This window comes from Phacochoerus africanus, chromosome 12 (assembly GCF_016906955.1).
Source record: "Phacochoerus africanus isolate WHEZ1 chromosome 12, ROS_Pafr_v1, whole genome shotgun sequence".
NCBI classification, from domain to species: Eukaryota; Metazoa; Chordata; class Mammalia; order Artiodactyla; family Suidae; genus Phacochoerus; species Phacochoerus africanus.
This window is the reverse complement of record NC_062555.1, coordinates 25,174,491-25,434,179: the sequence shown is the minus strand read 5'-3', so window position 1 is coordinate 25,434,179 and position 259,689 is coordinate 25,174,491. Positions and strand designations below refer to the sequence as shown.

Sequence of the window (259,689 nt, the reverse complement as noted above, 5' to 3'; positions counted from 1 at the left end):
TCAAGTAGGTTAGCCAGTGACTTCAAATAGCCTTAGGAGGCAGGATGTTCCCAGCTGGGCTGTTGTAGGATGAGTTTTCACTGCAAAGAAATGAAAAGGTAGGCATTCCCGTCATGGCGCAGTGGTTAACGAATCCAACTAGGAACGATGAGGTTGCGGGTTCCATCCCTGGCCTTGCTCAGTGGGTTAAGAATCTGGCATTGCCGTGAGCTGTGGTGTAGGTCTCAGACCTGGCTCGGATCCCGCATTGCTGTGGCTCTGGCATAGGCCAGTGGCTACAGCTCCGATTAGACCCCTGGCCGAGGGAGCAGCCCAAGAAATGGCAAAAAAGACAAAAAAAAAAGAAATGAAAAGGTATCAGTTGGAGGGGGAGGAAGGAGTGGGAAGGACGGGGAATTTGGGCTGAGTAAAACAAACTATGACCTTTAGGAGTTCCTGTCTTGGCTCAGCAAAACAAATCTGACTAGCATCCATCAGGACGAAGGTTCAATTCTTGGCCTTGAGCAGTGGGTTAAGGATCTGGTGTTGCTTTGAGCTGTGTTGTAGGTCGAAGATGCGGTTTGGATCTGGTGTTGTGGTGTAGGCCAGCAGCTACAGCTCCGATTCGACCCCTAGCCTGGGAACCTCCATATGCCAAGGGCGTGACCCTAAAAAAAAAAAAGACAAAAGGCAAAATAAATAAATAAAATAAACAGTAGTTAAAAACTTAAGGGGAAGAAATGCTTTGATAGTAAGGGACCTTGGGCAGTTATCCTGTGGTTTTGAAGTTTGAGTTTTTATTGGTAGTGGTGTAGCGTAGTAGGGTTTTTTCTAATTTTATTTTAGAGTGTAGCTGATTCACAGTGTTGCATCAATTTCTGCTGTACAGCAGAGTGACCCAGATGCACCCATTACCTATTTATATATATACACACACACACATTCCTTTTCTTTTGTGTGCGTGTGTGTGTTTTTTTGTTTTTGTTTTTCCTTTTAGGGCCGCACCCATGGCGTATGGAGGTTCCGGGGCTAGGGATGTAATCAGAGCAATGCCAGATCCTTAACCCCCCTGAGCAAGGTCAGGGATCGAACCCAAAACCTCATGGTTCCTAATTGGATTCGTTTCCACTGTGCCATGTTCCTTTTCTCATACCATCTTCCATGATGCTCTCTCCCCAAGAGACTGGACATAATTCCCCATGCTGTATGGAAGGACCCCACTGCTTAGCCACTCCAAATGTAATAGTTTGCACCTACCAACCCCAAACTCCCTGTCCATCCCACTTTCCCCCTTAATGCACAGGTTCTGGACTCTGGCTGCTGGAGGGTTAAATCTTCACTTTCCTACTTCCTGTGTGTTCAGGACATCACTGTCTTTTAGTCACAACATAATAAATCAATTATGTATATTCCTGTGTAATTATCCCCAAATTAAGCAAATTAAAACAACATATATTTATTGCTTGATAGTTACTGTGAGTCAGGAATCTATGAAGGGCTTAACTGGGTCCTCCGATTCAGAATTTCTCTTTTTATCTTTCTTTTTGCATTTTTAGGGCCACACCTCTGTGACCTACACCACAGCTCATGGCAACACCCGATCCTTAACCCACTGAGTGAGACCAGGGATCAAACCCACATCCTTGTGGATACTAATCAGTTTATTACCCCTGAGCCATGATGGGAACATCTGTCTAATAATTTGGATTCCGTTCAAGGGTTGTTGGACTGAGGCCTCCCTCAGTATCTTGCCATTTGCTTCATCAAAAAGAGAGACATTCTGCTAGCACGATCAAAATCACGATCTTTTGTAACCCAATGTATAATACATTTTTCTGTTCCTTGTTCCTGGAAGGTAACCTCTAAATCCTTGGAATTTCCTGAGTTATAGGAGTGTCTTGTTAATCAGAGTGGGACCCCCAACCGGAGTTAGTGCGACAAGTGACTCAGGATGGAAAGTCTGGGGAGAGAACGGGTTTAGAGTCTGAGTTCAGCCACATCCTGTAGCCAGTGATGAAACCAACCCATTGTATTTCATGAAAGGCCGATAAAAACTTGGGAAACTGAAGCTCAGTGATCTTCCTGCCTGGTGAACACACTGATCAGCCCAGAGGCTGATGTGTCCTGATTCTACAGGGAAAGGACCTGAAAACTCTGCCTTTTGGGATCCTCTCCACATTTGCTCTGTGTGTCTCTTCATTTTCCTGGTTCTACTTTGTATCCTTTACAAGAAAACTGGAGTTGTAAGTATAGAACTTTCCTAGAGTTCTGTGAATTGTTCTAATGAGTTGTTGCACCTGAGGAGGTAGTTAGAATTCGTGGATCTGCAGCCAGTTGCTCAAAGGCGCCAGTGGCTCGGGGATGCCCAAACTTGCAGCCAGCTTCTGAAGGGCAGGCAGTCTTGCTGGCATCCGTGCCCTTAAATCTGTAGAGTCTGCTCTCATCCCAGGTGGTTAGTGTCAGATTGCATCGCAGTGTTGCCCCTAATCCTGAAATAACCTCCCATCCCCTTTGCTGTCTTCTGTTGGTTAGAAGAACTCTCGAGGAGTTCCCATCGTGGCGCAGTGGAAACGAATCTGACTAGGAACCATGCGATCACCGGTTCCATCCCTGGCCTTGCTCAGTGGGTTAAGGAGCCGGCGTTGAGCTGTGGTGTAGCTTGTAGACGCGGCTCGGACCCCGCGTTGCTATGACTGGGGTGTATGCCGACGGCTACAGCTCCAATTAGACCCCTAGCTTGGGAACTTTCTTATGCCACGAATGCAGCCCTAAAAAGGCAAAAAAATAATAATAATAATCATAATAATTCTTGAGGTTCAGCCCACACTGAAGGGAGAGGAGTGCACACAGGTGGGGACACCAGGAGGCCGAGAACCTTGGCAGCCTTGTCAGAAGTTCTGGATCACCGTCAGTAGCCCCCAGAGTAAGGTGACGTGTCTGAGAACATTTTGGTTGATTAGATGCACATGACCTCATGGATTATGAAATTTTAATGCTGGCAGTCACCTTAGGTGTGGTCGTCTCTAGTTCAACCCTTTTGTTTTACAGATGAGACAAGTCAGGCTTAATGTGCGTAGATGTCTTCCTTGAAAGCATTCAAGGAGCCAGTGTCAAGGTCAGGACAAGAACTCAATGCTCCGGAGTTCCCGTTGTGGCTGAACAGTAACAAACCAACTAATATCCATGAAGATGCTGGTTCGATCCCTGACCTCACTCAGTGGGTTAAGGATCTGGTGTTGCCATGAGCTGTGGTGTAGTTCGCAGATGCTGCTTGGATCCTGTGTGGCTGTGGCCGTGGTGTAGGCCAACAGCTACAGCTCCGATTCGACCCCTAGCCTGGAAACTTCTATATGCCGCGGGTATGGCTCTAAAAAGACCAAAAAAAAAAAAAAATCTTTTCCCATTACCGTGCCAACTAAATTTTTTGATCTAGCTAATAAGCAAATCAAAACTGCGATAGTTACATTCATTAAAGTACATTTGTCAGGCTTATGGACTCCTTAGCAGAAACAGAAAATCTCCAAGGATGAGAAAATTCAGGTAGGAACAAAGATTTTGGAAAGCAAAGATTTTAACTGGCAGAAAATTGTAAAAGCTCTTTGTTTCCAATACACGATGCACTGATTTTTTTTCAATTGGAAAATCAAATTAAGAAGGAAGCACAGCATTTCAGAGATTAGAAAAGAGAGTGTAGTGTGAAAAAAGAATTGTGCTTCAGACTAATAGTTCATGAAGTATTAGTAATCTTCTCTAGACTGGTCCATACATGAATTCAGCTTCTTGTTTAGTGTTCTGATTAGTGGCAGGGCTGTTCTAGAACCAGGACTGAATGAATGTTGCCCAGTTCACAATAAACTAGCAGAGACAAGCTGAAGTGGTTTGACCTCAAATAAGATGGGCAGGGGAAAAAAAGTGCTATTAGGACAGCGGGAAGGAGCTAACTGTGGCTTCTCTGATTGGTTTACAAAATCGTTTCAATTGTGACCTCTGAGGAGGTTGCCAGGAAACAGCAGACTTTGGCATTGTGGGGGCTGCAAGGAGTGGGCAGGAAGCAGCTGGCCTGCTTCATTTTTAGCCAAGGCGGCAGGCAGCTGGCAAAGTCAAGTTCAACTTCAGTGATTCAGGACTAACAGGGGCTGTGGCTTTCCAAGGCATTTGGGGACGAAAAGGCGTCTTACAGCAGAGTGTGGTCAAGTCACATCACTGACCACAAACAATGTCACTGATGCTATAATCGTCACCAAGAAGACCGCTCCCTTCAACGAGAAATTCCATACAGATACTCTCAGGAGTGTTCCCTCTCTTACTTTTGTTCCCTTCAGACAAGGTTGCTGAGGGTCCTCAGACACGCGGGGACATTTTTGCCCTCATGCCATGCCCTCTTCCATCTAAATCTTCCTCATTTTTCTGGACCAGATAAGTCTGCTCCACCTTGGGGAACCTTCTCACATTCCTGCACATTATCATTTAACTAAAGCCTAGCCCTGTGCAATGCCTTTATAAATATTAATTCAAAGCTTTAGGAGGTAGGTACTGTTGTCACTGCCAAAGGAGGGCTCCGAGACAGAAGCATTTAGAACAGGAAAGATTACTCGCAAAGAATGTGGGAGAGCCAGACTTTAGAAGGCCTGGCTCCGCAAACCCAAACACAGGGATTTAAAGGGATAAAACCTATAACATTACCAAGGTTACATATATCTGTTCACCACAGAAAAGCAACAAGTTTCAGAGTTCCCTTTGTGGCTCAGGGGTTAACGAACCCAACTAGGAACCATGAGGATGAGGGTTCGATCCCTGGCCTCGCTCAGTGGGTTAAGGATCCGGTGTCGCTGTGAGCTGTGGTGTAGTTTGAAGACTCGGCTTGGATCCTGCCTTGCTGTGGCTGCGGGGTGGGCTGGCAGCTGTAGCTCCGATTTGACCCCTAGCCTGGGAACCTCCATGTGCTGCAGGTGTGGCCCTAAAAAGACCAAAAAAAAAAAAAAAGAAAGAAAGAAAAAGAAATGCAACGTTTCTCGCATGATTATCATATCCTCGAAAGTTATGGTGTATCTTCAAACAACAACGGGACAAAAGTAGAGATAAAAATTGTTATTTTAGGAGTTCCCGTCGTGGCGCAGTGGTTAACGAATCCGACTAGGAACCATGAGGTTGCGGGTTCGGTCCCTGCCCTTGCTCAGTGGGTTAACGATCCCGGCGTTGCCGTGAGCTGTGGTGTAGGTTGCAGACGCGGCTCGGGGCCCGTGTTGCTGTGGCTCTGCCGTAGGTCGGTGGCTACAGCTCCGATTCGACCCCTAGCCTGGGAACCTCCATATGCCGCAGGAGCGGCCCAAGAAATAGCAACAACAACAACAACAAAAGACAAAAAAAAATTGTTATTTTAAGGGGGCTTATGGGAAATATTAAAGATTTTATATTTGGGGGGCCAGACTCAGACCTCGTTTGGGTGAATCTCAGGTTCACAGTGGGTTTTGCTCCTCTGACCAGGGAACCTAAACTACATGATTGTGCTGAAAACAAGGCAAAGTGTCAGTTTTTGCTTCTACATTGTTCCCTCCCACCCCCGCACCTTGGCTCACGACAGATCAGGAAATGGAGGCCAGGAGATTTTATGTCATTCGCTTTGGGCTGTAGGGCTGGCAGATGATGGAGCTGGATTTGACACAGGGGGCCAGGCTCCACCACGGGAATATTCCATTCTTTAGGTACTTCCTTTCTCAGGAAGTTCCTAGCTACTTCCTGCCTGTCCATTCATGCATTAATGATGCATTAAGTGATGTTATTGCATCTATGCTATTATTTCATTGTGCACGTGTGATTGTCTTAGTTCCCCACTGGCCCGAAGGACACATACGAGCTGGGTCTTTGTTGTGCAGCCACACAGTTGCTGTTCCATAAATATTCACGAATGGGATAGACCTCCGGGTCCATTTCCACTTGTACAAGTTCATTAGGCATCAAACCTTACTCATCCTCGAGGTGAGTGAAGTATATGCAGCATTATTTTGAACAGAAGCAAAATGTTGAAAATTAAGATTTCTATTAAGGGAGTTCCCATTGCAGCTTAGCGGAAATGAATCTGACTAGCATCCATGAGGATGCAGGTTTGATCCCTGGCCTCACTCAGTGGGTTAAGGATCTGGTGTTGCCCTGAGCTGTGGTCGTAGACGTGGTTTGGATCCCATGTTGCTGTGGCTGTGGTGTAGGCCGGCAGCTACAGCTTCGATTCAACCTCAACCCTTTGCCTGGGAACCTCCGTGTGCCTCGAAAGACAAAAAAAAAAAAAAAAAAAAGATTTCTATTAGGATCCAGAGAAACCTGCTGGAGGCCTGGGGAATGTCAGAACTTAGGTTATTTTTCTTCTCATTTCCATTGAAACACTTCCCAGGCCTTCTGAAATGTCACTGAAGGTCAAAATTTGAGGTGGCAGCAAAAAGATGCTGCCATCGAAGGAGAGGGTTCCAGCCAGGTCCCATGGCTGTGACTGAGGAAAAAATGGCTTAATCTTCCTAGGCCTTTATTTTCTATAACACAAGTTCAAGAATCCATCAGTATAATAACCTCTCCAAAGAGCTGAGGTGAGAAATGTCAGAAGTAAGCTTTTTGAATGAAAGAGATTCGCAATGATAAATTTCTGTTAAAAAGCCTTCAGTACATTTAACAGGCTAGAAAAAGAACCATCTTTTTTTTCCAGTGAAAAATAATGTTTTTAGCATTATGGAGAGCGGATTGCCAGTTAGGCGTTCACTACTTGTGGGTTATTTTGTATTCTTACTTTTTTTGTTTTTTAGGGCTGCACCTACAGCATAGAAGCTCCTAGGCTAGGGGTTAAATCGAGATACAGCTGCCACTCTACACCATAGCCACACCAACGCCAGATCTGAGCTGTGTCTGCGATCTACACCACAGCTCATGGCAATGCCAGATCCTTAGCCAGGGATCGAACCTGCATCCTCATGGATAATAACGGGTTCGTTACCGCTGAGCCACAGTGGGAACTCCCTCAAGGGTTATTTTTAATATATATGTATGTCTTTTTAGGGCCACACACACAGCATATGGAGGGTCCCAGGCTAAGGGTCTAATTGGAGCTATAGCTGCTGGCCTAGGCCACAGCCACAGCCACGTGGGATGTGAGCCTCATCTGTGACCTACACCACAGCTCACAGCAATGCCGGCTCCTTAACCCACTGATCGAGGCCACGGATGGAACCTGCATCCTCATGGATGCTAGCCAGATTCGTTTCCACTGAGCCACGACGGGAACCCCTATACTACATTTTTAAACTCTTGTGATAAATGGTTTCTGTTACAAATCCTGGCATAGCCTCATACAAATGAAGTATCTCCAACAGTATCACCTTCATCTCTGTAGCTTAACAACAAGAAAAGAAAAAAAAAAACCTTCCTCTAAGTATTTACATAGTGCATAGTATTCGTTCCTCTGCCAAATGTTGGCTTTGAAATGCATACTTTGGATGTCATTCTTTTGACGTGGAGAATTTCTTAATGTTAGTGTAACATACCAGGATATTGGACTCCTTTCCCACTTGGGTAATTTTTTTCTCCAGTCAGTAGAAATCCTTTTTTAGAAGTAAAGAAAACCACACGGATGGTTCAATTTCTCTCTGAACATATTACAACAGAATGGTAACTAAAAAAATTTTTTGGAATAAGCCAGGTTCTAAACAACACACAAGAAAATGAGTGAGAAGAAAACTAAAACTAGTTACCGTGCAAAGACGACTTCCCTAAGGGAACCACAGCAACAAGACATCATCCTGTTTGAGGGTCAGTCCAGAGATGTAGCATTGTCAGCTCATGAAAGATTTTGTTCTAAGCTTAGGCAGTTATTGATTTTTAAAATTATTATTATTATTGTTATTTGCTTTTTTAGACCTGCACCTGTGGCATATGGAGATTCCCAGGCTAGGGGCTGAATTGGAGCTGCAGCTGCTGGCTTACACCACAGCCAGTGTTGCAGGAACCTGAGCCACGTCTGCGACTTACACCATGGCTCACAGCAACCCTGGATCCTTGGCCCACTGAGCGAGGCCAGGGATCGAACCCGCACACAAAATGCTTTTGTGTTTGTAAATAAGGACTTTTCCCAGAATTTATACACATTATGTAGCCTCTCTCCCGTAGTCAGCCCAGCAGCAATTCTATGACTGTGGATTTTTTGCTGTGTGAGCTAGGGTGCATTGTCTGGGCTACATTTGGTGTTCTGTGACCTTTGTTTGAAAAGTCTGTCTCTCATTGGTGTCCTGGAACTAGCTATAGGGTATGAATCTGAAATGTTTAATATATGAAATTTAAGGCCTTACAGAAATTCATACTCCCCCCGCCCCCGATTTGGATATATGGTCACCGAATCCTTGAGTGGTCTGTGCTTTGTAATCATGAACTCTGGTCGTGACCATTTCAGTCTAAGAACAGCTCCATCCTCCCCAGGCTGTAATGATGGGCCTGGTCCGGGAAGCCCGCAATTGGAACCAAGAATTGGGTGGAAGGCAAGAATCTACACAGGTAGGACAAGGGTTAAGGAATATGCTGTTGCCAGAGGTCAAGAATGGGTCAGGAGAAGTTCCTGCTGTGGTGCAGCGGAAACGAATCCAACTAGGAACCACGAGGTTGTGGATTCAATCCCCGGCCTGGCTCAGTGGGTTAAGGATCCGACATGGCTGTGAGCTGTGGTATAGGTCGCAGACTCGGTTCAGATCTGATGTGGCTGTTGCTGTGGTGTAGGCCAGCAACTGTAGCTCTGATTGGCCCCCTCGCCTGGGAAACTCCATGCGCTGCGGGCATGGTCCTAAAACAACAACAACAAAAATGGATGGGTCTGGAATCTGACAGGGGGCAAATCCCACATTAAGGAGCAGGCAAAAAGTCCCCAATCCAAGCACACTGGGAAGTCAAGTTCAAAGGTCAGGGCTCAACATGGAGGTGATAAGAACCTCTTTATGGGGCAAATCAGAAATCTAGGAATATGTGGGCATACGCTTGAAAGTCACCTGTCACTGGGATTATACTTGGTCAGAGTGAGGATCAGATTCTTGGTAAGGTCTGCTGCCCTAATTAGACAACGGTTTGAGAATGTCATGCTTCCTCCTAGTTGACCATCTAAGGGAAAACTGTATGGAGACACACATAATACTTGGCAATTATAGGGCATTCCTGCCAGAAACACCAATTAATTCATTCCTTTAAACTTCCATTGGAGAAAAAACAATTTCCTTCTTAAAAGATAAAGGGCGGTTATGCTTATAAATTCCCACTCTGCAGTTTGAGCAACTGAAGGGGCAAATTTCAAAACAGCTTTTCCTGTCTGGCCATCAGAAATGAACCACCCCACCTCTCCCCCCAATAGCGAGGTCCTGTTTTATCATCTCCCTGCTCTTCCTCTGTAGGTAAGAGCAGAAGAGCGTCAATCTTTTTGATTGGGCAAAGGTCAGGGGGTTACAATAGAGAATCATGTTCACTGAATAACAAGAATAGAACAAAATATTAATTTCTTCATGCAGGATGGGTGACCATAGATGAAATGCCCTGTAACCCACGACCAGGCCACTGAGTCATCTGGTTTGAAATGACAGCCTACTCTTAAAGTAAATCACACCGGGGTGAAAGGAGACCAGAAAAGAAGAAATACCGACCTTCTAATTTATAAACCTTTTCATTTGCTTTAGCTTAGGCTCATTTTATTTTTAGGAAGTGTAATTTTTCCCCTTGATCCAATCAAGCAGGAATTTCTTTTCTTACATTTTTGGCAAGACTTGAATGTAATAACCTTATTCTAGGAGACTTCCTGATTGTCTTTGAAATGGGGGGAGGAAGCATATGAGAATTTTTAAAAAACCCAATGGTTGGAAAAAAAACTTTTAGAGGTCATTTAACTCAACTCTCTTGAGTAGCAGCTTCACTTGAAACCTGAACTATTTCAGGAAATTGAATTCCTTTTCTTAAAGACTCTTAGGGAAGAACTTATAATCATTTGAGGCACTTAGGCAAGTACTTAAGGATTGGATTTCTTTTAAATTCATCTGAGTGTTTCTTGCTTCGGTAAAGGATTAAACCCAGCGGTAATCTGTAGAGCCCTTTTGGTTTTAAATGATTCAGTAAGGAAATTAATTCTTAAAGGGGCAGCTACAAGTTGTATTGCTTTACTGAAATTTTCATTTGGAAATCATCTTAATATTAGAGTACACTTTAAAAACCAGAACTAGGGCATTCATACAAACATGCATGGCAGGTGGAGACCAGGATACTGAGATACAGAGGGCTCTGGTAACACCATCAGATAAACTTGTTTTTACAACAAAGATGATGCTTTCATTCTGGGTAAAGATTAATCTACACAGTGGTTTTTGCTGATGGAAAATGAATTCCTAGAAGACCTTTGAGCTTCTCATCTGCTCCTTGTGATCAGAATCTTTTTTTCTTTTTTTTTTCTTTTTTTTTTTTGGCTTTTTAGGGCTGCACCCATGGCATATGGAGGTTCTGAGGCTAGGGGTCGAATCAGAGCTGTAGCTCCTGGCCACAGCCACAGCCGTATGGGATTTGAGACGCATCTGCAACCTATACCACAGCTCAGGGCAATGCTGGATCCTTAACCCACTGAGTGAGGCCAGGGATCAAACCTGCATCCTCATGGATACTAGTCAGATTCATTTCCTCTGAGCCACGACAGGAACTCCAGAATCTTAGATTCTGGCCGTGATGAGTGAGTATACGCAGTTGCTTGGAATAAATTTATATTCCAGGGGTTTTTTTCAGGATAAAGGTCAACAACTGACTTTGAAAAAATAAAACAACATAAAAAGGAAAGCAAATTGCGCCTAAAAATGATCGTACAGCAACTGCCTGTATTTGGGATGGTTTCATAGTGTGCTTAGGTTGTGATTGATCTTGTAGAGAGCAGTGAGTGACGCTTGAAGTCCGATCTTAATTGCCTGCTCAGGAATTGAACCTGGGCATCCCGGGTGAAAACCAGGAGACCCAGCCACTAGACCAGCTAGAGACTAGAAGTGGAATTTCCCCAAATCTTTTCCCCTTAGGGAAAAAAAAAATTTTAGGAGACCAAATGAAGCTGTAAAAACAGGTGCAAAGTTTATTATTAGAGGTGCAGCACAACCTGTGGGAGAGAGAGCACGCAGAGAGGTTGTTTATTTCAGACAGAAGCGAGGCATTAATACACACCCAAAAGGCGAGTGCGGGTGTGGGCGTCCTCCTGAATAGGAACACACCAGAGAGGGGATTTTAATCACTTATATGGGGCAGTTCTTCCGGGTCTTTGTTTTCCTTTGGCCAATTGTCTTGTTTTATTTCTCACAAGGACCCAGGGTGCCCTCCCTGATTATTTGTGTGCGTCTTTTAGCCAAGATGGATTTCAGCATGTCTATGGGGAAATTGTCAATGCTTATCATACGGTAGCACCCCCTCCTTTTTCGACCCCAAGGGTCTTTCTGTGCATGTGTAGTTGGGGAGGTCTCCTTGACCTCAGGAGTGATCAATGTGGTCATCTATTGGTTTGTTTTGTTTGCTTTTTAGGGCCATGCTCTCGGCGTATGGATGTTCCCAGGCTAGGGGTTGAATAGGAGCTACAGCCACCGGCCTACGCCACAGCCACAACCGCATGGGACCCAAGTCAAGGCTTCGACCTACACCACAGCCACAGCAATGGTGGATCCTTAACCCACTGAGCGTCCAAGACCAGGAATCGAACCCGCATCCTCGTGGATCCTAGTCGGGGTCATGAACCGCTGAGCCACAACGGGAACTCCCATCTTATGTTTTCATTCCGGCAGAGCTCAGCTCCTGCCATGAACTTTCTCCCTGACGTGTCAAAGAGAAGCAAGGCCCAATTGACTCAGCCTAAAAAGTCCCGGCTGTTTTCAGCCCAAGGGCTCATCTACCTCCTACCTCATAACTTCCTTTTCATGCTCTTATCTTTTACTTCGTTTCAGTATCCACCCGAAAAAGATGGCATGAGGAGGCGTTCTGCAAAGTGAGAACATGCTCATTATTTACTTTTGGAATCTGTCTCTTGCAGAAGGCGATTTGATTCCTTTTTAGGCTTCGGAAGCAATTGCTACCCATTATCTATTTACATCTTGACATTTTGGCTTTTGCTTGACCGGTATCATTTTGCGCTTTATGAGTCAAAAAGTTCAAAAATAGATTTGCTGAAATGTCTCTCTCCTTTGTGTCTTGGACTCTCCTGCCTTCCACATTATTGGAGGCAAAAAAAAAAAAAAAGCATGGTTATTATTATCTTTTTAGGGCCACACCCATGACACATGGAGGTTCCCAGGCTAGGGGTCTAATTGGAGCTGTGGCCGCCGGTCTACACCACAGCCACAGCAACGCCAGATCCAAGCCGCGTCTGCCACCTACACCACAGCTCACAGCAATGCTGGATCCTTAACCCATTGAGCGAGGCCAGGGATTGAACCCACACCCTCATGATTCCTGGTCAGATTCATTTCCGCTGAGCCACAATGGGAACTACAAAAGCATGATTATTATTGTTGTCTAAGTTAAGAATAATATCAGACAGACTTTCCAGTCACTATGTCTCACATACTTTTTTTTCTTTTTTCTTTTTACGGCCACGGTTGGCTTTGGAATACTTCAGGATTCTCTTTCCTTAGTAAAAATGCAAAAATGATATTCCTATAATCCTTCTTGCAAGAACTAACTTAGACTAAAAAAACCAAACCTGCCTTTGCAAACAAGAAAAGATTTAAATCCAAATGGCTCACCATGAAGAACCGCTTATCAGCTGTGGGAAAAGTTATGTAACAGCCCAGAATATTAGTGGTTGTGAGTTCATACATTAACCATGAATATCAGTGAATTTGTCTCTTTAGTCATACCTGAGATGTTGGAAGAGATAGTTTGACAAAGGCAGGCCTTGAATAACCCAAAGCAGGAGCCCAGGACACAGCATTTTACCTCCTTATCTCGAACTCAGGCTTCAACAGTCAAGTTCAAGGGACATTTGACTCAGAATTCATGGCCTTGATTTGGTGTCCTCCTTCTGTTCTGTCTTGGGTTATCCGCTTATATTTATGCAAAAACGCTTTGACTCCAACGTCCTAAAAAGATTATTCTATTCTTTTTCTCATATCACCGGATATGAGCAACCTCATGATTCCTAGTCGGATTCGTTAACAACTGAGCCATGACGGGAACTCCTACATTTTCTTTTTTATATTATCTTCCATCATATTCTGCCACAAGAGACTGGATATATTTCCCTGTGCTGTACAGTAGGACCTCATTGTCATTGCCTTTTTTTTTTGTCTTTTTTTTAGAGCCACACCTGCAGCACATGGAGGTTGACTAAACGATGGGAATAATGCTCTCTAATGATTGAGCCATTTAAAAAAAGGACAAGGAAACATAATCTTTGTGAATCAAGTGCTACTTTGTTTATTGTTTGATAATAACATATACTGCTATGTTTCTGGAGAAGACTTAGAGAATGTGCTAGGGAAAAGGAATAGTTTTCCGGTCATTAAGTACTGGATCTTGATCATTTTCCTGCAATAGTAATGAATCCTATCCCGTGGTATTTCCAGAGGGAAGATGATAAAGAGAGCTTTTTTTTTTTTTTTTGTCTTTTTGCCATTTCTTGGGCTGCTCCTGCAGCATATGGAGGTACCCAGGCTAGGGGTCTAATCGGAGCTGTAGTCACCGGCCTACGCCAGAGCCACAGCAATGCGGGATCCGAGCCAGGTCTGAGACCTACACCACAGCTGACGGCAACACTGGATCCTTAACCCACCGAGCAAGGCCAGGGATTGAACCCGCAACCTCTTGGTTCCTAGTCAGATCCGTCAACCACTGAGCCACAACAGGAACTCCGAGAGAGCTCTTTTCTTGATTGAGGGCATCAGAGGCCAGGCTGAGAACCCTGGTGAAGATGAGAGGAAGAAATAAGCTTTATAGGAACTAGTGATAAGCCAGGGTCCAGTAAGGTGCTTTGTGTGCATGTAAAGCATTTCAAGTCCTACTTCGTTTTTCTTGCTCCATCTGACCTCCAGGAATCAACTGAGGTGTAATTTTCTGGTACAGCCACCAGGTGGCTTTTAATTCCTTTGGGTGTGCACGGGCCAAATTGAGCTGCCGGTTGGGCTGGCCTGGGTGGGGCATCAGTAACCCTATCGAGGTATCTTTCCTCTGCCAGTAGGAACCTGTTACTGTGCCCATCTGCTCCTCCTTGTTCTGCAGTAACGCCTGCCAGAGGGAAGGCTCTTTTCCGCTGGACACTGGATTCTAACCTGTTTCTACTCCTTCAAATTCTTTTTTTTATCGTTGATACGGCGTCTACATAGACTTTTTTTTTTTTTGTCTTTTTGCCTTTTCTAGGGCTGCTCCCTCAGCATATGGAGGTTCCCAGGCTAGGGGTTGAATCGGAGCTGTAGCCTCCGGCCTACGCCAGAGCCACAGCAACTCAGGATCTGAGCCATGTCTGTGACCTACACCACAGCTCATGGCAACGCCAGATCCCTAACCCACTGACCAAGGCCAGGGACTGAACCCACAACCTCATGGTTCCTAGTTGGATTCGTTAACCACTGATCCACGACGGGAACTCCTACATAGACTTTATATAACAAATGTTTATCTAATATTTGGTGGGGTTTTTTTTTTTTTTTGGTGGTTGTTTTTTCTTTTTAGGGCCTCACCTGCGGTATAGTATTGATCCCAGGCTAGGGGTCAAATCAGAGCCTACGCCACTACCACAACCACACCAGATCCGAGCTGCGTCTGCAACCTACACCACAGCTCATGGCAATGCCGGATCCTTAACCCACTGAGTGAGGCCAGGGATCGAACCCGCATCCTCATGGATACTAGTTGGGTTTGTTACTAATGAACCACAATGGCAACTCCTGGTGTTCTGCTTTTAATTAAATGTTATCAGAATTAGCAGAGTCTTGCAGCAGCATGGATGGAACTAGAGAATCTCATACTGAGTGAAATGAGCCAGAAAGACAAATACCATAAGATATCACTTATAACTGGAATCTAATATCCAGCACAAATGAACATCTCCTCAGAAAAGAAAATCATGGACTTGGAGAAAAGACTTGTGGATGCCTGATGGGAGAGGGAGGGAGTGGGAGGGATTGGGAGCTTAGGGTTATCAGACACAACTTAGAATAGATTTACAAGGAGATCCTGCTGAGTAGCATTGAGAACTATGTCTAGATATTCATGTTGCAACAGAACAAAGGATGGGGGAAAAAATGTAATTGTAATGTATACATGTAAGAATAAACTGATTCCTTTGCTGTACAGTGGGAAAATAAAAGAAAAAAGAAAAAAAAAAGAAATAGGTGGTGTAAAACATAAAAAAAAAAGAATTAGTAGAGTCTACATACATATATTTTCTTTTCTTTTATTTGGCCTCAACCACAGCATGCAGAGGTTCTCTGGCCAGGGATCAAACCCTAACCACAGTAGTAATATGAGCCACAGCGGTGACAATGCAGAGTCCTTAATGGCTAGGCCACCAGGAAACTCCCACATACCTACATTTTAGAAAGTTAAATAATATTTCCATGTGTTTCACATGTTTCCATTATAACACAGATACCATTATAAGAGTTTTGATCCAAACTAGAAGTAAAGGATGAAAGAATGATTTTACAATTTCTGTTACATATTTCTGGGTTGCTTCACAGGAAAAAACAAAACAAAAAACTTTTTTTTTTTTCTGTTTCCACTTTTCCTAAAGCTTCTAACTCCTAGTGCAAAATAAGTTGCTGGTATCTTGAGAAGTTAAAACATGCTTCCTTGTCTAACTTTCTTCATGTACCACTTGCCACCTTCTCCATTGAACTGACTGTGAACTTGTTCCTTCTGAAACAGTAGGTAGGATGGGAACTTACATGTGTTTCAGCAGATGTATATCAAAAGTTTTGGGGAGTTCCCATCATGGCACGGCAGAAACAAATCAGACTAGGAATCATGAGGTTTCAGGTTCGATCCCTGGCCTCGCTCAGTGGGTTAAGGATCCAGTGTTGCTGAGTTGTGGTGTAGGTCACAGACATGGCTCAGATCCTGCATTGCTGTGGCTCTGGTCTAAGCCGGTAGCTGTAGCTCCCTAGCCTGGGAACCTCCACATGCTGCAGGTGCGGCTCTAAAAAGACAAAACAAAACAAAACAAAAATTGGCGGGGGGTGGGGGGGGAGTGTTCAGACCCCATTCAAATGATAGAATCATTTCAAAAGTTTCAGGTTTGGAGTTCCAGTTGTGGCTCAACGGTAATATACCCAACTAGTATCCATGAGGTTGTGGGTTCGATCCCTGACCTCCTCAGTGGGTTATGGATTCAGCATTGTCAGTGAGCTGTGCTGTAGGCTGCAGACACGGCTTGGATCTGTGTTGCTGTGGCTGTGGGGTAGGCTGGCAGCTGCAGCTCTGATTCCACCCTTAGCCTGAGCATTTCCATATGCCGCAGGTGCGGCCCTAAAAAGACCAAAAGAAAAGAAAAGAAAGAAAGAAAAGAAAATCCCACAGAGGGATCTCCATTCAGTCCCATGGCAAACCCCTCCCAGGAGCAGGGAGTGAGCCTGTGGTGGACACAGGGACAGAAGAAGGCCTTTCAGGTGAAAGTCCCATGGGGCAGAAGGAGATACAGGTCAGTGAATGGATGCCTTCAGGGTTGCTGGCAGGTTGCTACATGGCTGAGGACCAGAGAGGATGAGTCATCTCAGGAAACGTAATACCTGCATGGAGGTGGGACAGAAGGTCACACTGTGCATACTGGTTTGAGAGTTAACTTATTAGCATTGATCCCCAGGGATTTGAGCAAATCATTTACCTCTGTTTTTTTCTGGAAAACCAACATGGAAAATCTCCTGTAATCACGAGATGTGATTGAGGGTCATTGACCCCAAGGAAATTGTGCTGACCTTTCTTCTCTGTGGCCCATCACTCTTCAGCTACCAAGCCCCCATGTGGGTCGGGATTGCATAGCAGAAAGAGTAGGATTTGGAAACAAGCAGACCTGAGTTGGTTTTCTTCTTTTCATTTTTTCTGGCTGCACTGGTGACATACGGAAATTCCCGGGCTAGGGGTCAAATCGTAGTTGCAGCTGCCCGCCTACACCACAGCCACAGCAGTGCCAGACTTGAGCCATATCTGTGACCTACACCACAGCTCACACTCAACACCAGATCCTTAACCCACTGAGCAAGGCCAGGGATTGAACCCACAAGAGACAGCGTGGTGTTCTTAACCCACTGAGCCACAATGGGAACTCCATTGGGTTTTGATGACAGCTCCACTTACCTGGCTCACATTACTGTATTTTTTGAGTGGTTGGGTTTTTCCCCCATAAAATGGAGCTCTAAAAACTACTTCACCAACTTGTTGTAAGAATGTGATAAAATAATATCATAAAAATGCTTTGGAGTTCCTGTCGTGGCGCAGTGGTTAACGAATCCGACTAGGAACCAAGAGGTTGCGGGTTCGGTCCCTGCCCTTGCTCAGTGGGTTAACGATCCGGCGTTGCCATGAGCTGTGGTGTAGGTCACAGATGCAGCTCGGATCCCGTGTTGCTGTGGCTCTGGCGTAGGCCGGTGGCTACAGCTCCAATTGGACCCCTAGCCTGGGAACCTCCATATGCCGCGGGAGCGGCCCAAGAAATAGCAAAAAGACAAAAAAAAAAAAAAAGGAATTCCTGTTGTGGCTCAGTGGGTTAAGAACATGACATAGTGTCCGTGAGTATGCAGATTCGATCCCTGACCTTGCTCAGTGGGTTAAGGATCTGGCTTTGTTGCCAGCTACAGTGTAGGTCATAGACATGGCTTGGACCCCATGTGGCTGTGACTGTGCCTGTGCCTGTGGCATAGCTGGCAGCTGCAGCTCCAATTTGACCTCTAGCCCAGAAACTTTCATATGTCACAGGTGTGGACTTTAATTAAAAAAACGAAATTTTGGGTACTAGATTTCTTTCTTTCTTTTTTTTCTTTTCTTTTTCTTTTTCTTTCTTTTTTTTTTTTAGGGCAGCACCCTCAGCATATGGAGGTTCCCAGGCTAGGGGTCAAATCGGAGCTACAGCTGCCGGCCACAGCCACAGCCACAGCCACAGCAACATGGGATCCGAGCCTTGTCTGCAACCTACACCACAGCTCATGGCAATGCTAGATCCTTAACCCATTGAACAAGGCCAAGGATTGAACCCACAACCTCATGGTTCCTAGTCAGATTTGTTTCAGCTATGCCATGACAGGAACTCCCAGATTTCATTTTTATTTCCACATAATTGAGTGGTTCCCTCTACCACTGGGACCTAGTAGTTTTGCTGGAGGCTCAGAAAATACATACTTTTTGCTCTTATTGTTCTTTGTTTGCAGGTAAGGATAAGACAAAATCTTGCATCTTCCCACCTAGGGAAGTAAGCTCCATGTCGGTTCTAGTAGATTGCGAACATCCAGCCCTGGATACATTAACCACACTGAATTCCACTGGGCATGAGAAAGTGGGCAAAGGCCAGGGAGATGATGTGACCAGCACAGGCAAAGCCACCAATGGGGTCCAGGGGGGCGTGTGCTATTTTAAGAACTGCTGGTACCCTCTGGGACTTTTTTCTGTACCCCCCCATTCCTTTCTACAAATAACAATTGCCATCCACAACTTAGTATCATTTGACAAAGAGCAATGGGATATAGGCCATAAAGCATGATATTAATAATGACGTGCATCTTTATAAGTTGTGTACATATGTGTGTGTGTACAAAGGTAGGTAGATAGATGTTCATGTAGATGTTGGCTCAAGAACTACACAAATTATATATTTCACTTCATACTTGACTCTTCCTCCCAATGACCCTCAGATCTTTTTTTTTTTTTTTAAGGGCCACACCCACAGCATATGAAGGTTCCCAGGCTAGGGGTCTAATTGGAGCTACAGCTGCCAGCCTACACCACAGCCACAGCCACACCAGATCTGAGCCATGTCTCTGATCTGCGACCTACACCACAGCTCACCGGATGTGAGCCGGATCCTTAACCCACTGAGTGAGGCCAGGGATGAATCCGACTCATGGTTCCTACTCGGATTCATTTCCCCTGTGCCACGACGGGAACTCCTGGACCCTCTGATCTTAAACTTTGATGTGCTCTGCGGCTCTTCTGTCTGTGTTCACGTCACATCCAAAAGGGGCCAATTAGCCATGCAGCATTTCTATCCCTTTCTCATTCACACTATCAGCCTAGGTTAAGCTCTCTTTGCCTGCATTTTTCCCAAAGAGGAGCTTGCTATCAGGACTCAGGTGCAGGGAGCGGGAGTAAGGGGGAAGGGAGGGAGAGCTAGAGAAGGAGGAAAAGCCAGCATCAGGGTGCATGAGCCAGGGTCCAGATTGCTTTGAGCAATGGCGAGATGATTCCACTGGAACTTTTTTTTTTAATGCATCCGTGGCATGCAGAAGTTCCCAGGCCAGCGTTTGAACACACACCGCAGCAGCAAACCTGTGCCATAGCAGTGACAATGCCAGATCCTTAACCTGCTGAACCACCAGGGAACTCTGCCACTGCAACCTTTTAAGAAGGATGAAGCATACCTCCCAGAACAGTCCACCTAAAGGACAGAAGGCAGACATTCAATGCCTCACTGTCCCATTAGTGGAGGAGGATTCTTCACTTCTATGTTGTCCTCACCTGGGGCCTCTCAGAGCCTGGGAGAAAGCCTGGGACTGTCCCCTGAAATCACAGGTGGGCTGAGGGATGGGAGGTGGGCATCGTGGTGTCTGGTTTTCTGGGCATTTGGGATAACTTCCTAATTAGTCTTCCTACCTCTGCGCCTCTGCCTCCAACCCACCTTACCTTTGTGTCCATTAATCTTCAAGGACAGCTCTTATCATTACCTCTCTGCTTGAAAATCGTCAATGTCTCTTTACGATATCCTGGAGGAAAGATAAGCTTCTTGGGATAGAGGTCCAGATCCCTGGGAGCCGACTGCAAACACTTCAACCTCACAAGAAATCAGGCGCCAGCAATGTTATCAGCTGTTCCTCGAATGCCTCTGATAGTCCCAGCTCTCACCTTTGGCCATGCTCTGCCCTCTGCCTGGAGAGCTTCTTCTTCTCCTTCTCCATGGTTTAAAATCCTGGAGTTCCTTTTGTGGCTCAGGGGGTTAAGAGCCCAACATAGTATCCATGAGGATGTGAGTTGATCCCTGGATTCCATCAGTGGGTTAAGGACACAGTGTTGCCATGAACTGTGGTGTAGATCGCAAATGTGGCATGGCTGTGGCTGTGGTACAGGCCCGCAGCTGCAGCTCTGATTCAACCCCTAGCCTGGGAACTTCCATATGCTGCAGGTGTGGCCCTACCAAAAAAAAAAAAAAAAAATCAACAAACAAAAATCCTATCCACCTGCAAGAGAAAGTTCAGATGTCACGGTATTAGTTTTCTATTGCTGTGTAACAAGTTACCATGAACTTAGTGGTTGAAACCAATAGACATTTATCACCTTCCAGCCCCCTAGGTCAGACCTTGAGCAGGTGGCCTTGGGTTCTCTGCTCAGGTCCCACAAGATGGACACCAAGGTGTCAGCTGGTGTGGACGTTGACCTGGAGGCTCCGGGCTAGAATCTGTTTTTCAGCTCATCCAGGTTGTTGGCTGAATTCTTTCTGTTTCTTAATTTGTAGAAAGTAGAAAGTAATTCCTTGTTCTTGCCGGCTCTTGGCTGGGTTTGCTCCCAGCAGCTAGAGGGCGCTGTCGGCTCCATCCACGTGGCGCCCTCAACTCAGCCGCAGAGAACCTCCCTTGAGTCAAACTCCCCTTACATTTTAAGATTTCTTCTAGGGGGTTCTTTGTGATTAGGCTGGGCCCACCTGGGTAAGCTCCCTTTGGCCAAATAAGGTAACATAATCATGGGAATAATGGTGCATCATATTCACAGGGTATGTCCACACTCAGGGCAGATGAGGTTATGTAAGGATGGGGTCACTGCGAGTCATTCTTAGAATCCTGCCCACCATAGCACCTCTTCCAGAAGGCTTTTCTGATCCTCTTTTTTTTTTTTTTTTTTTTAAATAGCCACACCCTAAGCTTATGGAAGTTCCCAGGCCATCGACTGAATCCCACAGCTTGGACTGACTTGGACTTATGCTGTAGCCACGGCAACGCAGAATCCTTTAGCACACTGTGCAGGGAGGGGGATTGAACCTGAGACCCTGCAGCGTCCAAGCCACCAAGCCACCGCTCCAGTCAGAGTCTTAGCCCACTGTGCTGCAGTGGGAACTCCTTCTAGCACCTTCTTTTTTTAATTTTAATTTTTATTTTTGTGTCTTTTTAGGGCTACACCTGTGGCATGTGAAGGTTCCCAGGCTAGGGGTTGAACTGGAGCTGTAGCTGCGGGCCTACACCACACAGCCACGGCAACGCCAGATCCAAGCAGGATTGAGCAGCAGCTGCAACCTACACCACAGCTCACAGCAATGCTGGATCCCCAACCCACTGAGCAAAGCCAGGGATTAAACCTGCATCCTCATGGATACTAGTCGGGTTCATGAACCACTGAGCCATGACCGGAACTCCTCAAGCACCTTCTAATGAGAGCAACCTCCTTGCTCTGAGGCTCTCAGCTCCTTGGGATAGTGAGTTCCTGGTGTCCTGTAGTTTCTGTGACCTCTTCTCTCTTCTCAGAGAGTAAGAGCCCTTGGCCTTACTTACCTCCCAATTGCCTGTCCTAGTCTTGGTCCCTCAAAGTCTCTGAATTACTTCTGTGCCAGAATATATTTTAGTATTGTACTATATTTAAATACCGAAAGACACATAAAGGACACCATCTTAAAAATGGTAAAAAAAAAAAAAAAAAGTACAAAGCCATGAAATAAAGTTCTATAGAAAAGCAGGTTCTTGAGTATAATTTGTACAAGTCTCCAAGACCTTTTTAGTTATGTCTCCTTGGTGGGTTAAGTATGGAATAGCTCTCTTTGTTCCTTTTACTGCTATTTCCTTAAATTCGGTCATGTTTTCATTAGGTATTAATTTTCTTTTTACATGTAGAAAGCTGTAGGTCTTATAAAGGGCATGTAGTTGGAATTATAAAATCTTCTCTAAGAGTCTGTCTTTTATTTGGCGTGTGTTATCATTTACATTTATCATAATTACCAATATAGGACTTGCTACTGCTACCTAATTTTGTGTTTTCTTTTTTCCATGGATTTTATTATCTTTTTTTCCTCTTTTCTGCTTTCTATTGCACTGATAAATTTTTCTTTATTCTTATTATAATTCTGGGTGTGATATTTTTATGATTACCTTAATTTTTAATGTGAATACCTAGTTTTTTTCTGATAAAGTTTGAAGTTAATTGATATTTATACCCTCTTCTTCTTCCTCTTCTTTTTTTTTTTTCTTTTTTACAGCCACACTTGCAGCATATGGAAGTTCCTGGGTTAGGGGTCAAATTAGAGCTGTAGCTGTGGCCTAGGCCACAACTCACAGCAATGCTAGATCCTTAACTCGCTGAGGGAGGCCAGGGATTGAACCCACATCCTCATGAATACTAGTCAGGTTCTTAAACTGCCGAGCCACAACAGGAACTCCTAATAATTTAAGTGATACTATGGTTGGGCATATGACCCTTTAAAAAAAAAATTTCACATAAAAAGAAATTTCCAATATATTTTTTAAAAGAACATCAGATACTCAGAAGATGAGTATACAGTTTCACCTCTAAGTCGTGTGACAAATTTGGTGCCTATGATAATTACGAAAAAGCTTCACTTAGAAAGTGAAGGAAACTTGGGCACTTGGGCATGTGATAAAAAAACGTATTCAGACGTGCAAAACAATCCTGTCAGAACTTAAATCTAACTCCTTTACAGAGTTTATAGTTACATAAAAATGTGTTATTTTTAATTCAATGAATATTTATATTTGCAAGTGTTTTATTACATTATAACTTATGTGTTAACTCCATTTCTATAAGTTGATGGAAACTTTGGAGTTCCCAGGTTGCTGCAGGGGAAATGAATCCAACTAGGAACCACGAGGTTGTGGTTCAATCCCTGGCCTTGCTCAGTAGGTTAAGGATCTGGCGTTGCCGTGAGCTGTGGTGTAGGTCACAAACGTGGCTTGGATCCCACATTGCTGTGGCTGTGGTGTAGACCAGCAGCAACAGCTCCGATTCGACCCCTAGCCTGGGAACCTCCCTTTGCCGCAGGTGTGGCCCTAAAAAGACAAAAAAAGGAAAGAAAGAAACTATATAATCGTATGCCCTTCACAAAGTGTCTGCACATCTCTAGCAGGATTTCCCTAGGCTTTTCAGCCTCTGGAGGCACTCACGCTGTGATAGGATAATAAATCAGTTATTCCCTGGGGCCCTCTTGCAAACCACCAAGTCCTACACATCCTGACGTGCCTCCAGCCTCTGTGGGTTCACTCCTCAGTCCCAGATTATCTTGGTATGTAGTGCTGCTACTGCAAACATCTGTCTTTGCAGCTACAGCACCCACACCCAGAGGCTCTGCCTGCTCTCTCTGTAGCCCCTCTGTGTGGACAGCACCTGTGCTCTGAGGGTCACTGCATGGGCATCTGGATGACCTCCTCCCCAACCATCAAATTTTTTTTTTTTTTTTGTCTCTTTAGGACCGCACTCGCAGCATATAGAGGTTCCCAGGCTAGGGGTCAAATCAGAGCTACAGCTGCCAGCCTACACCACAGCCACAGCAATGCCAGATCTGAGCTGTGTCTGTGACCTACACCACAGCTCATGGCAATGCCGGATCCTTAACCCACAGAGCAAGGTCAGGGATCGAACCTGCGTCATCATGGATACTAGTCAGATTTGTTTCCGCTGAGCCACGACGGGAACTCCCCAGCCGCTGGTTCTAGAGTTGAGTCAGTCATGACCTAAGTCTCATGCTTCTTTGTGAGTTGTCACTTCACCTGCAGGGTAATGTCTGATCTCCAAGGCAAGCCCATGAAGTAGGAAGAACAGGCATGATCATCATCAATTAAAGACAAAACTGGGGAGTTCCCTGGTGGCCTGGCAGTTAAGGACCTGGTGTTGTTACTGCAGTGCCTTTGGTCCCTGCTGTGGTGCAGGTTTGATCCCTGGCCCAGGAATTTCCACATGCTGCAGGTGTAGCTGAAAATAATAATAATAATAATAATAAAGACAAAACTGAAGCTTGGAAAGAGTCAAAAGGGCTTTGAGAAAACTTAAACCTGTGAAGGGACAACTGGAATCAAAGACTGAGGTAAGACTTGAGAGCTACTTTCTTTGGGGCATGAAGGACCTGAGGAGAGGATCGAAAATCTGGGGCCCTGAGCTGGGAGACCTGGCCCTAGGCAGAGATATTCAAATTATAGAGGGTTTGCTTTATATAATCAACACCATCAGGCAGTGGTCAGGGGTGTGGAAGGTCTGACTTTGATACTGTTTAGAAATACAAGTAGCTCAGGAATTTCCACTGTGGCTCAGCAGTAAAGAACCTGACTAGTATCCGTGAAGATGTGGGTTCCACCCCTGGCCTGGCTTAGTGGGTCAAGGATCTAGCATTCCCTCGAGGTTTGGTGTAGGTTGCAGATGTGGCTTGGGTGGCATAGGTTGGTAGTTGAAGCTCCGATTCGACCCCTAGCCTGAGGACTTCCATATGCCACACCTGCAGCCCTGAAAAGCAAAAAAAAAAAAAAAAAAAAGTTGCTCCCTATTGAACACTTTTACCCTACAAATAAAATAACATAACATAGCATAAAATAAAATAATAAAATACAAATGAACTTATCTATGAAACAGAAACAGACTCATGGACGTAGAAAACAGACTTGTAGTTGCCAAGGGGAAGGTGGTTGGAGGAGAGATGGACTGGGAGACTGGGGTTAGCACATGCGAACCAGTATATACAGGATGGATAACAACAAAGTCCTATTTCTTTTTTTTTAAAGCAGAGTTTAGGCTTTGTTCTTTTTTTTTTTTTTGGCTTTTTAGGGCTGCACCTGTGGCATATGGAGGTTCCTAGGCGAGGGGCTGACGGCCTACACCACAGTCACAGAAACTCCAGATACTCAATCCACTGGGCAAGGACAGGCATCGAACCTTCGTCCTCCTGGATGCTAGACAGATTCGTTAACCACTGAGCCACGACAGGAACTCCACAAGGTCCTATCGTATAGCACAGGGAACTACATCCAATCTCCTGGGATAAACCATAATGGAAAAGAATATGAAAAAGTGTCTGTTTATATATACACCTGAATCGCTTTGCTGTACAGCAGGAAAATCAACACAGCATTGTAAATCAACTATACCTCAATAAAATAAAATTTTTAAAAAAAGTGATTCTTGGAGTTCCTGCTGTGGCCCAGCGGGTTAAGGATCCAGCATAGCCACACCTGCAGCGTAGGTCACAGCTGCGGCCTGGATTCGACCCCTGGCCTGGGAACTTCCATGAGCCATGGTGCAGCCAAAAAGAAAAAAAAAAAATTGGTTCCTATTATTACTGTTCATGGATTTTTTTCCTGATTGAATCATGAAAGACTGTGGTTCATGATTCATCTTGTTTTCAAAAGAGCTGCCTTTACAGATCTCAGAGGAGATGTATACATTAGCCCACCACCCGCAGATCATGCAGGCAGAACATGCACCCTAGAAAAGCACCTTTTTCTGTGCCACTATCAGTGGGAAAATTGGGCTACTCTTTCCTTCCCCAGCCGGGCTGGAGTAGAACACTCTGGGTACCAGGATACAGAGGAGAGGTCCAGCCTTTTAAGACTAAGTGAGAATTCTTTGGGACTGGGCTCTGCTGTGAAATCCAGACTGACCTGCATTAACATGGGCTCACTGCGGAGTTCCCACTGTGGCGCGGCAGCAACGAATCTGACAAGGAGCCATGAGGTTGTGGGTTCCATCCCTGGCCTCGCTCAGTGGGTTAAGGATCTGGTGTTACCCATGAGCTGTGGTGCAGGTTGCAGACGTGGCTTGGATCCCACATTGCTGTGGCTGTGGTATAGGCTGACAGCTGTAACTCCAATTCAGCCCCTAGCCTGGGCACCTCCATATGCTGCAGGTGTGGCCTTAAACAGAAAAAAAAAAAAAAAAAAAGTTCATTGGATCCAGCAAGTTGTTAGAAAAACTCTTTTTTTTGCTCTTGAATTCGCATGTGCTGTTTCATTTCCGTAGGGTTTTCTGACTTCTTTGTCTATGGCAGTTTGCCTGGCAACCTGAGCCCGCCCTGCCCACAGTCTGGCCCCCTGCCACGTACCTTTAGATTACTATCTCAGTTAACAACTCCTATCTGCACCTACCACCCTCTCCCAGACGCACCTGTTTAATCACACCTGACCAGCCAGCCCTGCAGAGTCTCCCGCAGAACCTCTCGCCCAGATGGCTCCACCTGCCAAGAGTTCGTCTCTTGGAGCCTCCACAAGTACAGGCCCTCTTGACTGGGTAGTTCTTGGCTGGCACCTGTGAGAAGCTGGAAGAATTCTGGACATTAGGCTTATCTGAACTCCTAATCTGAAGTATTAGAGCTTGCCTCCCATCACCCCGAAGGGATTTTGGTCTAAGATAAGAACTGAGGATGCGTAATGGGCTGAGTGAGGTTAAGATCAAGGTTAGATGAAGCTGGGTTTGATGCTGCTTGTGCAATACAACGCTTTATTTGTCTCCTAAGGAAGACTTTCTGCTTGCAAGGCTTCTATTTTCTTTTTTTCTTTTTAGGGCTGCACCTGCTCCAGGCTAGGGGTCTAATCGGAGCTGCAGCTACCAGTCTACACCACAGCCACAGCCACACCAAATCTGAGCCGCCTCTGCGACCTACACCACAGCTCACGGCAACACCGGATCCTTAACCCACTGAGCGAGGCCAGGGATTGAACCCGAAACCTCATGGATCCTAGTCGGGTTCGTTAACCTCTGAGCCATAAAGGGACCTCCCTCTTTTTTGACTTTTGATTCTGTATGTTCCCCTATCTTTGGGGTTTGAGTTTTTTTAAATCGAAATATGGTTTATTTGCAACATTGTTAGTTTCAGGTGCGCGGCACAGTGATTCAGTTATATACATATAACTGAATATATATATATTCCTTTTTAGATTATTTTTCCTTCGAGCTTATTACAGGTATTGAGTATAGTTTCCTGTACTATACAGTAAATCCTTTCGGTTTTCTATTTTATATACAAAAGTGTGTATATTTTACGTCCAAACTTCTAATTTATCCTCCCCCCCGCCCTTTTCCCTTTGTTTTCTATGTTTGTGGGACTCTGGAATTTCTTTTTGGATTTTTCAAGTTAACTGAAAAACACATTCCGTGATGACAACATGTAGAACATGCGATTTGTTCCTTGAGGCAATTCATTTAGCAGTGGAGTGTGGGCCTTGGCTGTAGGCAGAGCCAGATTTGACCAGCACCTGTACTGTTTGTGGGCTGTGTGACTTGGGGTAAGACCCCCCTGCTCCAGCCACTCTGGCTTTCCTTTTGCTCATCCAACATGCCAGGCCCATGTCTCTCTCAGGGTCTCTGCATGTGCTGGTCCCTCTGCCTGGACCCTCTTCTTCCAGAGCTTCTGAGGATAGACTCTTCTCATTCAGATCTCAGTTCAAATACCGTCTCTTCAGACAGAACTTTCCTGGCCCCCATTTCTGAAAAATCTCCCTCACTGCAGGCAATGGTACATCATCTTATTTTAATTTCTTTGTACCGTTTGTCCTATTTCATCGTTTGTCATCAGCATCCTCTGTTAGAACAAAAACTTTTAGGGAGCAGAGTAGGACCTTATCTGTCTTTCTTACCACTATATTCCTAGAGCTTAGAATTGTACCTGCACATACATAGTACATTCTTTTTTTTTTTCCCCACTTTTTAGGGCCGAACCTGCAACATATGGAGGTTCCCAGGCTAGGTGTCTAATTGGAGCTACAGCTGCCGGCCTACACCACAGCCACAAAAACACCAGATCTGAGCCTCGACTGTGACCTATACCACAGTTCACGGCAACACCGGACCCTTAACCCACTGAGTGTAGCCAGGGATCGAACCCGAAACCTCGTGGTTCCTAGTCATATTCGTTTCTGCTGCACCACAATGGGAACTCTCCATAGTACATTCTTAGTAAAGAGTTTTTTCTTTTATTTTTTTTGGCCACCTTGCAGCACAGGGACTTCCCTGGCCAGGGATCAGATCCAAGCCGAGGCTGCGACCTTTGCCGCAACTGGGGCAATGCTGGCTGACTCCTTTAACCCACTGTGATGGGCTGGGGATTGAACCCGCATCCAGGTGCTGCAGAGACGCCAATGATCCTGTTGCACCGCAGCAGAAACTCCAGTAAAGGCTTATTGAATGAATCCATCTCTAAGCCTTAGTGCCTACACCACAGTCGCAGCAATGCCAGATCCAAGATGCATCTGTGAACTACACCACAGCTCATGGCAACACTGGATCCTTAACCCACTGAGCAAGGCCAGGGATAGAACCTGCATCTTTATGGATACTAGTCAGGTTTGTAACTTGCTGGGCCACATTGGGAACTCCCTCCTTTCCCTTTCTTATTTTATCTTCCATCATGGTCTACCCCAAGATACTGGATGTAGTTCCCGTGCTATACAGTAGGAACTCATTGCTTAAAAAGATCATTCTTGGGCGTTTCCGTCGTGGCTCAGTGGTTAGTGAATCCGACTAGGAACCATGATGGTTGCAGGTTCCATCCCTGGCCTTGCTCAGCGGGTTGTAGACGCAGCTCGAATCCCAAGTTGCTGTGGCTCTGGCGTAGACAGCTCCGATTCGACCCTTAACCTGGGAACCACCATATGCCACAGGAGTGGCCCAAGAAAATGGCAAAAAGACAAAAAAAAAAAAAAAAGATCATTCTTATTGCTCATAGAGCAGGAGCAGCAAACTTCCCTTTTATAGGACCAGCTAGTAAACATTTCAGGCTTTGCAGCCCATACAGTCTCTACCACAACTACTCAGCTCAGTTGTTATAATGAGAAAGCAGCTGACAATATGTAAACAAATATGTGACCATGTCCAATAACACTTTCCTTACGGGCACTGAAACTTGAATTTCAAATCATTTTCACGGGTCACAAAATCTTCTTTCTGATTCCATCCCCACCATTAAAAAAATGTAGGAGTTCCCATCTTGGCTCAGTGGAAACGAATCTGACTACATCCATGAGGACGCAGGTTCGATCCCTGGCCTCGCTCAGTGGGTTAAGGATCCGGCATTGAGGTGAGCTGTGCTGTAGGCTGCAGATGCGGCTCGGATCCCATGTTGCTGTTGCTGTGGCTGTGGTGTAGGCCATCAGCTACAATTCCAATTCAACCCCTATCTTGGGACCTCCATATGCCTTGGGATTTTTAATGTAAAAACTGGGTTCTCTGGTGGCTTAGTGGGTTAAGGATGGGGTGTTGTCACTGCTGTGCGTCGGGTTTGATCCCTGGCCCGGGAACTTCCATGTGCTTTGGGTGTGGCCAAAAAAAATTTTTTAATAAAAAATAAAAGAGGAGTTTCCAGAGTTCCTGTGGTGGCTCAGTGGTAAGGAACCCTACAAGCATACATGAGGACACAGGTTCGATCCCTGGCCTCTCCCAGTGGGTTAAGAATACAGTGTTACCCTGAGCTGTGGTGTAGGCTGGAACCCATGTGAATGTGGCTGTGGTGTAGGCTGGCAGGTGCAGCTCTCATGCTACCCCTAGCCTGGGAACTTCCATATGCCCAGGGTTCAGCCCTATAAAGACTAGAAAAAAGAAAAAAGAAGAGTTCCCACTGTGGCTCAGTGGTAACCAACCTGACTAATATCCATGAGAATTCAGGTTTGATCCCTGGCCTCGCTCAGTGGGTTAAGGATCTAGTGTTGCCTCAAACTTCAGCATAGGTGGCAGACGTGGCTCGGATCTGGCGTTGCTGTGGCTGTGGTGTAGTCTGGCAGCTGCAGCTCTCATTCGACCCCTAGCCTGGGAACCACCATATGCTGCAGACGGGGCCCTAAAAAAAAAAAAAAAAGAAAAAAGAAATGTAAAAACGGTTTTGCTCATAGACAATCCAAAAACAGGTGGAAGGCAGATTTGGCCTGTTTGACAACTCTTAGGGTGGAGAAGGAATTTCAGGGATCAAAAGGCTGGAGGACACGCCTGAGGCTATTGCAGAATTGGAAACAAAACCTCTCTGTACTTAACAAAGAGAAAAGAGCCCACACTAAACATTAAGTACCATCAATTCTACATTTATTGAATACCTGCAATGCCCTCGGCACAATGTTAGAGCTGAAGACACAGAAATATGTGAATAAATAAACAGCTTTTGTCAGAGCCTAGTCTGGGACATGGATATGTTTTTTTCTATATCAGATGGCAGGTACCATAATAAATGAATTACATATACATATGGCTATGGAATGCAGATGAGATATTGATGAGTTCTGTTTGAGAAACATCAAAGCTGCCTTCCAAGAATGACATTGAGGAGTTCCCATCGTGGCGCAGTGGTTAACGAATCCGACTAGGAACCATGAGGTTGTGGGTTCGGTCCCTGCCCTTGCTCAATGGGTTAACGATCCGGCGTTGCCATGAGCTGTGGTGTAGGTTGCAGACACGGCTCGGATCCCGAGTTGCTGTGGCTCTGGCGTAGGCTGGTGGCTACAGCTCCGATTAGACCCCTAGCCTGGGAACCTCCATATGCTGAGGGAGCAGCCCAAGAAATGGCAAAATACAAAAAAAAAAAAGAAAAAAAGAATGACATTGAGGTAGGCATTTAAAAGAGGAGGAGAGGGCGTTCCCTGGTGGCTTAGTGATGAGGATTTCGGAGTTTTCAGAGTTTTCACCGCTGCAGTCCAGGTTCAATCCCGGGTCTGGGGACTGAAATCCCACATCCAGCAGCTGCATGCCCTTGACCAAAAAAGGAGAAGAAAAAAAAAAGTACAGCAAGCGGGGAGATATTCAAGGCACAGAGAAAAGTGTGGATGCAGGCAAGTTGGCTTGAAACTCAAAACTTCCACCCCACCTGTCCTTTGGTTACTGCTACTTTGGGGGATGCGCGAGAGAGAACCAAGCAAACATACAGGTGCAGAGACCTGAAACATGGAGTATGAGAGGTTTCAAGAGGGAGGAAAAGGGGTGGCACGTGAAATGGTCCCATGCCATGCAAACCGTGGCTCTATCTGCCGCCTCCCTTACCATGCCAGGCCCTTTTGCTGTTTCTTTAAGACGACATGCCTGCTCCTGCCTCAGGCTCTTTGCGCTTGCTATTCCTGCTGCCTAGAGCTTCTTTCCCTCCGTCTTTTCCTCCCTGAGTCCTTCTCTGGCTGCTGTCGCTAAAACAGACATCCCTCTCTTTGGGATGTTTCTAGTTACTCTTTTTACCCCCAGAGCATTTTTGTAACCTCATTCATATATTGTCTAAATATAAGCAAGCATCATGAAGGCAGAGTCTTTGTTTTGTTGGTGGTTGTATCTCTGGAGGCTACAGCAGTGCCTGGCAAAATGTAGGCGCCTAAAGTATTAGTGAAATGAGTCAACAGAAGAGAGGGAAGGAGAGGAAGAATGCAGGGCAGGCTCTGATGGGCTGGAGCGGGAGGAGATGAGATTGCAGGAATGCAGGTCCCAGAAAAGCCCCTCTTTTAAGTAACTAAGATGGGCGTTCCTCTTTTGATCGGGGTAGGGGGGCACACGGCTTGGAACACCTGCAGAAATGGTAAAGAAACAGACGTGGGGAGGAAGTTGGGAACTCAAACATCTGAACTCAGGCCAAACAGGTAGTTAATTGAACTGTGCCTGGGGGCGAGGTAAGATCCAAGAAGACAGCTTCTCCCCCACCCAGCAGGTGGTGATTTTTTTTTTAATTTTTAATTTTAATTTTTAATAGTTGATTTACAGTGTTGGGTTGATTTCGGCTATACAGCAAAGGGACCCAGTCATACATTATATACATTCTTTTTTTCATATTATCTTCTATCGCATTCTGTCACAAGTGTTTGGAAATTGTCCTTGTGCAGCAGAGCAGCCCTCACTGCTTATCCATTCTAAATGCAATAGCTTGCATCTCCTAACCCCAAACTCCCCCTCCATCCCATTCCCTTCCCATTCCCCTGGGCAACCACAAGTCTGCTCTCTCTGTGAGTCTGTCTCTGTTCTGTAGATAGGTTCATCTGTGCCATACTTTAGATTCCACATATAAGTGATCTCATATGGTATTTGTCTTTCTCTTTCAGATATACTTCACTTCGTATGTGAATCTCCAGTTGGATCCATGTTGTTGCAAATGATTTAACTTTCCTGGAGTCGAGTACAGAATTCTAGAGTCGGAAGGGAGAACCACGGAGAGGCTCCTGACAATAAGCAGCTGAGCGCAGGAATGGCGAATGCTGTGGAAGTTGGAAGGGGGAAAACAAGGCACTTGAGAGCACTGGGTGATGCCACAGATTTGCAGGGATGAGACTGAAGCATAGACAAGGTTTCTTTGGTTTCATGCTTCTGTGATTAAAGAAAAAAAAGAAAGAAAGAAAGGAAAGAAAACAAAACCAAACCCTCAAGAGAAACCTAGCTGCTCTTTGGCAGCAGGGAGTTCTCAATTGGCTGGAAGTGAGTTTCGGGACAAATTGCCAGCTGCTGTCCCCTTTGCCTTCCTCTCCTCGCAAGAAACAGGTAGTAAAAAAATAGACCTGGAACATCTTATTCTGATTCCTTTTTTTTTTTTTTTAACTTCTGTTATTGTTTTAGTCATAAGCCAGGGCTGCCAATGCTCATTGGGAACATAATTTACTATTTCATGACCAGAGAGAGGTGTTTTTTCATTGTTTAGAATGGGAGGTTTAGTGCCCAACAGGCAGAATTCTCTTTCTGGATGACCTTGGCACATGGTATCTTATGCTGCTTCTGCGATTCCTTTGCGTGCAAGAAAATAATAAAAATCAGTGGAATATGAGATAGATTTTTGGTGTTATATGGTCCCTTTATGCGCTGCAGGTTGCCTGAAGGGAGTCTTGCATTCCACAGATGTGCTAAATTCCAGGATTAGGGAGTTCCTATCCTGGCGCAGCGGAAATGAATCTGACTAGGAGCCATGAAGTTGCAGATTCGATCCCTGGCTTCGATCAGTGTGTTAAGGATTCGGGGTTGCTGTGAGCTGTGGCGTAGGTCACAGACACAGCTCAGATCTGGCGTTGCTGTGGCTGTGGTGTAGGCCGGTGGCTATAGCTCCGATTGGACTCCTAGCCTGGGAACCTCCATATGTTGCAGGTGTGACCCTTAAAAGGACAAAAAGACAAAAAGACAAAAAAAAAAAAAAAGAAAATTCCAGGATTAGTGTTTCTCTTATTTTTATTAATATCGTCAAATTTCAAAAAAAAAAACCAAAATAAAATAAAATAGTAAAATGCAAAAAAAAAAAAAAATTCAGATACAAATGAACACTAAAAAAAAAAAAAAAAATCTCAAATTTAACATGATCCCCTCTTCCCTGCAACGAGATCTGCTCGGGGTCTTCTCTGTCTCCATTGGTAGCAACATCCATCCTTCAGGCAGAAACCTTGGATTTAGCCTTGAATTTTTTCCCTCTCATATTCCACATCTAACCTGTTAGGAAATTCTGTGGGTTTGGCCTTCAAAATACACCCCACATCTGACCACTTTTCATCACACCCACCCTGACTGCCCAAGCCACTTTCATCTTTTGCTTGGATTATTGCAAGTTCTCCCTACAGCTTCTCTGTTAATTTTCAGTCTGTCTCACAGCAGTGTGAGTGAGTCCATTGACACAGAAATCAGATCACGGTTCTCATCTGTTCAGTCTTTCTGTGGCTCCCCATTTCACTCAGAGTACAAGCCAACATCCTTATACTGAGGGAGTTCCCACTGTGGCTCAGTGGGTTAAGTACCTGATGTGGTGTTGGTGAGGAGGCAGGTTTGATTCCAGGCCTCGCTCAGTGGGTTAAGGATCTGGTGTTGCTGCAGGCTGCAGAGGTCACAGATGCCACTTGGATCTGGCATTGCTGTGGCTGTGGCGTAGGCCTCAGCTACAGCTCTGATTCAACTCTTAGTCTGGGAACTTCCATATGCCACAAGTGCGGCCATAAAAAGAAAACTAAAAGAAAACCCAAAGTCTATATAATGGCCTGCAAGGCTATACCTTGTCCGGCCCCTTCTATCCATCTACCTCATATGCTGCTACTCTGTCCCTCCAGCCATCCTGGCCTCCTTGACTTTCCTGGAAATGCCTAGTAGGCTCCCACCTCAAGGTCTTAGTGCTGCTATTCCCTTTGCCTGGAAGCCTTCATGAAGGCTGCAGCTCATGCCTTCATCAAGTCTGTGCTCACACATCATCTTAGTGAGATCTTTCTTGACTTACCGGTTTAAAATTGCACCTGTGTTGGAGCTCCCATCGTGGGGCAGCAGAAACGAATCGGACTAGGAACCGTGAGGTTGTAGGTTCGATCTCTGGCCTTGCTCAGTGGGTTAAGGATCCCGTGTTGCCATGAGCTGTGGTGTAGGCTGGCAGCCTCAGCTCTGTTTGGACCCCTAGCCTGGGAACCTCCATATGTGGCAGGTGCGGCCCTAAAACGCAAAAAAAAAAAAAAAAATTGCACCTGTGTGCCTCATCTCTTTAACACCTTCAATTTTTTTTCTTATAACTATATTTGGTATTTTATGTAAATATTAATTATTAATATACTCAGCTATTGATTTTATTGTCCATCCAATTTCTCTCTCTCTCTTTTTTTTTTTAATGGCTGAACCTGTGGCATATGGATTTAACTCCTTAAACTTAAAAAAAGTATTTATTCAAAATTAGATATTTGGAGGTTTTTTGTTTTTTTTTGTCTTTTCTCGGGCTGCACCCCCCACCCCCCCCGCCCCCGCATATGGAGGTTCCCAGGCTAGGGGTCCAATCAGCTGTAGCCACTAGCCTACACTAGATCCGAGCCACAGCAACGCTAGAATCGAGCACGTCTGTGACCTACACCACAGCTCATGGCAACGCCGGATCCTTAACTCACTGATCAAGGCCAGGGATCAAACCCGCAACCTCATGGTTCCTAGTCGGATTTGTTAACCACTGAGCCATGACAGGAATTCCAGATTTTTGGAGAACTTTTAATTTCAATCGAATTAGCTGTAGTTTAATATTTTCAAAGCCGCCAGTTGGTACAATAGGACGAGAGTTTGATGGAAATCCTGGCGAGGGATTAAGAAAGAATTGTCCAGAGTTCCCTTCGGGGCTCAGCGGTTACTGAAACCAACTAGGCTCAATGAGGATGCAGGTTTGATCCCTAGCCTTGCTCAGTGGATTAAGGATCTGGCGTTACCCTGAGCTGTGGTGTAGGTCGCAGCCGCGACTGACATCCCGCTTTGCGGTGGCTGTGGGTGGACCAGCAGCTGGAGCTCCCATTCGACCCCTAACCTGGGAACTTCCATATGCCCTAAAAAAAAAAAAAGGAATTGTCCATCCTTGAGGCTAGATAAATCCACGTGGTTTACTCCACTTAATTTTTGGAATCACAGAGAAAACTGATTCTGAGCTCGTTCACCGGGACAGTTTTACCAAAGCTTCCTGGAGTTAGGTTTCCGGGAACCTGCCTCCCAGGAAGAAGACAGTGCCTGAACCAGCTCGGCCACTCTTTCCAAAGAGCCACTGCAATTCTCCTAGGCCTTCCGCTGGGATCCCTGCAAGGGGAGCGTGGTGTCTACCCCTATCGGAGACAGACTGTCCTGAGGATATAACAAGCACCCTGCGGAGGGAAATCCAGGACTTTGTTGAGCAGCAGCAAAGAATCGCCTTGGGAAGCTGCTTTCCACATTTACAACCTTTTTGGGTTTTAGTTATTTCCTTATTTTTGTTGTGGTAAAACAGACAAAATTTACCATGTGAGTCATTTTTAAGCGTTCGTGATTTTTTTTTTTTTTCAGTTAACGAAAGTCACATGAATTCTACATCAATTTGGGCGATGACAACGAGAGGAAAGGCGACAGCGCGAGGACTCCTCCGCAGGGGAACTCTCGGAATGCCCTGTGGGCTGTGATGGCCCCGTCGAACTCCATCTTGCTGGGACCGGGCAGTCCTCGGGCCTCTGGGACATCGCCGCTCCACCGCGCGGCCCGGTCCTCCCACGAGGTCAGCCCGGGGGCACCGCCGCGGGGAGGACCCGTCCAGGGGCCAAATCTCAGCTCAGGGTTCCGCTCCCCCGGCCCAGTTCGAAACTGCGGGGAGGCGACGGCCGAGCCGGGAGCTCCTCCTGTGTCTTTCATTATTCAGGCTTCCCCGGGGGCCGCCTCCAGGTTCCCGGCCCCGCTGGCAGGCGCGCGCTCCGGTCGCTCCGCCGCGCGCCCCCGGCCACGCATCATCCGAAGGCAAAGAAAGGAAAGGTGGCCCCGCCCCCGCCGCCCCGGGCGCGCGCCCGCCCCGGGCCCGCGCAGGCGCGCGCTGCTCCGTCCCCGCGGCCTCCCCTCCCCCAGCCCGCCCCGCGCGCCGCGGGCGGGGCCCCGCGCGGGGGGCGGAGCCGGCGCGGGCTCGGCGGGGGCCAGGCCCGGGGATTAGTTGGTTTCGGAGCAGAGGAGGGAGCCCCGGCCTTCGCGAGCGCTGAGGAGACAAAGCCGCGTCCGGGGAGCCCGGCCGGGGGTGGGCCCGGGGCTCGGTGGCTCGCCAGACCGCGGGGAGAGCTCAGCAGACCCGCGCGCCGCCCCGCCACCCGCTGCCGCCTTGCAACAGGTCCGCCGCCTCCCGGGCGGCCTCCCTCAGCGCTCCCCTCCCCCGCACCGCGCGACCCCCGGGGCGCCTCCGCTCGGCTCCGGGCCGCGGTCTGGCCACCCGCTTCGATGCGGTTCGGGTCCAAAATGATGCCGGTAAGCGGGCAGATGGGTAGGGGCCGGGCCGGAAGTGTGCGGGATCGCGGGTGGGGGTCTAGTGCGCGTCTTCGTGCGGGTCTCGAGCGGAGCTCGGGGGCCTGAGTCCGCGTCGCTGGGGGTCTGGGCGTTGCGAACCTCTGGGGAGCGGCCGCGGCTCCATCCTCCCGGCTCCTCACCCCAAGCTCCCGCGCCGAGAGACCCTTACCGAGGGGGAGGGGGTCCCAGCAACTGCTCCAGAGCTACTCAAACTTTTCCTTTTCTCTCTGGCTGGGTCCTGACTTTTTGCAGCTCTTGAAGGTCAAGAACGGGGAACCCGGGAATCTCGTTTTTTGGTTTATATTTAAAACACCCACAAGAAACACTTTAAGTTGGAGTGAAGTATGCATATTGAAAAGCGTACCCTTGCTTTATTTTTAGTCGAATTTCAGTCTCTATATCTGTGATGGCAGCCAAGCCGCTCTCTTTCTGGAAACTGGCTTTTTAATAAATGCAACCGCAAAGTTTTTGATCGCACGCAGTAAGACGTACTTGCCTGGCTCCCTCTGTTTCCCACAACTTGTTTAGCGAGACCTCTGAGAAGATGAGTGTGTTCTTTCTAGACTCCTCAGGCTCTTGACGTGGCCATGAGGCCACAGGTGAACAGCAGGTTTGAGACCTTTGAAATGCCCCTTCAACGGTCGCAGAATCTGGAGGATTTGCAGTGGTTCATGCAGACTTCAGTACAGAGGTTCCTTGAGGAAGTTGTACTTACACCTCTCTCCTGGAAGCGGGATCTTCGTGCAGTCGTCCGATGTTTTCGTAAGGCTTCATTTGTTGAGACAAAGAAACAACTTTTCTTTTACGTTTATACAATCTGTGCAGTGAGTGACCGCAAATTTGGTGTGTATGCCATCATGCATTCTGTCCCCTGGCCCCCAGCTTGTGTTGTGGGAGGGCGTCCTAAACTTTCACAAACAGGACACAATTGATTGGAATTGGTAATAGAGCTGAGATGGTTTGGGATATTTTGTCCTTCCAGGATTCGGGGAATTTGAAAGTGTGGGTAGCATTCTGCATCCTCTTTTATTTTAATGCCTGATCATGAAGTTAGGTTTGTGATGTGAGTGCCCAATGTTAAAATACAGACCATGGATCAGGGGGAGGGAATTCGCTGTTAAATTTTTTTATTCCTTGGATTTCACTGCCTTAAAATAACCTTTGCAGGTTGTCTGTGACTTTTTCCTAAAATAGAAGCAAGTCTCCGGGTGTTAGTTGTTGTAACATGATTTCTTCCTTAAAGAGCAATTGTATAAGCTGTTTCTTTGAATTGTGTTAATGCTAATGAAAGTTTTCCTTCTCCCAACGACAGACGAGATCATCACAATTTACCAAAAAAAGCTGTGCAGCTCTGTAGACGGTATTTAATTTAGCAGCATAGCTCTTCTGATTACCTTTCCTAACATCGGTAGACTTTTATTGTGACTCAGTGTGGTTATTTGGTCATCACCTACCTCCATGTTTTCTTTTTTTAGTGATTTGTCCCTCAGTTCACCACCTGTATAATGGGAACAAAAATAGTACCTAGCTCTTGGGGTGGTTGTGAGGATTAGAGTTACTGTTTATGAAGTAGTTAGTACCTAACTGCTTTGCTTGGAATAGTTGCTAGATAAGAGCTTCTCCTAAATTTGCCATATTGGTTATACTGGAGGTTCTTATACTTGCAACACTTAAAAATATGAAGCAAGTGTTCATTTAGCAACCTCGTGTTATATGTATCTTTATCCTGTAATATTCTGAGTACTTGAAAATAAGACTGTGTTCTTCAGTATATTTTCCTCTTTAAAATATGGCTTTTTATTCTGACATCAAGTGATTTTATTACCTTGAAAAATTCGGAGTTCCAATTGTGGCGCAGCAGAAACAAATCCCTGGCCTCACTCAGTGGGTTAAGGATTCTGCATTGCCGTGAGCCATGGTGTAGGTCGCAGACTCAGCTTGGATCAGATATTCCTGTAGCTGTGGTGTAGGCCAGCAGCTGTAGCTCTGATTGGACCCCTAGCCTGGGAACCTCCATATACTGCGGGTGCAGCCATAAAAAGCAAGAAAAAAAAGAAAGAAAAATTCTAACCAGTTTATCAGGAAAAGCATTATTATGTCTAATACAGAAAAATGGATAGTCTTGATGTAGACAGTTGCCTTGATAGGCTTTCTTGTTGTTGGGGTAAAATGTACATAGCAGAAAAATGACCATTTTAACCATTTAAAAATGGTGAAATGGTTAAAAGTGTACAGTTCTGTGACATGAAGAGTACATTTTCTAGATCTGCTTTTAAAGGCATGCTAAAGAGAATTTGCTGTTTAGACTGCAGTATGTTAAACGTGCAAATGAATTGTACTTGTGTGTTTTCTCACCAAATGGTAGCGAATCAAGCGATTTCCTTTCGTGTGGGACATGAAGTGATAATTGGACCCAAAACCAGAGGGGATGATGCATTTTAGTGGGCTAACTAAAAATAAGTAGACAAGTGCTGAGAATCACAGTAGCGGTAATGATAGGGTACTGCAGAAATGGGGGTGATAATTACACTCATTTTCAGATACCTGCCATAGTTAGTATGTCTGGTTTTGTGATGTTTCCACATCTCAGTGAGGAGAGACTGATTAATCTTTCATACTTGACACCTTACTTTTCTTCATTAAAGAAAGGGTCATTTTCAGTTTGACAGTATGGTTTTTTTTTTACTGAGGCGCTCTCATAATTTGCTTATCAAAGAAATCATTGAAAGCAAAATTTCGCAGCTATTTAGAATTATATTAGAATTATATCAGATATCTTTCTCTCTCTTTCTCTCTCTTTTTTTTTGGACGTGCCTGTAGCATTTGGAAATTCCCGGGTCTGGGATTGAATCCACTGCACAGCAGTGACAAGGCTGGATCCTTAACCCGTTAGGCCACCGGGGAACTCTCTCAGATATCTTTTTTTCATAGCTTTCATTTTGTATTATATTCAAGGAAAAATATTTTTTATGAAGGAACTTAGCTAACTTTCAAAGCATTCACTGTTCTTTTTAGATGCAGTTTCATAAAAATTTCTGTTTGTACCTGCTGCTGAAATTTAAATTAAAAAACCCTACACACAAAACCACACACAGTATTTTGCGGTGCTGCATGGAAGGCCAGAGGACTTGAATTTGCCTGTCTCAGTGGTAGATGTCATATATTTGGTATTTATGTCCAGCTATGCTGGAAATGATCTGTATCTGTGCCATCCAGTATAATAGCCACCAGCCACCTGCAGCTTCTGCATTTGTTTTTTTTTTGTTTGTTGTTTTTTGTCTTTTTAGAGCTGCACCCTCAGCATATGGAGGTTTCCAGGCTAGGAGTTGAATCAGAGCTGTATCTACTGGCCTACACCACAGCCACAGCAACGCCAGATCTGAGCCACATCTGCGACCTACACCCCAGCTCACGGCAGCCAGGGATCGAACCCGCAACCTCATGGTTCCTAGTTGGATTTGTTTCCGCTGCGCCGCAATGGAAACTCCTGAAATTGTGTTTTGAAGTTGCAAACCTTTCAAGTGATAGCACTGGAACATAATCTATATATGATTATACCATGTCCTGAGTAGTTATTAAGTAGTAACGTAGTGAGTTAGCTTAGGTTTTCTTCCACAATAAAGTTTGAGGTAGGTTTCCTACAGCATTGTAATTCTCCAAGGCTGTCAAACAAATCATCTATTTAAAAAAATGTGTAAAATATCTCACATTTCATGTGCTGCAGTGAAGTTTGTTGCCTTGTGACTTCTGCTACACTAATTAAAAGTTGAAAAGGCATTTGACAGTTTCTGTATTTTTACCTGTTTCAGAGAAACTGGATTTAGACCTTGTAAAGAAAAGCAGCCAAGAAGTGCACCTGCTTTATATTAAAATAATTAACTTAGAACTCATTTGTCTGGGGTGGATACAGAGGTCATTTATTTTCACATTGCTTCCAAAACTGTCCCCTCTCCTCCCCCTGCACACAAAACAAAACCTTTCTTTTTTGGAGCTTTTAAGGAATACTGCAAAGCTTTATCTCTTGGTAATCTCCCACAGTGTGTGAGACTCCGTAGAAAGTCTTTCTAATGCTACCTCAAACACTGAGCCATTCTAGCAGCTGCTGTGAGATCCAGCCTCTCTCCAGCTCAGCTAGGTGACTGTGTACTAGGACATGCTGATATGATTTGCGGTCATGTATTGTAAGCCTCTCACCAGGCTTCTCTATTAACAAGTACAGCCAAGAAGAGCGGGATCTAAGAATTCAGGAATCTGGAATGTTCTTTTCAGCTCATGCCACTTAGTCAAGGCAAACATTATTTAAATGCTTTTTTTTTTTTTTCTTTTTGATGGCGTGCTAGGTACTGAACAGAACATTTGTCGTTAATCAGATGTCATTGAAAAAAGCAAGCACAGGGCGTTCCCATTATGGCTCAGTGGTAATGAACCCGACTAGGATCCATGAGGACTCGGGTTCGATCCCCGGCTCCATTCAGTGGGTTAAGGGTCCGGCATTGCTGTGAGCTGTGATGTAGGTCGAAGACTTGGCTTGGATTCTGCATTGCTGTGGCTGCTGCTCCGATTTGACCCCTAGCCTGGGGTGCCACGGGTTTGGCCCTGAAAAGACCAAAAAAAAAAAAAAAAGCAAGCACAGATGACAGACCCCGTCTGAGAGGCATACTTAGGCTGGAGTGGTAGGTGTGACGGTGAAGTCTTACACCTTGTTGGGGAGAGCCGGGAAGTCTTAGGAGGTCCTTGAGGAGCCTGAGCATTAAGGAGACAGTGATTCTGAAAGCAGGGCATGGTGTCTTATCAAAAGAAAACTCTCTTATCAAAGAAAGGCAAATTCTCAATGTAGTTTTAGATCATGTGCAGGAAAAGAAGCTTCACAGACTCAGCTACCATGGCCATTTTTAGCTTTTTTTCTACATAAAATTTCTCTGAAAACAAATAATTTATTTGGTAAATGGAACCAGATTTTCATTGAAGATGTTCACGGGGGCATGAAATTCTGACCTTTGACTCTTTTTTTTTCTCTTTTCCTTTTGTCTTTTTTGTGCTGCACCTGTGGCCTGTGGAAGTTCCCAGACCAGGGGTGGCAGCTGCAGCTGCCAGCCTACACCAGAGCCACATCAACACCAGATCTGAGCTGTGTCTGCCACCTGTGCCGAAGCTTGAGGCAATGCCGGATCCTTAACCCACTGAGCAAGGCCAGGTATCGAACCCTCATCCTCATGGATACTAGTTGGGTTCTTCACCCGCTGAGCCACAATCGGAACTCCCTGAACTTTGACTCTCGAGGTGCGTACTTAATAATAGTTTTTCTAGAAACAGATTTATAACTTAGTACTATTTATTTAAATTTCAAGCATTTCAACTAGAAATCCCTAAGGCACAAGTTTAGAAAAGTTGTGGAAACTATAATGAATAAACTTATACGATACCAGTGGTAACAATAAAAAACAGTTAAGGCGGAATGAACGATTCCTCCGGAAACCAGCGCTCTCATTTCCCGCCCGGGATGGTGAGGGGGCTTCTCCTGGAACCCCTGGTGTGTCCAGCACCTGCCCCTGCCCTGTGGTTAGGCTGCTTATCCCATCTAATCCTGTTGTGACTCTGGGAAATGAACCCCCCCGCCCCCATTCAGTAGGTAAGAAATTTGCAGCTCAGAGGGTTTTGGTAATTTTTTACGTGGGGTCACCAGGTCCCCCTGTGAAGAAATCTCTAGACTGTTTTTAATTCTTGGCAGGACAGTGGTTATGATGTTCGTTTGGCTAATGCTAACCTCAAATACTGCTTTTCGGAGCCTAGCTATAATTACTTTTGACGTAGCGAAAGGAAAACAGAAGGATCTTCCCATGTTTCCATGCAAACTGGACAAGGAGGTTGGTAAATGGTTCTTGTATCAAGTTTCGACTGACGTGGCGGCGCCCTCATCCTGTGCCAAGTTAAACATCTCAGCGATCCTTATTTTTTCCTAACTCTTACACTTCCTTAGGGATCTCAGCTCCTCCACATCAGCAGGGAAAGAGAAGGGGTGGGGGGATAATTACCTTTCTTCCCCTTCTTTTTTTTTGTTTTTGTTTTTAAATGATTACCTTTTGTATGGGCGTATTGGATACACTTTCTTTAAATAGGGCGTGAAAGTGATAAGGTGGGAAAGAAAATGTGTGTGGGGGGGGCAGGCGTGTTGAACGTGGAGGGCAGGGGACGTGTAGCACCTGCTGTGCTATTGCCATGGTCATCAGGCAGGCACTTCCGGTGGCATGAGGTGCCGCGGTGACTTGGACAGAGGCCCACTGCGGGTGGCACCGAGATGGGGACAAAATGACGTCATCTCCACTTCCTGCTCCCGGGTCGGCTTGATGGTAAGGAACAGTGATTCAGTTTAATCCCGTGAATTTATTGGACGTACTCTCGGGAGTGACGTGGGATGAAATCACATTAAATCACTGCTCTCCATGCTTCCTCATTAACCTGCTGATTATTTTTGCGTGGCCTTCTGGGGACAACATCTGTTCACCAGATATGTAGAGAACAGCCACTGTATTCCAGGCACCGTTCTAAGAAAACGTGACAGTTTCCAGGGAGCTTACCTTTCAGGAAGCTCAGTGTGGGGGGTTTGGGGATGGATAGGGAACGTGAAAAAGCAAAACAGGAGAGTTACACGTAAGATTTAAATAGCATCGTGTGGGAGTTCCCAATGTGGCTCAGCAGTACTGAACGAGTGTCCATGAGGACCCAGGTTTGATCCCTGGTTAAGGGTCTGACGTTGCCGCGAGCTGTGGTGTGGGTCAAAGGCATGGCTTGGATCCTGCGTTGCTGTGGCTGTGGTGTAGGTCGGCAGCTGAAGCTCCAATTTGACTCCTAGCCTGGGAACCTCTGTATGCTGCCCATGAGGCCCTAAAAATAAAAAAATTAAATCAGTGATAGTCTTCATTTTATTGACAGAGATACAAAGCAGCCAGTCACCTAGGAAGTTCACATCAGAGCTGACTTGAATTCTAGAAAGGGTCTCCTCATGCCAGTGTTTTCCTGCACCACAACTGCTGGCTAGTTTTGTGATGTGCAGGTCATTTTTTGGCAATTTGAGGATCTCCTGGGAAGGGAACCTGTTTTGGATAATACTTTTATTTATCTATTTTTTATTAATGATTTTTATTTTTTTCCATTGTAGCTGGTTTATAGTATTCTGTTGATTTGGGATAATGTTTATATTTTGAAGGTGGACAGGAGCCTTCTCTGGGAGGGTTGGCTTGCTGCTTTCAGTAGTGGGGAGCCCTGGACGCTCTCCTGCTTTCTTTCTGTTCTTCCATTTTCTCCTCTGTCACCCACTGTGTCACAGACCCCACCTCTCTAACCCTTGCTGCCAAGGGCTGCACCCCTGGCACATGGAGGTTCCCAGGCTTAGGGTCAAATTGGAGCTGTAGCCGGCAGCCTGCACCACAGCCACAGCAATGCAGGATCTGAGCTGCATCTGCAATCTACACCACAGCTCACGGCAATGCCAGATCCTTGAACTACTGAGCTGGGCCAGGAATTGAACCCACATCCTCATGGACACCAGTCGGGTTCTTTACTGCTGAGCCACAACGGGAACTCCTGCTGCTCCTCTCTGCTCTACCCCTCTCTCACCTGGGCTGGATGAGGATCTTCTCTTTATTTACCTTCTTTTATTTTTATTTTTTGTCGTTTTGTCTTTTTAGGGCCACACCCATGGCATATGGAGGTTCCCAGCATAAGAGTCTAATCGGAGCTGTAGCTGCCAGCCTACACCATAGCCACAGCAACGCCAGGTCTGTGCCTCGACTGCGACCTACACCACAGCTCAAGGCCACGCCACCGGATCCTTGACCCACTGAGTGAGGCCAGGGATTGAACCTGCAACCTCATGGTTTCTAGTCGGATTCGTTTCTGCTTCGCCACAGTGGGAACTTCTCCTTATTTACCTTCTTACCTTTATGGTCCATCAGTTCATCAGCACACTTCCTGATACAGGAATCTGCCTGTTCCCTCCAGAACTCCTCAAGATTGACTTGTATGCCTTAGAGCATGTGATAAAAACTCCTTAGCTAGATACTAAGTTTCTTTATTGTTTAGCCCAGTGGATTTCAGAGGTCTTGCCTGAAGATACACTTTCCTTCCAGGATATCTAGCCTCTCAGTGGGGTGTGAAAGTGATGGAAAGGCTGAGACCACAGCACCCTGGTCAGCCCTTGAAACCTCGAGGCGCAGGTGGAGGAGGAGTAACAGGTGTGGGTGCAGAGTTTCTCCCCACTGCTCGGCTGGCTTCTGTCAGCCTTGCCGAGCAGTTTGGGAAGATCGGCTCACCACCTGTACCTGCTCCCAAGGGACCCTGCCTCTTCAGGACCGTTGGTGGGGCCTGATGTCCCGTTTTCCTCTTGCTTAAAGTAAGTTGCACCCCGTTCTATATCGCTGCCCACAACCTGCTCTGGGCCGTCTGACTTTGCCAGAACTTCGTGCGTCAGACCAGTCGTATGCATTGCAAGTTTCTACGGCTCATCTGTGGCTCTTGGATTGAGAGTGACCTGTCCCTTCTGTGTGTCCTGCCCCCTTCCTGTGGCAGCAGGATGGCAGTGAGGACGGCTTGCTGGGTTTTCTGACGCCTCCGTGCCTTGATGTGTGATGTTTGTCTGCCTGCGTGGCCCTCTTCCCGCGTGTCTTCCGCATCCTGCAGTTGTCAGAGCCTCGGTTGTACTGAAAAGGATTGGCTTTTTTCTGTTCTCCCTGGGTGTCACCTGAACCTCCAACTGGAAAGCCCTCCGTTGTGTCATATGTTTGCTGTGACCCTGCCTCGCTCTGTGCGCTGCTTGAGGGAGTGGCGGGTCCTTTCGCCTTTGTGATTGTAACACCCATCAAGCACGTGCTTATCACACTGTGGGCATTAACAAATGTTGTTTGGGTGAATGAATGTTCTTCCTTTTGATTTTCCTCGGTGAGGGTAGTTCTTGTCCGTTTACGTTTCTGTCCATTACTGGGTCTTAAGCTTTCCCCAGAGATTTTCACCAAGTGAAATCTTTGGAAGTGGAGGACCCCTTCCACAGCCAAGTGCAAGGTGGAAAGGAAAGGACTAGAAATCGTGGGTTGGTTGTAGTCATGATCTCGTGGATGGATCTTAAAAGCACATTGCTCGGCGAAGAAAAGCAAAAGGTAGAATCAAATACGTACCAGGACCTTTGTGTAAAATAAGACAGGTGCATAAGAGAGCAGTGCTTGGTGTAGAAGAGAGCACAGCAACATCGGAACTTAGAGCATGGTTGAGGCAGGGATGGAGAGTTAACTAGTGAATTTGTTTCGATTTCGTTCTTTGTTGTTTGTTAGGACAGACCTTGAAAGCAGAGTAGCCTAAACCGCGTTGCTTTGGTGGCTGTTTTGGAACTTGACATCTTTCTACATCAGGCTTCAGGCATAGTTGAAAAGGAGAGAGCGTTACACGGTGTGTTCACGTGTTAAGTGCTTCTTACGCCTGATGACAGGAACATACTCCGTCCTGTCCTAGTGTCCTGTTCACTTCCTCATCCCCTGGGGAACTCTGAGTCTCGACTGCAGTATCAGTTGAGTTGAACAGATAGGTCCCCCAGATTTGCTATGTGGAAGATACTGAGACAGCACTTGCGGGGGTGGGAGGCAGGGAAAAAAACCTGGGAGGAAGCCTTTAAGGACTGAAACCTCTGTCCTAAAGGACTTTATAGACCAGTAGGGCAGATAAGACAGGGATCCGCACAGCTCTGGTGTGCGTGGCTGTTAGAGAAGCAAAGAGAAAGTTTACTTCCGCCTGGAGGTATGTATGTGTGGGAGGGAGGGAGAGGGTTGGAGGCAGTTTTATGGCTTCGAATTATTCTAGAAGGATAGCATTGACCTTGACACTAAGGAACAGGGCAGAGGAGACAGGGAGAGGAGTGAGGAAGGGTGTTGGGTTTTCGAGCTTTCTCATTTGGTGATATGCGGCTATGACGGTGGAGCAGATAATTTAAAGGGTTCTGGCCTTCATAGTTCTTATAATTGAAGAGAAATTCCTTGACATTCAAAATATGCAAAGATAAATACCATTGTGTATGAATTGGATTTTTTAAAGTGTAATTGATGTACAACATTATGTAAGTTATAGGTATAAAAGGTTGGTATAAAAATGTCACCAGGTTAACCAAAGGCATTAAAGCTAATAGTGACTATACAGGTTTTTGTTGTTGTTGTGGTGGTTGTCTTTTTACGGCTGCACCTGCGACATCTGGAGGTCCCCAGGCTAGGTCGGGGTCGAATGGGAGCTGTAGCTGCTAGCCTACACACAGCCACAGCTAAACGCAGGATGCGAGCCGTGTCTGCGACCTCCATCCACCACAGCTCACGGCAATGCCAGATCCTTAACCCACTGAGCAAGGCCAGGGATTGAACCTGTGTCCTCATGGATGCCAGTCAGATTTGTTTCCGCTGAGCCACGACAGGAACACCTACTATACAGGTTAATGTGCATTGCTGTTATCTATTAGTGAAACAGCTAATGCTGTTTGCTGTTTATAGCCAGTTACCCAGAAACCTAGCTTCATGTTACATTCCTGCTTATAACCCCTAATGCAGTGGTTCTCAAACTTTAATGGGATCACTAAAACCACTCCAAGGTATTCTGATTCAAGAGGTCTAGGTAGGGGCCTGTTTCTGACAAGTTCCTGCTGATAGGCTTGGTCTGGGAGCCATGCTTTGAGAACTGCTCTAGTGACTTTTGCCTTATTCAGCCTGCATCCCTTATTCTTTTTTTTTTTTCTTTTTTTTTTTGACGTGCCTGTGGCACACAGACATTCCCAGGCCAGGAATTGAAACCTCGCCACAGCAGTGACAATGCAGGATCTTTCACCCACGGAGCTACAAGGGAACGTCCCACATCCCTCATACTTGACCTGCAAGGCCCCGCACCAGCCTGCCTCTGTTTACCTCTCTGCCCTCATTCACGCAGGTCTGCTTTCATGATACACTGGCCTTCTTTCCGGTCGTGGAACAGACCCAGCCCCCTCCCATCTCAGGGGTCTGAGTGGGCGAGGGGGCGGCTCCTACAGCCTCAGCTCAGATGCCCACCCCCAGACGCCTGCCCCAACCATGCCTTGCCGCCTCCTCTCCGCACCTGCATCACTCTCTGTCACGTCGCGTTATATGCCACGTGCATTAGTCCTTGCTCAGGCTCTTCTCACCCCAGAGAGCGCAGGCTTTCCCGTCTCTGTATTCCCAGTGTGACTTGGATGTTGCGTGAATCCCGGTGGACGAGTGAATGACAGGTATGGACGTCAGCAAGGAGCTGGGGTTGAGAGGAAGCAGAACCAGGAATGTCTTTGGAGTGACTGATGTTGGCAGGATGACTCTCTATGTCTCGGGGGAGGTGACTCTTCTTTGTTTATGTGTATGAGTGGGGAAGAAGTCAGATGTCTTAAGACCAGCTGTTTTTCAGTGTGTCATGAAGTTTTCCCCCCAATTAAAGTAACCACTTCGTTTTTGCTGTATCATTTTCACCAGAGTGGTAATTATCTCAGGAAATGATTGTGTGCTCTAGATGGTACTCGCTAAATGGCTACAGTATTCCAGTGCAATGAACTTTTTTTTTTTTTTTTTTGAGCCACACTCACGGCATATGGAGTTTCCCAGGCTAGTGGTCCAATCAGAGCTACAGCTGCCAGCCTACATCGCAGCTCACAACACCACCAGATCCTTAACCCATTGAGCAGGGCAGGGATCGAACCCACATGCTCATGGATCCTGGTCGGGTTCGTTAACCACTGAGCCACGAGGGGAACTCTGTGATGAACTTTTGTAACACTGCTCTTCAGACTGATATTGAGACTAATGTCTACTCACTTGCAATAGTGACCCAAAAAAGAGCTTCGGATGTGAAAATAGTCCATTGAATATGATTTTATGATTTTTCTTTAAATAAAACTCGAATGATTGCTATAAACTGATGGACTGATATTTAAAATAGTCTATGATTAAAAAAAAAACCAAAAACCAAACAGTGCATTTAGGGAGGTCCCATTGTGGCTCAGCAGTTATGAACCTGAGTAGTATCTACGAGGATGCGGGTTCAATCCCTAGCCTCGCTCAGTGGGTTAAGGATCTGGCATTGCTGTGGGCTGTGGTGTAGGTCACAGCTGTAGCTCTGATTTGGCCCGGGAACTTCCATATGCTGCAGGTGTGGCCCTAAAAAGCAACAACAAAAAAAAACCCCAAAACAAAATAGGGCCTTTAGGGAGGTTGGGGGAGAGAAAAATTAGGAGTTTGGAATTAATATATACGTGCTATTATATATAAAATAGGTAAACAATAAGGACCTATTGTATAATGCAGGGAATGATACTCAATACCGTGCAATAACCTATAGTGGAAAAGAATCTGAGAAAGAATATATATATAAATATATGCATCAGTGAATCACTTTGCTGTACCCTTGAAACTAACACCCCATTGTAAATTAACTAAACTTCAATTAAAATTTTTTAAAAAGTACATTTAGTGTAGAGGTTGTACCCTCAGGGTAGACGTAGGTTTAAATATCATTGGTCTGTAATAGAACATTAGTTGATGTAACTCATGGTAATTGATGAAGATTTTACAAAGCACTCTAATGGCCTTAAGAGTAACCTCAAGGTGGGGGCGACAGCTCAGAAGTCATAGTGGGCCTCTGTGAGCAGTGGTCCTCCAACAGCTGTCACGAGGTTGGACCCATCATCGGGCAGGCTGCAGTGTCCCTTTGAGGGAAAGGACTCAAAGACACAGTGACCAGGCTGCTCCTGAGGGAGGCTTCACAGAGGCCTCTGTTGGATTGCACACTCAGATGCCTGGGAGAGAGCCAGGGCAGTGCAGGCAGGGTTCCTGCCTACCCGCTTCAGGAGAACGGCAGCCCAGCCCAGCCCAGCCTGCAGCTCGGGTGCAGCATGTCCAAGTCAGGGAGCCGAGCTCCCCAACCAGGGTTCCCGGTCCACAGTCCCCACCAGCACAGTGACCTCTGCAGCAGACAGCCAGGTCTCTGAGGAGCTGGAGGCCAAAAACCCTGGAAGATTGGAACAATCTGCATTTCATTTCCAACCCCCTCTCAGGATTATAGGCCATAGAGAGATTGAAAGAAGCTTTCGTTGTTGTATTTCTTGATTTTTTTTTTTTTAGGACTGCACCTGCGGCATATGGAAGTTCCCAGGCTAGGGGTCGAATTGGAGCTGCAGCTGCCGGCCTGCACCACAGCCACAGCCACAGCAACGCTAGATCCGAGCCAAGTCTGCGACCTACACACAGCTCATGGCCACACCCACTGAGCGAGGCCAGGAATCAAACCCGCTTCCTCAGGGACACCACGTTGGGTTCTTAACACACTGAGCCACAATGGGAACTCCTGGGCAGCTTTTTTTTTTATTTTGTATTTCCTCTTGGGAGAGTCTTCCAGATTTTACTCTGACATAATTCCTCTTTGAAATGAGTCATTCTTGTATTAGTAACAGAACATTATCGTTATGGCAAATATTTGTCCCGTGAAAATGAGACTCTTAAAAATAAATCTGTGATCTATTATTCTTCTCAAGTGAAAATTGTGACTTTGGATTTTTGGAAGAAGTCTTCCTTCAGACATGACTTGGGTGTGAATTACTGGGCAGAGTGTCTGGAGATCGCCTGGCCAGCTTCATGGAGTGTTTGATTTTTCCTGGAGTCCTCTTTTTCCTTAGATCAGTCACTTTAAGAAAATCAAATTTACTATTTTTAGTGAAATATTATCACATTCTTTTTTCACAGTTTATGTTATGTGCACTTCTTTGTTCCTTTTTTTTTTTTTCTTTTTCTTTTTAGGGCCACACCCAGGGCATATGGAGGGTCCCAGGCTAGGAGATGATCAAATTGGAGCTACAGCTGCCAACCTACACCACAGCCACAGTGACGCAGGATCCAAGCTGTGCCTGTGACCTACACCACAGCTCATGGCAACATTGGATCCTTAACCCAGTGAGCAAGGCCAGGGGTCGAACCCACATCCTCATGGATACTACTTCAGTTCATTTCCACTGAGCCACGACAGAAACACCTGTATATTTAGTTTTCCATCTTCCTATTTACAGACCTAAGACTGTAGTGAAAATCTTCAGACATTTAGAGTTTTTCTTCATTCCAGGTATTTCTCTAGGGATACATTCCCAGAAGTGAGGTCGCGAGGTATATATAAATCTGTGCGTTTTGATCCATGATTCATTTTACTCTCCACATGGGACTTTCAGCAGTTTTTCCTGTCACCACTATGTCTTTGAATGAATCACTCTCCCACAATCTCATCTCTGTTGGATCTTGGGTTTTCATTGAAGACTAATTTAATTGTTTAGTGATGCCTCATTGTTTTATTTTACATTTATTTCCCCCATATTTTACTGTTTGTATTGCCCTGTGATCTGGCCGGTACAGTCTCTGCTCTTAAGCGGACTTGAGATTTGACTCATTGTTTATTGATTAATCTTGTCTCCTTGTGGCTGATACAATGAAAACATGAAGTTCTTGCTTTACAAGTTGGAATGAAGTTAACCGTTTGATGTCTTGTCCCTGAGAAGGGCTGGCCTGGTGTTAAAGGAAGAAAAACCTCTGTGGCATCCAAGCTAGACGTGGGGAGCATTTTCAGATGCCCTCTCTATCTAGTGTCCCCATAGTCACAGGTGCAGCTGTAAAGGCTGGGGGTGGGGGGCTTGGCTGCTCATTGCTGCCCTCTTTATGGTGGGAGGAATGTCACAAGTTCCCAGGAACACGTGTAGCTTGAGTCAGTGAGACTAAAAGTTCCCAGGAACACACTTGTAGCTTGAGTTAGTGAGACAGCGTTTCGCGCAGCAGCAGCCCAGGGGATTTAATTTCGTGGAATTCCACTTTCTTTGCTTCTGTGTGGGAAGGAAGCTAAGGAAATGATCTTTATTTTCTTGAGAATATGGTGGGGTTTTTTTTTTGTTTGTTTGTTTGTTTGTTTTTTGGTGTTTTTGTCTTTTTCAGGGCTGCACCCATGGCATATGGAGGTTCCCAGGCTAGGGGTCCAATCAGAGCTGCAGCTCCCGGCCCTTGCCACAGCTCACGGCAATGTGGGATCCTTAACCCGCTCCCTGAGTGAGGCCAGGGATCGAACCCACAACCTCATGGTTCCTAGTCGGGTTCGTTAAGCCCTGAGCCACAACGGGAACGCTGAAAAGATGGTGTTTTTAAAAAAATCTAAAGTCTTGAGAAAAGGTGGCATTTCGGAAGTAATTCTGATGATTTTATTATTTCTCTATGCGTTCCAGTAATTCGTGCCTCTTTGCTGAAACCTCAGTCTACCTCCAATCGCATTCATCTTTCTTGTTTCTGAATTTCTCTTTTACCCACATCCTTACTCCTGTAATTCAATACTAAATGGCTCAGTGATTTTTTTTCATGAGTAAATTTTTATTTCCCCAAGAGATTTTTATATGCCTCGCATTGTAACTATGTAGTGGGCATTTTTAATTGTGATATAATTCACACACCATAAAATTCACCCTGGATAAAGTGTTTTTTTTTTCTTTTTTTTAGCATATTCGCAAGGGTATCACCCCTAATTCGAGAACATTATCATTACCCCAGAGAGAGGCACTCCATCCTCCAGAGTCATTTCCTACTTCCCTGCCCCCCAGCCCTTAGTTACCATTAATCTACATATTGTTTCTATGGATTTGAATATTCTGGATGTTTCTTTTTGTGTCTGAGTCTGTCAGTTAGCAGTGTTCTCAAGGTTCACCGCTTTGTAGTGGGCATCCGAACTCTATTCCTGTTATGGCTGAGTCGTGTCCCATTCTAATGCACTGGGTATTATGCAAGGTACATTTCTGGACTGCTTGTTTCTGGTGGTCCCTGACTACCTTTGAGGCAGCCTGGTAACCCCAGAAAAGCATTGTCAGGCCTTACACATCTCACAGCTGGGACCTAGGGAGAAAAATGGTATTTACCTATTAATTTCATCGATTCCTTAAAAAACAAACACCTTTATTATCCAAGTGATGTTTAATCATTCTAGAAATTTTAAGCATAGATAAACTCCCCCAAATTCATTTTATGATCTTACCATCAAGGCATAGCCACTGTTAATTTGGTGAATTTAATTCCAGGCTTTTGTTTTGTTTTGCATGTGTTGCATGTATGTACACACATACTGTATTTCTGTATAATAGGATATGATGAATACTGTTTTGTAACAATACACAACTGGCATATTTTTGAAATTTTGCTATTTGTGCTTTTTCCTTCTAAAATGTTTTGGCATCAGATGCGGAAAACATCCAAGTTAGAACAATTTTTTTTTTTTTAATCATTAAAGATCATGAATTCTTGGCCAAGATTGTTGTTTCCTGAAGGACTTAGAGTAGGCTAAAATTTCTTTTTTTTTAGTAATTTTCAACATGCTGATAAAACTGCTTCATCTAAGTGAAATTAAAAACAGCTTCATCTTGTTTTTATTTTTTTAGGGAATTAAGTTAAACTTTGAAGAGTTCTTTCAGCTTTTGGAGCACAGTACATTTATGAAACAAAGCTAAAAGCAATATAAAGAAAATGCGGGCCTGCTTTCTCTCAGATTAACAGGGTAGGTGTGTTTCACCAGCCCTTTCTTTTGATGCTTTTTTTCTTTTTTGTTCCTCTTCCAACTAAAGTAAGAAGAAAAGAATTGATGTTCATTGAGAAAATGCCTGTCTCACGTCCATAAAATTTGGAACAGTTATAAACTATCACGCTAAAGCCCATCATTGTGGGCAGATTATAATCGAAAGATTTTAAATGATGGAGTTGCCGTCGTGGTGCAGTGGAAATGAATCCGACTAGGAACCATGAGGTTGCAGGTTCAATCCCTGGCCTCGCTCATTGGGTTAAGGATCCGGCGTTGCCGTGAGCTGTGGTGTAGGTCACAGACTTGGCTCGGATCCTGCGTTGCTGTGGCTGTGGTGTAGGCCGGTGGCTACAGCTCCAATTAGACCCCAAGGCCTGATGCCTGGCCTTGTGCAGTGGGTTAAGGATCTGGCGTTGTCGTGAGCTGTGGCCTTGGCCCGCAGCTGTAGCTCCAATTTGACCCCTTGCCTGAGAACCTCCATATGCCGCGGGTGCAGCCCTAAAAAGACAAATAAATGCATAAATAAATGCAGCTGATATTTAACCTTTCTAACTTGGGGACGTACTTAATGTCATAAATTTGAGGATGGGTGAAATGAGTTGTGAAGGTTGATTTCAAATGCAGTGGTGCCTTTTTGTTCTCATTGTGATTTTCTAGCATGTAAGGTGTTAATAGCCACCAGTGGCAGCTGGGATCAGTGGGTGGTCCCCCTCCCCCACCCCTTCCGAGGTGTGGACCGGAAGGCAGTGGCCCTTGGTTGCACATGAACTGCCATATAGTCTTGGCTCAGAGCCACCTCCTTCAGCTCTAGTGTCACATTGTTCGTCCAGTGAAGATGTCATCAAACTTGGAGTTCCCTGTGGGGCAGTGGCTTAAGGACCTGGCATTGTCACTGTAGCAGCCCCGGGTTGCTGCTGTGGCATGGCTTCCATCTGTGGCTCAGGAATTTTGACCTGCCACGGATGTGGCTTAAAAAAAAAAAAAATCATGAAACTTCATAAATGCTCTTTTTTTTTTTGTCTTTTTTGCTATTTCTTGGGCCGCTCCTGCGGCATATGGAGGTTCCCAGGCTAGGGGTTGAATCGGAGCTTTAGCCACCGGCCTACGCCAGAGCCACAGCAACGCGGGATCCGAGCCGCGTCTGCAACCTACACCACAGCTCACGGCAATGCCGGATCGTTAACCCACTGAGCAAGGGCAGGGACCGAACCCGCAACCTCATGGTTCCTAATCGGATTCGTTAACCACTGCGCCACGATGGGAACTCCATAAATGCTCTTTTTTAACTTAAAAAGTAAAATCATCACTACAGCAAGGGAAGTAAGGCTGGGACTGTGGCGGTTCGGCCAAGCCGGGTGGAGCTTCTCCAGGCAAGACCGCTACTGGCCAGGGAGTGCTGGTCTAGGGAACAGGTAGTGACTGGAGATACAGATCCAGCATCATCAACACCACTTCCCCTCTCAATGGGATCATTCCATCCATGAAAACGTTCCCTAGAGGAGCTCCCGTCGTGGCACAGTGATTAACGAATCCGACTAGAAACGATGAAGTTGCGGGTTCAATCCCTGGCCTTGTTCAGTGGGTTAAGGATCTGGCGTTGCCTTGAGCTGTGGTGTAGGTTGCAGACACGGCTTGGATCCCGCATTGCTGTGGCTGTGGCATAGGCCAGTGGCTACAGCTCCAATTAGACCCCTGGCCTGGTAACCTCCATATGCCGTGGTAGTGGCCCTAGAAAAGGCAAAAAGACAAAGAAGAAAAAAAAGAAAGAAAATGTTCCCTAGAAAACTCCATATTGAAAGAAAAGAGAAAGTACTCCTGTCGCTCTGTCTTCTTTCATCCGTGGCTCCACTTTTCTCTGTCTTTCGTTCAGAGTCTCCACATGCTTCCCTCAGGTTCTCAGCCTGTTCCTTCCCCAGACAGCGCCTGTCAGGGCAACGGGCAGCCTCCATCGAGCCGAGCCACTATCTTGAAGTATCCGATTCAGTGGTTTGTAGTGTCTCTACAAAGCATCTGTCCATCGCCACTATTTCTAGAGCCTTCTCGCTGCGGAAGAGAAGCCCTGTACTTGATGGCAGTCGCTCCCCCAGCCCCTGGCAGTCGCTCCCCCAGCCCCTGGCAGCCACTCATCTAGTTTCTGTCTCTAATGAGTGGCCTCCGGTGGCCTCTGAGATTAAAATGCAAATTCCTTGCTCTGGCCTTTGAACAATGGTTCTCAGCTGGTGGTTTCCAGACCAGCGGGATCAGCGTCACAGGCAGCTTGTTAGAAATGCAGAATCTCAGTCCCCATCTCAGACCTGCTGAATCTGAGACTCAGGGTGAGGCCTAGCTGTCTGTGATCAGCACACTCTGTCCACACCAGTGGGTGATGTGATCAGCACCCTCTGTCTACACTGGTAGATGGTGGTCAGCCACCCTCTGTCTACACCAGTGGACAGTGTGATCAGCACCCTCTGTCCACACCAGTAGACGGTGATCAGCCACCCTCTGTCTATACAAGTGGATGATGTTATCAGCACTCTCTGTCTACACCAGTGGGTGGTGTGATCAGCACCCTCTGTCTACACCAGTGGGTGGTGTGATCAGAACCCTCTGTCTACACCAGTGGGTGGTGTGATCAGAACCCTCTGTCTACACCAGTGGATGGTGTGATCAGCACCCTCTGTCTACACCAGTGGATGGTGTGATCAGAACCCTCTGTCTACACCAGTGGTTGGTGTGATCAGCACCCTCTCTCCACACTAGTGGACAGTGTAATCAGCCACTCTCTGTCTACACCAGTGGACAGTGATCAGCACCCTCTGTCTACACCACTGGATACTTTGAGGACCGGTGGCCTCTAAGATCTTGCATCATCCGGCTTCTTTGAGTTAATCTCCTGCAGTCCTTTCCTCTTGGTCCCTCTCCAGTGACCTTCCTCCTCCACAACCTTCACATTTGCTGGCCCTCGGCTTGGGATATTCTTTGCCTAGATCGTGTCCTCTCATTCCATTAATTGTTTTCATTTAATTTTTTTTGGCTGTGTCCATGGCATGTGAAAAGTTCCCGGGCCAGGGACCGAATCTGCACCCCAGCAGTGATCTGAGCCCCTGTAGTGACAATGGCAGATCCTTAACCTGCTACGTAAGGGAAATCCCTCTCATTCTGTTTAGCTGGTTGTCCAAGAGCCCGTTCTAACTGAAGTGGAACAGGACCTTGTGGTCCTTCCCCACCCCGTTCCCTGCCTGCTTTTTGTCTGTAAAAATAATAATAATAATAATTAGTCAAAGGATAAGTTTAATTAGAGAAATGGGAAAATGCAGAAGCAAAGGAAAACAGTCACTCCAGACAAATTAATAATAGTTTAGTCATTAAGCAAAGTCAAGGGCTTTTAGTTCCTTTTCAAGGGCTATAGATAATATTCTGAGCCACATCATCCTATGAACTGTTTTATAGATACTGAAACTCACCAGGTGGTAGAAGTTAACTCTGTGATGACCAGACTGTGTCCATGATAAGCGGCCACAGTTCCGAGAACTGGCCTCAAAGAATTGGGAACAAACTGACCCAGAACTGAAGACGAACCGTATGTAAAATAATCAAGATGATGCTGGTCAGACCACCGCATGACCAATTTCAAGATGACTGTCAGAGCTGGCTGTGCTGTTTCTGCATATAGCCCCCTGTCTCTCTGCCTACAAAAGCTCGTGGACTTCCTTTCGTGGCTCAGCAGTTAATGAACCTGACTGGCATCCATGAGGGCTTGGGTTCGATCCCTGGCCTTGCTCAGTGGGTTGGGGATCTGGCGTTGCCGTGAGCTGTGGTGTAGGTTGCAGATACAGCTTGGATCCAGTGTTGCTATGGCTGTGGTGTAGGTCACACACAGGGTTTGGATCCCGCATTGCTGTGGCTGTGGTGTAGGCCGGCAACTGCAGTTCTGATTGAACCCCTAGCCTGGGTACCTTCATGTGCTGCGGGTGTGGCTCTAAAAAGACAAAAAAGAAAAAAGCTCTTCTCTTGCCCACTGATTGTCGTTGGGGAAGGGGAGAACAGGCCCTCGAATAGGAGTGTGCCGTTCCCCCCCCCCAGTTGCTGGCCTCTGACATAAAGCAAATTTTCCTTTCTGCCAGGCTTGCCTCTTGATTGGCTTTAGGGTGGTGAGCAGCTGGCCCCCACTTTCAGTGACATAACCATATGGAGGTTGCGCTTGTTGAGTTTGAGGATGGAGAGGAGGAGCATCTTTTGCTGGCCTGTCCCCACCTTGCTCTGTGCGCCAGGAGGCTGACTTCTGTCAACCACGTCAGTGGCCTCCCTTGCCGTCTGACTTCCAGTTGGGTTTGTCCAGTGGGGAGGTGTTAGGATGGTGTGAGACAGAGGGAGCCTGCCTGAAGTACTTATTCCTCTGCCCCTCTCTCTTTTGAATTTTGCACCTTGTGCTATATTAACTATTTAGTAAAGCTGTTTGTTTTTTTGGTTTTCTGTTTTTTTTTTTTTTTAAGGGCCACATCTGTGGCATATGGAGGTTCCCAGGCTAAGGGTATAATTGGTGCTACAACTGCTGGCCTGTGCCATAGCCACAGCAACGCAGGATCCAAGCTGAGTCTGTGACCTACACCACGGCCCACGGCAATGCCGGATCCTTAACCCATTAAGGGAAGCCAGGGATCGAACCCGCAACCTCATGGTTCCTAGTTGGATTTGTTTCCACTGCATCATGGCAGGAACTCCTAAAGATTCTTCTTTTTATTTTTTATTTTTTTTTTTAATTTTGGCAGCTGCACCCTTAGCAGCATATGGAGGTTCCCAGGCAAGGGGTTGAATCGGAGCTGTAGCCACCAGCCTACACCACAGCCACAGCAACACCAGATCCGAGCCACGTCTGCGACCTACACCATAGCTCATGGCAACACCAGATCCCCAACCCACTGGTCAGGGCCAGGGATCGAACCGTGTCCTGATGGATCCTAGTCGGGTTTGTAACCCACTGAGCCACAATGGGAATGCCAAGATTATTTCTACATTGAGGCATAAACTGTAAACTAGATGGCTCATAAATCTCACATGGATGAACAGCCTGTTGAAACAGGAGTAGGATGATGGCATAGCATGACACAAGCTGAAGAAGTGGGGAGAGCGCTCATTCCTATCGCGTGTGTAGGTGGCTGTGCTCTGTACTGTCTGCTCTGCCGTTGATACCGGAGGGGACACTCCTGTGAAACTACATCAGAGGTAAATCTGTCAAATGCAGTAACAGCTGCAGGAGTCTTTCATTCAAGAACGCATTTACTGTGTACTTGCTACGGGACAGGCACGGTGCAAGGTGCTCAGGATTCCACATCGAACAGATAAAATCCTGGACTTCATAGAGCTTATGTTCTAGCAGGGAAGACAGATAATAGAAGCAAGTTAAAGAAATATAATATGTGGCATGTTGGTGACTGTGCCAAGGAGAGAAATAAAGCAGGGCAGTGTGTCAGTGCACAGGTGTGTGTGTGTGCACGCGTGTGTCTGTGTGCAGTGCACAGGTGTGTGTATGTGCGTGTGTGTCTGTGTCTGTGTGTATGCGGTGGGCTTTGGGGCAGGGGTTGGCACACCAGGAGGAATCCTTGTCAGGGAAGGTCATCAAGAAGACATGACCGCAGGTGTGACCTGGACCCAGGTATTTGAGGGCGTTCACCCCCTGTCTTGTCCTTGGAATGTCCTTAGAATGTGCTCTGCCTCCTGTCCCTGAGCTGGAAGCTGCCTAAGGATGCAGCCTAGAGACTGAACCCAGTTCTATGCAAAGTTGGGCAGCATTCTGGTGGGGTGGGTGGTTGGGGGGCGGGGATCCACTTGTCCTGTCCCTCCCCCCACCTTCCCCTGGAGAGACAACCTCATAAGCAAGCTCCCTTGCTTACTGGTTTGCTACCTGCCACTGTGGGGCAGGCTGCCTTTTGCTTCTGTCTCTCCCTGCCCTCCTGGCCTGGCACGTTTCAGGTGTCACCTGGGAAGCTCTGAGGAAGTAGTGATCCAACAGAACCTCCCCAACAGCATTGCAAATGCAAGTGCCCAGGAGAACACCAGCAGAGGGGGTGAGGGCTGGGGAGGGAATGGGGACAGGCTGGTGCGGGCAGATCCCAGGTCAGCTCATCCAGACAAAACTCCCGCCTGCTGCTGCCGCTCCCACCATCACAAGACAGAGCACTCCAGTTTTCCTTCTGAATTTCCTGCCATCCACCGAATTGATCAGCTCCCACCCACGCCTTTGCACCGCCCCCTCCACCCTCGTTTAGTCACCAGATCCCTTCTGTGGACTCTGCCCTTGTCCTCTTTACCCTCCCTTAATGCAGGTCCCGAATGGCCAACTTCCAGCTTGTAGGCTCTTATAAAGATGTCTGCTCCTGCTCCGACACCCAGTAAACACCCAAACTAAGTGGTAGCTCTTAGAGAACTTAAGAACTCTTGTTTTAAAGATGAGGAGGCTGAGAGGTGACATTACTTCCCTAATAATTATTAACAAGCTAATATAATTATTAGCTGGGGTGAGAATCCAGCTCTCCAGCCTGGGAATACGTAGTAGGTCGCAGCAGGTCGCATGGCAGGCCCACCTGCCAGTGCTCCCTTGGCACAGTTGGAAAAGTCACTCCAGGGCTGTCTTCACGCCTGATGGCAGGAATGGGGTAAACGACGCTCTACTCAAGCATTTACCACTCATGCAAGGGTTAATCCTGTGGGTTTGGAGAGGAAAGTAGTCTTTTTTTTTTTTTTTTGGTCTTTTAGGGCCACATCTGTGGTGTATGGAGGTTCCCAGGCCAGGGGTTGAATCAGAGCTGCAGCTGCCAGCCTACACCACAGCCACAGCAACCCACTGAGTGAGTGAGGCCAGAGATTGAGCCTGCGTCCTCATGGATGCTAGTCAGATTCGTTTCTGCTGAACCACAGCAGGAACTCCCGGGAAAAGTAATCTTAGAACGCTTCTCTCATCGATCTTATTTGTAATTGTACTTTGAAGTGAACGAAGCTCTTGTTTTCTAGAAAGCAAAAGGCTGGATCTCTATCGAAGTTTGGTTCCTGTGGTTAAATAGAGCATTTCCCAATATTCTTCTGCTCTAAGGAACAGCTTAAAGAACAGAACAGAATGGCATCCTGGCCCTCTCATTTTAGTAGTCAGGTGGATCACTTCCCTGAGTTGTCATTTGATTTATAAAGAGAAAATCTTGTCTGCTGTGCTTATCTGAGAGTTGATGTAAGTTTCTGAGAAAATATGTGTGAAAGCTTTTTAAAAGATGATGTGTATACCAGGTAAGGTGCTGTTATCTTATGTAATTGCCTTTTAACGGTTGGTATAGGATGTGCTTTGTGTATCTATACTGCAGATTAAATATGCCTGTTATTGAATAAGTACTTCTGAGTCTCATATTTACAGTGAAAACAATGACTATGTTTGAAATGTTAAACTTCAAAAAAGGTTTCGCCCTGCTGTATAGCCCTGGGAACTATGTCTACTCACTTATGATGGAGCCTGATAATGTGAGAGAAAAGAATGTATACATGTATGTGCAACTGGGTCACCTTGCTGTACAGTCGAAAACCAACAGAACACTGCAAAACAGCTATAATGGAAAAAAATAAAAATCATTATATAAAAAAAGAGACAAAACAAAACAAAAAAAGGTTTTCGTATGTGTAGGGAGTATAGAGGAGGAATACTAGTTATTGGGTTTTTTTTTAAAGTTTTATTGAAGTATAGTTGATTTACGATGTGATAATTTCTGATGTACAAAAAGAGTGCTTCAGTTGTGCATGGACACACATCCATTCTCTTTCAGATGCTTTTCCCCCATAGGTGATCACAGAATGTTAGGTGAGCTCTCAGTGCTAGACAGCAGGTCCTAGGAGGAGTACTATTTAATACCGAAATGTAAATTTCTTGTCTCCCTCATTAACAGTGCTGTGTATGTATCCAGAGCAGCAACAGGGGTGGAAACCTGTGTTCATTTTGTGCAACAGTTTTAAAGTGCTGCCTTGCTGGCTAAGTTGAGGGCTGGAACTATGTATCCTTATGTAGCACAGTTTATCAGAATGTCTTGAAGGAGGCAACTTGAAAGCCTCTGAGGTCCTCCTGGGAAACTGTAGGGATTTTTTTGGGTTTTTTTTTGCTTTCTTCTTTTGAGGGCAGCACCCTCGGCACATGGAGGTTCCCAGGCTAGGGGTCTTATTGGAGCTGTAGCTACCCGCCTACACCACAGCCACAGCAACAACGCAGGATCCGGGCCGCATCTGCAACCTACAGCACAGCTCTTGGCAACACCGGATCCCTAACCACAGAGCCAGGCCAGGGATGGAACCCACAACCTCATGGTTACTAGTTGGATTCACTTACGCTGCGCCACCGCGGGCACTCCCAAGTGGCTGAGGGCGGGGGTCCTGACTTGCATCACCGTCCACAGTGTGTTTGTTGCTTCATTCAGTGTCTTCACTACAAGGAATCGACAATGGTTTGTTGGGAAGTTTTTGGTTTATTTAATAGTTATGAAAACTTGAATTCTTAGTAGCCGTGTTTTGAAGACACAGTGTCTGTTTTTACAGGGAGGAAGAGCGTTGATGAGTCCAGCTCTATCTACATCGCCTGCTGGCCTTAGTGTTTATATACAAGGTCCCACTGCTTTAGCGTAACAGCCATTCTTTCCTGCTTACACCTTGTTGCTAAAGACTTATCTTTGAAGTAGGTATTTAATCTGATGAAAACATCTTAGGTTTCAACTACAGGTTTTTGAACAGGTGGCCTATGCACATGGTATAAATGCTAGATAAATATTAGGTCTCCCTCCAAGTTCTGTCCCCTGTGTTCCATCCCCACCTTCAGAAGCAATACATATTTTGTTCTTGTGTATTCTTCCCCAAGAGCCTTTGCAGGAGTAGATATGTGTGTGTGTGTGTGTTTGAGAGAGAGAGAGAGAGAGAGAGAGAGCAATCCTGTGATTGTCCTTGTGGAATTGATGGGAAGATGGATTTGTAGTCTGGGTCTGGCACATCATGCTAAGAACTATATCAGTATTTGCTAAATAAATAACATAAAGGTCCAAGGAAGATTTAATTGGACCTTTCGCGACCCTGGTCTATGCTCCCGGGATCCCCAGGGCTCCTGCAGGCGAGGCAGGTGGATCGGGAGTGGGGGCCGTTGGCAGAGCTTCAAGTCCCTCCCCACCTCCAGCCAGGGGGCAGCCGGCCGCTCCTGTTACACGTTTGCACTGAGACTGAGACCGTCTGGGGAGAGGAGTCTGAAGTGAGCAAGAAGGGAACAGCCCCGGTGTAGACAGAACTGATAGAGCTGTTGTGTTTCTCCTTGTGTCTCCAGATGTTTCTCACCGTGTACCTCAGCAACAATGAGCAGCACTTCACGGAAGTCCCAGTTACCCCGGAAACCATCTGCAGAGATGTGGTGGATCTGTGCAAAGAACCCGGCGAGAGTGACTGCCACCTGGCCGAAGTCTGGTGTGGCTCCGGTACGCGGTTCTTGTTACTACTGGGTTTAGACGGGGTAAACCAGAAGAACTGCACACTAGGGCGTCCATCAGAGACACCGCTCCTGGTCCAGTTTTGTTGGGACCCTAGTATTTTCGTTTTCTGACACTGCCGAACAAAAGGTCAAAGGGGAGGCAGCTGATAGACCAGAAACTCCTGGCGTGTTATGGTAAAACGTATGGTGCTCCAGGGTGTTTTTTGTTTGTTTACTTTTTATTTTTAATTTTTTTTGAGGGGGGGAAGGTCTGAGGTAGCCTTTTTATTTATTTATTTATAAAATGATCATTATTTTTTCCATTATAGCTGGTCCTCAGTGTTCTGTCAGTTCTCTACTGTCAGCAAGGTGACCCAGTCACACATACATATATGCATTCTTTTTCTCGCATTATCTTCCGTCAAGCTCCATCACAAGTGACTAGACAGAGTTCCCAGTGCTATACAGCAGGATCTCATTGCTTTTCCATTACGAAGACAATAGTTTGCATCTATTAACCCCAAATTCCTGGTCCATCCTACTCCCTCCCCCTCCCCCTCGGCAACCACAAGTCTGTTCTCCAAGTTCGTGAGTTTCTTTTTTATGGAAAGATTCATTTGCGCCATATGGGACATTCCAGGTATAAATGATATCATATGGTATTTGTCTTTCTGTTTCTGACTTATTTCACCTAGTATGAGAGTCTCTAGTTCCATTCATGTGGCTGCAAATGGCATTATTTTGTTCTTTTTTATGGCTGAGTAGTATTCCACTGTGTATATGCACCACATCTTCTGGTCAGTTCATCCATTGAATCCATTCATCTTTCGATGGGCATTGAGGTTGTTTCCATGTCTTGGCTGTTGTGAATAGTGCTGCCATGAACACACGGGTGCAGGAGCCTTTTTCAAGGAAAATTTTGTGCAGATATATGGCCAAGAGTGAGATTGCTGGGTCCTATGGTAGTTCTGCAAGAATGGTTTTTTTGTATGGTTAGGCTTCACTTAATTAGAAATATGAGGTGTCCTGATTGTTTTGCCCTCTTTGAGTTTCTATAGGTTTTTAGGGAATGCTCTTTGGTGTCACATTATTACTGTGGTGGCAGGAGGTGGTGGCGAAAGCACAGGCATTATTTTAAGCCTTGAAACAATCCCATACTTTGTCCTTTGGAGCTCAGAAAGGGGACAGCCTGGTTTCTTTGGGGCCCCTTAGGAGTTTGTGGCCCGGGGAGTAATTTTTCCTGACTTCTGCCACGTTTGCATAGCCTTTTTCTTCCCTGGGGATGCAGTGTCCCAGCTCAAGTTTCCCACTGTGTTAACTGCTTTCACACCATTCATGGGATCCCACTGTGGGCCGAGCACCCACTGCTCCCCAGGCGAGCCCTCTTACTCACCGTCCATCCACTTTCCTGCAGCTCAGTGTTCAGGAAGCTCTTCCACACACTCCCGAGTTGCTTTCTTATAGGCGTGAGATTAGACCATTCACATAAAGAAACCCAAGTGACCTTTTTTATTTTTTAATTTTAATTTTTATATTATTCAATGAACTTATTACATTTATAGTTGTACAGTGATCATCACAACCAAATTTTATAGCATTTCCATCCCAAACTCTCAGTGCATCCCCCACCCCCAAACTGTCTCCTTTGGAAAGCATAAGTTTTTCAAAGTCTGTGAGTCAGTATCTGTTCTGCAAAGAAGTACACTGTGTCATTTTTTTAGATTCCACATGTAAGTGATGGTATTTGATGTTGGTGTCTCATTGTCTGGCTGGTTTCGCAGCATGATAATTTCTAGATCCATCCATATTGCTAAAAATGCCATTATTTCATTCTTTTTAATGGCTGAGTAGTATTCCATTGTGTGTATATATATGTACTACATTTTCTTTTTTTTTTTTTTGTCTTTTTGTTGTTGTTGTTGCTATTTCTTGGGCCGCTCCCACGGCACATGGAGGTTCCCAGGCTAGGGGTTGAATCGGAGCTGTAGCCACCGGCCTACGCCAGAGCCACAGCAACTCGGGATCCGAGCCGCGTCTGCAACCTACACCACAGCTCACGGCAACGCCGGATCGTTAACCCACTGAGCAAGGGCAGGGACCGAACCCGCAACCTCATGGTTCCTAGTCGGATTCGTTAACCACTGCGCCACGACGGGAACTCCTGTACCACATTTTCTTGATCCACTCCTCTGTCGATGGACATTTAGGTTGTTTCCTTGTCTTGGCTATTGCAAATAGTGCTGCAGTGAACATCGGAGTACATGTGTCTTTGCAAGTCATGGTTTTCTCTGGATAGATGCCCAGGAGTGGGATTGCTGGGTCAAATGGTAGTTCTATGTTTAGTTTTCTGAGGACTCTCCATACTGTTTTTCCACAGGGGTTGCACCAATTTACAGTCCCACCAACAGTGTCTTAGGGTTCCTTTTTCTCCACACCCTCTCCAGCACTTATTGTTTGTAGACGTTTTGAAGATGGCCATTCTGGCGGGTGTAAGGTGGTACCTCATCATGGTTTTGATTTGCATTTCTCTAGTGATGAGTGATGTTGAACATCTTTTCATGTGTCTTTTGGCCATCTGTATGTCTTCTTTGGAGAATTGTCTGTTTCGATCTTCTGCTTAAAGGATTTTCTTTCTTCTAATGTTTAATTTAAGAAAGAGATAAATCCTGCACATGTTCTTTTTTTGTTAAAGAGGAAGTAATAGAGATAGGAAGGACGTCATTTCCCCCAAGCCCATCCTATGTCACCTGATGTATAATGGCTTTTTCTCTCTCTCTCTCTTTTTTTTAATTTTTGCTTTTTATGGCCACATCCACAGCATATGAAGGTTCCCAGGCTAGGGGTCGAATCAGAGCTGTAGCCACCGGCCCACGCCACAGCCACAGCAACACGGGATCCTAGACATGTCTGTGACCTACACCACAGCTCACGGCAACGCCGGATCCTCAACCCACTGAGCGAGGCCAGGGATCGAACCTGTGTCCTCCTCATGGATGCAAGTCGGGTTTGTTAACCACTGAGCCACGAAGGGAACTCCCCAAGGTTCACACATTTTAAATTTAATGTATATCACCAGATTTCCCTCAATAAGGCTGTGTAAGTTCACACTTTGACCAGTTATTGCTAAAGGCATCATAACAAATGATAAAATAGTATTTTAATTTTTGTTCAGCTGATAGATGAAGTTGCCCATTTTTTCATTTGTCTATTTGAATTTTTTCATTAGTCTATTTCATTTGGCCATTTGAATTTCCATTAAAAAATGTTTCTTTATAGCCTTTGCTCATATTTCTTTTGGCCTTTGCCTTTTTCCTTCTTGATTTGTAGGTGTTTAAAAAATATTCTAACACTCAGGTCTGTTTTTGTGTTATTGAAAAACTTCTTTCTTTACTCCAAAGCTATACATATATTCTCCTTTTATTTTGTACTATCAAATTTTAAAGCTTTTTCTTTCCTTCCCTTCCTCATTAATTTTTTTGACTAGTGTGAGTTAGGAATCTAATATTTTTTTCCCCAAGTGGATAGTGAAATTTTTTTTGTGTCTTATCAAACAGTTGGTTTCTTTGTCATCGATGTAAAGCATCACTTCGTATTCTTGTTATGTCTCAGATGAAGCTATGTTTCTATACGTTTGGTCAGTTTCTTTTACTTTTTTCTTCTAGTTTATGATAGGACCAAAGAGTTTCAATTACTAAAGTGTTAAAATAGGTTGGGTACCTGTAAAGGCAAGTGCTTATTTCATTGTTCTCCTGTACTATTCTAGTGCATTTTCTTTTTCAGATATGTCTGAAATTACCTTGAAAGGTTCCATGAGAAATTCTTTTGGGATTTTGACTCATGGCAGTGAATTCATAATTAATTTGAGGGTCGTTTGTATGGTGTTGGGATTATGAGCGAGGTCTTGGGTATCAAATCTTGTGTCTTTCATTTACTGGCTTTATAACTTCAGGCAGGATATTTAATCTCTGTGACTCTCAAGTGTTTTCCCTGTAGACCTGGGAGAATAATTGAATCTATTGCATAGGGTTGGGTGAGGATCTCAGGAGCTGATACGTGAACGGGGCTTAGCATAGTCCCTGGCACATTTAGTATTAGCTCTCAGTGAGCAAGAGCTATTATGTTTTCAGCTCCCTCTTTTTGGCTATAAATTGTCCAAGATGCCCCATTTTTAAAACAGTAAATATGTTACTTCCATGTTGTTAGCTTCAGCTCTGATCTTTTTTTTTTTTTTTTTGTCTTTTTGCCATTTCTTGGGCCTCTCCAGCGCCATATGGAGGTTCCCAGGCTAGGGGTCGAATCAGAGCTGTAGCCACCGGCCTATGCCAGAGCCACAGCAAGGCAGGATCCGAGCCGCGTCTGCAACCTACACCACAGCTCACGGCAACGCCGGATCCTTAACCCACTGAGCAGGGGCAGGGACCGAACCCGCAACCTCATGGTTCCTAGTCGGATTCGTTAACCACTGCGCCACGATGGGAACTCCTCAGCTGTGATCTTGATGATGTCTTTCCTTCTGGTAATTTTGGGCTCCATTTTGTTAGCGTCTCAAGTTTCCCATTTCCTTTAACTGACGAACCTCTGAAAATAAGTACCTTGGGAGTTCCCGCTATGGCACAGCAGGTTAGGGATCCGGCATTGTCTCTCTGGGTTGTTGCTGAGGCGAAGGTTTGATTCCTGGCCCGGCACAGTGGGATAAGGACCTGGCATTGCCAGCTGTGGCATAGGTGAGATTTGATCCCTGGCTGGGGAACTTCCCTATGCCATGGGTGTGGCCAAAAAAAAAATAAAAGGGAAAAAGTAGGTTTTCTTTGCTGTCTCCATTTCCTTACTCCCCACTCATTGGTTTGCTGAGAGACCATTTCTTGGATTTCTCTTGTGTGCTAGGAGCTGTGCTTGATTGTGAGGAGTAATAGAGAGATGAACGTTTCCTGCCTTCGAGTAAAAGCAGGGATCAGGAGACACTCATCATACCGTGTGATGACCGCAGTCATAATAGATAAATGGATGTGCTCCCTCTGCAGAAGCAGAAAACGGTACTGGGGAAGTGCCCGTTGTGGCTCAGTGGTTAACAAACCTGACTAGTAGCCATGAGGACGCAGGTTCAATCCCTGGCCCTGCTCAGTGGGTTAAGGATCTGGTGTTGCCGTGAGCTGGGGTGTAGGTCACAGATGTGGTTCAGATCGGGCATTGCTGTGGCTGTGGTGTAGATCGGCATTTGCAGCTCTGAGTCAACCCCTAGCCTGGGAACTTCCATGTGCTATGGGTGCAGCACTAAAAAGACAAAAAGATGAAAAAAAAAAAAAAAGAAAAAGGAAAGGGTGCTGGGGGGCAGTTCTCGGTGCTAGCTGTGCTTCGTCTGAAGTCACATAGGCACAGATGCCAGGATGAGGGGATGCGTGTGGTTGGAGCGTGGTGTGAATAGGGGACCTTGAGAACCTTTGACACTTGTGTTGGCCGAAGACTCATTGTTTGTCATCAAAGGCCATTAGGACCTCAGCTCCTAGACCTTGGAAGAAGGTCTGTGCCTTTTCAAGAAGAGCTCGCCCACCGTGGCCTGGAAGCTACTCTATTTCCTTGAATTCCCTCTTGCTCCTGGAACCTGGGGGTTTTCATTTCTTTTGAAGTACTGTGTGTGTGTGTGTGTGTGTGTGTGTGTGTGTGTGTGTGTGTGTGTGTGTGTGTGGTTTCTGGTGAGGAGGTGGAGGATCTGCTTGGAATTTTTCACACGGCGGTGGGGGGGTATTATCTATGCAGCTCTGGGTGTTTCCTTGGTGTTTGGTGCTGGGGGTCTGTCTTAGATTTCTGTGGTTTAGACAAGAGGGGTGACTGTCCTCTCAGCATGTGGTGTTGCTGTAAATAGACCAGGTTGTACTTTGTTGCCACTGAGCAGATCAAGTTCAGGGGTTGGTTCACAGAATTGGCTGCTCCACCCTTGGCTGCTCCACTCTCTGCCCCGTGTTGTTTATTTAAGGTACTCGAATGGGGTCTTTGATGACTGACAAGTGCATTGAGTTTCCTTAGGCTATTTCAACTTTCTTATATTAAAAATCCTATTGAATTACCAAAGTGCAGTTGCATTCTCAAACAGTATATTTTGGTTTTTTTTAATACTTTAAAAAATTACTTAATGAATTTTATTACATTTATAGTTGTACAATGATCATCACAACCCAATTTTACAGCCTTTCCATCCCAAACCCCCAGTGCATCCCCCACCCCCCCAACCTACCTCCTTTGGAAAGCATAAGTTTTTCAAAGTCTATGAGTCAGTATCTGTTCTGCAAGGAAGTTCATTGTGTCCTCTTTTTAGATTCCACATGTCAGTGGTAGCATTTGATGTTGGTGTCTCATTGTCTGACTGATTTCGCAGCATGATAATTTCTAGATCCATCCATATTGCTAAAAATGCCATTATTTCATTCCTTGTAATGGCTGAGTCATATTCCATTGTGTATATATATGTACCACATCTTCTTGATCCACTCCTCCGTCGATGGACATTTAGGTTGTTTCCTTGTCTTGGCTATTGCAAATAGTGCTGCAGTGAACATTGGAGTACATGTATCTTTTCGAGTCGTGTTTTTCCCTGGATAGATGCCCAGGAGTGGGATTGCTGGATCAAATGGGAGTTCTATGTTTAGTTTTCTGAGGAATCTCCATCCTCTCAAACAGTATATTTGGTTTTTGTATCCAGATTCCTTGAGATTGGAAGATTATTTTTTAAAAGAAGATTTTTTTAAAAAAAGGAAAAAAAGGAGTTCCCGTCGTGGTGCAGTGGTTAATGAATCCGACTAGGAACCATGAGGTTGCGGGTTCGATCCCTGCCCTTGCTCAGTGGGTTAACGATCCGGCGTTGCCGTGAGCTGTGGTGTAGGTTGCAGACGCGGCTCGGATCCCGCGTTGCTGTGGCTCTGGCGTAGGCCGGTGGCTACAGCTCCGATTCAACCCCTAGCCTGGGAACCTCCATATATCGCAGGAACGGCCCAAGAAATAGCAAAAAAAAATAAATAAATAAAAATTAAAAAAGGAAAAAAAGAAGTTGGTTTTTATTTTTTCATTTGTATACTTAGAGGATCATAGGACTGTTAGAGTTGGGAGGGATCCTGAAGATCCTGTGGTGTAGGTTAGAGCTTCATGGCCTGCCTTTGGCCAGTGAGGAGCTGTGGAATTATTATTTGTCTTTTTACAGCTGCACCCACGGAACATGGATGTTCCTAGGCTAGGGGTCAAATTGGAGCTGTAGCTGCTGACCTACACCACAGCCACAGCAACGCCAGATCCTTAACCCACTGAGCAAGGCCAGGGATCAAACCGCATCTTAATGGATACTAGTCAGATTCATTTCCGCTGATCCACGATGGAACCTCCAAGATCCAGTCCTCTGCCCGGGTTTAACCTTGATTATGTGTGTGTGGAAAAATTGGTGATTCTCCAGTTTTCTAAGGATCCTTTTAACCAAAAGAAAAAAAAATCTAATATGCTAATTATTTCCTGCATCATCATGCAGAATTTGCAGGAAATGTGGACAGAAAATATGTTCAGCTTTCTTTTACCTGCAGATAACATTTGTTCGTTTCTTTTAGAACGTCCAGTGGCTGATAACGAGCGGATGTTTGACGTCTTGCAGCGGTTTGGGAGTCAGAGGAGTGAAGTTCGCTTCTTCCTTCGCCACGAGCGCCCCCCTGGCCGGGATGTGGGTAGGTAGCATCCTATGAATCATAACAAGGATTTGAACTTGTATTTCATGCTCGGGGGTAGGTGGGGGAGAGGTGGCCCATGGTCAGGAGCCAGGTGATTTGAGGAGTGAATGAGAGGTAGGGAAGTGAGAACGGTGAGGATGGCTAGACTGCTCTCCTAAGCCCTGACCGGCGGGATGGGGAGGAAAGGGTGTGGTTCTGAGTGTTTTGTTTCAAGATGGGAGACAGGTATTTTTCCCTATTTTTTTTTGCCTTTTTTAGGGCCGTACCCACAGCATATGGAGATTCCCAGGCCAGGGGTCCAATCAGAGCTGAAGCTGCCAGCCTACACCACAGCCATAGCCATGCCAGATCCGAGCCACACCAGCGACCTACACCATAGGTCATGGCAACGCTGGATCCTTGATCCACTGAGCGAGGCCAGGGATTGAACCCACGTCCTCATGGGAACTAGCAGGGTTTGTTTCCGATGTGCCACAATGGAAACTCCCATTTTTTTCCTTTCTTAAAAATTTTTTATTAGAGCGTTGATTTACGCTGTACAGTTTCTGCTGTACAGCACAGTGACCCAGTCACACAGGCATATGCATTTCCTTTCTTATATTTTCCGTCATGTTCTATCCCAAGAGACTGGACGTAGTTCCCTGTGCTGTACAGCAGGACCTCACTGCTAATCCATCGCAAATGTAACAGTTTGCACCTACCAACCCCAGACTCGATGGGAGGCAGTTTTTAATGCAGGTGGGGATGGAGTCCATAGAGCAGAAGGTTGAACTACAGAGAGGAGAGGGTGCTCCACAGGCAAGTCCCCAGAGAAGGTGTCCCCTCCAGGTGCTGGAGAGCTTCGCGTGGCAGAGTAGGGGGTCTCTGGATGGCAGGGAAATCACATGCTCCCTATGGGAGCACTGGGTGCAGGGCTTCTCGTGAAAACATTGGTTTTCTCTGAGAGGGGAGGCAGAATCATCTGGAAATGACAGCGGAGATGGGCAGCAGCTGGAGCTGTGGTGGAGAACGGGAGAGGGGACCTGCCAGGGGAGCCAGGTGGCTGGGGGCCCGTGCAGAAGCAAGACCAGGAGAACTCAGGTGACATGTCTCCAGTGGCGCTCAGTCGCCCAGAGGGTGGTAAGAGGAGAAGAAGCTGGATGGACCCAAGGATGGGCTTTGACCAGACCAGTTCAGGGGACAGTCGGTGGGACACAGACGAAGAGGATGTTGGGAAGCCGGCTGGGGAAGAAGTGAAGACAGAGGGGCAGCAGGAAAAGCGAGGACCAGGGAGGGAGCTGCTGGCTTCAGTTAATGCACAGGGGTCCAGAGAGGAAATGATGCTCAAAACTAGCATGTTGGGATTTAAGATTTCCGGGGTACTGAGCACTTCTGGGTGGCACGGTCCCTCACTGGGCCATGAAATCAGCCTGAATTCAAGAGGAGGCAGGAAGCCAGGGCTCTGAGAGGTTAACTTTTTGATGGTGAGGTCATCCAGAATGATGGCAGGACACGGGGCAGAGAGAATGGGGGAGTCGGGTGGTCACATCTCTGGCAACTGAGGGTTGTGACCAGTTTGTTTATTTTTTATTTTTTGTCTTTTTAGGGCCACACCCACAGCATATGGAGGTTCCCAGGCTAGGGGTCCAATCGGAGTTGTAGCTGCCGGCCTACGCCAGACCCAAGCCTCGACTGTGACCTACGCCACAGCTCACGGCAATGCCGGATCCTTAACCCACTGAACAAGGCCAGGCATCGAACTCGCATCCTCATGGTTTCTAGTCGGGTTCGTTAACCGCTGAGCCATGACGGGAACTCCTGTGTGACCAGTTTATAGATGACAGTGAGGAAAGGGTAGAAGCTGATTAACCTGTGAACTTGGGCTGGAAGCAGCATTGGACAGTGGGGACACAACCGTCCCTTGACCGTAGGACGTGGGAAGAAAGATTTTCAGCTCTGAGACCTGTGGGTCCACTTTGTTCTCAGTGGGAAACCACTGATTGGAGCAGGATTACTAGGTGTTTCTAAAAATGTTGGAATCTGTGGAGTTCCTGTCATGGCTTAGTGGTTAACACACCCGACTAGTTACCATGAGGTTGTGGGTTCGATCCCTGGCCTCGCTCAGTGGATTAAGGATCTTTTAAAATGGAAAGTGAAGGAGTGCCCTGGTGGCCCAGTGAGTTAAGGATCTGGTGCTGTCATTGCTGTGGCTCTGGTTACAGCAGTGGTGCACGTTTGATCCCTGGTCTGGGAACTGCTGCAGGCCGTGGCACAGCCCAGAGAGGAGAGTTGAGGGAGTGTGACTTCGGTGTGAAACTCTTGGGTGTAAGAATGTTGGTAACACAGGTCGTAGAATTTCAGTTTTATTCTTTTTTTGGCTTTTTAGGGCTGCACCCATGGCACGTGGAGGTTCCTGAGCTAGGGATCCAGTCGGAGCTGCAGCTGCTGGCCTACACCACAGCCACAGCAACACGGGATCGGAGCCATGTCTACAACCTACACCACAGCTCATGGCAACGCCAGATCCTTAACCCACAGAGTGAGGCCAGGGATTGAACCCACAACCTCATGGTTCCTAGCTGGATTCGTTTCTTCTGTGCCATGACAGGAACTCCCAGTTTTATTCCTTTAGTACAAATTGTAGGTACCCAACAATTATTGGAGTGTGGGAGACCCCAGGCTTGACTTAGTCTGGCCTCTTTCACTCTACAGATGAGAAAGGCTGATACTTAGGAGTTAAATGACTTGTCAGAGGCCACACACCTAAAGGCAGAGCCAGGCGTGGAACTTGAGTCACCTCAGCCAGGCTAGCTCACAGGCCTTTCAGCATCACTGGTGTCTGTAATTTTATTTGAAATAAGCAGGTATTTTTTTCCCCCAAGCTGCCTCTTTTTGGTAGTTTTAAGTCGGCATCTGCATCTTATTTTTATTTTGTTCTTTATTTACATTATTGCTCATATCTTCTTTTCATGAATTCATTGAATTTTACCTGTTCATCTAGGGGTTCAAATATCTCCCTCTGTCACGCTGGGTAAATTATTAACTAGCCTCTCAGTGGTGCCATATGCAGTTTCAGTGTGTAATGTGAGAAAAATAATCTGAAGATAAAGACGCTGTTTTCACATTGTTGCAAAACACCAGTGCCACATAGTGTCTAAATTGGGGTAAAACAGGATTGCTGCTCAGTGTCAACCTTTGTGGTGTAGACTTGGACAGTATCCACTAGCAGACTGTTTGCATGTTCAGAATATACATGATATTGTTTTATTGATTTGTTTTTCTGTCTTTTTTTTTTTTTTGGCCGGGGGCTTCACCCATGACATAAGGAAGTTCCCAGGCCACGGGTCCAATCGGAGCTGCAGCTGCCTGTCTACACCACAGCCACAGCAACGCCAGATCCGAGCCACGTCTGCGATCTACACCACTGCTCACAGCAACGCCGGATCCCTAACCCACGGAGCGAGGCCAGGGATCAAACCCCAGTCCTCATGGATACTAGTCGGGTTTGTTGCCGCTGAGCCATGACGGAAACTCCCGAACTCCTGTATTTTCTTCCTTTTTCCTCCTTTGGCATCTGACTTATCCAGCTTTTCTAGGAAATGGTTAGCGTGTAACATTTTCTAGTGCTGACTCTTCCCTGTTCCAAGCAAGGTTTTCCAGAACAGGCTGAATCATGAGACTGTAACTTCATTGCTACTATGAGCAAATATTTTATTTTCAACTTAAAATAGCAGAGCGCAGTAACAACAGAGCTCAGAAATGAACTGGGACTGAAAATATCAGTCAACTCTAGTGTTAATGCATACTTTCTGAATTTTGTGCTTAGGGGTTGGACCAAGGTCTCAGGATCCAAGTTTAAAAAGAAATGGTGTGAAAGTTCCGGGTGAGCATCGGAGAAAGGAGAATGGCGTAAGTGATCCTTGTTCCCCGTGCTGTGTATGTGCCGCTCGGATGTATGTTTTTTTAACCTTTGAACTTCATTCACTGTTATTTTTTATTCAGTAGGTCATTAAGGATGGTTCCTCCCCCCCCCCTTTTGTCTTTTTGCCTTTTCTAGGGCTGCTTCCCGCAGCATATGGAGGTTCCCAGGCTAGGGGTCCAATTGGAGCTGTAGCCACCCGTCTACACCACAGCCACAGCAACACCGGATATGAGCCTCCGCTTACAACAGTGCTGGATCCTTAGCCCGCTGAGCAAGGCCAGGGATTGAACCTGTGTCTTCACAGAGACTATGTCAGATTCTTAACCCACTCAGCCACATGGGAACTCCTTTTTAAAAAAAAACAACTTTTTTTTTGTCTTTTTAGGGCTGTACCCACGGCACATGGAGTTTCCCAGGCTAGGGGTCCAGTCGGAGCCGTAGCCCGCCTACACCACAGCCACAGCAACGCCGGATCCTTAACCCACTGAGCAAGGCCAGGGATCAAACCTGCAACCTCATGGTTCCTAGTAGGATTCGTTAACCACTGAGCCATGATGGGCACTCCGACTCTTTTTATCTGAATTTGCTCAGCATGATTACTTTGAGATTCATCCATTTCCTTGTGTGTTTTACTGCTGAGAGGTGTCTTGTTGTCTGGTTATACCACGACTTATCCCTTCCTCTAATGATGGACATTTGGGTTGTTTCCATTTTATTCCAAATCAAGCTGCAGTGGATATTTGATCACATGTCATTGTATGGACATATGTTTTTATTTCTCTTAGGAGTGGAATGGTTGAGTCATATGGTAGCTGTATGTTAACTTTTTAAGAAGCTGCCAGACTGTTTTCCAAAGTGATAGTTTTATTTTACATTCCCCATCCGAGAGTTCTGGTTTTTCCACATTCTTGCCTACATTCAGTATGGATGGTCCTTTTAATTTTGGCTATTTAATAGGCATGTAGCAGTATTCCATTGTGGGTTTTTTTAATTATTAAAGGATAGTTGATTTATAATGTGCCAATTTCTGCTGTACAGCAAAATGACTCCATATGATTATATATGTATATATGTATTTTCTTGAAAATTTTAAAAAAATCATTTGTATCATTTATATTGTGGTTTTAACTTGTTATTTCTTTAATGGCTAAGAATGTTGGGCATCTATCATCATGTGCTTATTTGACATTTGTCTGTCATCTTTGGTGAAGTATCTGTTGGACTCTTTTGCTTATTTTTTTCTTTATTGGATTGTTTGCTTTATTATTATTGAGTTTAAGAGAGGTTTTTGGTTTGTTTTTTAATAGGGCTACTCCCATGGCCTATGGAAGTTCCCAGGCTAGGGGTCAAATCGGAGCTTTAGCTGCCGGCCTACACCACAGCCATAGCCGCTTGGGATCCGAGCCCCTTCTGTGACCTACACCACAGCTCACGACAATGACAGATCCCTGACCCGCTGAGCGAGGCCAGGGATCAAACCTGCGTCCTTATGGTTACTAGTTGGATTTGTTTCTGCTGCGCCACAGCAAGAACTCCTAAGAGTTCTTTGAATAGTCTGGCTCTATCCAAGTTTTTTTATGAGCTAGATGATTTGCAAATATTTTTTCCAGTCTATGACTTGTTCTTAATTTTAATAAGGATCATTGATCAGCTTAGAAGTGCTTTAGTTTTAGGTTTTACATCTAAGTCTATGATCCGTTTTGAGTTAATATTTGCCTGAGGTGTGAGAAGGTTCCTTTTGTTTTTTGTAGGTGGATATCCAGTTGTACAAGCAGCATTTCTTGGAAAGACTCTTCTTTCTCCACTCACTTGCTTTTTTTCTAAGATCAGCTACCCCCATATCAATGTTGGGTTAAGGATCTGGCGTTGTCTCTGGCAGCATGGGTTAAATCCCTTGCCTGGGAATTTCCGTATGCCACTGGTATGGCTAAAAAAAATTTTTTTTCAATTTCTAGTTGTTGCTAATGTATAGCAATACAACTGATTTTTGCATGTTGATCTTTTTCTTGCCTTCTTGCTAAATCACTTACCAGTTTTAGGAGCTTTTTTGTAGATTCTGTAGAATTTTCTCCATAGATGATTATGTTGTCTTTGAGTAGGAAAAGAAACGTCTTCCCTTCCAACATAGGTATAATTTCTTTCTTTCTTTTTTTTTAGGACTGCATCTGAGGCATATGGAGGTTCCCAGGTGAGGGGTTGAATGGCAGCTACAGCTGCCAGCCTATACCACAGCCACAGCAACGTGGAATCCGAGCCACATCTGCGACTTACACCACAGCTCACGGCAACACCGAATTCTTAACCCACTGAGCGAGGCCAGGGATCGAACTTGTGTCCTCATGGAGTAGGTTTTACATCTTAGTAAGTCAATGTGAAGGTATTAGTATTATGGAAGAAAAATGGCTGAATAATTTTGTCTTGATTGCTTCAAGTAATACTAATAAATAGACCTTTGAGGGAGGAATTTCTGTGATTGTTTGATGGTAATGTTTGCAATTTTTTAAAACAGGTTCATAGTCCTAGGATGGATCTGACTCTTGCTGAACTTCAGGAAATGGCCTCTCGCCAACAGCAACAGATTGAGGCCCAGCAACAAATGCTGGCCACTAAGGTAATGTGTTTCTTTTTTTCTTTTTTTTATGATTTTTTATTTTTTTCCATTACAGCTGGTTTACAGTGTTTGTCAGTTTTCTACTGTACAGCAACGTGACCCAGTCACACATACATATATACATTCTTTTTCTCACATTATCAGGCTCCATCCTAAGTGACTAGATATAGTTCCCAGGGCTACACAGCAGGATCTCATTGCTTAGCCATTCCAAAGGCAATAGTCTGCATCTATGTTTCTTTTTTCTTTTTCTTTTTGGTCTTTTCAGGGCTGCACCCATGGCATATGGAGCTTTCCAGGTGAGGGGTTGAATCGGAGCTGTAGCTGCCGGCCTGAACCACAGCCACAGCAGCTTGGGGTCCAAGCTGCATCTGCGACCTACACCACAGCTCATGGCAACGCTGAATCCTTAACCCACTGAGCGAGGCCAAGGATCAGACCTCCGTTTTCATGGATGCTAATCAGATTTGTTTCTGCTGAGCCACGATGGGAACTCCTATTACTCAGTTTTAGTTAAAAGCTTCGTTTTTTTTTTTTTTTTTTTAAAGAAAATTTTGCATTTTATTTTGTATTAAAAGGAAATCCATGCACAGGAAATTCACAGATTCAGAATCCATTTCTTACATAAAAAAATTTTAACTGTAATTTTACAGGATGATTGTTGAAACTGGCTACTGAAGAAGCACTGAACATGACTTTTTAAAAATTTCATCATTTACCTTGCTTTGGATAACAGTTAAAAAAGAAGTATCCTGAGCTTGATGAAATTTCTCTAAAATCTCTTTGTCCATTCCCTTTTTTTTTTTTTTTTTTGTCTTTTTGCCATTTCTTGGGCCGCTCTCAAGGCATATGGAGGTTCCCAGGCTAGGGGTTGAATCAGAGCTGTAGCTGCTGGCCTACGCCAGAGCCACAGCAATGCGGGATCCGAGCCGCATCTGCAACCTACACCACAGCTCACGGCAACGCCGGATCGTTAACCCACTGAGCAAGGCCAGGGATCGAACCCGAAACCTCATGGTTCCTAGTCGGATTCGGTAACCACTGTGCCACGACGGGAACTCCTTAAATCTCTCAGATAACTTTTTTTTTTTTTGGCTGCACCTGTGACATGCAGAAGTTCCTGACCCAAGGATTGAACTCATGCCACAGTAATGGCAACACCAGATCTGACCACTAGGCCACCAGGGAACTCCTGTCCATCCCTATTTTACTCCTGAAACTGACTTCTATACAATGGAGTGTTAGAGCAAAACCCAGTAATAATTCAGAGATCCTTTTTCTCATGCAACTTGCATTATCATCAGACCAACCTAAATATATAAGATTTGTGTTCAAAAATGTGTGTGTTGGAGGTAAAAGAGGGGATGAAAAGTCTTCAAATTTGAAAGAATCCTACAGTGAAAATCTATACACCCATTACCTACGTTCTTCAGTTAACATCTGTGTAGTTAAAAGTTTTGAGGCAATAGGAAAAAATTTAAGTTGTATAACGCAGTTTTCTGAAGACATCGGGTAGTTCTGTAGCTCTTTTCTAAGGGTCCTGAGTGTGCACCGTTTAAGGTGCTATTCACAGAGATTTCCACTTCACGTTGCAGGGAACCCTCACCGTCACCCTATGAGGACATGAGATCATCTCATTTTATAGCTGAAGACACTCGCTTGTGTCCTCAGTAAGGTTATGTGATTTGCCTGAAGTCTTGTAGCTAATAAGTGGCAGCACTTGAGTTTGAATCCAAAATTGACTTTAAAGCTTATCATTTAACAGCTTTCTTTCTTTCTTTTTTTTTTTTGTCTTTTTGCCATTTCTTGGGCCGCTCCCACGGCATATGGAGGTTCCCAGGCTAGGGGTTGAATCGGAGCTGTAGCCACCAGCCTACACCACAGCCACAGCAACACAGGATCCGAGCCGCGTCTGCAACCTACACCACAGCTCACGGCAACGCCGGATCCTTAACCCACTGAGCAAGGGCAGGGATCGAACCCGCAACCTCATGGTTCCTGGTCGGATTTGTTAACCACTGAGCCACAACGGGAACTCCTTAACAGCTTTCTTTTATTGCCTCCCATGTCTCCATGAGCGCCTTCTTAAAATTACAACCACAGTTCATGAAAACTAGTTCCAGGATCACTGCTTGCTTGCTGCACAAGAACCACTTGGATTAAAAATGCTGATTCCAGGAGTTTCCATAGCTCAGCAGAAACAAAACTGAGTAGCATCCATGAGGATGCAGATTCAATCCCTGGTCTCACTCAGTGGGTTAAAGATCCGACGTTGCCATGAACTGCAGTGTAGGTCACAGACGTGTCTTGGATCTGTCATGGCTATGGCTGTGGCTGTGGTGTAGGCCAGCGGCTACATCTCCAGTTCAACCCATAGCCTGGGAACCTCCATAAGCCACCGATGTGGCCCTAAAAAGACAAAAAATACACACACACACAAACACACACACACACACATATTGATTCCAGAGTCCCATTGTGGTTCAGCAGGTTAAGGACCCAACATAGTCTCCCTGAGGATGCAGGTTTGATCCCTGGCCTCGCTCAGTGGGTTAAGGATCTGGTGTTGCCGTGAGGTGCAGGTCACAGATGTGGCTCAGATCCCGAGTTGCTGTGGCTGTGACTTGGGCCGGCAGCTACAGCTCCATTTTGACCCCTAGCCCGGGAACTTCCATATGCTGTAGGTGCAGTCATAAAAAGAAAAAAAAATACTGATTCCTGGATCTTACTCTCCAAGAGATAGATTCAGGGTTGGGCCTGGGAGTGTCTGAGTTTTATGACCCCAGGTGGTTCTGATGGCCGTGTGTAGGACAGATGAGGAGACCAGAGCCCTGCAACCAGTGCACCTCGGTCTGGGCATCTCAGGGTTAGTGGGTCTGCCTGATCAAAATGACATGTCTGATGATGGCTTATATCTTTAGGAGCAGCGCTTAAAGTTTTTGAAACAGCAAGATCAGCGTCAACAGCAGCAGGCCGCTGAGCAGGAGAAGCTAAAGCGACTCAAAGAAATAGCTGAGAATCAGGAAGCTAAGCTAAAAAAAGTGAGAGCACTGAAAGGCCACGTGGAACAAAAGAGGCTGAGCAACGGGAAACTTGGTGAGCTGCCAGTCGTTTACTTCAGTTCGAAATGCTCAGTGCTGCACGTGCAGCTGTCTGGGTGTAAGCACACACGCTTGTGTGGGGCATTTATGTAAATGTGTAGTCAGTGAGGAGAATAACATGAGACTTGCATGTAGATTGCTTTTTTGTGTTTCGTCTTTTTAGGGCTGCACCCATTCGCAGGCTAGGGGTTGAATCAAAGCTGTAGCTGCAGACCTACACCACAGCTCACAGCAATGCCAGATCCATAACCCACTGAAAGCAAGACCAGGGATCGAACCAGCATCCTCATGGATACTAGTCGGGTTCATTAACTACTGAGCCCCAACAGCAACTCCTAGATCACTTTTAAAAGCATTTTTTGGGGGAAATTTTGATGCTGCTGGTTCCCCTGAATTTAATTCAGCTGTTGAGTATTTTAAACAAGAGTTCCGTGTTCCCTTTTAAAAATACAGTAGTAGTAGTTTTGTTCTCCTTCTAAATGTTTTTGATGGAAAATTTGATGAAGGCAAGGATTTTTATTCATGTAATAGATATGTCTATTACAGTTCCATTTTCATTAAAATTTTAGTGATTTGACTTAGAGATTTCTCTGCTGATTTCAGTTACTTATAAAAGAAATAGATTGGGGAGTTCCCTTCGTGGCTCATTAGTTAACTAACTTGACTAGGATCTGTGACAACTTGGTTTGGATCCCGGGCCTCGCTCAGTGGGTTAACGATCCGGCGTTGCCGTGAGCTGTGGTGTAGGTCACAGATGAGGCTCGGATCCTGTGTTGCTGTGGCTGTGGTGTAGGCTGGTGGCTACAGCTCCGATTAGACCCCTAGCCTGGAAACCTCTGTATGCCATGAGTATGGCCCTAAAATAGCAAAAAAAAAAAAAAAAAAAAGAAGAAGAAGAAGAAGAGAAAAAGAAATAGGTTGGTTCTAGGATATTTCTGAAATTTTTCTGGACTTTTTGTGAGAGAGGTTATGGTCCAGCATGGTTGCCTGGGAAGTGGTCCATTCTCATTTTTCTTTTCAACCATTGTTGCTTTTCTCGTTCTTACTTTAGTGGAGGAAATTGAGCAGATGAATAGTTTGTTCCAGCAAAAGCAGAGGGAGCTCGTTTTGGCCGTGTCCAAAGTGGAAGAACTCACAAGACAGCTAGAGATGCTCAAGAATGGCAGGATTGACGGTCACCATGACAACCAGTCCGCGGTGGCTGAGCTCGATCGGCTGTACAAGGAGCTTCAGGTAAATCGCTGCGACCTGGGGCATTCGGTGGCACCTCCACATAATGGGCAGGCGGGGCCTGGATTTCGGCTTCTTTTCCTTCAAGCAGGAAGAGGGAGGAAGACCTAAACCCCGCGGAATCCAGAATAAACTTTATAGAACCTCAAACAGGAAATCTGAGGCGTTCCTTAGGACCACAGTGGGTGGTCCAACCCTTAAATTTAAACCATGAAGGGAGAAGCGTGAAGGGACCTTTACATTTTTAGAAATTATGTAATAGTGGACCGTGTGATTATCCTTTTGAGAAATTTTTCTTCCTCCTCCTTGACTACCTTCTAAACCCCCCCCCCCCCCCCCCCCCCGCTTCATTTTATTCAGTTAAGAAACAAGCTGAACCAGGAGCAGAATGCCAAGCTGCAACAACAGAGGGAGTGTTTGAATAAGCGCAATTCAGAAGTGGCGGTCATGGACAAGCGTGTTAATGAACTCAGGGACCGGCTGTGGAAGAAGAAGGCGGCGCTGCAGCAGAAAGAGAACCTTCCAGTAAGTGCGCTGTTGGCAGGACGGGGGCGGGGGGGATGACCCACCCCGTGCGGTCCGTCCTGGCGGCGCATCCTGGGGAAGGAGCCGGGCCTGTGGCTGCTCCGAGAGAACCCGCGGTTCCCGGCCTTGTAACATCATCGCCTGCGCAGCTCCGCTCTTCATTTGGATCCTTGTAAAAACGTGCGACGCGCGTTCCTTGGGGGCGGTTCCGTGGGGGGACGTTTCTGGCTGGATCCTGAAAGTGCCGATTTTAGACATTCCCATTTAGGGACATGTCACGGATTCCCGCACGACATGTAACCCTCCAGCCCTGTGCTTTCTCCTAAGGTTTCGTCTGATGGACACCTGCCCCCGGCGGGGGCGTCGGCGCCGAGTCGCGTGGCCGCCGTCGGGCCCTACATCCAGTCGTCCACCATGCCCCGGCTGCCTTCGCGGCCCGAGCTGCTGGTGAAGCCAGCCCTGCCCGACGGGCCCGGGGCCCCCCAGGCTTCCGAGGGGCCCATGAAAGTCCAGACACTGCCCAACATGAGATCTGGGGCCGCTTCGCAAGTGAAAGGTAAGACTATTCATGTCCAGGTCCTTCCAGGGCTCAGCTGCTGCCTCACACACTAGGCTCTGCCCCCAAGGGTGCGTCCTAAAAACGGTATCTTTCTCCCCCACCCCCACCTTCTGGTGAGATCCTAACAATCTCCTTGTGTTCTTTAGGGCTAAGAAACTTACCATTTCTTAACCCCAAGTAATATTGTTCTGTTCAGGACACAAAACAAAACATACTATTTTTGAAAACATTTTGATTGTTTTGAATTGCTTAAAAAAAAAATCCTTCTTGTTATTAAGGAAATTTTGATCTGATATTAATAGCTGGAGGCTTTTCTTGTTATGTAAAAATGCCGGCTGTGTGTGTTGTGGCATCCTCTTTACAGAAAGTGAGGTGGTGGGTCCTTTCTGCTGAGGATGGCTGTTTCCTGTTTGTATGTGCTTCTGCCTGTGAATTCACCTGCTGAGAACTATTATTATTTTCTTGTTATTTTTTTTCTGGATGTTATTTTTTTTATGTAGCTTTTTTTTAAATTACTCCGTTACAGTTGTAGTTGTACAGCGATCATTACAACCAAATTTTATAGCATTTCCAACCCAAAGCCCCAGCACATCCCCCCACCTCCCAACCTGTCTCATGATCATTTTTAGAAGGAAGGTAAACATATTGGGAGATAAAACTGAGAGTCATGGAGGCACCTGCTGTAGTGATCTCTGCATTCTGTGTGTTGTCCTCCGATGCTTGGGGAGGAGGGAAATGCAAGCCAGAGTTTTATTATAGGGTGAGCTGCAGGAAAAGCAGGGCAAAAACATTCTGTAATGACTCTTATCATTCAGAGCCCTGGAGGAAAAAATAATAGCCAGGATTGTCTCTTTTTTCGAACCACTGTCATGTGCAAGTAATAGCTAACTTCAAAATTATTTATTATTTTGCTGTTATTACCACGGTGAAGCAGTAGTGCCACACAGTCTGGGTTTTATCGTTGAAAGAATTCCTTTCTGTTTTGTTTCTATAAGAAACAGTAAAAACTCTGACTTGGGAACTTAAATACCAGCGTAGGAAAAAACCTGAATACTTTGATTTCTGTTGATGGTGATTCCTTTGAGTGAGCGGGAGCACTCTTAAATTACAGATTACAGATGTAAAAATCTATTATTTTCAAAGTAAGTCGACTGGGATTGTTGTGAATCTGAAATTTAAACCTGTTTCTAGAGATTAAACTTCTTAGCAGCAGAGTGAACCAGTACGCAACTCTTCTCAAATGCGGGGTTACCTGTGGCTGCTCTTCTTCATTCTAGGCTCTAAAATCCACCTGCTTGGCCCTGATTGGACGCCTCCAAATGCAGATCTTTTCTCGAGCCAGTCCTCTGCTTCTGCACCTAAAAGCTCTGGGAATGCTCCAGACCAAGGTGAGGTTTTCTTATGCTGCTCCTGGGCCTTCAATTCTGGCCAGCTAAACAGTCTGTATCTTCTTTTTTAGATAGATTATTTTTTATCGTGTTAAACCAAGGGGCTGTGTTTCTTTCCAGAACACCTTCCATTAGCCAGGAAATTAAGGTGGTAGCATTGTCATGTTGAGTTATTCTTGAATCAGCTTAATTTCAAAATAGGAAAGCATTGGAGTTCCCTTCGTGGCTCAGCAGAAACAAATCTGACTAGTATCCATGAGGTTGCAGGTTCGATCCCTGGCCTCACTCAGGGGGTTAAGGATCCATCATCGCCGTGAGCTGTGGTGTAGGTCGAGGACGTGGTTTGGATCTGGCGTTGCTGTGACTATGGCGTAGGCCAGTGGCTACAGTTCCCATTCGACCCCTAGCCTGGGAGCCTCCATTTGCTGGAGGTGTGGCACTAAGAAGACCAAAAAAGGAAAAAAAAAAAAAAGGAAACCGTTTAGTGTGTACTGGTTTTCAAAAAGATTGAGGAGAGAGAAACATGCGTGAATAAGAAATTTTATTACAAGTTTGATTTTCAGTGTGACTTTTTCTTTTTCCTTTTCTCTGCCTTCAGCTGATGATGGGGAGGTTCCACTGAGGGAGAAGGAGAAGAAAGTGCGTCCCTTTTCGATGTTTGACACAGTGGACCAGTCTGCTGCCCCACCCGCCTTTGGTACCCTGAGGAAGAACCAGAGCAGTGAGGATATCTTGAGAGATGCTCAGGTGCTTAAGGATATCCCAGTTTTAAGATTTAATGGTGACTCTATATGCATTTCTTTTAGAAGAGAGAAAGTATTGTGTGAGGGAGAGGAAGAAAACCAAATATATCTGGAAGATGAGAACATAGAAGAACATTCTCTTGTTTTCAGTTCTGTTGCCTGAGTATATTTGTTTTCTTTCTTTCTTTTTTTTTTTTATGGCTGCACCCACGCCATTTGGAGGTTTCCAGGCTAGGGATCGAATCAGAGCTGTAGCCACCGGCCTACACCACAGCTACAGCAACGCGGGATCCGAGCTGAGTCTGCAACCGACGCCACAGCTCATGGTAACGCCAGATCCCTGACCCACTGAGTGAGGCCAGGGATGGAACCCACAACCTCATCGTTCCTAGTCGGATTCGTTTCCGCTGCGCCACGACGGGAACTCCGCTTGAGTATGTTTGTGATCTCATTATATCGGAGAATAACCGACATACTTGCTTCTGGGTCATATTTTGTGGGATTCTCTAAAAAAATATGAATGCCTTGGAGAACATCATATTTGTACTTACCTTGTTTCTTCAGAATTTGGAGCTGAAGTTATGTGCAGCAAGATGATGGTGAATTGTCTGTAACTGTTAGGACCCCAGTCTTTGACAACCAAGCTATGGCTGGGTGCTCCATGTTAGGAGTTTTGTGTTTTGTGGGTTTTTTTTTTTTTTTTTTAAACCCCATGGCCCTGATGGCATGAAGTTCCGATGAGTGGGAATGGTTTTCAGTTGTTTTTGTCAGCCGTGAGTATGTCACGTGGTGGCGGTTACAAGTTTCCCAGTGGGCCCTTACATGTGCCCAGATAGGATGGAGCAAGACGGAGGAAATCACACGGGGAGGGAAGTGTATTGCATTATGGAAGGCCCTTTTACAAATAGGATTAAATTCAGAGTCACACCTTTTTAAAATTTATTTTATTTTTGCCTTTTAGGGGTGCGCCTGCAGCATATGGAGGTTCCCAGACTAGGGGTAGAATCAGAACGACAGCTACCGGCCTACACCACAGCAATGTGGGATCCAAGCGGGATCGAGCCACATCTGTGACCTACACCGCAGCTCACAGCAACACTGGATCTCCAACCCACTGTGAGCAAGGCCAGGGATCGAACCCGTGTCCTTATGGATACTAGCTGGATTCGTTTCTGCCGCGCCACAATGGGAACTCCCGGTTAAACCTTTTTAATGATTTTAAAACGTAGGGCTGGTCTTTTCGGTCTGTACTTGACATTAGGGAGAGTCAGATTGTCTTGAACGTCTGTGTACCCAGTTATACAGTGTTCTAACTCGCTTTGTGTGTGTGTCTGTGTGTTTACAGGCCGCAAATAAAAATGTGGCTAAAGTACCACCTCCTGTTCCGTCAAAACCAAAACAGATTAATTTGCCTTATTTTGGACAAACGAATCAGTCTCCGTCAGACATCAAGCCAGATGGAACTGCTCCGCAGTTGGCGACAGCAGTTGCGTCCATGGGAAATAAACCCAAACCGGCAGGGCAGCAGCAGAGGGTCCTGCTGGCCCCTGGCGGACCTTCGATTGGCCAAGCGGACCAGGCCCACCCTCCAGGTTCTAAGCAAGAAAGTCCTCCTGCTGCCGCCGTGCGGCCCTTCACGCCTCAGCCGTCCAAGGACACGCTCCTCCCGCCTTTCAGGAAACCCCAGACGGTGGCCGCCAGCTCCATATACTCCATGTACACGCAGCATCAGGCGCCTGGGAAAAACTTCCAGCAGGCCGTGCAGAGCGCCCTGACCAAGTCCCACGCCCGGGGGCCGCACTTTCCCAGCGGTAAGATTCTCCAACTCAGAGTTCCCGTCGTGGCGCAGTGGTTAATGAATCCAACTAGGAACCATGAGGTTGCGGGTTCGGTCCCTGCCCTTGCTCAGTGGGTTAACGATCCGGCGTTGCCGTGAGCTGTGGTGTAGGTTGCAGACGCGGCTCGGATCCCGTGTTGCTGTGGCTCTGGCGTAGGCTGGTGGCTACAGCTCCGATTCGACCCCTAGCCTGGGAACCTCCATATGCTGCAGGAGCGGCCCAAGAAATAGCAAAAAAAAAAAAAGACAAAAAAAAATTTCTCCAATTCCTTTTCGCCCGCATGGATGAGTTTCCGTCCTGCCAGCAGATAAGCAGGGTGACTTGTACCTGTGTCGACCGATGCTGTTGTTCTAAGAGTTGGGCTCAGTTCTGGCTCCTGTTCTTCTTTGGGAGTTTGAACGAGTCGATGCTGAATGTCAGCTACGGCAGGTGACTGGTGAATAAAATGAAATGTAAGCCTTGTGAAATAAATACGAAATGGGAAATAAATGTGAAGTAATCAAAGGGATGAAACAGGTGAATAAAACCGGTAGTAAGGACATAACCTTCAACATGGAATAACCCGTGTGCATGTGTTTCCTGCTCGTGGGAAAAAGTGGGGAAAAGTGCCTGCAGGTCATCACTGTGCGGGAGGCTGTGTCTTTGCTGCACAAGTTCCCCAGCCAGGGATTGAACCTGGACCACAGCAGTGACAAAGCCAGATCCTTAATCTGCTGAGCTACTAGGGGAACTCCTGTGGCTTTTTTTTGTTTGTTTTTTTTGAAGTTCCCTACTGTATTTTAAGTTGTTCTAATGAGAACACAGCTCCTAGATTACTTGTGTTAAATATACACAATCTGGCAATTTGTTGGGTTCTTTCTAAGAGTCATAAGTTTGTGGAACAGACTCAATTCACTATGTTTTAATTGATTGAAGATGGCTTTCTCGTTGTGAAATACGCATGTAGTGGTGCCCAAAAGGTCATGAAAGTTAACTCCGCAGCAAAGAATTGGTACATATGCTACATCTTACTCTTGCCTTTTCATGAGTCTCTGGTAAAAACAGCTAACACAATCATTTGGGAATTAAATAATTATGATCTAATTAGAATGTCTGAGGGGGAATAGTTTTGGTCGGTATAAGTGGTCATTAATAGTTTTGTATTTTTCTCACACTCATATTTCATATGATTTCTCACAGTGATTTACTTTTGAAAGTATGAGAGATGGGATGGTGTTTGTTTTGTTTTTAACCTGGACGCATGAAAAAAATCAACAGTTTTCGTTGATGCTAAATTCTTTTCATATTTTGACGTTTTAAATTTGGGGGTTGTGGTCAGTGATTTCTTATAATTTTTTTTTTGTGTGTGTGTCTTTTTAGGGCCGCACCAGCAGCATATGGAGGTTCCCAAACTAGGGGTCACATCTGAGCTACAGCTGCCAGCCTACACCACAGCCACGGCAATGCCAGATCCAGCCGCATTTGCGACCTACACCACAGCTTTTGGCAACGCCAGATCCCTGACCCACTGAGTGCGGCATCCTCATGGATGCTAATCAGATTCGTTTTCGCTGAGCCACGACAGGAACGCCTATATTTTAACATTTTAAATTCGGGGGGCTGTGGTCAGTGATTTCTTACAGTCATAACTTCTTTATTAAGGAAAGTAAAATAATGACATAAAATAATGGTGCCTGTTTACAATCAGTGAGGGTTTTGAGTCTGTAATAAATTTATTATGCAACGATGGAAACCTCGCTTTGCTGTTTGTGATTTTAAAAAATTAGTTGTATTGAAGGGTATTATATAACAGCAATGGAATTAAGAGAGGCTTTCATCATTGTTAGCTCTGTCTGTTGTTTGCTAGTTTTGTTTAATTAATACTCATCAAGGCTTTTTTTCCCCTTCCAATTCCAATTAGTATATGGCAAGCCTGTGATTGCTGCCGCCCAGAACCAGCAGCCACTCCCAGAGAACATTTATTCCAATAACCAGGGCAAACCTGGCAGCCCGGAGCCCGAAATAGACCCCATTTCTTCCGTTCAGGAGACCCATGAAAACGAAAGAATTCCTCGGCCCCTCAGCCCAACCAAACTGCTGCCTTTCTTATCTAATCCTTACCGCAACCAGAGTGACGCTGACTTGGAAGCCCTGCGAAAGAAGCTGTCTAATGCCCCACGGCCCCTAAAGAAACGCAGCTCTATCACAGAGCCAGAGGGTCCCAATGGGCCCAACATCCAGAAACTTCTGTACCAGAGGACCACCCTTGCCGCCATGGAGACCATCTCCGTCCCAGCGTACCCATCCAAGGCCCCCTCTGCGACTGCCAGCCCTGAAAGCCCGGGGGAGATCCAGAATCCCTACTTACACGTGGAGCCGGAGAAGGAGCTGGTCGCTCTAGCCACGGAGCCGGGGGCCCCCGAGGGAGGCGGGGGCGCCAGCACAGAGGGCAGCGACGCGCCAGCCCCTCCGCCGGGCCTCGAGTACGTGCCCGAAGGGCTCCCGGACAGCAGCCCCAGTTTCCAGGACAGCGTGGAAGATCCGAACCCAGAGGCCCCCCCTCTGCTCGAAGTGTACCTGGAGGAGTACCCCCCGTACCCGCCCCCGCCGTACCCGTCTGCGGAGCCCGAAGGCCCCGGGGAAGACTCGGGCAGCTTGAGGCCGCCTGAGATCACGGGCCAGGGGTCCCTGCCTCCTGTAAGTAGTGCGGTGGCTCGTGGTGGTGGCAGAAGCTCTTTGTCTTGTCACAGCCTTGTAGGTAGTTGACAGTCACTACTCAGCGAAGCACCAGCGAGCACTCAGAGCCATTTGCGAAAGACGGCTTGTGTTTAAACTGCCTGTCGGAGTTCCCGTCGTGGCGCAGTGGTTAAGGAATCCGACCAGGAACCATGAGGTTGCGGGTTCGGTCCCTGCCACTTGCTCAGTGGGTTAAGGATCCGGCGTTGCCGTGAGCTGTGGTGTAGGTTGCAGACGCGGCTCGGATCCCGCGTTGCTGTGGCTCTGGCGTAGGCCAGTGGCTACAGCTCCAATTCAACCCCCTAGCCTGGGAACCTCCATATGCTGTGGGAGCGGCCCAAGAAATAGCAACAACAACAACAACAACAACAAAAAAAAAACTGCTTGTCATAGCGAATTTCACAGTTCCCTTGGCAGAGTGGATCTGATCAATGTCATCAGGAGTTCCCATCGTGACTCAGCAGTTAACAAATCCGAACTAGGAACCATGAGGTTGTGGGGTCGATCCCTGGCCTCGGTCAGTGGCTTAAGGATCCAGCATTGCCGTGAGCTGTGGTGTAGGTCACAGATGCAGCTTGGATCCTGCTTTGCTGTGGCTGTGGTGTAGGCTGGCAGCTGTAGCTCCAATTCCACCCCTAGCCTGGGAACCTCCATATGCTGCAGGTGTGGCCCTAAAAAGGCAACACACACACACACACAAAGTTATCAAAATGCAGTATATTCAGTATGCAAAACATTTTTTTCTTTCTAGGAGGAAACCTTTTGTGAAGGACACAGAGTTTTGCTCTTCAACCTGTAAATACCCTGTTTGTTGTTTCTTCTTTAGCTGATGTCACCCACTGGGGACACAACATTCAACAGAGAATGAATGAAAAGACCTCACTGGGTTTCCCCCCCCCCCCCCCGCCCCCGCTTAAGAGCTGCACCTGCTGCATATTGAGGTTCCCAGGCTAGGGGTCGAATCAGAGCTGCAGCTGCCAGCCGAAACCACAGCCACAGCAACACCAGATCCGAGCCACATCTGCGACCTACACCACAGCTCATGGCAACATGGGATCCTTAACCTACCGAGTGAGGCCAGGAATCGAACCGGTGTCCTCATGGATATTAGTCGGGTTTGTTACTGCTGAGCCACCACGGGAACTCCAGACTAAAAATCTTTATTGTTCACCTTAATAATATGCCCTGAGGAGGTGTTGTGTTGTGAAATTTGAAAGAGGCCGGATTACTCGGATTTGAATTCAGCTCTGATGTGTATTGCCGGTGTGCCTCAATTTCCTTATCTGTAAAATGGGAGCATAGGAGTTTCCTGAGGAACGAGTGATAATTATTCCATAAAGGTTAGCTATCACAGTGCTGGGTTTGTGCTCTTGTCCCGTTTAATCCTGTGGGATTTGTTCTACTATATCAGGTACAGACCAGTCTTGGCTAATTTTGATCCTTGACACAAAACCAGGCTACTTACTGATTACAGATTTTTCTACTCATAGCGTGGGGTTACCCTGATGTAGTTTCACTAGGTCTTAAAGAGTTAAGTTCTTCCCACTTTATATGGGTAGATTCACTAAGCTATGTGTTATGATTTATATACCTTTTTGTTTTTGTTTTTTTTGTTTGTTTGTTTTTTGTCTTTTTGCTATTTCTTGGGCCGCTCCCTCGGCATATGGAGGTTCCCAGGCTAGGGGTCGAATCGGAGCTGCAGCCCCCGGCCTACGCCAGAGCCACAGCAATGCAGGATCCGAGCCGCGTCTGCAACCTACACCACAGCTCATGGCAACGCCGGATCGTTAACCCCCTGAGCAAGCGCAGGGATCGAACCCGCAACCTCATGGTTCCTAGTCGGATTCGTTAACCACTGCGCCACGACGGGAACTCCACCTTTTTGAATAATGTTATATACTTTAATAAACTGTGCTAAATGTATATTTTTAAAATTCCTTTTACTAGTAACTAAGCTATTCTTTTTCCCTTTATTGTTTTTTGTTTTTTGGGTGTTTTTGTTTTTTGTTTTTTTGGGTTTGTTTTGTTTTTTTCAGTCTCTTTTGCTTAGACCCGGATCCTTCATTTTCTGTGCATTTCTTCCCCAGGGCAAGAGGACAAACTTGCGGAAAACGGGTTCAGAGCGGATTGCTCATGGAATGAGGGTGAAATTCAACCCCCTTGCTTTACTTCTGGATTCTTCTTTGGAGGGAGAATTTGACCTCGTACAGAGAATTATTTATGAGGTATGATTGAATTAGTACATTTCTCAAATATGACCTGGCATTTTGTTTTAAAGCTCTCATCAGAATCCTGCTTTAGAGAAATTATACTTCTAAATTGTTCTCTTGGAGTTCCCGTTGTGGCTCAGCGGTTAACAAACCCGACTAGCATCCACGAGGACGTGGGTTTGATCCCTGGCCTCACTCAGCGGGTTAAGGATCCAGCGTTGCTGTGAGCTGTGGTGTAGGTCACAGAGGCGGCTCAGATCCTGTGTTGCTGTGGCTGTGGTGTAGGCTGGCAGCTATAGCTCCTAGTTGACCCCTAGCCTGGAAACCTCCATGTGTCACGGGTGCAGCCCTTGAAAAGACAAAAAGGCAAAAAAATAATAGGTAAATACATGAATGAATAGTTTTCTTTTTGGGGAGGGGGTGGTTGAGAGGAACTTTTGAGCAGGCTTTGCCGTGGACGTTCTGTTTTCACTAGGAGTACTTTTCTGTCTCCTTTAAAAATTGCTCCTGTGTGGATGGGTCCTCCACAGTGTTGCAGTGCAGATGTGCTCCCTGCTTTTCAGAAGCCTGCCATTTAAGATATTTTTAGTTGACCTTCTTTCCTCTCCATGGCAAATGCGACTTGCTCCTTAGACACTAATTTGTGGTGGGACGTTGGAGGGTAAATAAACAAAAAATGACTGTAAGCCTACAGTTTCTGGGACTTTTCCAATTTTTCAAAACACCTTTTTATAGTGAGTGCCTACTTAATGTCTGTCTCATTTCTAGAACTGTTCCGGGTATCCTTTTCTTGGCTTCTGTAGGTCTTAATTATGACTGAAAAAATACAAGAGTTGGAGTTCCCATTGTGGTTCAGCGGGTTAAGAACCTGACTAGTATCCATGAGAATGAGAGTTCAATCCCTGGCCTCGCTCCATGGGTTAGGGTTCCAGCATTGTCATGAGCTGCGGTGTAGGTCGCAGATGCAGATCAGATCTGGCATTGCTCTGACTGTGGTATAGACCGGCAGCTGCAGCTCCAGTTCGACCCCTAGTCTGGGAACCTCTTTTTGGCCGCAGGTGCAGCCCTAAAAAAAAAAAAAAAGTGTTTTTTTGTTTTCTTGATGCTAAGGAGTCCTTGATTCATTGACCGTTAAGGTGACAGACAAGAAATGTGAGCGACGGCCATCTTTCTGATTGACATTATAGGTTGATGACCCAAGCCTGCCCAACGACGAGGGCATCACAGCTCTGCACAACGCAGTGTGTGCAGGTCACACGGAAATTGTGAAATTCCTGGTGCAGTTTGGTGTCAATGTCAATGCTGCCGACAGTGACGGATGGTAAGATCTTCCTTGAAACGCCGCTCAAGCCTCAGTCGTATCTGCTGTGTCGGCCAAGAATGAGCCGCGTGGTGGGTACTGTTGGAAGGCGAAGACGGGTGTCTGCCCTCGGGCCGCCTGCCATCTAGAAAGGGAGACACGGTTGCCACTTAGGGAATTCACGTGTCCTCACATAACCGTCCTCTCACTCCTGTTCTGGAAGCACACGAGATGCTTTGGCTTTCCGTAATAAACGTTAGAAGGGGTACCCAGTTCACGGGCGTGTTTCAGCACATTTGAGAAAGGCGGATTTAATCAGGGTCCCCTACTCCCGGAAACTTCTGTGTGTTTCTAAAAAGGGATTGTAATTGGCTACCTTTCCCAAATATTTTTGACCATGACATCCATTTTCCATGGAGCATTTTTTCTTGAATGATTTTTATTTTTTTCCATTACAGCTGGTGAACAGCGTTCTGGCAGTTTCCTACTGTAGAGCAAGGGGACCCAGTCACGCATATGTATTTACATTCTTTTTCTCACGTTATCATGCTCCGTCATGAGTGACTGGATAGAGCCATGGAGCATTTTCTGGAATTGCTGTGTGCCTAAAACCCAGAGATATTCTTGTAAATGATGAATATTACTGTTCATGGGATAATGTATTATTATTAACTAAGAATAATAAAAGTCCAAATAAGATACCGTGGAGTTCCTGTTGTGGGGCAGCAGGAATGAATCCAACTAGGATCCATGAGGATGTGGGTTCCATCCCTGGCCTCACTCAGTGGGTCAGTGATCCAGCATTGCTGTGAACTGTGGTGTAGGTCACAGACGTGGCTGGGACCCTTTGTTTCTGTGACTGTGGTGTAGGCTGACAGCTCCAGCTCCAATTCAGCTCCTAGCCTGGGAATTTCCATATGCTGTGTGGCCCTAAAAGGCCAAAAAAAAAAAAGATACTGTCAGTGTTGATAACTGTAATTGAATGGATAATAAATTTTATATTTTATTTTTTGAAAAAATACAGTTTTAAATTATGATATGCTTTTTTGGGAAAAATACCAAAAATTTATTTCTTTCTATACAAGAGAAATTTACCTTGTAATTACACTATATTTATTCACGTATTTTAATTGTATAGCCTCTTTTCTCTCAGTAAGGACATAATTATAATAACAAATTTGCATGCATACACATGTAAGTTGCAGACACCCATATGCATAGATTCAGAAAAGCCTCATCTTCTACCATATAGCTCTGACTCATTAATTGTGACTGTCTCCTTGCTGGACATATAGATTGTTTTCCAATTTTTAATTCATTTGCTATAAATAATGCTTGGAGAAGCATTTTGGTTACAATTAAAAAAAGTTGTAGGAGTTCCCATCATGGCTCAGTGTTTAACGAGTCCAACTGGTAACCATGAGGTTGCGGGTTCGATCCCTGGCCTCGCTCAGTGGGTTAGGGATCCGGCATTGCCGTGAGTGCAGATGTGGCTCGGATCCCAAGTTGCTGTGGCTATGGTGTGTGCCAGCAGTCGTAGCTCCAATTTGACCCCTAGCTTGGGAACTTCCATATGCTGCAGGTGCAGCCCTAAAAAAAAAAAAAGTTATTATAAAATATGATAAAATATTGGCTCTAGGATTACCATCGGGCCTCAGCAGGTTAAGAACCGAGCTAGTATCCATGAGGATGTAGGTTTGACCCCTGGCCTCTCTCCGTGAGTTAAGGAGCTGGTGTTGCTGTGAGCTGTGGTATAGGTCACAGCTGCAGCTCCACATTCATCCCTTGGCCTGGGAACTTCCAACTGTTACAGGTGTGGTCATAAAACATATATCTCTGTTCCCTGTGCTGTCCATCACATCCTGGTAGCTTACATATTTTATCCACAGTGGCTCGTACCTCCTAGTCCCTGACTCCTGCTGTTTTCTGACTCACTTCATTCTCCCTCCTGGTTACTACTAGTTTGTCCTCTGTATCTATAAGTCTGTTTCTGTTTTGTTATGTTCATTCATTTGTTTTTTTTTTCTCAGTTTCCACATACAAGTGATCACATACAATATTCGTCTTTTTTATGCCTAACGTTTTAGGTTTAACTTCGTAAGTACAGCAGATTCTTAAATGTGTCACAATGTGTTTGTTTCCCTAATATTGGGAGTTCCAGTTATGTATAATTTTTCATTATTAAAAAAGCCATGCTTGAAAGTCTGCGTAGGAGTTCCCGTCATGGCGCAGCAGAAGTGAATCCAGCTAGTAACCATGAGGTGGTGGGTTCCATCCCTGGCCTCACTCAGTGGGTTAAGGATCTGGTGTTGCCTGGCCTCACTCTGTGGTGTAGGCAGAGACGCGGCTCAGATCCCGTGTGGCTATGGCATAGACCAGCAGCTGTAGCTCTGATTTGGCCCCTAGCCTGGGAACCTCCATGTGCTGCAGATACGTCCCTAAAAAGCAAAAAAAGAAAAAAGAAAAAATCTGTAGTAATAAATGAAACTATTAATGATAGTGTTCTGAGATGGAGGGTGGGGAATACAATATATATTTTTTTTATTAAAGACCCAAGGGAATGAAATGATGAGGGGAGGGAAGAAAAGAGTTAAAGGAACAAATCTCATGTGTTTTAGGGCCTGATTAACCCTCTCAATCCCATCTTCTGAGTTGGGGCAGTGGTCCTGGCTCTCATCCTTTGCTGTGAGTCTGGAGTCATTGGTGATACATTCTAAAATCTTTGAGATGCTGGAGAAGGTTCTCGGTCCTGGTCGTGAGACGTTCCTGCTGACCATGGCTAACATAGATTGACATATGTATTTTACAGTCATTTTTCTAGTCTGAATTGAATTTGAATTTTTTTCCAATTGAGGTTTAATTGAGATTTTTTTAAATGTTGGCTAAAAGTAGTTCTTTATGTGCAGCTTTTAAATCCTTCAAAATTGGTGTTGATAAAGGGATATTGAAAAACATATTTTGAATGAAGGCCTGTTTTATTTAAAGCCTTAGGTCCTCCACTCTGGCAGAAACAATTATGCTGGGTCCTCCAGAATGTAGAACTAAATACATTTTATCCTGCTTTAGATGATTATACAACTTTCACATCCTTTCCCTCATTTCTTTGATTTCTTTTGCCTTCTGCATTGCCCTAGCCCCGACTTTTTCTTTTGTGGCTATAAGTCTCCAGTGGGCTCAAGTGTCTCTGTTTAACTGAGTTGTTAAAAAAAAACAAAAACCAAGAATGCATAAGAGGTTTTCAGAAGAAAGGGCTCGGTAGGCACCGGCCTCGAGAACTTTCTTTACAGACATTCTGTCCCAGCAGGTGCCGTTCAGTTTAGGAACGCATCTCTCACCACGCTGTGTCCTCCTGCACAGGACCCCGCTGCATTGCGCTGCCTCCTGTAACAACGTCCAGGTGTGCAAGTTTTTGGTGGAGTCAGGAGCCGCTGTGTTCGCCATGACCTACAGTGACATGCAGACAGCCGCGGATAAGTGCGAAGAAATGGAGGAAGGCTACACCCAGTGCTCTCAGTTTCTCTATGGTATGGAACGGTTTGATTTACATGTATTGATTATTGCATTAATTGCCCCTGGGTCTGTCCAGGGTACAACTGGAGAAATGTCTTTCTTACTTGGGAAAGCCTTTTTGTGTTGTACATAGTCCTGGGCATTGAAAATAGGGCAGCCTGGGTCACACACGTGAATGCCGCCTCTGTGTGTGCGCCTAGAAACAGCTATTGTCAGGGACGTCTTCAACCACAAAAGACAATGACATGGTATTGAAGCTGGCAGTATCAGTGGCTTTTGACCATCAAAAGCTCCTCTAGTAAGGCTTCAGTACTTAGTGAGTGATGCTGTAATTTTGCACATAAGTAAACAGCTCCGCCCCTTCTAAGATGACCCAGAGGAGTGCAGCTTTGGAATAAGAAGCCAACTGATGCAGGTTTTCTTGCGAAATCAAACTTGGCATGAAGTCACAGAAAAGGCAGCACATGCTTTCGAGCTGATTCTTCTCAGCTCTTTGGTTCTCTTGGTTTTGAATCTCTGATTTTAATGGATAACATCCGCTCTGTACCTAGAGAAAAATGGACGGGAGGTTTCGGATGGATGGATATTGGGTGGTATTGTTATTGACAAGGAGAAAAATTGTAACGTGCCAAGTCTTAGGAGGTGAGGTGCATGTTTCTTTTTAGTCTGGCTTGAGAAAAATTGAGAAGGGGAAGAGACAGAGACCAATGAGCGGGTCCCCAGGACCCCAGACCACTCAAGGCTCAGACACGGAACGATGCCTGAGATTAAACTTAGGTCTTCTCCATTTGACTGTTTCTGTGTCTCACGAAGCCTGTGTTCAGGCTCTAGGAGAGAAGGGAGGGGCTCAGAGGAAGACTCACAGGCTGCAAGTGCTTTTCCTCATCTCTCAGCTCTTCTTACTGTTGATGTTTATGGTCACTTACTGCTCATGTTCTGATCTCTAGGTCAAGGAATAATTTTGATATATGAACATATTTTGAAATCAGTGATACATTAAAATGCATTTTGTTATATTAAACATATCAGCAATTCAGCTTTGTTTAAGTATGGAATGTGATTTTTATTTTTTTCTTAAGTTTTTTATTATAGTTGATTTACAATGTTCTGTCAATTTCTGCTCTACAGCAAAGTGACCCAGCCATATAGATACAGATATATATTCTTTTTCTCACATTATCCTCCATCATATTCCATCACAAGTGATTGGATATAGTTCCCTGTGCTGTACAGCAGGATCTCATGGCTTATCCACTCCAAATGCAATAGTTTACATCTACTCACCCCAAACTCCCAGTCCATCCCACTCCCTCCTCTTCCCCCTTGGCAACCACAAGTCTGTTCTCCAAGTGCATGAGTTTGTTTCTTTTCTGTAGACAGGTTCATTTGTGCCATATATTAGATTCCAGATAAAAGCGATATCATAAAAAAAGCGATATCATATGGTATTTGTCTTTCTCGTTCTGACTGACTTCACTTAGTATGACAGTCTCTCATTCCATCCATGTTGCTGCAGATGGCATTATTTTTTCTTTTTTATGGCTGAGTAGTATTCCATTGTGTATATGTACTATATCTTTTTTTTTTTTTTTTCTTTTAGGGCCACACTTGTGGCATCTGGAGGTTCCCAGGCTAGGAGTCAAATTGGAGCTGTAGCCGCCAGCCACAGCCACAGCCACAACATTGACGTGATCTGTGCCGCATCTGTGACCTACACCACAGCTCACGGCAGCACCAGATCCTTAACTCACTGTGCCTGGCCAGGGATTGAACCTGCATCCTCACGGATGCTAGTCAGATGTGTTTCTGCTGAGATGCGACAGGAACTTCCTCCTTTCATTTTCGAGCATCTTTCTAGAAATGGAATTGCCAGGTCACGGGGATGCAGGTCAAGCAGAGTTCCTTTTGCTCCATTTTCCCTTTGACCCTTAGTAGATGTGGAATCCTATCTCCTTGTGGCTTTCATCTGCATTTCCCAAATTACTAGTGAGATGGAGCATGTTTTTAGGATCCCTCAGAATTTTTTTAAAACAGCGATTTTTTTTTTTGTCTTTTTAGGGCCGCACCTGCAGCATATGCAGGTTCCCAGGCTGAGTCTAATCAGAGCTACAGCTGCCGGCCTACACCACAGCCACAGCAACTTGAGATCTGAGCCTTGACTGCGACCCACACCATAGCCCACAGCAACGCTGAATCTTTAACCCACTGAGCAAGGCCAGGGATTGAACCCACAACCTCTTGGTTAAATAGTTGGATTCGTTCCCACTGCATCACAATGGGAACTCCTAAAACAGTAATTCTTACCTCTTGGTTTAGTTAATAGCAGAATAACGATTTCCATGCTTTCTGTGGACGCCCATGCCACATGATAGATATAATAATGACTCCCATACCTCATGATTTCTTGGAAATGAGACTCAGGTTGGTATTTTGGGTACACCATTCCCATCCCAAGCAGGTAATGACTAGCCAGCTTTAACACTTTGCGGAATTGCAGTTCTATCAAGTCTTACTGTCGTTGTGATCCTCATTGTCATGCTTTGCATGTGTTACTTAAACAGGAAAATTGGAAATTCACTCATCCCCAGTAATGGAAACCTGACCCTTTCGATTGGCAGAGCCTCCTTTTGGAAAAGAACGATTTAATTTCTTGTTTAATTTTTGCTCAGTGTGCATGAGGTAGCATATGCTACCGTTGTATTCATTGCTACAGGAAAAATAAGTTCATAATTAATAATTTAGGCTTGTGTAAATTGAACAGCCTGACTTTTCAAAAGCAAGCAGGTATTTTCTTGGCATTTCTCAAAAGATGAAAGTAATAATGAACTGACTGCTCAGGACATTGTTGTCTGATTCCTTCTCCTCTTTCCCTACAATGCCTGCCTGTTAATGCTTCTTACTCCTCGTTAGCGTTGCCCCCCAGGATAGGAAGGGATAAACGGAAAAAGGTAAAACCTAAAGTTGTAGTTATTTGCATTTCTGTTACTAACTGGGGTGGAAAATGGACATTTGGGTTTTTTTTTTCCCCTCTCCAATTTGTAGATTTCAGTATCTTATAGCTTGCTGATTCTCATTATTATAGAATTGACTATATGTAGGCTTTTATATCATGTCTAATATACCTGGTCATACTTCTGCATTCTAACATTTTATATATTTTTTTGGCTTTATTTTCCCCATTTGGAACTTGATAGAGACCACTTCAGTAGGCACTACTGATCTTTTTTATCCGTCTGCTCTTAAGTTTTAGGTAAAGAACAAAAATGTCTCCTAGTCATTACACCTAGTGGGTGGGCTGAAATTTGGCAGATGGAGCATTCACTTTTTTAATGTCCTAGACTTGAGCAGTTCTTTTTCTTTTCTTCTTCTTCTTCTTCTTTTTTTTTTTTTTAAGTCCTGGGTTTGTAACAGTGTGTGTATTCCAGTGTATTCCAACTAGTTGTAAGATCTGAGTAAGACTAATTTTGAAAGCGTCCGTATCAGGTGTTGGTTAGTTTCGAGATGCTAGTGGAGGTTAACTTGTCTTTTTCATGTTCCCTCTATGCTGCTGGCCTTCCTCTCCCCCCTCAGGCCCCAGGAAGTTTATTTATGGAAGGATCAGTGTAGCAGCTCTGCCATTCTGAGGTGTCCCCGCTCCTTCTCCTTTGGCCTGGTGGGGCTGTATGTCCTCACCGCGGTGTCCTCGCGTTACATGGCCTGAACTGTGTCTTGCATGGTTTTAGGCGTTCAGGAGAAAATGGGCATAATGAATAAAGGCGTCATTTATGCACTTTGGGACTATGAGCCTCAGAACGATGACGAGCTGCCCATGAAGGAAGGGGACTGCATGACAATCGTCCGCCGGGAGGACGAAGATGAGATCGAGTGGTGGTGGGCCCGCCTGAACGATAAGGAGGGATACGTTCCCCGAAACTTGTTGGGGGTAAGTGAGCCTTTTTTTTTTTTTTTTTTTTTTTGCTTTTCAGGGCTGCACCTCCAGCATATGGAAGTTCCCAGGCCAGGGGTTGAATTGGCTACAGCCGCCCACCTACACCACAGCCACAGCAACGTGGGATCCAGGCGGGATTGAGCCGCATCTACAACTTACACAACAGCTCACAGCAATGCCGGATCCTTAATCCACTGAGCTAGGCCAGGGATTGAACCCACATCCTCATGGATACTAGTTGGGTTGAACCACGAAGGGAACTCCAATTGAACCATGTTTTTAATGGGTCAGAGAGGGAGGACCTTTGAGGAAACTGCCGGCATTATGGAGACAGTGCAGCCTGCTGCATTTTGTTAGTGAAACATGGGAGTTAAACTTTTTTTTTTTTTTTTTGTCTTTTTGCTATTTCCTGGGCCACTCCCGTGGCATATGGAGGTTCCCAGGCTAGGGGTCGAATCGGAGCTGTAGCCATCAGCCTACACCAGAGCCACAGCAATGTCAGATCTGAGCGGCATCTGTGACCTACACCACAGCTCACAGTAACGCCGGATCCTTAACCCACTGAGCAAGGGCAGGGACTGAACCCGCAACCTCATGGTTCCTAGTCGGATTCGTTAACCACTGCACCACGACGGGAACTCCGAGTTAACCTTTCGATAGTCTTAAATTGAGGCTTAAAGCCACATTGTCAGTGATTCCTATTAGGATTGGCCTCACATTTACGTTTGTCAGCCCCTGGAGATCAGGGGTCCTGCCTACATTAATAAATAAAATGAACATAATTGTATCCTGTGATGGGCATTGAACTTACGACATTTGAAATAAATTTTGGATTTGTTTGAATCAGAATTTGCAAATTTGCTAGAGAGCTCGATTAAGCATTAGAGTTAAGATTCTTTGTTCTTTCCTATTGTTTAGATTTTTTTTCCCTTGGGCCACGCCCACAGCACGGGAAAGTTCCCAAGCCAGGGATTGAACCCGTACCGCAGCAGCCACCCCAGCGGCTGCAGTGACAGCGCTGGATCCTTAAACCGCTGCGCCACAAGAGAACCCCCTTACTGTTGGATTTATGTTTCATAACAACCAAGAAAACGAACAAATCACATGAGCACATATAAACCAATAATAAGTCTATATTATTATGAAGGGACCGCCGTCATGAGGTGGACTTTCTCTGGAAAGGAAATGGCATAAAGTTGAGTTTTTAGTCAGAGGCTCAGATACAAGTTTAGAAAATCGTATTGGCCCAGTCTCTTTCCTCACAGAGAAAAATCATCCTTGATAGAACATGAGTCCATCACAGCTTTCCAGTTCCGGCTGGACGTCTGCCTTGCTTTCAGTAACCTTTCCCCCTTTGTCTGGAGAGAGGACGAAGAGGAGGAGGGGTTTTGTTTAGTTTGCCAGTTGAATTACTAGCTTGACTTGCTCTCGGCTTCCAGAACGCTCTCCTTCCCAGCTCTTGTTTTGGAAAACACAAAACCACAAAATCCTCCAGCAAGAAAGGGCTGCTTATCCTTCCTCAAATCTGGAGACTTTGAGTCTGTGGCGTTTTGTGGTCCCGTGACACAATGTGACATCTGATGTGAATAAAGTTAAAGAGACTTTTTAACCCCTGTCTTCTCCCTTGGAACGGACGCTCCCAACGCTGCGGTTTACAGTCTTGCAAATCGCCTTTAGTCCTTCGTAGTCCTTGTGAGACTTGACTCACAGGCCAGTAGCTTGTGCAGCTGGTCCCCGTTGAGGGACCCCTGGGATCTTTGACGGTTCTTGGCCCAAGAGTCCTGACCTGTGACTCTCTGGACAGCTTTGGGTGCCTCATGTGGCAGAGAGTCCTTTCTTCGGTTTAATTTCTTTCTGTGACATCAACACCCACCCCCACCCCTCATATGTCTCGAAACTTTGTTCTATTCCCAAGATTTGCAGTATTAAATATTTTAAAATTTCTCTTTACAGCTATACCCACGAATTAAACCAAGGCAAAGGAGCTTGGCCTGAAACTCTGCAGAATTTTAGTTAATAAAGAATTCATCTCTTTTCCCACTAAGAAAAAAATAACATGATCGTTTATGGCATGAATTTCACCGGACTGACTTTAGTGACAAAGTAACTTGAAAACGATGAAGAACGAACGGGCCCTGGAAGCAAAGGAAGGTTTGGAGAAGCCACTCAGCGGAGCCCCTGAGCGGGCAGAGCGCTTCAGGAAGCTGCTCACCAGCCGGGGACCCACTCTCTGAAAGATACAGTGACAGTCCTGTCCTCGGCAAGACACAGGACCACTTATTGGGCTCCTGGGAGACCAGCTTCACGTCCTGCCTAAGGTGGCATTTTTCTTGGAGTTCCTGTTGTGGCTCAGCGGTAACGAACCCGACTTGCACCCATGAGGATTCAAGTTCAATCCCTGGCCTCGCTCAGTGGGTTAAGGAACCAGCATTGCCATGAGCTGTGGTGTAGGTCACAGATGCCGCTCAGATCTGACGTTGCTGTGGCTCTGGTGTAGGCCGGCAGCTGTAACTCCAATTCAACCCCTAGCCTGGGAACCTCCATATGCCGCGGGAGTGGCCCTGAAAAGACCCAAAATAAAACAAAACAAAAAAAAGTGGCGTTTTTCATCAGGTGCCCCTGTGCCTGACCTCCCACCAGAAGGACCAGTGCCATCATGGTGCCATCTCCCGTGCCCCCCAGCACCAGCAGGCCCTCAGGGGACTCTCCTGGAGACTCGAAGGTGCCACACACTGTGTATCGTCCGTGAAGAACTGTTTGTTGGTTGTCAGTGAGCAATACTTTGTGATACGAGTTCTTGTAGCTTCATATATTTGAAATGTTGAAACCACACTACACTACAGATCATTAGATTTAGAATCCTGTTTTTAGGCTGAAATTTGAATCTCTATTTATTGTCTTTTGTATCTCAGAAATTAGAGACTTGATACAGACTTACCTATGATATTTGTCAAAATCCTAGCTGACTTTAAAACAATTATAATAAAATTCACCTTTTTGACTCGAAGCTTTTTACTGGCTTTAGTTTTTTATTTCATTGACTTTTTAGTTTAAGGTGCTTGAGGGGTTCCCTGGCGGCACTGTGGGTTAAGGATTTGGTGTTGACACTACTGTGGCACAGGTTCGATCCCTGGCGTAGGAACTTCCACATGCTGCGGGCATGGCTGAAAAATAATAATAATAAAGTTCCTAAGCCATTGCAATATAGTACTCTGCTGAAAAATAATAAGATTTCTTTACCAGCTGTGTGATTAAATATAAATAGAAGAAGTATTTGCTCAGTTTTGTAATTTGCCAGTTTTATGGTCGTCTTTGATATAGAATTAAAACTTTTGCATTTTTTTAATTTTTTAGCTTTTTTAGGGCTACACTTGCGGCATATGGAGGTTCCCAGACTAGGGGTCCAAGCGGAGCTGTAGCTGCTGGTCTACACCACAGCCACAGCAACGTGAGATCTGAGCCGCATCTGCAACCTACACCACAGCTCACGGCAACGCCAGATCCTCAACCCACTGAGCGAGGCCAGGGATGGAACCCGCATCCTCATCCTAGTCGGATTTGTTTCTGCTGCACCACGATGGGAACTCCTGCTTGAAGAAAGATCTCGAAGATAGGGACCAGCTGATAGGCTGGCTGTGGTTTACAGCAGAGATTGCAGAGGGCTTAAAATATTTCATTTTTAGCAGTTTTATTGAAGTGTAGTTGATTCACAATGTTGCAATCGTTTCTTTCTTTCTCTTTTTTTTGGCTCCTTTCTTAGGGCCACACGTGCAGCATATGGAGGTTCCCAGGCTAGGGGTCAAATTGGAGCTACAGCTGCCAGCCTACACCACAACCACAGCCACACAGGATCCAAGCCGCCTCTGTGACCTACACCGCAGCTCACAGCAATGCCAGATCCTTCACCCACTGAGCAAGGCCAGGGATCAAACCCACATCCTCATGGATCCACGTCAGGTTCGTTAGCAGCTGAGCCGCGAAGGGAACTCTGTGATCATTTCTGCTGTGCAGAAAAGTGATTCAGTTTATAGAGATTCTTTTTCATCTTCTTTTCTATTATGGTTAATGATGGGCTATTGACTATAGTTCCCTGTGCTCTACGGTAAATCCTTGTGGTTTATCCATCCTGTATATACTATATATATACTGTATATCCATCCTGTATATATTTGCGTCTGCTAATCCCAAACTCCCCATCCATCTCTCCCCCACCCCTCTTGGCAACCTCAAGTCTGTTCTCGATGTTTGTGTGTCTCTTTCTGTTTCACAGAGGTGTTTGTTTGTGGCATGTTTGAGATTCCACATGTCGATGATATCAGATGGTGTTTGTCTTTCTCTGACTTCACTTAGTAGGATCATCTCTTGGTCCATCCATGTGGCTGAAAATTGGGGAGGGTGTTTGTCACAGAGGGGAGTAGTGAGGGTTTAGATAAGGGTGACTTCCACGCTCAGAAGTTTTGGGGCATTTAATTTTATCATCTCTTTTTCCCCCTGTAAAATCTCTCTTCTCTTAAATCTTTTGTGAATTTGCGGCTTTAGAAAACGGAGTTCCCTTTGTGGCTCAGCAGTTAACGAACACAGCTAGGATCCATGAGGACAGGGGTTCGATCCCTGGCCTGGCTCAGTGGGTTAAGGACCCAGCGTTGCCGTGAGCTGTGGTGTAGGTCGAAGATTCGGCTCAGATCCTCCGTTGCTGTGGCTGTGGTGTAGGATGGCAGCTGTAGCTCTGATTTGACCCCTAACCTGGGAACTTCATATGCTGTGGGTGTGGCTATAAAAACCCAATAAAATAAATTTTGTATAAGCATATACCATATATTTTCAAATCTTTCTTTCTTCCTTCCCTTCCTTCCTTCCTTCCTTTTTTTAGGGGTGCTTCTGCAGCCTATGGAAGTTCCTCCCAGGCTAGAAATCCCAGAATCGGAGCTGCAGTCCCTGGCCTCCACCACAGTCACAGCAACGTGGGACCTGAGCCGTGTCTGCGACCTATGCCATAGCTCACGGGCAATGCCGGATCCTTAACCCACTGAGTGAGGCCAGGTATCGAGCCTGCATTCTCATGGATACTAGTCGGGTTCGTAACCTGCTGAGCACCAACGGGAACTCCCTAGCATTATTTCTTATCCTGTGACTTAACGTGAGCTTGCAAACAGCCCGCAGGTCAGAGCACCCATCCCAGGGAGGCGTGGTGCGGCCTCAGGGAGTGGGAGGGCCAATCTTTCTCTTCCCAGGTCTCCCTCTCAGGGCTTTCAGCCACCTTAGTCCTAACCCAGCTCTGCCAGATGGAGATCACCCACACTGGGCAGTGGGCACATTCCACATCTGCCCCCTTCTCTGCACCCCCAGACGCTCTGCACGCAGGAAAACTTACACTCCTGTGAGTTGAATTTGGGAAATTCACCTCCCTCTCTTTTCAGGAAATAATAGCTGTGGTTTGTTTATGTCTGTCAAGCCCTCTTCCATCTTTCCTGGCTAAGATGCCTCAAGGACCCTTGGCTGTCTTCCTGGCTCCCTCCTGCTCCCTCCACCTAGGTGACAAGCAAGTGGCAGGCAAAGCATGGACATGAAGAGACCAAGAAGTAGCAACGTTGGAGCTGATTTTACGGTCAGTTATCAGGGCTTCGGAATTGGGTTTTTAAAATACCATATGATATCACTTGTATGTGGAATTTAACCTATGGCACAAATGAACCTGTCTACAGAACAGACAGACTCTCAGACTTGGGGTTGCCAAGGGGGAGGGAAAGAGGGAAGAGGAGGGAGAAGGGTGGATGGGGAGTTCGGGGTTGGTAGACGCAAAATATTCCATTAGAATGGATGAGCAATGAGGTCCTGCTGTGCAGCACTTGGAACTGTATCCAGTCACTTGTGATGGAACATGATGAGAAAAAGAATGGATATACTGGGTCACTTTACTGTACAGCAGAAATTGAGAAAACATTGTAAATCAACTGTAGGGAGTTCCCGTTGTGGCTCAGTGGAAACGAATCTGACTGGCATCCATGAGGATGCAGGTTCAATCCCTGGCCCTGCTCAGTGGGTGAAGGATCTGGCGTTGCCCTGAGCTGTGGTGTAGGTGGCAGACGCGGCTCAGATCCCAAGTTGCTATGGCTGTGGTGTAGGCAGGCAGCTATAGCTCTGATTCGACCTCTAGCCTGGGAACCTCCATATGCCACAGGTGTGGCCCTAAACAAAAAGATGATTTAAAAAATAATAGAAAATTTTAAAACGAAGAATTGGGTTTTTAAAAGGTTTCCTGGTTCCACATTGAAATGTAGGTTGGCTGCCCTTTCCTCTCAGTCTGGGCTTTTCCACAGGGAGGTGCACGCCTTCTAGAGCAGACTGACTGGGGTGGGTGCGCTCCCCGCGAGCCCCCCCCTCCTGCCCCCAGGAAGGACAGCACCCATGTGCGATTGCCTGGGCGACTCTTTATTGAACAGTACATGTGGAAGAAAATAAGGCAACAAGGCAGTATCTTTTTAATGTGGCTAGCATTTCCCCAAGGTGCAGCCAGGAAGGAGTCAAGCTCGCGTCCCTTCTCCAGGGTGCGGTGCTTCTGCAGGGCATCCCCCCACCCCATCCATGCGCGATGCTTGATGCTTGCGGTGACATTCAGGAAGTTTGGAGGCAGCTGTGCTGTCTTCCATCGCAGTGGGCTTGCTGGGTCACAGCTTCAGCTGAGCGAGAGTGAATCCCTTCAGTCTTCATGACAATGTCTACGACTGGATATGCTCAAGGGCCTGTGAACACGTCACTGTTCACCAAGCCGTTTTCTATAGTCTGTCTCTCATGTAACGCAAATGACAGAGCTGTGCTTCCTGCCTGGTGTCTTCCGATGCCTTCGCGATGCAAAATATTTTTCCATCTTACTCAAAGGAAATGGTCATCCCTGCACCGCTGTTGGGTGGGCACCACAGCTGCATTTTTAAACGTGAAGTAGCTTTAAATATTGCCAGCAGGGACCCCGGATCCTTTGAGATCAACTGCATGTTACAGTAAGCTCGGCTGCTAAGTATCTCGCTGCCTTTCTTCCTGATGTGATATTGCAATGAACAGGAAAGTGTCTCAAAGTACAAAGTGTGTGCTATGTACAGACCAAAGGTTTTCCCTAATTTGATTGAGGTTAACTAATCGACTCATTGCATTTAGTGTGATATGCAAATCTTTTACTTTGATATCTAGGAGGTCTGCGTTCTCACATAGACAGTATCATTTTCAGTGCTAATCGGTTTAAGTGAATGTTCCCATCATTTCATGATCCAGATAAAAAATTTCTCTGTGGAGGTTTAGTCCTTGGTGGGTTTTCTTTCATGAGACGTCTTCAGGCAGGTTAGTCATAACTTCAAAGTACCGAGAAACACAGCCACTGGGAGGGAGGAAAAGACAGGTCAGTTCAGTGGCCCCCCCCCCTTTTTTTTTTTTTTTGGTTTTTAGGGCTGCTCCCGCAGCATATGGAGGTTCCCAGGCTAGGGGTCTCATCGGAGCTGTAGCTGCCAGCCTACACCACAGCCACAGCAACACAGGATCCAAGCCACGTCTGCCACCTACACCACAGCTCACAGCAACGTCAGATCCCCAACCCACTGAGCGAGGCCAGGGATCGAACCGGCAACCTCATGGTTCCTCGTCAGATTCATTTCCTCTGAGCCACAACGGGAACTCCCTTTTTAAAACTGAAAAGCTGTTTAAGCCCCTGTGGGTCATCGCCTTGACAGGTGTATCAGAAAAGCTGACCAAGGGTGAAGATATCAGTGTACTACTAACTCGCATTTTTTCAGCCTGATTTGTGGAGTGTTGCTTTTCACAGGACAAGAAAAGCTGTTACTTGAATCAGGTGGTCATGAGTCATATTACAGGGTTGATTGAAATACATGAAACATGCAGCAGACAACATGAATTAGCATTTCCTTATCTCTGCCTCAGAGGGTCACAGCAGAGGTTGGTTAGGGGTGCAGAGGCTCCTTGAACTCAGGTTTTCAACTTTGGGTCTTTTTATTTTTTTTGGATGAGTCTGGCATGGGGAAGTCCCCAGACCAGGGATCAAACCCATGTCACAGCAGTGACCTGAGCCACGGCAGTGACAACACCAGGTCCTTAACCCACTGAGCCATCAGGGAACTCCCTCAACCTTGGTTTATACAGAAGTAATCTGGGAACTTTAAGTCCGACTCTGACTGGATTGGTCTGGGATGGGCGTGGACATCAAGACTTTGCAAAGCTCCCCAGGTATGTAATCTGCAGTCCAGCTGAGAATCACTGCAGACTGAAAGGGAGATCTGGCTGTTGCAGCCTTAGCAAAACAAAAAACAAAAAAACACAACAGAGCGTGGGGAACTCCAGGAACCTGTGACAGGCGAGGCTCAGAAAACAGGGGCAGCCAGCGGATGAGATGTTTCTCAGAGGAAATGGGGAGGGGGGTCTGCGTAGCTTGGCCAGACAGACCGATGGAAGCTGGGGAGGAATCAGACTGCAGGCCCAGGGGAGGGATATTTCCTAGGCTACCAGAGTTTTAAGCAAGTTAGTGCTCTAGGGAACCAGCGAACATGTATCTGCATTTGGCTATTGTTGCTTTAAAATGCCTAAGACCAGCGGGAACCTACTTCAACATAATAAAGGCCATATATGACAAACCCACAGCAAACATCATTCTCAGTGGTGAGAAGCTGAAAGAATTCCTGCTGAGATCAGGAACAAGACAAGGATGTCCACTCTCACCACTACTCTTCAACATAGTTCTGGAAGTCCTAGCCACAGCAATCAGCCACCATACACAAAAATAAACTCCAAATGGATTAAAGACCTAGATATAAGACCAGACACTATAAAACTCTTAGAGGAAAACATAGGCCAAACACTCTCTGACGTAAACGACAGCAACATCTTCTCAGATCCACCTCTCAGAGTATTGACAATAAAAATAAAAATAAACAAATGGGACCTAATCAAACTTAAAAGTTTCTGCACAGCAAAGGAAACCCTAAACAACACAAAAAGACAACCCACAGAATGGGAGAGTCTTTGCAAGTGAATCAGCTGACAAGGGATTCATCTCCAGAATTTACAAACACCTTCTGCAGCTCCATACCAGAAAAACAAACAACCCCATCCAAAAATGGGCAGAAGATCTAAACAGACAGTTCTCCAAAGAAGACATACAGACGGCCAAAAAACACATGAAAAGATTTCAACATCACTCATTAGAGAAATGCAGATCAAAACCACTCTGAGGTACCACCTTATACCAGCCAGAATGGCCATCATCAAAAAGTCTATAAACAATAAGTGCTGGAGAGGGTGTGGAGAAAAAGGAGCCCTAGTACACTGTTGGTGGGATTGTACATTGGTGCAACTGCTGTGGAAAACAGTATGGAGAGTCCTCAGAAAACTCAAAATGGAACTACCATTTGATCCAGCAATCCCACTCCTGGGCATCTATCCAGGGAAAAACACGACTCGAAAAGATACATGTACTCTGATGTTCACTGCAGCACTATTTGCAATAGCCAAGACAAGGAAACAACCTAAATGTCCATCGACAAAGGAGTGGATCAAGAAGATGTGGTACATATATGCAGTGGAATATTACTCAGCCATTAAAATGAACGAAATACCAGCGTTTTTAGCAATATGGATGGACCTAGAAATTATCATGCTAAGCGAAATCAGCCATACAATGAGACACCAACATCACATGCTTTCACTGACATGTGGAATCTGAAAAAAAGACAGACTGAATTTCTTTGCAGAACGGATGCTGACTCACAGACATTGAAAAACATATGGTCTCTGGAGGAGACAGTTTGGGGGGTAGGGGGATGTGCTTGGGCTGTGGGATGGAAATCCTGTGAAATTGGACTGTAATGATCATTATACACTACAGATGTGATAAATTCATTTGAGTAATAAAAAAATAGAAAACAAATAAAATGCCTAAGACCAAGAGTTCCCACTGTGGCTTAGCAGGTTACAAGCCCAACTAGTACCCATGAAGATGCTGGTTCGATCCCCGGCCCTGCTCTGTGAGTTAAGGATTCAGCATTGCTGTGACCTGCAGTGTAGGCTGCAGACGCAGTTTGGATTCCATGTTGCTGTGGCTGTGCGGTAGGCCAGCAGCTGCAGCTCCAATTCAAACCCTAGCCTGGGAACTTCCCTATGCTCCAGGTGCAGCCCTTAAAAAAAAAAAAAAAAAAAAAAGAAAGAAAGAAAGAAAGAAAAAGGGAATAAATAAAACAAAATGCTCAAGACCCGAATGAAACAGCTATGCAGTTGCTGGCTTCCTCCAGAGTTCTCATTTTAAGGAAAGGAGGTGTCAGTCCCCCTGCCTGTCCTTCTACGGCTCTGCCCCTCTCCCCCTGCCAGGGGACTTGCTTGTTCCTGGTCCTGGCCACCAGGCCCAGCCCTCTGCAGCCTGTGCTGCTCTAAGCTCAGTTGCCCATGGACAGAGGAAATGCAGGCTAGGCTAGAGCCAAGGGAGGATGAAAGCACACCCTAGCTGGCTTCTTCCTGTGACTCGAGGGGATGTTCTGTTGGATGACAAGGGAACATTTCAGGCTGTGCATCTGTGGAATTGGTGCACCAACTGAATTTGGACCGATGATCATTTCAAGAGGTGGGCAGCGCTGGGGTGCCAGACACACGAGCACAGCTATCATACAGGGCAAGCTTATTCACTGATGTTATTTATTTATTTATTTTTTGTCTTATGTCTTTTTAGGGCTGTACCCCTGGCATATGGAGATTCCCAGGCTAGGGGTCCAATCAGAGCTGTAGCCGCCAGCCTACACCACAGCCAGATCTGAGCCACCTCTGCGACCTAGACCACAGGTCACGGAAATGCCGGATCCTTAACCCACTGAGCAAGCCCAAGGATCGAACCTGCAACCTCATTGTTCCTAGTCAGATTCGTTTCCACTGAGCCACAACGGGAACTCCTTCACTAATGCTATTTTATTTCAAAGGCGGAAGAAGTAGAGAAAAGTAATTTGCTCAGAAAGTATAAGAAGATCGGTTCTAAGACTGACAGGTACTTCCCAAAACCCACTTGAATATCATCCAAAGGTTTCTTTGCATAAGCGCCTTCTCGCATGTGTACTGACCAGCAGGTCATTTTTCTAAGAGGGATCCTGCAGCTACCCCTTCTTATTTTAAGCTTGCGTTCTTCTCAAGGCAAAGCTCACGGGAGGAGGGACCAGGTGTGTTTTCTTGGACTCAAGAATCAGTAGATAACTGGGAACCTGCCAACAGCATGAGAGCCTGCCCCGCCCCAGACCAAAAGCCACACGTCTCTTTTCCCCGAGGAACAGCCTTCTCCCGCTCGTCCCCTAGGAGTGGGGGCTGGGAAGCTGCGGACTTACAGAGATAAGGTCCAGCTCGATTGTTCCAGTATTCTCGGGATCCAGCTGCTTAAATATCCCTGTGGAGGAAGAGGGGGATGTCAGTGAGAGCTGAACAGAGATCCCATTATCCTCTTCCCCATCTGGCAGCCAGTTTCACTGAATGTCACCAGCTAATATTTCTTCCCTCCATCCCAGAGTAAAGAAGGATTTTCACTCTCAACCGGACAGACACATCTCTGGCTCCGGTGGTGTCACCATGGGGAAAGGCAAGCTGCTTTACTCCTGAGACACCTGAAACGGGTCTTTTCCCAAATGAGCACTTACTGAATAGTGTTTCTAGTCGAACCAAACACCGAACAAAATTGTCAAAATCGATGATGAGCTGGTCATCTGCAAACCGAGCGACGATGACTTGGTGGAGCTGACAGGGCAGCTTGAAACCTGCAGTTCAACAAACAAGCCAACCCATGGCCAAACGTTAGACTGCACCCCAGGGCTCTGCTCATGGGCTGATGGGACAGCTTTTTTTTTTTTTTTTTTTTGGTGTTTTTGTCTTTTCTAGGGCCACACCCGTGGCATGTGGAAGTTCCCAGGCTAGGGGGTCTAATTGGAGCTGAAGTTGCCGGCCTACACCACAGCCACACCACCACCAGATCCAAGCTGCATTTGCGACCTACACCAGAGCCTTAACCCACTGAGTCCCTTTTATTGACATCACGGTCTGCTAGGGACTCCGCACAGGCTGGAGCTGGACATCCTGCTTTCCCTGCGCCCAAGACAAGGAGCCGGGGTGGGGGTGGGGTGGCAGGAACTGACATTGCCTGTGAGCCACCCGGTCAGAGGGAGACAATTCAAGAAGGCTTAGGGGACAGGGGTGTCCTCAAGGCCACTCCATTTTACCAATTAGTCTTGGCTGTTTTTTTATTTCTTATTTTTTATTGATTTACATTGTTCCTGCAATTTCTGCTGTACAGCAAAGTGATCCAGTCGTACATATATGTACATTCTCTCTCTTTTGTCTTTTCATATTATTTCCCATCATGTTCTGACCCAAGAGACTGGACACAGTTCCCTGTGCTGTACAGTAGGACCCCATTGTTTATCCATTCCAAATGCAATACTTTGTATCTATGTTGCCTTTCTTTTTTTTGGCAGCATGTGGTAGTTCCTGGCTCAGGGACTGAACCCGAGCCACGGAAGCATCCTGAGCCACAGCAGTGACAATAGAGTTCCTAACTGCTAAGCCACTAGGGAACTCCATTAATTAGTCCTTTTTTTTTAGGGTGACACTCATAGCATATGGAGGTTCCCAGGCAAGGGGTCGAATCGGAGCTACAGCTGCTGGCCTACACCAGAGCCACAGCAACATGGGATCTAAGCCGCATCTGTGACCTACACCACAGCTCATGGCCACGCCAGATCCTTAACCCACTGAGGGAGGCCAGGGATTGAACCTGCGTCCTCATGGATGCGAGTCAGATTTGTTTCTGCTGAGCCATGATAGGAGCTCCAAGGGAACTCCATTAATTAGTTTTTAAAAGGCGAATGAAGAGGATGTGTTTGAACCAGCACCTGCTTTATTTCATGGTTTACCAAATTTTTACATCGCAGAGAATAAGTTTTCACATATTCTATAGGTATTGAAAGAAAGGAAATACAATTAGGGAGTGTTACCTGCTTCCTCTAATGCTTTCCGCATCTCATAGGAGTTCATGGTGCCCGACCTGTCCACATCAATTTCCCGGTAAATTTTCTGGAATGTACAGCATAGTTAGAAAACTGTGACCCCAAAGGTGGTGAGCTCTGTGCCATGTACTAAGCAGAGCTGAAATCGTTCCAGCTCCGTGCCTCTAGTTTGGCCTTGGAAGCATCACCATGTTTCTGCCCTAAATGGTCCTTTGCCTCTGCGAGCTGGTTTATAAACATGCCCATCAAACCACCTGGGCAACTACATGAGCCCCTGTTCTTGTCCTTTTTATCTTTTTGCTTGTTAGGGCCACACCCACGGCTTAAGGAAGTTCGCAGGCTAGGGGTCTAATCTGAGCTACAGCTCCCAGCCTCAGTCACAGCCACAGCAACACCAGATCTGAGCTGTGTCTATGACCTACACCACAGCTCACGACAATGCCGGATCCTTAACCCACTGATCAAGGCCAGGGATCGAACCCGCATCCTCACGGATACTAGTTGGGTTTGTTACCGCTGAGCCTCAACAGGAACCCCCCCACCCCCACCATTCTTGTCTTCTGTCGTTTTTGTACTTAGCTGTCAAAAATCCAAACTACAAGGAGTGACAACAGCCTTTTCAGCAAACTCCATGGTGGCTTTCAGATGACCCCATTCCAGTCAACAAGGCAGGGAGCAGACAGCCTAACTTGCAAAATCTTTGTTTTTTCTCATTATTTATTTATTCATCTATTTTTGTCTTTTTAGGGCTGCACTGTGGCATATGGAGGTTCCCAAGCTAAGGGTCCAATCGGAGCTATAGCCGCCGGCCTACACCGCAGCCACAGCCATGTGGGATCCGAGCAGCATCTGCGACCTACACCACAGCTCATGGGAACACCAGATCCTTAACTCACTAAGTGAGGCCAGGGATCGAACCCACGTCCTCATGGATGCTAGTTGGGTTCGCTAACTGCTGAGCCACGACGGGAACAACAGTCTTTGCTCTTTCTGTTCACATGTGCCCAGCCCTGTCTTGACTCATTCAGATTGGAGCTGCATCGTAGGTCCAGCCCCCTTCCCTTGAAAAGGTCCCTCCACCATTTATCCTGAAGAGTCGCTGCCTCTGAACCGGGTTCCGCACACAGACCCGCCACCCCTGCCATCCGGCTCTCCTGGGCTCTTACCTGGTATTTTTGAATCTTCGTCCAAAGGATGTAGAACTCCTTCAGACCCAGCTTGCCACTCCCGTCCGACTGCCTTCGGTTAAGGAAAGCTCCCGGAGGGCTGGGTTCCTGTGGGCCGTGTCACCTGGCCTGTCCTCTCCACCTGGAGCTGGTGGCCACAGCTTATTCACCAGGGGCTCTTGCCGAAAGACCCTTTTCCCACTCCTCATGCTGGCTGAGCCTCCATCTGAGGGCGGCGGGATGGGCGGATAGAGACCTGCTGCCCTCCCTGCCCCCGCTCTGCCTGCTGGTCTGGGGGTGCTGGGCTGAAGGCTCCAAGTCCTGCTGAAAATGAGCTGTCGGAGATCTGGAGGCTCCAGGTGGCTTCTAATGGCCAGGCCCGTGGCTCTTTGGGCAGTATTTTTTTTTAGGGCCACATGCATGGCATATGGAAGTTCCCAGGCTAGGGGTCAAATCGGAGCTGCAGCTGCCAGCCTACACCACAGCCACAGCAATGAAGGATCCGAGCCTGCGACCTATGCCACAGCTCATGGCAATGCCAGATCCTCCACCCACTGAGCGAGGACAGGGATGGAACCTGCATCCTCAGAGATGCTATGTTTGGTTCTTAATCCACTGAACCACAACAGGACCTCCGAGTATTCTTATTTCCTTTTTTTTTTTTTGTATTTTGTATTTTTTGTCCTTATAGGGCCGCACCCACAGCATATAGAGGTTCCCAGGATAGGGGTTTAATCGGAGCTGTTGCTACAGGCCTACACTAGCGCCACAGCAACGCCAGATCCAAGCCGTGTCTGCGACCAACACCACAGCTCACGGCAACGCCAGATCCTAAACCCACTGAGCAAGGCCAGGGATCAAACCTGCAACCTCATGGTTCCTAATCGAATTTGTTTCCGCTGTGCCATGACAGGAATTCCCCATGAGTATTCTTGTTTATAAGAGGCCTCTTATAGGGGGAACTACACAGCAGGTGCCAGGAGCCTGGGCACAGAGGGAGGAGGGTACTCTTGGAGGGTGGGCCCCAGTCTTAGGAATCGGGAAGGAATGCCTGACCAGGGCAAACATTCCCATCAGAGTACCATGCTTTGGGAGCACTTCCCAGGAAACAAATTCAAGCTGCCCCGGGGAGGGATGGTGGGCGGGCTGTGGGGATTCCCAGCAGGAGCCCTGGACCAGCCTGGCTCCCTGTGCTCAGCCTGGGGGTGGGGAGGTTGCAGCATCTCATGTTCCCTCATCTGAAGTGGCTCCACATTCTCTGGCCAGGGAGGCCAGCACTGAAAGCTGACAGCGCTAACTTGAGCCAGCGGGGATGGCTGGCCGACCTGAAGCAGGGAAGGCATGTGTTTGAGTCTTCTTCAAACCCCTCCAGCCTGCTCTCCTCAACACGTTAAAGGATACGTCCAGCATGTCAACCATGATCTTGCAGGTTTCGATGCTGAAGCCGTCTGACTTGATATCTTGGCCTGGGAGACAAAATAAGGGTGATGGGAACATCGAGAGCAGCCCTGTCCAACACAGCATTCCAGGATGATGGGATGTCCTGGGCCTGTGTCCTCGGAAATGGGAGCCGCTTAAATGATCTCAAAGAGCCACATGAGGCTGGTGGCCGCCAAACTGGGACAGTGCAGAGGATGCGTTACCTTTGCCTGTATAGTGGCCATTAGGTATGTATGTACTTATTTATTTAAAGTTCCCAGGCCAGGGATCGAACCCGTACCACAGCTGCAACTGCAGCCGCAGCAGTAACAACACTGGATCCTTAACCCAACAAGCCGCCAGGGAACTCCGATGCATACTTTTCATTTCTTTTTCTTTTTTTCCAATGTATACTTTTAAAATCAATAACTAGAAGATGACAAAAGATTGGAACTTTAAGCAATCACAGGAGGCAGAGTCACCTGTGACAAATGAGAGGCCCCGTGTGTTCATTGCAGGCCAGGCCCTGTGAGAAAAAGAGGTTTACATAACTGTCCGTCTGCAGGCACTTAGGGTGCCTCTGTGTCCCCAGCCAGGTAACAACCCTGAGGGCCAGAGGCTGTCCGGAGCCACCATGCTCTCCAGGGTGTGTCCTGCCTAGTGGGGAGTCAGCAGGTGATATGAGTCTGTTCTCAGAGCCTTCATGGGAGCCCATCCTTGTGAAAAGATGGCCTAACCTGTCTCAACGCTGCTGTTCTGGGCACTGACCCCCCTCTCGTGCGTGGGGCCCCGGACAGAAGGCAGGCGTCACCAGGCATGGATGAGGGGGAGGGTACCAAGCTCTGAGGCTCGGGTGAGGCCACTGCAGCGCCTCCCACCAGGAGCAGCTGCACCCAATTGTGGCCTGTCCCCCCCCCCCACCACCTCTGCACAGAAACAACAGGGCTCAGTGTTCTGGGCTCAAAGCGGCCCTGTGACCTCCTTGTGCCTGGCAGCCTCGAGGATAAACACCATCTCTTGTCACCCCCAGATTGGAGGAAGGAGGCGGGGGACTGGGCTGGCCCTGGGGAAGCCCTGGGCTGGCCTGGCCGTGCTGGCCCTTCGACCCCCTGGCTGGAGCTCTGTGAATCACAGAAGCTCAAATGCAGCGTTTGTTCAGAGCCCTCGGAACAGGAGCTGGACATCTGTGATTCCTGTGGGCCGCGATGCATTCACATTCCCTGGAGTGGGAGACCCTCCTGGCATGGACCCATCTTTGGCTCCAAGAGGAAGATCTACTTTTATCTCTTGGGCCAGAGGCTGTCACTGAAGCCCCTGGGACTCCTGGGGATGAGCCACAGACCGGCCGTTCAGACCTGACCACACGTGTGCACGTTTATCATCCGGGTTAGAGCTCTCTGGTTTTTTTTTAGGACCGCACCTGCAGATCTGAGCCGTGTCTGCGACCTACACCACAGCTCACGGCAACAACGGATCCTTAACCCACTGAGCAAGGCCAGGGATTGAACCCGAAACTTCATGGTTCCTAGTCGGATTCGTTAACCACTGAGCCACGACGGGAACTCCAGGAGATGAGGCTTTTTAATGCCACCCCCTTCATGTGCGAGGACGATGGGCCACTTTCCATTCTGGCTCGGCAGTGAGATGCTGTCACTGTCGATGGTTCCCCTCTAAACACAGCCAGGGACTCAGGGGTGGGGTGTGCCTTCCGGCTCCCGTGATCTCGGCTGACCCATCTTTCTTACCAAGGAATCATCCTAACAGGCACTGCTTATGGAGCCCAGGCTTTGGGTCAGGCAATTGCTACATGTTATCTCACTTAAGACATTCAACCACTCTTAAGAGGAAGGTAAACAAACGGTAGGTAATAATAGGCTATTTTGCAGATAAGGAAACAAGCATCAGAGAGGTTATCTAACTTGGTTTAGATCAGAGCTCCTAAACAGTGGCAACCTGGATGTGACCTTTGACCTCCACACTCCAGAAACCTTTGTCCCTTTTTTTAAAAAAAATCACATCACATAGAACCTCTTCCATCCAGTTCTTTGGTGGCGATGGTACTGATGTAGGAGTGATGAAATAATGGTTCAGCCATACAGCCACGACGTGGGAGGGGATGCAGCCCGTGTCCCCTCAGGTCACGGGAGAAGGAGCAGGGTCAGGGCTTTGCAAGAAGGGGAGACTTACGCTTTGCTAGAACTCTTCTCAGGATCGTCTGCAACTCAAAGGCAGAAATCTCTGCATCCTGTGGACAAGCAAGCAGAGCTTAGTGGCTCCCTGAAGGGTGTCTGCTCCGGGCAAGCCCTGGTCTGGGTGGGGGTCTATGGATGTGCATTTCTAACAAGCCCCTCGACCAACCGACCCCACTTTGAGTAGTATTGCCACCAAGTTCTGGATGGTTTTTAAAATTTTTTTTTTAATTATAGTTGATTTACAATGTTGTTGTATTAAAGTATAGTTGATTTACAGGAGTTCCCGTTGTGGCGCAGTGGTTAACGAATCCGACTAGGAACCATGAGGTTGCGGGTTCGGTCCCTGCCCTTGCTCAGTGGGTTAACGATCCGGCGTTGCCGTGAGCTGTGGTGTAGGTTGCAGACGAGGCTCGGATCCTGCCTTGCTGTGGCTCTGGCGTAGGCCAGTGGCTACAGCTCCAATTGGACCCCTAGCCTGGGAACCTCCATGTGCCGAGGGAGCGGCCCAAAGAAATAGCAAAAAGACAAAAAAAAAAAAAGTATAGTTGATTTACAATGGATCATGTTTTATTTTTTTTTAATTTCCTTTTTTTTTGCTTTTTAGGGCCACACCCTCGACATATGGAGGTTCCCAGGCTAGGGGTCAAATAGGAGCTACAGCTGCCGGCCTCCACCACAGCCACAGCATCGCCAGATTGGAGCTGCATCTTCGGCCTACACCACAGCTCACGGCAACACCGGATTCTTAACCCCCTGATCGAGGCCAGAATTGAACCCCTGTCCTCATGGATACTAGGCAGGTTTGTTACTGCTGAGCCACAACGGAAACTCCTAGATCATGTTTTAACCTACAGTGTGCTCCAGACGGAGTTTAGTCATCATTTCTTTGCTTCAGAGACTGTAAAGAATAAATACTCCACTCTACCCCGTCTGTGGTCTTTTGACTTAGTTCTCTACAGCCGTCCTCCCAACCCAGCACGCCTTCCTCACCCTTTAAAACCCAGCTCCGGCTTCCAGTAAAGCTGGTTAGACACTGCTTCACGGGCTGGCCCAGCACCTTCTCAGTGGCCCGTCCTGCCAGGGCCCCTCAGAGGTGGTGCCAGGGCCTCTGGTCACTTGCACATATTGTGTAACCGAGGGACAGCCCTATTATTTACGATCAAGATTGACTGTAGTCCTTTGTGTCTTCTTGGAGTGGGGGTGTGTGTGGGTGTGTGGTGTGTGTGTGTGTGTGTGAGACAGAGAGAGAGACAGAGATGGAGAGAGAGGGAGATAGATTCAATCAATGGGGAAACCCATCCCTCTGACGTCCCCTGCCCTTGAAGCTGGGAGGAGGAGGGGAGGGGAGGCAGGTGGAGGGGCTGGGGAGGGTCTGCTCAGCTCTCCAATGAGAGGCCCAGGTGGGCCCCCTGGTGGGCACTGGCCAGAGCTGGAGGCCTCCCCTGAACAGAGGAGAATGACTTTCGTGGGAGCTGTTGGAAGAAAGCCTGTAACTTTGCAGCAGATGGAAGCCTCAACGGCTGAGGGATTTTGCTGAAGAACAGGGAAGTCTGTTTGCATCCTTGAGATGTAAAATCCTGCATCTCCCCAAATGTTTTTGTGGACATCAAGGAGAAGGGGCCGTGTTCCAGGTCTTAGCTGCAGTGGAACAGAGCAAAGCAAATAGTCACAGTCAGTGGTTGCAAATAATGACATTTAGAAGGGATAAGCAAGGGTCCTGCTGTACAGCACAGGGCACTAGACCCAGTCACTTGTGATGGAACATGATGGAAGATAATAGGAGAAGAATGTATGTGTGTGTGTGTGTGTGTGTGTGTGTGTGTCTGACTGGGTCACTTTGTTGTACAGCAGAAATTGACAGAATGCTATCAATCAACTATAATAAAAAATTTTTTAAAAAAAGGAAAAAAACAAACAAAACAAAACAGCCACACAGTGAGGCCCAGGGTCCCGTGGCAGGAGGAACACAGCCCAGAGCTGACCACGAAAGCAGAAACCCCTGGCCGTAAGCAGAGGTCCTGGGGAGGCTGTGGGCGAAGGATCTGAGTGCACATCCCAGCGACCTTTGCAATTCCTTTTGGCTTTGGTTCGGTTTGTTTCCTCTCCCTCGTTAAATACAAGTCTCCTCGAGGACACAGTGGGTCTTTCCCTTGGCCTCACACAGGGCGCATAACCCAGAGAAGTGGCGACCACTTACCTCTCCTGCCAGCTGGGCAAACAGCCTCCTGAATCCATCATCGATGTCGTCCTCGCTGGCATCATTCTGGAAGACAAGGCCCAGAAGTGAGACGCAGTGGATCCACAGGCACCTGCTCTCCCTGCTGGGGTGGCTTCCGTTCCCCTCACAGTTCTGTGTGTGTGTGTGTGTGAGCTCCCCCTCTCTGGCTTGAATTCTCAGGTTACCAGGACTGAGACAAAGGACAGAGTGAGGAATGAATAAAAGAATTTTTCAGAGTTCCTGCCGTGGTGCAGTGGTTAACGAATCCAACTAGGAACCATGAGGTTGCAGGTTCGATCCCTGCCCTTGCTCAGTGGGTTCAGGATCTGGCGTTGCAGTGAGCTGTGGTGTAGGTTGCAGACACAGCTCAGATCCTATGTTGCTGTGGCTGTGGTGTGGGCCGGTGGCTACAGCTCCGATTTGACCCTTATCCTGGGAACCTCCATATGCCGCAGGAAGTGGCCCTAGAAAAGGCAAAAGGACAAAAAAAAAAAAATTTCTTTCCAGCCAAAACACTTGAGAGGGAATGCAAACTATGTGGGAAGAAGGTGCACCCTAATTGCTCACATAATTCTCCACCATTCCACCCAAGCGGCCTCTCGTGATCAAATGTTTCAGGGACTCGGACGTGCAGGCTAGCTGGCGTGTTCTGGAAGGACTCCGACCGTGGTGACAGAGCACAGCCACGAGGCCCTTGGGCATCGTTCAGCATCTCGCTGAGCATGCGTGAGGCAGCTGAGGAGGAACCCTCCTGCTGGGACAGTGGGAAGGGCACTCCTTCCTTTACACATGCTTCCCTTCGCTGACCTTGAACTTGCCATGGCTGGGTCTCATCTGAAATTCTTGAGTTCAAGCCCTTCAGGAGGGACCACTGCGTCACACCTCTCAGAACTCAAGGACCAGGAGAAATCGCGTCATCCAGCGCGTTCGTTTTATCAGCGAGAAAACTGAGGTCATAAAAAGGGGAGGGACGAGACCTCACACGGATCAGGGCACCCCTCGTGCACATGGGCCACCTCCAAGGGACCGCCAGAGCCCCACTGGAGGCACTCTCGGACCCTAGCCAGGACGGCACCCCTAGTTTCAAGCTGTGCTCATGAAGTCCTAGGGGACTCCTAAGCCCTTCGAGTTGCTTTCCGCGCCTCGGGTCCTGGGGTGTTCAGGGCGGAGTCAGGGGACGTCAGGCAGTTCCAAGTACCTCTTCCAGGTCAGCCTCGATTTCATCGTCCACGACTCTGGAAAAGAAGGAGATCGTGTTACTGGAAGGGCAGCGAGGAAGAAAGGGAGGAATCACTGCTAAAATGGACCTGCGGGATCTCGCTCGTGGTGCCATGGGTTAAGGATCAGGCGTTGTCCCTGCTGTGACTCTGGTCACAACTGTGGCTGGGGTTTGATCTCTGGCCTGGGATTTTTTTTTTTTTTTTTTGGCCTTTTAGGGCCGCACCTGTGGCATATGGAGGTTCCCAGGCTAGGGGTCCAATCGGAGCTGCAGCTGCCGGCCGACACCACAGTCTCGGCAACACCGGATCCTTAACCCACTGAGCAAGACCAGGGATCGAACCTGCGTCCTCATGGATACTAGTCAGGTTTGTTAACCACTGAGCCATGACGGGAACTCTTGGCCTGGGCATTTTTGTATGTCACGGGGTGTGGCCAAAAAAAAAAAGTAGCCACACCGTTAAACCTGGCACAGAGGTGGACAGAGGGGGTTCCTCTGCATCCAAGTTTCTGTGATAACACTTTCCCCAGAGCAGAAGTTAAGGCAGAAATGATTCAAAGAAGTGTCACAGTCAAAAGAACTTGGAGAGTCCCCGAACTGTGGTGCTCCAGACAACTCACGGGGTCCTGGCCTTGAGAAACAGCTCTTAGGTTCCCTCTGAGATGCTCTCTGCCCTCGTAAATCTCACACCAGGAACATGCAGTGTACACCCCGCCTACCTGTTCTGCTGGGCATTGGAGGAGGCAGGTGGTGGGGAAGCCTGTGTGCATTTTTTTTATTTTTAAATTTTCTTTATTTTTAGGGCTGCACCTGCGGCATGTAGACGTTCCCAGGCTAGGGGTCAAATTGGAGCTACAGCTGCCGGCCTACACTACAGCCACAGCAATGTGGGATCTGAGCCGTGTCTGTGACCTACACCACAGCTCACGGCGATGCCGGATTCTTAACCCACTGAGCAAGGTCAGGGATTGAACCCACATCCTCAAGGGTACTAGTCGGGTCTGTAACCCGCTGAGCCACAACGGCAACTCCCGCGTGTGTGTGATTTCAATGGAAGCTGGCACAGTGGTCAGTTAACCCCATGCATGTCCCGTGTGCAGGCCTGGGTCCTTCTGCTCCCCAGTGGGGAAGGAAAGCTTAGGAGGGGTCTTCTCAGACATTCTGGAATCTCAGACCTGAAGTCCCATCTGCAGTGCAGATGCCTCACGGAAGCAAGAAAGGATGAGGGGACTTCTTAGAGAGGGTAGTGGGCATCAGGATGAATATCCTAGGACAAGGAGGGCAGACACCTTTGTAGGCGGGGCTGCCCTGTGGGGGCAGGGAGCCCTCTGGCGAGCGGGGAAGTTGGGGGCTTGAGGGTTCCCTGGGACAAGGCTGTGGTTGGCAGGGAAGCCGAGGAAGGAGGCTGACACAGGATCGTGTCACTCCAATGCCACCGGGTCCTGACCCCATTTCCTCGTCAGTGAGGACCGAGGCTGAACACACCCGGCTTCCTCTGAGGATCCTAAGAGCTGAGGGCAAGGCCCTTCATCGTGACAAGCTTGAGCGAAAGAGGAGAGCCGGTCAGAGGTGGGAGAGCTGCAGCGACGTGGCAGTGATGCTACTGGTTCGCAGAGGCTGGGTGCTCACCTTGCTAGCAGCCCGGTTTTCTCCAGGGAATTCTGCCTCTGCCCACACTGCCCTGGAGCACAGCCATCCCTGCGCCACCCTCCCACTGCCCTCTGCCCTCTCAAGGCAGCTGATAGAGCCTGTTGGCTGTACTCTGCTGGGTCTATGGATCCAAGCACGTGGCACAGGGTCCGAGGTGGCACAGGGTCCAAGGGGACACAGAAGCTGCCTCGGCCCCTGCTGCCCACACCCTGGCCCTCCAGCACATCCATGGTCCCTGCTCTACCCTGTCCCATTGCCCAGCCTCCCATCCGTTCTAGAGAGGTCCATGGCCTTCCAGTAAATCTCCTTCTGTGTAAGGTGCCCAAGGCTGATTATGCCTCATGCTGTTAAGTGCCCAGCTGTAGAGACATGGCTGAGGCAGCACCCCAAGTGGCAGAAGCCACAGTGAATTGAGCTCATAATGATGTGGGGTGAGCCAAAAAGGGTCCCCAAACAGCTGGGATCCAGTGGGATCCGGTGAGGAAGGGGGTCAGCTGGAGACCTGGTAATGCGGAGAGACTCTGGAAACACCTGAGGGGCCACTGAGATGGTCGCTTACACCTGGGCTCCGCCAGGCAGGCTGGGAAGCAAGGATTTGGCCAGCACTGTGCTAAACAGCAGGCCGGGGTCCATAAATGGTCTAACACGTGTCATTAAAATGAAAACAGGAGTTCCCGTCGTGGCGCAGTGGTTAACGAATCCGACTAGGAACCATGAGGTTGCGGGTTCGGTCCCTGCCCTTGCTCAGTGGGTTAACGATCCGGCGTTGCTGTGAGCTGTGGTGTAGGTTGCAGACGCGGCTCGGATCCCGAGTTGCTGTGGCTCTGGCGTAGGCCAATGGCTACAGCTCCGATTGGTCCCCTAGCCTGGGAACCTCCATATGCCGAGGGAGCGGCCCAAAGAAATAGCAGAAAGACAAAAAAAAAAAAAAGAAAAAAGAAAACAACAACTTGATCATTCAGAGGCATGACTGTGAAATTAGACTCTGCAATTTGTTCTACAACCACTCCCCCTCCTTTTTTTGTTTTGTTTTTTGGGGGGCCACACCTGTGACACATAGAGGTTCCCAGGCTAGAGATCAAATCAGAGCTGCAGCTGCCGGCCTACACCACAGCCACAGCAACACGGGATCCAAGCTGTGTCTCAACCTACACCACAGCTCACGGCAACGCCGAATCCCCAACCCACTGAGCAAGGATGCAGGGCCCAACCTGCATCCTCATGGATCCTAGTCAGGTTTGTGCTGGCTGAGCCACGATGGGAACTCCACAGAGAACGGCCTCTTTCTGACCCAAGAGATGCCGAGTGGCTGTTTTCTTTGCTTCCCTGCAGGCAGCACTGATGTCCTTCCACACCTGACATCCCCACGCTAACCCCCAAAGCAGATCAGCTTTTTTGGAAAAAGAACCTGCCCTTCTGGGGGGTGAGGCGCTCCAGGTAGGTCCGGGAGGGACCAGCGGGCGGACAGGACCAGGGGTTGGAGGGCTAGGGGGCGGGCGGGACGACAACCTACTGGTAGTCGGCCTTCTTTTCGGAAAAGACGCGGATGCAGAAGTCCCCGTCCTTGTTGGGCTCGAAGGTGGAGGGCACCAGGATGTACTCGCCCGGCGGCAGCTTGAAGCGGTTCAGCACTTCCCGCAGGTTGATGAAGGTGTCCGACCGCTCCCTCGCTCTGTGCGTCAGGAAGAAGTTCTTGCTGAGGTGGATGTTGGTCTGTCCGGTCAACTGGTGAGGAGACAGGAGCAGGTGAGAGTGGGGGGCGGGGGGAGGGCTCCTTCCCACCCATCGGGGGAAGGCGATGGATGGCGACACGTCTGGGTCACCTTAGATAAGGAGCAAACGTCCTACCCAGAACAGGAACTCAGAGGCGCGCACGACAGGGGGCCCATGTTCGTGCACGTCTGCAGACGCCCTCCCCGCCCCCCACAACTCGGGGACATTATGACATTATTGTGCGCGTGGCAGGGATCCACCCCGTTCTGTGTGGGGGAGACACCCAAACAGGAGCTAACAGGACCAGGGCGAGGAGGGAGCCCAGCTTCCAAACCTGGGCTAGCAGTGTGACCATGGCATCCACGGAGCCATCCAAGGGGCCTCCAACTGCCCCTTGTGTTGACTCGGAAAACTAGCCTTTATTATTATTATTATTATTTTTGTCTTTTGTCTTTTTAGGGCTGCACCCGCAGCACATGGAGGTTCCCAGGCTAGGAGTCAAATCGGAGCTACAGCTGCCGGCCGACACCACAGACACAGCAATGCCAGATCTGAGCCACGTCTGCGACCTACACCCCAGCTCACGGCAACACCCGATCCTTAACCCACTGAACGAGGCCAGGGATCGAACCCACAACCTCATGCTTCCTAGTCGAATTTGTTTCTGCTGTGCCACAATGGCAACTCCTATTGTTATTATTATTATTTAGGGCCTCAGGTTCGACACATGGAGTCGGGATTGAATCAGAGCTGCAGCTGCTGGCCTACACCGCAGCCAGAGTAACTCGGGATCTGAGCCACATCTGGGACCTACACCACAGCTCACGGCGATGCTGGATCCTGAACCCACCAATCAAGGCTAGGGATCAAACCCACATCCTCATGGGTACTAGTAGGGTTCATATCCTGCTGAGCCACAAAGGGAACTGCCAAAAAACTGGTCTTTAATGACACACATGGCTACTGTGCGTCTCACGAGGTCAGCTACCCTCCCCACCCCTGGGCCTACTAAGTGCTTTTACGTAATCCAGTGCATCCCAACCGCCTGGCGGGGTGGGCGGTTGACCAGTTTTATGGAGGAAGACATTGAAAGCGAGAAGGCATGGGGGATTGCCCAAGCTCGCCCAGCCTGCTCACAGCAGAGCTGGAAACTGGTCCAGGCATCCTTCTTGGCTCCTGCATCTCATGATTCCACCTGCGGGGGTCATTGTTTCCCTTCAGGTCAGTTTTAAGGGCGCTACAGGACCCTGGGAAGAGCCTGTGGCAGCCCCCAGAACAAGGATCCTCCACTGGGAAGCAGGTGTTTGAGGCCCAGGGGCACTGCCCAAGACCCCTCGCCCTGATCTCAGGCCCCAGGACCTTGAGCGACCTCACCAGAGCCCAGAGGGGGTCGGGACTCATCCTTCATGGCCACCAGCAAGACCCCCGCGCCAGCAGTGTAAGCCTTTCCCTTGTGGGTGACCCTGAGCCCCCAGGGATGGGGGCTGCCACACGACAGACGTACCTCCTCCGGAACCTGCAAAGAAGGGAGAACACACTTAACTCAGACTCTGGAAAAGCTCCACAGAGACACGCCGCCGCTGAGACTGTCTCCTCTTCCACACTCCCTTTGGCTACTGCTTTGGCAATTATTAACTAAGTCAACAGTTAACTATTTTCCAAGGAACTCGAAGCATTCCTACCTTTAAAAAATTCTTGTGACCCTAGCAATAACGTGGAGGAGCCCTTAGCAGCATTCCTAGTTTACAGAGCATAGAATCCAGGTGTGGGGCTCTGAGGTGACTTGTCTAAGACACCTGTAGCAAAGCCCACACCCCGCTTCCTCCCCAGGGAAAGCAAGGCAAGGCAGGTGCACTGTGGGCTGGGAGCCAGCAGGTGTTGGTTCTAGGAGTCTGTTGGCCACAACCACCTGCATTTCCCCGGGGAAGCCACTTCCCCTCTCTGGCCTGTTTCCTTGTCCCTAAAATGGGACCAAATGATCACTCAGGTCCTACCCTGCTCGAAAGCCCATGGCTGGATTTCCAAGCCGGTGAGGGGGTGGGGGGTGGGGGCGGGCTGTGTGTCACAATTCGGTCTGCATTTTTCTTGCAACTATTTTGTTCCAGATCCAACGTCCTCGGCACCTATTTCAGAGACGGAGGCGCCTGGTATTCCGTACGTTGTTAGAAATGGTGGTGTTTGCCCACCTCCACCTGTTGTGAGCAGGTGGATGAGTGTCCGTCCCATAAGTGGCAGCCACACTGCCCTGACACTTGAGCACACAGAGCCTTCTCCCCGATGCTCTCTGACCCCTACGTGGTGCGCCAGGAGCCTGCCCGCCCTGCGTGACTTCTCCTTCTCCTGCGTGGCCAGGCTATGGCTTTGCTTTTCCTTGCCGGGCCAGAGCCCCATCTGCAGGTCTGCCTGTGGGGCTGGCCTTCCTCTCGGGGCTGAGAGGAGCCAAGGAGGAAGGGAGGGCAGAGCTGCACCCGAGGGCGCCCCCACCTCGTAGATGCCAAAGCCGATGGTGTGCATGTCCTCGCCCATCTTCCTCTGCCGCCGCCGGTGCTTCTGGATGAGGCCCACCAGGAAGGTGCAGCCACTCTCCCCGTCCTCCTGGTCCTCGTCCTCCTCCTCCAGCTTGATCAGGTACTGAGGGTTCATCCAGAAAGTATCTGCAGCGAGAGGGGCCAGGGTCACTCACCCAGGACACAGGAGCCAGCGTGACCAGGCAGGTGTATGTGGGGAAGGAGGTGGCCTGGGTCCCAGGGGTTGGGGGCCGCCAGGGGGAGGATGAAGGCGGCAGCGTGGGGCGGTATGATGGGAGGTGACGGGGCAGAGGAACCAGAGGTCAGGGTTGGGTAGCAGTGAGCTGGTCTGAATGCCACGGGAACCCAAATCAGAAACTCCCCTCTGCCCCCTGCACGTCTCCCTCGCTCGCCCTCAGGCTGGCTGGGCTGGAGGGGCATCTCTCAGCACAGAACAGGGGCTCCGAGCTGAGGCCCCGATCTCCTTTGGCTCAACTGTGATATCTCCCCCACAGTCCCTTCCTCCATCAGCCTCCAAGGTGAATGTCAGAGATGTGCTGGTGGCCTGGCTGGGGAGACCACACCCCTCAATGCACCCAGGGGCAGGAGCATCCTGGGTGCACTCTCAGCCCCTTGTTCTGTGTCCCCATCCCCTGGGCCTGTCTCTTTGCCCAGTTCCATGGTGTCCCCCCCTCCTCACGTTCAAAACCTGTTTATAGCAAGGAGCCGGGATTCATTCATATTCAAGGATAATTTTCTTTTTTTTTTTTTGTCTTTTGCCATTTCTTGGGCCACTCTCGCAGCATATGGAGGTTCCCAGGCTAGGGGTCTAATCAGAGCTGTAGCCACTGGTCTACACCAGAGCCACAGCAATGCAGGATCCAAGCCGCATCTCCAACCTACGCCACAGCTCATGGCAATGCTGGATCCTTAACCCACTGAGCGAGGCCAGGGATCGAACCCACAACCTCATGGTTCCTAGTCTGATTCGTTAACCACTGAGCCACAACAGGAACGCCAAGGATAATTAGTATGATCGTCTTCCCTTACCTAGAGGGCTAACATTCTAACTGTGGAAATAAAGGCATCATCTAGTGCAGGGGTTGGTGAACCATGGCTCTGTGGGCTGCCAGGTGCCTATTTTTGCACATAAAGTTTTATTAGAACACAGCCATGAACATTCACTTAAGTATGGCTGTCTTCAGCTACAGCAGCCAGTGAATAGTTGCCATAGAGACCGAATGGCCCACAGAGCCTAATGTGTCTACTACCTGGCCCTTAAGAGAGAGTCTGTGGTCCCCTGATCTAGCAGGAAGGAGAAAGAGGCAGAGGACTGGCCAGACGTCTGAACTTGCTTGATGGTGGTTGCACACTTGAGGTGAAGGATTAGAAGCACCCAAGCCAGCAGAACCGATCAGCGAGTCTGGGCTGACTACATGCTCTGGGGCCCACGTGTGCCACTTAGAGCCTTGGTTTCCTCATCTGTAACAGCGAATCAACGCGTGGCCACGACGTGCCACTGTAGCCTCTAAAGACTGACTCCACAGTCAGACTGCCTGGGTTCAAATCCCAGGTTCGGCTAAGGCTGTGTGGCCTTGGACAAGTCACGTCACCTCTCCAAGCCTCTGCCCCCTCATCTTCAAGATGGAGATGATAAAGCACCTGCCTCGGAAGTCTGTTGGGAAGATTATCTGGAGTAATTAATACCTCACTTAGCACAGTCCCTCACGCCCAATGTATGCACCGTAATTGGCAGCTGTCATCACAATTAGACACTTTCTGAGGGGGAGGGGCACTGGAGGCCGGGGCCGTCAGGGCAGAAGAGTCAGGGGATCAACCAAGGATAAACCAGACGAGGAATTCTCACTCCCAACTGAGCGGGGCCCCCAGGGACACTGGCTGAGTGAACTGGACACAAAAGGGCTGCCAGGCAACTGGAGCCTGGATGTTGCAGAGGCTCCATCCAAGGCGAGGTCCCCCTGCCCGGCGAGGCTGCTGGTAAAGCTGCCCATGGGTACAAAGTGGGCTTAGTGCTGCCTTTGGGTGGGGCTGCAGCGTCGGGGAATCTAGGGCCTGGAGGGGGCAGAACCAGCGCATCTTGGGTTCTGCCCGAGTGGGGAAGCGAGTGGGTGTGACAGGAAAGGCGCTGAGGAGGGAGAGAAAGGGGTCTCGATGGAGACTTGGGGAGAAGAGGCGGCAGAGCCGGGGCGTAGGATCGGCCAGGCAGGGAGGCAGCTGATCAGCGTGGGGCCGGGGTCCTCACTTGGGTAGTTCCTACAGCCGCCCGCGGTGGAGCCCCGCCGCCAGTTCCCGTCCATCTTGGTGAGTTTCCACTTCTTGTACGAGTCACTGGTGAGTGTGTCGGGGGTCAGGTTGCAGATCTCCAGGCGCGAATAGTGCCTCAGGAAGTCGCTGAAAGACATCCTGGCAAAGGCAAGGATGCAGGTTAGCAGAGGACACACTGATAAGCCCAGGCCACCCGCCCAAGGCCTGGACTAGGAGCGGGTCGAGGCCAGGGCACAGCACCTTGGGGCCTCAGGGCCACCAGATCCGCCATCGGAAGGCCTGGTTCTAGTCCTGGCGATGCCGCCTTCCAGCTGGCGGACCTTGGCCACGTTACCTAAGCTTCTCTGAAACTCAGAACCCTCAGCTGTAAAAACATGAGCCATACATATCAAATGAGAGAGAAGATGGACACGCATTGGGTAAAATACAAGCAGGTGGCCCCACTGTGGCACAGACGCACCTGCGTGGGTCTATCTCTGCCTGTTCCTTGAAGCCTTGGAATGAATCTCTAGGAACTGGGTGGGAGAAAGGCCCAGCCTGCCCCTCTTCTCTCTTGGGGTCTGAACAGGACTGCAGACATTCTCACCTTCCCTGACAGGCTGCTCAGCTTTAAGACTCTGTGTTGTTGAGATGGATACATCAAAGAGGTTTAAGAATTTTGTTTTCAGTTCAGCGTCTTATAGTGAACTTGAAACAACAAAACCAGGATCCCACGGCCCTGTGCCCTCAGCACGATAACCCCACTCATGTTCTAGTGAAGATCAACGGGGCAGACACGCCTCTTTCCCTGAAGCCTCTCAGACTCTTACCAGAATTCTCCATCTTCATGCCGTCTGGTCAGGCTTTCCCTCACCTCTGGGTCGACAGTGTTCCAGTTTGGGCAGCTGGAAAACCAAGGGAAGGGAGAGGCATTAGAAACCAGTGTAGGGGGAGTTCCTGTCGTGGCTCAGCGGTTAACGAACCCGACTAGCATCCATGAGGATGCAGGTTCAATCCCTGCCCTCGCTCAATGGGTTAAGGATCCGGCATTGCCATGAGCCATGGTGAAGGTTGCAGATGCGGCTCAGATCCCGCATTGCTGTGGCTGTGGGGTAGGCTGGCAGCTGCAGCTCCGATTAGACCCCTAGCCTGGGAACCTCCATATGCCACAGGTGCGGCCCTAAAAAGACAAAAAGAAGAGAAAGAAAAAGAAAGTAGTTTAAGGCAAGGACCTCTCCCCAAGATGCCCCAATGCTGAGGATGGAGACACACTCTCGCCTGAGGGCCCAGACCCCAGGAAGTGAGAGAAGTGCCACACGTGGCTAAGAGATGCAGGGGAGCACGGTGGGAAGGGACATGGTCCTGGAAGCTCGTGGCAAGGAAGAGCCAGAAAATGAACACAACCCATCAGAGGGACATGAGACGGGCCTGGCAACTCTTTTAAGAGGTGACTGGAAATCCGATGGTGGCCATTCCTCTGGGCCTCTGCAGGTGACCGGGGGCCCTGGCAGAGCTGCCTGGGAATCGGCCACGGAGGAGGTGGGGACCTGGAGGCGCTGTGGAGAGGATGGGTGACAGGAGCACAGGAAAACCATGAGAGGGGCTCACGGCTGGTCCCCCCGCCCCAGAGAGCGGAAGGTCTGACCAGGAACCCCGAACATCAACGGAAGGACTTCTCTCTGGTCTTAGGCACCGAGTTTACACCCTCGGAACAGAACAAGTCCTCGAAGGTCCAGAGTAAGGTGACTCCAAGCAAGGGAAGGGCTGAGCCATGAGGTGATGAAAGGAAGAGCATCCCAGGAGCCCGGCCTTGAAAGGTACCAAAGCGGCTGGGATGCACTGGTTAAAAGCTTAGAGGGGCCACCAGCCCTACGGCTCCCACGTGGTGCTCTCTGGGCTTCATTCGCAGCCTGGCCACCGTGCCCTCTCTCCTGGGCTCCCCAGAGTGTCCTGGCAGAGCGCCCCCAGCCAGCCCCTCGTCCCCGCCTCCTCACTTGTCGTTCCACTGCCCGGTCCACTCCACCTCTCCCCAGGGATTCCGGATGCGGATCAGCTTCTGCAGGCTTCCTCTGCTTTCAACCTGAAGGAGGGGGGGGGGTAAAGAGAGGACAGAGATGCTGAGTTCAAGCCAGGCCTGCAGGTTCTCCAGCCCAAAGCCCCTTCTCCATGAGCTGGGGGCGGGTGTCGAGTTCATGTTTGCGGGGGGGGGGGGAGGTTTACAAAAGGGAGACATGCTTGACCCCCAGACCCTCGACGCTGCCCAGCTCTGGGGGCTCCCAGGATCTGGCCCTTGGAGGACCAGGGCTCCTTAACCTCTGTCGGTGAGCCTGAGGCACGAAGGCACCTGTTCTAGACGTCACGTCATCTCTGAACCTCCGTTTAACTGACGATAAAAGGGATGTGCTTTTGTCCCAGGAGCTCTGTTAAAGGAACACTGCTGATAACAAGCAAATGCAGTGCATGAATCTTGACAGAATCCTCGGGTGGGAGCTAGAAAGGGCATTTGGGAGCAGCTGAAAAAACGTTAATATGGATTCTATATTGGATCACAGTTTTGAATCAATGCTTATTTCTTCAGCATGAAAATAGCACTGGGATTATGTAACAGAGTGTTCTTAATGGGTGGGAAGTAACTGCTGAAGTGTCTGGAAGGAAGTATCACGACATCTGTGATTTACTTTCAAATGGCTCAGAAAAGAAGGGCGCACATAGACAAAACAGACGTGGAAAATCTTAAGCACTGTGGTCTTATTTGGGGGCCACGCTCATGGCATGTGAGCATTCCCTGCCCAGGGATTGAACCCGTGCCACAGCAATGACCCAAGTCACTGTAATAACTATGCCGGATCCTTAAGCTGCTGCACCGTAAGAGAACTCCATTAACCACTGTTGAATCTAGAGAAATAGCACGTGGATGTTTATTATACACTTCTTTCAACTTTCTGAAGACGTGAAAACTTTCAGTATAAAAAGATCTAGGTGGGAGGTTGAATTAAAAAAAAGATTTAAAGTAAAAAAACAAAGAACACTGGGCAGGTGAGAAGATCTGGGGTCTAGTCTGGGTTTTGTAATTAACAGTGAAGGCGGTTACTTAAGAGTATTTATAGTAATAATAATAACAGCCACAGCAAGCTGATCATACACAACATGTCAGGTACAGTCTGAGCACGTTATCTGTATTAACTTGTTTGAATTACTGCCAACAACCTTACAGTGGATATGTTACCCTTTCTAATTTAAATCTGAGGAATCTAGGAGGCAGAAGAGAGGTTAAATAACTGCCCAGGCCACACAGCCGGCAAGAGGCAGAGTCAGATTTGAAGACCATTGTTGAAGCGAAAAACCTAACACTGTAAATCAACTATGGAGCAATTTTTTTTTTTTTTTTGCTTTTTAGGGCCACACCTGCGGCATAGGGAGGTTCCCAGGCTAGGGGTTGAGTCGGAGCTGCAGCTGCTGGCCTACACCACAGCCACAGCAACGCCAGATCCTTAACCCACTGAGCGAGGCCAGGGATTGAACCTGCAACCTCATGGTTCCTAGTCGGATTTGTTTCCGCTGCGCCACAAGGGGAACTCCTCAATAAAATTCTTTAAACGTGCAAGGATAAAACACACAGATGCAGTGTGGTTCTGCTATATTTCCCGGTGGTCCAGAAGAGCGAGGCAATTCTGAAGCTCAGCGAACTGAGCGCCCAGGGCAGATGGGGCGCAGGCAGAGGGCAGCGGCCGGGGCTGCGGGTCTGCACCACCTTGAACTTCAGAGATATGGGGCCTGCTAGGAAACGCCCAGGGAACTCGGGGCCCCCACCCTGGCCCATCCTCCGGCAGAAACATGCTTTCAGGCAAGAAAGACCTCCCACAGTGCGCGCAGGGCTTTACCTCCTCGGCGCCGGTGACCGAGTACGCATGTCCCTTGACCAGCTTCTGGAACGTTACGGCCTCTGAGTCCGCAGCGCTGGTGATCTGGAAACGCAGGGACAATCAGCCGGGCTGTGGCATCCCGCCTCCTGCTCCCTCTACGGCGGCCTGGGTGGGAGGACGGAGAGCCCCCCTGCGCCCACCCGGAGGCACTGACCCGCTATTTCCAGCCAGAGAAGAGCTGAGGGCAGCCCTCAGGGGGAGGCACTTGCGCTCAGGTGTGTCCCGTGCAGTCACAAATTCCCCAAGGAAAGGGCACACCCGAGAGGGGCTGGTGGGGGCCTCTGCCGGTACCCGGGCCCAGGGAGGGCACTGACACTCCGTGGCTGGCCCAGCCCAGGCGCAGGGTTTACCCCAGGACAGTCCTTTGTTTCTGCCAGACTTCAGGATTTGCTTCTGTTCTGCTAGAACTTTCCCGGTCCTTCCTTTCATATCTACTCTAACAGAGGGTTTTTTGTTTTTTCATTTGTTTGTTTTTGGTGGGTTTTTTTTTTGTTTTTTAGGACTGCACCTGCAGCATAAGAAAGTTCCCGGGCTAGGGGTCAAACTGGAGTTGCAGCTGCCAACCTACACCACAGCCACAGCAACTCAGGATCAGAGCCGCATCTGCGACCTACACTGAGGATCACAGCAACGCCAGATCCTTGACCCAGTGAACAAGGCTGGGGATCGAACCTGCATCCTCACAGGTACTAGTCGGATTGATTTTCTCTGCACCACAATGGGAACTCCTGACCGAGGTTAGTTTTGTCTGGCTAAATGAGAAGGACTGTAAGTAGAAAGGGTCTCTGCCTCAACAGGGTCTGCAGAGAAAGTTTGAGAATCTCTGCCGAGGGCTGGGCAGAGATGTGGGCCCCAAAAGCCAGACTTCTTATCCAGGTCCTCACAGGGAGCAGTTCCTGGGTAGGACAGGGCTCAGGTGCTGGGCACACTTTGCCTGGCTCCTTACTGGGCTTGTCTCAGCTCCTAGCTGATGGCTGGTGTTCTGCTTGGCCAGGAGCTAGTCACCTCCAGACAAGTGTAGCTTGCTTGAACACATAGCGGAGCTGTGTTCTGGGCCCCCACGTCCAGTGTCAGAAGATCAGAGGAAGACCCAGGAGAAAAGTGTCCTCTCTGGGTGACGGTGAGAATGGACTGAGCAGTGGAATCCACTACAACCAGTTGTACCCCAGCCACCCTCGCTGCTGCCTAGCCACCCCTGCATCCCTGGGGATGTGCAGTATGGTGGGCAAAAGATGGGCTAATAATGTGGGCAAGAAGGGCAGTGGGTTTCCCCCATCCCTGTTGGAAGCTCACTTTAGTTGGAGCACATGGGGGTGAGGTTAGGGAGGGAGGAGCAGATGGGGAAGGGGCTGGGGAGGGAGGGGAAGATGGGAGGGGTTAGGGAGGGAGGAGCAGATGGGGGTGGGGCTAGGGAGGGAGGCCCCCAGACTTACATCAATGGAGCAGCCAAGGAGAGAGCCTTTCTGCAGAGCCTTCTGGATGATCTTGAACAAGTTGGGAGGGGCCTTCCTGAGCTCATACCACTCAGCGATGCCTCCAGTGAAGTCCTCGAAGCCCTCGGTGGTGGCACCCCCTGAGAGTGCTTCATAACACCCATTGATCCTACAAGCAGGGCACAGACACTGCTGCCACCCGGTGCTGCTTCTCAAAGTGTCCCCCACTTTGTGGAATGCTGCCGGGACCCTCGGCTCAGTCTCTCTTTGGTTTGTCTCCAACTCAGGGTGCCCAAGAAGGCGAGTGACTGTCCCCACGGTTTACCATGGCCCTGGTACTTTATGAAGCTTTTGGAAAAATCTCCTAGAACCTTGGAGTCAAGGACCTGGGTGACTTATCTGGGCCAGCCTCCCACATTGATTCTTTATCTACATCCTGGCAGGAAAGGGAAGGTCTGCTAATGGGCTGTTTGGCATTTATAACTTAAGAGAAGTTCCATAACAAAAGCAGCATCCTTGCATCCACAGAGTTAGGAGGGGCTGATGGTCCTGACAGTGATGTTGGCGCCCTGCAGGTTCCCCAACTCTAGAGCAGGAGACTTCAAAGCGGCCTCAGGCCCCAGATGCTCACAGCTGGGTCTGTGGACTCTGGCCCTCCTCCCTGGCTTGGTCTGGGAGGAACAGAGATCCTCCTGGTGCCCGAGAGCACGTCATTTTCCCAGAGGGTGCCCAGGCAGCACAGACAGGACCCAGGACGAGGCCACTCTGGAGGGGGTTGCTGATATTGGGCGACCTTCTGAGAATGGGCGGTGCTGAGCACTGGACAAGCTCAGCTCTGGCAGCCTGGTTGGGGGGGTGGGCACACATCTGGGAGGGCCTGGGGAAACCATTTCTCATCAGTGTATTATATATTCTGGGCAAGTTTCCATAGTTTTCATACCTCTGCAATGGACAGTTCAGATCCACTGGCAAAAAAACAAAAAACAAGCCAAAAAAAACCAAAAAACAACCCAAAAAAAAAACCAAAAAAAACCCTGCTGTGCTGTATTTAGCTGCAAAAATGTAACATGACCTGCCAAGGAAGTAGAGGTCTCCAGGCAGGCATGACCTGTACCATGGCTTGTTTCTGTGCATTTAATTAAAAATGGCAATAGCTACATGCATTCTCTCTTTGAATTTAGAGCCCAGTTTGGCCCAAGGCGTCCTTCTGTAGAATAGGATTTCTATTCAAAGGAGTCCTTGAATAGCTTGCTTTTTCCAGCACGCAGGGCAGCTGGGGGCAGGCGGCCCCAGGGAAGGGCCGGCGCACTTACTTGGCATAGGCCTTCTCCAGCAGTGCGCTCCAGAACTCACTCCCCTCCGCTGAGTGCACGAACAGCAGCTCCCCGTCCTTGGTGGGCAGCCTGTCGTCCACCACCACCTCCACCCATTCGCCGTACTGCCAGAACTGCGGGGCAAGGCAGGGAGTGGGGAGGCCTGGAGGGGGGCCAGTGGCAGCATGCACCCCCCCCCCTCACCAGCATCACATCTGAGCACCTGGCTCCTCCCCACCCCAGACCCCTGGGTGTAAGTTCCATGAGCCCATCCTAGGAGGAGATGCTCCCTCTGACCCACCTGCCACAGGCAGGTCCTCACTAAGAAACCCAGGACAGTGGTGCTTGCTCTTCCCTCCAAGGCCACACCTGCCTCTCCAGCACTCTGCCCTGCCCCTTATCCTTTTTTTTTTTTCTTTTTAGGGCTGCACCTGCTGCATAGGGAAGTTCAGGGGGTAGTGGTTGAATTGGAGCTGCAGCTGCCGGCCTACACCACAGCCACAGCCACACCAGATCTGAGCCGAATCTGTGACCTGCACCACAGCTTGTGGCAACGCCTGGGTGTTTAACCCACTGAGCAAGGCCAGGGATGAAACCTGCATCCTCATGGATAGTATGTCAGGTTCTTAACCTGTTGTGCCACAATGGGAACTCCACCTAATGCTTCTAAAAATATTACTACTCAGAGTTCCCGTCGTAGTGCAGTGAAAACAAATCCGACTAGGAACCATGAGGTTTCGGGTTCAATCCCTGGCTTCACTCAGTGGGTTAAGGATCTGGCGTTGTCGTGAGCTGTGGTGTAAGTCACAGACGCAGCTCAGATTTGGTGTTGCTGTGGCTGTGGTGTAGGCTGGCAGCTGTAGCTCCAATTAGACCCCTAGCCTGGGAACCTCCATATGCCTTGGGTGTGGCCCTAAAAAGCAAAAACAAAACAAAACAAAACAAAAAAACCAAAAAAGTAAAAAAATAAAAAACCCAAAAATCTTGAGGATGACTTCCTGAGAATCTTAGTCTACCTCTCACCTCTCCCCACTGCTGTCCTTAAGGATCCTACATCAGCAATAGACCAGGGAGCATCCTGCTGTCTCTCAGTGTCCTTTGAAGAAGAAAATTGTCCCTAGCCCCCAGCACCTGTTCCTAGCCCCCAGGACCCACTCCTCCCCCAGCACCCCTTAAGGAGAACCTTGAACCAACCCCTACATTACCTGGAAGCGGAAGATCCCCGCGTAGTTCTCCTGGAAGCTCTGGTCCAGGGGGACGACTCGAGCCAGGACCTCTTCGTTCAAGGTGAGGGAGGCGATGGCTGCCAGCAGCCAGCAGTCACCTGCGAACACAGTGCAGGGAGCTCTCGTCAGAGGCTCTCAGTGCCGGGGGATGTTCAGCATCTTGTCCCTGCCTCTGGGTGCCTGGAGCCCCAGGCGCCCTGCACATGGGTTCCAGGGGGTCCTCACGTGAGCGGTGTGAGGGGGGCTGGGTGATGCTTTGTGGGGAACGTTGAAGGAGAAAAGTTTTGGCTGTGATAGTAGTTGGGGGAAGGGGGGAGGGTTCATTCCCTGAAAGAACCAGAACCCCGTGATGGCTGGACCCTGTCTTCACAGCCGGCTCTGTGCCTGGTCCATGGGCGGCACTCGGCAGGGAGCATCTGTGGAGTGAGGATTCCAACTGGGCAGCCGAGGCCTCTGAGAACGCAGGGTTTAAAGGTGAGTTTGGATGTGAGAGAAGAAAACGTAGCTCTAAGCGGGAAGAGGCTGAAGGTCCTACATCTTCTCCTGGGAGAGGGATGCGGAAGCAAGGGAGCCAGCCGGCAGCCCCACGGATGCAACCGCTCACAGAGAAGGCACCCTGGGCTGTCTCCCTGAGGACGTGTGAGGACACATGAACACCTGGGGGCGTGTGTGGGCACCACGCAGGCAGGGACAAGGATGGGGACAGTCAGATGGGTGCCAGTCTGGCAGCATGGCTCTCCCTTAGCCTCGGTGCCCTCCTCTGTGACATGCGGGTACCTGTGGGGCATAAGGAGAGCATGTGTGTAAAGCACACAGCCATTTCACGTAGTCAGAAGCGAGCCAGATGCAGGGTCATGTTTGCCAGAAAAAGGTCCAACTGATGGGGTGGGTGGTCTGGGACAAGGATGAGGGAGGTGACGCCGCTCGTAAGGAATGTGCACTTTCCTACAGTTTCCCCAGACAATAAAAGGAAATAGACTCAGATGCCTTTGATTTCCACTGCTGGTTTATTGTTATTACTTGGCAGGTCTTTAAAAAAGGTTACGGCGGTCTCTGAATTAATTCTACAGACTATTGGGTAGTTCCGATAGTTCTTGAACCAGGGTGTCCTGCCAACACTTAGAAGTGAGAGCATGTGAGTAGCCCCAAGGCCCCTGTAGGCTGACAATAGCCCTGGGGTAAGTGGAAGCACAGCCTCTCTCTACTCAGCCGCTCAGTAGCCAAAGGAAGTTAAATCCCTTTGCTCGTTCAGTTGGGTGCAGACTCTGGGTTCATGATAGATTTCCATTTGCGGCCACTGCTTTCCTCCTGGTACCACCCAGCCTCCCTGTCGGCTCAGCCTGTGAGGTTTGGGTGGTGCTGACCCCACCCCTGGATCCGGAGGGGGACCGGATGCAATTTATGAAGCACATCTCCTGGCTTCAGTGGTTGGCTATGGGATTAGGCTAGAACACCCATGCAGGGAGGTATGTTATCTTTCCTGAGGCTTCAGGAAGAGTGAACAGGTGCCCTCGTCTACTGTGTTGGCTCTTTAAAGATGTATGGTCTGCTGCTGCTGAAGCCACCTTGCTTGCGTGTGTGGGCGGGGGGAGGGCAGCCTGTCTAAAAATGGAGCTAACTCAGAGGAGGAGGGGCTGAGAGGTGGAGAGAGAGGAATCGGGTCCTGGTGTCATCACCCGAATCCCTGGATCAAGCTGTACCTGAAGCCACACTTGCCTTGGACTTGTCAATTACATGAACTGATCATGTCCCTATTTCCTTACCCATTAGCCAGGGCCACAAACACCTGCTGCTTGACTGCCAGGGGAATTTGGGCATTAACCATTACTTATGAGGCCTTCCTGTGTGCCAGCCACTGTTCTAAGAGCTGCAGGTTCATTTTCTCATTTGTTTCTCACAACAGCTCTTACATCTCCATGTTAAAGCTGAGGATAACAAGGCTTAGGAAGTTAAGTGCACTGCCAACGGTAAAACACTACAAGGAGGAGTTTAAAAGATGCAGTGTTTCTATTGTCAGATCTCAGAGACAACTTTTTGGGTCAAGCTGACCTTTATATAAAGTAAAGACTCTTGGACACATGGAGAATAAGGAGCTTGCAGAGACACTTGGCAGTGAGAGTTTTTAGCTCTGGCCACGGGGAAGGAGCTGAGGAGCCCCTGATTGGTGGAGACCAAAATCTACATGGAGGAAGTTTCCTGGCCTGATTCTGTATGCTGCTTGGTAGGGATGAGACTGTCATTCAAACAGACAACATTCAGTCCTTTGCCGAGCATTTACCCCTTTCTCACTTTGACTTTATTGTGCTGTCCATCCTGGAAGATGACGTCACAGAGCATCAGCTGCTCCTGGAGTGACAAGATCCTCCTTTTCAATTGGTGCTTCTTCCTCCAACTTCAGATCTTCTGACTTTGGTACTTCTTTGAGAGCCTGGGGATCTGGTTCAGTCCCTTTTCCTCTGAGAGCCTGGGGATGTCTGTGATTTTTGTCTTTTGTCTTTTTAGAGCCGTACCCGCAGTATATGGAGGTTCCCAGGCTAGGGGTTGAATCTGAGCTACAGCTTCCAGCCTACACTACAGCCACAGCCTATCAACTCGGAATCTGAGCTACATCCAAGACCTATACCACAGCTCACAGCCACGCCAGATCCTGAACCCACTGAGGGATCAGGGATCGAACCTGTGTCCTCATGGATGCGAGTCAGATTCATTTCCACTGAGCCATGTCGGGAATGCCTCAACCTGATTCTTGACTTCTGCTCTGTGCTCCTTCCACCAGAAGGAATAAAATAAATAACAAGCGGCTTGCATCTTGTATAATACTTTGCAATTTACAAAGAACACGGTATACATTTTATTTGATCCTTACAGAAATCTGATGAGATGGTTATCCATTATCACCATCAATTTTTTTTGGATGAAGAAAGTGAAGCTCAAGAAGGCTGTGTTCTAGACAGTGGGCAGGTCCTGCATGTGCATCTTTTGAATCCAGAACCTGGGTTTTTTTTTAAAAACATACCTGTGAAAGATTTCCTTTGGTTAAGAGTACCCAGTCCCTTTAACCAAGGAAAGATCCCACTAGGAAGATTCGACTGCAATTCGATTTAAAATTAAGGGGCAAGGCATTCCCGTTGTGACTCAGCGGAAATGAATCTGACTAGTATCCAGGAAGGCGCAGGTTTGATCCCTGGCCTTGCTCAGTGGGTTAAGGGTCTGGCTTGGCCGTGAGCTGTGGTGTAGGTGGTAGATGTGGCTTGGATCTGGGGTGGCTGTGGCTGTGGTGTTGGCCGGTGGCTACAGCTCTAATTGGCCCCCTAGCCTGGGAACCTCCATGTGCTGTGTGTGTGGCCCTAAAAAGACAAAAAAAAAAAAAATCTAAGGAGTAACAAGCTGGCAGCTTCCACACTGTTCTCCATAGTGGCCGTGCGAGGCTCATGCTTTTCATGTACAACCTGAACCGTCTCCTTTGCGACCAGGTGTCAGTAACTAGTTCATCCAGTTCTCAGGACATGGTCTTGGGGAGTTTCACCCTTGAGAGGTGACTCATTGTTTCAGCTGCACGGTGTTCTTGCCCTGGCTTCCTGCCCCCACCCAGGTGACCTCACAGGGAAACCCGCTCCACATCCTCATTTGCCTGCAGCCCCGCCCAGCACCCCCCTTTCCAGCGGAGGCTGCAGAGCCTCCGTTCTCCCTCCCAAGGTCAGAATCCACCCTCCGTGAAATGATTTATGAAAACCCATCTCCTCGGGGTGATCCCACGGTGACCTGCTCCGGTAGAGGTGGCCCGGTTGGCGAGGTCCCTGGAGTCTCCTCTCGGCACAGCCTATTTGGGTCGGTCACAGGCTAGTCTGGATAAAACCAGGCCAGCTGGTTCAGGTCGGGCTGGACAACCCATGGACCTCTGAGGCTCCAGACCCTGGCGCTTCTAACTGGTTTTAGAGGGTGCCTGTCAGTGACCCAGGCCTGTCGCTGCGTGGATGGGGCTTGAAAACGGAAGATCTGGTGTGTAGCTGCACAGGTGTTGAAATTATATATCTATGAGGCTCTGGACTTTAGCAAATATTTTTTTTCCTCTTGCTCATCTGTTTGTTGGTTTGGCTCTGCTCTCCAGCCACATAGGAAGATATTTGGGCAGAGGTGAGGGTAGGGTGGCTGCCCAGATCCCCCGCTCAGGGGACTCTCCCTGAATGGTGCACCACAAAACGTCTGCCTTCCTCTCCAGCTGGGTTTTCTGGTTGCCATGTGCCTTTAGCCTGCGCAGGTAGAAAGTCCTTTTAGACTCAGGGGATCTTCGGTAACCTTCTGATCTTGATCGACTCCGTTTATCTCAGAGCAGAAACACCTGAGTGCCAGATGGTGCGAGCTGGACGTGAGAAGGGTCCCTTCTGGCTGCCTCCCCATGTCCAGTCCACACCCTTCTCCATCCTGCCCTCTGCCCCAGAGCCGACCTCAGTGGCTGACATCGTGGGCTTCCAGGACCTCTGCCTCTGGGAGGGTTTGGCCAGTGGGGAGCCCTAGGTGCCAGGGGGCGGGAGGAGAGTGAGGGTGGGATATTTCCACACTGGATCCTTGTGAGCTCGGCTGGAGCTGTGTGTCCCTTGACTGTGGGGCACTGATTTTTCAAGGCGGCATCTGTACCTGACCCACTTGCGGTTCTAGAATCCTGCAACGGCCTCCGACTCACAGATCAGGGCTCTCTTCTGGGAGGTGGGGTTTGCTTCCTCATTTGATTGGAGAGGCTTCTGACCACTCTGTTTATGTTCAACAGAGTTCGAGACTGCTCTGACTAGTGTGGTCTGTCACCCATTGGCTGTTCACCCTTAAAACCAACTCCAAGGGCACCATCCTGCCTGGAGAGGCGTAGACAATCATTTACTCCATTTAAAAAGTGGCCTGGGCATTCCCGTCATGGCGCAGTGGAAATGAATCCAACTAGGAACCATGAGGTTGCAGGTTCGATCCCTGGCCTCGCTCAGTGGGTTAAGGATCTGGCGTTGCTGTGAGCTGTGGCGTGGGTCACAGACGCGGCTCAGATCTGGCGTTGTTGTGGGTGTGGTGTAGGCTGGCAGCTGCAGCTCCGATTAGACCCTTAGCCTGGGAACATGCATATGCCATGGGTGTGGCCCTAAAAAGCAAAATAAATAAATAAATAAATAAAAAGTGGCCTACATTCTTGACTAGAAAAATTTGTCATTGTAAAGTTGCCGCTTCCTCTTAAGTCCATTTATAAATTTAATGTGATCCCAATAAAAATAGCAAGAGGCTTTTTAAACCTTTGGAACTCAGTGGTTTCTAAAGTTTACAAGGAAAAATAGGGAGTTCCCGTCGTGGCACAGTGGTTAACGAATCCGATTAGGAACCACGAGGTTGCGGGTTCGGTCCCTGCCCTTGCTCAGTAGGTTAAGGATCCGGCACTGCCGTGAGCTGTGGTGTAGGTTGCAGACGTGGCTTGGATCCCGAGTTGCTGTGGCTCTGGCGTAGGCTGGTGGCTGCGGCTCCGATTGGACCCCTAGCCTGGGAACCTCCATATGCCGCAGGGGCCGCCCAAGAAATAGTAAAAAAAGACAAAAAAAAAGTTTACAAGGAAAAATAAACATGAAGCCTACCCAGAAAAAAATCTCAAAGGGAGGGGTGTCTAGCTCTATCAGATATTAAAATACATATAGAGCAACAGTAATTAAAATAGCAGTACTTGCGCATTAGTGTACAGAGATACAGAAATGGCACAGAACAGGAAGTCCAGAAATAGTTCCGAACACAGGAATTTAGTAAAGATAAGTTTTTCACAAATGGAATTAGAACAGCTGAGTAGCCATCTAGAAAAAAAACAAGTCATAGCTCATCTTGTCATGGAGATGAATTCTAAATGGAGTAATATTTATATATTAAATATAAATATAATATTAAGTATAACATTATGTAGCTTAACTATGTACTTTATAGTATTTATACGTTATATGTAAATTTTTCTTTTTTTTCTTTTTCTTTTTAGGGCCACACCCACAGCATATGGAGGTTCCCAGGCTAGGGGTCCAATCAGAGCTACAGCTGCCTATATCCTCAGCAATGAAGGATCCACGCTGGGTCTCTGAGCTACACTAAGCTCACGGCAGCGCCGGATCCTTAACCCACTGAGTGAGGCCAGGGATTGAACACGCCTCCTCACGGATACTCATCAGATTCGTTTCTGCTGCACCACAACGGGAACTCCCGTTTTATGTAAATATGCTAAATCTAGCCATTTGTATCATTTACATGTTTATTATTTACGTATTTATATGACACATTATGTTTTAATATGTTTGCATTATAAATATACTCTTTTTATAAATCCATATATTCTAGAAGAGACAGTGGGAGAATTCTATTATAATCTTAGAGTGGAGATACACTATCCCATAACATTTTTTTTTTGTCTTTTGTCTTTGTTGTTGTTGTTGTTGCTATTTCTTGGGCCGCTCCTGGGGCATATGGAGGTTCCCAGGCTAGGGGTTGAATCGGAGCTGTAGCCACCGGCCTACGCCAGAGCCACAGCAACACGGGATCCGAGCCGCGTCTGCAACCTACACCACAGCTCACGGCAACGCAGGATCGTTAACCCACTGAGCAAGGGCAGGGACCGAAGCCACAACCTCATGGTTCCTAGTCGGATTCGTTAACCACTGCGCCACGACGGGAACTCCACACTATCCCATAACATTTTTAAAGGGTAAACTTAACTGCACTAAAGTAAAATACAATCTACATGGGAAAAAAATCACCATGAGTGAAGTCAGGCTGAAAAATAACAGGGATAAATATCTGTTATTCAGATCCCAGACCAAAAGTTACGTATCGATCTTCTTAGTATTTAAAGAGGAAAAAAAAAGAAGGCTCAATAGGAAAAATGACCAAAGACATAAACAGAGTTGATGAGAAAGGAAAAATTAATGTCTCTTAAACCTATTAAAAGGCCCTGACCCTCACTCATCATACAAGAAGCGGAGGCGTTCCCTCTGTGGCATAAGGGGATTGGCGGCATCTTGGGAGCACTGGGACGCAGGTTCAATCCCCAGCCGGGCACAGTGGGTTAAGGCTCTGGCCGCAGCTGTTGCATAGGTCAGTCCCTGGCTCAGGAATATGCCAAGGGTAGGCCAAAAAGGAAAAAAGAAAAAAGAGCAATTTGTATCCTTCTATGTGCCTATACTGTGGTTTTAAGACCATAAACTCTAGTTTATTGCCCTCAATGGACAATCGGTTATGGCAGTATTTATAGAAAAAAAAAAGTAGCTGAGGGAGTTCCCGTTGTGGCGCAGTGGAAATGAATGGGACTAGGAGGCATGAGGTTGCTGGTTCAATCCCCAGCCTCGCTCAGTAGGTTAAGGATCCGGTGTTGCTGTGAGCTGTGGTGTAGGTCTAAGACGAGGCTCAGATCCCACATTGCTATGGCTGTGGTGTAGGCTGGCAGCTGTAGCTCTGATTCGACCCGTAGCCTGGGAACCTCCGTATGCTACAGGTACGGCCCTAAAAAGACAAAAGACCAAGAAAAAAAAAAAAACAAGAAAATAAAAGTAGCTTAATATCAGTTATTCTAAATGAAAATGAGTATTTTTGATAAAAGTCTTCCATAATAGTTGGTCTAGAGTCAATAGGAAGGAAAAGCCAATCAAGCCACTGATTTCTGTGCCCTCTGCAAGGACGTTGTGTAGAAACTAGTTCCTCAGAGTTAACAGATGTTCCTGGAGAAGTGGGTTCTGTGGTCAAGTGTGTTTGGGAAATGCAAAGCTAACCAGATCAAGGGTGGAGGCATCTCAGAGTCTAAGAGTCATTGTACACGGTGACTTTCCCAAGGGGAGGGGACTGGAGTATAATGTGAATGATTCCCAAACTTATCTGAGCTGGAACCCTCTCTGTTGACCGATATCTCACACAGCCAGGATTATGGAGCCCATCGGAGATGCTGGATTACTTAGAGAGGGTCACATTTACAGCTGGTTCCCCCTGGCAGGTTCTCCAGGGGCTGGGGGGCTCTGGCCAGATCTTCCCCAGGGACTCTGTGAGTGGCCTCAGGCATCCACACCAACTGTGGGGCCCACCTCTAGCACTGACAGCAGCTGTGTCTTTTTTCTCACCCCGGGTTTGTTTGTTTGTTTTTCTCTTTGTTGGGGATGAAGCTTTTTAGGGCATATGAAGGTTCCCAGGCCAGGGGTCGAATCGGAGCTACAGCTGCCGGCCTACACCATAGCCACAGCAATGCCAGATCTGAGCCACGTCTGCGGCCTACACCACAGCTCTCAGCAATGCCAGATCCTTAACCCACTGAGTGAGGCCAGGGATCAAACCCGCGTCCTCACAGATACTAGTCAGGCTCGTTAACCACTGAGCCACAGTGGAACTCCTCTCTCCAGGTTTTGACATCCTCTTCTTTCTGAAATGTCTTGACTTTAGAACTGATTGTTTTTCTTTCCAACATATGGTTTAATTATCTACTTTTTCGGTTCAGCCTTAAATTGCGAGGAATGAGGCAGGGCGTGTGTAAACACTGAGACACTGTGACTCACCACCTCGCAGCTGCCTTTCTCGTCCTGGGAGCCTGATACCTGCCTAGGTCTGTCCAGTGCCATGGGCACAAGAGGCACAAATGTCAGAGCTGGGTCACTACAGGCCCTGCCCAGAGGTTTCCGAACCGCACCGAAGGCCTGACTACAGGCTCCACACACTGGCTGTTGGCACGTCTGGGCTCCCCCCACAGCTAAGCTTCTGCAGCCCCTACCCCTTCTGTCCTGGGAGACATTCAACCAGTACAGGCCTGAAAGGCTGGGGCAGGGTGGGGGGATTTGCTGCCCTGCTTCCTATCCTAAAAGCCTACCTAGTGCCCAAAGCCTCCTGCCTGGTCAAGGAGGAGCTGCCCACAGGAAGAAGCCTGCTGCCCCCTTCCTCCAAGTGCCCGCGTTACATCTGGACCTAACTCCTGGAGCTCCCTCTGTGGCACAATCAGATGGCGGTGCCTTGGGAGCCCTGGGACACAGGTTCGATCCCCAGCTGGGCACAGTGGGTGAAGGATCCAACGTTGCCACAGCTGTGGCTGAGGTTGACACCCGTGGCTCAGGTCTGATCGGCCCGGGAGTTCCATATGCTGCCAGGGACTTAACTCCTGTAACAGAACAGGAGGTAGGCCCTAGAATGCAATCCCTGTGGGAAAGGAACCTTGGATTGAAATGCCCTGGTGTGAAAATGACTGAAAGCAGGTTTGTGGGGAAACGGGAGGGGTAGGATTCTGGGGGTCTGGACTGGCGGGTGGGGTGGGGGTGGGGGTGGGGGTAGGCGAGCAAAAAGCCTGATAGAAAGGACATCTCCCAGGGTGGAGGTGGACCAGGGCCTCAAGCCAGGCTTGCCCTTGATCTTGGACTCAGGTGGGCACAGAGATGTCCTGCCCCGCCCCATAGGGACTCTGGAGACCTGTAACAGGCGTGTCTCGCTGGAGGCTGCCTTCATACCCATCCCCTGGAAGAACTGCCCGCACGAGTTCCTCGCCTTGCTTCGCACCCCATCCCTCACCTTCCCACGCACCTTCCTGCCTCCTGGCACCAGGAGGCCCCAGGGCCGGCTCCACTCTCTGTGGGCTCCTCGGATTCTGGCTCTTGGCTGCCCTGTCAGTCCCCTTGGCCCCACCCAGGCCCTAGGGATCCCCCTTCCTGTGCAGCCTCCTCCCGGAGTCTGCCCTGCGCAGTCCTGGGTGCCCCCTGCCGGCTGGGCTACGATGAGATGCACGAACCTGCAGGCAGGGTGCCCGCCACCCCCAGCCCCCACCCAGAGCGTAGCCTGGTGCATAAGCACCTGGTTGCTGGCGGGTCCCATGTCAGGCTGGGGCTGGCCTTCCCAGCCACCAGGCACAGTCCCCCAGGGCCTCCAGGCAACCCCCAAACCAGAAGGGAGAGACCCCCGGATAGACCTGGGAGCCCCCGCCGGAACAGGAAACCTGATTCTGCCACTTAAGATTGTGTGAACTTAGACACATTTCTTTTTTTAATTTTTTAAAATTATAGTTGATTTACATTGTTCTGTCCATTTCTGCTCTTCGGCAAAGTGACCCAGTCCTACATATATACATTCTTTATCTCACACCATCTTCCATCATGTTCCATCAAAAGAGACTGGATATTCAGTTCCCTGTACAGCAGGACCTTGTTGCTAATCCATTCTTTTGTTTTTTTGTTTTTTGTTTTTAGGGCTGCGCCTGCAGCATGTTGAAGCTCCCAGGCTAGGGGTCCAGTCGGAGCTACAGCTGGGCCTATGTGCCAGAGCCACAGCAATTAGGGATATGAACTGTGTCTGCTCACAGCAACGCCAGATCCTTAACCCACTGAGCGAGGCCAGGGATCGAACCCAAAACCTCAAGGTTCCTAGTTGGATTTGTTTCCACTGCGCCACGACGGGAATGCCGCTCATCCTTTCTAAATGTCATAGTTTGGGACACGTTTCTTAACCTCTCTGAGGCCATTCTCTCAGCTGTGGGAGGCCGGTAACACATATGCATCCTCTGAAGGTTGTCAAGATCAGGAAAAAAGGGAGATTATGGGTTCCAGATGGGCTTTAGCAATCAGGAACCCAAAGATGGTGTGCACACTTTGCCTACAGGCAAATACATGTGTCTTCTAGGGAGAAGTCAGGAGTCTCTCCCACTCCCACTGCAAAAGATTAAGACACATCGGAGTCCGAACACGGAGTTCAAATCCTGGTTCTGACTTGGGGGCAAAAGACTCTCCCTGTGTCTGTTTCCTCATGTATAAAACGGGATTCATGATAGGAAACAGCCTCACAGAGTTGAGAATTAAATGGGAGAAAACATGTCAGGCCTTTAGCACCCTGTCTCCGAGTGTTTGCTATTTCAATCTTCTAAGTTTATAGAAGAGAACACTGGGGCCCAGAAGAGGGAAGGTCTCAGCTGAGGAGGAGCCAGACAATGGCCACACTGGCTGCCTGGTTTTGGAAAGGGCTCCAGGAGGTGGGAGTTGGGGGAGGGAGGTGAGGATAGGAGTGGGGGGTGTAGGAAGCGGAGGTGGGAGTGGGGGGCTCTAGGAGGTGGGAGTCGGGGGAGGGAAGTGGGGGTAAGGAGGTGGGAGTGAGGGGGCGAGGTGGGAGTTGGAGGGAGGGAGGTGGGAGTTGGGGGAGGAAGGTGGGAGTCAGGAGAGGGAGGTGGGAGTTGGCAGGGTATGGAGGTGGCGTGGCGGTAGGGAGGTGGGAGTGGGGGGGGGAGGTAGGGGGTGGGAGTGGGGGGAGGGAGGTAGGAGCCAGGGGGAGGAAGGTGGAAGTAGGGCATAGGTGGGAAGTGGGAGTCGGAGGTGGGGGACTTGGGGAGGTGGGAGTCAGGGGAGGGAGGTGGTAGTTGGGGGGAGGGAGGTTTGAGTTGGCAGGATAGGAAGGTGAGGGGCTTGGGGAGGGAGTGGGGGGAGGGAGCTGGAAGTTTGGGGGGGCACAAAAGGTGGGAAGGAGGAGGGGTGAGGGGAGGAGGGACCGTGACCTGCTGAGCGCATGTGCGGCCTGGCTCATCTCTTGGGTCCTTGAAGGCTCTTGGGAAGTGAAGGAGGGTACGCGTCCACATAAGTAAATAAAGGCGTTTACTAAAAACCCTGCAGTGACGGAGCCCTCACCTTCACCCCCAGGACGGCGGGGACCTCACCTGGACACCCCCCCTCCCCCACCATCATCACCCCCTCCCTCCTCCCAGCGCAGGACCAGGGACCTGAGCACCTGCCCTCCCTCCCCCCAGGGCTGAGGACGGCTTTGTGGTCTCCTGTCTGCGCTGTCCCCTCACAGAACACAAGCCAAGAGGGTCCTTTAAGAGCCAAACTGCCCCCTCCGGTGTCTGCAGTTCAGTTGACAATCACCTTCACTCTCTACACACCTTTCCTGTGGGTTTTCCCACAGCACTTTGTTACTGTTTTGTGCCTCTGGCAGCAGCGTATTCATGCACGAATGTATTCCCTTGTTCAATGACAATTTAGTGACATCCTCTCTGGCCCACCCTCAAGCACCTCCCGAGATCACTCAAGTCAATTTCTCTCAAGGGACCCCAGGGAGTCCCCTCCAAGTCCAACCTGCCCCCCCCCCTTCTAACTTGCTTGGGAAAAGGAGGTCTGAGTAGGATTTTTGGATCTTTAAGCACAGCTGCCGCACCCTTCCGGACGTGGGTGCCCCAGGTCTACCTTGATGAAAGGTTTGACTGTCTCCAGCTGGGCTGCCCTCCCCGCAGCTCACCAGCCTCCCTGTGTACACACAGGCTTCCCCCCACAGGCCCGACACTGGCATGCCCAGACCCCCACCTTCTGAGTGCTCCCAGGCAGACCTTATGAATGACTCCTTTAAGCTCCAGACCCCTCTTCCGAAAAAATACATTCATGCAGAGCCATGTCGGTAAATTTCCAGAGCTGTGCTCCCTGGGTCCCTGCGTCTGAGGGTCAGGGCTGAGCACAGGCCAAGGTCACTGGGGCCCCTGTCTGGGAGTGGGGTGGGGCTGGGTTCCGAGGAGGATGTTTGTGGCTGTGGAAGTTTTTCCAAGACAGGATCATAATATTTGCTATGTGCTCTCTCCTTCCTTCCCTTCCATCAGCACCGTCTTCCCTCCACACACAGGGAGGGGAGCAGAGAAGCCAGGAGATGCTGGCTTCTGTCCAGCCTGTCCTGCTGCAGCTCCATCACCTGTCACTCTAGAGCGAGGCTGCCTGCTGACAGTCCCGGGAGGATGGAAGCGCTGTGAGGGCACGAGCTCCATGAAGGAACCCAGGCAGAGGAAGGTCTTCATCTCGAGAAAGAGCGGACAGAACACGAAGCCCGAGCCCAGCCTGGCAGCGCCCTCCTGGCCTCGGCCCCTCCCTGCTGCTTCCCACGGCTCCTTGGCCAGACCTGCAGCCCGAGAGGACACCTGTCCTCATACTGACTCTGGCCTCTTCTTCCTCCTGTGTGGTCTTCAACTCCTCATTCCCATCCCTCTGCGCCTGAGCCAGGTCTAGAGAAGAATGGCTCTCATACTCACGCAGAACACCTGCCGGCTTGAGAACAGGATGGGAGGAGGCGGAAGTGAGCACCTGGCCTCAAGTCCAAACAGTGTAGACGCAGATGGGCTGTAGGGGGGCAAGGTTTGAGGAGGGCGTGGACTGGTCCCGTGGTGGGTGGAGGTGGGGCAGGAGCACTCAAAAGGAGAGGGAAGGTCAACGGCAGACCTGGAAAGGGGTGTGGGCATGGCGCCATCCGGGAGGGCAGGGAGCAGGGCACAGGTGACCCAAGGATGCAGGTTCCTGGAGAGGAAGATGGGCTGCACTTCTGCGGAGTCTGCACTTGACACCCAAGGGGGGGGATTTACACTAAGGTTGCTTCTCACCCTTTCTCCTGCAGACCCCCCAGGCACAAGAAAATGCCACCTGCACTTTCCAGAAGGAGCTTCTTCCTGCTGGGGAAGTGCATACACACGTGCGCGCTGCTTCCTATGCCAAACAACTTCCCTCCACCCCTCCCCTTGGTCATCCTGGGAGACTCAGTCACAGCCTTTGAGGGGCCTTCTTAAACCCTCCCACTCCCCTCCTGAGCCTTTAGACTGCTTCCCAGCCAACTCCTACTATAGCATGACCAGAACGTGAGTTTGTCTATTTAACAGTCTCCACCACAGGGCTTCATCTCCCTGAGGACAGGACCTCTGACAGTAATATAAGAGTGGATTAGTGACAGACAGGGCCCTAGGGCAGGAATCCCAGTGAGAACTCAGGCCTCGGGTGGGGGTGAGAGTCGGGGGGCAGGGGGTGAGGCTTGGTGAGGGATTAAGGATCCAGAGGGGAGAGGACCGGATGGATGTGGGGAAGAGGCAGAGACATGAAGAGTCTGGTGTAGAGAAAAGGGCTGCAGTGTTTTGCTTGTTTTCTTCTGCCTGAAGCCCCAGCACGCTGGGAGAACCCAGAGACCACTCCTGCCCAACCAGGATGGGCTAGTGTCCGAGCAGCCTGGGGTCACCGCTGGTGAAGGATGAGTCTGGTATCCAAAGGGGAGGAACACATCATCTTCCCTACATGGCAGCCACAGTCTTCCCAGTTCTACAGGTCCTTCTAGAACCTTCCTCTTCCCCACCAGGGGGTGGAATTTGCGTCCCTCCCCTGAACCTGGTGGGCCTCTGTCTCAATGACTAGGAGCTGCAGAAGCGATGTTATGTGGCCTTGGAGGCTGGGTTGTACAAGGAGACTTTCTCTTCTGCCTTTTTTTTTTTTTTTGTCTTTATGCCTTTTCTAGGGCCACACCCGCAGCATATGGAGGTTCCCAGGCTAGGGGTCCAATTGGAGCTGTAGCCAATGGCCTATGCCAGAGCCACAGCAACGTGGCAGCTGAGCCACATCTGCAACCTACACCACAGCTCACGGCAACACTGGATCCTTAACCCACTGAGCGAGGCCAGGGATCGAACCCACAACCTCATGGCTCCTAGTCGGATTCGTTAACCACTGAGCCACGACAGGAATTCCCAAGGCAACCTTCTGAGCTCTCCCTTCACAAGCCTGTAAAAAGTTCGGCTCCCTTAAAGCCTCCGTGGAGGAGACCACGCAGGAGGCAGAGGGACCCTGGGCTTCAGCAGGTCAGGCACCAAACGCGTGGGTGGGAGGCCTTCAGGTAACCCTAGCCCCATCCCCCCTGACTGCAAGCCCATGAGAGGACCTGAGAGTCACGGGGCTGAGCCCTGTCCTCCTCCAGAACCATGAGAGTGAAGGAGAGAATAAATGATCGCTGTGGTTTCAAGCCTTTGACTGTGGGGGAGGGTTGTCACACAGCAGATACAAGTGTAAGGAGACCGACCTTCCTGAAATCTGCGCCTGGTTAGGGATAGTAAGGTGCACCTGCCAACGAACAGAGTCCCCACCTCCCTGCCTTGGGAAGGGGCGGGGGCGAGCCAGTGGGAGAGGAGCCAACACCGAGAGATGCCAGCGTCAGGATGCCCAGAAGTCCCTGGGCCCCCCAGGACCTGAGATGCACTGCACGTGGCTGGTCCAGGAAGCTGATAAGACAGACGGCCCTGACAGGGTGGGCATCTGGAGAAGGAGGGAGGGCTGAGTGAGCGCCTCCTTTCCTGCAGCAACTCCAGGGCCGAAGGGGGAGGGCGGAGGAGGAGGGTTGCAGCGCCTCCCCCACAGGGTCAAACAGACTGCAATCTCCATGTCCTTGCCTCCTTTGCTGCACGGCTTACTCCCCACTGTAGGTGGGTCAGGGGACATGATTCTGGAGGCCTGCAGAGTTGGTCTTCGCCAGCTCCCAGCACGGGCATTGAGCCCTGGATGCCCAATGACCACCCTGTGTCTATTTCCATAGCTCCCTTCTCTCCCCAGATCACTGCTTGCTCCCCAGGAACATTCTTTTTTTTTTTTTTTTTTTGGTCCCAGGCTAGAGGTTGAATCAGAGCTGCAGCTGCCAGCCTACACCACAGCCACAGCAACACAGGATCCAAGCCGCGTCTGTGACCCAGACCACAGCTCACGGAAAGGAGCCCCCATCTTCATGGATACTAGTCAGGTTTGTTTCCACTGAGCCACAGCGGGAACTCCCCCAGGAACATTCTCGATCCCCTACCCCAAGGGATTTCTGGCACCGTCTGGAGACAGTTTGGGTTGTCACACTTGGGGTCTAGTGGGCAGATGCTGGGACGCTGCCTCGAATCCTCCAGCACGAAGGACACTCCCACCAAGGGGAACGGCCCCACCCCAGATACCATCGGTGCCAAGGTCGGGAAACCCTGGTTTCCCTCAGGTCCTGCCAGTCCCATGTCCCATCCTGGTAGAGCTTTGTTCCTTTGCTTTCCACGGTGACAAGCAAGACAGAGAGATGATCAGCCACCAGCCAAGAGAGTGAGGTTGCTTCTTGCTAAATTTGACCCTTCCTGAGATGCTGGGATTGAACTGTCTCTGACAGACCGGATACCCTGCCTGCCAGGACCAATCAGCCTGGCGAGGCAGCCTTGGGGGAGGGGGAGGAGGAGGGGGAGGCAAGAGGAAGCGCACACCCTGTGCGCCCAGCCCTGCGGGATGTGGCTGATGAGTCACACGGGGCTGTCCCATCTGTGCCTGCTTCAGGGCCCCCGAGCAGCCCAGGAAAGGATATCCCAAACCAGAATCACCCCTCACACAATCGCAGTTCATTATATCAGCGGCTCTCGGGGAGGGTGGAAGTGCTGTGCTTGCTCAGCTCACATCCCAGTCCCGATTCCCAGGAGGCCTTCAGAACTGGAGCTGAAGTGGACAATCCAAAGCCTGTGTGCCCTCTCCTCACTTCCCCTGCAGAGAGGGCCTGAAGGGAGGGGGGAGGGGAGGAAGATGCCCAGCAAGGCCAGAGGGTCACATGCTCACACACTGAACTTGTTTGGAGCGAGGCCCTGGCCCTGCCGCCCTTGGCCGCCCCTGGTCCAGGAGGAGGAAGCCTGTTGCAGGTGTCACCTCTGCTCCCCAGCTCCCTGCGGCTGGGGGCCCCCATGGTCACACCTGATGTCTGGGTTACCTGCCGTCCCTCCGCAGCCATGGGCCCTCCTCGCCAGCCCCTCTACCCCACAGACCCCCACAGGAGACAATAAACAGCCCAACCTGTCCCGGATACCTTCCCCCACACCTTGGCTGCCTCACCTCCCCGAGGGAGCAGATGAGCTGCCACATTCCTGCCGGCCTGGGGGCTCTGCAGCGTGAACTAAAGGAAAAGTCTCCCCGTGGCTGAGGTAAGATCACATTGTGGGAGGCAGTAGGAAGGACGGCTAGAGGCTTTCTCGCTCTGGTCCTGCCGGCCAGAGACACACCAGCAGTCACACAGCCTTAATGTTCTCCACCTCACGGGACAAGATGCCAGTGTCACTTTGTTCCCATTTCATGGATGGGTAAGTGGAAGCTGAAAGCAGCAGGGGCCTGGGCATGGTGGCAGAGAAGAGCCTCCCAGCCTGTCCAGGAAACAGCAGGGAGCAAGGGCCACCATGTGAGGCCTGGAAGTTGGGGCAGGGGACTTTGATGAATTTCAGCTTTTCTCCAAACACCAACTCCTCTGTCCCCTCCTCTCCACAACTTCTGAGATTGTCAAGGCCAAAGCCCCAGCCTTATTTATTTGCTTAACTCACTCTGAGGGCTGTACCTGCAGCATATGGAAGGTTCCAGGCTAGGGGTCGAATCAGAGCTGAGGCTGAAGCCTACTCCACAGCCACACCAGATCTGAGCCGCATCTGCCACCTACCCCATAGCTTTTGGCAACATCAGATCCTTAACCCATGGAGCAAGGCTAGGGATCAATCCCACAGCCTCACAGAGATGGTGTCGGGTCCTTAACCTGCTGAGCCACAGTGGGAACTCCTTCAGCCTCATTTACAGACTCCCCTGGAGAGCCACCCTCTCCCCAAAGGTAACTTGCCATTTGCAGTTATTAAACCCTAAGTGTCAGCCTCTGGTGCTTCCCACTTCCCATGCACCATCTCATTTCATCCTCACAGACCACTGAGGGAGGTACCAGTAACACCCCCATTTTACAGATGAGGAAACTGAGACTGGATGAGGATGGCGACTTGCCTCATGCAACAGAGCCAGGAAGAGGCAGAACTCAGAGGTCAACCTCTAACTGATGGAACCCAGATCCTCCCTCTGGACCCTGCTATTACAGATGTTTATTGATGTATGTGCCCTGCGTGGCTCTGAGTGGAGACCAGCCCACCCTGGAGTCAAGAATGAGAGGGTGCATCCACATGCAGTGGCCACGACCCACATGTGGCTCTTTACATTTCAACTGAATAAAATTAAAAACGCAGTTCCACAGCTTCCTTAGTCACACTTCAAGTGCTCCCCATACATTTTGATTGTATAGAACCTTCCTATCACTGCTTAAAGCTCTGGTGGAAGGTGCCAGATGGGAGCCTGCACCATTGCCCACCTGCCTGCCAGGCTGGCCCATCTTCCTCCTGGGGCTCCATTGTCCTGCTGTTGCTGCAGGACCCCACTAGACCCCCCCGAACACAGGGCCCTTCATTTCTAAAATCGCCTGGGTGGGGCGTCGGGGGGGGGGGGGCGCTGATCTTGTGGGGGGCTGATCTGAGCAAGGGTCTTAGATCTTGGAGCAGAGATGCTGTCGCTAAACAAACGGGAGCTGACGCCGGGTGTTGGGGGCGAGGGTGCTGCCGGCAGAAGTCACAGAATGTCAGGAGTGCTGGAACCTCGGGGAGCTGGGATAGATGCCCTCATCTCAGAGACAGGCCACCGAGTCCACACGGGGACGGAGAGCACCTGAACCAGGGAAGAATCACGCTTAGATCTGCAGGCCGTTGGGGTGCAAAGGAACCCCGTAATCTCCTTAGGAATTTCCTCTGGCTTCCGAGGAAAGTGTACGCCACAATGGGGGGAGGGAGGGAGGTTCTCTGGGGTGGGTCCCCACCGCCTCTCCTCCTGGGGAGGGGAGGTTAGGGACAGCCAAGGAAGGCCACAGATGAGGCAGGCACCCCCTGTAACAGGGCTGCGAGGCGGAGAGGGGGAGCCTCTGGGCAAGTCACCCCTGCCCTGTTTACAGGATGTCTCAGGGGCATCAGGAGAGAGCTGGGAGCACAGGCAGCAGCCACAGGAAAGGAGAAAAGCGGTGAAAGAGCGTTTATAACCAGAAGAGACTCGGGAGAGGAAAGGGTGACTTAGGGAGAGCACAGCCCTGCCCCAGGCGGAAGGAGCTGCCTCTGCCGGTGGTGGGGGTGGGGCCGGAGCTGGCGCTGGGGCCACTGTTTAAGAGAGAAAACAATGTATTCATTTTCTCCATCAATCCAGCCAGCACTTACTTTTTAGAGCTTTTTTTTTTTTTTAAACTATATGCACTATTTGTTTTGTTTTGTTTTGTTTTGTTTTTTTGCCTTTTCTAGAGTCGCTTCACCCGGCATATGGAGGTACCCAGGCTAGGGGTCTCATCAGAGTTGTAGACACAGAACTACGCCAGAGCCACAGCAGGCCTACGCCAGAGCCACAGCAACGTGGGATCCGAGCCACCTACACCACAGCTCATGGCAACGCTGGATCCTTAACCCACTGAGCAAGGCCAGGGACCGAACCCGCAACCTCATGGTTCCTAGTGGGATTCGTTAACCACGGAGCCGCGACAGGAACTCCAATATGCACTATTTTTTCAAAGGCACCTGCAAATTCCAATAGAGGGGCATCCAAAAGAAAAAAAAAAAATCCCGGACAGGTACTCCTGAAAGGTGACAAAGTCATCAAAACCAGTCTGAGAAACTGTCACAGCCAAAAAGAGCCTCAAGAGCCATGACACTTCAGTGTAACGTGGTGCCCTGGATGGGATCCCAGGACAGAAAAAAAGGACATTAGGTAAAAACGAAGGAAAGCTAAATGAAGTATGGACTTTTGTTAGTGATAATGTAACCAGTATCAGTTCATTGTAGCAAAGGTCCCACACTAATGGGGATAATTGGGATGTTAGTAATTGGGAAAACAAATACGATCTGTTAAAATTTTTCAAAGGCACCTGTTAAAAATGACTTCCAAAAAAATTACTACTTAAGAATCACTTAAAAAATTATAACATTTAAACATGGGGAAATAGGAGTTCCCATCATGGCGCAGCACAAACGAATCCGACTAGGAATCATGAGGTTGTGGGTTGGATCCCTGGCCTTGCTCAGTCCGGCATTGCCATGGGCTGTGGTGTAGGTCACAGACGTGGCTCGGATCCCGTGTTGCTGTGGCTGTGGTGTAGGCCAGTGGCTATAGCTCCGATTAGACCCCTAGCCTGGGAACCTCCATATGCCGAGGGTGCAGCCCTACAAAGACAAAAGACCAAAAAAGGGGGAGGGAATAAGGAGGGGCTGGGTTGGTCCAGGATTCTACAATTTGCCCAATGTGTTTGCCTGTATTAGTTACCTTTTTCACCACAGCCCTGAGAAGGGAGTGTTACCACTATTCTCATTTTACAGAGGAGGAACCTGAGGCTCAGCGCCGGGTAACCTGCCCAGCGTGTGTCTCTCCCCCCCGCTTCCCCCCCCCCCCCCCCCCCCCCCGGTCCAGTCAGCAGGGGACGAAGCAAGAACTGGAAACGTGTCTCCTGCAGTGCTTTTCCCATTGGCCCTGCCCCTCCTGACTGACTCTCTGCAGAGCTGGGCTGTGGGGAGGGCCACCCTGTAGCCAAGCACCTCCCGGTGGGTGCCCTGGGGGCCCGTGGGACACTCTGGGGGGAGAAAGGGCTGGAGAACAGGTGCCAGGTCACAAAGACACTGGGCTGTGTAGTTTCAGCAGCTCTGGTGGCATTGGCAGCCTCGAGCCGTCAAAACCGAGGGCCTAGGGGGCACCTGTCCAGGGCAGCTGGCTTCCCCGGAGAGCTGTGGGGGCCGTGGGTGGATCCTGGGGGGCCATGGGGAAAGTGGGGCAGTGGCCCAGTGAGAATCAAAGGCAGGAGGGGTTCAGCTGCAGGATCTCCTGGGCCCCAGGGGTCACTCCAAGTGGCCGCTCCCTGAAAGAAGAGGCCACCAGCTGCACCTCAGCCAAGTTTAGCTGCAGCGCCAGCCTGGCCGAGGCTCAGCCCGGGGCTCCAGCCCTTCCTCCGAGTAGATGGGCGGATTTTTCTTTGCTGACTCAAGGCTTAACACTGCTGCCAAGGCCTGCAGGGCAGGCAGCTCATGTCCAGGCAGTTCTGCAGGCGTGCTTGGAATTACTTCGGTGAGGGCTTCGAGCTGACCCTGCTGGGAAGGCGTGTGGGAGTTTGTGGGGTTAAACATTGCCAGGCAGCCCTGGGAAGGCTGTGTACAAGTCCAAGGACGGGCCCCGCCCAGAACCGAGTGAGTCTTGCCAGGTAGAGAGTACAGGGAAGAAAACTAATTTTTTTTTTTTTTTGCATTTTTAGGACCACACCTGCAGCATATGGAAGTTCCCAGGCTAGGGGCTGAACTGGAGCTGCAGCTGCCGGCCTATACCATGGCCACAGCCACACCGGATCCAAGCCACGTCTGCAACCTACACCACGGCTCACAGCAACACCGGATCCTCAACCCACTAAGCAAGGCCAGGGATTGAAACTCGAATCCTCATGGATACTAGTCGGATTCCTAACCCTCTGAGCCACAACAGGAACTCCAAGAAAACCTATTTTGATCTGAGTTTACCTTCACATACCGTCAACACAGCCTTGGGACAAATGATGGGAGTGAAAAGAGTACAGAAAGATTTTTTTTTGGTCTTTTTCTTTTTTTGGTCTTTTTAGGGCCGCACCCTCAGCATATGGAGATTTCCAGGCTAGGGGTGAAATCAGAGCTACAGCTGCCAGCGTACACCACAGCCACAGCAATGCCAGATCCGAGCCATGTCTGCAACCTACACCACAGCTCATGGCAACACCTGATCCTTAACCCACTGAGGGAGGCTAGGGATCGAACCCTCAACCTCATGGTTCCTAGTCAGATTCATTTCCGCTTCACCAGGACAGGAATTCCAGATTTGAAACCAGCCTAGGGTTCTTTCCTTTGGCAATTTTTAGCCATGTGGCCTTCAGGGACCCTACCCCACCCCCCACCCCCTCCCCCTGCCTCGGTTTCTTATCTGCATAGCAGGGGCGGGGGGTGTATGTGTGTGAAACATTTACTTCAGAGCCGGGATAATGACACCAGATCATGCACTGAAAATGCTGCAGGAGTCGTACCCCATTGTAGGCGACAGGGGCCATTGTCACTCTTTGTCCGAGATAAGATCCGGCGGCAGCTGTGCTTAACTCTGGCACAAGGTCAACCCTCAGGATCAGGCATGAGGGATGACTCTAGAACCGCTGAATGTCCCCTCATAGGGGATCTGTGAGGTCACCCCATGGCCCCCTACTCCCTCCCATTCTTAGAAGAGACTGAGGCTGCTAGGGATGGCTCGCTTGCTGTCTGCCAACTGAGAGCTGAGCCTCGGCGTGTATCTCTGGTCCTGTGGCCGGGTCTCGCTGCCACGGTCCCCGTTCCTGATGCTTCAGAACTTTCTGGGACCTGTGACAGTCACCACCCTACACCCAGATGCCAGAATCAGGGTGAGAGTTCAGTCTGCCTCTTTTCCCAGATGGAAATCGAACCAGGATCCTCCAAAGTAAAAGGCTGAGAGTAAAATGGCTGATGGGGTGCAAAGAAACCTTAGAAATGACAGACTGGGTCCTGAGAAATTTTTTAAAAGGACTTACGCTTAATCTCATTTCTATTTGATTTGGTGCATTTTACTTCAGGAATGTAGGCTCTGCCTATCTTTTCTCCACCTGGCCTTAACCATTTATTTATTTAAAAAATTTTTTTTCTTTGTCTTTTCTGTATTTTCTAGAGCCACGCCCGTGGGATATGGAGGTTCCCAGGCTAGGGGTCTAATTGGAGCTGTAGATGCCAGCCTACACTAAAGCCACAGCAACGTGGGATCTGAGCCATGTCTGCAACCTACACCACAGCTCACAACAACGACAGATCCTTAACTCACTGAGCAAGGCCAGGGATCGAACCCGCAACCTCATGGTTCCTAGTCAGATTTGTTAACCACTGAGCCACGATGGGAACTCCTGGCCTGGTTATATTTAAATAGGACCTAAATCTTGCAATGTTGGCCCTTAAGATGTCATTGAACTTGGTGAAGTTCAGTCTGGGTGTGGAATTTCGCTCAGGTATGACAAGGCGCCGCATGAGTTTCCAGATGTTCTAAAGCCCCCATGGTTGGGCGAAGTCACCATCAATGTCTAGCCCTCTTAACTTCCATTTTCTCTAACCAATGGGTTTTTCTTTTTCTCTTCTTTTTTTTGGGGGGGGGGCATACCTGCAGCATATGGAGGTTCCCAGGCTAGGGGTCGAATCAGAGCTGTAGCCGCCGGCCTACCCCACAGCCACAGCAATGCAGGACCTGAGTGGCACCTTTGACCTACACCACAGCTCACGGCCACACCGGATCCTTAACCCACTGAGCGAGGCCAGGGATCGAACCCATATCCTCATGGACGCTAGTGGGGTTGGTTAACGGATGAGCCATGACAGGAACTCCACCAAAGGTTTTCCTTAAGCACCCATCCTGGGTGGCCCAGGGCCCCTGGGCCTCAATCTTTGAAGGGGGAGAGAAGGCAAGAAATGGGAGGGGGTGGTGATGTTTGCAGGTAAGAATGTGCTCTGACATCTTAGGAATTTGCACACAGAGGCTGCAGGCCCAGCCTGGGTCCTGTTCTCTCAGAGCACCAATGCCCAGAGGGCACCCATCACCCGCCACCCGGCCCCGCCTGGCCCTGCCCAGTGTGCCCGCTGTCACACTCACACAGGCGCCCTGACATCTCTCAGAGGTTGAAATTTTCCCACATCCCTTCTGGGGAGTCTAGCCCAGGGGTTACACACACAGACAGGCCCCGGAGTGAGACTCTCTGTACTTGCATCCCAGGCCCTCACATGACCTTCAACCAGTTACTCCCAGGACAGCATCTCTGCTGGGTGGGCCAGGAGATGCAGTTCAAGATGATCAGTTTTGTCACTGAGGGGCTAGTCTGGACAGCAAGTCCAGGCCGAGGGCACACAACTAGTTTTTGGCTTATTGCAGCAAATGATCTGTGCCAGTGATCACAGGCCCATATTGACTGCGAGTAAAAAAATGAGGGTGGATTCTAAGAGACTCTCAAATAATAAATAGTCCCAGGGCCCTTGGTTAAGACTTCTTCAGAGAAGCCTCGGGGAGGGGGGGCTTTCAGGCCAAAGCTGGAGACCCTGCACGTTCCAATCTCAGCAGGTACTATATCCTGAAAAACCAGAGCGCTGCCTCAGAGAGCAAAGTTTCAGAGTCACAATTCAGCTACTCTGGGGACACCTGGTTGCATGAATGTAACAACTGCCTCTGTGACAATGAGCACCGAGTCCACTGTTGTGCTACCATGGTGAGCTGCCTTGCAAACACTGAGAACGCCCTGGTGTGACTGAGGGTTTCCTTTTCCTTCACACTGAGTCACCCTCCCATCCCTGAGCTGCAGAGAACTGGTGTCTCAGTGCCTCAACCAGCCTGGGTCAGCCCGCCCAGCTGGCCCTCGGCCGGGAGCCTGACGGGTCCCCGGGGCACTAGTGACACTGGCTCCGGGAGGGCTGAGATCCAGAAGCTCCTCCGTCCTCCAGTGGAAGTGTCTTTGTCACATCACCAGCCCAGCGCAGGGGACACAGGAGCCCTCCCTGCCCATCCATGTGTTTTGTGTGCTGAGGCACGGGGCCCTCGGGGGACAAGACATTCCAAGAAGCTTCTGGAAATGGGAACTGCCAAACACTTGGCAAGGGAGAGGAGCCGAGATCATCCCGAGGCCTTCCAGGCACAGCCTTGCAGACAAGACCCGCCCCCGCGCCTGTGCCGCTGACGTCACTTACCCAGGGCTCCTTGGCAGATGTCTGTGCGGGTAGCTCCTCCAATAATAAACTGGGGATTGTCGCAGATCTCCTGGAAATGAGACCCACAAAGTGCCGTCAACCTACCAGGCACGTGCTTTTACAGTGAGGACACCCCGGTTCCCAACAGGGGCATCGGACGCCCTCTGCGCCTTCTGTCCCATGGTTAACAGTTAGTCGGCCGTGGGGTCCTTGTCTGAGCCTGCCCTGGTGGGGGGGCGGGTCCTGTTGGGTGGCAGGGGACACCACTGCTCCACTGGACCCCACTGCTCCAAGTGCCTCGAGCCCATCGCGTGGCGCTACTTCCCAGGGCCGGGGCTGCCCCAAGTCCAGCCTCCTCTGGGACCTTGACACTGTCCCCACTCTGGAGCAGCCCTGCCCTCTGCACTGGCTCCGTCCTCTGTTCCCGCATGGAACCAAACCCCTCCCACTCTGCTCGCCCTGTTCCCACCTTCTCCCATAGCTCCGGACCCACTCTGAGACCCAACTCTGAGACGCCCTCACGGCCCCCTTGTACTCCGAGTCCCAGAGTATTTGCATCTGCAATTGAGCACCTTGGGGTGCGCCGTGCAGTGGTGCTGGCGATCCCTGTCTTCCAGATGAGGGCAGGGAACAGTGGCCAGCCTTCTGGATCCACCCACAGGCCCTGATCCTTGGGGCATCCACCTCCTGGGCCCGGCAGTGCAACAATACGGCACGGGCTGGTTTTTCCCAGGCAGTCCTCCCAGGAACCATTTAACAGGTGAGGAAACAGGCCAAGAGAGAAAGCCATGTGTCGGAAGTGACACTGCCTGTCAGCCGCGCAGGGCACTGGGATCTCAGCTCCCTCTTGTAAACCACACACCCTCCACTCCTACACTGCCTCTAATTGATGCCCAACAAGCCTCCGAGGGCCTCTCACAAGTCCCCTGACAGATGCCAACCTTGAACAGTGCTGGCCCTCTGCGGCCCTCTCTATGCTTCCTGATTCTGGGGGCCCCACCCTAAAACCACAGAGGAAGTCGGGGCATAAATCGGGGCTTCCCTAGGCATGGGCCCCTTGGGGGGTAGGAGTTCCGCCCACAGCACCCCGAGGGCCCCCCCCCCCCCCGCTCTGTCCAGCAGCGGCTTTCCCTGGGTGATGCCTGGGTCCAGCCCCTGGCCACCCTGGCTTAGATCCAGAGGCACTTCTGGAACGTGCCACAGGGCACGCTGCTTTCAGGCTTCTGCCGGGTCCCTTCTCTGCTCAGGTTGCTTGGTTTGGGGAATGACAGTGAGAATGCTTTTCTGCTGAGGCCAATGAAGCCAGCTTTGCCCGGGGCCTGCCAGCCAAGCACTTATCCAGCTGATGGAGTAGCCTGTGCTGGGTGCTGGAAGACCAAGAATCAGACTGATAATCCTCAGGGTGCCAGCACTTACCAAGAAGGATTGTTCCATTATGTTTGAGAAACTTCCTCATGCCTTTGGCAGCCTCTCCAGAGAAGGCAACGTTTGGAGTGGCTCTTAGAGATGCTTCAGGAAATTGAAACTTGTACACAACACCAGGGGCACTGAATTAAGCACACAATGTCACGATCTGAGGAAAGGGGTGGGGGCTTGGGCTCTGGAGTCTCCCCCTTTTTGTTTTGTTTTTCGCTTTTTAGGGCCAGCCACAGGTGCAGCATATTGGAAGTTCCCAGGCTAGGGGTCAAATTGGAGCTGTAGCTGCCAGCTTACACCAAAGCTCACAGCAACACGGAAACAGAGCCACATCTGAGACTACACTGCAGCTCATGGAAGTGCTGGATCCTTAACCCACTGAGCAAGGCCAGGGAGCCAACCTGCATTCTCATGGATACTAGTTGGGTCAGTAACCCGCTGAGCCACAGTGGGAACTCTCAACAACCTGGGTTTGAATCCTGGCTCTGCCACTTCTTATATGGGTTCTATGACTCTGGCAACTTTAAGCCTCAGTTTCCTCATCTGTATAAGGGGATGGTGATGACAAGAGCACCAACCACATGAGGTTGTTCTGAGGGTTAAATGAGATGACAAGTTAAGCGTGCCTTGGTAAATGCTATAAAGGTTACCTACTACTGTCCATCGACAGCGGCATGGATAAAGAAGACATGGTACATATACACAATGGAATATTACTCAGCCATTAAAAGGAAAGAAATAATGGCATCCTTAGCAACATGAATGGATCTAGAAATTATCATACTAAGGGAAGTCAGTCAATGAGACACCAACATCAAATGCCATCGCTTACATGTGGAATCTAAAAAAAGGACACAATGAACTTCCTTGCAGAATAGATACTGACTCACAGACTCTGAAAAACTTATGGTTTCCAAATGAGACAGGTTGGGGGGTGGGAAGAGGCACTGGGGGCTTGGGATGATAATGCTATAAAATTGGGTTGTGATGACTGTTGTACAGCTCTAAATGTAATAAAATTCATTAAGTAATAAAGTTACCTACTATTATTATTATTGAGGAATTCCATGACACAATCACTGAATTTGGGGGCAGGAGATGCCAGTTGGAGGCACAGTTCGGCCAGCTGAGCGGAAACGAATCATAAACCTCCCAGAGGCCTTAGATGTTTCAGGATCAGACAGGGACTGACACATGGGTCCTCACTGTCCCCTGACTGGTGCCATCCTTGGATGGGGTGGCTTTTCCCTCGCTGTGCCTCTGTACTTGGTCCTTACCGAGGACCTCAGCCACGTCCTCTTTGGCCCCCTTTCTATCCCGGAGCCCTCTGTGGGGAAGGCCCCTCTGAGGAAGAGCAGCGCCTGAGCTCTGGGACGGGCCCCACCCCTGCCTGCCCGCATCCTCTGCTCTCACTTCCTCGGCCCGTTTGACTGTCTCCTCCCTGCTTTTCTCTGCAGTCCCTTCCTCTCTGGGGCTTGACATATGACACATGCCAACTGCTCTCATCTGAAAGTACAGCCTCTCAAACCCCAGGTCCCGCTCTCCCTGCCACTTTTCCTGCCCTCCTTTCCCAGGCACCCTTCTGAAATTGGCTGGGCACCTGCCATTTCCGATTCCTGACTTTGGCGTCTACGGCAATCTGGCTTCTACCCCATTGCAAGTGCTCTAAGTCACCGACGACTTTACAGAAGTCCAAATCCAGTGGACAGGAGTTCCTGTCATGGCACGGGGGAAATGAATCCGACTAGGAACCATGAGGTGGCAGGTTCGGTCCCTGGCCTTGCTCAGTGGGTTAAGGATCCGGCGTTGCCATGAGCTGTGGTGTAGGTCGCAGACCCGGCTCGGGACCTGGCATTGCTGTGGCTCTGGCGTAGGCCGTCAGCAACAGCTCTGATTCAACCTCTACCCTGGGAATCTACATATGCCACGGGTGTGGCCCTAAAAAGACAAAAAGACAAAAAAAAAAAGGTAAATCCAGTGGACAATGTTTGTTTGCCTTGCCTGACCTGAACCCCAGCAGTGTTTGAGAAGGTGGAGGGGGCAGCTGTGAGCTGTGAGCACTAAACACCCATGGGCTGGTCACAGTCCTGGCTCCACCCCAGACACCTGTATGAGCCAAGAGTTAACCTTCCCAAGCCTCAATTTCTTCAGGTGCTAAGTGGCTGTATAACAGCCATCCTCCCTCTTGGCTGTGCAGGGCACAGCCTGTCCCATCCTAAGGCGGGGCCCTAAAATGGCCTCAGACCACTATTTCCCCAACTGGAAGTCCTGCAGGTATTTCCAACTGCTGAGTGACCTGTCTGTATCCCCTCACTAGCCCCTAAAGCCTTCAGAGTCAGAGACCACATGCACTGGTGCTGGGCATACAGTAGGTGTTCAATATATGCTTAGTGACTGCATGAAAAAATAGGCAAAGAAGTATGTAAATTCACTTCGTAAACAGTAAAGTGCTATGCAAATGTAAGGTGAATACATTCTCTCTCGTGTATCACTTTCACAGCCATCATTTTGTTCGAGGTTCATTACAATCTTGCATTCATTCATTCCACAAATACTCAGTCTCTTTGGTCACAGATCTATCCCCGGCATTTAAGACAGTACCTGACATATAACAGGCACTCAATAAATACTGTTAAGTGAAGGAATGAATGGATGGATGGATGCCTACTGTGAACCCACTGGGGATATATTGGTGAATAATACATGGTCCCTGACGTTCAGCAGGAAAGACAAGCAAATATATGTGTAACTATATTTGCAAATTGTGAACATGCTCTGAATTAGCGGGGCTGAGTGATAAGGAATAACTAGATGGTAAGGAGACTGCTAAGAATGGTCAGGAGATATCTCTTTGGGGAGGGAACATCTGACTCAATCCAAAAAATGAGTGAGCCAGCCTCCAGAAAGTGGGAAAAGAACATCCCTGAGAGGTGAGGCAGGAGAGAGCTGGTGCCCTTGAGAAATAAAAAGGTGCTGAGCCTGGTGAGCAAGTGACGAGAGGAAACTTCAGGCGTCACTTCTCCTTTTAGATGAAGTAAAGGGAGCTAGAGGGGTTAAATGGTTCACACCCATTAGCAAGAAATAAAGTCAGCTGCCCCCCCCCCAACACTTCCTACTGCACTTGCTTCCTAGGCAGTGGGTTTAGGGTTACAGCGGGTGACTGGGGGCTCAGAGCCTAAGCAGGACAGGGATGCTTCTTTTCATCACAGGAGTCTGGATCTCCCAGGAAGCCTATTAGAGGTTGGGAAGGGGAAGCCTGGCCAGGTGCCCATAGTTGGTGGGACCAGCAGGGGTTCCACTGGAAACGGGATGGATAAATTGATCCTGCCAGGGCAAGGGGGGACAGAGGCCGGATGGGGGTGGGAGGGATAACGGAGGTCGGAGGGGCCCCTGAGATTCCGGGGGAGGGGGGGATTCTGGGGCAGAACTGGCTCCAGGCTGCAGCGTTTCCCCCGTCCTTTGCTCATCACCGCGGTAAAAGTTAAGGGGAGGTCCCGCGGGCTCCCATTTGGAAAACAGGAAACTCTGACTGGAGAAATCTACCCATCGCGACAAGAGACAGTCCTCAGTCACAAAGGCCCAGGCTGTGCGTGGCTTCGCCCCCTCCCTGAAGTAGACTTGAACCGAGTTAGTGACCGACTTTCCCGGGTTAGGTCTTGCACAGCCGCCCCCCACCCTCCGCGCTTTCTCTGCAGACTCTCCTCCCCACCTCCCCACTGGAGTCTAGAAGTTTCCTCCGGGACCCCCTAGGTCAGCCGAGTTTTTGTGAGTTTTTGCTGGCGGGCCTGCTAGTGGGATCTGAGGGCAGCGTGCGCCTCGGCCTGTCCTGCCGGCGCCTGGGTGGCCGAGGGGACGCGTGCGACAGCGCGCCTGCAGAGTCCCGGGCTGGGCTCCGGGCCACGGGGGCAGGCTCCCCGCGCCCCGGGCCCTGGGTTTGGCCGGCCGAGAGGCCTAGGCGCCGCGCCTCTGGGCCCCGCGCCCCGTCCGCCCGCATCCCGCCGCGGGCGCAATCCTTACCGTGGGCCGCTTCCACTCGATGCCCCGGGTCTTGCCGGAATACGGACCCAACTCCTTGAAGCCCAGGGAAGACGGGAGGGCTGGGAAGGACGGGTCCTGGAAGAGCGCCCCGGCCTCCAGGCACTGGTCCCGCAGCTCCGCATAGTCCTGGTTGAGGTACTTGACCGCCCTCTCGTGCGAGCCCAGTCCCTCGGCCGCCTCCCGGTCTTTAGCCAACTTGGCCGCGATGCCCGCCATGGTCGGTGCGGCGCCCGCGCTGCCGCCCAGGGAGCGAGCGAGGGTCTCGGCTGTTGTGCTGCGCGGCACTCGGCAGGGGCGCGGCCAGGGCCCGGCGCGCTGCAGCGGGAGTGCCGGCGGCCGCCGCGGGCGGTGATTCACCCGGGCGGGAAGCGCCCTCCGCCCGGCGGGGCGTGGCCTGGCCGCTCCCGGCCTGCGCTGCTACGCGCCCCGGCCCTCGGCGGCCCGCGGCCTGCAAGGCGCCGGCCGGCCGGGACCGGCGGGGCCGGTGCCGCCATCTGCGGACGGTGCCCGGGATGGCCCAGCCGGGCCGCGCTGCGCGCTCGGGCGGCCGGTGGAAGAGTCGGGCCTCGAACCCAACCCGAGCTGACTGCCCGCTTGCTGGGGTGGAAGGCTGGGCGAAACCCCGGCCCGAGGCCGTCGTGACTTTCCAGGAAACACCCTGTGAGTCAGAAGATCGGGGACAGAGCTCCAGGAGACAAAATTAGCTCTGTAAGAAGCTAATGAAGAAGGAAGAAGTCCCTCCGCTATAGTCCCCATTTTACGGATTTGAAAACTGAGCATCAGAGGGGTTAAGTGACATCTCCAGTGTCGCACAACTAATCAGAGGCAGAACGGGAATTCTAAGTTAGCAGCCGTGTGTTATAATTGCGCTGCTGCACACTGTTTTTGGTGAACCCCATGATCGCTGGTAGGCTTGCCAATTTGGCAAATAAAAACACACCCTCCCAGTTAAATTTGAATTTCAGTGACCACCAATGATCTTCTGGTATAAGTATGTCCCAGCCATATCATGGGGGATATATTTAAATTAAAAAAGTATTCCTTATGTGGGGGAGCAAACTTTCCCACCCCAAATTTCTCTTTGACATGAGCTGGAAATCATCAAGGCGCAAAAGACTCAGGAAGAGGCTTGTACATCCCAGGTAAGAGCCTCAAGAATTTAGATAAAAGGGGCTGTTCCCAGAACAGAGCCATTACCAGAGATCTCTGCAAATAATCAGGGCTCCATGTGGTGGTGGTGGAGGGAGTGAGGTGGGGTAAACTCAGCAAGGCCTAGAGATCAGATTTCTCCTTGTGTCCCATTGTCTCTACCAGGCCAGCTGACATTTGTTACCAAACATTTGCTTTTCCATCCTCAAGTCAATTGCCCTCCTCCCCTTTGAAGTCCCAACCCCCTATACCAACTTTTCCTTTTGTCTTTAGCTGAAGATGGTATTTAAAGAGAGGGCTTTAACCATTTTGGAGAATTCCTCAGTTTTATTGGGTCTCCCCAGGTATACGTGTTATTAAACTTTCATTTGATTCCCCCCCTTTCTTTTTTGGCTGCCCGGCAGCCTGTGGCGTTCCCAGGCCAGGGATCACATCCAAGCCACAGTTGCAACCCACATCACAGCTGCAGCAAGTTGGGATCCTTAACCCACTGTGCAGGATTGGGGAGCGAACCTGCAACCAAGGACTCCAGAGACTTTGCCAATCCTCTTGCACCACACCGGGAATTCCTGATTTTCTTCCGTTAAAGTGTCTCATGTCAACTTAATTTGTTTTTTTTTTTTTTTTCAGGGCTGCACCGGGGGCATATGGAAGTTCCCAGGCTAGGGGTCGAATCAGAGCTGCAGCTGCTGGCCTACGCCACAGCTGCAGCAACATCAGATCCAAGCTGTGTCTTCGACATACACCACAGCTCACAGCAACGCGGGATCCTTAACCCACTGAGCGAGGCCAGGGATCAAACCCGCCACCTCATGGTTCCTAGTCAGATTCATTTCTGCTGTGCCACGACAGGAACTCCTCAACCTAATTCTTAAACCAGTCAGAAGAATCTAGAATGGAAGAGGAAAATTTCTTCTTCCCCAATAGCTATTTATCTGAAACTCACATTTCACTGGGAACCTTGAGTCCATACTGGTAGAGCATTTAGAACGATGCCTGTGTGAGGGGCCACTGTGCCCACTCTGTTTACTGGGAGAGAGTGTGAGATTCTCATCTCATATACAGAGCTGGGTGTGCACTGAGCAGGGCGGTGGCTCCCTTCTCTCCATCCCTACGCTAATTCGGAAGAATTTGTGTTTCAGTGGAAAGCTGTGCACCGTTGTGAGCAGTGGTTCTTGACTTCTTGACTGAGACGGGGGGGGGGGGGGGGGGGCGCGGAATTTGCCCTCTCCTCTCCTCCCTACCCTGAGGGACTTTTGTCAATGTCGAGATGATTTTTGTTATGACTGGGGGATAGAGTGCTACTGGCCTCTGTTGGTTCGAAGCCAGGAATGCTGCTAAATATCTTGAATGCCTAGAGCGGCTCCCCACAAAGCAAAGAACTTTGAGGTCCATGGGGTTTTTTTTTAATTTATTTAAAATGATTTTTATTTTTTCCATCATAGCTGGTTTATAGTGTTCTGTCAATCTTCTACTATACAGCAAAATGACCCAGTCACACATACAGATATACATTCCATATTTAAAAAAAAAAAAAAAGCACAGCTTGAGAGTTGCGAGTTGCTTTATCTGAAGCAAAATGAGAAAGACTGGGAGACAGCCTCTCAGATTCCTCTGAGGAACTGCTCGGAAAAGGGAGTACAGATGTGATTTTGGTGAAGGAGGATACATGCAATCAAGCGTGCATTTTGGCAGTTGGGTGCTGCTCGTCACGAGGCACAGAGGTCTCCGCTGATGCCTTTCATGCTTTCCTAGACAGGAGAAGATACAAGAAACTGGGCTTGTAAAATCTTCTCCTGTAGGAGTTCCCGTCGTGGCTCAGTGGTTAACGAATCCGACTAGGAACCATGAGGTTGTGGGTTCGATCCCTGGCCTTGCTGAGTGGGTTAGGGATCTGGCATTGCTGTGAGCTGTGGTGTAGGTTGCAGACCCGGCTCAGATCCCATGTTACTGTGGCTCTGGCATAGGCCGGCGGCTACAGCTCCAATGAGACCCCTAGCCTGGGAACCTCCATATGCCACAGGAGTGGCCCTAGAAAAGGCAAAAAGACCAAAAAAAAAAAAAAAAGTCTTCTCCTGGAAAGATAGTTATCTAAAGCCCTCTTCTGGCAGTTATTTCTAGAGAACAGAGTGCCTAGATCCTGATCTCAGCCCTGAAACCCCCTCAGGGAATGTGGAAGGTCAGTGATTGCTGTGACCAGTGAGAACCAGATGGCAAGTGACACTTTTTAATTGGCATCCGCAAAGCCAGTAATGCCAAGGCTGGAGAAACCCTGGTTTAGAGCAGTTCCTCCCGGGTTGAGTCCAGCCTCCCTATGTTTTTGAGTCATTCAATGACTTTAGGTTGTAGAGAACTGTAGCAGCGCAAAGTGACTTTTCTCTATATGCAAATGATTTCTGTTCAGTGCAGGGATCCCTCTCCCCAAGGGGAGAAGCCAGGTGAGTCCATTTGCACCTTCATTTCAATATTCTTTTTCCTTTACTTCAGATAAATTTCCACTTTGACTTTTCCTTTGAATCCGTCCTAACGTCTGCTTAGTTGCCTCATCTAGTGAATAAGTTAAATAAAACCTTTAAAATATGTTCATTCTATATCTGTATGAGAACCATGAGGTTCCCTTTTTTTTAAGTTTCTAATTTCAATGAAGAGCAGTTTATCAATTATTTTTTTTCTCTTGTAGACCATGCCTTTGTTGTCATGTCTAAGAACTCTTTAGGTCACCCTAATTCGCAAAGATTTTTCTGTTTTCTCTCTGTTTTTTAATTTTATTTATTTTTATCATTACTATTATTTTTGCCTTTTGTCCTTTTAGGGCTATACCCGCAGCATATGGAGATTCCCAGGCTAGGGGTCTAAATGGAGGTGTTGCTGCCAGCAACGCCAGATCCGAGCTGAGTCTGCGACCCACACCACAGCTCAGGGCAATGCTGGATCCTTAACCCACTGAGCGAGGCCAGGGATTGAACCCGCAACCTCATAGTTCCTAGTCGGATTCGTTCTGCTGCACCATGACAGGAACTCCCCTCTCTCTCTTTTGGCTGCTCCTGCAGCATATACAAGTTCCAGGGCCAGGGATCAAATCTTCACCACAGCAGTGACCCTTGCCTCAGTAGTGACAATGCTGGATCCTTAACCTGATAAGCCAAAGGGAACTCCCAAAATTTTTTCTTTTTTTGAAAACTATCTTTTAGTCAGAAGAAGGAAGACCAGACAGAGTGGCCGTCTGGTGGATCTTGAAGGATAGTTTGAAATTTGAATATTCAGGATTTTTCAGTGAAACAATGATCTGAGGAAAAACTTAAAAGTCTTTGGAATTAAAATGTATTCCTGGTGTCCTATGGAATTAGATGAAGGCTGCTCACCCGTCCAGGGGTCAGATCTGCGGTGGTCTGTGTGTTTCCTAGTCTTTAAGATATTTTGCCACTCCGTGTATTGGAGAAATTGATGGTAATGTTAATAACTTAATGTGCAAATGAATTTTTGGAGGTGGAAGTGCAATCAAACAGCCTCCCTTCCTCGGTTTCCCATCTAATAACAAATCCCATTCAACATTCCTAATGGACTGTTTTTTCAGATTCTCCTTTGAACTATTTATAAGTTTTTGTTTCGTTTTATTTTGCTTTTTAGGGCCGCACCCGAGGCATATCGAAGTTCCCAGGCTAGGGGTCTAATTGGAGCTACAGCTGCCAGCCTATGCCACAGCCACAGCAATGCAGGATCCGAGCTGTGTCTGTGACCTACAGCACACCTCATGGCAACACCAGATCCTTAACCCACTGAACGAGGCCAGGGATCGAACCTGCAACCTCATGGTTCCTAGTCAGATTCGTTTCCGCTGCGCCATGACAGGAACTCTTATTTAAAAGTTTTTCAAAAATATTTATTATTTTTTAAGTGAATTATAGTTGATTTACAATGTGTTAGTTTCAGGTGTATAGCAAAGTGATTCAGTTATAAACACACACACACATTTTCAGAGTCTTTTCCCTTATAGGTTGTTACAAAATATTGAGTAAAATTCCCTGTACTCTATAGCAGGACCTTATTGAACTATCTTTTTAAAAACATATGGTTCCCTCATTTATTAACAATTTAAATAAAGTTGGAGAGCATTACAAATATATATTATATTTATATATTTGGAAACGAACTGATTAGTATCCATGAGGATGCAGGTTTTGTATCCACTGATCTTAATTCCTATCCCTTCATTTATTCTTTTTTTTTTTTTTTTGGTCTTTTTGCTATTTCTTTGGGCCACTTCCATGGCATATGGAGGTTCCCAGGCCAGGGGTCAAATTGGAGCTGTAGCCACCGGCCCATGCCAGAGCCACAGCAACGAGGGATCCGAGCCGCTTCTGCCACCTACACCACAGCTCATGGCAACGCCGGATCTTTAACCCACTGAGCAAGGGCAGGGACTGAACCCGCAACCTCATGGTTCCTAGTCGGATTCGTTAACCACTGAGCCACGATGGGAACTCCCTCCCTTCATTTATTCTTATCCTTGACCAGGTATTCAGTTGCCCATTTCTTTTTTTCTTTTTATTTTCTTTCTCTTTCTTTCTTTCTTTTTTTCTTTCCTTTTTGTTTTTGTCTTTTTGTCCTTTTTTAGGGCCGCACCCATGGCATATGGAGGTTCCCAGGCTAGTGGCTGAATCAGAGCTGTAGCTTCTGGCTTACGCCAGAGCCACAGCAAGACGGGATCCTAGCTGAGTCTGACCTACACCACAGCTCACAGCAACGCCGGATCCTTAACCCACTGAGGGAGGCCAAGGATCAAACACGCAACCTCATGGTTCCTAGTCGGATTTGTTTTTGCTGCGCCGCGATGAGAACTCCTCAGTTGCCCATTTCTTATACTGAGCTTGATTGCCCCACCTGGACACTGCTCGCTGCCTCCCAGTTTGAGCAAACACAGAAAAAGTGGACAAGGTCCCCCTTATCAGCATCTCCTGGAATCTGCTGGCCCCAGCATGACCCTTTTCTTTCAGACCTCATTCATTTCCCTTGTTTGTCCCGCTTCCCCTCCAAATATTCTGCTTATCTCTGTGGCCCTCATGAACCCTCTTAAAAGAAAAAGAAACCTATTTTCTGTTTGATTTTGAGACCCTTGAAGTTTCTTTCTTTCTTTCTTTTTTTTTTTGTCTTTTATAGGGCTGCTCCAGCTCCATATGGAGGTTCCCAGGCCAGGGGTTGAATCAGAGCTGTAGCTGCCAGCCTACGCCAGGGCCACAGCAAAGCTGGATCTGAGCCGCATCTGCGACGTACACCACAGGTCACAGCAATGCCGCAGCTCACAGCAATGCCGGATCCTTAACCCACTGAGCCAGGCCAGGGATTGAACCTGAAACCTCATGGTTCCTAGTTGGATTCGTTAACCACTGCACCACGAGGGGAACTCTGAGAGCCTTGAAGTTTCTGAGACCAAAGTTTTCTGCCTACTGCAAGTATCTTTTTTTTTTTTTTTGTCTTTTTGCTATTTCTTGGCCCGCTCCCGCGGCTTATGGAAGTTCCCAGGCTAGGGGTCGAATCGGAGCTGTAGCCACTGGCCCACGCCAGAGCCACAGCAACGCGGGATCCCAGCCGCGTCTGCCACCTACACCACAGCTCACGGCAACACCGGATGTCAACCCACTGAGCAAGGGCAGGGACCGAACTTGCAAACCTCATGGTTCCTAGTCAGATTCGTTAACCACTGCGCCACGACGGGAACTCCCTGCAAGTATCTTTCATTCTGATTAAATCTTCCCCATCTAAGTCAGGATGGGTTGGTTTGTCTGTTTGATTTTAGTTAGTTTCTGGTTTTGTTTTTGCCATGCCCATGGCACTGAGACAGAATACTAGCTAGTAGGAGCATGGGTTCCATACATTCTTTTGATATGGATATTGATTAACTTTTGTGGCTTAAGAGTTTCAGGGAGTAACATCCCCACAGGCCCTGTTTTATTATAGGAAATGCGGCATTCCCCACAGGTTTTGTTTACTATAGGAAATGCAAATCTCTAGCCCACTCCTCAACTGATAGAAAAGGAGCAAGAGGAATGGTGACTTAATCTAAGGAAAGAAAAAGACAAAGAAACCGTAAAACTTATGGGACATTTCCAACCCTAAGACCCCTATTGGACAAGGACTGGTATAGGTAATTAACAAGGCCAATGGGAGAAGACCACACCTCTCTGGACCCCACGTTGGTGCCCCCCAGCTTTAAGGAATAAAAACCCCCAAAGGACAATAGAGGAAGGGGGCTTCTCTCCCCACTCCCAGCTGTCCTTTGTTTTTCTTTAATAAAGGAGTTATTTGTTTTTCTTTAATAAAGACTTTGCTTGCTTGCTGCCTGTGTGTTAGCAGAGTTCATTCTTTGACTGCAATGAACGAGAACCTGGATTCCGGTATCACCTTTCCAGCATCAGCATGTGGAAGTTCCCAGACCAGGGATTGAATCCTCACCATGGCGATACCAATGTTGGATCCTTAACCTGCTGAGCCACCAGGGAACCCCTAGATCTGGCTGTGTTTTAATCTGCCATCTTCCGTCTCCAGTTTGCACTGCGGGATGGACAGGCACCACCACCACCACCAGGCTCAGCTTCCTGTGCCCTTGGATGCTGTGGGGGTCACAGGTATTCATTTTCAGCTCGCGGGTTTCTGGTGCAAGAGTTTTATGAAACAGTCGAGAACAGAGGAAATAGTCCACCCTTCCCAGAAGCTGTTCATTTTCCTGACTGTCGGGCTTCCACTGGGCCCACTGGGATTTCTTCTGCGCCCTGGGCTCCTGGGAGAAAGTTTGCCCACCTGACCACAGATGTCCCCAGCCAGTCTCCTGGGGGACAGCCCCCCGCCCCAGGAAAGCATCTCCTCCTAGGCAGGTGCCTGAGGTTCCCCTCCTTGGTCCTCTCAGTGACAAAGAACTGGGCAGACCAGCCCTCACAGAAGCTCCCTGCAGCCCTTAGCAGAAAAGCCTCCTGGGGCTACCTCCTCCCCCTGCCCCCTGTGGAAAGTAACATAATGTCTTTTCTATCAAAGGAAGTCTTGGTGACTCCATTTTGCTCAGGTTTTGCCTTCCTGTGACCCCTCCCCCTCCCCTTTCCCTCTATCTCCCAGTAACAAGTTGTTTCAAATGAGCCAACCAGGAAGAAGGTGGGCCCTGACCTGACCAATGGGAAGGGGCAAGTAAATCACCTGCGTTTGGGATAAATAGGGGCGGGTCCTTTGTTCCACCTGCGCATTATTGCAGTACCTGCCCCCTTCTGCAGAAGTTAAGAACCTTGTGGAGGTCGCTCCGCGTTCATGGGTCTCATTTTTCGACACTGACGATCCGAGCCATGTCCCCACCCCACCCCCGCACCCGGCCCAGCAACGCCCACTTGGCCACAGCCTTGGGGGCCTCTGCACACAGGACTCCGCTGACAGTGAGCCTGGCTGTCCTCAGCCAACTCAGATTTACTTGTGGCTACTTACAATGATGCCCGCCCCTGCCGCTGGAGCAAGTCCAGGGTTTTAAACCGAAATACACACTTTATTCTTTTCAAAACCTCTCGCAAGATGCCATCTCACTGGATCCAGCAAAATCTCATCACTTTCTGAGCACACAGTCCCTGTCACAGAATTCACCAGAGCAGACAGACACGCTCCTTGGGTCTCACTGTGCAGAACTTTCCAGCGGTGAGTCATCCAGTCCTGAGAGCAGGGGTGAGTCAGGGCAGCTGGGATTTACCCAAAGCTGCCTGGGGTGGGGGAGGGGGGACACAGCCCTGCGTGCCAGCAGCTGTGTGTGTGCGAGGGAGTGAGAGGAAGGATGTGTGCCTGTCTCAGAGGGCTGCAGCAAGGGAATTTCTTTTAGCAGCATTTTTTTTTTTCTTTTTAGGGCCACACCTGCAGCATATGGAGCTCCCCAGGTTAGGAGTGGAATCAGAGCTACAGCTGCTGGCCTACATCACAGCCACAGCAACATAGGATCCGAGCTGCACCTGCGACCTATACCACACTTTGTGGCAATGCTGGATCCTTAACCTACTGAGCAAGGCCAGGGATTGAACCCACATCCTCAGGGATACTAGTTGGATTCATTTCCACTGAATGATGACAGGAACTCCAGCAATTTTTTTAGATCATTTTCTCCAAGTGAAAAGAAGAGAAAATAAGCATCTAGGTCATACTAGCTCCACGGCCTGGATGTTTGCAGTGTCAGAGGCACAGTCTGTAGGCTCCGACACGGGCTTCGAAGCCAGCTTCTTCACTGAGCCTCTCCGCACACCGGGCTGAGCTCCATGCATTCTACACGCTTGCACATTTAATCTTCACCCTCCATCAAGAGGGATCTTATTTCCTCATTTTATAGACGAGGAATCCAAGGCCCAGCAAAGTGGCAGCTGAAGTATGGGAGTTGCTGTCATGGCTCAGTGGAAACGTATCCAACTAGGAACCATGAGGTTGTGTGTTCAATCCCTGGCCTTGCTCAGTGGGTTAAGGATCTGGCGTTGCCGTGAGCTGTGGTGTAGGTTGAAGATGCGGCTCGGATCCCGTGTTGCTGTGGCTCTGGTGTAGGCTGGTAACTGCAGCTCCAATTGACCCCTAGCCTGGGAACCTCTATATGCCGCGGGTACAGTTCTAAAAAGTAAAATAAATAAATAAATAAGAGTGAGTAGAGCCAGCCCGGCCCCGATGCTTGAGGCCACAGTCCTGTCCACCTCTCTTGCCAGATCAGGAGGGCAAAGGGGCTGGCAGGGGTGGGGAGGGGGCCCCCTCTTCCCCGCGCTGAGGCTGAGGAAAGGCCAATTCTGTCTTGGCCTCCCACTTTGAAGTCTGTGATCAGAATCCAAAGGAGAAGAGACTACGACTTTTGATTTGTTTCAAGAACTTCTCCCTCTGGAGGGGTTCCAGGCCTTTCTGTAGTGAGAGGGTGAGACTGCCCTGTTGGATTCCAGTAAGGGGAGGGGTGTCCTGGGCGAGTCCCTGGTGCTGCAAGATGTGGGAGGTGCTGGGAGTTCCCGGTGTGGCTCAGCGGGTTAGGAACCTGACTAGAGCCCTGCCTTATATTCATGAGGCTGTGGGTTCCATCCCTGACCTCGCTCAGTGGGTTAAGGATCCAGTGTTGCTGTGGCTGTGGTGTAGGCTAGAACAGCTCTGATTGGACCCCTAGCCTGGGAACTTCCATGTGCCCCAGGTGCAGCCCTAAAAAAAAGATAAAAGATAAAAGGAGGTGCCAAGTAGCAGGAAAGAGGAAAACTCCAGAAAGAAGGCTTCAAAAAGGCCAAGTAGCTTCCTGGGCCCCTCGGTGATTTTTCTGGTTGCCTGGAGCTCAGGCTTTTAAATCCAACCCTTGCCAAGAGGCCAGGGAAGCGGGGCCACTGCTCCTCACCCATCAAATTCCATCTCTGGGAGGACTTTTCATAGACGTGGTCCTCTAGTGACAGCTCTGCTAATAACAAGTTATATCTTGGATTTGTGGGGTCCTTTGCAATTCTCAAAACAGTCAATTCTTCAAAAGGGGAAATACCTTCAAATGGGGAAAATACATGCACTCAGCAGAGTTCGCAGAGTTTTGCTTGTAAGCATCGCCAACGTACGTGAAACTGCTGGGGCCTGGATGGCCTCAGCTGTGGCATCAGCAGCCCCACATCTTTATTCTAAAGACCTCTGAGGGAGTTCCTGATGTGGCTCAGAGGTTAATGAATCTGACCTGCATCCATGAGGATGCAGGTTCAATCTCCGGCCTCGCTTAGTGGGTTAAGGATCTGACGTTGCCATGAGCTGTGGTGTAGGTTGCAGATGCGGCTCCGATCCCACGTTGCTGTGGCTCTGGCGTAGGCCGGTGGCTGCCGGAGTCCAGGTCCAGCAGCCAGGGTGTTCCTGCAGGCATGGACGGTGTCGGCGGATGCACACAGAGACAGCCTCTTTGTCCCTTCTTTCAGGGCGCTGGACCGCTCAAATTTTATTAGCATAGGTAGCAGTTTATATAGACAGCTTAATTATAACTTACATCACAGTGCTTAGATATTTTTAGAGGTTAAACTTTTAGATTACATGGTACAGTAGATATACATTGTGTCCTAAGGATTTTAATTTAAACCAACGGATACAATACATCATGTAAAACTATAATGGGTACAAAACATCATGTGGAAAAAACATTATATAAAAATAAGAAGTTTTGGTACAAAGCATCTTGCGGTTACTACCTATTACTATGTTAAGCTCATCATTAACAGTCAGAAAAGTCACAAGCATAAGAATCTGACATTAGCAAAGTTCATTTTTAGATTAAAACCTAGGGTAAAAACTTCAAAGTATTATGGCAAGGGGACAGAATAAGAAATTATTTTTATTTCTAAATCAATCAATTTATTAAAACTTAAAAGCTTCCCGGGAAATTAAAAACAAGATTTATAATTATTATGTTTTTTAGCATGAATAATGCATACCTATTTTCAACCTATTGTGTACTCCAAAATACCTAACTCTAAGACCTATTGTGACTTATAACAGACTAATGAATGTAATCTCTTACTTTAACTAAATTAGATTTGAATGGGGGGGAATTTTATCAGGGTGAAACTCTTATTATTCCATTGTTATTTCAGTTCACTGAGTCACAAATCAATACAGGAAAGTAAAATAAAAAACAAATAACAGGAGAGACTGAATTATCCAAGAAATAGTTTCCATTCTTGCGCTGCTAAGCAGCCCCTTCGTTTTGTGGTTGTTAGGTCAGCAGGTGAGCCTTATTGTCTTCTAGGGCCTGTCCTCGGAATTGTGCCACACAGGCAGGCATTTCCTTGTTCAGGAACCTGCCCTCGGAATTGCACCGTCCAGACAGGCCTTGATCAGGAGCTAGCCCTCGGAATTGTACCGTTCAGGCAAGCTCCCTTGCTCAGCTCCTTGGATCTTCTCAGCTCCCGGCAAGTGGCTACAGCTCCGATTGGGCCCCTAGCCTGGGAACCTCCATATGCCGCAGGTGCGGCCCTAAAAAGCAAAATAATAATAATGATAACGATAATAATGATAATGACGATAATGAAGATAACAGTAATAATGATAATAATAATAATGACGATAATGATAATAATAGTAATAATAGCCCCTGAATCCCTGACACATGCTGAGCATCCCGTTTTCTCGCTGCTGCCTGCAGGGAAGGAGCCCAGGGTAGCGTGTTCTCTGCTTGGTAGGAAGTGATAAGACCAAGTGTCTGTACTGGGGGTGCTGGGAGAGTGCTGACCCCTCCCATGATTTCCATCAGCAGAGCCCCCAAATAAATACGTTTCTAAGCCAGAACAGGGGGCTTCCTAAGCAAAAAAAAAAAAAAAAAAAAAAAGGCCCCAAGACAAGCCCCACCTCTCCCCAATTCATCTACCATCCGTGTTTTCATTCCTAAGTCCTTCCCATGTAGAAATTCTAGAACTGCCCCACAGATGCTCAAGCTTCCACAGTGAGAGGGTAGAAGTGGCACGCGGCCCCCTCTGCCCTCCTGCATCTGCAGGCTTGGGGGTCGATGTGCAATATGCCCCCCCGCCCCCCCCATGCCAGTTGCGGCAGAAACTAGTTCCCCAGTACTGTTAGTGGCTGTTCAAAAAAAAAAAAAAAAAAGAAGTTACCCATCACTGGGGCTTGTTGATTTGCCCTGTGATTTAGGCACATATGGATTGGGACACGGATCAGGCAGAGGACGGAGGGGATCCAGGGACTGCAGCGAAAGGGCTGGGGGCCCAGGGCTGGAGTGAGCAGCCATGGAGGGGGTGGGCAGCCAGCTGTCAGCCCTTCTGTGACAAAGGACAGCCGTCCAACACTATCCCCTGATCCCTTTGGAATGCCACACTTCCTGCACTCTGCTACATTTGTTGTTTGGCAGTTTAGACATGTTTCAGTATTTTCTCCATGTATTCAGCCTAGACTCAGGCACTGCTGTCTTGCTGTTACTTTTTACCTCCTTCCTCCTTCCTGCACAAGGTTTGACCTAGTGACCTCTTGTTCTTGCTGCCATCTGTCTTACTCCTGCGGAATTTAGAGTCCAGGACCCTTTCTGTTTCCCTGGCCCCTCTGGCCTTCCATCAGCACAGCTTCTCAAACTGACCTTGACTCAGTGGCCACACCGGGAACTCAAATGTGCATCTGAGGCAAGCGTCTTAACTTCCTGTGCCTCAGTTTCTCCATCTATAAAATAGGGACAATGGCTGAGCTCCCATCGTGGCTCAGTGGTTAACAATCTGACTAGCATCCATGAGGACACAGGTTCAATCCTTGGCCTCGCTCAGTGGGTTAAGGATCCAGCATTGCTGTGAGCTGTGGTGTAGGTTGCAGACGTGGCGCGGATCCTTCATGGCTGTGGCTATGGCTGTGGCCGGCAGCTGCATCTCCAATTCAACCCCTAGCCTGGGAACCTCCATATGTCGCAGGAGCAGCCCTAGAAAGAAAAGAAAAATACGGACAATGGCATTAACAAAGAACCTGTAATTCTCAAATGGGAAGAGACTTATAAAGATAGTTTGGGTTGCTGAGAAAGATCAAGGGTGGCCTTGGAAATTTTCTTCTGTACCAGGAAGCCCTGGATACTAGTTACGGATGTGTTTCACATTTTGAGATCCCTAGGAGGAAAGGTTAGAGGTCGTCTTGTTTAGCGTTTATCCAACTTTGCTAGCAGAAAGTTCCATGAGACATTAATGGATGTTCCGTGGTGTGTGGGTGTGCATGTGCGAGGTTCGGTTTTAGTGATCAGATCAATTTGGGAAACTCTTCAAATTACGTTCTCCTCTTGAGACCCCTAATGTCTGGGTTGATAGTCAAGGCTGAAGCAAGTCCTACGGTAGCAACGAATTCTGTCTCAGGGGGTCTGTCAGTTTGGACCCTCCAGGAAGCAAAGGGCAACAGCAAGTTGGACACGCAAGAGAAGGATGGGGGGTGGTGCCTGTGAAAGACGAAGATGGGGGAGCAGAGGAGGTAGGGGGTTTGGGCCACCATGCAAGCCTGGCACCTATGGAAAGAGGGAGATGAAGGGAAGATGAAGGAGGAGGAGGCGAGCAGAGTCAGCTGAGAAAGTCTCAACAGACCCACTGGCGTCCCCAGCAAAGCTGGCTGGTTAGAGGGCAGAGGGTGGGCAGAAAGAGCCGGGACCAGGGAGTTCCCTTTTATGGCTCAGTGGGTTATGAACTGATGCTGTCCCTGTGAGGATGCGGGTTCGATCCCTGGCTTTGCTCAGTGGGGTGAGGATCCAGCATTTCCAAGAGATGTGGTGTAGGTTGCAGATGTGGCTCCAATTCGACCCCTATGGGACCTTCCATATGTCACAGGCACAGTCCGAAAGAAAGAAAGAAAGAGGGAGGAAGGAGGAAGGAAGAAAGAGGCAGACCAGGGTCCGCTGTGTTCTCGGTGGCTGGGGAGAGCGCATCTTCACGCCCTGCACATGTCATTTCATTGGGTCCTCCCAATAACTCTCTGGGATGGGTCTTGTCATTTTTGCCACGTTAACAGATGAGGAAACGGAGGCACTGAGAGTTCCTGTGATGTCCCAGAGTCACCCAGCCCTTGAGGAATGGAGTTGGCTTTCCTGGGCCACTCTGCCTTGGGGAACCCTGCCCTAGACTCAGGCCATTGTGGTTTGCAGAGCGAATGGGAAGAACAATGAACATTCTGACCCTATTCCCCAGCACATGGCAAAGTGCAGAGGCCACCGTCTCATGGATGGCTTCCCAGATCCTCGTTCCAGCCAAGTCTTCTTTCTTTTTCTTTCTTTCTTCTTTTTTGTCTTTTTGCCTTTTCTAGAGGCTCTCCTGCGGCATATGGAGGTTCCCAGGCTAGGGGTTGAATCGGAGCTGCAGCCACTGGCCTACACCACAGCCACAGCAACGCGGGATCCGAGCCGCGTCTGCAACCTACACCACAGCTCACGGCAACGCCGGATCCTTAACCCACTGAGCAAGGCCAGGGATCAAACCCGCAACCTCATGGTTCCTAGTCGGATTCGTTAACCACTGCGCCACAATGGGAACTCCAAGCCAGGTCTTCTTTCTTATTTCTCACATCCCGAGGCTGCCTCTGGCACTGCAGCCCTTTCCTTCTTCTGAAACCTTTGGTCCCTCTGCTTCAGAGCACGCCTCCTTCTCCCTCTACTGGCTCCTCCCCCAGCTCTCTGGCTGTTCTTTCTTTTTCATTCTTATTTTTACATTTTTTTTTATTTTTGTTTTTTGGCTGCACCCATGGTATGTGGAAATTCCCAGGCCAGGGGTCAAACGCTCGCTATAGCAGTGCGACCCAAGCCACAGCAGTGACAAGGATGGACCCCTAACCTGCTACACCACAAAGGAAATCCTACTTTTTAAGTTTCTTTTTTCTTTCTTTTCCTTCCTTCCTTCCTTCCTTCCTTTCTTCCTCTTTCCTTCCTTCCTTCCTTTTTAGGGCTGCACCTGCAGCATGTGAGGTTCTCAGGCTAGGGGTCAAATTGGAGCTGTAGCTGCTGGTCTACACCACAGCCACTGTAACAGAGGATCTGAGCTGTGTCTGTGACCTACACCACAGCTCACAGCAATGCCGGATCCTTAACCCACTGGCAAGGGCAGGGATCAAACCCATGTCCTCATGGATACTACTTGGATTTGTTACCACTGAGCCGCAACGGGAACTCCCTATTTTTTAATATTTAAATTAAATTAAATTTAATTTTTAGGGCTGCGTCCACGGCATATGACAGTTCCCAGGCTAGGGGGTGAATCAAAACTTCAGCTGCCTGCCTACACCACAGCCACAGCAATACCCACATCACAGCTCACGGTGATGCCAGATCTTTAACCCACTGAGCGAGGCCAGGGATGGAACCCACATCCTCATGGATACTAGTCAGGTTCACTACTGCTGAGCTCTGGGGAACTCTCTCATTTTCTTTCTTAGTCTCCACCAGCTCCTCTTTCTTTCTCTGCTTGTACCTTTTGTGTAGGTTGATCTGGCTTTTTCTGCCCCCAAGCTTGCCTGGTCCATCACCTCCTCTGCTTCCAGCTTCCAATCACAGGGGCCACTGGTAAATGTAGCCAGCATTTGGGGTAGAGAAAAATCAGGGTATTTCCACTGCCTGAGGCTTCTTCTTCCTCTGGGAGAAGTTTGGCTTATCAGTTTTCTTACGGACAACACACGCATGCACACACAAGCCCTTTAATGTCCAAGTCACTCTCCATACAATTTATAACCCACATTTCCATGTGATTTAAAGCTCGGCAGACATCCCTTGGCATCTGTCTCTTCTGGGGATGAGCCGGTCGGTGGCAGAAGCCGTACCAGCTGTCAGTGCCTGGGTGTTGGACACCGAGGCTCTTCCTTAGGCCAGAGAGAGGCTCTGCCCAGCAGGTCCCAAGAGACCCCCTGCCTGGGGCCAAGTAAGGGGATATTACAAAACGAGGCTCAGAGTGGAGTCTGGGTCTGAGTCATGTCTTAGCGATGTGACCACAGGCATCTGACTCAGCGTGGAGATTCTTCAGCTCCTGGTGGCAAGGGCGAGAGTCGCAAAGGCACCGGGCTCAGACGTGAAGAGGGCAGGACCGTCTCCTCTCATCTCTTTGCTGCAGATGAGAAGGTGATCCCGGAGAAGGGCCGGGACAGGGGAGGGCCAGCAGCTGTAAGGGAGGGCTGCAGCCAGCCCTGGGCCTCAGCCCCCAGAGCAGCATCCGTCCTGCCGGCCGCCCCCCGAGGCTATGCCCAGCCTCTGCTGGGAACCCCTTGCCCCCCTGCTGGCCTTGGGGCCCACTGGGGAGGCCTCGGCCTCCTGACTCAGACTTAGAAGGGAGTGTCTTGGAATTTCTTTCCGCCCAAGCTGTCTAGGGGCTGATCAGAAATGCAAGTCATGGAGTTCACGTTGCGGTGCAGTGGAAATGAATCCGACTGGTATCCGTGAGGATGCGGGTTTGATCCCCGGCTTTGCTCAGTGGGTCGGGGGATCCAGTGTGGATCGGGACACTGTGGTGTAGGTTACAGATGTGGTTCAGATCCTAGGTTGCTGTGGCACAGGCCTGCAGTTACAGCTCTGATTCGACTCCTAGCCTGCGAACCTCCATAAGCTGCAAGTGTGGCCCTAAAAAAAAAAAAAAAAAAAGGCAAAAAAAATGCAAGTCAGGTTAAGACATAAATGCTCTCGAGTGTATATTCTGTGATGTGGATTTGAATATGCATCAGAAGACATGGTAATGAATAATTAGAGCTATGGCCTGAGCACTTTTTGTGTAACTTCTATTACAGGTGCTACAAATATTTGTGGGTCTCGTTCTCTGCTAGCTGGTAAGTACCTGAAATGGAGGACCATGCCTTTCTTTCTTATGTTTTTCTCTTTTTTTGGGTCTTTTTAGAGCTGCACCTGCGGCATATGGAGGTTCCCAGGCTAGGGGTCCAATCAGAGCTGTAGCTGCCAGCCTACACCACAGGCACAGCAACACCAGATCCTTAACCCAGGGATTGAACCCCCATCCTCATGAATACTAGTTGGGTTCATTACTGCTGAGCCACAATGGGAACTCCTGTCTGCTTATTCAGTCAGTCCCTCAAAGTATTAGATTAACATCTCACACTAAGATTGTGGTTTTTTTTCTTTTTTCTTTTTTTTTGCCCTGCCAAGTTTTACTTTATAGGTTTTGAGGCTGTGCTGTTATGAGTATACAAATTTAAAATTACAACTAGATCTTCTTGATGAATCGATCTTTTATGATTATAACAAAGTCTCTCTTTATCTCTAGCAATGTTTTTTGCTTCAAAGTGCACTTTTTCTGATATTAATATAGCTATACCAGCCTTCTTTTGGTAAGTATTTGCCTACATTTTTTGTCCTTTTATTTTTAATATTTCTAAACTTTATAATTAATTAAAGTGCATCACTTTGTGGTTGTTTTCACCTAGTCTGAGAACTTTGTGTCATTTATTTATTTATTTATTTATTTTTAAGAGCCACACCCAAGGCAGATGGAGGTTCCCAGGCTAGGGGTGTAATTGGAGCTGTAGCTGCCAGCCTACACCACAGCCACATCAATGCCAGATCTGAGCTGCGTCTGTGATCTTACCCTACAGCTCATGGTAATGCCAGATCCTTAACTCACTGAGTGAGCCCAGGCATCGAACTGGCAACCTCATGGTTCCTAGTTGGTTTCGTTTCTGCTGCACCACGACGGGAGCCCCCGAACTTTGTGTCATTTAGATTGAATGCAGTTACTGATATATTTGTATTTAAACCTTTTATGCTTTTTATTTGTCTCTCTATTCTAGTTTACGCTCTTCTCTTTTCTCTCTTTCCCTTTTTGATTTATCTTGGACTAAGAAATGAACTATTTTCTATTATTTCATTTCAACGTTAGGTTGGTTCATTATACATTCTTATAATATTCTTTTAGTGGTTACCTGGATACAACAACATATACCTGTGTTTTATTGAAGTCTGATATAAATTAGTACCTTCACCATTTTCTGGACAATGTAAAGATAGCAGAACACTTAAATTTCTTTTACCCTCTCCTGATTTATGTGTTTTTGTAATTATGTATTTTCATTTTCTCTATATTTACTTATGGATTTATTTATTTATTTATTTATTTTGTCTTTTTGCCTTTTCTAGGGCCGTTCCCGTGGCGTATGGAGGTTAGCTAGGGGTCTAATCGGAGCTGTAGCCACTGGCCTACACCACAGCCACAGCAATGCGGGATCTGAGCCACATCTGCAACCTACACCACAGCTCACGACAACGCTGGATCCTTAACCAACTGAGCAAGGCCAGGGATCGAACCCGCAACCTCATGGTTCCTAGTTGGATTCATTAACCACTAAACCACAACTATATTTAAAATCCCATTAAACAGTATTATTATTGTTATTTTACACTGTCAGTTTTCATTTGGATATAATACATCTCTCTTCGTTCTCCGTTCCTTCTTGCATCTCAGACCTCTTATTAGGAATCACTTTTCTATTTGGAGTTGACTCAGTTTTTTTTCCAAACTTGAAAATATCTTTAGTTTAGCTTAATTCTTAAAGGATATGTTGGCCAGGTATAGAATTCTAGGTTGGTATTTATTTTCTTGCAGCACATTGAATATTTCATTCCATTGTTTTTGGGGTTTTTTTTGCTTTATTTGTTGCTTTTTTTTAGGGCCACACACACAGCATATGGAGGTTCCCAGGCTAGGGGTCCAATTGGAGCTATAACTGCCAGCTTATGCCACAGCTACAGCAACGTGGGATCCGAGCCGAGTCTGCAAACTTCACCACAGCTCACGGCAACGTCGCATCCTTAACCCACTGAGCAAGGCCAGAATTCGAACCTGCGTCCTCATGGACACTGTGTCGGGTTCTGAACCTGCTGAGCCACAGTGGGATCAGAACCCACCTTTATATATGCGCCGTTCTGGCCTTCCATGGCCTGGTTTTCAATGGGCTGAGTCAGGACAGTTCCCACCTTTCCCCCAGTTCTTTCTTTTCTAGGAAGTAGTTTCCTTTTGGAGGAAATCACGTTGCCCCTATTTATTCAAACCGTGAGTCCTGAACTGTTGTTGATCTGGGGGTGAGTGGGAGAGGGCCAGCCCTCTGCGGTATCCTGGCTGTGTCTCCTGTCCCACCTGGTCCTCCTGGCCACTCCTGGACACACAGAGGAGGGAACTCTGGTGGTTCATCTCCCCACCTACCCAGCCCACAGCTGCTACCCTCTTAGGGCCATCATCCATTCTTGCCTGGTTTAGAAAGACAGCCTCTCTCTCTCTCTCTCTTTTTTTTTTTTTGGCTTTTTAGGGCCACACCCATGACATATGAAAGTTCCCAGGCTAGGGGTCAAATCAGAGCTACAGCTGCCAGCCTACGACACAGCCACAGCAACATGGGATCATGACCTAAGCCACAGCTCATGGCAATGCTGGATCCTTAACCCACTGAGCGAGGCCAGGGATTGAACCTGCATCCTCATGGATACCAGTTAGGTTCGTGACTGCCGTGCCACAATGGAAACTCCAGACTGCCTCCTAACTACAGAGGAAAATTTTCTGTTCAAAGCTCGGTCGCCTCATCCACGCTCTCACCCCTCATTCCAGCCACTCTCACCCTGGAGCATTGATGTTCCTTCCTCCACTCACTCCTGCAGCTCCCCGAGTCTCAGATGCGCTTTCTTCACTGCTCTCTTTCAAATCCTAGTCACCTTTCATGTCCCTGACTCTTCAGGATGCAGCTGCAATGCCATCTCCTCATGAAGCCTTCCTCATCATTGGTCCCCCTGGAACAGGCCACTCCTTTCTTGGCGTGCGGTTCCGTGTCTCCTCTTGCACTTAAGTTTCTTGGGGGCGGGGAGGTGTTTACTCATCCTTTTCTCCTTCTTCTCAGAGTCTGCTTAGTGTCTGCCTCTGCCCAGCAGAGTGTCGGTGCAAGAAGCCTTTGGGTTGGAGGGCTGAAAGAGTCCCTGACTTCGTCCTTCCAGGCATCTTAACAAATACCACGTCCATGTGGCTCTTGGCTATTACCAGGGCTTCCCTCTGGTAGGCAGTGTAGTCCTGCACCATGGAAAACATGGAATTTAAAATCAGAAGATGGAGTTCCTGACGTGGTGCAGTGGTTGATGAATCCGACTTGGAACCATGGGGTTGCAGGTTTGATCCCTGCCCTTGCTCAGTGGGTTAAGGATCCAGCATTGTCGTGAGCTGTGGTGGGGGTCACAGACGTGGCTCGGATCCCACGTTGCTGTGGCTCTGGCGTAGGCCGGTGGCCACAGCTCTGATTCGACCCCTAGCCTGGGAACCTCCATATGCCGCGGGAATGGCCCTAGAAAAGGCAAAAAGACAAAAATAAAATAAAATAAAAAAATAAAATCAGAAGACTTAGGGTCAAGTTTACCAATGAGAGACCTTGAGCTAGTCTGATGATATAATCTACCTATAGACTTGCTGAATGGTTCATCAGTACTGGACTTGAAGGTGTTACCTCTTTTCAAATCTACGTTTTTTTTTAGACAGGTCCAATAGACTTTATCAAAATTTTTTAAAAATTATAATTGATTTCAATGTACTGTCCATTTCTGCTGTACAGTGTGTGTTAAGTTTTTACCAAGTTACTTAGTCCTCCTGGGGCCGCAGGATCTGGGTTGGCCACTAGGGGGCAGTCTCAGCTGGTTTCCCAGAAAGACTTGACTCGCCTACCCTGTCCTGCCTTGGACGAAGGTCTAGGTGGTGCGTGATCCCACAGACTTGGAGAGGGATGAATCCACACACCTGGCGTACCCGGCCTTCTGTTTTTTTTCAGGGCTGGTTAGATAGGGTTCAGTCATGCTCGGGCTCTCTTTGGTGATGGGGTACTCGTACTGGCCACATAGGGACCCATCTTTTCCTTAGAGACCGCTAAGGAATGTGTGGACTATAGCAGGCTGTCTTCTCTGTAATAATATTTCCTTTTGTTCTAATTTTTTTTTTTTGGCCCTGCCCGTGGCATGCAGAAGTTCCCAGGCCAAGGATCGAACACCAGCCCCAGCAGGGACAATGCCAGATCCTTAACTCACTGAGTCACAGGGTACCCCATATTCTAAATATTCTTATTGAGACATAATTCACATAATATAAAACTCACCTTTTTTTTTTTTTTTTTTTTTAGGGCTGCACCCACAGCATATGGAAGTTCCCAGGCTAGAGGTCGAATCAGAGCTGCAGCTGCCCGCCTACACCACAGCCACAGCAACGCCAGGTCCCTGACCCACTAAGCGAGGCCAGGAATCAAACCTGAGTCCTCATGGATACTAGTCAGATTCGATTCTGCTGTGCCACAATGGGAACTCCTGAAACTCACTCTTTTGAAGCCTACAGTTCTGTGATTTTTATCACATTCACCAAGTTGGGGAACCGTCACTGCTGCCTAATTCCAGAAAATTTCCATCACCCTGAAAAAAAACCTCATACCTATTTGCATTCAGTCCCAGTTCCCAGCAACTGATAATATCCTGTGTTTCTGGGGACTTGTCTAGTCTGGATATTTCACTTGATGGGAGTCAGACAGTGTGTGGCCTTTTGTGACTGGCGTCTTTCACGTGCCACAAGGTTTTCAGGGTCCCCCATGCTGTAGCATGTGTCCGCACTTCATTCCTTTTTGTGGCTGAATAATATTTGATTGCATGACGCTGTTACATTTGGTTTATCTGTTCATGCGTGGATGGATATTGCCAGGCTGGTTCTACTTTTTGGCTCTTGTGAACAATGCATTATATACGTTGGGAGACCCATTTTGGTGTGGCCTTAAGTTTTCAATTCTCTTTCAATCCCCCAGCGTGGAATGTTACCAAGAGTTCCTCTGTCACTTGGGGTTTAGCATTTTGAGGCACTGCCAGACTGTTTTCCAGAGTGTCTGTGTATTTTCTGTTCCCGGCAATGTATGAGAACTCTGTAATACCCATGACAATGGATTCCCCCTCTGCTTGCTGTAGAATTCTGAAATGGGAAGGCCCAGGAGAGAGACGGAAGTTAAGGTTAGACATGACAATAAGCTTTGCAAACTTTGTCTGCAAAGCACACTTGGCCCTTGGGGTAATTTTTCTTCCTCGCCGAGGGCACAAGGCAGCCTTGGCCTTCTGGCCGAGGAGGAGGCTGCTGTGGGTAAAGCTCTCTGGCTCGGCAGGTGTGGACCCTGCTGGTGTGGATCTGGCTGGTGTGGAGCCTGCGGGGAGCTGCATTTACCTGCCCTCTTTGCCTGCAAGAGCTTTTACTTGGTCGCGGCCAACAGGTGTATTTCTGCCTGGCCTCCTGGCCTCTGTCATGGATGCTGCCCTTCCTGCACAGTAGTGGCAGCTCTAGCGGGGCATCTGGGGTGTGAGGCTGGGGAGACATCGATCCAGGTTGATGGGTCTGGTGGGTGCCCGGTTGGGGAGCAGGGACACCTAGGCTGTCAGCTCGGGTGGAGCTGCTGAGCAGAGCAGGCTCCTGGCTCAGGAACTGAGGGCTCCATTCACAGCAGCTCAGCCCTGTCCCCCTGGATGAGGTTGGTTAGTGCAGTGTCTGCGTGAGACGAGGGAGGTGGTTTAGGCAGGTGGGTGGGAAGGAGATTGCTGATTCCAAAGGAGCCCCTAAAAAAAAAAACCCAAAAGAGCCCAAGGCAAGTTGCCAGCTGTGCTTACTCTGCCTTTAGGTGGAAGAAAGGCTTGTGCATTTCAGTCTAAAGGGAATGTTTCCGGGGAGGCTTGGGGAGAACTGGAGACAGAAAATACAACCCCACGAGAGTGTCAGGTCCACCCAACCTAGTGTTGATCTACCCAACCACAGGCATCTTATACACCTGGGTGTTGATTCACTTGGCAAATATAAATTCAGTCCCTACTATGCTCTGGAGCTTTCTAGACTCTGGCGACACAGCGACGAGCAAACAGACACAGTCCACCGTCCTTGTAGTGATCAGAGCCTGTGTGGCAGAGGGATGTTAATTAAATGGTTGCAGGGCAGGGGACCACAGGCTGCTAGGAGAAGGTATGAGAGGGGGTGGTTTTGTGTAGAGGGGTCCTGGAAGGCTTCCAGGGGGTGGGGGCACTTGGGGTCTGAAGGCTGAGCAAGGGGTGGGGGAAGGGGAGAGCGCATTTCCGGTGGAGGGCCCAGCAGGTGCAAAGAGCTTGAGCTTCTGGTGGGATAGAAAGTAATGTTCTGGTGGAGTTCCCGTCGTGGCGCAGTGGTTAACGAATCCGACTAGGAACCATGAGGTTGCGGGTTCGGTCCCTGTCCTTGCTCAGTGGGTTAACGGTCCGGCGTTGCTGTGAGCTGTGGTGTAGGTTGCAGACGCGGCTCGGATCCTGCGTTGCTGTGGCTCTGGCGTAGGCTGGCGGCCACAGCTCCGATTCGACCCCTAGCCTGGGAACCTCCATATGCCGCAGGAGTGGCCCAAGAAATAGCAAAAAAAAAAAAAAAAAAAAAAAGACAAAAAAAAAGAAAGTAATGTTCTGGGACCTGAATGGTCAGGTGGAGAGCAGGGGGGAGGGGTGCGGGAGAGGAGGCGGGAGGGAGGAATGGGCCCGTCTGCTGAGGGGCTTGTAGGTGGGCAGACTCCTTCCCCCCATGGTTCCCTGAAGAGCCATAGACCGCCGGTGGGGGCTGGGATTTAAGCTTGGAAGAGACATGGTAGGATTTGAGTTTGAAAGGACTGCTCGGAGTAAGAGGCATCTTGAGCGTCAGTCCCCAGCCTCAGGAAACTAGGCAGCGGATGCAGAAGTAAAAAGAAACATCTCCCTTCCTTTCCGACTGAGAGGTGCCAGGCTTTCCTCCTGGTATCCAGGGCTCGAGAGGATTCCTTGCGGGTTGAATGGATGAAGATGGTTTTGGTTTTAAAGGTGGGCGTGGCCACCTTCGTGGGACCAGGGTGGGCCTGGGGGGTGCTGGTGAAGATGGAACCATGAACATTGGATGAGCTTCCTAGTGGAGGCAGACATTGGAGGGCAGCAGCCCTGAGGAAAGACTGTTCTAGCAAATCCCATGTTCTTCCTCTCATGCTTCCAAACAACCTATAATGTAGCTCCTACTATTATCTTCCCCTTTACAGATGAGAAAATTAAAGGAAAGAGATGTTAAGAGGCTTGCCCAGAGTAACAGAGCTCATTACCGCTGAGGTTGGGTTAGATACCCAGGCAAAGGCCCAAACCTTCATTTGTGGGTGGCACGACCTTTGCCTGGGTTGCTCTGATCCCCTGCAGGAACCATCCTTCTCTGATATTTTTGTCCTTCTAGCAAATATGGAGCCAGACTTTTCTGGAAGGAAAAGAGACCCCTCTAACCTCTAGCCCTTCTCCTGCTGAGAGCAAATTCCCAGGTAAATACCAGCCTCCCAGTTCCCGTTGTGGTGTAGTGGAAACGAATATGACTAGGATCCATGAGGATGTGGGTTTGATCCCTGGCCTCGCTCAGTGGATCGGGGATCCGGCCTTGCCATGAGCTGTGGTGTAGGTTGCAGACACGGCTTGGATCCTGCATTGCTGTGGCTGTGGTGTAGGCGGGCAGCTGCAGCTCTGATTCGACCTCTAGCCTGGGACCCTCCATAGGCCGCAGGTGCAACCCTAAAAAGCAAAACAAAACAAAAAAGATACCAGCCTCAAGCTGCAGAACAGGCTTCCCCATCTCAGCAGAAATGAGCAGGTCTTGCAAAGGGATGGGGGTGCATGGCTGGGATCTTAAGGGATTTCTTAGGCTAATGGCCTGGGAGGAACCCTGGAAGGTTCCCAGCCTCCAAATTAATTGTCTACTGAAAGGCAGGAGGGCAGGTGGGGCAGCGCACCTTAGGTACATATTTGCTCCTGGCCTGACTCACTGCCTTTTGGAAATGGGCCTTGGGTAAAATGTTTACCGCTCCACCTACCCACCACCCCCGCCCCTGCTTTATAGCTCCCCTCCCAGGGAGCAGATCTCCGAGAGCACAGAGCAGCCCTGCCCTCTGTCCACCTGCCTGGAGCCCTTGACCATGGCGGCCCTGGCAGCCACACTATCCAAGCGCCATGCTGCGGCTGAGGGTCTTGGCTCCAACCAGAAAGCCGTGAAGTACTTGGGCCAGGACTTTGAGACCCTGAGGCAGCAATGCTTGGACTCAGGGGTCCTATTTAAGGACCCAGAGTTCCCAGCATGCCCATCAGCCTTGGGCTACAAGGATCTCGGACCACACTCCCCTCAAACTCAAGGCATTGTCTGGAAGCGGCCCACGGTAAGGGGTGGGCTTGCTGTTGAGGCTGGGGATGGAGGGCCCTCTCTCTGTCAGAAGAAGCTGAGGGAGGAGTTCCCATTGTGGCTGAGCAGGTTAAGAACTCAATGCAGTCTCCAGGAAGATGTGGGTTTGATCCCTGGCCTCGCTCCGTGGGTTAGGGATCTGGCTGGCAGCTGTAGCTCTGATTCGACCCCTAGCCTGGGAACTTCCATATGCTATGGGTGCAGCCCTAAAAAGCAAAAGAAAAAAAAAGAAAGAAGTAGCTGAGGGAGAAGTCATAATTCTTTTGTGTGTGTATGTGTGTGTGTGTGTGTGTCTTTTTGTCATTTTAGGGCCGCACCCGCGGCATATGGAGGTTCCCAGGCTAGGGGTTGAATCGGAGCTGCAAGATGCCAGGCTACACCACAGCCACAGCAACGTGGGATCTGAGCTGCATCTTCAACCTACACCACAGCTCACGGCAATGCCAGATCCTTAACCCACTGAGCAAGGCCAGGGATCAAATCCGCAACCTCATGCTTCCTAGTCGGATTCACTTCCACTGTGCCATGACAAGAACTCTAGAAGTTATAATTCTTCACCCTAGGGTCTTGGACCCATATTTCAGATTCCTTCCCTAACCCCCTCTTAATCTTTTCAGAAGCCATGAGGTATAAACAGCACACACAGGCTTTCGAATCAGACACACAATCTGACTCCTGTCTCTGCCTGTGTAGCCTTGGACTGATAACCTCTGTGAGCCTCTGTTTTCACATCTGTAAAATGGTGCTACTGGCATCTTATTTTTCAGTGTCGGCTCAAGGACTGGAGATAGAGCTCAGGACATAGTGCCTGGCATGTAACAGGTGCAGAAGACATGGCAGCAGTTGCATAGGCCCCCCCGGGGCCAGGCCCCCTTCCAGCCCCCTCTGGAACCTATGGGGATGCTCTGGAATGTTGGCAAAATTGAGGTTGGGAGTCATGGTTTTATTTATTTTATTTTATTTTTTTTGTCTTTTTGCCATTTCTTGGGCCACTCCCATGGCATATGGAGGTTCCCAGGCTAGGGGTGGAATCGGAGCTGTAGCCGACAGCCTACACCACAGCCACAGCAATGCGGGATCCAAGCTGCGTCTGTGACCTACACCACAGCTCATGGCAACACTGGATCCTTAACCCACTGAGCAAGGCCAGGGATCGAACCCGCCACCTCATGGTTCCTAGTCGGATTCATTAACCACTGCGCCACAACGGGAACTCCGGGAGTCATGGTTTTGTTTTCCAAGGTCAAGCGTTGACAGCCACGTTTCATTTCCAGAGAGTTTTTTTAAGCCTGCTTCATCTTTTTATTAAAGAAAAAACTATTGGAGTTTAGCTGACTTACAATGTTGTGTTAGTTTCAGGTGTACAGCAAAGTGAGTCAGTCACACTTTGCATCTATCCATTCTTCTTCAGATTCTTTTCCCGTATAGGTCATTACAGAGACGTGAGTATATTTCCCTGTGCTGTACAGTAGGTCCTTGTTTTCTTGTTGTTTTTTTGTTTGTTTGTTTTGCGTTTTAGGGCCACACATGCGACAGATGGAAGCTCCCAGGCTAGGAGTCGAATCAGAGCTGCAGTCTACACCACAGCCACAGCAATGCCAGATCCGAACCATGTCCTCAACCAACACCCCAGCTCACGGCAACACAGGATCCTTAACCAACTGAGCGAGGCCAGGGATGGAACTGGTATCATCTGCATGGGTACCAGTCAGGTTCATTTCCGCTGAGCCGCAACGGGAACTCCCAGTCCTTGTTTTTTTCAGGCTTCTCTGTGTGCCAGGTCCAGGCTAGGCACTGTTTGGGAAGGTGGTTGGGGAGAAACTGAGGAATGAGCTGTGGTCTGAGCGCTGATGGAGATTGTAGGGGAGGCGGGAGCGTGCATATAGAACTGACACCCTTGGCAGAATGAAGGAAGGGCTGATGGAGGCGTAAACCATGGGCGTGGGGACCTGGGACGTTAGGACCAAATGATGGAGAGGCTTATGGGAGGAGGATGCATCCTAGAGGAGTTCAAGGACCCCAAAGAGCTTGAGGGAGGGGGAGATGGATGGGGGAGGGGGAGGGGGAGTTGGAGTGCCGGGGGGGGTGGGGGAGAAGATTTTACTCTGTGACCCAAATCTGTGCCTAGCTTGTCTCCTTCCTTTAAAATTCTTCAAGCCCTCCCCTCCTCAACACCTTGCACGTTTTCCCCCTGGACCATCTTCACCTGGTCTCACTGTCCAGGTAAATACGGTAATTTTAATGCTGATCGGTGCCTGTCCACAAAATGCTATAAACTCCAGAGGAGGAGGTAGTACCTGATTCATGTGGGACTGAGGCCTTCCCATCATTGGGAGTTTTCAGATGAATAAATAAAAGCTTGTCAAAATGTACCCTCTCCGTCTTCGGGTGTCAGCGCAGGAGTCTCCCTTGGCTGCTCTGAGCCAGGCTGTTCTCACACATCACACGGGAGGTACATTATAGGACATCGTTTTATCCTCTCGGGTCTTACAGATGATTGAAGAGACGCCTGAGTTGGTCATGACCCAGATTTGTCTGTACTGGAGATGTGCCTTGGAATCTGGGAAAACCAGCTTATTCCTGAATGCTTCATTTCTTTCTTCCCTTGAGGTCTTTTGGGGTCCTGCAAGAAAGTTGGGGTGCCCAGGAATGAGGTGCATCAGTGAATTCATTTGCTCTTTCTTCCTCCCCTTCCCTCGCCTCCTTTCTCCATCCTCCCTCCCTCATTTCTTTTTTTCCTAAGTGCTTATTTTATTTTATTTTTTTAACTGAATGAATTTTTTTTACATTTACAGTTGTGTAATGATCATTCCAACCCAATTTTACAGCATTTCCATCACAAACCCCCAGCCCATCCCAAACTCCCACCTTAACCCTCCCTCCTTCCCTTCCTTCCATCATTCTTTCCTTTCTTCCTTCCTCTCCCTTTTCCTTAAACTGTGATAAAATACACGTAACATAAAAGTTACCATCTGAGCCATGTTTAAGTGTATAGTTCCATCACAAGGAACACATTTATATTGTTGTTGGCAACTAGGTCACCAACCACCTCCAGAACTTTTTCATTGTACAAAACTGAAACTTGTACTCATGAAACCATAACTCCCCTTTTCTCCTTCCATTCTCCTTTCTGTCTCAATGAGTTTGGCTACTCTATATACCTCATGAACAAGGGAAACCAAATAGTACTAACCAAATGGTACTTGTGCTTTTAAGACTGGCTGATTTTACTTAGTATCATGTCCTGAAGATGTATTCAAGTTGTAAGGTGAGACAGGATTTCCTTGCTTTTTAAGGCTGAGTAATATTCCATTGTATATATAGTCCACATTGTCTTTTTTTTTTTTATATTTTTGTCTTTCTTGGGCAGCACCCATGGCATATGGAGGTTCCCAGGCTAGGGGTCGAATTGGAGCTGCAGCCGGTGGCCCTAAAAGGACCAAAAAAAAAAAAAAAAAAAAGAAGAAGAAAAAAAAGTTAGCAATGGAGAGAAGACTTTGGAAATGCTCTTCAGGCATAATGCGGAGATGCGATCCCCTTGCAAGGCTAGGAATTTTCTGTGGCTCCGGAGAGATTTCCACACCATATGAGTCATGGCACTTCTTGGTTATTTTCTCTTTCCGGGGTGAGCATCTTGAATTATGCTAATAAGGAATGCATAGTCAGCTGAACATTCCATCTGCCTGTAAACTGCTCAGTATCATCCTGGTTCTAATCCTTTCAATTGTCTCCAGCCTTTGTAAACCACTGTTCTCTTCCAAACCAAAGTTAAAATTTTAGCCAAGCTTGGTAGACCTATTAGATCTGAGTCTGTGGAACTTCTGCCATAGGGTCAGTGTGACGTGGGTAATTGCATGTATAGCTCAGGGGCGTGATTTGGGGAACATTAGCATTTTCTATAGTTAGTAGTTGAAGCCACAGGACTGGATGATGTCGCCCAGGGAGAATGCTTGGGGCATGTCATTCCTTGATGAAGTGGGAGCTTGCAGAGGGCTGAGGACCCATTCCAGGGGTTCTCTGATCCTTAGGGATGGGCAGAGGGAGCTCTGAAGGAGACTGAGAAGGAGTAGAGGAGTAGAGAGGTGAGAAAGGCAGGAGCGAGTAAGGACACAGAAGCCGCAAGAGGAAAGTTTCAGGAGGAGGGAATGGGCAACACTCATCGAAAGTTGCGAGTAATTGTTAAGAGTGGAGTGGACACTGCTTCTTCCGTGATTGCTGGGGACTCAGGTGAGAGGAATTTGTGCAGCTGTTGGAGCTCGGAGCCAGATTTCAGGAGACTGATGGGTGAATGGGTGATGAGGAACCAGAGACCCTTTTAAGAAGATTTTTAAAAAGAATGATATAATTCCATTTGCTGCAACATGGATGTGAGTAAAGAAATTAAGTCAGAAAGCGAAAGACAAATACCCTATGATATCACTTATAGGTGGAACATAAAATATGGCACAAATGAACTCAACTACAGAATAGAAACAGGATCACAGATGTGGAGAACAGACCTATGGTTGCCAAGAGGGAGGGAGGAAGGAGTGGGATGGACGGGGAGTTTGGGGTTTGTAGATGCAAACTATTACCTTTAGAATGGATAAGCAGGAGTTCCTGTCATGGTGCAGCAGAAACGAATCCAACTAGGAACGATGAGGTTTCAGGTTCGATTCCTGGCCTTGCTCAGCAGGTCAAGGATCTGGCATTGCCATGAGCTGTGGTGTAGGTCACAGGCTTAGTTTGGATCCCATGTTGCTGTGGCTGTGGTGTAGGCCAGCGGCTACAGCTCTGATTAGATCCCTAGCTTGGGAACCTGCATGTGCCATGGGTGCAGCCTGAAAAAGACAAAAAAAAAAAAAAAAAGAAAGAAAGAGAGAAAGAAAAGAATGGATAAGCATACACAATGGAATACTACTCAGCCATAAAAAAGAACAAAATAATGCCATTTGCAGCAACATGGATGGAACTAAAGACTCACACTGAGTCAAGTAAGTCAGAAAGAAAAAGACAAATACCACATGCTATCACTTATATCTGGAATATAATATACGGCACAAATGAAACTTCCCACAGAAGAGAAAATCATGGACTTGGAGAATAGACTTGTGGTTGCCAAGGGGGAGGGGGAGAGAGTGGGATGGATGGGGAGCTTGGGGTTAATAGATGCAAACCATTGTCTTTGGAATGGATTAGCAAGGAGATCCTGCCGTGTAGCACTGGCAACTATGTCTGGTCACTTACGATGGAGCATGATAATGGGAGAAAAAAGAATGTGTACATGTATGTGTAACTGGGTTGCCATGCTGTATAGTAGAAAAAAAAAATTGTATTGGGGAAATAACAATAAAAACAAATAAATGAATAAATGAGTTTTAAAAAATGGATAAGCAATGAGGTCCTGCTGTATGGCCCAGGGAACTCTCTCCAGTCTTTTGGATAGAATACGATAGAAAAAGAATGTATATGTATGCATGACTGGGTCATTATACTGTACAGCAGAAATTGGCACAGCATTGTAAATCACCCATACTTTAAAGAAAAGTTAAAAAAAGAAGAAGCTTTTTAAGGAGAGGGCTTCTGCCAAACCTCTGTTCAACCTGCTCTCTGCCCTTCCTCTTCCACGAAGCAACCTTGTCTTCCTTTTTTAAAACAAATTGCATTGATATTTTTTGTCTTTCCCTTTTTATGTATTAAAATGTCAAATCTCTGCACCTTTTGTCCACCAAGAGTTGATGTTTATAGACTGGAAACTCTGGAGCATCTGGGATTAGAATTTGCAGCTGTCTACTTTTAGAACCCCTAGTTTGGCCACTTCTGTGTTTAAACTGTCACTAGAGAGTGCAAAAGATTGAAACAAACAAACAAAACTAAAGCTCCATCACTGGAGGGCTAGCTAAATAACTCATTGTACTTATAATGAAATTATAAAGCTCTACGTGTGTTAAGATATATAAGAGAAAAAAAAATGGATATACATGTAAATGTGCTTTTATGTCAAAAGACTTTTTCTGGAAGGATACATAAGAAATGTTAGCAGTGGAGTTCCCGTTGTGGGACACAGAAACGAATCCAACTAGGAAGCATGATCCTGTGTTGCTGTGGCTGTGGTGTAGGCCGGCAGCTATAGCTCCGATTTGACCCCTAGCCTGGGAACCTCCATATGCTGCGAGTGTAGCCCTAAAAAGACAACTAAACTAAACTTCCATTGATCCTTCCTGAGAAAATCAAGAAAGCATCCTCAACAACACTTGCACAGTGGATGTAATTGTTCTATAATAATAATAAAAAATAGTGCTATATACAGAATGGGCTTCAATACCTCCTTGCCCGTCAACCAAGACAGAAGGAATGCCTGCAGGATGCCTCACTCTGTCCCTGCAGAGCCCGAGGGCCATAAGCTTGCCCATGGCAGGTGCCACCCTGAGGTGGGCGAGCTGGGGAAGCAGGGGTCAGATGTGGGCATGAGGTTGAGCTCTGCTCTGGGTGGGGCATTTCCAGACGCCTCAGTGTTTTTATCATGGTCATGGAGTCAAGTGTTTAACAAGTGGCCACAGGGCGCAGAGCATTTTGTTAGCGTGCTAAACACTATTCTCACCCTCTCTCTTCAAACAGGGGTGTGGTCCGAGTGGGTGAGATCATATTTCATCACATCCTTATCTCAGCCTTTGCCTTTCTCCTACCTCCTTGCCCCACCCCCACCTTTTCACAGCCACACACCTACACAGCATGTACAGTAATAAAAATACGGGTTACAACCCGCTCCTGGGCAGATAGCCAGAGGAAACTCTAATTCAGAAAGATACAGGCACCCCATGTTCATAGTGGCACTACGTATAATAGCCAGCACATGAAAGCAACCCAAATATCCATCTGCAGAGGAATGGATAAAGAAGAGATGGTCTATATGCATAATGGAATATTACTAAGCCATAAAAAGAGGGAAAGAATGCCAGAGTTCCCGTGGTGGCTTAGTGGTAACAAACCTGACTAGTATCCATGAGGACACAGGTTTGATCCCTGGCCTCGCTCAGTGGGTTAAGGATCTGGTGTTGCCATGGGCTGTGGTGTAGGTCGCAGACGTGCCTTGGATCCTGTGTGGCTGTGGCTGTGGCATAGGCCAGCAGCTACAGCTCCGATTGGACCCCTAGCCTGGGAACTTTCATATGCCACACGTGTGGCCCTAAAAAGAAAAAAGACAAAAAAAAAAAGAAAGAAATAATGCCATTTGCAGCAACATGGACCTAGAGATTATCACCTAAGTGAAGGCAGCCAGATTAGGACAAATATGGTATATCACTTATATGTGGAATCTAAAAAATGATACAAATATATTTATTTACAAAACAGAAATATACCCACAAACACAGAAAACTAACTTACAGTTACCAAAGGGAAAAGGAAGGGGGAGGAATAAATTAGGAGCTTGGGATTAACATATAAACACTACTATGTATAAAATAGATAAACAACAAGGACCTGCTGTATAGCACAGGGAGCTATATTCAATATCTTGTAATAACCTATAAGGTAAATCTGAAAAATCATACACACACACACACACAACTGAGTCACTTTGCTGTACCCCTGAAAACACAACACTGTAAATCAACTATACTTAAAAATACTGGTCATATGGAGGCTGTGGGCCCCAGCTCCATCTCTGCCACCCCTGGCTGTGTGACGCTGGGCAGCTCTCCTACCCTCTCTGGGCTTCAGAGTCTTCAGCAATAAAATGAGGTTTTTGGGGTTTTTTTTGTGTTTTTTTGTTTTTTTTTTTTTTTTTTTTTGTCTTTTTGCTATTTCTTGGGCCGCTCCCGTGGCATATGGAGGTTCCCAGGCTAGGGGTCCAATCGGAGCTGTAGCCACCAGCCTATGCCAGAGACACAGCAACGAGGGATCCGAGCCGCGTCTGCAACCTACATCACAGCTCATGGCAACGCCGGATCGTTAACCCACTGAGCAAGGGCAGGGACCAAACCCGCAACCTCATGGTTCCTAGTCAGATTCGTTAACCACTGCACCACGACGGGAACTCCCCTTTTTTTTTTAATTTAAAAAAAAATTTTTTTTTTTTAAATGAGGTTTATGCAGTAGATGGTCTCCTGGGCTTCTTCCATGAATTTTGTGACCATGAAGTTCCTTCACCCTTGCCGCCACCATCTCTGGGCATCTTGTGACTTGTGTGTTGTCCCCAACTCCTTTTCAGGAATTGTGTCCCAGCCCTCAGTTTATCGTTGGCGGAGCCACGCGCACAGACGTTTGTCAGGGTGCTTTAGGTGAGTAACTGGGGAGGGTCCTATTTGTGTTGGGAGAGGGCGGATGTGTCTGTGTCGTGAGGCCGGGCAGACTGTGCTCTTAGACTGACCGACCGCGGAATGTCTGTGATCTATCCGTATGGCTTTGTATTTTGGAGATGGTTACTCTCTACTGTGGGTGCGAAATGCTGGAACTGCATTTCTTCCTCCTAAGAAGAGATTTTCCACGTGCTCATGTAGCCCCTTTGAATGCGAGAGTCGGGAGCCAGGATTATAGTGGATAACCACGCGGTGCGATGGTTTGATAATGGTTATCTTGAAGTGGACATGATTTGCCTTGTGGAGTGGCTCTGTCTATATGATTATGACCTGGTATAACAGACGCTCTTGAAATGAGTAAGAAAACAAGAATCCCAGCTTTCCAGCCAAGCTTTCTTTCCCAGGCCAGGGATCCTGGCATTAAGAACCTTTGTGGACTTCCCCTGGTGGCTCAGAGGAAACAAATCTGACTCGCATCCATGAGGATGCAGGTTCGATTCCTGGCCTTGCTCAGAGGGTTAAGGATCCGGTGTTGCCCTGAGCTGTGGTGTAGGGCATGGATGCGGCTCAGATCTCATGTTGCTATGGCTGTGGTGTAGGCCAGCGGCTATGGCACTGATTCGACCTCTAGCCTGGGAACCTGCATGTGGCACAAGTGCAGCCTTAAAAAGCAAAAAAAAAAAAAAAAAAAAAAAAAAGAACCTTTGCTTCGTAACCTTTCACATTCCCTCCAAATCGGGCGCAGTTAGGTTAAGGAAATCATTTGTTTTATCTCGTTTCATAACACCTAGCTGCCAGTGTCAGAAACCGAGGTTCTCCTTGATAGCAGATTAGAGCTGTTGAGCTCTCCAGCCCTCCTGATCCCAGGGCGGCCTCCCAGTGTCTGCACTGAGTTGGACAAGGCTGACATTTCAGGGGATAACAGGGCCCTGAACTGAAATCGCTGGGCTTCCAAAGGGCCAGCCTGTCACAGCTGCCACATATCAAACCAGACACGAAAGCAAGAGGAAACAAGTCCTGCTTGCCATAAATCAGCCAAACAAAATCTCAGCATTCAGGGGGCCCACTCTTGATCTTTCAGAAGACTGCCTGTCCTGTCTTCTTTTCTCGTTCTTGTTTCTCTCCTGCTTAGAGCCCTCATGTTCCGTTCCACCGTCACCACAAGGGTTGTTTTTTTGTATTTTTTTGTTTGTTTGTCTTTTTGTCTTTTTAGGGCTGCACCTGCGGCATATGGAGGTTCCCAGGCTAGGGCTTGAATTGAAGCTACAGCTGCCGGCCTACACTACAGCCACAGCAATGTCAGATCCGAGCCGCATCTGCGACCTACACCACAGCTAACCGGAATGCCCGATCCTTAACCCACTGATCGAGTCCAGGGATCAAACCCGCAACCTCATGGTTCCTAGTCTGATTCATTTCTGCTGCGCCATGACAGGAACTCCACCATAAGGTTTTTTAAAGCTGTTCTCTTAGTTCTGCTGGAAACCTTTATGATTTTGAAAATAACGGGTGTTTATTTTAAATGTCCATTTATTTTCCAAGGTTCTCTGCTTTAATGAGTATAGCCAATATCCACTTAACCAGGGCTCCTGGAGCTTGAGGAGTAAGCTTTGAGAAAGAGTGGGCGGACCCACAGTTGTGTGCCCTGTTTCCCAAAAGCCACAGTTGCTGTGTCCTTGACCTTTGTATAAGGCCTCACAGAGGGGCAGCATCCTGACCTTTTCTTGTTCTGGATAAGTGTGCCGTGCCTTTTTCCAGCTAAATGTTTAACCTAATTGAGTGGGTGTCTCGGAGAAACACAACTTTAAATCTAGGCTTTTAACAGCTTCTTGCTGCAGATGCTTTGATTTGGGGGAAACAGGTATTTAATAAGTGTCTTTTAATGGATCGACTTGGATAGACCTGCTTTTGAATGGCTTTAAGCTCAGAGAAAAGAAGAGCGCCAAAAAGGGGCCTGAGCGTTACCATGGTGAGCGTGCGCTGCCAATGATGGAGCCGGTGGCCGGCAAAGCAGGAAGAGGAGCCTTTATGCACATTCAAGCAGATCTACATACATGTTCTAATGTGTACCCCTTTCTTGTCTTGAAGGCAGCTCACTGGAAACACTGCTGGACACCTGCCATTATTAGCTAGTATTTCAGTTGATAAAATGTCTTGGAGGTCGTCTCATGTTAGTGCATGAAGAGCTTTGTTCTTTTGGAACCACTCAGCATACTGATTCCACAGTGCCATGTGCCCCAGTGCATTTAGCCTGTCTTGGATCCACAGACACTCGAGTTATTTTCTCTCTTCTGTTATTGTACAAAATGTTGCAGCGAAGGTCCTTCTGGGTCAGGGTGTGCGAGGGAGGGTATTTGTCAGCAGGCTTGAACGGGGGCTGCTTCAGTCATGGTGGACTAGCGTTCCCTTCCATTTGAGTCCTACTGCTCAGAGCCCTCGCGTTCTGTCCCACTACCACCATGGCCCATCTACTCTGAGGAATGGGCCCGGGACAACCATTTACACTTTAGTGTGAATTGGAGTCTGTGGGTTACAGGAGGATTTGTGTGTTGAACATTATCTCAAGAGTATGAAAGAATGGTACTCTTACACCTTCAGTTATACTAAGCCTCACTAATCTATTTCCTTTTGGTATGAATGCAGGCAGTGATGCACCGTGATAGAAATCACTGATTGCCTTCACATTACCTATAGTTGCAGATGTCTGAAAATACCGCTTATACTCATCATGACCTCATAATTATGCTGTTTATTATGGCCCACTCCAAATCTTTTATATAGAATGTTAATTAAGAAGCTGGAGGAGTTCCCGTCGTGGCGCAGTGGTTAATGAACCCGACTAGGCACCATGAGGTTGCGGGTTTGATCCCTGGCCTTGCTCAGTGGGTTAAGGATCCGGCGTTGCCATGAGCTGTGGTGTAGGTTGCAGACGTGGCTCAGATCCCACATTGCTGTGGCTCTGGCGTAGGCTGGTGGCTACAGCTCCGATATGACCCATGGCCTGGGAACCTCCGTATGCCGCAGGAGTGGCCCAAGAAATGGCAAAAAGACAAAAAAAAAAAAAAAAAAAAGAAGAAGCTGGAAACTTACTCTATTATAATTTTAAAATATATTGTGATTGGAGTTCCTGTTGTGACTCAGTTCCTGTTGTGGCTCAGTGGTTAACAAATCTGACTAGCAGCTCCAGCCAGGGTCCCCCCAATGTGCAGGGCTCTCCGGGCCACACCCATCATGAGGGAGTAAGTGGGAGTTCCTGGAGGGCACATCTGCGGTGCCCATTTCCAGCAAAGGCTCGTGGTTGGCGCATTGCCCAGGGAACGGCAGGCACCTGCTGGTCCCTCCGCTGCCTGGCCCAGCACGGTCTGTCTCTCCCTTGCATGCTGGGCCATCCCTGTCCCTCTGGGGTCCTATGATCTCAGAAATAGACTCTGTCCCACCACAAAGTGCACGTTTCTGGCTTCATTCACCCCACACAGTAAGTCATGCCTCTGGTGCACCTGCCAGAAAGCCTTTGGTCATTGGCTTTAGAGGTCAAGCCCCCACAGCTTAGGGCAAATGGAGACTGTATTGGCTCACCCCACTGGACCATGGAGAGAGATGGTCAGCGCTGGCCCGGGTAAGCCTGGATCTGGGGACTAGGTGTTCCCAGAACGCTCTCTGCCTATCTCGTCTCTATTGGTCTCTGGGGTCGGCTCTGCCCTCTCCATGCCATGCAGGCTCCACGCAGCAGAAGAGATGAGCACTCTCTTCACCCCGGGAGGATCGTGAACCAGCTTTGCTTTGAGACAGCTCAGTAAAAATCTCTGATTCGGTGGTTGGGGTCTTTGCCCCTCCTTGGGTTCTGTCATTCAGCGGGGTACGGGGCTGTGTGGTTGGCTCAGCCTGGGTCATGGGCCTGCTCTTGGGACTATGAGCTTCTTCCCAAACCACAGTGGAGTTCTCCAAAAGGAGGGGGCAGTGGACCAACAGAAAGAGGAGGGTGAACCCCAACAGGCTGGTCAGTGGTAGTGACAGGGTCTGGCCAGACAGTGCCCTCCCTGCCTCAGGTCACTTCTACTCCTTGGGCTCAGTGGCCCTGCTGTCTTTCCCCGCCCACCCTGCATCTGTCGCCCCTCAGGGCTCCTGGACACACCCCTTCCGCCCTTCTCTCTCCAGATCGGATCTGCCACCAGCAGTGCCTGGTTCAGCACCCTGAGTGCAAAGAGCCCCCCAGAGAGCCCCCCGCCTTCATGGTCTGCTGGGGCTGCACCACCTCCATGTGCACAGCTGTACCGTGGGGATGTCACTAAACCCAGCCTGCCAGGTGCTTGTGATGAGTAGAGAATTGACTGGGCTCCTTGTCCTCCAGCAAGTAGGCACCAACAAGGGTGGAAGTGGATGTAGTCGCCAGGGCCCCTGGCTGTGTGCTTCTTCTGTGTGTGCTTCTTCTGTGTGCTTCTTCCCTGGGGCAGAGCAGGGCTCCATGAGTGTTTATTGAATGTCTGATCTGCTACATTCATGATGAAATCATGAAGGAGTTCCCTGGTGGCTCAGCAAGTTAAGGATCTGACGTTGTAACCGCTGAAGCTCTGGTCACTGCGGTGGCGTGGGTTTGACCCCTGGCCCAGGAACTTCTGCTGCCAAAAACATATGAAAACAGGGACAGCCTCAATTGGAGGTGACTTGTGTTTTTCTTCGTTTCTTGCCAGTACTGTTCTTGGCAGTCAGGCTGAGTCAGGCATTGAGAATCAAAAGAGTCCTGGCTGGAAGTTGACTGTGTCTTTATATTTAAAGGATTTGCAAGGCAGCTTCTCTACTTATCTGTCCTCAGCTCACTGACGCTGCTGGGAGAAACATGAAAGTGTTCGAAGGTGTTCACTGGTCCCCGACAAGGAGGGACATCCCAGGGACAGAGCAGGAATGACATTGTCCCATTGTCCCAAAGCCCTGGAGTGGCTGTGGATAAAGGGACACAGGGAGACCTCCTCCACCTTCTGCTCGCTGGATCCTGTGGCCCCCTGAGGGAACTCAGCTCTGAGGCCTCTGAATCAGCGGGTCTCTCACAGGCTTGGCAGGACCTGCTAACCCACCTGGCATGCAGGCTCTCTGCCCTTACCTTAGGGCGTCCTTGGGCGGGGAGACTCTGAGACCAGGTTATTACTTATGCCTGCGTTTAGGAAAATGCAGCAGTATTTGACACCTCTTTGGGCATCTTTTCCACTTGCTGCTTTCTGGAATGGGGAAGAGGGGATTTTCTTCTTTAACAAATGAAGAACAGAGACTTGCAGAACTTTGATAGAAATTAGAATGCTTCTGGGAGTTCTGGTCACGGCTCAGTGGTTAACGAATCCGACTAGTGTCCACAAGGACACAGGTTCGATCCCTGGCCTCATTCCATGGGTTAAGGATCCAGTGTTGCCATGAACTGTGGTTGCAGATGCAGCTCGGATCCCACGTGGCTGCAGCTGTGGTGTAGGCTGGCAGCTACAGCTCCGATTTGACTCCTAGCCTGGGAACCTCCATATGCTGTGGGTGGGGCCATAAAGAGACAGCACTATTCACAATAGCCAAAACAAGGAAACAACCCAAATGTCCATTGACAGATGATTGGATTAGGAAGCTGTGGTATATATACACAGTGGAGTATTACTCAGCCCTAAAAAGGAACGGAATAATGCCATTTGCAGCAACATGGATGGAACTAGAGACTCTCATACTGAGCAAAGTAAGTCAGAAAGAGAAAGACAAATACCATATGCTATCACTTATATTTGGAATCTAATATATGGCACAAATGAAACTTTCCACAGAAAAGAAAATCATGGGCTAGGAGAACAGACTTGTGGTTGCCTAGGGGGAGGGGGAGAGAGTGGGATAGATTGGGAGCTTGGGGTTAATAGATGCAAACTATTGTCTTTGGAATGGATTAGCAAGGAGATCCTGCTGTGTAGCACTGGCAACTATGTCTAGTCACTTATGATGGAGCATGATAATGTGAGAAGAAAGAATGTGTACATGTATGTGTAACTGGGTCGCCATGCTGTACAGTAGAAAAAAAATTGTATTAGGGAGATAACAATAAAAATTTTTTTAAGACAAAAAAAAGAGAAGAAATTAGAGTACTTGTGAATAACAAATGCTACGGCGTTTATCTGGACTTTGGATCTAGTTTATTTTCCATGCAGAGCAGGATTAGTGAGAGAGATGGGCTTTCTTTTTTTTTTTTTTTGTCTTTTTGCCATTACTTGGGCCGCTCCCGTGGCATATGGAGGTTCCCAGGCTAGGGGTCCAATCGGAGCTGTAGCCACCGGGCTACACCAGAGCCACAGCAATGCGGGATCCGAGCCGTGTCTGCAACCTACACCACAGCTCACGGCAACGCCGGATCCTTAACCCACTGAGCAAGGGCAAGGACCGAACCCGCAACCTCATGGTTCCTAGTCGGATTTGTTAACCACTGTGCCATGATGGGAACTCCCAGGCTTTCTTTCGAAGGGTTTGGTGGGTATCGGGGTTTCTCCTTTATCCAGCCACATCCCCCCTCTGTCTTCTACTCCATGTTTGTGCTGTGGGTGCTTATCTCGCTCACCCTCCTTTTTCTGGTGACCTGGCTTTTCTCTTGACCTTTTTGGAATTGATGTCTTTTTCAACTTTGTTGTCTAACGTGAGTAGTGTTCGAGTGTGTCTTCTCATTTTGTAAAAGGAATGACCGGCTGGCTTCACGTGTCTCGATGGACAGAACAACAGTGACCTGAACCGAGGCACCTTCTCAGATGCAGCCCTCACATCGATTTTTCCTCCGTGAGCCACGATCCCCCACCGAGAGGGACCTGCCCTCTTGGACCAGGGGCTAGGCGCACACTGCCCTCAGCAGTCAGGGCTGATGTCAGCATCTTCACAAGCCTTTTTCTAGACACCTTTTGATCTGTAGCATCCTTCAAGGACTGGGGAGAAGTAAATCAATTCACTAGGACGGAATGGTTACTTTTAATGAGCAATCAGGGGAAGCCTCGGAGAATGCCAAGGCCTAGATCCCCTCACTGGTTCGGGAGAGTGCAAAGTCAGACATCCGGGTGGCAGAAAAGCTTCACTGGCAGTGCCTTCCAGCCCAGTCATAAGTGATATGGGGAAGTTTGTTCTTCTCCTACTTTTGGTGATTCCCTTTCTTTGTGGCATATTTTCCCCTTCCACTTGAATCCTAGTGCTTAATGCCCTCATGGTCGGTCCCACTGTCACCACTGTCCTCTCCATTCTGAGGAGAGGGCCCAGGACAACCATTTACACATTAGTGTGAATTGGAGTCCATAGGTTGAAGATTTGTGCATTGAACATTATCTTGAGAGCATGAAAGAATTGTACTCTTACATCTTTGCTTATTTATTTGTTTAGGGTCACAGCTACGGCATATGGGGTCACATAAGAGCTACAGCTGCCAGCCTACACCATAGCCACAGCCACAGCCATGCCAGATCCGAGCCACATACCCTACACCACAGCTCATAGCAATGCTGGATCCTTAACCCACTGAGTGAGGCCAGGGACCAAACCGGCATCCTCATGGATGCTAGTGGGATTCTTTACTGCTGAGCCACAGCGGGAACTCTCCATATTGTTACACCTTTAGTTACACTAAGCCTCACTAATCTATTTCCTTTTGGTATGAACGCAGGCAGTGAAGCACAGTAATAGAAATCATGGATTGCATTCATATTACAGTTGAAGATATCTCAAAATGCCACTTATACTCATCATGACCTCACAATTATGATGCTGTTTTTTAGGCCCCACTCCAAATCTTTTATATAGAACGTTAATAAAGAAGCATGAATCTTACTATGTCATAATTTTTAAAACATTCTGATAACTGTTTCCATATACTTTTTATAGTTCTATTATTTTTTTTTCTGTGCATTAAGAAACATTAGTCTGGAGTTCCCGTTGTGGCACAGCAGAAATGAATCCGACTAGCAAGCATGAGGTTGCAGGTTTGATCCCTGGCCTCGCTCAGTGGGTTAAGGATCCGGTGTTGCCATGAGCTGTGGTGTGGGTCACAGATGAAGCTTGGATCTGGTGTTGCATGGCTGTGGCTGTGGCGTAGGCCGGCAGCTGTAGCTCTGATTTGACCCCTAGCCTGGGAACCTCTGTATGCCATGGGGGCAGCCCTGAAGAAAAAAAAAAAAAGGAAGCATTACTCTGAGATCTGATCTTGGCTTTACTAAACAGCCAAAGGGCCCAGGCACAGGAAAGATTAAGAAGCCTGCATTAGAAGAATGTCAGGCTGCTTCTGCCAGGGGAGAGTTCTTTTTGGAGCCAGGAAACTTTGTCAGCCCTCTTCAGTTTTGCTAAGCAATGTCCTGACTATCTCTCACTTCCTAAGGGAGATGCAGAAAGTGCAGGGCAGCCCCTCCGTCCCCAGGAAGACAAACTCTTGCCCTTGAGGTTACTGACCTGCTCCGGAGGATGCATGTGGCGCAGGCCAGTGGGGGAAGCGCTCTCCCAGCTCCATCTTGGCTGAACAGCCTGAGGTTTGGGTCTAAAAACTAAGTCCCAAGGTATGGCTGATTCCTGCTCGGAGGGGAGCTGTCTGAAATACTTCTGTCTTGTATTTTTACCTTTTTTTTTCTTTTTCTTTTCAGGGTCACAACTACGGCATATGGAAGTTCCCAGGCTAGGGGTTGAATTGGAGCTGCAACTGCCAGCCTACGCTGCAGCCCCAGCAATGCCAGATCTGAACTGCCTCTGTGATCTATGCTTCACCTCACAGCAATGCCGGATCCTTAACCCACGGAGTGAGGCCAGGGATCAAACCTGCATCCTCATGGATACTAGTCGGGTTCTTATCCCACGGGGCCATACCAGGAACTCACTTGAGGACAGTAATTTGAACGTATTCCACAGACCTTGCAGGAGCCCCGCTATTAGGACCTGAGCCATGCCTCACTATTCAGGGCACCCCTCTCCCCTCCCCCAGCTTAGGGTTCCACTTTGCAGGACCCCACCCCCTGCCACAGGGCCCAAGGAAAATTTCTCCCTCAAGGGTGTGAGTGTTGGGCCCTGCCAGCTCTCTGACTTACTAGGAGTTACTGCTGGTTAAAGAGTAGGCAAAGAGACCCGGGGCCAACTGCAGATCGTCCAGTCAATGGACTGCAGGGGATGCAACATTGGGTCCCCAAGGCTACGGGGAGCCTGTGCAGGCGGGGTGCTGGGACTCCTCACGCTAATGATACAGCCAAGTGGTGCAGGAGCCAATGGTGCAGGAGCAGGAAGCATGAGGCTGCAGGCCGTGCTCGGGCCTCCATGAAATTCAGCTCCGCCTTGGGCATTTACTAGAAGGTCCTATGAGAGCATCTGGGGCTGCAGTTCACAGGCTGCACCTTCAGTGCCCATCACCCTCGGGACAGAAGCATGGGTCCCCCTTTTTCCTCCCCTGCTCTCTCCTCCTCCCACAAGAGCCTGGTCCTCCCAGAAGCAAAGCCATGTCACCTGCTCACTGGAGAAAGGACAGGCGCCTCCTTTGGTTCCAAGAGGCCACACTGATTCCAAGATGCCATTGCACCTGTTTAGGCCATTTTACCAGCCCTTCCCAGATGCCCCTCTTTCAGAGGCTTCCTCTTGGCCCTGTCACTTCCTGTCCCTACCCTCTTGCCGTCTCCACTCTTGCCCCTTTGCTGGCTCCTCTAGGCCAGGAGTTACAATAGGGAGGACTGGGGACTGCGGCAAAGTAGAGAACACACCCTGTGGGGGTGGGGGGAGCCGTGCTCCAGTTGGAACCAGGTGTTACTGCGAGGAGCAAGGGGACCCACTGCCACTGCCCTCCCTCTCAGAGCCGCCCCCTCATTCCTCTCTCCCCCACCTTACTTTCCCTTCCTTCCTGGCATTTCCTACCTCTTGGCACATGGATTTAATTATTGTTTGTCTTCCTCTCTAGAATGGAAACCACAACATCAAGGACTCCCCCCCACACCCCCGCTGTTGTATCCTTAGGGCCTAGGATAATTCTTGGCACAGAATAGATGCTCAGTAAATATTTGCAGAGTGAATATAGAGAGAAATTTTGGCCAGATTGCACAGTTTTTGAGAGAAGCCAGAAATCTGCTGGTTTATGTGAAACCTCCCAATGGAATCCTATCAATCCCTGTGCAGGCCAGCCCGGCGCAAGCCAAGCAGAACTGATCTGCAAGCCCCTGGTGACTGGTTGATCCCTGCCACGCAACACCGAGGCCCTGCTGGGCCCGAGTTGTGACCCTGACCCTTTGGACTTTCTGCATTCAAAGTGGCTTTCACCCTTCTGAGCTTCTGGGACTGCGGCTGGCTGGTTCTCCTTACTTGGGTCTTTGGAGCAACCTGTTCGTTTGTAGATGAGCCCCAGGCGGGCCTGCACAGGCTGCTGGTTGAAATTGCTTTCTTTGTGGCTGCCCGCCCACCGACCTAGCCAGGGGCCCTCTGCCCCCGCCTCCTAGGAGTTCTGCTTCCTTTCTGTCTCCTTTTGCATCTTTTTGCTCCTAGGCATGGGAACTCTGGATAATGAACCCAGCCTAAAAACACCTTGTGTTCTGTTCCAAGAGCCTACTGGGCTCTTGGGCATTTTATTATGGGTTTATGGATTTATTTCCTCTAAACATTTATTTTTTATTTTGAATGATTTTTATTTTTTCGATTATAGCTGGTTTACAGTGTTCTGTCACGCTTCTACTGTACAGCAAAGTGACCCAATCGCACATACATATATACATTCTTTTTCTCACATTAGCCTCCACCATGCTCTGTCATGACTAGATATAGTTCCCAGTGCTATACAGCAGGATCTCCTTGCTTATCCATTCCAAAGGCAATAGTCGGCATCTGTGAACCCCAGATTCCCAGTCCATCCCACTCCCTCCCCCTCCCCCTTGGCAACCACAAGTCTGTTCTCCAAGTCCGTGAGTTTCTTTTCTGTGGAAAGGTTCGTTTGTGCCGTATATTAGAGTCCAGATATAAGTGATAGCATATGGTATTTGTCTTTCTCTTTCTGACTTACTTTGCTCAGTATGAGAGTCTCTAGTTCCATCCATGTTGCTGCAAATGGCATGATTTTGTTCTTTTTTAGGGTTGAGTAGTATTCCATTTGTGTGTGTGTGTGTGTGTGTGTGTGTGTGTGTGTGTGTGTACACACACACATATATATATATCTCACATCTTCCTAATCCAATCATCTGTCGATGGGCATTTGGATTGTTTCCATGTCTTGGCTATTGTGAATAGTGCTGCAATGAACATGTGGGTGCATGTGTCTTTTTTGAGGAAAGTTTTGTCCGGATATATGCCCAAGAGTGGGATTGCTGGGTCATATGGCAGTTCTAGATTTAATTTTCTGAGATATCGCCATCCAGTTTTCCATAGTGGTTGTATCCTGGGCATTTTCTAGCTGAGCTCAAGTCACCTCATTTCTTAGGGCTGGAAGGGCTGGAAGGCCATGCTTGTCTCTCTGGAGACTTTCTGTGATGCTGTGTTTTGTATTTGACACCTGTTGAGGACCCGCACGTACACTTGTAAGCTTCAGGGCCTCAGCCCTGTTTTGGGGGTACCGCAACATTTACAGTCACTTTTGAAGGGGACATTTGACAAGCCGGATCCTCCGCCCCAGCACAGCGAAGGACCAGTTTTTACCTCCTCGTGTGGGTTTCTGTCCTGGCCAGAGCTTAGTGACGACTCGCAGCCCTCATCCTTTTATTTCTCTCTCCACGAGAGCCTGGCTTCTAGCATTTGTCTTATTTTTGACTCCAAAGGGATAATTAAACGCAGTCAGCAAGCCACTTCCTTGAAACTGGCTCCGAGATATATTTACTTACATAAGCCTCAAATGTATTTACTTACTGATTTTTTTTCCCCGCCAGTGAATCGATTCCATTTTTATACTCTACTAAGAAATTTCCCTGTGAAATAGCCTGAAAGTTATGATCTAACGTGGGAAAGGGGGGTGGGGCGGGTAGGAAGTCCTCCAGCAGTTTCACGCCACTGAGCCTTATTCCTGCAACAATAGGAGAAATTAGATGAGAACTGACCTGGTGGACTCCATGAACAACTAGAAAGGAATTCTGAAATAATTTGAATATGTTCCCTCAACTGTGAAGTTTTTCTTTCCTTCTTTTTCTTTTCCTCCCCACTGATAACTTAGAAGGTAAAGCCGATGGCCTCTGATTCAAAAGATGACCTGCCAACCTTTCTTATTTTTTCCCTCTTTTTTGAAGTCCATTAACTCTCAGGGATGCCCAGCAGCTCCTGGCAGCTGAAGAGCCCCCCAGAATTGTCCTCGGCGAACGCTGCCGCATGTTCTGTTGTCAGGGGTGAGGGGCTCCTGAGTAGCCATGGGAACGGGGAGTGGAGGTGCTGCAAAAGTGGCTTATTCAGTGTGCTTTATTATCTGTAGTACAGCTTGAAAGGAGCGATTTGGAGGATATAAAAAGTATAGCTGCCATAAGGGCATTGCACTGCTGTTGCTCCGAAAAATACCGGTAGGATTTGGGGTTAATCTTTGAAACTGTATTGGCGACACTCCACCCAAGGTGACTACAGCACCTCAGCCCCTGCTGAGAATGTCTGGACCCCTGCAAGGCCAGGGATTCACGTGCTCTGGGGTCTTGCTTCGAGGACAGTGGCAGATACAGCACGAGGTGCAGATGGCGTGGCAGGTTCAGGAATGGTTAGTAGCGGGATGATTCCGACAGTGAAAATGTGGCTTATCAGACATTCGGATTTGTCAGAATCGGGAAGAACGTTCATAGCTCCTTTCCTCATTTTACAAGTATTTATTGTGTCTTTTTTTTTTTTTAATGTCTTTTTAGGGATGCACCTGCAGCTTATGGAAGTTCCCAGGCTAGGGGCTGAAACCGAGCTGCAGCTGCCGGCCTACACCACAGCCACAGTAACACCAGATCTGAGCAGCATCTGTGACCTACAGCTTTATGGCGATGCCAGGTGGCAGGGACCAAACCTGAATTCTCATGGATATACTAGTTGGGTTCACAACCTGCTGAGCTACAGTGGGAACTCCTGTGTGTGTGTGTATATATATGCATATATATATATGTGTGTGTATATATATGCATATATATATATTTTGTATTTTTAGGGCTACACCCATGGCATATGGAAGTTCTCAGGTTAGGGGTTGAATCTTGAATCGGAGCTACAGCTGCTGGCCTACACCACAGCCACAGCAATGCCAGATCCGAGCTGTGTCTGCCACCTACACCACAGCTCATGGCAACACTGGATCCTTAACCTGTTGAGCAAGGCCAGGGATGGAACTCGTAACCTCATGGTTCCTAGTCGGATTTGTTTATGCTGCACCAAGATGGGAACTCCTATGTATATTCTTAAACATCCCTCTTGCTACAAATAAGTCCGTTTTGCTCAGTATCTAATGATTCCACACAACAAACTGAAGTTACAAACCAATTTTGCAAATAAGAAAACTGAGGATTAGAAGAGTTAAGGGTTTGGTGCTTGTCACTCAGCAGACAAGCTGGGGCCTGCGAATTTAAATCTGGGCTTTCTAAGGGCAAAGTTCATGTTATTTATTTAATTTTTTTTTAGGACCGCACCCCTTAGCCTATGGAGGTTCCCAGCTAGGTGTATAATCAGAGCTATAGCTGCCGGCCTACATCACAGCCACAGCCACTCCAGATCCGAGCTGTACCTACAACCTGCACCACACTTCATGGCAATGCCGGATCCTTATTCCACTGAGCGAGGCCAGGGACTGAACCTGTGTCATCATGGATACTAGTCAGATTTGTTTCCACTGAGCTATGGGGAGAACCCCCAAAGGGCATGTCATTTTGACTCTTCTAAGTTTGTTGGCTCCCTGTGGCAGGGACCATATCTTTACATCTCCCACGCCCACTGCCCTACAGGAGAAATGGTTGCTAGGTGCTGCTAAGTGAGATAACATGCAAGAACCACTCCTAAACCCAAAGGAAGGGAACCTCCCAAAGATGTGTTTTCCGAGGAGGGTTGGAGGCTGGTACGAGATGGGGGAGATTTGCTAAAGGGTTCAAAGAGGATTGGAATGTAAATGAAGGTTCTGCTGGGGTGCAGGGGGTGTTTACACGGCTGATTCACTCAGGCCCCTGGCCCTGGCCAGCCTGAGCAGGTGCTGCTCCAGGGAGTGAGGTGGCTCATGGGAGCAGCTCACAATAATCTCAGAGTAAATGAGCACCCTGAAGAGGTCTAGAGTCCATTGCAGAGCTGGAGCCAGATGTCCCCGGGGCTGGCAGGCTTCTGGGCTCCAGGGCTAAGCCTGGGGTAGGGGCAGAGCACGTCTGTGGGATGGCAGCTGGCCACAGAGGCTGCAGGGTGGGGGCAGTGGGGACCCAACAGAACTGTCACCCAGGATCAGAATTGATACCCCCCCCCAGCTGGTGGAGGTGAGAGCTGCATATGCGTGATTTGGAGGGAAAGAAGGACGGTAGAATGATGTAGCTCAGACGGTCTGCAGGAGATTGAATGGTCACTCCTCCGCATCCGGGTGGGCTGGCCTGAGTCTAACCATTCAGTCTGGAGACAGTGAACGTGGGAGCGTTGTAAGATGAGACCCTCCTCCATCACGGATGCTGACCTCGAGGGGCGACTCAGAGCCTTCCTCTGGCTGTTACAGGTTTCTTTAACCAGAGGAGACAGGAGGGAGAGAAGGGAAGCAGAAAGTGGCTTCCAGAAATATCCAGTAGTAGTAGACTAGAGAAACATCATTATCAGAGTTCCCGTTGTGGCTCAGTGGGTTAGGAACCTGACTAGTATCCATGAGGATGTGGCTCCTATCCGTGGCCTCAATTAGCGGGTTAAGGATCTAGCATTGCCATGAGCTGTGGTCACAGATGCAGCTCAGATCTGGTGTCGCTGTGGCTGTGGTGTAGACTGGCAGCTGCAGCTCCGATTCGACCCCTAGCCTGGGAACCTCTGTATGCTGTAGGTGCAGTCTTTAAAAAAACAAAAAATAATTTATTGAGCCACCAAGATGTGTTGGCCACCTGCTGGGGCTACCAAGATGGAGGAATCTGCATCGTTGTTCTGCAGGAAAAGATTGCAGAGGGATGGGGGTGAGAATCTATGAGGCTGGTTAGGGAAAGGAAGAGAGAAAGGGACGGATTTGGGACCAGTCGTGAGACTCCCTGTTGAGAGAGAAAGGCAGATGGAGCAAAGGGCTTTCTAGGACAACCTGGTGACAGAGCTATTCTCAGTGGACCACGGGTCCTCGGCGGTGGCTTCCTGGATCACCACTCGCTTCCTGCCTGCTCAGGGAGCCCGAGTCTGAGAAAACCATGGTCTGTTCACCCTGGATTATGCCTGCAACTTGAACCACCAGTTTGAAAGAAAACAGAGCATTAAAACAGGGTCCTCAGGCATTCCCATCATGGCTCAGTGGTTAACGAATCTGACTAGGAACCATGAAGTTGTGGGTTTGATCCCTGGCCTTGCTCGTGGGTTAAGGATTTGGCGTTGCCCTGAGCTGTGGTGTAGGTTGCAGACGCGGCTCAGATCCCAAGTTGCTGTGGCTCTGGCGTAGGCCGGTGGCTACAGCTCTGATTGGACCCCTAGCCTGGGAACCTCCATATGCTGCGGGTGCAGCCCTAGAAAAGGCAAAAAGACAAAAAAAAAAGTAAAGAAAAAGAAAAAGTAGCTTTAATTGCCAGGCAAAGAGGGGACACAGCCTCAAAGACTGTGCCCCCCTGCCTTGGAGGGGTAGCGAGGCGTCTTAGTGTCAAGGGGCAGGGCGTGGTCAGCTCCTGGACATTTTCCTGTCTCGGGGGTGATGAGGTCACTGGGAGTCAGCGTCATGTCATTCACCTGGTTCCAGCTGGTCTGGGGTCTGCATGCTTGTGGGCAGTATCCAGTTAGCTTCTTCGCCCCGTGGGGGCTTCAAAGCAGCTCCAAGTACACGGCTCAGAATATTATCTAGTCTTTGAAGAAGAACGGAAGGTCCTTGACTTTGTTGAGTGGCTAAATTATTATTCCAGTTTTCCTTTTTCTCTGTATTTTCTCACTTCTCTGGTTAAATTGGTTTTTTTGTTTGTTTGTTTTTTGTCTGTGTGTGTGCTTTTTAGGGCCGCTCCTGTGGCTCATGGACGTTTCCAGGCTAGGGGTGGAATCAGAGCTACAGCCGTGGGCCGACACCACAGCCCACAGCAACACCAGATCCGAGCTGCATCTGTGACCTACACCACAGCTCACGGCAACGTCGGATCCTTAACCCCCTGAGAGCGGCCAGGGATTGAACCTGCAGCCTCATGGTTCCTAGTTGGATTCGTTTCCGTTGCGCCATGACAGGAACTCCCTAAATTGGTTCTCTAAAGTTTTTCTATAGATAAAAAGGCAGGCGGAGGACATGAGTAGGGGGGTGGTTTCACTCTGGGAGGGCCTCCCAGGATCCTGCTCAGTTGCAAGATCTCAGAGGCTGGTGTAGAGTAGGCATATACATGGATGTGAGACAGGTTTATATCAATTCCAGGAGAGGAGATCCACCATGGCGTGTTAAGTCAGCAAGAGGTGTCAGGGCGGTGCTGAATCTTTTTTTTTCCTCCCATTTTTCAAAAGTTTTACTGAAGTATAGTTGATGGTGCTTAATCTTTTGAACTTGACACGGGGGACAATGATGCCTTCCGTGGAGGCACTGCTGGGGGCACAGTCTGGGAGGTCATAACTTGTCCCAAAAGGGGTTTTCTGTTGCTTTCTGCATTTACTTGGTGACCAAATCCTGAGCCCTACGATTTTTAACATCTCTTGATTTTTATTCCTTCTGCCTAAAATGATGATAATTTCATGCTAATTGGGAGCTCAAGAGTGTCAGAGGCAATGAGACATCAAGGCTGCCATGGTGAGCTCTGAAACATACAGTATAGTCCTCCTGCACACATGGAGAGGCAACCACCCCTTATTCAAGGTCGAAGGGAGCAAGGACCACACACACACACACACACACACACACACTCATCATGGGCTGGCCAGATAATTTCAGTATTTCCCCCAACCAAATGTTTTCTCAAAGTTGCTATTAAGGAATCAAAAAAGCCGACTTTTCCTTTCTTTCTTCCTCCCTCCCTCCTTCCCTCCCTCTTTCTCTCTCTTTAGTTCTTTCTTATCTTTCTTTCTTTTCTTTTTTTCTTTTTTTGCTTTTCAGGGCCACAGCTGCAGCATATGGAGGTTCCTAGGCTAGGGGTCGAATTGGAGCTGTAGCCTCTGGCCTACCCCACAGTCACAGCAATGGGGGATCTGAGCCATGTCTGCGAGCTACACCACAGCTCACAGCTATGCCGGATCCTTAACCCACTGAGCAAGGCCAGGGATCGAACCGACAACCTCATGGTTCCTAGTTGGAATCAGTTCTGCTGCACCACGATGGGAACCCCTCTTCCTTCCTTTCTCTCTCTCTCTCCTTCCTTCCTCTTCTCTCTCCTTCCTTCCTTTCTCTTTCTTTCTTTCTCCCTCTCTCTCTTTCTTTCTTTCTTTTTCTACTCCACTAGTTCAGTGCTTAGAACACATGAAATGATCAGCCTGCAGGGTGCACTGGGGAGGAGCAGAGAACTTCCAAGGAGGCAGCCAGAACTTCAGACAGGGGAGTGATGTGACCCTGGATTGAGTGGGACAGTGAGGGGCAGAGAAAGCAGGGACCCTGTAGGCCTGGCCTGATCAGTGTGTGTCCCCCGTGCCACGGCGCAGGTGACTGCTGGCTGCTGGCGGCCATCGCCTCCCTCACCTTGAACGAAGAGCTGCTTTACCGCGTGGTGCCCAGGGACCAGAACTTCCAGGAGAACTACGCAGGAATCTTTCACTTTCAGGTATCATGCCTGGCTCACGGCCATTGATGCTACTTTCCAAAATCTGGAGTCTCACCCCAAGAATCAGAAATCTGGGGTTGTGGCCAGTTAGCCTAGGTTTTAACAATGCTTCTGGAGGATTCTGATGCATGCCTGAGTTTGAGAACCATGGCTTTTTTAGGGTTTTTTTTTTGCTTTTTTTTTTTGGTCTTTTTGCCATTTCTTGGGCCGCTCCCGCGGCATATGGAGGCTCCCAGGCTAGGGGTCGAATCGGAGCTGTAGCCACCGGCCTACACCAGAGCCACAGCAACGCGGGATCCGAGCTGCGTCTGCAACCCACACCACAGCTCCCGGCAACGCCGGATCCTTCACCCACCGAGCAAGGGCAGGGACCGAACCCGCAACTTCATGGTTCCTAGTGGGATTCATTAACCACTGCGCCACAAAGGGAACTCCTTTTTTTGCTTTTTAGGTTCCCAGGCTAGGGCTCGGAGCTGTAGCCACCGGCCTACACCACAGCTCACAGCAACGCCAGATCCTTAACCCACTGAGCGAGGCCAGGGATCGAACCTGAAACCTCACGGTTCCTAGTCGGGTTCATTTCTGCTGCGCCACATGGGAACTCCCGAGGACCAATGCATCCACACCATCATCCATCCTCTCCCATCTTCCTGGGGCCATGTGGCCTTGAGGAAGCACCTTGGAGAGTGGGTCAGGAGGAGTCGGCCCGAGTCACCCACTGTCACCTCTGCCTGAGGCTGAGCAAGTTTTCTTTTCTTTTTTTTTTGGTCTTTTTGCCTTTTCTAGGGCCTCGCCCATGGCATATGGAGGTTCCCAGGCTAGGGGTCCAATTGGAGCTGTAGCCACCGGCCTACGCCAGAGCCACAGCAACACGGGATCTGAGCCGGGTCTGCAACCTACACCACAACTCACGGCAATGCCGGATCCTTAACCTACTGAGCAAGGCCAGGGATCGAACCCGCAACCTCATGGTTCCTAGTTAGATTCATTAACCACTGAGCCACGACGGGAACTTCTGGGCAAGTTTTCTTACCCACCAACTGCCACAGACTCAATGTCTCCTGCTCCCGCTGGCCTCACCTATGTGGATGGAGAAGAGACACAGATGCTGCTCGTAAGGAATGCATCAGAGGTCCTGGGCTGGGCACTGGTCAGCACAGAGGCTCCTTCTGAGGTCTGCTGGTGTTCACTCTGCCTCTCCCTCCAACCATGATCGGCGCTGCGTTCTTCTCTCCCTCAATCCCGCAGTTCTGGCAGTACGGCGAGTGGGTGGAGGTGGTCGTGGATGACAGGCTGCCCACCAGGGCCGGGGAGCTGCTCTTCCTGCACTCCGGAGAGGGCCGAGAGTTCTGGAGTGCGCTGCTGGAGAAGGCCTATGCCAAGTAAGTGGCCAGGGAGCTGGGAGATGCCACCGCCTCCCTGGAGATCTTACTCACCCTCCCCAAACCCTGGGTGCCACGCCCAAGTCTTTCCCGGCACTCAGACCCTGGGTTCAGTGTCCCTCAGTAACCAAGTGAAGGCACATTTGGGGATAGGGCTTAAAAACTCAGCTCTGCCCCACATGAAGGTGTACACTGGGACCACCGCTTAGCCTCTCGGGCTAAGAACCTCACCTTGGTTCTCTCTCCACACCTACTCCCGGGTCAGTTCTTAGGTCAATGTGAATTTTTAAAAGAATGACAAAGGAGGAGTTCCCGCTGTGGCTCAGTGGTTACCGAATCCAACTAGGAACCATGAGGTTGAGGGTTCGATCCCTGGCCTCGCTCGGTGGGTTAAGGATCCGGCATTGCCGTGAGTTGTGGTGTAGGTGGCAGACGCAGCTCGGATCCCGAGTTGCTGTGGCTGTGGCGTAGGCCGGTGGCTACAGCTCCGATGAGACCCCTAGCCTGGGTACCTCCATATGCCACGGGAAGCGGCCCTAGAAAAGGCAAAAAGACAGGAAAAAAAAGAATGATGAAGGAGAGTGATAAAGTGAATGTAGTCACATCCCACACTCATCCAAGTCTCCGCCCTTTGCTCAGGAGACCTTCTCACTGGCGTTCAGTGTTCAAACTCTTCCCTCGGTCTTTTTAATTCATTTCAATTATTGGTATCCTTGTCTGCAGCGCCTGTTCCTCCCCAACCCTATTCCCAAAGCCAGCCCTCAGGGATTCCCCTCAGTCTTGAGAGAGGGTCCCCCCCCCCACTTGTGCCCCCAGCTCCCCTGAAACCCAAGAAGCCAAGGTCGGTTCTGAAAAGATTGCACTTTGCTCTTTGGAAAAGTGGGTGTGGCTTGTGATCTCAGGATCTGAGATCCGTTCCTGGCCAAGTGCTGAGCTGGCCTCATGAAAGGGTGCCTGAGCCCCTTACTGGCCCAACAGGCAAGACTGGCAGCGCCCCCCCTCCCTGTACCTTCCAGACCAGCGGCGTCCTGGCACCACTCCCGCCCCATCCCACGTGGTCCCCTGCTGGGGTTGTGAGGGGCTGTGGGTGATGCACGTGTTCTCACTTTTCCAACAGGCTCAACGGCTCTTACGAGGCTCTCGCTGGAGGGTCCACAGTGGAGGGGTTTGAGGATTTCACAGGTGGCATCTCTGAGTTTTATGACCTGAAGAAGCCGCCAGCCAGCTTGTATCAGATCGTCCGCAAGGCCCTCCGTGCGGGGTCTCTGCTGGCCTGCTCCATTGATGTGAGCTGGGACGGCTTCTCTTTGTGCCCCTCCCATGTGTGGCAGGGAAGGGACTGGGCAGGGGGCTAGAGGCGGGGAAGGCTTTGGGCCAGAGCAGAGTCTGGGGCTTACTGGGCAAGTTGTGTGACATATGGGTCCCTAGCGCATGGGAGCCAGCTAAGACCTAGTTATGGGTAGCAGCTGGAGTTGTTCTCATAAACTCAGAAGCTGTAGGAGTGGGGGTTCCTGTTGCGGCTCAGCAGTAACGAACCCAAATAGTATCCATGAGGTTGGGGGTTCGATCCCTGGCCTTGTTCAGTGGATTAAGGATTAGGCGTTGCCTTGAGCTGTGGTGTAGGTCCCAGAAATACTTGGATCTAGCAATGCTGTGGCTGTGGCATAGGCCGGCCGCTGTAGCTCTGCTTCGACCCCTTAGCCTGGGAACTTCCATGTGCCCTAGAAAAGAAAAAAAAAGAAGAAGCTGTAGGAGCCCAAGTGTTGAGCCCTTTAGTACTGCAGGAATTGCTCTAAGAACGCAGACTTGACTCCTGGATCCTGGGCCCTAGCTTCGCTCTTTCCTTTTGCTAAGTCATCTTCGGATCTTGGAAAACACGAATATGGTGACTGACAAAACAGGATGGGCTTTGAGATCATTGAAGAAAAGAGAAGCGGTTCTGAACCAGGGGTGGTGCCCTGTCAGGGGGGCTGGCTGTATGTGGTTCCAAGGTGGCATGGAGACTGTGGCCTGGAGGCCACCAGCCCTGTGGTCTGCAGTCACCTGCCCTCCACTGCCCCCCCCTCCCGCCCCTTACCTGGCGACCTCACACACGTGTGTGGATGACAAAGCAAGAACAATCCCCCTTTCTTCTCTCCATTAAAAATCCCAGCAGGATATGTGTGTTTTTGGTGGAAAAGGGACGTGGGGCTGGGGGTGGGGGTGGGGTGCTAGTGGGGAGGGTTCTCTGAAAACAAGGGCCTGTCCAGAGCAGTTGTCATGGATAATTAGTCTTCTGCAGGCAGCATAGGGTCCCTCCTGGAGAATAACTGACTTCCCAGCTTCCTGTGTCATTTGAGAGGCTGGTAAGTCATATTCCAGGGCTGGCAGCCACACAGCGCCCACCTGGAACAGCAGGGCTGAAGGAAGAGTTCTATTTTCCTGAGGTTAGGTGTGGCACCTGCACCCCAGCTCTGCACCGGGGCCCTGCAGCTAGGGGCATATCTTTGGAAAGCATCATAGGGCTGGTCCCAACAAGGTCAGGGGCAGCCACTCTGAGTGGACTTTATTCTTAACCCAGGTCTCCAGTGCAGCTGAAGCAGAAGCCATCACTAGCCAGAAGCTGGTTAAGAGTCACGCCTACTCCATCACTGGAGCGGAAGAGGTAAAACTGGTTTGTTTGGGGAGCTAGGGGGTGTGGGGGGGGGCGATGGGGAATCTGGCCCCTCCCACCCTCAGCTCTTGCATATTACAAGGGCCCTTCTGCCTCTGACCCCCTCAGCGATGGATAACGGAACCTCTCTGAGCTCCAGGTCTGTGGGTTCTAACTAAATGCAAACTCTCCTCTGAGATGTGGCCAGAGAGAGGGAAAAGGCTTTGGAAGAAAGTTGTAGAAATTGTCAGATGAATCTACATTCATTCTAAGGAGTGTATTTGTGTGGGAAAAGCAGTGGAAACCCTTAGCATCCCCAACGTGAAAAAGGCAGTAATACCTGCCCTGACTTTCAGGGTAGAGTGTGATAGTGGGAGGGAACACAGGTGTTCTTTACTCTCCAACTCAAGGAGAAAGCATGTAAGGAGCTAAACTTTTCATTATTTTTATTTGGTATATTCTGCCTACTTTCAGAAAGGACGTGCTGTGGTTTACAATGAAAAAGCATAGATGCAATGAAACCATGCAACGAAGACAAAATACACCAGATGAGCTAGGCTAAAGACAGTGTTCCAGTTGAGAAATTAAATTTGCTTTGAGTTTCCCGATGGCCAAGGCAAAAAGGGGAAATGCAAAGGCCACCTCCGGTTTTGTTATCTATTAAAAGAGTATGACTGTTCGTTATGTGTGTTGGTGTTTCACAAATACGCCCTGTAATCAAGTCAATTCCAAATATGAACTGAGCACATATGTGTAAATATTGGACAAGGGTGTATCGGAAGATACACAAGAAGGTGAGACACTGCAGGCCTAACGGTTTATCATGTTTGTATGCATGTATGCAAATCACACATGGGGGCTTGTGGAGAGTGCTTCATAGACAGTAGGGGAAGGTGAATGACGGATTTCTGAGTTTTCGCATTGAGACAGACTGCCTGGGGGGCATCCTCCAACTACCACTTCGTTAACTACCAAGTTAGTTAACTTACTAATTAAATGAGCTGATAATGCACCTGAAAGGCCCAGCTCTGTGCCTAGTCCACACTACCTGCTCAAGAATTGCTAACTGCTCTGCCTTTGGTATTTGTTTGTTTGTTTGTTTTTTGCTTTTTAGGGCCACACCTGCAGCATATGGAGGTTCCCAGGCTAGGGGTTCAATCAGAGCTACAGCTGCCAGCCTACACCACAGCCACAGCAACGCCAGATCCTTAACCCAGTGATCGAGGCCAGGGATCAAACCTGCATCCTCATGGTTCCTCAGGACAGGAACTCCTGCCTTTGGTGTTTGTGGGAGGGCATTTATTACCTTATAATAAGGCCCGAGTCAGGAGTTCCTGTTATGGCTCAGTGGGTTAAGAACCCAACATAGTGGCTCTGAGGATGTGGGTTCGATTCCTGGCCTCGCTCAGTGGGTAAGGATCCAGCGTTGCTGCAGGCTGGGTTATAGGTCCCAGATGCGACTGGTGTCCTGTGTTGCCCAGGCTTTGGTGTAGGCATGCAGCTCCGATTCATCCCCTAGCACAGGAACTTAAATGTCTCAGGTGCATGAAAAAAAAAAAAAGAAAGAAAAGAATTGAGTCAGTCTTAGCTATAAAATCTACATCCAAGTTAAAACAGAGAGAAACTTGTTTTCATGTTGGATTCATGGTTTATTCAACCAGGTTGTGAAAAACAGAGCAACAGGCCAAGGCTGGAAAACATGTGTTCAAAGAAAATAAAAAGGGCTGTTTAGTGACCTCGGAGGAATTAGCAATCGGCTCAGGTGCGAACACAAATGAAGGGCAGCGGGTGTGGGCGCAGCATTTCAGTTGCCTTCGTGTGTGGCCCTTGCAGGTGGATTTCCGGGGCCATCGGGAGAAGCTGATCCGACTCAGGAACCCCTGGGGCCAAGTGGAGTGGACCGGGGCCTGGAGCGACAAGTAGGTTCTTTCCTCCCTCCGCGGATCCGCCTACCCCCCACTCCGCCGCCCCCGCCCCGTGGGAAGGCCTCGTGCATGACACGCAGTGATCACGGGACCCTCGGTACAGCGGCAGTTGCAGTCCACGAATCACACGGCCTCCTCAGAAAAGAGTGTTAGATGGTGCCAGGCTGGGAAAAGCCAAACAAAAGCCACTCAGCTGTAGTCTTTGATCCCGGATCTCTGCTTTGGCATTTGCGAGTTTGGCAGCTCAGTGGATTTTTGCCTAGCGCCGGAGGGGTTTGCCTGTTTTCTGTCTCCCTCCACTGTCAGCCAAAGGTGAGGCGCATCACTCAAATCGGAGCTTTTTCACTCCACAAAGTTTGGTTACGCTGATAAAGGCCAAACCCCTCCGGGCTAAGAAGCAACACGCCTAGAAAGAGGCGCTCAGCCTTAGGAGCCGTGGCCCCGGCAGGCAGCGGTGGTGAATGGGAGGGGCCCGCGCGCTCCGCAGAGCTCATTACCTGTGGGTATTGATCTCTCCTGACAAAGCCATGAATGGTCAGAGAGGCAACCAGTCAGAGAGGATGACTGGACACGGAGACCTCCCGTGGTGTCCGGGACAGCTGTGCCCCGGAATCCATGCACTGGTGCACGTGGAAGGATGGAGAGAGGTGGCGCCCTTTCTGGCCTAGTTATCGCAGCTGGCGTCGGGGGAGGGGAGGCAGGTTGGGGCTCGGGAAGGATTGCGACTTCGCCAGTGCCATTGAGGAAGAGCCACCAGAAATGGGAGTAGTCATAATAACAACCCCCACCCCCGTTTGTGGTCCGTGCCTGCACGGGTTGGAAAAGCATTTCTAGACTCCCATGGGGATGAAAAGAAAGTAGAGTTTACTGAGATAAGAGATGCTGCAAGTGCAGCAGGACGATTTCCTGATAGTCTGGGAGAGCTGGCAATGAACACACTATGTCAGGGTTTTTTTGTTGTTGTTTTTTTTTTGTCTTTTTGCCTTTTCCAGGGCTGTTCCCAAGGCATATGGAGGTTCCCAGGCTACGGGTCTAATTGGAGCTGTAGCTGCCGGCCTATGCCACAGCCACAGCAACCCCACATCCAAGCCGAGTCTGCAACCTGTACTACAGCTCACAGCAACGCCGGATCTTTAACCCACTGAGCAAGGCCAGGGATTGAACCCGTAACCTCATGGTTCCTAGTTGGATTCTTTAACCACTGAGCCACGATGGGAACTCCTTTTTGTTGTTGTTGTTGTTGTTTTATTTTTATTTTTTTTTTTTTTGTGTCTGTTTTTATAACCCAGGGAGTGGAGAGGTCTCTCATGATACCTGCTGACCTGCTGGTTGGTTGGGGAAAGAGGGGTCTTAGGGGACACTTGCTGGTTGTTTGGGGGCTTATAAGGCCCCTGGAGGGGCAGGTGAGGAGAGGGCCACATAGCTTTCCCAGGCGGGGCAGGAAGGAGTAGGCCAGGTTGCTCCAGGTGGGGAAGAGAACATTGCAATGAGACATGTTGGGTGATGATGAGAGCCTGTCTTGGCCAGAGGCTTTGAGTTCTCTCTTTGAAGAGGCCTTTAAGTTCAACACCCCCCAACCTGTCCTTAAGCCTCCCGTACCTACATGCTGTCCCTACTCCGCAATGCCACCAGGGCTTTTGAAGGGCACTCGATTATGTTTATGAATGAATCACACATCCCTACTGCGCCTCCCAGTGGCGCTTCCTTTCAGGTGTGTGTCATGAAGAGATGCTTGTCCCTGGGGCCCGAGATCACCTGCTGTATTAAATATTTTTCATTCTGCTGCCTATGATGGAGCAAAACCCAAAACCTTAACTTCTGCCAACTGCCCAAAAAGGATGTCATAGCTGAATGAAAGTGAAATCCTGAGTTTTGGCCTCGTTTTCACCAGCAGCTGTTCCCCAAGCTGCTTACAGGGCTTATCTGACTTGATCATCTTTTCCTGATGCCCCCCAGTCTCTAATAGGCTGGGATGCGTCCAAGGCTGGGGGGCGAGGTGGTAACTGGCAAGGCCTGCAGGCTCCACCATCTGGAGATGCAGCTGGGGGTGCTTATATGTGGCTGGGGTTTGGGGGGGCACTGCATCTCTGAGGAAGTACCCCAGCCTCAGCCTACTGTCTTTTTTTTTTTCTTTTTTTGCTATTTCTTGGGCCGCTCCTGCGGCATATGGAGGTTCCCAGGCTAGGGGTCGAATTGGAGCTGTAGCTGCTGGCCTACGCCAAAGCCACAGCAACTCGGGATCCAAGCCACGTCTGCAACCTACACAACAGCTCACAGCAACGCCGGATCCTTAACCCACTGAGCAAGGCCAGGGATCAAACCCGCAACCTCGTGGTTCCTAGTTGGATTTGTTAACCACTGCACCACGACGGGAACTCCATCAGCCCAAAGTCTTTATTTATTTTTTTTATTTTTTATTTTTTGTTCTTTGTAGAGCCAGAGCATATGGAAGTTCTCAGGTTAGGGGTCGAATCGGAGCTACAGCCTACACCTCAGCCATAGCTATGCCAGAGGTGAGCCGCATCTGCGACCTACACCATAGCTCATGGCAACACCAGATCCTTAACCCACAGAACAAGGGCAGGGATCAAACCCGAGTCCTCATGGATACTAGTTGGGCTCATTCCTGCTGAGCCATAATGGGAATTCCCCAATGTCAATGTCTTTAAATTAAAACGACACTTTTTTTTTTTTTAAGTTTCAAAAAGCCAACTGGGAGATTGAGATCAGATCTCCAATCCTCCAACGTGTCCCCTAATTTTTGTAGTTAGTGAGCCATAGTCATTTAGAGGTTTAGTTCTGATCCAGGTAATGTTTCCATGAATTAAATGGGCCCTGGTCCCCCCCGCCCCCCGGCCTGATCCCTCAGGGTCCTGTGAACACCCCTGGATGGAGAGGTTGGGCTTGGGTGTGCCCCAGGTTTTACAAAGGGAAGGGGAGGAGCTGACATGTTGCTGAAAACAATCCAGGAAAGGATTTTTTTTGTCTTTTTGCCTTTTCTAGGGCCACTCCCGCGGCATATGGAGGTTCCCAGGCTAGGGGTTGAATCAGACCTGTAGCCAGCGGCCTACGCCAGAGCCACAGCAACGCCGGATCCGAGCCACATCTGCAACTTACACCACAGCTCATGGCAACGCCAGATCCTTAACCCACTGAGCAAGGCCAGGGACCAAACCCGCAAGCTCATGGTTCCTAGTCGGATTCGTTAACCACTGAGCCAGGACAGGCACTCCGAGGGATTTTTTTTTTTTTTTTTTAAGGTGGATCTCACTAAGGCTCCGTTATTTAGACATTGCGTACGTGTTTCAGGAAAATCTAACTTTGTAAAGGTCAGGTAGCTGGAGGTGGCATTTAAATTAACAAAATATGTGGATAGCGCCGTGGAAAGGCCACCAGCAGGGGGCCTCACGGGGGTGACATTGCTTCAGGGACATTGCCGTCAAACTGAGCCTGACTGTCATTCTGCAGGCTCAGAGAGTGGCCCACGCTCCTGTGCCCAGCGGTGGTCACTCCCTCTCATGGTGCCTTCACGTCACACTGAGAGATAAGCCAGAATGACATTTCCCCATAAGGTTAAGGACAGGAGGTGGCCTTTCTGTGACTGCCATTGTCACCGCTCCTTGCTGGGACGAGCCCATGCCTGTGACCAGGTCTGGGGGTCTGAATGTATATATATGTATGACTGGGTCACTTTGCTGTACAGCAGACATTGACAGACCATTGTAAATCAACCATAAGGAAACATTTTTAAAGAATAAAAAAAGAAAAGAAAGAAATTAAGGTAAGGCTTGCCTGGAGAGTGAAATTAGAGCAAAGCTGCATGGCTGGGGTCACCCTGCTAGTGCCAGTGGAGTCCAGTCCCCTCCCCAGACTACGCGCCCCCCATCCTTCTACCCTGGCGAGTTTTAGGTGGTCCCCATTTCTGGCCCTCAGGGAGAGGTTTAGCGGCTATGAAGAGCTGGCCTTGCAGCAAACCCTTCAAGAACAACCACCTCTGCTTCTCCTTAAAAAAACAAAACAAAACAAAAAAAACCCCAAAACTTTAAGGAAGTTCCCATTGTGGCTCAGTGGTTAACGAACCCGACTAGGATCCATGAGGATGCAGGTTCCATCCCTGGCCTCGCTCAGTGGGTTAAGGATCTGGCGTTGCCATGAACTGTGGTGTAGGTCACAGATGCAGCTTGGATCTGGTGTTGCTGTGGCTGTGGTGTAGACCGGCAGCTGCAGCTCCAATTCGACCCCTAGCCTGGGAACTTCCATGTGCTGTGGGTGTGGCCCTAAAAAGACCACCACCGCCAACAGCAATGACAACAACAACAACTTTAAATCTTGTTCTTTTTTATTTTTATTTTTTCCCCAGTGCACCAGAATGGAATTACATAGATCCCAGACAGAAAGAAGGGCTGGACAAGAAAGCCGAGGATGGAGAGTTTTGGTGAGCATCCTCTGCCAGAGCTCTGTCCCCTTCGTTGTGGGTTTGTCCCTGGTCCAGACACAGCGGGCCTGTATCCAGGTGGTCCAGGAATTCACCACTGTCCCCTGACGGGAGGACTCCACCCCTCCCTCTCCCACCCTACTCCCCCCACCACCCTTTTACCCCAGGGTAATTCTGCCTCTGTACCAGTAGTCTGAGCCCCAAGGAGGATTAGCTCTCTGCCCATCTCCTGAGTATCCAAATCTTTCCATTGAAATAAGAGCACTGTTTCTATCTTGTTAAGTCTAAAATTCAGCTTAGCATCAAAATAGGATAACTCCCTTCATGCATAAGCTAGGGAGGATACCAGGGACATTGCTAAGAATATGATGTGGCTTCGGAGTTCCCGTCGTGTCGCAGTGGTTAACGAATCCTACTAGGAACCATGAGGTTGCGGGTTCGGTCCCTGCCCTTGCTCAGTGGGTTAACGATCCGGCGTTGCCGTGAGCTGTGGTGTAGGTTGCAAATGCGGCTCGGATCCCACGTTGCTGTGGCTCTGGTGTAGGCCGGTGGCTACGGCTCCAATTCGACCCCTAGCCTGGGAACCTCCATATGCCGCGGGAGCGGCCCAAGAAATAGCAACAACAACAACAACAAGACCAAAAAAAAAAAGAATATGATGTGGCTTAGAGGCCATCTCTAGGCTGGATGCCAGTCAGAGTTACAGAAAGAAACCTGGAGGTGGCGGCTTGGATGACTCCCTGGGGGTCTCCAGTTTATGGTTGAGTCTTTGCTGGTTGGTTAGAGTGTGACTTCAAGGAGATAGAATTCAAAGCTTCTGGTCAAAACAAGAATAAACAGGAGTTCCCTTCATGGATCAGTGGTTAACAAACCCCAGTAGGAAGCATGAGAATATAGGTTCGATCCCTGGCCTCCCTCGCTCAGTGAGTTAAGGATCCGGCATTGCTGTGGTGTAGGTCAAAGACATGGCTCGGATCTGGTGTTGCTGTGGCTTGTGGCTGTGGCTGGCAGCTGTATCTCCAATTCAACCCTTAGCCTGGAAATGTCCATATGCCATGGGTGTGGCCCCCAAAAAAGCAAAAAAAGGCAAGAATGACCAGACCCTTACCATCAACACCGATCTCATTGTAATGCCCCCTCCCCGACCTGGAGCAACCTGGCCTACCCCTTTCTGCCCCTACTAGGAAACGTATGCAGCCCACTCCTCACCCCACCCTGTGGAGGCCTGATAAGCCCCCAACCAACCAGCAAGTGTATCCTAACACCCCACCTTCCCCAACCCATCAGCAATATATTGAGAGACCTCTTCTCTCTCCCTGGGCTATGAAAAGACCTGAGCCTGGCATCAGCTCTCCTTGGTTATCAGGAAATTGTGCCTCTGTGCTAGCAGCTTCTCTTATCTCAGTAAACTCTCCTTTCTCTTCACCTCACTATGCTGGAAAACTCTTTTTCTGACCCACGAGCACGGACCACGAGTTACATATGGGAGGGAGGTTCTTTAAGAACAAAGGAGGGAGTTGCCGTCATAGCTCAGCACTAACAGTAATGAGCTTGACTAGTATCCATGAGGGTTCGATCCCTGGCCTCGCTCAGTGGATTAAGGGTCCAGCGTTGCTGTGAGCTGTGGTATAGGTTGCAGACACGGCTTGGATCCCAAGTTACTGTGGCTGTGGCCTAGGCCCCTAACCTGGGATCTTCCATATGCCGTAGGTATGACCCTAAAAAAAAAAAAAAAAAAAGGAAAAGAATGAAGAGGTTGTGAACAATAGCGAGGAGTTTGGACAATGATGCCCATGAATTGGGACAGTGGGCTGGAGAAAGGATGCCCGTGAGCCCAGGGCCTTAGCTCTGTCCAGTGCCCACTGGGTGTGCCCTGCATCACCTCTCCAGCCCAGCTCTCTTGACCCAAAGCCCATTGGTCCCTCTGCCCCCAGGATGTCTTTTTCGGATTTCTTGAAGCAGTTCTCTCGGCTGGAGATCTGCAACCTCTCCCCCGACTCCCTGAGCAGTGATGAGGTGCAAAAGTGGAATCTGGTTCTGTTCAATGGGCGCTGGACACGGGGCTCCACGGCTGGTGGCTGCCAGAACTACCCAGGTGAGGCAAGGGGCCGCTTGGGTGTGCCTCCTGGTGGCTTGTGCTCCTGGGGCTGGGCGCCCTGATATGCTAGCCTTTGGACAATGCCTTAGCACTCTGGTACCCCTAGAGGCCCAGCTTCTTTATGGGGCTCAGAGGCCAGGACAACGAGGGTGGATGGTGGCTTTGCAGCCCCTCCCCTGGGCACCATCTCAAGTAACGCTACTCTTGAGCTTCTGTGTGTTCAGACTGTCTCTGCTTTGCCCACCTGCTCCCTGCCCCCCAAGGCTATTCTTTGTACTAATGTGCACTTGGCACCCTGCACTGAAGCTTCCTGTTTTTCTCTTATTCTTCCTTCATCCCCACTGTCTGGCTGGCATCCAGCCTGCTGAGCCATGGGACAGTGGCTAAGGATCTGCTAGAAGGAACCGGGTGTGGCCTCGCTGTTTCAGTAGACACATCCATCAGAGCAGCCATTCTGCCTTCTTTGCACCTGAGTCGGAGGTGGTGGGACCTGACAGCCTGGATCAGGGCGGTCACACAGGGCATTCAAATGACCACTCCCGGCTCCTATGGGTGTCGTCGGAGTTCCCTCCCTGGAGGGGATAGTCTGGTGCAAACTGTTGCCTTTACACTAACTGGGGCCCTCCTCTTACTTGATGTGGGAAGCCTTCCCCGTTGGAGGGAGGTGACTAATATCTCCATATATAGGATCCTCCTAGGTCGAATCGGCCGAGGCAGCACCAGAGGAAGAAACTCCGAAAAAACGGTCCCTCATCTCTAAGGAGAAACAAAAGAAAGCAAACCCCACTCTCTCCACTGCCCCCCTCCTCAGACCCCAGGCTCCCTCCTGGTTTGATGAGGACGTGGTTGATTGACGTAGACAGTAAGCACCAGGTCTGGATCTCATGACAGAGCTCATCGCAGGCCTGTGCTCAGGGCAGTGGATGCAGCATAAGAATAAAATCCCAGGGAGCTCCTGTCGTGGTTCTGCGGTAATGAACTGGACAAGTATCCATGAGGATGTGGGTTTGATCCCTGGCCTCGCTCAGTGGGTTAAGGATCCAGCATTGCCGTGAGCTGTGGTGTAGGTCACAGACGTGGCTCAGATCCTGTGTTGCTGTGGCTCTGGTGCAGGCCTGCAGCTGTAGCTCCAATTCGACCCCTAGCCTGGGAACTGTATGTTGCAGGTACGGCCCTTAAAAACAAAAAGAAGAAAAAAATCCCACGTGGACACAGTCCTGGGTCTTGCCTAGGTCTCTCGTTCTTTATTTCCCTCCAAGCCCCGCTCCTGTGTCTGATGATGCAGATGAGCATGGAGCAGAGAGAAAAGAGGGAGGCCCTTTCCTGCCACTGTTGCTCAGATGCTCGGTCCAAGGGCCGTGGGACCCTGGGAGGGTCCTTTCCCTGTTCTGTGCTTCAGGTTCCCAATCCTCAAAGTGGAGCCATAATGCCCGCCTTCGGAAGTGCTTTATAAACGGTGTAGTGTGATACAAATGAGACGTATTATCGTTACGACCCATTCTCTTCCTCTAGTTCTGTTAAGGACTAAACAAAAAAAATGTAGAGATTGCAGTAATGTTGCATGTGGGAGAAATTAAAATACGCTCGCCGTTAGTGAGCTCTTAGAAAATGTGGAGGAAATTTGTCTGGATCATTTTGGGAGTGTGGAGCTGCAGGGGTGCCTAACGTATCTGTATGCACGAAATCGCCACACTGCCTGTGCCACCAAACTAGCTGTCGGGAAGAGATGGATGGTCCCTGCCCTTTGGTGCTAATGTAAGTACAGAAGATTACAGAATTGCCTCTGTCTCCTCTAAACCAACAGATACTTGGCTTGAAAAATCTACACACTTCTGCCCTAAATTTCAAAAAAGCCAAAAAGCTGGATGTGGAGGCTCTGGGAAGGTGAAAGTTGAATACGTAATTTTATTGTTAAAATATACTAATCAGGAATTCCCGTCGTGGCTCAGTGGTTAACGAATCCGACTAGGAACCATGAGGTTGCGGGTTCTATCCCTGCCCTTGCTCAGTGGGTTAAGGATTCAGTGTTGCCGTGAGCTGTGGTGTAGGTTGCAGATGCAGCTCGGATCCCGAGTTGCTGTGGCTGTGGTGTAGGCCGGTGGCTACAGCTCTGATTAGACCCCTAACCTGGGAACCTCCATATGCCGTGAGAGAGACCCAAGAAATGGCAAAAGAAAGAAAGAAAGGAAGGAAGGAAGGAAGGAAAGAAAGAAAGAAAGAAAGAAAGAAAGAAAGAAAGAAAGAAGAAAGAAAGAAAGAAAGAAAGAAAGAAAGAAAGAAAGAAAGAAAGAAAGAAAGGAAGGAAGGAAAGAAAGAAAGAAAATATACTAATCAGTGGCTCTTGGTCCCCTGTAAATGCCTTGTTGTTTCACCAAGTTGGACCCTTCTTTAGGGGATCTAAGAACCTCTTCCTTTCCCATCCCTTCCTCCCCCTACCCCCAGGGCGCATCTCTATTGAAATTGTTGAGGCCATCACGCCCATCTTCCTCCGTCATACTCAGCTACTCGAGTCTGTTGTAGAATAGCTGTGTGCCCCTGGATGACCCGTTTGCCCTCTCTGTGTCTTGGCTTGTACAGTGACTATTTGGAGAGTGTTTTTTTTTTTTTTTTTTTTTTAAGGTCTTATTGGAAATGAAGCAATCTTTTAAGATATCATGGGTGGTGTGGCTGGCATGCTTCTTCTCCTCCTTCTTCCTCTTCTTCTCCTTCTTCCCGGGAACATGGAAGTTCCCAGGCTAGGGGTCGAATCGGAGCTGTAGCTGCTGGTCTACACAGCCACAGCAACGCCAGATCCAAGCCATCTCTGTGACCTACACCACAGCTCATGGCAATGCCGGATCCTTAATCCACTGAATGAGGCCAGGGATGAACCTGCAACCTCATGGATACTAGTCGGGTTTGTAACCAGCTGAGCCACAACAGGAATTCCAGGCTTGCCTCTTAATTGTCAGTTCTTAGCCCTCAGGCATTATTAAATAACCTGTGCCTGGGGAAGGTGTCTCCTCACTGTCGGCTGAGCCATCTAGAGGCCGATGGACAAAGCATCAGTGATCAGGGCCATTTGGGGCTGTGATCTGAAGCAGGGACCCATTAGCTGGGGGTGGCGGGGGGCATCCCAGGGGTCCGGAGTGGTCGTCCTTAGAGCCGGTCAGCAGAGGCCTCCTTGGTAGCTGGTCTTGATGGGATTTTGTCCTCTCTGTCCCAGGCTTTCCCCCTAGAGACCTCCTTCCTCCAGGAAGTAGGTTCAATTCACAGGCCAGGAGCTGGGAAGCTGTTCACTATTTCCCCAGGAGACTTGGAGTTTCCTTCCCAGGGGGGCTCAGTGTAGCCCTGGGACCACCGGACCTTGAATATCCCCAGTCAAAGATATCTGGGCCCCCAGTTGACCAAATGGACAGGGCGCAGAGTTTCCAAGGGCAGTGTGTGTGGGGGGGTGTCTGCTGGTATGTGGGCGGGGCGGGGAGCGCAAAGGAGATGCCCGACCACCTTGTAAAGAAAACTTGCCGAGGCCTGCCGACTGGCACAGATGGGCCAATTGTGCCTTCACGGGGGTGATCAAAGTGCCCCCCTTTCGTTCTGTTCTTCCTGATCTCCTCACCCTGCTTGGGGGGGAACCGACGTCTCCAGCCACTTACTGGACCAATCCGCAGTTCAAAATCCATCTGGACGAGGTGGATGACCACCAGGAGGAGGGCGTTGCTGAAGCCTGCTGCACGGTGCTGCTGGGGCTGATGCAGAAGAACCGTAGGCGACAGAAGAGGATGGGACAGGGCCTGCTCAGCATCGGCTATGCTGTCTACCAGGTACTCCGGAGCTGGCGCCATCCATTCCTGCACATCTGAGGTCTTTGGTCAGAATCTTTTGGCCAGCCATTGAGGCACATCTTCCTTCTTCTCTTTTTTTTTTTCTTTTTCCTTTTTTCTTTTGGTCTTTTTAGGTCTGCACTTGAGGCATATGGAAGTTCCCAAGCGAGGGGTCCAATCGGAGCTGCAGCTGCCAGCCTACACCACAGCCACAGCCACCCCAGACCCAACACTTGTCTGCAAACTACACCACAGCTTGCAGCAACGCTGGATCCTTAACCCGCTGAGTGAGGCCGGGGATTACATCCTCATGGATACTAGTGGGGTTCATTACCGCTGAGCCACAATGGGAACTCCAAGTGCATCTTCCTTATCCAGCATTCTCCTTGCTCCCCCCGCCCCCGATCTGTCTTCCTTCCTTCCAAAATGGCCTGAATTCCACAATTAGAGATTCATTCCTCTGGCTTAAGTCTCTGGTGTTAACATTGAGACGTGGGATTCATTAAACTTTGCCGTTGAAGGTTCAGGGTAAACGTATACTCATTAGACTCCTTCTCAGAGGACAGGGGCCAAGAAGGTGAGGGCACAAGGCACTTGAGGTGACACAGGGAGTCTGAGGACATCACAGAGTTGGGGAAGAGAGCTCAAGACCAACACTCTCTTCCTCCCTGGGCAACCTTGAGCCCTTGATGGGACATACAAGGCATGGGCTTAGGTAGAAGGGGCCACCTGGGTGTTTTCAGTTCTGGCGTCTCTGGTTGCAGGTCACAGCTGGCTCTGGCCTAGACGGCAATGCTGGGCTCCATTGGCCAGTTTTCCCCGGAAACCACCCCTCCGTAGACTTCACAGCCTCACAGACACGTTAGAGCCAGATCTCTAGGTCTTGAGAAGTCTAGCCAGGATCAGGTTGGACTCCCACCCCACCCCCCTTTTTTTTCGGCCTTGCCCATGGCGTGTAGAAGTTCCTGGGCCAGGGATGGAACCCTCATCACAGCAGTGACCCAAGATGCTACAGTGACCATATCCTTAACCTGCTGGGTCCCAAGTGAACTCCTGGAATCCACTTTATTATTCAAGTGAAGACCTCTTTATAGCAAATTCTAGAGGGACTCATGTGGGTTGTGTTGATACAATTTTGTTAAAAACGAATTTCCGAGGAGTTCTTGTCATGGAGCGGTGGTTAACGAATTGGACTGGGAACTGTGAGGTCGCGGGTTCGATTCCTGGCCTTGCTCGGTGGGTTAAGGATCCGGCGTTGCCATGAGGTGTGGTGTAGGTTGCAGACACGGCTCAGATCCCCTGTTGCTGTGGCTCTGGCATAGGCCATTGGTTGCGGCTCCAATTAGACCCCTAGCCTGGAAACCTCCATATGCCGCAGGAGCAGCCCCAGAAAAGGCAAAAAGACCAAAAAAAAAAAAAAAGAATTTCTGAGGGAAAATAGCATCCAATTAGAAAGACTGAGAGCTGGCCGGAGGCCCAATATCTCAGTAGAAATTACTGCGTGAAAAAGAAGTATTGTGATAAGAAACCAGTAGGGAAAAGGGCAATTGTCAGGCTCATACAAACTCCAGCCTCTTTGTTTCCCTTATTTTGGAACATAGGGCTGTAGAGTTAGGGATGTGTGTGTGTGTGTGTGTGTGTGTGTGTGTGTGTGTATTTCATGTGTGTGTATTTTGTGTTGGAAGAAAGGGAGTTGGGAGATCATTGCTGCTTGATGGCAGGAGAAAAGAATTTTAAATGTCAGCTCCGATTTTGATTCCAGCCTAGCTTTCCCATCCCCACCTAGAATGTAAACAGCACCAATCCAGAGTCTCTGTTTATAGGGATAAAAAACCCCAGAAAGCAGTGCCCGTATTATGCATATCAATTCAACACCTCTTCTGCAGCTCTCTGCCACCTGCAGGGGCTGTGCGGAAAGCAGAGACACAGAAGCACAGCCCAAGGTTGTTGCCCTCAGGGAGCTTACAATCGAGAGGGGAACCCCACACACATCCCACCAGGTACAGGGCAGCTCAGATCTGAGGTGACCGGGGCCAGTGCAGTGGGCTGAGACTCCTCAGAGAGCTTCGTGGAGGAGGAGACTTTTTGATCAGGGCTTCAGAACTGAGCTAGATTGTTCTTTCTTCCTTCCTTGTCTCTCTTTGTTCCTTCTTCCCTCTCTCCTTCCCTTTCTTTCTTTCTTTCACTTTTTTAGGGCCACACCTGCGGCATATGGAAGTTCCCAGGCTAGGGGTTGAATCAGAGCTACAGCCGCCAGCCTATGCCACAGCCACAGCAACGCCAGACGCGAGCCACATATGTGACCTACACCGAAGCTCACAGCAACGCTGGATCCCTAACCCACTGAGCGGGACCAGCGATCGGACCCATGTCCTCATGGATACTAGTCGGGTTCATTACCACTGAGCCACAAGGGAACTCCCTGAGCTGGGTTTCAAAGGTGAGGGAGAGAGAACATTCCACCAGAGGGGACACCTCGTGCTTCTTGCCAGCTGGAAAGTAAGTGACAGTTTTGGAGAGTAGGCAGCAGGTGCATACGGCCAAAAGGTGGGCGACATAGGGACAGTGGCCACCAGCTCTGCCTCCACTGGCTCCCCTTATATAACCAGATGAGCAAAGCATTCTTTCAAAGGGACATGAGCTAACACCCGGAAATAGCTTTGTGGGCACTGCGTTTGCTCTCATAAACTATATATACAGCATGTCAATTTTTCCAACATCAGTTTATAGCTGCTTATAAAATAACCCATGTATGTGATCCGTGGACTTTCTTCTTAGAGCCAGAGGCATATAATTTTGAGCATGACACCTATGAACACGAGCCGCTTTAAAGTTCGGTTGAGGGGGTGTCCAGCATTGTGGGGCGTGACTGAGGGTGTAGGGAGTAGCCTAGGCTGTGGAAAGTACCCACTGTGGGCGGGCGGGAGTCTAGGGATTGAGGGGGTCCCATTCTCTAACCCCTGCAGCTGCCTCCTCTGCCTTTAACTGTCTGCAAACTGGAGTCTGGCTTGAGGTTGGAAACCTGACACAGATTGAGAAGCAGCCAGAAACTCCCCCGGAAGCTAAAGAGCCCTGCTCGGCTGGCCTCCTCTCTCTCCCATGTTAGCTTCCTGCTGTGACATCGGGCTCCTGCCAGGCAGGCCTGTCATTAACATTCAGGATCCTGCATCTCGAAGGTGACTGTCCCTTTCCATCTGTCAGTGGGCGAGGCCAGCCTGTTCTCCAGCCTGGATGCTCTGACTGGGACCCAGGCCTGGCGGCTGGCTCCGTTCCTGCCCAGAACTCAGGGCAGTGGATTCAGAGCCCACTGCCCGAGGAGATGGGGGCTGAATGGAAAGATTGACAGAGTCCCCGCCAAGGGGGTGAAGGCAGGCAGGCAGGAGGGCGAGGCTTGTCCCCTGACGACCTCTGCTCTCCCAGAGGCCTCTCTCTCTGGGGGTTGTTGGTTTTAGACTAAAGTATAGAGGAGTGACAGTGACCGGGGACTTCTACCTCTGCGGGCAATTGTGGTGGGGGCTCCAGAAGGAAGCCGCCAGCTGATGCAAATTTCCCCTAATTTTTTTTTTTTCCGAGTTGGCAGTTGCCTGGGGACCTGGGCCCCGAACAGTGCCCTTCACGGTCTTTTGCCCAAAAGAGCGTTCCGGGGGCCGAGGCAGGAAAAGGACCAGAGGGGGGTTGAACCCTCTTCTTCCCCCCTGGCCTGGGGGCCTCCCACTCCACAGCTGAGATCTGTGGGCGTCACCTTTTCCAGTTGCAAATAATAGGGCCTAATTCTACCTAGACTCGTGCAAAAGGAACTTACCGGCTCAGGTAACCAAACCCAGGGAAGGACAGGATGCGTGGAGCAGGGGACTGGCACATGCTCAGGACGCTTTCTGTCTCCTGTCTGGTGTCAACAGCATCCTCCCTGTCTGGCTTTCTGCACCATCTCCCTAAGATCACCCACATAAAAGAAGGCCGCCTTCTCTTGGTTCCAATTCAAAATCCTAGAGAAGCCTCTCCTGGGACTCAGCTTGGGTCACGTGCCTCTTCCTGGACCAGACCCATAGTCAGTGGTGATTAAGTGGTGCCTCAAGCTGAGTGAGACCCGTTTCTGGCCAAGCCCCGTGATCTGGAGGCCAGGTCTGTAGGTCTGGAAGATGTTAGCTCTCATTTAAACCCCTAGGTTATTATTCCTAAGAAATTGGGGTTCCTTCCGGGTAGATTATACCAAGAGAAAACCAAGTTGAAACTTTAAAAATCTTTCTTTAGGATTTCTAGGGCTCAGGGGTATGCGGATGGCCTTGAAATTCACCCATGACTTTCCAGTTTCAGAAATGCTGATCAGTCATTGCAGCATAGACTTCCTCTCAGGGGCCTAGGACGGCACTGTCTGGCTGCCAGATGTGGGGAGGCATGCATGAGGAAGACAGTGGCACCTTTGAGTGACCTGCTCTTTTCTCCTGTCCTGTAGGTCCCCAAAGAGGTATGTGGGCACTGACGGAGGTGTTCCTCCTTTGGTAAGGAAGCTGGGCTGCCTCCTCACATGGGCACCCGGTAGCATCTGCTGCCTCTGATGGATTCCGGTTCTCCCACGAACAGACTCTCACCTGATCCAGTGAGCGGGTAACCCTGAGAGTGGGTGAAGGCAATGGGGTCCCAGCCACCATGAAGGGGACAGTGATGACCTTTGCCCCCTGTGTGCCTGCTGGTTTGATCCAAACAAGATGACTGTGGCTCACTTGGGCTCCTGTTTACCTAGCCTACAGAATAAATGGCCTGACATCTGATAAGAAAAGGAAGCACCAAATTTATATTTTTGGCTCCTGGCTCTTCTGGTGCCTCTTCAGTGATTGACAGCTGGGTTAGAGAGACAGGTCATCGCTATCATTCTTGCATCTGGGGTTTCCTGTCACTGTCCCCAGCCTCACCTGGTTGTCCTAGCTGCCTTCTGTGAGAAGGTGTCATCAACACAGCCAGCACAGAGTCAGACCCCAGATCATCCTGGCCCAGCAGGCCTCTCTCGATGGCACACTGGGGACACCTGGGGGCCCTTAGAAATCTCCATGGCCAGGCTGCACCCCACCGATCAGAGTATAACCTCAGGGGGTGGTTCCAGTGTGCAGCTGAGGTTAGAAACCGATGTCTGGGGCTCCCCCAGCCGGAGTCTGCTGCGCTGTGAAGCAGGGCGTTTGCCATGCTGTTCCCCCCCTGCTCCCCTGGGTTCTCAACCTCGGCCACCTCGTAGCATGTGTCAGCGAGGCCCAAGTTCACAGGCTCCAGCCCCGGCCTTCGGCCAAGGCTGCCGACCACTGGTCACCTGGCTTGGTGGCCCCCAAAGTGCATGTTATTTGTTATGGAGGCAGCAGATCAGGGGGTGGACGATTTAGAGCAAATACCGCTTGGCCACCTGAAAGTCATTACCTTCAAACCTGAGCTAAATCTGATCCATGGTGGTTCCCATCAGAAATAGCCCATTTAGGGAGTTCCCGTTGCAGCTCAGCGGGCTGAGAACCTGACCAGTATCCACGGTGATGCTGGTTCGATCCCTGCTCCCGCTCAGTGGGTTAAGCATCCAGGGTTGCCATGAGCTGTGGTGCAGGTCGAAGTTGTGGGTTGGATCTGGCGTTGTCCTGGTTGTGGTGTAGACCTGTGGCTACAGCTCCTCTTGGACCCCTAGCCTGGGAACCTCCATGTGTGGCCCTAAAAAGAAAGAAGAAAGGCAGCCAGCCAGCCCCATTTCTATGAGAGGCCCTCTGCGCACACAGTGCAGCTGCCCAGTGCCCTCAAGGTGTCGCTGTGGAGCCCGTGGTCTGCAGGTGCCCCCTGGGCCTGTAGTAAGTGCTTCCAAACCACTGCTCAGAAAGCCCGGGGTCCCACCCCCGGAGTCTCTGATTCTGTAGGTCTGCGAGGGGTCTGAGAACTTCATTTCCAACAAGCCCCCAGGGGTGCTCACGTGGACCCTGGGCCCACACATGCATGGCTGGGCCAGGCCATGGGGAGGTGCTAGGGCCAGGAGCCCCATGCCTGTGTGAAGCCCCAGCAGGACAGAGGGGCCCAGCTCCTCCCTCTGGCCTCCCCAGTAAGGCTTCTCTCAACTGTCCCACCCCGGGTTCTTGCTGGATCGAGACCTGGCCTTTTCCCAGTCCAACCCCCATGTATAGCTACTGTACTTCTCCCTGTGGGTCCCACTTCCTCCCCTTGCTGCCCTCAGGAGGGCAACGATGTCACTTAGCTGCTTAACACTTGGACTTGGGGGATCCCAAGGCTGCTCCAGCTCCCAGGTCATCATGGGCTGGCTGGGGTCCCCTGGAGTCCTGACCAGGGTGGTGGGGGCAGATGGTGTCACCTTCCTCCCCTGCTGAGCAAACTTGTGATCCAAAGAGGGTCTGGTGACCATGAATGGACCCTGCCCACTCCGGGGGGGGGGGGGGCGGGGTGCATTCCAGCTCTGGGTCACACTGAAGTCACAGCCCTTGCGGCTTTCCCGCGCCTGCCTCTGTCACAGGTGCCTTGATGAAGATGGATGGTGAAGCTACAGCGCCACAGGGAGGCTTGATGGCAGCACTAATGACATGGGCACCTGTGTTTTGCAAGCACTCTGAAGTCACCAATTAGCCCGAAATCACACCCCCACCGCTTCCCTCTCCTGCCAACAAACAGATGGGTTCTGCTGCGGCCGCCCCTCTGTCTGCCTCCCAGGCCCCCCACCCCCAGCCAGATCGTCGGGGTTTCCTTGCAGAAGAGCAGTGCTCCCAGCCAGGCGGCCCTTGTGGCTACTGCTGCTTGAGAACTAGGATTGAAGCCACGCCCCAGGCGCAAAAGTCCAGAGAGACGCTGAGCACACACACACCAGAGACCCTGCTGTCCAATCCCTCATTTAACCAGGAAGAGAGCAAGGGGTCTGGCCAAGGTTGCATGGTCAAGGTCAGTGTCTCCCCTGGGCTGGGCACCCAGAAGCTGCTCGGAAAACACTTGACTATGGACGCAGGGTGAGTGCAGACGGAATCCAGGGTCCGCCGATCCTCAGCCCAGGGTTGAAAATCAACCATCCCCAAGTCGGGGCCATAAACCTCCACTCTTCGGCCTCCTCTTCTGGGATTTCAGGAGACCTTGACCCTGACTGTTGCTTTGTGCAGCTGGAGAGTCCCACGGACGCGCACCTGGGCCGGGACTTCTTCCTGGGCCGCCAGCCCTCCGCCCGCTCCAGCACCTACGTCAACCTGCGCGAGGTCTCCGCGCGCCTGCGCCTGCCGCCGGGGGCGTACGTGGTCGTGCCGTCCACCTTCGAGCCCTTCCGGGACGGCGACTTCTGCCTGCGGGTGTTCTCCGAGAAGAAGGCCGAGGCCCTGTGCGTGTCCTCTCCCTCCGTGGGGGGTGCGGGAGGGGCCCAGAGCCGCCTGGCCCCTTGCGGGCGGAGGGGACCAGGCCCGGCTCCCAGAAGGTGCCGGTGGAACCCTAGGACCCCAAGGCCCTTCCCTCGCTGGCCCCTCCTGCCCCTCCGCTTGGCCTGTGGGACACCCGGGGAGTTTGCTGGAGACAAAGGGTAACAAGGGCCTGGTTACAAACCGGCTTTCCTCCCTTCTGCGGGGGTTGGGGGGGGAGGCGGGCACCGCAGGGAGAAGGGTCTGGATGAGAGCGCCGTCTCTTCCTCTCACACACCCCATGCAGACACACATACACACCCCGCACACTGTACACACCGCCATCGCAGGCACACACACACACCCCGCACACTGTACACACCTCCATCGCAGGCACACACCACCCCGCACACTGTACACACCCCCATCGCAGACATTTACACACACCCCGCACACTGTACACACCCCCATCACAGACACACACACACCACACACACCCATCACAGACACACATACACACACCACACACACCCATCACAGTCACACACATATACACCCTCACTGCAGATACACACACACCACACTGTACCCACCCCCATCACAGACACACACATACACCACACTATACACACTCCCACCGCAGACACACACACCGCACATACCCATCACAGTCACACACATATACACCCTTACTGCAGACACACACACACACACATGCCACACACTATACACACCCTCACTGCAGACACACAGCACACTATACACACCCCATCATAGACACACACACCCCACACTATACACATTCCCACCGCAGACACACACACATACACACCACACACTATACACACCCCATCACAGTCACACACACATCACACACACTGTACACACCCTCACCACAGATATACCGCACACACTATAACACTATACACACCACACACACACATACACACCCCTCATACATGCACACTACACACACACACAACATATGCTACACACACGTGTATACATATACACAGACCAAACATACCACTCACATCACAAACACACCACACACACACCTCACATGTCTTATATACACCACACACACGTAGCATTTATATAGCACCCACATAAATACCACACACAGACCCCACACATAGTATAGCTCCTCCACTACACACATACTACACACACACACACACACACACCACACCCAGTGCACCACATACCATGCACGTATCTGCATGGATGCACAGGCCATGGGCTTGATGGCTCATTCCCCAGACACCATTTCAAGAGGGATTCGCATTGCTAGATTCTTGGGGCAAAGTGGGGAGAGAATTCTTGCGAAGAGTGCTCCACCAAGGTAGACATTCTAGATTCCATGAAGGGCCGACTGAACTTGGCAGCTTGTGTCTCTGGTGAAAAACTCAGGGTGGGGTGGTGGGTGGGGAGGTGAAGGGAGGGATCCTGGTGGAGTTTCTGTAGTTTGGTGCTAGTAGCGTGTTGGGAAGCCAATCCTACAGCAGGGTGAAAAACTTCCCAAAGAACCTAGCCATTAGCTATAGTTTTTACTTGCTCATATTTGTTTTTTACTTTCTTTGTATTTCAGGGAAATTGGGGATGTGGTAGCTGGAAACCCACATGAGGTATGCCACCTTTTAGTATGTCAAGCTCTGACACTGTTGCAGAGCAGTTATTCGGGGTTATTGATTCATCACTGTTCTTTATATATTGAGGACAGTAACTGTATTCATCAGGGCTACAACATGTTCTAGGTCCTGGTTTTCCTGATGAAGATGAGAAAGATGTAGCCCTGGGAACCCAGGCTTTGCCACACCTTCCTACTCCTTGGGGGGAGTCTTAGGGTCCCCCACATTCAGGCAGGTGGGTCCCCAGAGCACTTGCTGTGAGCTTGAGCAATTCTGGGCAGGATGGAGATGGCAATGGGAGAAAGAGCTCTAGTTCCTGCTCTTGCAGAGACCTATAGTCTTTTAGAGGACGATTGAGGGAAGCAAATTTAAAAAGATAAAGGGGAGCTTATGCAGAAACGCATCTTAGCCTTCGTGTGTGTGGTCTGGGGCGGGGGGGGGCTGGATTCCATAAGCCAGTTTGGAGCACACTTTGGAGGAAGAAATGAGTAGAGGTTGAGGTTCACCCTCCTCACTCCATACGCCTGCCTTGTGGCTCAGGCGGTGAGAACTATCCTTCCTCCTTTGTTCCTGCTACATCAACTTAAACCTGATTCTAGGAGTTCCCTTTGTGGCTCAGTGGAAATGAACCTAAAACCTATGAGGATGCAGGTTCGATCCCTGGCCCTGCTCAGTGGGTTCAGGATCTGGCGTTGCCGTGAGCTGTGGTGTAGGTTGCAGGTGTGGCTTGGATCTGGCGTTGCTGTGCCTGTGGTGTAGGCTGGTGACTGCAGCGTCGATTCAACCCCTAGCCTGGGAAGTAGGCCGCAGGTGCGGCCCTAAAAACCAAAACCCAGAACGGGGTCGCCCTGCTGCCATCTCCCATGGTCTTGGGGTTTTCTGAAACCAAAACGGCAAGTCTTTTCAATCCCGGGTCCACCCTGGCCTCCCTTGGGACACCTGCCGTCTCAGTGCATAGGTTCCCTCATGTCTGGCAGCTCTTGGGCTTCAGGACTAGGTCTGCAGCTTAGACTCTCTGTTCAGCCAGGAGCTGCCAGGCCTTTGGGGTTCAGCCTGTCTTTTTGAGGTCCCCAGAACACCACGTATGGAGCCTGCCCAGGATTCCCAGTATTCCGGGGCCCTGGGGACAGCCGACACCTTCTTGGCCTCGGGGAAACTGGGCCTTTTCTTTCTCTCTAGGGCACCCCCCGCCCCGAAACACACACCAAACACAAACACCACACACACACAAAATATCTTCAGAGAACTTAAGACTTTACAGGAGACAGGAAGAGCCATTGTCTTTACGAACTTCTGTTTTCCTCTCCCCAGAAATCTCCACGTCATGGACCGCTGGATGTTTAAGAGACTTAGGAGGAATGGAGGCTGGGAGATGGGAAAAAGAAAACAATTGAACACACTCTTGGAATTTAGATGCATTCACCAAAGCAGGGTTGTAAATGTGGTCCACATGTATTGTGAGAGCAGGGAAATCATACCTTCTTTTTGCCAGGCTGCCACACCATTTCCAAAGCGTTTACATGTATGTTCTCCCAGGACAACAGACAATTCCACTGCGTTAAGGTCCTTGAGAACAAGGACCATGTCTTGTTCACCACCGCATCTCAGACTCAGATACAGAACAGTTCCTGGCATGTGTCCGGTGCCCAGTAAGTCTTTTTTTTTTTTTGGATGAGTGAACAAACTGAAGTATTGTATATGCCCTTTTTTTTTTTTTTTTTTTTTTTAATGGCTGCAGGGACGCACATGGAAGTTCCCAGGCTAGGAGTTGAATAGGAGCTGCAGCTGCGGGCCTATACCACAGCCACAGCAATGTGGGATCCAAGCCTTGTCTGCGACCTACACCACAGCTCACAGAAACTGCAGAGCCTTAACCCACTGAGCGAGGCCAGGTATCTAGCCCACATCCTCATAGATACTAGTCAGGTTCATTGCCGCTGAGCCAGCATGGGCACTCCCGTCTCTTTCCTCCTTTCTTTTTCTTGCTCCCCTTTCTTTCTTTCTTTTTTCTTTTCTTTTCTTTTCTTTCTCTCTCCTTTCCTTCCATCCTTTCATTTTGCCCATGTAATTTCATACTTATTTCCCCCCAGAATCATAGACTATTACTCCCTATTCAGAATTTGTGGACTTCACACTAGATTCAGGCTATTGTATATTGTATTACATGAACAATACAATGTTTTTATTCTACAAAACCACTTTAAAATCACATATGTGTGATGAGAAACGTTTATCATTTTTGAAAAAAAAGTTTAGATGTGTTTCTGGATTTGTTTTTCATGAATGTGAACAATATGATAGGCGTTAAGCCACCCAGTGCCCCCTCCCTCCAGTGTGACAGATGAGAAAGCAGAGCCCTGGAAAGGTCGAGTCAAAGTAGGATGCTGACAGCAGCTGCTCTGGGGGTCAGACTGGCGGCTGGTGGGACAGCACCCAGCCTTGACTTGGAAACCTGCCTCCACTGTGTAGCAGCTGCGTGATCTTGGCCAGTTACTTAACACTCAGGTTTTCCATCTGTGAAATGGGGATGGCGATGAGACCAGCTGCATAGAGTAGCCATAAGATTGAGGGAGCTAATGCATGTGTAGAACCTAGCAGGTAGTAAGTACTCAGCAAAGGCGAGTATCATTACTACTGCTGTTACTGTTCATAGTACAGTATCATCAGGCCATATGGGGGCTTTTGTACTTTTCTGAGAGATGGTTTGGCCAGAAATTTCGGGAACTCTTCAAGACACCTCAGAAACCTGACTTTCTCCTTTCTGTCTGGTGGTGACAGCTGGGAGGCCATCCTCTTTTGGAAAGGGTCCACTGTCTTATCAGAAAGTCTCTGGACAGAGGCATTCATAGAATTGAGTTGCAGTTTTCAAAGGGCTTTGACCCCATGAGTTCTCATGTGATTCTCAAATGATCCCATGTAACGAGCCTAATTAATGTAATACTGGACTCAAGGAAATTGATGCTCAGAGCCCTGAGATGGAGTTCAGTAAGTGGTCAGTCTGGTGTTTGAACTCCCATCTTCTGGCTCGTAGTTCTCCTATTTCCACTGGGCTGTGATAACTCCTTTCTTCCTTTCTTTCCCTCTTTCCTTCTTTCTTTCTGTCTGTCTGAATTTCTGTCTTTCTTTTTTACTTAGGGCTGCACCTGCAGCATAAGGAAGTTCCCAGGCTAAGGGTCTAATCAGAGCTACAGATGCCGGCCACAGCCACAGGCACAGAAAGGCCAGATCCAAGCTGCATCTGGGACTACACCACAGCTGGAAGCAAAGCCAGGTCCTTAACCCACAGAACAGGGCCAGGGATCGAATCCACATCCTCATGGCTACTTGCCAGGTTCTTAACCCACTCAGCCACGACGGGAACTCCGATATAACTCCTTTTTAGTCGTGTTGCTATTTCAAAATCTGGTAAAATCTAAGAAAATACATATTAGCACTATCTCAGTGCTCATGCAGTACTTGAGGTTCTCACATCTCCTGAAGGTCATTGGTGAATCTCTTAGGAGCTCACAGACCCAGACTGAGATTCTCTGCTGTCAGTGTTTCCACCACTGTCAAAGCAATTCAGGGTTGAAATCCGAAATTCAGGGTCGGTGGGGGGGGTCCCTTCCTCCCATTGCTCAGAGAGGAAGGCTCTAGACCCTGGACCTTGCAGGACGGGGAGCTCCTGGGGCCATGAACTTGGATGTCTCCTGTTTATCACTGAGTGCCCCCACCTACCCCACACCTGGCATGTGATAGACACAGGATAGAGGGAGTAAATGATGACTGAACGGATGAACGAGTCCATATTAACTCTGTAATTGCCCTGCCTTTTAGCCACACCCCAGCGAGGTGGCTCAAGAAGATGGTCCGCTCCAGAGCCTGTTTGAGAAGCTTGCAGGGAAGGTGAGTGGGGGGGGGGCGTGGCTCCCCAACAGGCAGGACGATGTCTGGGAAAGCTTGGGTCGTCCTGGTTGTGTTTCCCTCAGGCCCCCCAGCTCTGTCTGGCCACCTGCTCTCAGTGTTTCTGCCACTCTCTGAAAGTGATTCAGGGTTGAGATCCAAAATTCTGAAGCCTGGGGTTCCCATTGTAGCTCAGCGGGTTAAGAACCCGACATGATCTCTGTGAGGACCTGGGTTTGATCCCTGGGTTAAGTGGGCTGGGTGGGTTAAGGATCCGGCATTGCTACAAGCTGTGGCATGGGTCTCAGATGTGGTTCGGATCTGATGTTGCCATGGCTGTGGTGTAGGCCAGCAGGTGCAGCTCTGATTCGACCCCTAGCCTGCCAACTTCCATGTGCTGCGGGCGCGGCCCTAAAAAGGATACAAAAACAAGTACACACACATACACACACACACAAAGAGTCCTTTCCTGTACTGCTGGGCAGAGGGATCACGGGACCAAGGCCACTTTGCTTGCTGTGCCCACTGTCTCTTGAGAAAATAGAAAATCTGCATCCTGCCAAAAGCCTTTCTATCTGTACATAGACCTTGTTGGATCTGACCAAGATGCCAGGAGGCAAAACTGCCTTAAATCGATATCCTTCAGAGGAAGAATTGCGCAGCCCAGGCAGCAGGCAGCTCAGTTAACCTGGCCTGGGCTTGGTGCTCACTGTCCCGCCGCCCGGCTTGCCCCCAAGGTGGCCACCAGGGCTCCACCTGTGGGATTCAAGCCCAGGCCAAGTGCTGGCACCACTTGGGGGCATGTGGCACCGGGGCAGATGCTGCCATGCCCGCTCCTTCCCTCCCCATCCTGGTCCTGCCGACTTGGCTGATTGTGATTCCAGTCCTGTGGGGCCCTAAATCAGAGCAGACTCAGGGCTCCAGGAGTCACAACTGGCCCCGTAAATACAGTGGATGTGCTGCTTTTGAAGAATCACGAGGGTGGCCAAAGGGCCTTGGACAGGGTCCGTCACTACAGGCAGGAAGAGAACTACAGAAATTTCTCTCTATCGCAGTTCTAGAGGCTGGAAGTCTGAGATGCTGGCCTGGCTGGATTCTGAGAAGGGCCCTCTTCCAGGGTGCAGGCCATTGATTTCTCACTGTGTCCTCACGTGGTGGAAGGAGGGTGAGGGGCCTGTCTGGAGTTCCTTGTACAAATCAGGGCACCAGTCCCACTTACGACTGAATCCTGTTCCAAAAGCCCCTCCTCTTAATACTATCACATTGGAGGTTGGATTTCAACATATGAATTTGGGGGCCAAAACAGAAGGGGAAAAACAATGCACTCCACCCCCAGAGAAGCTCAGAGCCGCTTTCTTTCCTTTTTTTTTTTTTTTGGTCTTTTTAGGGCCGCACTTGCAGCATATGGAAGTTCCCAGGCTGGGGGTTGAAGCAGAGCTTTAGCTGCTGGCCTACACCACAGCCACAGCAATGCAGGATCCAAGCCAAGTCTGTGACCCACATATACCACAACTCATGGCATCACCAGATCCTCAACCCACTGAGCAAGGCCAAGGATCGAACCCACACCCTCATGGATGCTAGTAGGGGTCATTACTTCTGAGCCAGGACAGGAACTCCAGAGGCACTTTCTAAACTCAAGGATAGAGTAGAAAAAAAATACAAAATCTTCAGCTGAAAATACAAGCTGGGAACACAATTCCCTTGCCTAGCCGTTCCAGAAAGCTTTGCAAAAATGAGCCAGTTTATGTTTTAGAGGGACACTCAGACCAGTGTTTCTGCCAACAAAACCTGTGGCCTTAGCTGCCAAGGGGCCCTATTTTATTCAGCGCATCCAGACTGATACCACATACAAGCTCCTATTTAGTTTTCCTGAGAAGTGCCTGCTGGCTTCTCTCCTGCCTGGTGGGGTGGAACCAGTTGCTGTCCCTGCTCTGCTGGTGCAGGGTTGGGCACAGAGGGGCTAAGGAGCTGGCTGGGGCACAAAGCCTCGTGAGGGACAGGCCAGGGTCTCAACATCCCATTCCGGCCCGGCGGATTTTCAGAGGGTCCCCAGGTCTTATTATTGGGACTGGCCGTTCTGAGCCTGAAAGAGGCCAGCTGTGCTCCCAGGCCAGGCTGCTCTGTGCAGCTCCTGTCTTGCTTGTTTCCCGTAGAACATCCTGGAACTGGCTGGAGGGGGTGGGGAGGAGTGGGACCCCGTGGGGACCAGTGGTAAGACCACACCTCTCCAGGGAAGTGACTTGGCTAAAATCACTTAGCCCAGGGGCGGAGTCACGACTGGACCCCGGATCCCAGACCACGCCCCTTCTCTGAGCCTCTGTCGTCATCCTGCCTCAGGTCTGCCCTCTAGCGGGGAGTTAAGGGACCAGCCGTCCTACTGGCTCAGTGTTTATCCCACAGGCACGCGGGAAGTTCTATTCCTCTAAATCTCTCCTTCCGCTTCGAGATGAGCTAAGGAGTGAAGTAGCAACTCCCAGAGGTGCCGTGGTGGGGAAAGCGGGCGTTTTGGGAGTGAGATGGTCTTAGGTTTCGAATCCCACCTCTGCCACTGGTGGCTGGGAATCCCAAGCAGGTATGGCACATGGCAATGACAAATTGCATGGTGTATATGGTTTGCCGTTTACAGAGTCACAGCTTCCTTAACTCTTAACGGGGGTGCAGAACTGTTCTGAAGGTTTGGGGACGTCCCGCCCCGGCGTGTGGCAGGTCAGTTCTGGCTCCTGTCACTGCTCCTCCCCATGTTCTGGCTTGTTAGGCAAGCCTGGAGAAGGCCAGCAGGCAGGGTGCAGCCTCCTGTGCAGGTGTACCCTGCTTGCCCCATTCAGTCACTTCCTCCCCACCCCCACGCCAATAGGGGTCCCAGAGAAACTGCAAATCGAAGTTTTTAAAGATGTCACAGCCTTTTCACATCACAGGTTTGGTCGACCTGGTGTCTGACTCTAGGTTAATTTAGTGTCTTGAAAATGCTTGTCAGGGCCTGACACAAATTCCATTTGGGTTCTTTTTTCTAGGATTCTGAGCTTGGTGCCAATGAACTCAAGACAGCTCTGAACGAGGTGTTTTCCAAGCGTAAGTTCTTCCTTGGGGCTTTTGAGGAAGTCGGGAGCCTAAGAGAGATGCTGGGGTGGGGGTGAGGGTGGGGGCAGGCGTGGGGCCAGGAGCACTGCAGAGGGGGACAAGGGGCCTTTGGCCTCTGACCCAGGGCCCTGATTCCCTCTGGGCTGAGAAAGAGAGTGGCCAGCAGGTCAGAGAGGCTGGAGGGGTGGAGGTGCTGGGCAGGTGAGGACAGGGCTGATGCTGCCCACCCCCCCACCTCCCGCCCCATGGAGTCCTGAGCCCTCTTGAGTCCTGGGAGGAATGAACTGGGCTGAAAGTAATGTCAGTGAAATTTTACTTTTGTTTGTTTGTTTGTTTGTTTTGTTTTTTAGGGCTGCACCTGCAGCATATGGAAGTTCCCAGGCTATGGGTTGAATCAAAGCTGCAGCTTGCGGCCTGGACCCCAGCCGTATCTGTGACCTACGCTGCAGCTTGCAGCAATGCGGGATCCTTAACCCACTGGGAAAGGCCAGGAATTGAACCCACGTCTTCATGGATACTAGTTGGGTTCATAACCTGCTGAGCCACAATGAGCGTTCCCCATAAAGTCAATAGCTCCGATACTTGGGAAACTGCAGACTGAAGAAATTTTTTCCTCTTATGCGTCTCTGGGGAAGGTGTGACGGGGGAGGATTCCGACTGTCCTGGACCCTGATGCTTCCCCATCTTCAGACTTGAGCCCCTCTGTGTGCACCTTCCAGTCTCAGAACTCGAGTCCACCCCCTCCCCTTTTATTGTTCTTATTCCCTCTCAATTGTCCTTCTTCTCGATCAAAGCTCAGAGACATTCATCTGCTGAGGTTCTGAACCCCAGTGCCAACACCCACGGGACCCTCCTCTGGGGGGGGGGTCTCTGCAGGGAAGCCCCCGCCGTGCCCTCCCCTTTTTGTGGAGCTGACATTCGCCTCTGGACTCTGCCTGGCATTGTTGGTGGCCTCCTGCCTCAGAGATTATTTCCCATTTCAAGCAATCCTGATTCCCTCCCCTCTTTTCTGTTAAAATACTTAGGACCTGACATAAAATTCAACGGCTTCGACATCAACACTTGCAGGGAGATGATCAGCCTGATGGATGTATCCTTTACACGGCACATTCTTTTTGCTTTGATCCTGACTTTAATGAAGGAAGGGAAAGTGGGCGAAGGGAACCAGCATCTCCTGAGCATTTGGCAGGTGCCCTGCTCGAGCTGGAAAGAGAAATGTCATCTCATGTGTGCCCCTCAGTAAGCTTGAGATTCTCTCTATTTTACGGGTGAAGAAACTGAGGTGTGCCCTGTTGAAGGGCACTTGTTTAAAATCCTTTAGTTCTGGCTCAGTGGAAACAAATCCAACCAGGAAGCATGAGGTTGTGGGTTCAATCCCTGGCCTTGCTTGTGGCTGGCAGCTACAGCTCTGATTAGACCCCTAGCCTGGGAACCTCCATATGCTGCAGGCGCGGATCTAAAAAGACCAAAACAAGCAAACAAACAAACAAACAAACAGTGGCCCAGCGGGTCCTGGCTGCCATTCTCCGTGGTGCTGATGTCAAGGGTGATCTCTCTGAAAACTTGAGCCTTGGGGGGTTCAAGTTCAGAGGGCCTCATCCCTGAAGAGCTCTGATGGCCTCCGGGGAGAGAGGAGTGATTTGACTTGCACAGTGGCCATTCAGAGGGCCAGCGTGCCCATGCTGACCTCCGCCAGGGCTGGAGGGGGCGGGTGCTCTTGAGGTCCCAGAGCTTCAGGTGCTGGGCCTCTCCAGCCCTGTGTCCTTCTGTGACGCCTGCATAGTTAACAGTTTCATTTGTGGGCCACCAGAAACTGTAAGAGTTGATGTACTTTTCTGCAAATAGTTCCTTGATTTCTGAATCTTTCTTCTAAAACTGGCCCTTGGACTTTAATTTAGATTTGAGAGTGACCTTGTAGTCACTTTTTATTCCCAGTGGTATTTGCATTTTCATGGCTCCAGGAGGACAGTGACTCTGTCATTCTTCAAGAATGTCTATTTGGAGTTCCCTCCTGACTAGTATCCATGAGGACATGGGTTCGATCCCTGGCCTTGCTCAGTGGGTTCAGGATCTGGTGTTGCCATGAGCTGTGGTGTAGGTCAAAGACATGGCTTGGATCCTACGTTGCTGTGGCCGTGGTATAGACCGGCAGTTTCAGCTCCGATTGGACCCCCTCACCTGGGAACCTCCATATGCCTTGGGTGCGCCCCCCAGCAAAAAAAAAAAATGTCTGTTCTGTGGTTTGGATGCTTTGGGGGCAGTGGTTCTGAACCAGAAAATGTGGCAGAACCACCCATGGAGCCTTGTGTAAATATAACAGCCATGTTGAGATAGAATTCACAAACCATGCAAAGGGAGTAATTCAACGGTTTTTAATTTATTTTTAATTTATTCAGAGTTGTGTAAACATCACCACTCATTTTAGAGCATTTTTATCACCCCCAAGGAGACCCTGCACCCATATTCGTGGTCACTCCCCACATCCCCTCAACTACCTCAACCCCTTTGCCTACAACCACTTTCTGCCGCTGTAGATTTGCTCATTCTGGATATTTTCACATAAATGGAATCATATAATATGTGGTCCACTATAGCATGTATCAGCCCTTAAAAACCATGGAGTTTAAAAAATCTAGTTGCCCATGGAGTTTCTGTCATGGCTCAGTGGTTAACGAATCTGACTAGCATCTGTGAGGATGCAGGTTTGATCCCTGGCCTCGCTCAGTAGGTTGGGGATCCGGTGTTGCCCTGAGCTGTGTGTAGGTCGCAGATGTAGCTCAGGTCCCGTGTGGCTGTGGCTGTGGTGTAGGCCGTCAGCTACAGCTCCAATTCGACCCCTATTGTGGGAACTTCCATAAGCCACAGGTGTGGCCCTAAAAAGCAAAAAAAAAAAAAAAAATCTAGTTGCCCAAGTCTCACTCCTGGAGATGCTGATTCGGTAAGTCAGGGATGGAGCCTGGGAGTCTGCAGGCAATTCTGGAATTGAGGACACCCTGGGAATCTGGCACAAGGGCTTTGGAACAGACAGGAGTTCAAGTTCTGGTCCCAGCTGTTACTAACTAACTGTATACATTTGGATAAGTTGTTGAATGCTCTGAACCTCAGTTTCTCCTCCTGGAAAATGGGATAACAGCGTGTGGCTCCTGTGGTCGTGGGAGGATGAGATGAGCTGCAAGCATACTTGGGTCTGGCTAGACCAGAGCACTGGCTGACTGCAGACTGCTCTTCTCAGACGTGCTGGTCGAAGTAGTCCTGAGGGTTTGAAAGCTATGTTGTATCCAACACTTAGTGTGGATTGTGGTTACAAGGACAGACCTTTTTTTTTTCTTGCATTTTAGGGCCACACCCACAGCATATGAAGGTTCCCAGGCTAGGGGTCCAATCAGAGATGCAGCTGCCGGCCTACACCACAGCCACAGCAACTCGGGATCTGAGCCTCATCTGCAACCTACACCACAGCTCACAGCAATGCCGGATCCTCAACCCATCGATGGAGGCCAGGGATTGAACCTGCATCCTTATGGATACTAGTTGGACTCATTACCGCTGAGCCACAAAGGGAACTCCCCACTTAACCTTTTTAAGGACCCAGGATGACGAGGGTGCTAGATGCTACTGGCTGATATTGTAGGAGGGCTTTAGGCTCCTGACTTGCCCTTTGTTCCTGGCTCTGTACCTGACGTCAAAGGAGGGTGGGAATTATTTGAATTAGCATCATGTGAGTTTGTCTCCCACCGGCCCTTCCCACCATGACCCTCAGGGCCCTCCCTGCTTACTGCAGATACAGATATTCACTGAGGTCTTAAAACACTCACTGTGCAAGGTCACGGGAGAGGGAACTCCATAAAGCTTGTGGAATTTGAGCTTGATCCTGTTGGCCTTTAACCCGATTAGAGCAATGGGACAGGCACCTTGGGGCTGGTGGAATTCAAGACACTCTGGTGGAAGATTGAGAAGTATCTGGTAACTCCCTCCTCCATTGGGCTTCCTCTGGGCTCTGGTCACTCTCCTTTGTTCTCTTTCTACCCCCTCACCTTCCCGACACCCATTCCTCCTCTGTTCCATACCCTGGTCGACCAGATCTTTAGTCACAGTCGAAACCAACACAAAACCTGGACATACTGTTCAGGAGGGACTAAGAAGCCACTGAGAGACGCCGTGCCAGGGCCTTCACAGACAGCTCTGCTGTTCAGAGGCCCAAGGGACTAACACCGGCCCTTAGCTCAAGCGATTGTGTTTGTTCTGGAAACTTCTCGGGAGGAATCCGTGAAGCCTTCTCTGAGGGAGCAGTAGGGCAGTGGGGGTGGGGTGGGGGGGAATGGATCTGCAGGGGCCACAGACAGCTGTTTGCCACCTGGAATTTTTCTCCTGCTTTAGGAGATCTACCGGGAAACCGATGCTAAGCACTTGGGGACCATCGATGCCCATGAGATGAGGGCGGCCCTCCAGAAGGCAGGTGAGGACACATCCTGCAGACAAGGTCTCGAGACCCAGATGTGCTCATTTTAAACTTAAATTTTTTTTTTTTTTTAATTTTTAGGGCTGCACCCACCCCCACCCATGGGATATGGAAGTTCCTGGGCTAGGGGTCCAATCAGAGCTGCAGTTGCCAGCCTGCTCCACAGCCACAGCAACTTGGGATCTGAGCCACGCCTGCCACCTACACCACAGCTCACTGGCAGCTCACTGAGTGAGGCCAGGGGTCGAACCTGCGTCCCCATGGATACTAGTTGGGTTTGTTACCACTGAGCCACAAGGGGACCTCCCATTTTAAACATTCTTAATATGACAGTTGCTAATGACCACACGTGGTGGTTACCTTCTGTTGGGTGTCGATGGGACGACCACGATGTGTTTGTTGAGCACCTTCCTTAGCCAGGGAGGAGGAAGGTTGCTGGATTCTTCAGACTCCTTCCAAGGGCTTTGGTGGTTCCTGGGCAAGTGACAGCGACCACCAAAGACAGGGCTGGGATGGAGATAGGCAAGCAGAGGCCGGCGCTCCCCTTCCCTGCTTATTCTTGCTGTGGCCAATGCGATGCATAGCCCAGTTAGTGTTGGACCTACCGGGCCTCATTTCGGACCAGGGGGGAGGCGCTGGCCCATTGAAGGTTGGCTAAAAGGAGACTGACTGGCTGACCAGACCCTCCGGGTATCCTTTGAAGGAGGCGGAGTCAGGCCCGAGTTGTGATGGAGACAAGGCCGAGCCCTCCCCACTGCCCCTGTGACCCTGGCGCCCTCTGCCCGCAGGTTTCACCCTCAACAACCAGGTACAGCAGACCATCGTCACGCGGTATGCGTGCAGCAAACTGGGCATCGACTTTGACGGCTTCCTCGCTTGTATGATCCGCCTGGAGACCCTCTTCAGTGAGTTCCTCCCTGCTTTAAACCCGTCCCATTTCTCCCGAGGTGCAGGGGACGGCGGTGAGGGGGGACAGGGGCGGGGCCAAGGCCAGGAGGCGGAACCAGCCACGCCTCCGTAACTGTGGCAACCGTGGTGGGGGAAGCAGAAATGGGAGGGGCTGAGGAAGTCCCAGATGGCCACGCCCGTGATGCTGCTCCTCTGGGAGATTTAAAACAACTGCCGTGCTCCTACTAAGTGCAATCAGTGGGCCAAATGACTGAGGCCCAGTAAATGTCCTTAAATGGCTTTTAGCGTCTGTTCACATCTAGGCCTCGTGGGGATCATACGCCATGTGTCACCTCTCAGGGAGCGGATAGGGTCCCCTTCTGGAAGGCTTCAGATGGTCTTCTGCCTCCTTGGGCTCATGCTAAGGTATTCTGTCAAGGGAAGGAGCCTTCCAGTAAAGGCTGGGAGGTGGAAAATTCTACCAAGGAAGGGTCAGGCAGCCAGAGGCCAGGCTAAGAGACTGGATTACGCACAAATGGGGCAGTGCCTTCCGTTCCATAGCCCCATCCCCAACCCCTGTTGAAAGAATTGGAAGTTTCTAGAGCTTCTGAAGATGGAGATGGCAAAAAGACCATCTCTGCTCACAGCTGGAATTTCATCTATTTGGCCAGGGGGCCATCTGCTGCCCCATATCCCCACCGTGGGCACTGGATCTAGGTCTAGCTTTGCAGGGTCCCGGAAGCTAGGTGGGAGCTGGGAAGCTGCAGGGAGTAGGGGGAGGGTACCAGGTTGAGCGGGGGCACGGGAGGTGGACAGAGGCAGCTCTCTGGCTGTTCCAAAGTCAAAGAATATCCCTATCTGATTTCATTCCTCCTCTGGTATCTAGAAGTCTTCAGCCTTCTGGACAAGGACCAGAATGGCATCGTCCGGCTCTCTCTGGCTGAGGTCAGTGGCTTGAATTTTGATGAACTGCTTTTGCCGATGGTGTTTGGAAATTCTTGGATGGTATTGCTGCCACATGCTATTTATTCACACAGGCCTGTCTTATTTCGACGTGGATGCAATGCATGTTCTGTGGCAGGCGTTGCGGGCGGGATGTGATTGTCATCCATCTTTCAGACATTTTTATTTGTTATTATTGTTGTTGTTTTAAAGATATATCTGCGCTTACATTTCATATCATTTCAAGGATGCAAGCTCTTATTCATTTGGATGGAGTTGTGGGTGATGGGTCCAACTTAAAGTGTCTAACTTCTAGGAGCAGGGATCTTCGGATGACCTATGGGATATCAGAAACAAAAGAATTAAATTGCAAAAAAGCAGAGTGGGGGTGCAAAATAAATGGGTGTAAATGACTGTGTACAGGAGTTCCCTTTGTGGCTCAGTGGTTAACGAACCTTACTAGGAACCATGAGGACTCGGGTTCAATCCCTAGCCTCTATCAGTGGGTTAAGGATCTGGTGTTGCTGTGAGCTGTGGTGTAGCTCACAGATGTGGCTCAGATCCTCCGTTGCTGTGGCTGTGGTGTAGGCTGCAGCTGTAGCTCCGATTCGACCCCTAGCCTGGGAACCTCCATATGCCATGGGTACGGCCCTAAAAAGCAAAAAAAAAAAAAATTACTGTGTACAAGGCCATAATGTCCAACACAGACAGCGCCATTCCCTTCCTCTGTGGAGGGCTGCAATCTATGCAGCAGGGCCTTTACTGGCCTGTGGGGCTGCAGGTGTGCATGTGTCCTGAGGGCCAGGCCAGGAGGGAGGCCTTGCCTTCCACCTGCTTATCAGGCAGAGGAACTGAGCACCAGCACCTGGTCTGCCTGAATGTCTAAGTACAACCACTTTCTGGTCTTTTTTTTTTTTTTTTTTTGCCTCTGGGGCATATGGAGTTCCTGGGCCAGGGATCACATCTGAGCCACAGTTGTGACCTAAGCCACAGCTGTGCTGGATCCTTGATCCACTGTGTCGGGCAGGGGATGAACCTGCCTCCCAGTGCTCCCAAGATGCTGCTGATCCCGTTGTGCTGCAGCAGGAACTCCACAACCACTTTCTTTTCTCTCTAGAATGGGAACATTGTTGACCCCTTTCCAGGGATCTCGGAAGGGCCTTCCTAGAAACATATCTGTGGATGCCTCCAAACACTGGCTCGGTAGTGTTGAACCTGAAATCAGCACACACGCACACGCACACACATGCACACACACACGCACACACATGCACTCCTATTTTTGGCAGTCCCTTTGGGGCTCAGCTTTTCCTAAGTCACTTTTCCATGGGGCTCTGACCCAGGGGTAGTGACCTTGCTCAGGTGCTTACTGGAGGTCGGAGCTAGGACCAGCTGACACCCACGTGAGGCAGGGGACCGCCTCTGGCGCAGTCGCACCAGCTTCCGGAGGACCTCTGAGCTCACCTCCGTCTCCTTCGTTTGCAGTGGCTGTGCTGTGTGCTGGTCTGACCCAGGGTTTTGGACCTCATCGGTGATGCTCCGTGCCCACCTGCCTGCCTCTTTTCTCCCCTTCTTGACAGTTCTGGGAACAGTTATCCTCAAGGGGGCATTCACTGTTATTCCTCTCTTCTTTGCCTGTTGTTGTTCCCTGAGAGCCTGGCCTGTCTCGATGGAACAGCCCCAGGAGCTGGAGATCAGCAGCATTTAAGCTGATCTCGGGGCATAGGGGAGGGACAAATTAATTAAAGTCATGGCCCACATGTGTTCTGCCTTTCTCCAGTGATATGCCGTCTGGGGAGGGCCCTGGGCTGTTCCTGCTTTAGGAAAGCTGTTCTTCAGAAGTGCCGTGGCTCCCAAGTTCCCGTCCTGGCGCAGTGGTTACCGAATCCGACTAGGAACCATGAGGTTGCAGGTTCGATCCCTGGCCTTGCTCAGTGGGTTAAGGATCCAGCGTTGCCGTGAGCTGTGGTGTAGGTTGCAGATGCGGCTCAGATCCTGCGTTGCTGTGGCTGTGGTGTAGGCTGGCACCTGTCGCTCTGATTCAACCCCTAGCCTGGGAACCTCCATATGCTGCGGGAGCGGCCCTAGAAATGG

At 49.2% G+C, this 259,689-nt stretch overlaps 3 protein-coding genes across 4 annotated transcripts; 2 read left to right on the top strand and 1 right to left on the bottom strand.

The window, feature by feature from the left end:
- Positions 1–35,908: 35,908 nt before the first annotated feature.
- TP53BP2 (tumor protein p53 binding protein 2) lies at positions 35,909–103,153 on the top strand. 2 transcript variants are annotated; one of them, XM_047754741.1, is made up of 18 exons: positions 35,909–36,061; positions 62,747–62,894; positions 70,471–70,584; positions 74,393–74,475; positions 76,998–77,099; positions 80,021–80,195; positions 81,252–81,433; positions 81,791–81,955; positions 82,283–82,511; positions 83,792–83,902; positions 84,501–84,649; positions 85,991–86,456; positions 88,384–89,159; positions 91,286–91,423; positions 92,596–92,729; positions 96,066–96,232; positions 99,941–100,140; positions 102,100–103,153. In XM_047754741.1, exons 1-18 carry the CDS (start codon positions 35,969–35,971, stop codon positions 102,139–102,141), a joined length of 3,474 nt encoding a protein of 1,157 aa, XP_047610697.1. In that variant the 5' UTR covers positions 35,909–35,968; the 3' UTR covers positions 102,142–103,153. The 2 variants fall into 2 exon arrangements, with proteins under 2 accessions (XP_047610697.1, XP_047610698.1); XM_047754742.1 differs by lacking the exon at positions 35,909–36,061 and adding an exon at positions 36,470–36,789.
- Positions 103,154–106,554: 3,401 nt separating this feature from the next.
- CAPN2 (calpain 2) lies at positions 106,555–167,652 on the bottom strand. Its single transcript, XM_047755606.1, has 21 exons — positions 167,186–167,652; positions 161,753–161,822; positions 137,392–137,510; positions 136,187–136,320; positions 134,874–135,042; positions 133,399–133,482; positions 131,512–131,597; positions 130,348–130,422; positions 129,516–129,676; positions 127,230–127,399; positions 126,250–126,261; positions 124,546–124,757; positions 121,362–121,398; positions 120,143–120,208; positions 117,941–117,998; positions 115,736–115,800; positions 114,335–114,403; positions 113,157–113,235; positions 111,807–111,923; positions 111,501–111,559; positions 106,555–107,512 (listed from the first exon to the last, which is right to left on the bottom strand). The coding sequence occupies exons 1-21, from the start codon at positions 167,420–167,422 to the stop codon at positions 107,489–107,491; spliced, it is 2,103 nt and encodes a 700-aa protein (XP_047611562.1). The 5' UTR covers positions 167,423–167,652; the 3' UTR covers positions 106,555–107,488.
- A 25,098-nt stretch (positions 167,653–192,750) lies between these two features.
- Positions 192,751–259,355, top strand: CAPN8 (calpain 8). Its single transcript, XM_047755312.1, has 21 exons — positions 192,751–193,000; positions 201,215–201,284; positions 218,976–219,094; positions 220,343–220,476; positions 221,594–221,762; positions 223,037–223,120; positions 224,942–225,027; positions 229,394–229,468; positions 231,403–231,563; positions 235,194–235,369; positions 239,823–239,834; positions 242,488–242,699; positions 244,304–244,340; positions 248,160–248,228; positions 251,240–251,297; positions 252,332–252,396; positions 255,201–255,269; positions 255,684–255,762; positions 256,554–256,670; positions 257,540–257,598; positions 259,081–259,355. Exons 1-21 carry the CDS (start codon positions 192,764–192,766, stop codon positions 259,102–259,104), a joined length of 2,112 nt encoding a protein of 703 aa, XP_047611268.1. The 5' UTR covers positions 192,751–192,763; the 3' UTR covers positions 259,105–259,355.
- Positions 259,356–259,689: the final 334 nt, after the last annotated feature.

Bases quoted from the DNA above. Each gene is read 5' to 3' on its own strand.
- TP53BP2 (XM_047754741.1), top strand. From the start codon at position 35,969: ATGGCCCCGTCGAACTCCATCTTGCTGGGACCGGGCAGTCCTCGGGCC. The intron at 83,903-84,500 runs GTGAGGTTTTCT...CTCTGCCTTCAG, and splicing joins TGGGAATGCTCCAGACCAAG to CTGATGATGGGGAGGTTCCA. The intron at 100,141-102,099 runs GTAAGTGAGCCT...TTCTCTTTACAG, and splicing joins TTCCCCGAAACTTGTTGGGG to CTATACCCACGAATTAAACC.
- CAPN2 (XM_047755606.1), bottom strand. From the start codon at position 167,422: ATGGCGGGCATCGCGGCCAAGTTGGCTAAAGACCGGGAGGCGGCCGAG. The intron at 129,677-130,347 runs GTAAGAGTCTGA...TGCCTTTGCCAG, and splicing joins CATGAAGATGGAGAATTCTG to GATGTCTTTCAGCGACTTCC. The intron at 121,399-124,545 runs GTAGGTTGTCGT...CTTCTTTTCCAG, and splicing joins GAAAAGAAGGCCGACTACCA to AGTCGTGGACGATGAAATCG.
- CAPN8 (XM_047755312.1), top strand. From the start codon at position 192,764: ATGGCGGCCCTGGCAGCCACACTATCCAAGCGCCATGCTGCGGCTGAG. The intron at 229,469-231,402 runs GTGAGCATCCTC...CTCTGCCCCCAG, and splicing joins GCCGAGGATGGAGAGTTTTG to GATGTCTTTTTCGGATTTCT. The intron at 248,229-251,239 runs GTGAGTGGGGGG...TCTTTTTTCTAG, and splicing joins TTGAGAAGCTTGCAGGGAAG to GATTCTGAGCTTGGTGCCAA.